Source organism: Caretta caretta, chromosome 6, assembly GCF_965140235.1.
Source record: "Caretta caretta isolate rCarCar2 chromosome 6, rCarCar1.hap1, whole genome shotgun sequence".
NCBI classification, from domain to species: Eukaryota; Metazoa; Chordata; order Testudines; family Cheloniidae; genus Caretta; species Caretta caretta.
The window spans coordinates 119670961-119950861 of record NC_134211.1 but is presented as its reverse complement, the minus strand read 5'-3'; the positions used below and the strand labels follow the sequence as shown (position 1 = coordinate 119950861).

The window sequence follows — 279901 nt, the reverse complement described above, 5'->3', positions numbered from 1 at the left end:
TGGACGAGAAGCTGGATATGAGTCAGCAGTGTGCCCTTGTTGCCAAGAAGGCCAATGGCATTTTGGGATGTATAAGTAGGGGCATAGCGAGCAGATCGAGGGACGTGATCGTTCCCCTCTATTCGACATTGGTGAGGCCTCATCTGGAGTACTGTGTCCAGTTTTGGGCCCCACACTTCAAGAAGGATGTGGATAAATTGGAGAGAGTCCAGCGAAGGGCAACAAAAATGATTAGGGGACTGGAACACATGAGTTATGAGGAGAGGCTGAGGGAGCTGGGATTGTTTAGCCTGCAGAAGAGAAGAATGAGGGGGGATTTGATAGCTGCTTTCAACTACCTGAAAGGGGGTTCCAAAGAGGATGGCTCTAGACTGTTCTCAATGGTAGCAGATGACAGAACGAGGAGTAATGGTCTCAAATTGCAGTGGGGGAGGTTTAGACTGGATATTAGGAAAAACTTTTTCACTAAGAGGGTGGTGAAACACTGGAATGCGTTACCTAGGGAGGTGGTAGAATCTCCTTCCTTAGAGGTTTTTAAGGTCAGGCTTGACAAAGCCCTGGCTGGGATGATTTAACTGGGAATTGGTCCTGCTTTGAGCAGGGGGTTGGACTAGATGACCTTCTGGGGTCCCTTCCAACCCTGATATTCTATGATTCTATGATTCTAAACTCCCTCCCAGAACCTGCACTCCCTCCTGCATCCCAACCCCCTTCCCCAGCCTGGTGAAAGTGAGTGAGGGTGGGGGGGCTCAGAGAAGGGGGCAGGACAGGGGCGAGGCCTCAGGAAAGGGGCGGGGCAAGGGTCTTTGGGTTTGCGCGATTAGACAGTTAGCAACCCTGGTGATGGTACCCCCTTCCTGCCTCCTTAAGCCCACTAGCTAGTGGTTAAAGCCCGCACCAACAACGTAGGAGACCTAGTTTCAAATCCCCACACTGCCAGCTTTGAAGCAGGGACTTGAAACAACATCGTCCACCTCCTAGGTGAGCGCCCTAATCACTGGGGCCTGGGGAAGGGGGTGTGCGTGCGTGCGCTTTTCTGTGTCTCTCCTGTTGAAGCTGCTTCACTTAGTCCAGTGATGCCCAAACTTTTCCTGCCGCGTCCCCCCCCACCTTACTAGTAATGGAAGCTGTCCGTGACCCCTCCATTACTGCACGGCTGGCTCAGCAGGGGAGTCGAAGGTGGAGCTGGGACAGAACTGACGCTGGGGGAAGGCGCTGGAGCTAGAGGCGGAGCTGGCCTGGGGGGCAGAGCGGGACTGAGGGCAGAGCTGGGCTGGGGCAGAGTGGAGGTGCAGCTGAGGGCAATGCAGGGATGGGGTGCAGTGGTGCTGCAATTGGGGTGGGGGAAGAGTAGGGGGCGGAGTTGAGCTGCGGCTAGGGGCAGAGCTGGACTGAGTGGCGCCCCCATAGGGGTTGGTCTGGGCCCTGCCACGTGCCCCCTCGAACATTCCTCCATGCCCCCTCAGGGGTGCGCCCCACAGTTTGGGGACTATTGACTTAGTCATTGGCGCAGGGACTGGAACCTGGGTCTCCCAGGAGCGTTTGCTAACCACTGGCTATAGTGTAATTTTCGCTCACTGGCCCAATGACTATTCAAGTATTAATACAAAGTGGAACCGCTCCAAGAAGCAGGATTAAAAGAGATCCACCCCTGAGTCATAGAAATGTCAGCAGGAAGGGACCTCAGGAGGTCATCTCATCCAGCCCCCTGCATGCGCAGGATTGAGTATACCTCCATCATCTCTGACAGTCATCAGCTGGGGCCTCATCAGTGCCACGTATGGTGGAAAAATCATCGCCCATGTCTTACCTACGACACCCCTGATAATAAGGACACTACCCTATAGCCGAGTGGATGGAGCATTCAGAGGGGAAGCTCTGGGTTCAAGGCCTGGCTCTGAATCAGGCAGTGCTCTGAACACTGGCCTATTGTGCATATGGGAAGGCACAGATACCACCCTCACGAGTGTCTGTAAAAAAGGGCTGACCTGGCTCTCTTTGGGGCAGGCTAACACCCACGGCCCTCACTATTTCCTAGTGGTACCTTAGGGTAGCTGCCCGCTTAGCTTGCTGGTTTCTGTGAATCTCTTTTTTAGGCACTTATCCCTCCCCATAGATTATATAGGGAGCCTGAGCACCTAACTATTAGAATCAATGTGCGGCTAGAAGGGACCTCAAGAAACCATCTAGTCCAGCCTTCTGCACAGGGGCAGGACTCAGAATACTTTGACCACCCCTGACAGGTGCTGGTTGTGGCTGTGGATTCCATTAGGTAGCAGGCTGCCTAAATATTAGGCTTTGTAGTTCTGAGCCTTTGGTGGATCTAGCCCAAAACATTTTGAAGATAAACCATTCTGGGCACCACAAAAAATTATAGAAACCTGCCGCCCCTGGCCACAGCAGAGGCACTGGGCTACTACATACCCACCAGGTTCCAGCCGGTTTGTTTTAGGCATAGCTCACCCATGCCCTCTGCTGCCGCTACCCATGTGCTACCCTGGCTACGCTGCTGTTTATACTCATGCTAGCTCACGGCAAGTTTGTGTCGCTGTAGCCATAGACTTAGGGGATAGGAAAGGCAGAAATCAAATTGGCTCAAATCATTGTTAAGCTTTTTAAAGGACGATTCCACTGTTTTCCTATTGTGCATTCTATAGGTGGATAAATATGCCCTAGAGCTTAATTAAAATTGACAAACATTAAGAAATACCTCAATGCCTAAACTCCTTTCAAACTATGGATATCTCCTAGCTTGTTCCATGGAAGCTGCCATTTGCCTGCTAGGAACATCTCTTTCACCAACAGAAGTTGGTCTAATAAAAGATATGACCTCACCACCTTGTCTCATCTCCTAGGATCAATATGGCTGCAACATCACTGAAAACAGTAAGATACTCATTCTTCATTGAAATTAATAGAGAGATTGATCTCAAATGGAGATATCAGATACTATTCAATATATATTTTTACATTTTTTAAAATGTACATGGAGTTTTAATTTGACTGTTTTTTTCCAGACCACATCCAAGAATTTCTCTGGCTCAGAAATGGTGTGATTGTGATTTTTTTTCTCATTTGCTGCCTCTTTGTCCTGATTTACCATAGTATGGACTGCAGGATTTGGCCCTACAAGCCTAGCAAAATACAGGCACTCTGCTACAACGATGAGGGCACATCAGTACCTAGCTACAGAGGAACACATGCTCACTTGGCCTAAATTGACATAGCTCCATTGGCCTCAATTGACATCAACTGAGGACATGTCCCAGCAAACCATACATCATAGCATGCCACCAATTGTATCTACTCTGATGCTACAATAGCCTGGTTCATTGCAGCTGTTTTTTTAAAAAAGCACCTGGGATATTCTGATGGGCAGGAGGGCTTCTTCAGTTTCTCCCCTTGAAGCTGTTCAACTGTAGATAAATAAAACATTTTGTAACAGGGACTGGACTTGGGATCTCCCACATGAGGGCCCTAACCACTAGACAATCTCGCTCCCTTGCCCAGTGAGTATTAGGCATTTAAGCTGCCTGATTGCAGGTGCCCGTTCATGGATTGCTGAGCAGAGCTAGGCACTTCCAGGCAGCCCAGTCTTAGAGCGTGGCAGGGCTTAGCACAATCCCCCCTCTGATCAGCATCTCCAGTTGGCTAGATTAGGCAGCTCCATGCTTAGCACAATGGCTTTTGTGGATCACATTCTAAAGTCCTCCCTCTCTCTTCCCAGCCACTGTCTAGAGAGCCTGGTTGCCTAACTCAGCTTTGAGGATCACAGTGTTGTTCCTAATTTTCTACACAGCTGAAGTAGGCACTGTGATGCTCAGCACTGCAATGCCTAAGTCCCTTCAGGGATCCCACTCCTACTGCCCTCATTTTTACAAGTGGGGAAACTGAGGAACAAATTACCTCTCTTTCAGAGGTGCTGAGCACCTGCAGTTCCATTTGGCGTTGACAGGAGCTAGGGTTGCTCAACACATCTGAACAAGGCCTAATCTAATTTGTTACTAAGGGCTTGTCAACACAGGGAAATTTTATGTTACAGCAGTATAATTTAGGTGGAGGCTGATTCTGGTACAGAGTGCCTTTTTTCAGTATAGCTTAAACTCCTTCCTAAGCAATAAGCTAAACCACAGAAAAGGTCCCTCTTAAACCAGAATAAAAGCATCCACCTGGGGGCAATACTTGTATAACTACAGCAGTTTAAATTCACATCTTATGCTATACTGAAGTATATTTCCCACGCAGACAAAGCCTCATGCTCTTTGTATTTTTCCATTGTATGTATATATACCACATAGTAGCAAATATATAATCCCCCTCCAAAAATGCTAAACAGTCCTGCATGCATTGAATGACTTAGCAGACTTTAAAGAGGTCTTATGAAACTGAGTTTCATAACACTTTTGTGGTTTTAAAGGGCAAGATGAAATGGATGAGAAAGATATCAAGTCCTTGAAGTTTTGAAGATAACACTGAAAACATGCCTGAGAGCAAAATGAGTAGTGTTGCTTTCCTGAATCTGCAGGCATCCTGAAACAAAAACTTGGAGGGTGAACGACCTCAGTTATCTCAGTGGGCATTACACCTCTTATAATCACTTATAGATTTCAGCATCAGTTTAACTGTTTCATAGGTAACAGTTTCAACAGAAACTTCTAGTTAAAGTACTTACTCCAAGACTCCAGACTACTTTCCTAGGTGCCAAACGGTTTCATGTCTCAACTAGCTGTTAAAGCCACCAGCTTCTCCATCCAACTGCAGATATGCATTATAAATATAAAATCTGAATTTATGGGACAGTATAAAATGAGTTTATCAGGCACTAGGGTTGGATTGTACCAATTCATCATATTTACTAGCATTTTTATATCAAGCTGCCACATTTTTTTCTAGTCTGCTCTATCATGGTAGCACAGACTCCAGGCTCACAATTTAGATTTAGCTTGCAGTAGATTATGAAGGGTCTAGCTATACAAGTGAAAGGCATTATTTACTATTTAGTACGTTACATCCAACCACAACAGTGGATTGCATATTGATTTATGTAGTGCTACAAACATACCCAGCACTTTACATAGGGCTCAATCTTGGCGCTACCGAAGTCAGATTTTTACGGTTGACTTCTTTGGGATTAGGATTTAGCCCATATAGAGAAATTCCCTGCCCCCAACGGATTTGTGATCTGAAACAAAGAGGACACTGGACTACATATCTGAAGATAGTGTGGGGATTATTGAGAAGTAAGGAGGGATCATATTTGAAGAAATGGAGGCTAAATGATTGGAAGGACAAAAGTATTGGCAAAGTATGACCCAGCCTACGCCAGGTGCAGAGGGCAGCATATCAAAAGGCACAATGCCAAGAATGCGGAAAGGAGACAGATGAATAGCAGGCAGAGGCATGGTAGCCCCTTGTTTGTCATGACAAGGAGCCTGAATACGAAGTGACTTGAGACAGGTTGTCAATGGAAGTACCCACTGACAGGGGTAATGTTTGTAGAGCAGGAAAGATAACTTCAGCTCTGGTATCTTTTAAGAGATCTGAACAAGGAAACAGGCCAGACAGGTTACAGTAGTTAAAGTGAGATGACCAAGTCAGGCCAATTGAGCCAAAAACAATGACTGTGAAACGCTTAAGATCAGTGACGGAGGCCATGTTACCAGAATTAAAACAAGAAAAATGGGAGATCAGAATACTGCATTTTAATAGAATCCTTGCACTGAAGTAAAGTTTAAAGTACATAATGTCTTTACAAGAGGCACTTACATCTGAAATTGTCCCTTCAAGCTTCGCTTTGTTTACTATCTAGCATTTGAAATATAATTGTAAATGCAGTTTCAAACAGACCCAGACTTGTATAATACATGCTAATCACTACAGAATAATGTGGCCTGTGATCTTTATTTGTAATACAAGTAATCATGATACCAGAAAAGTTTTTTTTAAGCTCTGCTCTATGATATTTAAATGAATTTGTTTTTAACCATTCATAGCTGCAGCAGTCTATGAGGAATATATGAGCTAAGTAAATACAGTGTATTTATATTTCCCCCCTACAGATTACAAAGATCATCTTTTTGATATTGGTTACTATCTAAAAGCTGGCAATTGAATGATGGCAAAGGTCACTTTAGAGAAAATCCGTATTTCAGTGGGTCCTCCTCTTCAACAACGAAGGTTGCTGTTCCAGTATAAAAGGCTTCTCCTGAGACTTCTACTACAACAGCGTTATAGTCCCCACACTTTGCTTCCTGAGAAGAGAGAAGGTTTAGATTTAAATTGAATGGGCATTGAGGGGGTTCTTCGCTGTTTACAAAAGAGCATTTCTACACCGTAGGTAGCAGAGTAGAATAAAATTGGGTCACCAATGGCACTGCTTCTCTGGGTGTTCCTCAGCTCTTTCCAATTGCAGTTACAGTCAGAGGGCTTTTGTTTACTTACAGAGTCACTCGCAGATATAACCCACCTACACCCACACCTACATCAGTCAGGAATGTGTTTTCACACCCCTGACCAACTAGCTATGTCAACCTATCTTTCAAGAGTAAACTAGGCCTTACTGAGCCACACCTTGATAATGGCTTCTATTTGGCACAGGCCAACCTAGCTTGGACTGAGCCATCAGTTAACAGGCAAGAAGCGTATAGCTGCTGTATAAAAGACTTGAAATAGCAGCCTGTGACAACTTCTGCGGGGAGCTCCAGGAAGGCAAGTCAAGTCAAGGAAAGGCTCCACTATTGCTGCAGGAACAGAAATCACAGTTTAAGGCTGTGTCTACACTAGAGGCCTCACAGCGGCACCAACGCAGCTGCGCCGCTGTAAGATCTCTCGTGTAGCCGCTCTACGACGATGGGAGAGAGTGCGCCCATCGACATAATTAAACCACCCCAACGAACGGCGGCAGAACAAGCTCTCCCGCCGATATAGCGCTGTGCACACCACCACTTATTCCGGCAAAACACACGCTCAGGCGTGTGTTTTTTTCAGCCCCCTGAACGACATAAGTTTTACCGACATAGGTAGTAGCGTAGACATGGCCTAAGATCGTGGGGTTTGCTTATTGGTTTTGTTAATCAATAGTTTTGCACTTTAAATGGAACTGCAGTTACCTCTGGCAAGCCTGCCTCAGACACATGGCTCCTTCCCTTTCCTAGTCCAATAGTTGTTGGGGAAATTTTTCTGACATTCACAAGCTTTCCCATCCCAAGTTCATCCCATTTTCCTCCTTCCAATGTATGCAGCCTCCTATGTCTCTCTCTAATTGTTACTCAGCTGAACCCAATCTTCTTTGTAAATCAGTCCCACCAGCCCATGTTGCTGGTGCTCTTCACTCAAGTCCCTCCAATTCAGAAATCTTTTTTTGGAGAACAAGTGCCCAGAAGGCAAGATTCTAGCTGTAACCATACGAAAGCCATACAAATATTGCTCTCCTCTGATGAGGAGCCTTTGTATATACAGTGCAAAACTGCACTGGTCTTTTTTCCTTTCACTTCAAGTTCATCTTTGATCTGGAGTTGGCTGTCACCTCCAAGTCTCTTTCAGCAGTGCCACTTCTTCGGTTTGTCACACACAATGTCTGTTTTGGATTATTCCGCCCCTGCCCCCATTTGTATTATTTTCTGCCTATGTTCCTAATTATTTTAGGTCTCTGAATTATTCCTCCAGCCTCAGTTCCTTTCAATTTTGTATCATCTGTGAATTTCATCATCATACTGTTTATTCCTTTCTGTATAGCCTATGATCATAATGGAAAGATTACTGTGTCAGGTGAATCTTCATCCCTATTTATCCATAACACACTGCTCTCAGACACACAATTTGTCAAGACTTGCAATCTCTGCTCAAAACAGGCCCAGGACTGAAACTATAGGGATGCTACAGATCAGAAGTGACTACAGTGGCAGAGCTGTCTGTAGATAGTGCAACTATGCCTGGTTTAAGCCTGTGCTGTTAGTTCCTCACTGGCATGAGCACAGAATTCACAACAAACACCTTAAAATACACAGAAAAGAAGAGGTTTGCTGCTTGCCTTCACTGCTTTTCCAGTGAACAAGGAACCAGTTGAGCTGCTTCGAAAGGTTCTGGTCTGATTCAGCTGGATGAGTCCCTTATGGTATTGTAAGGCAATGCGAGCAGTTACGCCTGAGCCTGTCGGACTTCTGTCGACCTAAATTAAAAAATAAAACGTTCGTTAGCTTTTAATTTTTCTCTTTTATTACAAAAACACAAGAAACGCCTCCCCCTGCAGTCCATAGCATTACAGACATTGGCATTTCCTAGCTCTGGGGTTCTGTAAATAGACAGGCTGAGAGAAGCACAAAAGAAACTAAGTGGGTTCTGGCACTTTTAGACTATGATTCTGTTTGGCAAAATACTAGGAGTGAGGGATCCTAGTTTGACAATATTCATAATTACTAAAGTATTAAACCTTCATGTTACTTTCAGGTCTGTAACACTTGCAGATAATCACTAACAGAATCCAGAGCAACTAAATTCTCTCGACTGGTATTCTCTGGATCATTCCCATGTGACAGTTGGGAGGGTCCTACCTACTAAACTCATTTTTAATCCTTACTGAAAGCCTCTCTCATGTTTTCAGAAATATTTACCTGCTTTCATTCTGTACTGAAATAGTTTACTGTTAAGGAACAGACGACACTTCAAAGACAATGCCTTTGCAGCACCGTGAGAGATTTTAACTCATTCTTAATAGACACACAGACCAGGCATTACTTATCTTGTATCTCTTAAAGTAACATGTTTTCATACCTGTGCATCTGCAAACACACAGATGTTGGTTGTTGGTTCATCACTAAATGCATCTTTTCCATCTGTTAATATAGTACCGTAGAGGAAAGCAAGCTCTTCGTTATCAGGGTGATGAAGTTTAAACTAGGAACACCACACAAAATGGATATACAGACATATACAACAATCAAATATTTTCAATTAAATTGCAGTAAGATTTTTACAAGATGACCGAGGTGGGCGTGCACTCAGGTATAAATGTGCCATTCTAATGACTCTTGGGCACATTTGTTTCTACCCCACAGGTAACACAACTGAGGCTCATTAGTGAGGACAGCAACTTTTTTATCTTGTGTTCACTTAAGACTACAGACATCGTGGAACTGTGGAATTTCCCGTGTGCAACTCAAACCCTCAGGTATTTCTTCAAGATTTGACTTCACTGATTTCCTAAGCTCTGTTCAGGATGCATTTTTCAGGTCTAATATTTGCTTGACTACAAACCATCAGTGTGATGTTGTTGCCTGGGGCTGTACAGGGATGTGTGCGTTGAGTGGGAGGTGGGACACGCACAAACATGACAGACATTTAAACAGACTACAGTAGACAATTTGATGCTAGATATGGGCGCTCCTGAAGTCATTAAGAAGACATAAATACAAAATTCAAACTAAAAATATGCTAATATTACACTTTTTAGTAAGATCAATCTTTCAGAAGGCAGTAGAGTAGACTAGAAACAGCAACTCCAGAGTCCTTAGCCCTGGCTCTGAATTTGGATTAGGGCTAGTCTACACCAGAATGGCTACAGCGAGGCAGCCGTATCGATGCAGCTGTGGTACGAGTGCAGACACTCTATGCCAATGGGAGAGAGCTCTCCCGTTGGCACAAGTACTCCACCTCCCTGAGCAGCGGTAGCTGCGTCGGCGGCTTTTCCATACCCCGAGCGACTTAAGTTATACCGAAGTAAGCGCAAGTGTGTACAAGCCCTTAGTTGAGGCACACTGAGATGAAGAGGTTTCCCTAACAGTAAAATGAGGATAATAGCTGCCTACCTTATATGGGTGTTGGAAAGACTAATATTTATACAGAGCTTTGAAAATGTAAATTGCTAGAAAGATGCTAAATATTATTTGGGTATTATGATGGTTAAAACAGAGCCATTTGTAACACAAAGCATCTGTAATTCGGTATTGTGCTAAGACAACTAAAGCATGGGAAATATAGAACATAGTTGAAACTTTATGGCTTTTTTCCCCCTTAAAGAGTGATATAGAAACTGTGTCAAAAAAACACAGAATATTGATCACATGGAGAAGTTATAACATAACATCTTCCATAGTGAAGAAAACATTAAATTAACCTGCTATGAGTAATGCCCAATTCTACAAATAAATGATTTGCATTCAGCACCTAATGTGTCGGGCATGTATTTGATAGGTATATGGCGTACACGCCACTTAATCTTTCTAGACACATCACAAAACACAACAATGCAGTTGCTTCACAGTAGTGTATGCTGAGACCAAATGTGGGAGGCAGACTATGCCACACCTGCCTACTGCAGTATTCTTATGCCGTCCTCTGAAGCAGCTGGTGTTGGCCACTGTCAGAGACAGGATACTGGCCTGGGTGGACCTTGGTCTGATCCAGAAGGGCAGTGCCTATGTTTCCTGAAGCAAGTTGTGCTGTGTGTGTTTTCTGCATTTTAAAAAAATTTGTATTTGCAGCTGGACACAAACTCCCCCACTTCCCAGTACCTCTGGCTATCTGGATTATTCAACACATTTCTAGCAACATAATCAACAGTTTAAGTTAACTAAACTGTAAAATTACATTAACAGGGCAAGAACAGTCACACCCATAAACACCTGAGAAAGTCTACTATGATATTTACTCTTTGTTTTAAATTCCAGGTATAGAATTCCAACGTCATAAATAATCTCCTCTAAGAAAAACCCTGCAATATTACTACGTTGTTAGAAAAGTATTTGGGGTATGTTGGCATCTTCTGTACCTGTCTCTTTACTGCTTCTGTTACTGCACTTGCTGCATCTACAAGATCCTGAGTCTTTGAAGAACAAACATCTAATCCCAATCTCTCAGCACTGAGAAAAGCATAGAAAGCACCACCATATCCAATATCGACCACCACCTTCCCATGGCCAGGAACATCAACGGTCACATCTAAACAGAACAGGAGAGAGGGAAAAGCAAACAGAACAGTGCATGAACATATATGGGTAATATTATCTCCCCCCCCCCCGCCCCAACCCTCTCAACACAGGAAACCAAATTCTATCCTAATTCACACCCCAGTGCAACGTTGCTGATTTTAATGCAACTGTTAGCATAGTAACAAGGATAATTTTGTGTAGCACTTTGACATCAAAGGATAGAGGTAAGTGCTGAGTCTTATAAGAGCCTGATCCAACTTCCATTAAAGTCAATGGAAAAACTCTCCTGTTAAAATCCATAGGTCAGTTTGGGTTCTAAATCAGGGAACAATTTGTCCTTGTCCTTGCTGAGCTGAATTTGGCCAACTATACAGACTGTACTCTTTCCAAATTAGAAGTATTAGATTTTTTTAAAAACAATTTATCTCATGCTTATTAATGCAAGATAATGCAATCAGATTCAATCAATTCAGAAGGATTCCAACAAACACAGTAGGGTAAATCAACTTAATTACAGTGTCAGATTTACTTTGAAGTGAGATGTAAATATAGTTAGGTGCTAAAGCAAGTGAATGGCACAGAACTCCACAGGAAAGTCAAGGAACACAATGCTAGAAAGAGTCATGAGTTTCAATCATTAGAAATATTAAAAAACCCAAACCAAAAAACAAACGACAGTGAGTAGACCAATTATTAGATGCAGATATAAAATGGAAACAAGGAGTCTTGGAAAGGAAAGGATGCTGGAGGGCAGGAAGCGGAACAGCTAAAGGAATTAATGCAGTAGCAAAATGAAATAGCAAAACACAGGAGACCATCAGACTGAAGAGTGTGAGTGACTCCTAGTGTACTTACAGAAGCTGAATATGGTTATGCAATAATGAAGACACAAATTTGGGATAGCATATCATCCTAAAATATTGCAGGTATTGTGAAGTCTCTAATCTATCCGAAGTTCTGCTCTTTTGTTACTTAATAAAGGGTCTCAGAAACATTCGGTAGGTCATCTGCAGAGAGCCCTACAAAGCAGAGTTCTTCATCTTCTCGACCTGGTCACCAATTTCAACATCGGGCAGATCCATAGTTAGGTCTATTCTTCTGTGGAGTCAAAAGTAGGTACAAACTTCATTAAAAAACCCCTTTCTCCACCAAAACATTCACCTGCCTGTCCTCTTCCTACCCTTAATGAGTGGAGTATACAAAGTTAAAAACAAATCATTCCTCTGTTTTCTGGAGTGATCTCAGTAAATGGTATCTCCATAACTACCCTGCAGACCAAGAGACACCAATCTTGGACAAGCTTTCTCCTTCAAACTATTGATGTTTACACAGTCTTAAATTACCCACTCTAATTCCCAGGAATAAGGATGCACTCAGTTTTGCAGAGCTGGAGGCTGCCAGCCCAATATGGGCTCAGGTGGCAGCATCATGCAGGGCACAAACTATAATCCTTTCTGCAGAAAGTCTGCTGGCTGCCAGAGCCCTGCCACATCCTTTGACGCTGCCACCTGCTTCCAAAGGCAAGGGGCCAGCACACATGCTTGAAGCTGGTTGCAGCATCAGAACCAAAGCACCCATAACACCCCTCCCTAGGTACCTCACAAATTCACACCCGGGGGGGGGGCAGACGTGGGGAAAGCGAGAGCAGGTTTAGTGCTGTTAGTCATGCACACAGTCATCACTTTCACCCGTGGGGGCCGTACAGTCTGGGGGGGGGGAGAGAACAGGGGCACCCCTCCCCAAGGCTCCAGTGGATGAGGGTCCCACAGAGGGGGGCTCAAGGATCACCCAGACAAGGGGCGCCCCCATACCACGACTGGGGGGCTGACAGACGGGGGCTCAGGCTTTCAGGGGTGCCACACAGGCAGTGGTCACCCCGGGGGGTCCCACAGAGGGGGACTGGGGGATGACCCAGACAAGGGGTGCTCCCACACCACAACTGGGGAGCTGACAGACAGGGGGTCACAGGGGTGCCACACAGGCAGGGGTCGCCCCAGGGGGTCCCACAGAGGGGGGCTCGGGGATCACCCAAACAAGGGGTGCCCCCACACCACGATTGGGGGGCTGACAGACGGGGTGCCAGGCTTTCAGGGATGCCACACAGGCGGGGGTCGCCCCAGGGGGTCCCACAGAGGGGGGCTTGGGGATCACCCAGACAAGGGGCGCTCCCACACTACGATTAGGGAGCTGACAGACAGGGGGTCACAGGGGTGCCACACAGGCGGGGGTCGCCCCAGGGGGTCCCACAGAGGGGGGCTCGGCGATCACCCAAACAAGGGGTGCCCCCACACCACGATTAGGGGGTTGACAGACAAGGGGTCAGGCTTTCAGGCGGGGGTCACCCCAGGGGGTCCCACAGAGGGGGGCTCGGGGATCACCCAGACAAGGGGCGCTCCCACACTACGATTGGGGGGCTGACAGACGGGGTGCCAGGCTTTCAGGGATGCCACACAGGCAGTGGTCACCCCGGGGGGGTCCCACAGAGGGGGGCTCGGGATCACCCAGACAACGGGCGCTCCCACACTACGTTTGGGGGCTGACAGACAGGGGGTCACAGGGATACCACACCGGCAGGGGTCGCCCCCGGGGGGGATCCCACACAGACGGGGGCGCCCCGGCTCTGAGGAACAGGAGCCCGGGGTCTCCCCGCGGCAGGGGCCGGTACCTGCGGCGGCGGCGAAGGCGGGCACGCTGTGGAAGCGGACGCGGCTGCCGCTGCGCTGCCCGTCCCAGGGCACGAAGGCGGTGACGGGCCCGCAGGGGCAGTGGATGGTGACCGCGGTCTCCGGGCGGCTCGGCGCCGGCACCAGGCCGCCGTCCAGGGCGAAGCGGCCCAGCGCCAGCACGGCGTGGCCGCACATGGTGCTGTAGCCCTGGCCGTGCAGGAAGAGCGCGCCCAGCTGGGCGGCCGGCAGCTCGCTGGGCACCAGCACCGCCGCGTACATGTCGCGGTGCCCGCGGGGCTCGTGCACCAGCAGCCGCCGCACGTGGTCCAGCTCCGCGCCCATGTGGCGCCGCCGGGCCAGCAGCGTGGGGCCCGCGGGGCCCGGCTCCAGCCCGCCCGGCACGATGCGCAGCGGCTCCCCGCCCGTGTGCATGTCCACCACGCGCACCACGGCCCGCGCGCGGGGCGGCAGCCAGCCGGGCGCCGCCATCGCCGCTCGCCCCGCCAGCGCCGCGTGGCGGCCACGCCCAGGCGGGGGCAGGACCAATGGAGCCTGTCGGGTCCAGGCTGGCCACGCCCAAATGGGCGGAGTCCGCCCGACGTCATGCACCAACGGGGTGCGGCTTGCGCGGTAACCGCGCCCATAAGGGCGGGTGCGCGACCAAGCGGGTCTTCAGGTAGGCGGGGCTATCCTGGCCTCGCCCACAAACGGGATGGGGGATGTGAAACCCCGCCCCCAGTAGGGGCGGAGTCAGCCCGCCGTTGCCACACAGGGGCGAAGGAAGTGACGCAGACGGGCGGGGTGGAGCTTCGCCTCTCCCCGCCCCAGGAGACCGGAAGCGGCGGCTGCTGCTGGTGCTCTGTGGGGAGGCTCCGGCGGGTGGGCCCTGCTGCGGCAAGATGAGTGAGCGCAGACCCCGGGGTGACCGTGACCGTGCCGAGGCCCGGGCCCCTGGCCCGCGCTGGGAGGGTCTGTTCCGTCCCGTTCCTCCCCGGGCCGCCGCCGCCGCCTGCCGGGCCCCTCCCGGTGCCCCCTCGTGGGGGCGGGGACCCCTGACGGGACCCAGCCTGAGACCCGGTTGTCCCGGGGTCAAAGCAGCCCCGCCCCCCCTTCCCTGCAGCGGGGGAGGGGCGGTCCCTGGAGCCGAGGGAGCGGACGGGGTGGGGGGGTTGCCCCCGGGCGGGAGGGGGGCAGGGGAGAGATGCCTGGGAGCTGGAGGGGGGAAAAGGGGGGGGATCAGTGGGGGCCTAGAACTCCATTTCTTAAGTACGGTGCCACAAACTCTTTCACCGGCTTTGCTGTTGCATCTCCAGTAACGTGAGGTACTACAGTGTTGCAACTCCTTGTATTTTTAAAAGCTGTAGCTATCCAGCCAGCCTGCCTTGGCTTGTATTGTGGGAGAACCGCACAATACTTAAATGCGTCCACTCAAATCTACGGCGACTGTGGGGTAAGTGTCGAATTCCGACAGACTCTTGAATTTGTGAACGAGATCTAGGGCCTGATCTTGGCCTGTGATGTGGTGTCTCCTGTGTCACGTGCAAAGGAGGCATAAGGTTGTCTAAACCAGGGGTGGGCAAACTTTTTGGCCCGAGGGCTACATCGGGGTGGGGAAGTTGAATGTAGGGCTGGGGCAGGAGTTTGGGAGTGGGTGCGGTGTGCAGGAAGGGGCTCAGGGCAGGGGGGTTGGGGTGCAGGAGGGGTGTGGCAGGGAGCTCAAGGCAGGAGGTTAGTGGGCTCAGGGGGTTTGGGTGTGGGGGGTAGGAGGGGTGTGGGCCCCAGCCCAGTGCCACTTACCTCGATCAGCTCAGGGGTGGCAGTGGCGGCCCCGGTGGAGGCTGTGGGGCTGGGGCACACAGCTGCAGCCCCTGGCAGAAGTCGTGGGGTTGGGGCTGCAGGGTCCTGATTCCAGCCAGCCCCAGTTGCAGGGCAGGGGCGCACAATCCCGCCTTCTCCTCAAGCCCTAGAAGTCACGGAGGTTCGGTAGAGTCACGGAATCCATGACCTCTGCGACTAAATCGTAGCATTAAGTGTAAGACAAGCGACAACAGATAGATACAGACAAATAGACAGAAAGAAAAGGAGTACTTGTGGCACCTTAGAGACTAACCAATTTATTTGAGCATGAGCTTTCGTGAGCTACAGCTCGCTTCATCGGATGCATACCGTGGAAACTGCAGCAGACTTTACATACACACAGAGAATATGAAACAATACCTCCTCCCACCCCACTGTCCTGCTGGTAATAGCTTATCTAAAGTGATCATCAGGTTGGGCCATTTCCAGCACAAATCCAGGTTTTCTCACCCTCCACCCCCCCACACAAATTCACTCTCCTGCTGGTGATAGCTTGGATTTGTGCTGGAAATGGCCCAACCTGATGATCACTTTAGATAAGCTATTACCAGCAGGACAGTGGGGTGGGAGGAGGTATTGTTTCATATTCTCTGTGTGTATGTAAAGTCTGCTGCAGTTTCCACGGTATGCATCCGATGAAGTGAGCTGTAGCTCACGAAAGCTCATGCTCAAATAAATTGGTTAGTCTCTAAGGTGCCACAAGTACTCCTTTTCTTTTTGCGAATACAGACTAACACGGCTGTTACTCTGAAACAAATAGACAGGAGTGCAAGGAAACTGAGGTAGCATTGATCAGCATGCTAATCAATGGTCTCAGCACACCAAGTGGCCTGACTTTTGTCAAGTTTTTTATAGGTATCCCAGCAAAGGAGAGTTTTAAGGAGGGATTTGAAGGAAGATGTTTACAGGGAGCTCCTAAGCACGAGGGGCAGCATGGGAGGAAGCACGTAGCTGTGTGTTTGAAGATTTACCAAGTTGACGATGGAGGCTGGCATCTTAGGCCCATCGGAGGAGGGAGCTGACATCTGAATAGTGAAAAAGAGCTGGGGATAGGTTGTGAAGGGCCTTGAAACACAAGTAGCTTATGTTTGATGTGATAGAGAAGAGGGAACCAAGACAGGGATGCAAGAAAGGGGTGACATAGTCAAAGTGACGTGCTTGGGAAATTATCTTAGTAGCAGTAGCAGCATTCTGAATGGGTCTAAGATTTCATCTGTCAAGACCAGAGAAAACCATGTTGCAGGAATCAAGACATGAGATGACGGGGACCCTGAATAAGAGTTCTAAATGTGTGAATGGATGGAAAGGGCCATGTCTTAGAGATGTTATGCAGAAAAAAATTAGCAAGCGTGAGGCACAGCCTAGCTGTGAAGACCTAGAGGAGCAGTTCCCAAATTTTTTACTAAGGCGACCCACCAAATGCATTTTCTTTTTTTTGTGACCCACCCAGGGTCCAAATTCATGGAAGGAAGGAGCCAAAAATCATTCGCCAGTATCCTTCTCCTCTTCTGCCCCACTGAGGGGGCACCGACCACCTGTAGCAGCACTTTCCACCCCACCACTGCAACCCTAACACTGGTGCAAAGGGAAGTTGGAGAGAGAGCCTGATCTGCACTCACCCTACAGTGGTAGCTCCTGTCCAGTGGAGCTGGGCCTGGGTCCGGGTCCCTGCTCTAGGTGTTTGCAGCCCAGTGCCCGGGATTGCAACGGCACTCAGGTTTGGCTTGGTTGCCTCTTCAAGCCTGAGTAGTGCTGCAACCCCATGCATGAGGTTGCAATGCCTGGAGCAGGCCCAGACTGCAGGACAGGAGCCACCACTGTGAGATGGGTGCAGTGTGGACTCACACTTCAACCCTGCTCTCTGCACCATGCCTGGGACCCACTGTTTGGGAACCACTGACCTAGAGAGAGGTCTGAGTCAAAGATGACATCGAGGTTATGGGCTTGAGTACCAGGTGTGAGAGTGGCATTTTCCCCAATGATCAAGAAGATAGGTAGGGGAAGATTAAGAGCTCTGTTATAGCCATGTTGAGCTTGATGGCTAGACATCTACAAGGAGATGTCGGAGACAGGCTGAGATTTTAGTTCAGACAGGAGTCCGGTCTGGAGTGGAGACATAGATCTGTGAGTCATCTGTATAGAGATGGTAGTTGAATTTGTGTTTGCTGTTGAGATTACCCAGCGATAAGGCAGAGAGAGAGAGAAGAAAAGGGGACCAAGGACAGAGCTCTGTGGACTCCCCCGAAAGCTGAAGGGAGGCAGAGGATACGCTAAAGGAGCGACTAGAAAGGTTGGAGGAGAACTAGGAGAGTGGAGAGTCATGGATGCCAGGGAAGGACAAGATTTCGAGGAGCACAGTTGACTAAGTGACTGACAGGTCAAGGAGGATGAAGATGGAGTACTGGTTCTGAGCTTTAAGGAAGAGGTCATTAGAGACTCTGGAAAGAGCAATTTCAGTAGAGTGCAAGGGGTGGAAGCTAGATTGGAGGATCTACAATGGAATTGGAGGAGAAGAACTCCAGACAATGCTGGTAAACAGTGCATGCAGTGAGCTTAGAGATGAAAGGGATATGGGGCAGTAGTTAATGAGACAAGCGGGGTTAAAGGTGGGTGGGATTTTGTAGGACACAAGAGACTAAAGCATTTTTGTATTGTGAGGGGAACAAGCCAGATGAAAGTGAGCGTAAGGGATGGAATGAGAATGGGACGAGTTTGCTCAGGGGATGGGATCATTGGGGCAAGTGGAGGGCTGAGGGATTGAACTTCCTTGAATAATGTAAATTTGTCAGCCCACACGCTCCCTTTAACTGGGCTTCCAACAAAACAATCAATCAGTTATTGGGTTTTTAGGCACTTGTAAATACAGTTTTGTGGTGCTGTTTTTGTAGGTTTGTCCGAGAGGACAGCGAACAGATGGTGATAAAATCTGTCGGGAGTGTACAGGATCTCCAGGGCATTATGATTGGCTATACCTTGGCTTTATGGCTATGCTTCCTTTGATTTTGCACTGGTTCTTCATTGAATGGTATTCAGGGAAAAAGAGGTTAGTAATCTTTTTATTTAATTTAAAAACAAAAAGGCCCACCATAAATGTATATCATTCATATGAGAAGGCAAATTGAGTTGTGCTAAAGGAGTCATGCTACTGGGCAGGCAGATACACAGGCTGCTAATTTTCTGGGCACACTGTGCTTATGGGTTTATTAATTTTCATCTTAGAGCTGCAAGTTCCTCCCAGATGGTCACAGTGCCCAGGAAATGCCCTATACCCAACTCCTTGTTTTAAATGTATTGAAGGAATCCTCATTGGTGTAGGAGGGAACGCTCACGTATGTCAGGTTTTGGCCTAAAGAGTATTACTATATCTTTATAACAACTTGTTAAAGAACGTGGCTGTGTTCTGTAATTTCATGCTGTGTAAATATTTTACAAATGATGCCCGTTTAAAGTGGTGTGCAAACAGTATACTAAACACTTAATGTTTCATACTATAAACTCTCAACCCACTAAAATATATCATTTTAACATGAGCTTTCAGCTCCAGTGAGAGTTTCATGCATCTGATTTAAAATGTTTGCCCTTTTATTTAAAAAACATATGTAGCAAGTCACTATGAAAATGAAAACCACCATTTATAAAGAATAGGTAACTTAGAAATTAATGCCTTGGAAATATCAAGGGTGGTGCTTAGTTCTCACTTTGCCAGTGATTTAGGCAGAGGGCTTTATAATGTTGCAATACTTAATAGTTTAGTTTTGCTGAACAAAGAATATGCTTTCTGCGTTGTAGGAAGTTGTATAACTCTCACCTGCCTTGCATATTTGATCTTTCATTTTGCTAGACTAAATGTGGTGTGAATGTTAGTTTCAGAAGTTTAGCTGAAGTACAACTGCACTTGTGCACTAAATAGTGTGATTCAGATAAATGAGAAGATTATTTTCAGTATCATGCTTACTTCAATCTTCATTTTGTAATAACTGTGGCTTTGGCCCATCTTTCATAGTGAATTTAAACACAATAGACAGTTTAGAATTGAAAGAGTCTTTATACTTCACTCAGCATTTGATATTTTTGACTTTTTTTCCCTGTTGATTTTCAAGTGGTATTAAAGAACTTTTTTCTTCTTCCCTCTGCAGTTCCAGTGCATTGTTTCAGCATCTTACTGCCTTATTCGAATGCAGTATTGCAGCAATAGTTACACTGCTTGTGAGTGATCCAGTAGGTTTTCTGTATATCCGTTCTTGCAAGGTAGAGATGCTTTCTGACTGGTATACGATGCTTTACAACCCAAGTCCTGATTACATTACAACTATACACTGTACTCATGAAGCTGTCTATCCTCTGTGAGTATAAAGTCAGAGTATTTTTTTATCAGTTTGCTATTTCACCATATGTGTTTCAGAAATTTATAAAATGTTGGGTTATGGTACATTTAACCCTGAAATGTGGCCGTATTCTGCTAAGTTAGTACTTCTTGTAAGAAGGGTAATCTGCTTGCCAAAATGTACTTAATGTAGCCTGGATTCAGGAAAGCATCCCTATCCAGAGAAGCACTTAAGCACATGCTTAACCTTAAGCATGTGCCCAAGTGCTGTCTTGAATTGGGGGCTGTGTTTATATGGCACTTCAAAATGGAACACTGTAAGTGCTTATTAATTCTTTTATTGGCCCTTGTGTGAGAAATGGAAAGTCCTAGTGGTAGTCTAGACTTCAGTTTATTTGTGAATCTGCTTGTCTATAACAGCAGCTTATACTAATTATGAGTGAACAGTAATAAATTTTTTTCCAGGTATTGGTAGAAATACATGCTTTAAATTCTAAAGTTTGTATAACTTTCAAACAGAGGTAGAGAGAGATATAAAATTTTACACTGAGTGCTGTTCTAGATGAAATGAGGATAAACCAAGGAAGTCAGCTTACTATAACCTTAGTCTGAAATATAGCCATATGCCACTAATTGAAGAAAAAAAATCTGAACATTCACAACACTTCACAAATACAAAGTCAATCTTTCATCTGGTAGAGTGCATCAATTTTCCTTTCTTCTGCTTATAATGTTGATTTTAACAATTGTTTAAATGACTGACTTCTTTAGAAATTCCTCTTTGACAGTGTAGAATGTAAAAGGGCTTATCTAACCCAGACCAGTGAGCTACCAAACCCCCTTTGAAGTCTTGTGAGCTTTCTTTTTTGTGCTGCTTCTTTAAAGCACCAGCATAGTGAATCATAGCAAGCCAACAATCTGTAACTGCAGCTTTACTGGCAGCGTTTTTGGCACATTGCAGCATGCTGGCTCTTTGGGAGAAATTCTACATATCTCTAGGTTAGAGGTGGGCAAACTACGGCCTGCAGGCCACATCTGGCCTGTAGGACCGTCCTGTCTGGCCCTTGAGCTCCCGGCTGGGGAGGCTAGCCCCGGGCTGCTCCCTTGCTGTCCCCCTTCCCCCGTAGCGATGCTGCTGCGTGGGCAGTGCTCTGGACAGCAGAGCTGTGCACTCCTGCAGGGCAAAGCAGCAGCATGTCTGGCTCTGGCTGGGCAGGGCAGCTGCCAGACATGCTGCTCTGAGCAGCATGGTAAGGGGACCAGGGCAGGGGGGTTGGATAAGGGGCGGAGGGTCCTGGGGGGCAGTTGGATGGGGCAGTCAGGGGGTGGAAGTTTAGGGGCGGGGTCAGGGAACGGGGGGGGGTTGGATAGGCATGGGGTCCTAGGGGGCCTGTAAGGGGGCAGGGGTATGGATAGGGGTCAAGGCAGTCGGGACAGGGAGCCGGGGGGGTTGGATAGGGCATGAGGTCCCGGGGGCCTGTTGGGGGTGGGGGTGCAGACAGGGGTTGGGGCAGTCGGATAGGGGATGGGGTCCTGGAGGGTGGTTGGGGGGGGGGTCCTGTTAGGGGGCAGTTAGGGGACAAGGAGCAGGTGGAGTTGGATGGGTTGGGGGTTCTGAGGGGGTGGGAAGTGGGAGGGGGCAGATAGGGGGCAGGGGCTGGCTGTTTGGGGAACACAGCCTTCCCTACTCAGACCTCCATACAGTTTTGCAACCCCAATGTGGCCCTCGAGCCAAAAAGTTTGCCCACCCCTGCTCTAGGTAGTTGCACAAAGAACTCAAGTAATGGTAATTATAGTAGTCTTACACTGGAGAGTAGCAACCTGTACCTTTTAACATCTCCTAAATTAGTATCACAGCGAGCAGCCATGCAAGGGAGCCTGTTCATGAGGGTTTAGGAGTACAGAGACTCTAACAGCGAGCTTCAATACATCTTCATTACACTTCAGGAGAGAGAATTAAGAAACACCTATAGATTTGGGCAGCCTTTAAGAACTAACCTACATGTTGCTTTCACTGCCCTGGGGAGGCAGTTTGGTCTAGAGAGGATGCTGTACTATGAGTCAGAAAACCTGCAGTTTGCTCCCACCTCTGTCACTGCCTTCTGGGGTGAACTATGACAAGTCAACTGAACTCTCTGGGCCTGTTTTTCCCTCCCACCCTCTATATAGATTGTAAACTTTTCTCTGTGTGAGAGTGTGTATAGTGCCTAACACAAGGCATCCTAGGTCTGTTAGAGCCTGTAGTTACTACTGTAATGCAAATACTAAGTATTTTTTCCTTTATAGATACACCATTGTATTTATATACTATGCCTTCTGTCTGGTGTTGATGATGCTGCTCCGACCGCTTCTGGTTAAGAAGATTGCCTGTGGGTTAGGAAAGTCAGATCGATTTAAAAGTATTTATGCAGCACTCTACTTCTTCCCTATTCTAACTGTACTTCAAGCAGTTGGAGGCGGCCTGCTCTGTAAGTTGTTTGTTTGTTTTTTTGTTTAGTTTGTTTTTAAAACGTATGCCCTTAACAAAAAGAACACCTTGCTCAGTGGACAAAGTATGTCCTTTTTTGCTTTGCTTGCGTAAGGCTATTGCGTTAAATGTATAAAGAAACATTCATCAAAATTACCTTTGTTGTTCAAATATCTGCCCGCAGTGCTATTATAAAATGAGATTACTCCACACAGCCATCTATTACATGAAGAAGCGTGCCCCTTCCCCCCGCTTCTTGGGAAAACATTGACAAATCATAGAGCTGGTGTTGTAAATCAATAGTAAGTTCCTTAGCCAATCAACTCAGTGCTGCCTTAGCAGAACATGACAGTGCATTAAGTACACTATCAGTTTAGCTAAGATAGCTCTTTGCGCGCATGCTGTTAGGGGCTTATTCCTTCACCTGCTTACTTCCCTGGTCCTTCTCGCATGAACAGAGAGCAACAATACCCGAAGTCCAAAGATGCAAACAATTTGATGTGTATTGGGGTGAACTTCCAGAAAGCATGATTCCAGTTTCCTTCCTTGGTGTCCCCCTTCCCAGCTCTGACACCACAGAGCCGTACCTGTGTCCCTGTTCCCATTCCCCACCGTAGCAAAACATGATTCCAATTTCCCCACCCTTACTTCCTGATTGACTGCAGACTACAGAGTAAAACTTGAGTTCTGCTTAGCTATACCTTAACCAATCGTAACATAATTGGTTAAATAATCATGTTACAATATATCCCCCCACCTTAATTAGTTTACACAGCAGACAGAAACAGTCACAGAACCAGACAGACCATGCAAATAATAGCGAAGTGGGAACTATAATGACAAAACAATACAGAAGTGAGGATTTCACAACTACATCTATTAAGCCGTAAAGGTTTCCCAGCTGTGTCTATTGATAATTTCTTACTGAATAGAATGCTATCAAACTAAACCTCCTTTTACATTCTCTAGGCTCTTCCCTTTCTCTGGAGGTGATAGATCAGATTGCCTTATTTCAATGTGACTAGTTTGGGATGTGACCATACATTTCCTAGCTTATGGCTGCCTCTGCTGTTTAGCCAGAGATCTTAGCCTAAGAACAGGGCCTAAGACTCTCACTGTAAGAGAAGGCCCATAAACAGGCAGACTGTGATTTTGATTTTCTTTTATACCTCTAGAACTAGCTAAGTGATAACAATACACATAAATTCTTAAAGTATAGGCCTTTGCAGACTGGCCTGAATATCTATATCCTAACACACACACACTGGTTTAAAACCACAGATAACTTTCAGACCTCTCCAAAGCAGCATTGGCCTCGCTCCCTAGGTAGTAGGAATGCTGTTCCAAGCTTCATTGCAGTTCTGTAAATTCAGCCTTCCAGAAAGAAATATTTTAAATAAAGGCAAGAATTAGCAAATGCTAAGGAATGCATTGGGAAAGCGGTGACAATGGGAGGCTAGAGAACACTCAAATGCAGTCAGCAGCTCAAGAGAGAAAATTATTGTTCTAAATTATTCTAAAAGCGCCAATAGGAGAATTCAGAGCCTGGTTGTCAGATGCACTCAATGTATCTGAAAATCAAGCCCTCATTCACTTACAGCCAAATGGATCCCTCTTGTGAAACCTGTAGACAGCAGCAGGGGAAGAGATCAGGAAAGCTGAGGACTGTCTCAAACTTGCTTACCATATTCCCCCTTTTTAAGGGGATATGAAGAGGGGTTTGTGGCCTCCAGACCTTGAGGAATCCACGAGGAGAGGCTGCCTCGTGTGCTATTCCCTCCCTCCTGGACACATGGCTCTGTGCCTTGCCTTTTACCCCTCAAAGCAGCGGGTGTGGACTGGAAGATTATGCTGCATTTTAGTGGTATGAACTTAATCTCTCTTTTCCAGCAGAAATACCTCTCGTTTCAGAAGGGGCTAAAGCAAATTGGAAAATGTAGCTATTCTTAGGCCCCCTCCATTCTCGAGTTCTAGCCTTGCGCTATAAGGCTGTGGGTTCCTGTGTGAAAGGGCAGCATGTCACCGTGCCATCACTCAGCATGCACGCTCCCATTTCAGCGGACTCTTCTGTCCACTTTTCTATTCACATTTGTGCTTTAGCTGTGGAGGAGGGAGCCAGAGGGCTATTAAACTTCAGTGATGCATGTTAAAATGTACAGAGCCTAATTAGAAATAGTATGAGAGAGGTCTATTAGATGAAGTGAGCTGTAGCTCACGAAAGCTTATGCTCAAATAAATTGGTTAGTCTCTAAGGTGCCACAAGTCCTCCTTTTCTTTTTGCAAATACAGACTAACACGGCTGTTACTCTGAAACCTGTCTATTAAAGCATGAATGATGTGGAGAAAGTGAATAAGGAATTATTTACCCCTTCACGTTACACAAGAACCAGAAGTCATGCAATGAAATTAAGAGGCAGCAGGTGTAAAACAAACAAAAGGAAGCACTTCTTCACACCATTCACAGGCAACCTGTGGAACTTATTGCTGGAGATGGGGTGAAGGTCAAAACTATAACTAGGTTTAAAAAAATTAGTTAAATGCAGGGAGGATAGGTCCATTGATGGGTATTGTCCAACATGGTCAGGGACACAACCCCACGCTCTGGGTGTCTGTAAACCTATGACTGCCAGAAGCTGGGCCTAGACAGCATGGGATGGATCACTCAATAAATTGCCCTGTTCCGTTCACTCCCTCTAAAGCATCTGGCACCGGGCACTGTCGGAAGGCAGGATACTGGGCTAGATGGATCATTAATCTGACCTAGTATGGCCGTTCTTATGTTATGTAGAAATATGATCCTTTGGGCCTTGGAGGAAATGGATTTTGAAACCTCTAAAACAATGATGCTCAAACTTCAGTGGTTCAGGAGCCAAATTAGTGAACAACATTACCCAAAAGAGCCACAGTAGTGTGAATGACAGGGGAAATATTTAGTTTTTGGATATAAATTATTCTCACAGCAAATAAGTTAATAACCTAGTAAAAGCATCCTGATTGGTTGATTGGTTAAACCACACCGTGTTTTCATATCGTGTTACAAAGACCTGCAGGAGACCCATTAAAGAGCTACTTGCGGCTTGTGAGCCACAATCCGAGTATTACTGCTCTAGAAGGTCAAAAAGTAAACTTCTGTGCTTGTTTATCACTCATTCATACTGTAGTGCATGACTGTTAAATTTCAAATCCGTGGGCTAAAGTAGGCTGGACTGATTCAGTGGAACAGTTGCATACATAGCAGTAGTTAACGTCTTTTGCTGAAATGTACAAAAGTGGTGGTGTTTTTTCCCTCCCCCTAATACATGCAATGTTTGCCTTTAGATTATGCATTCCCATATATTATATTGGTGTTATCTTTGGTTACTCTGGCTGTGTACATGTCTGCCTCTGAAGTAGAGGTAGGTAGAAATGTCTCTTCTGTCATAGATTTTAAAACTTAATTTTACGAGCAGAGCCTTGAGGCCTGAGAAGTAAGATAAGGAACACTAGCTCATTGTTAATGCATGATCCGATATCTGGCATATGCTACAATATCTTCTGGAATACTGACTTGAGTGGAGACTGCTAGCTTGCCTCGCCTCATGTATTTGTCTGTACTCTTGTGCTTATGCTGGGAATAAGCCTTTTTCATTTTTGGCATATGGGTCCAGCTCAAGGAAACTAGCATGAACTGGTAGTCCTTGATGCAACTCCCTCTCCCAAGGAGGACTAGGGAAAGATCATAGAGAGTGATTAGAGTCAAATCATTCTCAAGTCCAATAGACTTTATATATAGTGCCTCTCCCTGCATTGTGCACAACCTCTCACTTAAGTGTCAGATACAATGTAGGTGTGAAAACATTAACAACACTTTTTCTTTTACAAGTCTTTCAAGGATCTTCTTGTCAGGAAGAAAAGGCTTGTTGTTCTTTCTAGCCACTGGTTACTTCATGCCTATGGAATCATCTCTATTTCCAAACTGGAGAGACTTGGCCAGGATTTACCACTGTTGGCTTTGGTACCTGCACCTGCCCTCTTTTACTTACTTACTGCAAAGTACACTGAACCTTCACGCATCCTTTCAGAAGGAGCAAATGGACATTAAATGTAATTTGTGCCAACACCCCCAATGAAACCATCGCAGTAACATGGATTAAAGAATTTCACTGTTTGTTATGCCCTTCAGCTCTTCTTAGACTGAAGTTGTCATTTCTGTACAAAACATTTTCTGGGTAAAACACCGTACAGAATCTAAGAGTATGTAATCTTAAAGTGCTGTACTTTAACTTCATGAAGGGCTTGTAAAAAATCGAAGTGGATAATGTCTTAATCTATATACATTTTTTACTATGTGTAAATACTGGTGGGACATACCTTGTAATACAAACAAAAAACATGTACCTTATTTATTTATTTCACAATGCCCTATATTAGCCTCTGTTTGAATAAAGTTGCAAAATAGAGCTGTGGTTTTCTGGTAAAGTGTCTGGCTTCTGTCACCCGCTCACTTGGAATTACCATCTCCTTAAAAATAAGAGGTTTGTGGAGAACACTCAATGTCTAAAGTTGCAGCTGTAGTTATATATTAGCATTTTACTCCCACTAGAACCCCCTCCCTTCCCCTGCTACAGCCTCCTATTAACTTGCAGCCCAATTCAATTTAGATCTTAAAACACGGGCGAGGAAACGAAGCACAGAATGGTTAGAGCAGGATTGTTCTCTATAGTACATTTCTTACTGCATCATTCAGTCTTGTTTGAGATGTGCTGACTGTACAGTCTTCCATATGGAGCCTATTAAAGAGTACTGTCCCTTCCACTCAAGCAGTTTTCCTAATATGCTGCCTGCATACTCCTATGCAGAAATTGGTTCTCCTAGCTAACAACTGTTGTTAGCAAACATTCTGTACTAAAACATGCGATGCATCTGTCAATCTCTAAGCAATGAAGGAGCCTCCATGGGGGAGACCTCTCCATGCCTTTCACCCTTGTTGAAGATTGTTGGGTTTTGGTGCAATTAAATAGTCTGTTTCCTCATTGGGTGCTTCATGTCTGTTGGTTTTGCTTTGGTGTACACTTAATCACGCTGATAAAGCTTGAGCCACCACTAACATTGTAAAGGTGAGAAATGTGGCTGGTTGGCTGCCACCCAGCACTGATCTGGAGGAGTTAGAGCAGGGGGACTGTAGGCAATGATAGAAAGCTTGATGCTAGTGTATGTCACACACACACACACACAGAGGGAGAAAGGGCAGAGAAAGAAATGGGGTTGCTGTCACTAAGGAGCAGTCCCTGTCCCATTAAGTGGATTCTTTAATGCTCTCCTAGTATTACTTTTACACATAACATAGCAATCTACATGCTAGAATGGAGGTATTCACAAGAGGTGTGCTAGCATAAGACAAGGGTGACAGTATGAAACAAGACTGAGAATCATCATCCTACAACACTTAAATGATCATTAATCTGCAGAGGGAAGTGACATGGTAACCAACATAGCCTTTAACTGCTTCAGATCTAACAATATGAGCAGCCATTTCCCAAGGGTATTTTGATCAGCCAACTCTTTTGGGGCAAGTTAACCAGTGACCTGTTTTTTAAATTTTGAGCCTGTGGAAGTAATTACAAAGAGGGGAGAGGAGGATAAAAATGTACTGATCATGGGATACCCTGGTATAACAGTTGGTGTGTTTATTTAAGAGTCACAGTAGCATGTTGTGTTTTATTACCCAATTAGGCTGTAAGGAATTGGAGAGCTGCTTGAGAGCTTACTTCTCAAAGCAAAGCTGATGCAGATCTAGTCAAAGGAGACCATACTATGGAACCTTCAGATAATTCAGGGTATTTGTTTTGGACTCCACACCAGCTTACCTGCCTCCAGATGTCACTGTTCCTTGTTCAGATGCAAACTATGTAGTATTCTCTCTTACTACAAGACTTAGGATTTTTGTCCTAATAACTATACTGCCTAACTGGAAAATTAGAGCCACTATTTCAAAAAGGACTTCTACAATGGTACACACAAAAACACATTTCGGTGTGAAAATAGGCATTTACTTAAATGAGATTGGGTATACCTATCTGTTTGCATACAAACATTCCCATTTTTTATGTACCGAAATCCATAAGGCTCTGATAAATATAGGCATTAAAATACCAACTACCCTGGCTAGTATTTGGTCACTTTTTTTTTTTTTTTTTAAATAAAAGTGTTCTGTGCACAGTCTTGTACCTGTATTTTCAGACACAATTCCTGGGACTGCACATACACTTGGGGTGACTGGGTTTCTGGATCAACTGCAATGTACATTTGCACGCACAGCTATGGTAATGACAAAAAAGCAATTGCATATGCATTTCTGTTCATGGACAGTGTGACTCCAGGCTTAAAAGTTTGGCCCTAAGTTGTCAAAAAGAAATGTGAAAACAAAACGCAAGTAGCACTAATGATAAGCATGTCATTGGATAAGACTGGGGAACCTTGTATATTAATCCTAAAATTTCTATTAGTAATCTGTTAAGAGCATAGTTTATAGTAGGTAAATGTAACCTAGGGATCATATATGGATACTTACCTTTTCCTTTTTACTCCAATATTCTATCCTTCAGAAACATCTGGAATTTAAATATAAAATACATATTTTAGCAAGCTTTTCTCAGTATCTGCTCTCATTTGCACAAAAAAGTTAATTATAGATACTTAGTTTAAGATGGATGTAATTAAACAGACCCATTTTTGCCTGATCCTTGTGGTCCTTTTATGAAATGACTTTCCATTGACCACAGTGAACATTCCACACATGAAATAATGGCAGCATGAGGCCTTAAGCTGAAGCAGAAATATTCTTTTCCTTATAGATTTAACCCATCCCTTTCTCTAGTTTGTTGTCCAAATATCCAAATCCCAATCACCTCAAAGGTGTATGACTACAAGAACCTTTCTACTTAAAAATCCTATAATCAAAAAACCAATGTACTTCTGTTACAGGAATATAGCCATATACATGCACATACCACGGACATTCCCCGGGATAGAGCTTAGGACTTTTAGCATCCAAAGCACAAGCCTGTACCACCGGAGCTAAAATGAGTAGCAAGGTATTATGGGGGATGGAGGGAACGGCCCTAAGAGGAGACACGTTCATGCTCAGTCCCAGTGTATTATTATTTAAAATGTAAACAACTGAAGTTGCCGATACAAAAAATTCTAGGCATCCTAACCATCAGTTAAACTTACAGTGCCATAATGCTAATCATATAGCACCAGGCCAGGCAGCAGCTCTGACTTGTTAGCCTTCGCACGTCCATTGTGGAAAAGCTAAAATGTGTTTCTGAAGAGAACAGTGAAGCTCTAAATATTTTTCACAGCTTTCTTACTGAATTAGCCTTTAGGAACAGGAAATTAAATGTATCATCATCACCCAGGCTGTGCAATAAAATATGCATACTTTTCCCAATGAACACAATAACTTTTCCACTGTGAATGTAAGTCCAGATCCTCGCTGGTGGAAACTGATGTAGCTCCATGGAGCTTACTTCTGAAGTGTTATCACTGTTTATTCCTAATGAACAAATTCACCATAATTCCATCAGGATACAAAGTAAAAGAAAAGGGATTGGTGTATCTTACTGGGTTCTGTGCTGAATTTACTTTCTAACAAAGAATCCAGTCCATCAAAGTTATTTTGTAGCCCTTTGTTAATAAAATCAATCTTTTTCTCTCTCTGATGAAGTTTCATTACAAGATCTGCTATTGCAGCCATGATTTCCTTCTCATTCGCCACAAATTCCTATAATGAGACAAAGTGGAAAAATCATTTTCTTGTAAAGAAAAAGAAATCACAAAACATTCGTATGCTTTTGTTTTGCATTTCCTGACTTTTCATAGATTGTCCAAACACCAACTGTATAGCTCTGCTGGGTTGGCATACCCACTCTTGAGATCCAGAGACAGCTCTTATTGTAGATTTTTCATGAGTTTCTTATTGCAGGTTGAGTTTTAAAAAACATTAAAGAAAGATGACAACCTTTAGGTTTGTTTGAACCTAGCATGAGGGAAATAGAATCTGAAATAGAACCAACCTAGGACAAAGAAATTTTACAATCATTATTTTTATGCAGTGCTAGAAAATTTCTAATTTCCTGTATTTTACCCTGTGGCAGAGTAATGGTAGTAGACTATTTACAGTGCCAAATCTTCTATTATTCTTTTTTGCATGGTAACCAAATTATTTTCAATGCTAAAAAATACCTTGTCAAAAAATGTTGAAACCCACCTTTTGCATGCTACTGTCCTCTGACCATCCCTTCAGAAAAAGCTCTAAAATAAATTCAGTTTTAAAATGTTAGCAGACTGTCAGAGAAACAAACATTCTAAAATAGTCTTCCTTTTCAAATACTGAGAATATGATAATTTTTGTTTTTAAATAACTGAACATTTCCTTTGATGACATGTTACTCACGATGAAGGACTGTCAGATCACTCAGAATTTTTACTGTTGTTGATTTGTGGTTTTCGGCTTCATGGCTCATTGTCAAAATATCTGCTTTCATCTGTGCATTGCACTGCAGAGAAAATCATTGCAGCTATGTAAACATTTGTGTTTGGTCTCTTCTTCCTGATCTCTTTAGCTATTTTTGTGACCTACAGATATACAGAGGGTGGTGTACTCCCCAGGACAAAACTCTTTCCATTGCTACACTTTTCCTCAACATCAGGCATCCATTTCACTTTCCAGAACAATGACATTAATGATAACCAAAATAAGTGAAATCTCAGGACCAGATCCTCAGCTCTAAACCAGTCAGTCAATGCAGCTGTGCTGATTTATACCCGCTGAGGCTTTGGCCCTCGCTCTTCACTCGCAGTTTAGTTTCCCTGTGTCTCTTTACTATATCTAACTGTCCCAAGACAATAGTGAAGTACAAAAGCAGGTTCCAAACTCGTATCTTTGTTGTACTTCAGGTACCAGTGGCTCTGGCTTTTGGAGTTGAAACTGATTTTCTTCTTTCTATAGTTCCTTTGCTACATCATCAGCAGTAGAGGACGTAGAACAAGGGTGGGCAAACTACAGCCCATGGGCCACATCCCGCCTGCCAGCCGATTTAATCTAGCCCTCCATCTCCCACTGGGGAGTGGCGCCTGAGGCTTGCACGCACATGCCGCAGCTCCCGGAAACAGCAGCATGTCTCTCCCCCGGCTCCTACGCATAGGGACAGCCGGGGGCTCCACAAGCTGCCCCCGCCCCAGACAGTGCCCTCGCAACTCCCATTGACTGGGAACTGCGGCATGGGAGCTGCAGGGATGGCGCCTGCGGACGGAGCAGCGTTCAGAGCTGCCTGGTCACGCCTCCACGTAGAAGCCGGAGGGGGAACATGCTGCTGCTTCCAGGAGCTGCTTGAGGTAAGTGCCGCCCAGAGGCTGCACTCCTGAGCCCTTCCCATGCCCCAGCCCCCTGGCCAGCCCTGATACCCCTCCCACCCTCCGAACCCCTCAATCCCAGCCCAGAGCCCCCTCCTGCACCCCAAGCCCCTCATCCCCAGCCCTACCCCAGAGCCTGTACCCCCAGCCGGAGCCCTCACACACCTCTGTGCCCCAATCCCCTGGCCCAGCCCGGAGCCCCCTCCCACATTCTGAACCCCTCAGTCCCAGCCTGGAGCACCCTCCTACACCCCAAACCACTCATCCCCAGCCCCACCCCAGAGCCTGCAGTTCCAGCCAGAGTTCTCACCCCCTCCTGCCCCCTACTCCCCCGCCCCAGCCCAGAGCCCCGTCCCACACCCTGAACTCCTCATTTCTGGCCCCACCCCAGAGCCCGCACCCCCAGCCAGAGCCCTCACCTCCTCCTACACCCCAACCCCAATTTCGTGAGCATTCATGGCCTGCCATACAATTTCCATATCCAGATGTGGCCCTTGGGCCACAAAGTTTGCCCACCCCTGACGTACAGCAACCAGCATTTGTGTGTCAGCATGAACAGACCATCTTGAAATTAGAAAAGGAGTACTTGTAGCACCTTAGAGACTAACCAATTTATTTGAGCATGAGCTTTCGTGAGGTGAGCTGTAGCTCACAAAAGCTCATGCTCAAATAAATTGGTTAGTCTCTAAGGTGCCACAAGTACTCCTTTTCTTTTTGCGAATACAGACTAACACGGCTGTTACTCTGAAACCCATCTTGAAATTGTTCCTATACTGAGCATCAAGGAGAGGGATAACTGTACTATGGTAAAAGGGCTGTCTTTCCAAAGAAGGCTTATGTTTATATGACGGAAAATAAATTATAAGGTCACATTTTCAAAGCACCTCCTAAGTAGCATCTGTAATATTAGTGCATGCAAATACAGGCAACTGCACTCGTAAAACCAGGCTTCTGTGCATTCAAACAGGGGCACATACAAATACAACACACAATTCAGAAAGCCCTTTGGAAATTTACCTCACTGTGTCTAATGAAGGTGTAGCTTCAGCCTTGAGTTGCGGCCTGACATAGATCAGCAATCAAGACTTTGCTTTCACAATAGTCTAATGTGCTCAGATCTTTTCTGGAGAAGTAACTCCTTTATTCTCGTAGGCTAGTTTGACACCTAGCACAGGACCTAGCAATGGAAGACTTAGGGTAACATTCCCAAAAATATCTAGGAGCCTTAGGAGCCCAAGTCCCATTTTCAGAAATGACTCAGGCACTTATGAACCTAAGTCTATTGACTTTCAATGAAAATTGGGCTCTTAAATGCCTAAAGGTATGTCTAGAGCGGGAAGATGTAAACTCTAGCTTGAGGAAACATAAGTTGCACTCTGATAGAGCTAGTGCACTAAAAATAGAAGTGTAGCCATGGTGGCGTGCGGGTCTAACCACTCCAAGTACAATCCCATCTGAGACCATAGGTACGCATGCAGGATGGCTAGCTCCTGTCACTGCTTGCACCACAGCAGCTACACTTCTATTTTTAGTGTGCTAGCTTGATCGGAGCTAGCGTGGCCATGTCTCCTCAAGCTGGAATTCACACCTCCAGCTCGAAGTCGCTTCTAACATGGGACTAGGCCCTTTTGAAAACTACGTTAACCCTGGAAAACAATAGGCAGCAACAAATGCTTAGCCAGGATAGAACTGACTGATCATGTCATCATCACTCGAGTCCAGAGCTGGATCCATCAAGGAAAATGTAGGGATTCCTACAGTCCCTGAAAGAAAATGCACCTGGAAAGCTGAACATCAGCATGCTGCATGCAAACCTTCTGTAGAGTCAAAACAAGTCAGCTTTCCTGTGATCTTTGTTGTAGAGTGGCGGGAGGCACTGTTAACCCTCTCTGGGCAGTAACCACAATGAATCCCAGTGTTTCACACCTCTCATCACAACAGTGCACCATTCTAAGAGGGGATAGCTTACCACCTAGTTTCAGCTTGAGACCATTTCATATCACTTAGTGGGGTTGGGTTTTCTGGCACACAGTGCTCCAGCCACTGCTCCAGAACAAAAGAATGAGCTAAAATGGCTGTGTAAGTCAAAAGGGATTGTCTCCCTTGTTGCAATACCAAACAACACAGGCTGCTTTTATACCTCAGTTTTCACACAGTCTTCCACAGCTAGCAGGGAAGCCTTTCCCTATATACCTGACTGGATGCACCAGTGCTTTTTCTACTCAATGATGAAAGATCCCTTCACAGATAAAATGTCAAAGGGACAAATCCTGCCTTTAGATGTTCCTACGTGTCTCCCAACGAAGCTACCGGGAGCCTCACAGGTGCATCAGAAGGCAAAATTTGGCTCCTATTTTGCATGCTGAAGCATTTATAGTGTTTATTCTGTTTCATCGTTCTCCAATTCTATTTTTCCCTGTGAAAAGAAAATTGAAGAGAGACCTGCATGCTGACAAGCTGTGATGTAAACCATCAGTATACTTCAGTATACTCACTAATTTCAGTCTGCAGTTTTCTGTCTTCACAATGTCGAGCTTCCTGTCGACCTCATAGATGTCCCTCTCTAGCAACTTCAGAACTTCTGTATGCTCTTTCAACTGGTCAAATGCCAGGTCACGCTTTATTCTTAATTCATTCTTCAGCTCAGCCTATTAATGAATAAATCCTTCATTATTTTGCTTCATTTGTAATTGATCTTGTATTTGGACTATAATTGTTGTAACCTAAAAAATTAATAATAATAATAATACTTTTCACATATGGGGCACCTTTCGCAGAAAGATTTCAAAGCTTTACAAAAGGAATCCTAGTTATCTTCATCTTACACAGTAGGGAAAAGAGGCACAGAAAGGTGAAGTGGAGTTGCTCAAGGTCAGCAAGCCAGTGGCACAGCTGGGAATAGAACCCAGGTCTCCTGACACTGTCTCATACACTAACCATTGAACCTCATTTCCTGTCTATTTAAATCAGACATGGGGTCACATTGATGAGCTTAGCGACACACACACAACATATTTCTATTGATGAAGGCTTTGGTGGTACACAAATGTTTGGAACACAGATTCTGGGTAAGCTATTGCCTATTTAAAGATGCTTGGAGAAGGAGCATTTCCTTCTCGAATAAGGATTAGCATCTGTGACTGTGGGCTTTTGTGGGTCAGCAACCACAGAGCTCCATCCTTGCAGTATCAGGCCAGCCAGGCACAAACCTTGCGGTTTTGTTTGTGACTCAGACACCTTTCTTTAGTACTGTGTCTTTCACACAAACCATCTGTGACTCTGAATTTCTCTCCCCTTATGCTGTTATCTATTGATATAGTCAAGATAGGCAATGAGCTGGAGAGATCATGAGACAAAGATACCCGACAGTTTTACCAAGAAGCAGCAAAGGCTCTTGCACCAGCCAGGGTCAGCTTCTGTACAGGGACAGAGCTCACACAGGGCTCAATACTGCAGCCCCTTCCTCACTTAAGTCATCCTTTTAATTCCATTGGGACAGCGCTTATGACTAAGGGTCACAAGATCAAGGTCAGTTTTTTGCATGACAAAGGACAGTGCTGCTCTGAATCAAGCTATGCAAGCATCCTCCAGCCAGAATCTCTGTGCATGACCAGTTGCACAGCAGCTATAGGAAGATGGTACTGGAAGGGCGGAGGGAGATCATTAAAAAGCACAAGAACAGAGAGGAAGAAAACTGATTTAGGAAACTTTAACAAATAACATTAAACAAGGTTTAAACCATTACCATGATCTTCTTGAGTTTACCAATCATCCTGACTGACCGATCAATGGATTTTGTCAGTCTTGTCTCTTCATCTTTTAGTTCTACACATCAGGAAAAGGTTTTTTTAGATGACAGAACTAGATGTTCCATCAACAAATGATCTTCTGTATAGGGACATTATTATTCATTATTAATGTTTCAGTAGTGTCCAGATGTCATAATCTATCTGGTGCACAAAGCCCTCAGAGCTTTACTGTACTTTACAGTTTATCTGAACTATGGTAGACAGCTCTGGTACAGTCAGACTTCTTATTTATATATAATTTTAATAATTTTTTCAAATACAACGAATATATCAAAATACCAGATTCACCATAATACACAAAGTTAAGTAAAGAGGATTAGGATAAAGATCGGGGAGGGGAAACAAAATACCTCACTGTGTCTAATGAACAGACCAAATATCTTCAGGGTCTATATTAATCTTAAACCTCTACAAAGTCATCTTCGAATTTTTCAGGCATTCCTCTTTTGTGGAACGCCAGTTGCTCATTAGCTTTGAGGTTACCCATATTACCAAGTCAGATCTCTTTCTAAGACAGAAGCAGAAAGCTTCGAAGTGCATCGGAGTTATTTAATACCTACCTGAGACTACTTTTTTCAAGTCTTCATATTTTTCATGCTTCTCTTCCAACTCTTTCTGTCTTACTTCTATGAGAGGGATGCTCAGAATTAGTTGTTGTTCTTTTTGATATATCTCTTCAGTTTTACCTTTGACATCATCCTTTAGTGAAAATAAATGTTAATTAATGATCTATTAAAGTGGACATAATCACTGTAGCAAAGGAAGACAAAATGAACAGATTAACTGGAAACTGCAGAGCTGAGAGACATAGATTTGAAAGCGAAGAGTGGCAAAATGAAGGCAATTTGAATATCCAGAATGAGGAGACAGCCTAATTAATTCTTTTGACATTACACATCGTGAATCTCCAGCCACATTACAAAGTGATTTAAATAGAAGCAGTGAATTCAAGTAGCAATACTTGTATTGGCACAGGAATATGCTCTGGGTGCACAGAACACCGCAATAGAAGAAACAGCAGGTAGAGCCATGGGTGTTCACATTGCTTTACAGACAAATAAGACTATAATAAGATAAATAAGTGAGCAGAGACTGCAGCAAGTATGACTGAAATGAGTAGGGTGTGCACAACTGGAGAAGAGTACAAAAGAGTAGAAGCCCCAGGAAGAGGCACAAGTTGTTGCAACACCAAAATGATAAAAAGTGAAGACACAGGAAGAAACGGAGGCAGTTAAAGAAGAGAAAAACCAGAGAGAACCACTGAAGGAGAAATAATAGTTACAATTATTTTTCTACCCCAAAGGGTATATCATTATCTTTGACTTGACTCAGTCTAGTCCACATGCAAAGGGTAATCCTCATATGTCACATTTATTGTGTGATGTTAATGCAACCCTATTAAAGACAGTAGAGTAGGAGTTAAAGAGCATTTATCATACATTATGTATGTTTTTGAACAGCACAGCTGCCAGGAAGTGCACATAAGGAGAGATCCAGTGTGTAATTATTTTAGATCCATACACACAAAGGCATTGAAAGAGAGAGAGAAGAAGAGGCTTGGGATATTTCATACATTAAGGATGTCTGGTTTATCCTATTCTGAACCATTAGACTGACGGCTGAGAATCATACAACCAGGAAATGTTACCTAGAGACAGAGGAAATGCTACATACACCGGATGGGAGAAGTGCCTGATGTTTCTGGAAGCTCCAATCAGTTCTCATTCAGAGTCTCATATTGTCCTCCTTTCTCTTTGAAGGAGGGCTGCTGGAAACTATAATAGAGCACTCAGAAGATTAGTGCACATAGGACCAAACTGCCCTGGATTACGCCTCACACAACACCAGTGATGTCAATGGATTTACAGCTCTGTAACTCCAAACAGAATTTGGCCCATCATGTCAGCAGTGAGACTAATATTTTCATAAAGCCTATGCTGTTTATCTAAATATTGTGGGACAAATTTCACACTGATCAACTCCAAGCAACTGCTTCAAAGTTAACGGGGTTGCAAATCACGAAAGAATTTGGTCCACTATATTTGATTTTAAATTTTTTATTGCAGATCTTTTACACTTTTTATGGGCACTTTCTCGGCATGGAATTCCATTTGATAGATATGAGTACATACATATGGATAAGGACACATGTGGAGGGCATGCCACAATTTAGTAGCAGTATGAGTTGTTCAATCAACTTCCTGTACTAGATGATATATCAGCCACAAAACTCAGACTGATGCCTTTGTTGTTGGTTTGTCTGGAAGACTACTAAGAAGAAACCAGTTTTATTTTATTTCTCACTTAGGTCTCATCTAGCAGTTCAGGGAACAGGTGGGATTAAGGCAGTTTAAACCAAACAATGATCAGACCTCTTTGCCTTTGGCATCTAGCAATCAAGTAACTGTGGGAAAGCTCCCTGCATGGAATCCACCACTTCATTGCTCTTATTTTCAGTGCACACAAAGCCTTGTACCAGTTGCAAAGGAAGACTTTACCCACTGCTAGTAAGTGCTAAGGGCCCTATTCAAAGCCCAGAGATATCAGTGGGCTTTGGATCAGGTCATAACTGCTTAGCAAGAAAAAGAAAACCCAAAAAACCCAACCCAAACCTCTCCTGTTCTAGGAATGTCAGTACAGCATTCAAAGAGTTAATATGGCACTGAATCACTTTTTCCTGAAACTATTAGTAATCATGGGCCAAATTATCTGCTAGTGGCAATTGGTGTAGCACCACTGAAGTCAATAGAGTGGTGTCAATTTACACGAGCAAACGTCATCTCCCCATTTAAACAACTCTTTTTAAGAATTTTTTTAAAAATGACATTTACCTCAAGCCATTGTATGTCTTCTATTAAGCTGTTTTCATACTTCTCGCATTCAGCTTCCCTTTTATTTATATCATCACTAAGGTGTTTGACCTGTTCCTCAGCCTGCAAAATTTCTTTTCGGAAATACTCATTCTGGTTGCAGAAAACAAAATTAACAGGGACAATCATTTCTGCAGTACACACTGGCTCACTTGCAGTATTAAACAATAACCGCTCTGAGTAAAATGGATGTAGTCGTCATTTGAAACACAGTGCTGTGTAATCATAACTGCTTTACAATTTTATTAATCATCGGTTAAAGCCAGATTCTCAGATGGTATAAACTGACACAATGCCTTCAAAATCATAATGTACACCAACTGAGGATCTGGCCCTTAAAGTTTAACCACTTTGCCAAGAACCGCATGAAAGGTAGGGGATTACAATGGATAGGCTTTGTTGTAATGCCAACTGGTTAACATACCTCTCCACTTAGCTCAGCATGACGTTTTTTACCAGTCTCAAGTCTTACATTCATTTCATTCATGAATTTCTCCTCTGTTACCCACAAGAGTTCCTTCTTCTTTGCCAGGTGAAGTTGCTTCCACTGAAGCAAAGCTCTAGTGGCAAGTAGATAAACAATAAGAAAAGGAGTACTTGTGGCACCTTAGAGACTAACCAATTTATTTGAGCATGAGCTTTCGTGAGCTACAGCTCACTTCATCGGATGCATACCGTGGAAACTGCAGCAGACTTTATATATACACAGAGAATATGAAACAATATCTCCTCCCACCCCACTGTCCTGCTGGTAATAGCTTATCTAAAGTGATCATCAGGTTGGGCCATTTCCAGCACAAATCCAGGTTTTCTCACCCTCCACCCCCCTACACAAATTCACTCTCCTGCTGGTGCTAGCCCATCCAAAGTGACAACTCTTTACACAATGTGCATGATAATCAAGTTGGGCCATTTCCTGCACAAATCCAGGTTTTCTCACATCCCCCCCCACCCCCATACACACACAAACTCACTCTCCTGCTGGTAATAGCTCATCCAAACTGACCACTCTCCAAGTTTAAATCCAAGTTAAACCAGAACATCTGGAGGGGGGGGTGTAGGAAAAAACAAGAGGAAACAGGCTACCTTGCATAATGACTTAGCCACTCCCAGTCTCTATTTAAGCCTAAATTAATAGTATCCAATTTGCAAATGAATTCCAATTCAGCAGTTTCTCGCTGGAGTCTGGATTTGAAGTTTTTTTGTTTTAAGATAGCGACCTTCATGTCTGTGATTGCGTGACCAGAGAGATTGAAGTGTTCTCCGACTGGTTTATGAATGTTATAATTCTTGACATCTGATTTGTGTCCATTTATTCTTTTACGTAGAGACTGTCCAGTTTGACCAATGTACATGGCAGAGGGGCATTGCTGGCACATGATGGCATATATCACATTGGTGGATGTGCAGGTGAATGAGCCTCTGATAGTGTGGCTGATGTTATTAGGCCCTGTGATGGTGTCCCCTGAATAGATATGTGGGCACAATTGGCAACGGGCTTTGTTGCAAGGATAAGTTCCTGTGTTAGTGGTTCTGTTGTGTGGTATGTGATTGTTGGTGAGTATTTGCTTCAGGTTGCGGGGCTGTCTGTAGGCAAGGACTGGCCTGTCTCCCAAGATTTGTGAGAGTGTTGGGTCATCCTTTAGGATAGGTTGTAGATCCTTAATAATGCGTTGGAGGGGTTTTAGTTGGGGGCTGAAGGTGACGGCTAGTGGCGTTCTGTTATTTTCTTTGTTAGGCCTGTCCTGTAGTAGGTAACTTCTGGGAACTCTTCTGGCTCTATCAATCTGTTTCTTTACTTCTGCAGGTGGGTATTGTAGTTGTAAGAAAGCTTGACAGAGATCTTGTAGGTGTTTGTCTCTGTCCGAGGGGTTGGAGCAAATGCGGTTGTATCGCAGAGCTTGGCTGTAGACGATGGATCGTGTGGTGTGGTCAGGGTGAAAGCTGGAGGCATGCAGGTAGGAATAGCGGTCAGTAGGTTTCCGGTATAGGGTGGTGTTTATGTGACCATTGTTTATTAGCACTGTAGTGTCCAGGAAGTGGATCTCTTGTGTGGACTGGACCAGGCTGAGGTTGGTGGTGGGATGGAAATTGTTGAAATCATGGTGGAATTCCTCAAGGGCTTCTTTTCCATGGGTCCAGATGATGAAGATGTCATCAATATAGCGCAAGTAGAGTAGGGGCTTTAGGGGACGAGAGCTGAGGAAGCGTTGTTCTAAATCAGCCATAAAAATGTTGGCATACTGTGGGGCCATGCGGGTACCCATAGCAGTGCCGCTGATCTGAAGGTATACATTGTCCCCAAATGTGAAATAGTTATGGGTAAGGACAAAGTCACAAAGTTCAGCCACCAGGTTAGCCGTGACATTATCGGGGATAGTGTTCTTGACGGCTTGTAGTCCATCTTTGTGTGGAATCACCCATTACATGACATTGCATTGTAACTGACTGGGAAATCAGAGCTGCATTGCATGTGTAAAGTAACAAAGCAGACTTGATTCTGAGAGGATCCCACCAACAGCATAAATTCACAGGTTTCCAGGCCAGAAGGGACCACTGTGATCATCTAGTCTAACCTCCTGCATAACACAGGCTGTAGATTTTTCCAAAAATAATTCCTAGAGAAGATCTAGCCATGCAATGGGGTAATGATGTGGATAATAAAGAGGATGGAACAATATGGCCAGAGAGCTTCAGTTCTTACCTCTGTAAGGAAAACAGAGTCAAACAGCTGGGAGGCTCTCATGGAGAAAAGCCCTAAGAGAAGTATGTAGAACTTGCCTCTCTAAAAATAACACATGTCCCTTTTGGTTTGGAAGAGCAGCACGTCTTGAGCACAGCTGAGTAAAACTGGGTTTTAGACCAGAATTTGAAGATGGTTCAGCTTGTGAGTATTTCTCCCCTTCCTACCCCTTAGGTTCACTTGGAGTTCTGAGTTTGCCAAGTAAACTTCAAAGCAAACTGGGAAAATTTTATCATCCTTTCACACACAACTCCAGTTACAATAGTTAATTCAGATTTATCCAACTTGGGGCCTCTTCCATAGCTAGCTTCCCCCTGCCCATACACACTAAAAGAGTGAGACAGGAAAGGGCCTCCTGGCATCTAAATCCAAGCATCAGTGCTTAAACAGAGAATGCAGAGTGATGCAATTTACATCTTGGCAGATCTCATCAATAGGGATGCATTTAGCATAACTCTTATTATAATGTGCTTTCAGTGGTCTTTGTAGAACATGCTTCCACCCTCCTCCCCACCACCACCCCTCAAACAAAACAAACTCAATGGAAGGCTCTATTTAAAGGCTGAAAAATATGCAGTCCCCAAGAAAGCAGCTGTTATAATCCAAGATGCAAAATCATTTTAAAACAGACCATCCTCTTTCCCAGTCCACTGTGCTCATGACAGCTGGAGTCCTAAATGTCTACCAGACGGTGGCATGATTTTCAAAGGTGCGAGCATTCTAAGTACCCATTGACTTTAACAGGAGTTGTGAGCGCTTGGAACTTGAGAAAATTAGGCCACACAGACTCAAGGTCTGATCCTGCTCCCAGTGAAATCAATGGCAAAACTCCCATTGACCTCAATTGTGTAAGATCAGCCCTAAACTGGAAAACAACAGCGATAGCTTACACGTATACAGTGTTTTTCCATCTGGAAGGATCCCAAAGTGCTTTACAAAATTAAATTGTTACCCAAACCAGAACAATTTAATGAATTGCTGATACAGAGCCACCTACTTGGTAAAGTTTAGCAGCTGTTACCACACAACACCACCACAGGCCAGGAAGTGAAGAATATCTCATCCAAATGAGACAGCAGAGGAATTTAGAAGACAGAATACAATTACCCCAGATGTAATTTGGCCAAGACATTGAGATGAATCACTCCTTATCCAGCAAAAAGGACCACTGGAGCTTTGGGTGGTTAGGACCTTGGTTTTAGGTCTTATTTGAAAAATATAAACAAAGTCACTGTAAATCATTAATATGTTGATCTGTTCCTTATGAAGATGGTGACTTGTAATTTTACCTCATCTCACTTTCTCTCTTTAAACATTGCTCTAGATTCTCTAGTTCTCTTGCATAGGCATCCTTTGTGTTTCTGAAACAAGAATAAAGGTTCAAAGTAATGCTAAACCTTTGCATACTACTTTATTTTATAAGTCATTTTTTGAATATACAATTTTTAAAAGCATTTTCCAAGGCAGCAAGCTAAGCACTCCTACCAGCTGGGGACTCACTTCTCAGAAATGCACCTATTTTGGTGTGCAGTCATGGTTCTGTGCTTCATATGGTTTGTTGTTGTAGGCGACATGATTGCAAAGTTAAACAGGCACTTGGTAAAGGCTATGACAAAGCCAAGAGTCCTGACTTATGCCAGAATCAATAACACTGCAAGAGAAGGCAATCAGAGATCCTATTAATCAAGCCCAAAACACTAGGGCAAAAGTATAAGAACAGAGATGCTACATTGGTATGATTTAGGTGCAGTAACTAATACAGAAGAACTTGCACAGATTGGAGCCTCAAGGCAGATGGATGCATGCATTCACTTGCACACATTATATATATTTGCTAATGTAAAAGTCCCAAGGCAAACACTAGCATGCAACAATTTTTTGTGGACTCAACACATTCAAGAGGATTTTAGTTTAAAAAAATAAAAACGCTGGTAGTTGGAGGCAGATGTAATCCTGCTCCCATATGTCTGACTGCGTTTTCAGGAGACACTGTTACCAGTGACCTGCTCTCCTTTGAGATACAAGCGGGAGATGGAAAAGCGACTACCCAAAGCCCCAAGAAGATTTGGCAGTAGGTGGTAGTGGACACTCTCCTGAGCTTGAAGGGCAGGGCTTACACCAACCCTCAGGCTGCCACCCCAGTAGACTTCAAATGTATGCAGGTGGGGTGGCCCCGCAGAGACAGCTGAACATGCCCTAACTGATATTCTGTCCACGTTTGGTTAGCAAAATAATACTAGTATTTTGCTATTCAGCAATTTATAAAATTCTGTTTGCTCACCCCTCATCAGCGGATTTATTTTTCCTGGATTTTTAGAACTATTCTCTGAGAGAACCCTTACAGACAATAGTATTGTGTACAGGTGGCTATTTAAAAAACAAACCAAAACAAAGACTTTACCCTTCTTCTCCTTTGTTTGTGTGTGTGTGTTCCCATGCTCCTTATCATATACATTCATAAAATATCAGGGTTGGAAGGGACCTCAGCAGGTCATCTAGTCCAACTCCCTGCTCAAAGCAGGACCAATCCTCAACTTTTGCCCCAGATTCCTAAATGGTCCCCTCAAGAATTGAACTCACAACCCTAGGTTTAGCAGGCCAATGCTCAAACCACTGAGCTATCCCTCCCCACTCAATTTGATAGTTGAAAGCAGCTATCAAATCCCCCCTCATTCTTCTCTTCTGCAGACTAAACAATCCCAGTTCCCTCAGCTTCTCCTCATACGTCATGTGCTCCACCCCCTAATCATTTTTGTTACCCTCCACTGGACTCTTTCCAATTTTTCCACATCCTTCTTGTAGTGTGGGGCCCAAAACTGGACACAGTACTCCAGATGAGGCCTCACCAATGCCAAATAGAGTGGAATGATTGTGTCCCTCGATCTGCTGGTAGTGCCCCTACTTATACAGCCCAAAATGCCAATAGCCTTCTTGGCAACAAGGGCACACTGTTGACTCATATCCAGCTTCTCATCCACTGTAACCCCTAGGTCCTTTTCTGTAGAACTGCTGCCTAGCTGCTTGGTCCCTAGTCTGTAGCAGTGCATGGGATTCTTCTGTCCTAAGTGCAGGACTCTGCACTAATCCCTGTTGAACGTCATCACATTTCTTTTGGCCCAATCCTCTAATTTGTCTAGGTCCCTCTGTATCCTATCCCTACCCTCCAGCATATCTACCACTCCCCCCAGTTTAGTGTAATCTGTGAATTTGCTGAGGGTGCAATCCACGCCATCCTCCAGATCATAAATGAAGATATTGAACAAAACCAGCCCCAGGACCGACCCTTGGGGTACTCCGCTTGATACTGGCTGCCAACTAGACATAGAGCCATTGATCACTGCCCGTTGAGCCCGACGATCTAGCCAGCTTTTTATCCACCTTATAGTCCATTCATCCAGCCCATACTTTAACTTGCTGGCAAGAATACTGTAGGAGACAGTATCAAAAGCTTTGCTAAATTCCTACGGAATTGCTAATAATAATACATTACACAGCAGTTTTCATAACAGACTTCAAAGTGCTTTAAAAAGGGAATCAGTATCATTATTCCCATTTTACAGATGGGGAAACTAAGGCATACGGCGATGCAGTGACTTGCTATGGGTCACGCAGCACTCCAGGGCTAAGAACAGAATCCAGGTCTCCTGAATCCCCATCCAGTGCTCTATCCACAATATCATGCTGCCTTCCTGTAACACTGCACATAACACTGGGGCTGATCTTGAGAAATACTAAGTGCCAATTAAGTCAATGGGAGTTCACAGAATTGTATAATAAAATGTAAGACATTAGAGATGGAAGAGACTTTCCAATCCAGCTCTCTGAGTGCAGGATTATTCCATAAGATATAGAGCTCGGTCCAGTCTAGTTTTAAAAGTCTTAACCAATGGGGCTTCTACCACTTCTGTAGGAGATTCCTAGCATTATTTCGGATAACCAAATAATATTGAGACAGTGATAATTAGTTCACCTCCTCTTCTTGTTAATTTATTCCTTATATTTTTTAAACTGCTGACTTCGCTGCATGAGTACTTCAATATGAGATTTTCCTTCTCTTTACAACATTGTTTGGCTATTCCTTACCCTTTATTTCTCAATTTCATATATACACAGAAGGTATATCCTGTTGGGTCAGTTCAAGTTAAATACCAAGATAGACATCAGACTATATCTATTGGGTCTTTTCCTTTTTCAACATAAAAAGTGAGAACAATTATTCTCCTACATTTTATCCATAACTAGGGCACCTGCATATTTATGAGGTGCCAGGAAATGCTCCTGAGAAGGATTCAGGGGGGATAACAGCAGGCAAGGAGAGGCTGGCAGCACAGCTCCTGCCAGAACCATGCTAACAAGAGGCAGCATGAAGCCAGGAAAATAGGTGGCAGTTAAAAGACAAGGGGTGTCTGTGCAGATGCGCTCCTTGCCTCTGCGTAGGCTTAGAGCACTGACCTCCCCCACCCTTTTCTGCAGAGAGGGACAGACCATGCCTTCTGGCAGAAAAATAAGCTCTGAGAGTTGAAGTTCAAGGAGTTGCCACTCCCCCATGTGGGACCTGCCCATTTAGGACAGTTATTAGAGCATAATTCTGTCATTTCACAGCGATTCAAGGATCAGGGATAATATATTCTGATTGCTACATGCTATACAGGGCTATCATGCTAAAAATAGCAGTGTGGATGTTGCCGCTTGGGCTGGAGCTCAGGGTCTTAAATCTATGGGTCAGATGTGCTTGAGAGCCCAAGCTGCAGGATTCAGAGGAACAGCCGTGTTAGTCTGTATTCGCAAAAAGAAAAGGAGTACTTGTGGCACCTTAGAGAATGCTGTTTTTAGCCCCCTGGATGAGTTGCTCTAATGCAGTGGTTTTCAAACTTTTTTTTCTGGCGACCCAGTTGAAGAAAATTGTTGATGCCCGTGACCCAACGGAGCTCGGGATGAGGGGCTTGGGGTGTGGAAGGGGCTCAGGGCTGGGACAGAGGGTTGGGGTGCGGGGGTGAGGGCTGCGGGGTGGGGCTGGGAATGAGGGGTTCAGGGTGTGGGAAGGGGCTCTGGGCTGGGGCAGGGGTGCAGGATGGGGTCAGGGCTCTGGCCTGGGGCCAGGGATGAGGGGTTTGGGCTGCAGGAAGGGGCCCTGGGATGGAGCAGGGGATTGGAGCACAGGCTTACATTGAGTGGCTCGTGGTCAGCGACGCAGTGGGGGTGCTAAGGCAGGCTTCCTGCCTGTCCTGGCACCGTGGAACACGCTGCGCCCCAGAAGCAGCCAGCAGCAGGTCCGGCTCCTAGGCGGAGGTGCACAAGCGGCTCCATGCAGCTCTCGCCCGCAGGCACCCACCCCCTCCCCCCAGCCGGTGCTTGGGGCAGGGGCATTTCATGGAGCCCTGTGGCCCCCCCGGCCTAGGAGCTGGACCTGCCGCTAGCTGCTTCTGGAGTGCAGCGTGGTGAGGGAACAGGTAGGGAGGCAGCACCACCAATGAGACTTTTAATGGCCCCGTTGGCAGTGCTGACCAGAACTGCTGTGACCCAGTGCCTTACATTCCGCAACCCAGTACTGGGCCATGACCCACAGTTTGAAAACCGCTGTTCTAATGTACCAGCCAATAACAGACCCCAAAAAGCTGTGCCAGCAACCACAGATCACAAGAGTGCACCAATGCTCCGTGAACACTCATCCCAAGCACATCCTCTACACCAGGGAGCAAGATGCAGGCTATACCACCATGTCTACACAACCCAGGGACTGCACCACATCAGAGAAAACCTCAGCCACCCAATTAGGGCAGGTTTACAGCCCCTTTGCCCCACCAAAAAAGGGCTCTAGCCTGGACTGGGATCTGAGCCATTACACTTGTTTGATTTTGAAGTTATGTATTCAATACTATTTCTATAATATTTCTCTGAATCAGTGTCTTGTTCTTAATCTTCTTGTTTGTGTGTACTTTGCCTGGCGATAATAAATTGCAGACGGCATTATCGGTAACTAAAAAAGCAAGACTTCTTTGCATGTAATTTTATACCAATTTGCTGGTATGGTTTATAAACTCATTTGGCTTTCTCTTTAAAGCATCTTTGAATACTTAAGTTTTAGTCTTTCCCAAACTCACATGGGCCCATGATTAAGCTGCAGCCAGGTCATTAATACAGTCAATATTGAAAAGTGACATACTGAAAGATATCTTCGAGTCTCTCAACTTCATCCTCCAAGTTTTGCTCCTCCACCACACGCTTTGACATAATGTCAAGTCTTTCATCCAGCCAACTGGATAATCGTTCAAGCCTACCAAGGGAGAAAGATCAGTTATATCTTCAGTCATATAAAGAAGTGATTTTACTCTTCAAAAAGAAAAGCTTCAGAAATAAAACTGCCTTCTCTAAAAATCAGGACAAAAAAATGGCCATAGTGGGTCAGACCAATGATCCATCTAGCCCATTATCCTGTCTTCCAACAGTGGCTAATGCCAGGTGCTTCAGAGGGAATGAACGTGAACAGGTAATCATTGAGTGATCCATCCCATCGCCCATTCCCAGCTTCTTGCAAACAGGGGATAGGGACACTTCAGAGAATGGTTGTGCATTCCTACCCATTCTGGCTAATAGCCATAGATGGACCTATCCTCCATGAACCTATCTAATTCTTTTTTGAACCCTGTTATAGTCTTGGCCTTCACAACATACTCTGGCAAAGAGTTCCACTGACTGACTGTGCATTGTGTGAAGAAATACTTCCTTTTGTTTGTTTTAAACCTGCTGGCTATCATTAATTCTTGTGTTATGAGAAGGAGTAAACAACACTTCCTTATTTACCTTCTCCACATCAATCATGATGGGGCAACAAGATCTGCACGCAGTATTCCAGATGTGGGCATACATGGATTTATATAGCGGTAACATGATATTTTCTGTCTTATCTATCCCTTTCCTAATGATTCCCAACATTTGGTTCGCTTTTTTGACTGGCGCTGCACATTGAGTGGATGTTTTCAGAGAACTATCCACAATGACTCCAAGATCTCTTTTTTGAGTGGTAACAGCTAATTTAGACCCCATCATTTTATATGCATAGTTGGAATTATGTTTTCCAATGTACATTACTTTGTATTTATCAACATTGAATTTCATCTGCCATTTTGTTGCCCAGTTTTGTGAGATCCCTTTGTAACTCTTCGCAGTCTGCTTTGGACTTAACTATCTTGAGTAGTTTTGTATCATCAGCAAATTTGCCACCTCACTGTTTACCCTTTTTCCAGATCATTTATGAATATGTTGAACAGTCCTGGTCCCAGTACAGACCCCTGGGGGACACCACTATTTACCTCTCTCCATTCTGAAAACTGACAATTTATTCTTACCCTTTGTTTCCTATCTTTTAACCAGTTACTGATCCATGAGAGTACCGTCCTTCTTATCCCATAACTACTTACTTTGCTTAAGAGCCTTTTGTGAGGGACCTTGTCAAAGGCTTTCTGAAAATCTAAGAACACTCTATCCACTGGATCACCTTTGTCCACATGTTTGTTGACCCCCTCAAAGAATTTTAGTAGATTGGTGAGGCATGATTTCCTTGTACAAAAACCATGCTGACTCTTCCCTAACAAATCACATTCATCTATCTGTCTGATAATTCTGTTCAGCACTAGGCAAATTGATTGCAACTACAGTAAAGAAGTGAGGCTTACTGTCTTGTAATTGCAGGGATTGCCTCTGGAACCCTTTTAAAAAATTGGTATCACATTAGCTATCCTCCAGTCATTTGGTACAGAAGCTGATTTAAATGATAGGTTACAGACTACAGTTAGTAGTTCTGCAATTTCCCATTTGGGTTCCTTTAGAACACTTGGGTGAATACCATCTGGTCTTGGTGATTTATTACTGTTTAATTTATTAATTTGTTCCAAACCCTCCTCTAATGACACCTCAATCTGGGACAGTTCCTCAGATTTGTTTCCTAAAAAGAATGGCTCAGGTGTGGGAATCTCCCTCACATCCTCAGCCATGAAGACCGATGCAAAGAATTCATTTAGTTTCTCCACAATGGCCTTATCTTTCTTGAGTGCTCCTTTAGCATCTCGATCATGCAATGGCCCCACTGTTGGTTTAGCAGGGGTCCTGCTTCGGATGCACTTTTTTTTTTGGCTGTTACTTTTTGAGTCTTTGGCTAGCTGCTCTTCAAATTCTTTTTTAGCCTTCTTAATTATATTTTTACACTTCACTTGCCAGAGTTTATGCTCCTTTCTATTCTCCTCAATAGAACTTAACTTCCACTTTTTACAGGATGCCTTTTTGCCTCTAACTGCTTCTTTTACTTGGCTGTTTAGCCACGGTGGCACTTTTTTGGTCCTCTTACTATATTTTTTAATTACAGGTTTTCATTTAAAATGAGCCTCTATTACGGTGTTTTAAAAAAGTTTCCATGCAGCTTGCCGGGATTTCACTTTTGGCACTGTACCTTTTAATTTCTGTAAACTACATTCTTCATTTTTGTGTAGCTCCCCTTTTTGAAATTAAATATTACTGTGGTGGGCTGCTTTGGTGTCCCCCTCCCCATAGGGATGTTACATTTTCTTACGTTATGGTCACTATTACCAAGCGATTCAGCTATATTCATCTCTTGGACCAGAACCTGTACTCCACTTACGACTAAATCAAGAATTGCCTCTCCTTTTGTGGGTTTCAGGAATATGCTGCTCCAAGAAGCAGTCATGTAAGGTGTCAAGAAAGTTTATCTCTGCATCCCATCCTGAGGTGTCTGTGACCCTCTGTAGCCCAAAGCAACTCCCTGGCACCCCCATATTTACCATAGTTTTGTGATTATGATATGCTTTGTACAAAGTATGCCTTGTGATGTAGCATTTTAAAAGTCTTGATCTGTTGAACATTAATACCCTGTTGGACTGTATGTGCTATCATTGTATGGGAAGTTATGAAGTTTTGCTATGTGTGTGTTACTGAAATATGGTGCAAGGTTGGGAACACCCACAACCAGCCTTTCAGGTGCAACAAGGAAGCAGCCAGACACTGATAATGGCCCATTAAGAGGAATACACTCTCTCAAGGACTACTCCAGGAACTGTATACAATGGAGGCCTCTCAGAGAGAGCACATAGACAATGGAGACCGCTTGATGCACCTCTTAGCAAAAGGTCTTTCCAGTAAGCTGGAAGAACTATAAAGGAGGGGAAGTGACATCATCATTTGTCCTCACTCTCCCCACAACTCAACACTTGGAAACATGTCTGGAGAACAAAGACTGAAATGGGGAGGCGGTCTCAGGCTGGAAAGGAGAATCCCAGGTTTTGTATTAAGGAACTATACCATCAGGGTGAGACATGGCTTGATTGAAATCCTGTCTAATTTATAGAACTCAGATTGTGATTTTATTTTTATTTCTTAGGTAACCAACTTTATTCCGTATGTTTATTACTTATAATCACTTAAAATCTATCTTTCTGTAGTTAATAAATCTGTTTTATATTTTACCTAAAACAGTGTGTTTTCCTTGAAGTGCTTGGGGAATCTGCTCAGTGCACAAAAGCTGGCACATGTCTGCTTTCCTTTGTAGAAGTGGCAAACTGGGTAATAAATTTACACTGGTCAGGCTGGGGAGCCGTGGGGAATTGGCTGGAGCCTCTCTATTGTTGGTTCATGAGTGGCTAGGAGAAGCATTCATGTAACTCAGCTGCTTGTGTCCCTGCCTGTGGGTGTCTGTGTAAGTGCAGGACCTGGAGAGGTTTGCAGCTTGGCACAGCTTCACAGTGTGAGAGGGAGCCCAGGTTGTTATGACAGAGGGCTCAGTGATACCCCACTTTCAGGTTGTGCCCTGGGGAACCTGTCACAGTGATATGTACCCAGTTAATATGGGGATAGGTGAAATTCCGCATTATTATTGAGTTTATTTGTATAGCTCCTCTAATATCCCTGAGCATTTCACAGTCTCTATCACCATCCTGATCAGTAGTATATCTCTACTGCTATATTCTTATTATTCAAGCATGGAATTACTATCTATAGAGATTCTATGGTACCATTTGGTTCATTTATTATTTTTACTTTATTTGACTCTACACTTTTGTTCACATATAGTGCCCCTCCCTGACCAGTATGACCTATTCTGTCTTTCTGATACATTTTGTTCTCTGATATTATTGTGTCCCATTGACTATCCTCATTCCACAAAGTTTCGGTGATGCCTATTACATCAATATCCTCATTAATACGAGGCACTCAAGTTCACCCATCTTAGTATTTAGACTTCTAGCATTTGTATATAAGCACTTAAAAATTTGTCACTTTTTAGCTGTCTGCCATTATGTGAAATAACTGAATGGGACTCTTTTTCATTTGGCTGTTTTCTTATCAGATCCTACCTGTATTTTATCATATTCCATCCTCTCCTCCTTACTAAGATACAGAGAATCTCCATTAATAGATCCTCCCCTACGGGACATCTCTGTCCAAACCACATGCTCCTCCACACCTGTCGGCTTTCCCTCAGCTCTTAGTTTAAAAACTGCTCTACGACGCTTTTAATTCTCAGAATTAAGAAATTGACAGTTTAAACCTACTCTGTTGCTGCCTCGTCCCTTTTTGCATGTAAGTGTTCCTCTTCCGTCAGTAATATTCGATACTGGCTACTTATAAATTTATTTTCATGTTTAAGTTTTCTATTCAGGCCTTCAGCTGTACTTAATTCTTCCTTAGCCTAGAAATAAAGACCAAAGATAGTTACTAAATATTCATTCTAATTCCCAGTCTATTTTACATATATCTAATAGTCATTGTAATAATACTTTGTACAGCCACATCACCTTCCATCAGAAAATCTGAGAGACTTTTACTTAATTAAACTTCACAGCACCCCTGTGTGACCCTAAGAAACCCTCAGTACCAACTAGCAAAGTCTATAACATACTGATCTTCATAATTGTTATAAGATGTATGTACAGATACTATTTAAGGAGCTGTGTATATGTCCCAAAATTGGTGTCCAAGGTAGAGCTGACAAACAGGTTTGGGGTCAGACAAAGGACATTTAGCCACCTGTCTCTCTGTTGACTATGTAGTTTAAGCATGATAAGCCAACACAATGGAAGCCAAATCTGCCTGCAGACTAATCAGGAGTATGTGAAGACACCTGGGAGCCAGCATCCCAGGAAAAGAACCTCAGGGGTCATCCTGACTATGGGGACAAAAACAGCAGTCTTTGGCGTATAAGAGGAAGGCAAGAGGGCAGACATCTTTTTTATCCTTCACCGAGGAAGCAAAAAGAACAGCCCTTTTTGTGTTCATGAAAGTTGGATCCTAGCCATATTGGTTAGTGATGTTGGAAGAAAGCTTTGCGTGAGATAAAACTGCTTTCAGACAGATGTTTAGCCTGTTAAAGTTAAGTTCAGACTATAAGAAGTGTGTTATACTTGTTTTTTTATGTAACCATTTATGTTTCCATCATCCTGACTCAGTATCTCTTAAATCTTAATCTTTGATAATACACTTATGACTATTTCCTTACAAATACAGCTCAGCATAGGAATGTTATAAAGGACCGCATCCTGATTTGCGCCAGTCAAGCTGTGTGTATACTGTTCCCTTGGGAACAGCTTACCTGGTAATTTCTGAGAGTGTCCCATGACAGAAGCCAGATACTACTGGGGGACACTTCAGAGGAGCTCAGGGACTGGGTTGCATCTAGTATTAATCTGCAAGTCAAAGTTAGGGCTGTCATAAGCCCAGAGAAGAATGCTTGAGTGGCTGACAGGCTGGCAGTGTAAGGGAGCTGACACCCAGTTATTACAATTTAGACTCCCTCTCACTGGAAGCAGTGGGTAACAAGGTGACTCTCAGTCTTGGGCACCCCAAGAAAATATCACAACCTGGGACACGCAATAACCCTCATCTATTGTTTCACCCAAATCTTCAGCTCCATTGTAGCACAGCTTCTTTGGAACAGACCCTAGGAAACATTCACCAGTCCACTCTGACCGTTTTGTGCTGCTCCAGCTCCAGACAAAAGCCACAAACCCAATTTAACTGGCTGGTTAAGTCAGGTTTATATCTACTTTGAATCATGGGAGTGATTAACAAAAAAACAACTGCCAGAGCTGTACCAGTGAATTTGGGTCCTTAATTTTACCTGATGATAGCTACTAGAGAAATAAGTTCATTTGCCTAAGAGTGAGCCTGTAGCGAGGCGATGCCTCACTGGTGTGGCGCCTCCTGCTGGTCGTCTTGGGAATTAGCTCATGTCCAGCTCTGGAGCGTCCTCTGCAGGCCAGTGTCTCGCTTGCCACTGGACCCCAGTGCCCTTTACCCTGGGGTTCTGCCCCAGCAGTACCCCCACACTCTGGGTCTCCCCTCCCAGGGGAACCCCCAACCCTCTAAACCCACCTTGCCTCAGTGGCTACTGCCAGTCGTCATATAGCCCCCGCTCACTGGGGCAGACTGCAGTCTGTAATGGCAACTCATCACAGGCAAGGGGGTAGGACCAGTTGTCTCTGCATAACCCGGGGCTGCACTTCTGCAAGCCCAGTACCTGTGTAGGCCTTCACCAAGGCCTGCAGCCTGGGGGTTTACCAGGCGGGAGCTCCCCTTACCCTTCCCCAGCCCTGCTCTGCTTAGGCACCTTCATCTCCCAGGCAGCCAGCCCTTCTCCCTCCAGGTCTAGAGTGAGACTCTTCCCGCTCCTGGCCCCCATCCCTCTTATAAGGGCCAGCTGGGCCCCGATTGAGCTGCCCGCAGCTGTGGCTGCTTTCCCAATCAGCCTTTTCTTATCGGCTTTCAGCCTTAGCCCTCTCCAAGGGCTGGCTTTTAACCCCTGTTCTGCAGGAGTGGGGCAGCCGCCCCACTACAGAGCTGTTTTAAGGAAATGGCATGTATTAAAAAAAGAGAGGATGAAACAGCAGTAAAATCCAAAGGTGAAAACATGCTCAATTTATAGACCATGGTCAGTTATACTATTTCACTTTTTGTCATTGATTCTTGTGCACTGGGACCCACTTATTTAGAGTTTATTACTTCACTCCTATGTAAACAACTCAAACACAATGCTATAGCAGGGTACATCGAAAATAATACCTGCTATAAAAATTGTCTGATTCCCAAGATATGTTTTCTGTGCCCTAAAACAAACATGGATCAAAATAAAACAAATGTTATTTAAACCCTGAACATGCAAAGGATTGTGCCTTGTCAGGCCCCACTTTTGCAAACAATTGCAGTCAATGAGGCTCTGTGCAAGTGTGATGGCTCACCCACTTGCAGCCTCTGGGCCCAAGTGATTACTTGAAAAAAATTAGTCCAATTTTAGAATATTAACCTAGAGTGCACCCACAAATATAACAATAAAAAAAGTGACAAAAAGTAGTTCTGATCAAGAAATAAATGTTCTGCATACACACTACAACATAAAATAATGCTGCTTATATAAATTATACCTATTAACAGATCAGATCACAGGTATTTTGCAGTTATTTATGGCTAATAGATTTGCACTGTATTCATAGTACTATACACCAAAATGGCTTATATACAAAAGCTAATTACAAACGTCACACCATCATGTGAAAGTGTAAAAGAAGGCCAATTGTTCATGATTAAGGCCATGTTTTAGTCACAGGTATTTTTAGTAAAAGTCACGGACAGGTCATGGATAGTAAACAAAAATTCATGGCCCATGACGTGTCCATGACTTTTTTTATATACCCCTGACTAAAAGATGGGGGGTGGGTGGGCACGCCTTGGGGGGGTAGCGTGGGTGCTTGGGGAGTGGTGAGCACAGCGGGGGGGGGGGGGGCGTTGTGGGTTCTTGGGTGGGAGGGTTGGCGAGGCTGGGGCAGGCTCCCTACCCGGCTCCTGAGCTCCATGTGCTGCCTCTGCTCCACCCCAAGCCCCAGTTCTGCAGCTTCCAGTGGTTGGGAACCATGGCCAATGGGAGCTGCGGGGGCGGTGCCTGCCGGCAGAGGCAGCATGTGGAGCTAGGAGCTGAGGGAGGGGAGTTCCTGTAGCCCTGCCAGGGAGCCCACCCTAAGTAAGCACTGCCCTGCACCTGAACCCCCAGCCCTAGGCCCTCCCCCACATCCAAATGCCTGCTGCTGGGGGGCGGGATGGATGAGACTGCCCCAGCAGCAGCCGGTGCAACTGGCCCAGGGGCTGCCTGAGTTGCTCAGGCGGCCCCCCGAGCCAGGCACACTAACCGCTGCAGAAGTCACCGAGGTCATGGAATCTATGATTTCCGTGACAAACACTGAGCCTTATTCATGATTCCTGTTGGCTGTTTAGAGGGATTCTCAGGACAAATTTTTTGGTGGCCTCAGAGTGCAGCCATCAACTCTTGCTGGTGGCCGCTGTCATACTTTTTCCTAAAATACTTAATTAGCTTTAGGAAAAACAAATAAATATGCACATACACATGTCCAAATCATTGTAATCTATTTATTGCTAGCTAGTAAGCCTGTTATAAAAAGTGATATTAACAAACATACACGTACCACTTTTCACAGAAGGCTTACTCACTCCCGGCAAGCCTGTGAACAAATTAAGCCCTAGATGGGGGGTTGGGGTAAGAAGTAGGGGCCAGGGGTGACAGTGTTGGGGGGGTCCAGGGGAGACAGTGGGAGGCCAGAGCCCGAAGCCAGAGCCCAAAGCCCTGTGGCTGGGGATGGAATCTGAAACTGTGTGTCCAGAGCTGGAGCCCGAAGCCCTGTGGCCGGAGCCTGCCACCACGCCACCCCAGGGGTGAAACCCAAAGCCTGAGCCCCACCACACTTGGGAAGGTGGGGGAACTCACCAGTTGCCTGTTCCTCCAGCATTGTGCCCCAGCAGTCTCCAGAGGGGGGCAGGGCCCAACCCCTGCTTGCAGCCCCAGCAGACAACACCAAGGCATTTAATCCAGGAGCAACGGGGGGCAAGGGAGGCGGGCTGCTTTGCCCTCCCCCACCCCCAATCACAGCCCAGGAGGCCGTGGTCGCAAGAAAAACCACTGGTGGCCGCATTTTAGAAACGCTGGCTGTTGGTGTAGTTTTTCAGGCATTTTCATAAACTCTGGTCCAAGATCTCATACATTTCATATATATTCATATATTTTAAAAACCAATGAAGTAGTAAAAAAATATCTTCTACTTCTTACCGTTGCTATATCAATATTTAGATGCTCTCTTTCTTGGGCAATTTTTGATTGCAAAAGGAGGAGGTCAGAATCGAGGCTATATCTATGAAGCAAAGCCAATGCAGACATATTAAGGAGTGAACATGAACAAAGCACTATGACCAATAGCCCATTAAATATTACGTAGTCTTATTCTTATACCTTTAGTGTAAACACAACATACAATTTTTTTGAATACACCTTGAACTTTTATCAAATACAGAGATCTTTTACTCAGCAGTGGGCGTTTCCCAGGTACACACCTGATTAATATACAACTTATGAAGCTGATAAAGCCAGCCAACGACAGTGGGTATGTCTACTCTGCAACCGGAGATCTGATAGCGGCATGTGTAGACATACCTGCACTAGCTGTGGTCTAGCTAGCTTGCTAAAAATAGCAGTGAAAATGTGGCAGCACAGACTTCAGTGTGAGCTATACTAGACTGCCGTGAGACCCTGGGTATCTATTCATGTTGCTAGCTTGCACTGAAGCCTGTGCAGCTGCATCTTCACTGCTAATTTTAACCAATTTAGTTCTAAGAAGGCCTACCCAAACTGCAATTAGCCACAAAATTAGAGCTAGGAGGCCTACCCAAGCTGCAATCACACCTTTGACTGCAGTGTAGACATACCCAGTGATACCAGCCTCGTGGATGGAATACAAATTGAAAACAAATTCATACTTCTTGCTTCTGATGGACATTGTGCGCTTGTGTGTCTTAGAGAGTGTAGGAGAAGCATGACAGCTATTCACTTTCCTTGCTCCTCATGTAGGATTGACCATGGTCAAGCAAGGAACCAGCTGGCCCATCCTCCTAGCTAGAGGAAAAATGTGAGAAGTAAGAAATCTGACAAAGGAGGAAAGAATTTAAGAAAGGAAGAGGAAAAAAACTGCTGGCTTCATAACAAAGAAATGTGGAAACCTGAGAACCTCATGTGGCGTGGGCTTTGGGATCTGTGCCATTTACAGGGAAAGAAGGAACATACTACGGCAGGTCTTCAGTTTAACTTAACTGACTAAGGCCCTTGCCCATTATATAATATGAGGTGGAGCTAGAGATAATGGCAAGAAAATGTAGAGCAAAAAAGGCACCTCACACAGTTTGGGGACTATAAAATATAACAATCATACAAAGGGAATGCTTTTGTCATACCAGCCAGTGAAATTCACTGCAGCATGTCACAAAGGCCCTGAGCCTGTGAACATGTATACATGTGCTTCAATTTATTAGTATGAATAGTCCCACTGAAGTCAACACTCATGGTAGTAAAATGAAGCATGTACATAAATGTTGACAGGTCAGAGCCATGTTCGGGTACTGGACTGCAGCTGGATTTTGAAAAGATGCACGTAGTCATGCCAGCTAGGAAAAGGGTAGTCAAAATTCAGAGTTCAAGGCAATAAGCTCCCAGGATTAATATTTTCCCTACGGTTAGGTGCTTTTGCCTTCCTCCAAAGCATCAGGTATTGGCCATTGGTGGAGGCAAGATCTTGGATTTCAACTGGAAGTCTGATTTGCGAAGAAAATTTCCATGTTGTATTTTTCCATTAACTAAAAAACCACTTAATTTCAAAATTGTTAAAAAGCTCAGAGAAATTACTGAGAATGTGTACATTTCACTATCACCCTTCAGTCGGGGTAATCTGGTAGCCAAATGATGAGCTCAGTAGTACCATTTAAAGTAATCCATGGCTCAGCTTCCTCCCTGCCCCTTTGGGGGTACATGGAAGGAGTGTCCCTGCCCTACAGAACACAGGGATTGTAGCTGTGCAGGAGGGCAACAGAGTGCATTGGTGGTGACGTGTACCCTCCCCAGCCCACACACGAGGAGCAGCTGGGCACAATTCTAGCCCTATGTACACTGTATGTGAATATTTATTCTATGGCAACTACCTCAAATTCACCAATATATCATTTGGGTTACTTTTCGTGTGTGTGCGCCCACTGAAATAAATGGAAAGAAGCCCACTGACTTCAGTGAACACTCGATTGGCCCCTAAAATATTGCTATTTTGAATGAAGTCAGCCATTCTGTCTTTATAAACAATCACACAAACAGAAAGACTGACAGGTGACCTGCAATATTTTAGAAAGAGGGGTAGTTTGATTCCCAGGAATAGCACTGGATTGTGCAACCAATGAACAGATTAGATACCAAAGCCACATTTATAAATACAATAGCTGACTTGAAGTTACTTACCATTCCATATATTCAATTATTCAAATAATTTATTAAATCTGGCTGGTTACAAAAAAATACTGTTGTTAACTCCTTAAAGATTACAGAAATATTAAATGCCGATACAAGTTTAGCAAAGAGTACAATCAAATCACTTACTTCCTTTTGCAGAGTTCCAGCTTTTCCGTTATTTTAAGTTCTAATTCCATTATTAGTTGTTCGGTTCTTTCTTTCAGTTGTGCTATCTGAACTTTCTCATTAAAAATAGTCTATTAAAATTAATTTAGTTAGTACTGATATACAATATTTCCATAAATAGTATTCACATTATTCATTTACTGCTACTTTTTTTCTTTTTTAAAGACCATGTAATTTTTGCATATGATTTTTGTATAACTTTTTAATATTTATTCTGAAATGTCACAAACAAAACCATTAGCCAATATACAAAAAAAAGATATTTAAGGTACTAGTCAAGCCAGTGCTTTTCTATATGTACTCTATTTTATCACTAACAGTGTTAATAAAGACAGGTTTCAGAGGAACAGCCGTGTTAGTCTGTATTCGCAAAAAGAAAAGGAGTACTTGTGGCACCTTAGAGACTAACCAATTTATTTGAGCATGAGCTTTCGTGAGCCACAGCTCACTTCAATAAACTTAATAAACTGAGTCACAGTGGTAACCAAAAGAGATTTAAAGATCTTTGAGCTACGAACACTATCCTCTAACTTGTCTTCGCTGCAGAGTTAACTTGAATTATAATTTGAGTTTAGCCCCTAACTCAACACCTGTTCACACACAAAAGCCTTAACAAGTGCAGTAGTGCTTTTAACTCAAGTTGGCTGACCCATCAGGAAGTATGAGCCGACCCATCAGCTGCTAATCCAATCACTCTGTGATGCTCATGTGTTATTTCACCATGTCTGCCCTTCAGGGTCCTGTAGCAACATAGCTGTGCCAGCACAACTCCACAGTGTGCTCGCAGCCTACAGCAACAGAAGGAATTTTTCCGTCATTGTAGAAACATCACCTTCCTAGGCAATGGTAGCTAAGGCCATGTCTGCACTACAGTGGTCGCAATTCGCTGCTCCAGGCCAACGGGAGCTGCTGAAATCCGCGCTGGCACTGGCCTGGAGCAGCGAACCCTTGGCCTGGAGCAGCGATCGGCCAAACCTGCGGATGCGGCAGGTAAACAAACCAGCCTGGCCTGCCAGGGGCTTTTCCTGCTCAACCAGCGGAACAAGTTTGGGAACCACTGTGCTATAGCAATACTGGTATAATTCCCCCATGCGGACACTCTATTCCAGAACAAAAGTGACTTTATTATGGAATAATTACTGGTTAATAATGCCGGTTAATTTCCTCATGTAGATAAGTCCTTAGCTCTTTCATTCTTTCTTCATAGAAGCTGGTCCCTCCAGCCCTCTTCTCTCAACTCCCTCCAATTTGTCTAGCTACTAAATTCAAAGTTGATGCCCTTTACAGTAAAAATTTGCATTGAAATAAGAACTCTATTGCGAGAAGCTATTTTCTCCTTACCGCTGTATTTTGAGCTATCTCAGACTGCACAGCTGATAGCTTTTTGGACAATTCTTCAAATTCATCCTTTTTTCCTGAAGTTTTTGCCTTCTGAAGATCAAGTTTTGTTTTCATCTCTGCGTTCTACATTTAAAAATATAACCAGCTTTACAAGCTACTATGTATTGCTTAACTAAAGAAGAAAGTCTCTATATTTGTAAATAGGGCAGTCTCTGGAGCCTTTCAATAAAAATTATACTAGAAGAAAAGAACTTTCTATAGGGGCACTGTCTATAATTTGTGTGTACAAACCCTACAGGAAAATCCTATTAATAATTCATTAAAATACAGTATTAATTTAGGCTCTGACCCAGCAAAGACTTACGCACATGCTTAGTTTTATATGCTATAAACAGTCCCACTAACTTACATAGGACTACTCACAGTGCATAAAATTAGGCACGTGATTAGGTTCTGGCAGTACTGGGCCTATAATTTGTTCTACAGAAAAATATTTTTGTCAAACTAAAAGAATATAACATCCTTTAAGAGGTATTTTATGGCATTTTTCAAAACAGAAATCAAGAAAGACAAAATATAAAAGCTATAAAATAAAGATATTTTTCTCCTTTCTCTCTCCTCATATTAAAGTAATTAAACATGAGTCAAAATTCAATAGGCAATTTAAGAGAATATAAGAAATTGTGTGTATATATATATATAAAAGCTCTTATATTCTCTTAAATTCTATCACGTGTGTGTGTTTTGCACCCCCTCTCCAATACAAAGAGTTTGTTAGAAGTCACTTTTCTGTTGTACTGGTATGAAGACATAATTTGACTCCACGAGAGCAAACTGTGTAAAATGTTTAGCATAAATATTATTATGATTTATTATTTGTATGATCATAGTACTAGGGAGCCCTACTCATGGACCAGGACCCCATTGTGCTGGGCACTGAACAAACATCAACATTTCAGTATAATTCCTAAAACCATTTCAGTTTTGCAGCTATATTAACCTGTATACGTTTATGAGTCTGGAGTACAGTGCATGATATTTACCTTTCTAGCCCACACTTCTTTTTCATCATTAAATATTTTTATTTCTTTAGCTAGAACATCTTTCACTTCTTGCACAGCATTCGTTAGGTTGATTATTTCTTGTTCTGCATCCCTTTTTTTGTTGCAAAACTCATTTAAAAGTATATTTGTGTTAGCTTTTTGTGCCATCTGCTGGTTCAGTAAGGCTACAGCTTCTTCATGCTGGACCCACAGCCACTCTTGCTCCTTACTGGCAAAAATAAATCAGAGACAGATTATACTGCATACCTGCCATAAGGATTAAAGTCCTGGTCCAAAGCCTGCGGAAGTCAGTAAAAACACTGCAGTGTAGCTCTAGACCTGAACCTTTATTTTCTACCTTTCAATACAGTAAAGCTTACATTCATGACTCTGACAACTATAGCACCATATAGATATAAAATATAGGTACAGAAGTGCATATAGAATTGCCTATCATTAAGACTATCTAAGCCTGTCCATTTTAAAGGTTAATTTTCAGTTGCTTATAACATTCTCAAAGTTTTACTTTTTCAGGTGTGAATATTTTCTGAAAGTTTAATAAGAAATAGATGAACTGGTTTCCAAAACAGAAGGAATGAAAAAAAATCAGTTTTCCTGCAGTAAAAAACTACGCTATGATCTCTTTTTGAACAACTCTAGCTCCTTGGCAGAAAGTGACAGGAACATAAAATCTGGCATGGACAAAGCAAATGCCCCTACATCTCAATGGGACAATGTGGAAAAGGAATCTCCATGAGGGGGTGTTTGCAGAGATTTTGGCCTGGTCTACAATTAAAGTTTATACCAATATAGTTATGTCACTCAGGGAAGTGGAAACTTCACACCTCCTAGCCAGGATAGCTATGCTGACAAAATCCCCAGTGTAGACACAGTTGTGCTGACAGACAAGGGGGTCTGTTGGCATCACTAATGTTGTTTGCAGAAGTGGTGTTCCCATACTGGCAGAACTCCTCCTTCTGTCACTGTATGTTGCGTCTATACTAGGAAGTTATGCTGACACAACTATGCATGGCATTGCCCCCAAAGCATTAGGGGACTATCTCAGCATAAACACCTAACTCAGAGCTCTCTCCCACAGGTGGTGATCTGGGGCTGCAAATTTAAAACTATCCTTATTTCTGACTGTCCTCTGACATTCACTGTTGCAGGCAGAAGGCTCTCCCTCTGCCGCTGTCATCATAGCCAGATCTGTAGACACTTTTCCATAAGCCAATCTATCATTACAGCAAGGGGCAGATGGCATCAGGCTCAGGCAGTGACAGCAGCTCAATAAACAAGATCTTCAAAAGCAGGGCTGCTACTGCAGCAAAGAGCTGCCTAGGAAGATTTGCAGCTCGCTGCAAAAGCGAGGGACAAGCACTCGTTCACCAGGCTCTGATTCCATTTCATTTCTCCTTAATACTCTATCAATATGATTTACTGAACCTTGAAGCTAATACATACATACCACATAGCAGCATTCTGTGTTTCACAAAGGATTTGTTCCCGATTCAGTGATTCGATTTCACACGTGATGTTTTTCAGTGCAGTCTGTAATTGATTTATCTTAGCAGTACTGGATTCACGGGCCGCAGCAACAAGAGCTAGAAATATAACATGTGCAGTTGTTGCAAAAAACCAAACAAACCTGTATAACAACAATCTGAATATGGCTTATTTTCTGTAATCTTTAATGCATTACTGTAGGAACTGTCAACTATAGGTCCCCAGCTGCGATTCTCTTACTTTATTTATATTTATTTCTATTTTGTCTCCCCACTTATATTCTCAGAGTTGGTTAACTTGACACTACCTTCCAACTCCTTGGTAACCATTTCTGGAAGATTCTGGAGTTTTAAACGGAGATTACTATTTTTTATAGTCTCCTCTTCTAGAAGTTCAAGGGTATGTCTTCTTAATTTTTCCTGACAATTAACAAATAGATGATCACGTAAAGGTTAGATTCAACCTCAATCACTTAACAGAACAATATGTGAAAAAGTGCTTTGGGGCTACTAAACTCTTAATTCTCCCCCTTTATACATGGCTACCCTAGCCTAGGCACTCCCACCCTCCAAAAAACCTTGTCCCATGGAGGGCTGGCCAGAGCCATGTTGGTGTGGCAGCTCCAGGCTTCTCATGTGGGACAGTTCTTAAAGGGACAGACCCTCTCCCCACTCTAAAAGCTGTGTTGGGCGAGCAGCTGCGCAAGAACAACATTGTTGGGGCAGATCCTGGCTCTCAGCTTCTGGGGTTTTTTGGGGGGAGGGACATTATTTAAATGTCAGAAAAAACCCCTCAAATCCTGGGCTAGCACACTGGCAGGTCAGCTCCTGGCTATGAACCCCTAGGGTGTGTGTGTTGGATGCACCCTTAAATAGGCACCCATCAAAGCTAGGCTGGAGTCAGTGCTGAGAGGAGCTCTTAAAGGGGCAGACCCCCTGAAACTGTATGGGAGGGGAGGGAGGGTTGGATCAATGCTGTGCTGATACAGCTTCCAGCTGGAGGTGGGTGAGGAAGAGTGGCTGATCCATAAATAAGCGGTGACCTAGGCGATTGCCTACAAGACAATTAGGTGGTTGCCTAATGCCTGACCTGCCTTTTTGTGCCTTCCCTTCAGTTTTGCTAACGGCTATCTTCACCAGCCTAAGCAAGATGGAAAGAAAAGAGGTAGCCCAAGCCCATTCCTCAAATACTCAATTCTACATGCCTACACTTACACCCAGTACACATTGCTCTCCTTAAGTGTAGAAAGACTGAAGAGCTGGCAATAATATACAAGAAACACAATGAAAATATGAAGGTTTCACTGGAGAGGAATTATAGCCTCAATTAGCAGTAAAAGTGAAAAAGAAAACACTTTTACTGAACTGAGCTAGTGACATAAAAATAACTCATGAGTAAGCTGATTAATAAGATGAATAAGGCTAAGATTTAGTCACGGGTATTTTTAGTAAAAGTCATGGACAGATCACGGGCAATAAACAAAAATTCATGGCCCGTGACCTGTCCATGACTTTTACAATATAAATACCCCTGACTAAAACTTAGCAGCTCCTGGGGCCATGGGGTGCTGCTGCCCTGGGGAGCCCCAGAACACTGTTGCTCTGGGGGGGTCCCAGGGACCAATGGCTAGCTCCTACACTGGCCGAAGGGGCTGACTGCCCTCAGCCACTGGCTACTCCAAGGTCCTGGTGTCTGGGCGTTCCCCAGGGCTGCCCCCAGGACTGCTGCTCAGGTACTCCCTGGGGCCTGTTGCCTGAGGCCTTCCAAGCAGCGGCCAGTGGGGCTGGCCTCAGGGCTGCTCCAGCAGCAGCCAGTGCGGCTGGCTGCAGGGCGCCCGAACAGCTGGCCCTGAGGTCAGCCACAGCAGCCGCAAAAGTCATGGAGGTCATGGCAAGTCACGGAATCCATGACTTCTGCAACCTCCATGACAGAATTGCAGCCTTAATGATTAATTACTGAAGAGAAGGGTTGAAATAGGTGAGTTAGAGTAGTATTGAAGTGGGAAAGGAGAGTTTTATAAGAGATTTACATTTACCAGCAGATCAATTAAAGAGATTTTTTAAAACACATTTTATTTGAAACCACTTTGGCTTTAAATGTCTACCATGTCCTTATGACAGATGCCAATCATCTATGAACAGCCATTCCCAGTTAAGAAATATCACTGATGACACCCTAACCATGCACATGGGAGTTCTCATCTCTCTGTAGTGAAGGACACTAAGAATTGCTCCAGGAAAGAGTGCATTGGGGTCAGAGGGAAAAACACCCAGGTCAAAATTACTTATTTGCTTTATTTTTTAATACAGGCTTCTCTGTAGTGCTGATCACTGTAGCATCTGGGCACCTCACAATCAATAATGGATGTATCCTCACAATAACCCTTTGAGACACAGAAGTATTCTTCTCATTCATACAGATGGGATTAAGTGAAAGAATAAGGCTCTTATCCTCCAAAGAGCCCTTCACAAGCAGACTTGGCACTCATGTGGAGCCCCATTAATTTCAGTGAGGTTCCACCTACACAAGCTCGTTGCAAGACTGGGGCCTAAATCATTTGCTCTAAACCAAAACAGGAAATCTGTGAGAGCGCTGGGAACCCAGATCTGGAGTCCCAGTCCATTGCATTGACCACAAGAGCATCCTTCCTCTCTTGACTTCAGTGCAAGTGCATACACTTACGCAAAGTGTGGACTGGTCCTAGTCCTAGGGAAGTTCTCCAAAGCACTGGCAGCTCTAGTCAGGGTCCATGGCTGCAACTGCACCCATAGACATCGAGCCCACATGTGCACTTCCATGACAGCATCTCATGTCTCCCAACTGGCACCCAGATCCCTTCTCCTGCCAGAACCTGCAGCAGCTCCTCTCAGTGCCAAGCAGCGGCGGGAAGCCTCGAGCCAGCAGGAAGGTATAGAGGGTGGACAGGGAGCACTCCTGCTTGGGGGGAGCATGGCCAGCATCCAGGTCCAACTCTGCCTTCCTGTCCCTCCTGTCAGAACCCACTACAGCTCCTCTCAGTGCCATGGACCAACAGGAAGCCTTGAATAAGCAGAGAGCACTAAGGATTTAGGTGTGGGGGCAGAAGGGGCAAGTCAGACTGTTCTCCTTGTCCAGCCTGGCAGGGAGCTATGGTGTGGGGAAAGCGGGAGAGCCTGTGCCATTGCCTCTGGGGCAGGGGTACCTCATTAGTACGCTCCTGCCCACTCCAGGCTGCAATGGCAACTTCCTTACATCCTGGGGGGAGATGAGAAGGGGAGCAGGGCTGGACGTGGAGCAGGGGGAGCAGGAGCAGGGCTGGATGTGGTCTAGTACACCCATTGAATTGGGAGCTTACATCTGCCCCTGCTCCAAAGTAACAGAATCCCACATTTTCCCTGGCTGTGTGATTTATCTTGGTAGGGTTGGATTAGTTGGGTTATATTATTAGGGCCAAATTGTGCACATTGCAAAGTGCATGCACAGCTTCCACTGACTTCTTCAGCTGGAGTTGTCTTCCCTTCTCTGACGGGAAAATATGACCTTCAGAGCAGAAAGTTGCTTACGATACAACAGTAAAATATTAATTTCACACATTTCACACTGTAAATCTTTCTCACGTACAAGTGACTCTAAATACTTTATACTTTCACGTTTTATGTTACCAGTTTCTTAATAGCTTCAACAGCATCTTCAAGGTGCTGCACAGCTTCCTCACTGAATGCATACGCTTCATTTTTCAGTTGTATTTCTAAATTAAAAACATTGTAAAATTAAAAGCTTCAAATTTTTTCCCTTAACCTTAAATTATATATTCATACTGCTACATTCTTTTATAAGTGTTATTCTAAAAGAGAAGGCTTTATTCCAAAACTATTTGCTAAATTGATTACTTTCATGGTTCTAAACTAGGGCAGCACCTTTTACATTCCTCAAATTAAAGACATAAGAAATTAAGTATAAAGTTCTAGGGGAACATATCATGACAGACATGACAAAATACTGGATAAACCTTACTGAACTAAGTTAAACCCTACTATATTAGGCTTAAGTAGTTTAGGAGTTCATTGTATTAAAATGCAAAGGTTTATGTATTATTGTGGGACTGTACAGAACTTTTTTAGGAAGACGACACAATTAATGCAATATTTGGGAAGAATTAAGATCTTCAAAGAACTGTTTGGGACAATACATATGAATCTGGTTTCCTAGGACAATGGTTCTCAACCAGGAGTCTGGGGGCCCCTGGCGGGCCATGGGCAGGTTTCAGGGTGTTTGCCAAGCATGGCCAACTTTAGACTCACTAGGGCCCATGGCAGAAAGCTCCATCACCCAGGGCTGAAGCTGAAGCCTGAGCAACTTAGCTTCATGGTGCCCCTATGGCGTGGGGTCCTGGACAATTGCCCTGCTTGCTACCTCTTAACAATGACCTTTTCAATGCAGAAAAACAGTTGTCATGGCACAGGAGGGCCATGCAGGTTTTTATAGCATGGTAGGGGGGCCTCAGAAAAAAAATGTTAAGAACCCCTGTCCTAAGAGGTACTCGGGATGCCTTTTGAAGCTACCCCCCGGAGAGGTTCACATAATCTAGTTCAAACTGGATTCTCCAGTGACCAACTGGCAAAGAAAGATTTTTGGTTAAATAGCTTGGTAGTAACCTGATCCATAGCCTTCTTTCTGATCCAGCAAATGGTCAGGACCTCTGGTCCACAGAGGGCCCCAATCCTTAAGGAAAAACTGGAAGGACTTTGGTCTATTGAGGTGCCATAAAACAGGGGTACTAGTTCTGAGCTGGGGCTGTCATGAACTTGTGACCACAAAATGGAGGCTGTCTTCACTGGGAAAAAAGGTGTATTCTTAACTCTTAATATTTAACTTAAAGTAAAACCCTAGGCTCGCCCATATTCTTTATTTGACCTGCTAACTTGGGTGAAAACTACAAACTACCTTGTCTTCATTAGAATTTTACATCAAGTTAGTGGCCTTCATGCCAAGTTCTAACTTACACCCTATGTACCCCACTGTTGTCTCTAGGTCCGATTTTAACAATCTACCACTTTTATGCTGGTGTAACTCCTTTGACTTGAATTAAGTTACTCATGATTCAACCAACGTAAGTGAGATCAGAAGGGAGGTCCATCGGATATAGTTGGCTTGCATGGAGGTAAATCACAGCAAAATTTGGCCCTGCGCTATAGGCCCAGCAGTAAGCAGCAATTAGAGACAAGTTATTTCAACAACAACATTCTGTCTTTGCAATCTCTTTACCACTTGCAGATCAACAGATCTGTGAGCTACTTTCCCCAGAAACATGATAAATGTAGGGCATGATAAATGTAGGGCAAAAATAAAAATCAATGTCACTAATTACACTGCAGGTTGTCAAGTCTTTTCTTGATTTTTCTTTATCTTTTTCCATTGCTTTAATTCTGTCCTCTCTCCCAGATTCCCTCTTGATTTCTTTTATTTATTTGGTCTTCTCTCTCTCCCTCATTTTTACTTCAAAAGCTAACGCTGTCCCCTTTACAAACCATTATAATGTATCCTTCCTATTCTGTATTGCCGTCCTTCCCTTCCCTCAGTATGTCTTTCCTTGTTTCCCCACCCTCTCTCTCTGCTTTCCATGGTGATGGCCTCTCCTCTTGCCCACCCAATTTTGCAGACAAAAAGGCTGAGCTAGGAGGCCCACTGGGCAGGCCTATAGGCAGCTGACTATGAATGCCAAGTCCTGAATGATAGATCTCTAACTTTATACGGGAAAGCTCTTTATGAACTGCTGCTTCCACATCCTTGGGCAAAAAAATAAAATAAAAAAAATTCAGCCATTTATTATCTGACTCAATGCATCTGCCAGTTTTCTGGCATACTTACATTCAGGACCATTTGTTAAACGGGATAGTGCCCATTTACAAGGTGGTATGTAGTTTTTTTTAAAGGAAGTAAATCCCAACCAAACACAGGCTTAAGAAAGGGAACCTGCAAAATGCGGAAAAGTACTCTTTATTCACAGGAAGATTCTGCTGATGACAAGGCAATATATGCAGGTCTCCATCCTCAGCCCCTTTCTTTGCTCCTCCTACACCTTATCTCTGAGTGAATCTCATCCATAATCGCAGCTCAATTACCATCTTTATGTTAATAATTCACAGAAATTTCTCTCCCCTCTGGAACCTGAGTCTATCTAAACCCAAAATCTCATACTGTCTTTCTGACATTTCCTTACTGATATCCAGCTGTCAAATGAAACTTAACATGACCTATTCTCCCTCCCCACCAAAGACCTCTATTTTCTCGATCACAATCATCCTTCCTGTTACTCAAGAACATAATCTTGGCTTCCTCTTTGACGTGGCCCTGTCCTCTGACCCTCACACCCAGGCCGTGTCTAAAACTTGCCACTTCTTTCCTCCACAACATCTCCAAAAGTCGACTTTTCCTCTCATAAGAGCAGTCATACTGAGTCAGACCAAAGGTCTATCTAGCCCAATATCCTGTCTTCCGACAGTGGCCAATGCCAGGTGCTTTAGAGGGAATGAACAGAACAGGTAATCAAGTGATCCATCTGCCCACATTGCCAAAATTCTTGTCCAAGACCTAACCATCCTGTGCCTTAATGACTGATCAACACTCTGACCTCATTCTCCTCAAATCCGTTCAAAATGCTGCTGCTAAGATCATCTTCATGACTCACTGCACTGACTATGCCACATATCCCTTTTAAGGCTCTCCATTGGCTCCCTGTTTCCAGTATATCAAACACAACCTTTTTATCCTTACTTACAAAGTCCCCACCTTCGATAGTTTAGCCCCTCTCTATGTAACTGTTCTGTTATCATAATGTTGACTCCCTTCACTCTCTCAACAACACCAGCCTTGATCTCCCAATTCTCCCCTTTTCTGACACGCTCTTTCTGCCAGGCTGCCCTTTACACATGAGAAAAGCTCCCAATCAAAATCCATAAAGCTATCATCTTGTCTTGCTTCAAGTCCCTCCTCAAAACTCACCTCCTCTGTAACGCATACGGTAAATTGCAAAATGATAATGGCCAGGCAAGTAGAGAGCTGTGATCACTACTACTGGCTAGGCATTTTCACATCCTATTATATTTATATGTTACGCCATCTCATGCCACTCTGACCCACCTGATTGTCTCATCCCTCTGTTACATCTTGTCTTTTAGACTGTAAGCTCTTGGGGCAGGGACTGACATTTATTATATATTTGTATGGTGCCTAGCACAATGGGCTCAACCTGGTTGTCAGAAAGCCCTGCCAACTTGCCTCAAACCTAAACTAAAGAAACCTACTCAGGGATAACAACAAGGATATGCAGCCTCCATCCCCATTCAGTCCTTGAGCTCTCAGCTGAGGCTATCAGTGGTAAATATGTTATGACACAGACATCTCACCACAAGGAACTAGTCCAAGACTAACAATTCATGTTTTTCATTGGACACTAAACAGGTATCAGACAATAACAACTTTCCATCTCTATCAACCAGAGTCAGATTTGACTGGCAACCTAAAGGAAAAATGTTCCATAGCCCATTACCAATCACTAGAGCTGTCTAGCCCTCCTGTACAATTTATTTTTAAAATGAATCCAACAAAAGGTTTCCACAATTTCCCTTGTAAGGTATTCCACAGTCTAATAAAACTTGAGTTTGGAATTTCCGCCCCCAATATCTAATCTATTTTTTTCTTTGTTCTAGTTAATTCCATTACTCTTGGCTATACCTCATTGCTTACACTATTCTAATACAATGCCTCTCCCTAGATAGTGGTTAATCTTTCCTCCTGAATCAATTTCTTCCATTCTTAGTTATTGCAAAACCTCCTTTCACTAAGGCTTTAGCAGCAAACTCCTGATTGCTGAAGTTTCCCAATGTTGTATCTATCTTCTAGCCCTTTCTGTTGTCCCAAGAGTGCGTTTTATTTCTTGTGACAGATATAGTGATAAATGTGTTTTCAGATGGCAGATTTATTTTCCAGGCCTTTCGGGAGCACCACAACCAGCTTCTTGTCAGATATCGCCTGAACAAAATTGACATTCAAGTCAGTTCAAGGACTTTCCAAACTCTTAAGGCCCAAAAGGAAAGATTCTGTATTTTGAGTGTTTGTCAAAGTACCTTCTTCCTTCAGATGCCGTGCCATGTGCTCATTGCAGAAGCTCATAGGAGACCACAGGCGTCTGTCTCACACCACCTGTCTCAGCACCTGAATGCAATATTTGCCCAGTGTGTAAAATGTGTTCACTTCTCCAATGTATCAGCAGAAATGGAGGTCAAAGAAGGATTTTTTGCCATGTATGGTTTTCCCAACGTGCTAGTGCTATGTGTAGGTACAGGGGATTTTACACATGTGGAAACATTACCTGTTCAAGAAGATTTTAAAAGAATGGTTTGCAAAAATAAGAAGCAATAGAACAACATGAGGATCTAGGGACCTAAACAGATCATGACATATATGCTTGCCAAAAAGTCTGAGTCCCACAGAGAAACCAGATGGTTGTGTATGTGACAATCAAACCAAATAAATGTATTGTCTACACATATTACCCACCCCCACAAAATGCTAGTTTCTGAAAGATTAGCAGCTTTCTGATTTACATGCCTATGGCAGTCACATTAATAGACAGACACCTCCTGGGTCAAGTAGGAACAAGACAGCCCATAGCAATGACAGATAAATAATATTTTAGTCATATTTTATAGACATATCTGAAATAATGTGTAACTGATACTTTGAATAATACCGATTTTCAAAATCAGGCCCTGCTACCATAATGAGCTCTGCATGGATACAGGGGTCTGCCCACAGGAACCTCATTGCAGATAGGGGTCTCAATATGCCTGCCATAGTGTGGGTATATCTGAACAAATACATAGTGTAAAATACATATAAAGCATCCCAAGTATATGCCTCCCAAGGTAGCTTTTCCTACTTACACATGAATAAAACTCTACAAAGGTTGTCCTGTAAATAACATTGGCCCAGAGAATACCCTCCTGTGGAAATACTTGTAGGATGGGAATAGGGCAAATGGGGGTTGAATCCTCATGGAGTTGCCCCAAAATCCATCTGGGTGAGGAAGGGAACCCCAGTGGGATGAGCCATTGTTTCACCCCCCTATCGCAGCAAATTACCCCCTCTGGATCCACAGGAGGCAAGAGACATATGCTCGAAGAGCTGTTCCCCTGTTCTGCCTCTGGGACCCCCAACTAGCTGGCAGTGGGGCTGGACAGGAAGACAACTCACCCCCATCCCACTCCCCTACCCCTTTCCCAGCAGCAGGGCTGCTCTTGGTCTGGATCCCACAGTGGGGCTGGAGAGGGGGGCAATTTACACCCCAGTGTCACTAACCCTGTTGACCTTCAGGACCAGAGATAGGGCAAATGACAACTGAGTATTATGTAATCACCCTTTGCTCTGGGGCCATGACCAGCCCGTGCCCCTCCCCCACAGAGCCATGCCCAGCCCAGTGTCCCGTCCTGCCCCAGGAGCCGCCCAGCCCAGTGTCCCCTCCCCCACAGAGCCATGCCCAGCCTGGTGTCCCCTCCCGCCCCGCCCCTACAGGAGCCGTGCCCAGCTGGTGCCCCTCCCCCACAGAGCCGTGCCCAGCCCGGTGTCCCGCCCCAGGAGCCGTGCCCAGCCCGGTGTCCCCTCCCCCACAGAGCCGTGCCCAGCCCAGAGTCCCGTCCCGCCCCAGGAGCCGTGCCCAGCCCGGTGTCCCCTCCCCCACAGAGCCATGCCCAGCCCGGTGTCCCGCCCCAGGAGCCGTGCCCAGCTGGTGCCCCTCCCCCACAGAGCCGTGCCCAGCCCGGTGTCCCGCCCCAGGAGCCGTGCCCAGCTGGTGCCCCTCCCCCACAGAGCCGTGCCCAGCCCGGTGTCCCCTCCCCCACAGAGCCGTGCCCAGCCCAACGTCCTCGCCCAGGGGCCGTGCCCAGCCCGGGACCCCACCCAGGATCCACGCCCAGCCCGGTGCTCGCCCCCGCAGCGCCTTATTGGGGCCTCCTCAAGCGACCCCCTGGCTCCAGCCCCGCCCCGCCCCGCCCCGCTCACCCACGCCGTGCAGGTGGCTTAGGGCCGCGAGCGCGGCCTGGGCCTGGGCCTGGGCCGGGGCCAGGGCCAGGGCCGGGACCCCCCGGCAGGGCGCCTCCATCGCGCCGCCGCGCCCGCAGCCGGCCCCTCGGTTGCCAGGGGAACCGGACGCCGCGAGCCCTCGGGCGGCCCCTGGCGGAGGCCGAGCTCTGGGACTCGAGGGCGGGCGTCGGGCAGCGGCCTTGGGGGCGGCTCCTCAGGGCCAGACAGGCAGGCCCGGCTGCAGGGCCAACAGACGCCGCCGCCAGCCTGGGACGGACGGACAGACAGGTTAGACAGGCTGTGCTTTGTTTTATGGCAAGTGCGCTGGCATTGTGGGAGGGCAATTTCCGTTCTGAAGTGACAATGCTCTTAGCTCCTGTAGATTTGCCTGTGTCTGAGCCACTGTTAATTTCCCTCATCCTTAATTGTATATTCCCAGACCAAGCCCAAACTCGTTAAGGTTGAAAATACATATAAATTAATTTGAAACGATAGCATTCAATATTGCAATTTTTAAAAAATAGTCTAAAGCGATGACATTTGGAATTAAGGTTCTACCTACAACCTTAGTGCGAACCCTGTGCTTAATTATTGTAATGCATGTGTTACGAACCAACAGTCGTGTGCCTCTGTGTTGCACATTGTCTTTTTAATGATGTATGAGGAAGATTAAATAATAGTGGGTAATTTGCAAGAAGTACAAGTGATGAAGAGGTTTTAACGGGCTTTGAATTATGTTCTTAATTAGCAATACAAATCAAAAAGGCAACAGTGGTGGTGATCATAGCTAGAGACATACAAATAAATGAATAATGACAGATTAGTTAAGAGGTGGGTTAAAATAGGGCTAGTGAATTATTTGAGGGTTTAATAACAGATCTGAATTAGCCCACGAGATGAAAAATAGACTAATAACAAACCCAAGCTACATTTAGTGCCAGTTAAGGGGGCATCAGGACATACTCCATCCACCCCAAGCTTTAAAAGCATGGCAATAAGAAGTTAAGGAGAAAGACTTCAACATTATTACGTAGCTAAGGCCCTTTGTTTTTCTGAGGAGGATGTGTGTGTTTGTTTGTTGGTTTGTTTAATTTCCCTGGAATTTATAGGCGTTTATTCAAAAATGTTAAAAAAGGGTGACAATCAGTAAAACCTGAAAATGAAGGGCAGTGGGGTGGAGGGGTGCCTGGTACTCCGGGGGGAGGGGGCGGCGGCAGGGGGAGGATACTCACCACATAGTAGTTGAGAATGGCATACCACTGCAAGGCTATCTTGGCTGTGAACCCATCCCCCTGCACTTCTCAACTGCATAGAGGAAGCAGAGGAGGCCATGCTGAAGGTCCAGGACAGGAGGGGAGTAAAAGGCTGCACCCTGTGAATATTGAGCCCCTGGACAGAGCTGACCCTGGGGCCATGCTTAAGGGCTGGGATCAGGACGGGTCTCTGCTTTTTGAAACCTTGAAGTACCTGTTTGTTTGTTTTTTTTACTTTCACTAGTGCATTGAACTCAGTTGCCTCACGGGATGAGCTTCTAAACGCTGCAGGATGTGGGGAAGAAAGGGAATGAAGGAGCAGATGTTCCAGCCCTGGAAGTGCTACATCTGCCAAATACCGGACAGGGAGATGGTGGAAGTGACACCACTTTGCTCCAGCCATTTTGTGAGTATTGCAGCTCCACCTCTCACCGCAGTCTACCTACTTAAGTGTTCTAAGTTTGCTGACTAGAGACAAATTAAGCTGTTGCTCTACTGGCAACTGTTCTGTAATTATGTTTATTTTATGCCTGGGGTGGTGTTTTATTGTTCTGTGTAACATCATTATCAATTACATATGTCATGCTTCTTCCAAGTTAGCATCTGTGGAATAATCAAAAATTAAATTGTGTCTGAAACAGCTGATGTCTAGTTTGGAAGCGTAGATTTTTAATGTAAAGAAATCTGACATTAAAGTTGCCTCCACTACCTATGAGAGAAGGTGTCCCATTCTTTACAGTCACATCTATAGATTTCAGAGTAACAGCCGTGTTAGTCTGTATTCGCAAAAAGAAAAGGAGTACATAAGCTTTCGTGAGCTACAGCTCACTTCATCGGATGCATACAGATGAAGCGAGCTGTAGCTCACGAAAGCTTATGCTCAAATAAATTGGTTAGTCTCTAAGGTGCCACAAGTACTCCTTTTCTTTTCACATCTATAGAGTTATAGATATTTAGGGCCTGATTCTCAGTTACACTAAGGCCATTTTACACCACTCTGGCAGTGTTAAAGGTCTGTAAAGTGGGTGCCCACTTTACAGACCTTTAACACTGGCAGAGTGGTGCAAGTGGGCCATAATATAAAGGGGAGTTAGGCCCACTAGACCAAATGATTCTGCGACTTAAACAGTGACGTGAATTGGAAAAGAGTCCGTCATAAAGGGGTGTAAGTTGTAACATTGAACCAGTTTGGTATTGAGTGAGTATGAGAAATGAGTGTGACTTGCTCGCCCAGGGTCCAAAACTGCATCAGGAAAAGCAACTAATAGGAGCATATGCCATGAAGTGTGGAGGGGCTATTTTGTACTACAATGTTGTTAAATGCTTTTCCCGTTATGCAGCCCTCTTCCATCCGCTTAGCATGTCAGTTATACTCACGTTGCACTCTTTCTGAATGCCACATTGGAGCGAGTTACATCACATTTTTATTGTTCAACCCTCTTAGGCCCTATGGACAATGTACACTAATGCAGAAGCAAGTAATGACTCCGGGACATGGGAACTGCACCTGTTTTAATGACGTTAACCAGTTCTAAATTTGGGCCATTCCGTATAACCCAGGACTAAACACTCCATCAGTGGAATGAGACCAGGGATGAATTTGGTCCCTGGCATCTCTGTAGATCTGATTTTATCACCCCTATTTTTCTTCTTTATTCTGTGGTATCTGAGATGCTGCATTTCTGCCAGACCCATGGGTGAAGGGCAACAAGGTACATGCCCTGTGCTAGATTTTCATGTGCATGTAAACACATTTCTATGCACATACTATTGCAGATGCATATTTAAAAGCTATGACTTAAATCTTGCTTGCATTTTTGCAGAGGATGAGTGACAGTTCATCAAATATTTCTGGTTCTATAATGGAAAAAAGAGAGCAGACTGGAAAATGAGCAGAAAGAAATCAATAGGAGAAAGGGAGGCAAATCAGTTGGCTGTAACAAGGATGCTGTTGATAAAGGACTAGATAGAGGTTGGCGTTGGTATAGCAACTAGGCTGGACATGGCCAGGCAGGGAGTAACCTACTTCACTCCCTCTGCACAAACATGAAGGCTGCCCAGATCGTCGATTTGGGACATACGTGAAGCTGCCACTCGTCCCTGAGGTGGATGAGGAAGGAACAGAACGATGGCTAGAAGTGGATTTAGGTGGGTGTACAGCAGGAAGTGAGCTGCACACATCTGGTGCCCGCAGTAAAAAACTCTTTCTCTGGAACAAGAGGGGAACAACTGTGACGCTGGTAAACTGCAGTTTCTCCCAGGCTTCGCACACTATCCCCTGCAGAGGATTGTGATCTAGCTCGGATTGACAGCAGTTGGGATTAGGCAAGATTGTGCTGCTGAGCGAAAGGTGGCTGATTTGTACATGTGGCACCTCATGGGCATGTTTGCGAGCCAGCAGAGGTGTTAAACCTCTAGTTCTTGTAGCTGTCTGGCTAGAAGAGTCCTGGCAGCAATACATGAAGAAATGCCAAGTGAGGCTTTGTTTACAGCGTGCTCAAACAGAAACGCTGAAGACTAGGAAGTAGAAAGTCAGATAACAAGGAAATAATGAGCAAACCCCAGCACATACAGGAATAATCAGCCATTCCAAAGAGGTTTATGAAGAAGCATCAGCCACTCTCAGCTGCCTTACCCCCGACTCTGACTGGTGGAACAAAACTCTTGGCACAATCTCCACCTGCACCTGAGATCTCTTCCTTTGGACGATGATATTGTAATGATTAGTGTAGAGTATTACAATACACCAACCCTCTTTGGGACTTTTATGGGACCTGCATATACAGTCCTCAGACCCCTTTCCTGTTCCATTTAAGTTGGAGGGGAAACCCCAGAAGGATGTTAAACAGTGTAAACGACAAGGAGTCCGGTGGCACCTTAAAGACTAACAGATTTATTTGGGCATAAGCTTTCGTGGGTAAAAAAACACTTCACGAAAACACCCATGAAAGCTTATGCCCAAATAAATCTGTTAGTCTTTAAGGTACCACCGGACTCCTTGTTGTTTTTGTGGATACAGACTTACACGGCTACCCCCTGATATTAAACAGTGATGTAGCACCCCCTCTCCACCTGGTTACCTCCTTTAATGCCAATCCACTTACAGGTGTGGGTTCTTTTGGATCCCGCCACCCACTCAGCAGGGTGTATCTTCTTTCTTTTTTCCTATGAAATTATTTGGTGGTGCCTCCACCCCCCTTGTTCCTTCCTGGCAGGGTCACCAGGGCAGCTTTGGCGGAAAATTCTAACTACAGGGTAATCCCCACTTACTTGCCAGATTACTGGAGACTTCCAAGAAATAACACAAACACATACAATATATTCAACACAATAATTATATTAAACAGGAGACAAATACAACATAACAGGGAAAAACACTATTTTTAGGGTCACTGGTGCCCACACTGAAAATACCTGTGACTTGATGTAGCAAATGTAAAATTAGTGTCCTGTTGGTATGCGTACTTTGCTGAGGCCCTTGATGACCTATAACCACAAAATTCTTCTTTGCAGTGGTTTAGCAGTGTGGCTAACTGGGTTCAGTACAGCCCAAAGGACTCACAAGTGGGAGAAGGTGGTAAATCCCCTCACAGGTGTAATATGTAGCAGGTTATAAAATCCTCCAACACTTACTCCCTGGCTCGAGGACACAGTTCAGGGAGTAGTGGGTCCCCAAAACAAATTCCCTGACTAACTAACTAAAAGATGGTGCACTTACAAACTCCATGAATGATCCTCAGGTTCGAAGATGACTTTGGGCTCCTCAGTCACTGCAGAGGGGCTGCTCTCTGCTGGCAGGGATTCTCCTTAGGCAGGTCCCAGGATTTCCCCTCACCACAAAGGGATGCAGGGCTCAAGGTGTAGGTTACACAACTACACTAACATCCAAACTGTAGCCTCCTAGCCCAGCCTCCAGACACACACTCAGCAGGCAGCTTCCCTGGACTAGCAGATGGAGCAGAGCTGACCATAGGTGACTGGTCTCACCTAGGGAGCTGGAGGGTGAATTCAGCCTGGCTGGGGAAGTTTCCCAGCAAACTCTACAAATTGGGAATTATCAGTGGGGAAGGAAAAACCCAGCTGAGTGATCTGCTGTCAGGTCCCTAGAGGCCTGTTCTCAGGGGGAACCCTGCATGCAGGCCTTGGACTCACCAGCTCCCCACACAGCCAGTCCTGCCCTTTTCCTGGCTGTCTCCAGACTGACTCCAAAGTGGCTTCTCCCCTTTTCTCAACTCCCTGGAAGGGCCTCTCACTCCCTATTGGTTGCTGGGCAGACTCTGAGTCTGCCTTGGCTCCCCTTCCCTACCAGGGACTGTGTGCCTCTCCCTGAGCTGCCAGCGGACAGGATCCCAGGAATCTATGTAATTTCTTTGTGGGTTACAGTGAAAACAACTAACAAATCCAGCAGAAATCAATGGAAACCACTAGCATGCTTCATTGCTTCTACTCGGTGCCTTTGCTATTCTCCTCCCATTCCAGCATGGCGGAGACAAGTCCTGTTACTGCTCCTCTGCTTAGCCAAATGGAACTTGTCCGGCAACAGCTGGACACCTGCCAGTCTTAGCAACCCTGTTGGAGCTTGCAGCATCACTTTCCATTGCTTCTGTGCTCCACAGGCCGTTAAAAGGTAAGTTCCCTGAAAGAACATTTTTCTGTGGTGAAGAAAACAAAACATTAAAAACAGCTGAGGTGAGAAAAGGGGCCGCTGGGGACTGGAAGTTACCCTGGGCTGATGTCTGGCACTTGCCATACTTGATCCACAGTGCCTGGGTCAAGAGGAAAGGCTGATAGTCTAAACGCGTGAAATCTTGTGTCCCACCAGGGCTAGAAATGTATGTTCCACACCATTTGAAAGTGGGAGGGGAAGAAGAAGGAGGATAGATCAGCGATTAACAGACCGGTACAGCATGCTAATTCCCTCCCAGTTCAGGGACTTTCCTGAACTAATGTGTTTTATATTCCTGCTATCTTGAGATTAATATTAGAAGAGAAGAGGAGGAGTAAAAGAGATCAGTAAAGAGCTTTGAGGCAAGTAAATCTGCAGGTAATAGAAAAGAATATTGTGAGTACAGAAAGAGCCAGGGAAGCAGGAATATTTTTAATTTTGGCCTATTTCAAGGGCCAGATCTTCAGCTGGTGTAAAGCAGTGTGGCTCCACTGGTGTAAATTGCCCAAGTTGTACTCATGAAGCTCCCCCATTCACCTGCTGACAACCTGGCCCATAGAATTTATAGACGATATGACCTAAAAGAAAGGAGTATGCAGTTTAAAGGCACACGTCCTATGACTGTCATGGAGGTAGGAGTATTATAAATTAACATTCAACCCCATGTTTCCCCTGATTCCAAATCTCTTTACAAGGATTCCACTACAATGTACTTTTTTTTTTTTTGTTCCCATCACAACTGGATGCAGTGGAGCATGCCTGTAATCCCAGCTACTTGGGAGGCTGAGGCTGGTGGATCGCTTGGGTTAAGGGGTTCTGGGTTGCGGTGCGCTATGCTGATCGAGTGTCTGACAGCCTGGCCAGTAGGTGGCTGAAGGAGTGGCTAGAACAACATGAATGATGTGTTGTGCTCGGTGCTCTCTTTGTGAGGGCTGATGGACCGAATGATCAAGGTGCCCATCACCCCAGCACATGGGCTGTTACATTGATTGAAATATAGCAGAATATTGGACAGTATGAAGCACAACTTTCTCTGCACTGTCCGAACGAATCACAAATAACTTAGTGGTGACCCATATCCAACCACGTGCTTTACCAAAAAGCTGCAGTGTGTATAACTCTCTGAAGGTCAGTAACTCAGTATTCTGGTGGATCACCAAAGGAAGTGAATTTCACAGCTGAAGAGTCTGAGCTGAAAATGCACTATCTTCCATTCCTAAATGAACATATGTAGGAGTTGTCTGCAATAGCATCAGCCACCTTCGAGGCGGTGCACAGGGAGAGAGAAGCCAAATCCCAGAAACCATGTCAGACTTTAAGTATCTTGCTGAACCGGGGTCTAAACACACGCCTAACTTTAAGCATGTGAGTAGCCCCACTGAAATCAGTAGGACTTAAAGTTTGACATATGCTTAAATATCTTGCTGAATCCAGGCCTTAATGATTAGAACCAGCACTTTGAATGGCTTCTAGAAGCAATGGGAAGCCAGTGTAATTCATGGGGCTCAGGGGTAGTGTAATTTCTTTAAAGTTCCCCTGATAAGGAGCATGTAGAAAAGAAGAGAGAGCAACACTAGAATTCCCATTTCACCCTGTCTGAGCTAACTCCTAGGTTCCTACTCTCTAGAAACCCTGCAACGTTTGTCTCACTTACCAATCAGGCTTGTCTGCTGTTGTGTTTTACTTTGAATGTAAAAGAGGGATAGAAATGAATGGAGGTAGTAGACTGGGTACTCTGATCTCCCCTCATTCCTGTAATTCATGTCATTAAGTGTTACAGTACATACAGTGTTATTTTGGGCAGCTACATTTTCATGTGAATAGCTCAACACTGCTTTTTGCACTGCATGATTTTTTTCTACTCATTAAAAAAACAAAAATCAACATATTAAAACCCCCAAAATACTGCACCATGAACCTGATCCTGCATGGGATCTGCTAGCATGGACCCCCCCTGCCCAGAGTCTCATTGACTCAATAGTCAGATACTACGGTGATGCTCATGGTACAAGACCTATAGAGAACAGGTCTCCCCAGGAACTCAGGGGTTCTGTGTTAGTAGATCCCATTGAAGGACTGGGCTTTGTAGGATTTTTCAAAGAATATGGCTTATGGAAACCAACAACATGGAGGACTTTTGATAAAGCTGGTTCTCATGGTCACAGGGTGGCATGGAAGGAATTGGTGTTACTGCAGCTGGGTAACAATGTAAAAGGGAGATGATGGTTTCATAGGTCAGTGGTCTCCAAAGTGGGGTGCGTGTGCCCCAGGAGGTGCACAAGACAGTCCATTGGGGGGCGCAGCAGGAGTGCCGCCAGAGGGGGGGGAAAAAAAAAGGGCGGCCGGAGGAGCGCCGCCCTAAAATTGGCCAGAATGCTGCCCCGGCACATGCTTCCTACGCTGGTGCTTGGAGCCGGCCCTGCGAGGTATCCTGAGGGAAGAGTGGGTGTTCCACAACACTAGAGGGGTTGACAGGGGTGCCCTCACTTGTTTGTTCGCTTTCAGCGTATTGCGACGTATTGCAGTTTACGTGTGCCCGGTTAAGTGGATTTATGGATTATATTATCTAGTTTTAACTAAACTAACCCTCACAAAATGGACAAGTGGCTTAAAAAGATTCCTGCAAAGAAACCGCAGATTGAAGATAATACTAATAATGCAAGCACAAGCGAACAACAAGAAAATGGCAGAGCTGACAGTTCTCCTACTCCTAGTACAAGCTCTTCATCAGCCACATTACGAGGTAAAAACAATGACGGTCTAATCAGATCTGACAAGAAGTCGTCCAAAAAAATTCAAAATGATCAAGAAGACAATTTGAAATATGGATTTACATCCACTATCGTTAACGAGGAACCTCACCCTAAGTGTATATTGTGCCTTGAGATATTAGCTAATGATAGTATGAAGCCATCACGATTAGCAAGACATTTAAAAACTAAGCATTCGGAATATGAAGAGAAACCTCTACAATTTTTTCAGCGATGTTTAAAGTCATGTGATACTCAATCCAGTACTTTACAAAATTTCACGATAAATGTTTAGGAGCCTCTTTTGAGGTTTCTTACTTAATAGCAAAAGACAAAAAGCCACATACCATTGGGGAAGCACTTGTTCTTCCTGCCGCGGTAAAAATGGATGGAAATAATACACGGAAAACAATATGGCAACAAACTAAAATGCATTTCTTTGTCAGCAAATACTGTTGGAAGACGCATAGAAAACATTGCTGAAAATTTGAAGAAACTAGTATTAGAACAAATTACGCAGTGTGGGAGGTTTGCTATACAGTTGGATGAAAGTACAGATGTTTCTAACATGTCTCAGCTTATGGTATTTGCTAGATTCTGTTTCAATAATGAAATACATGAAGAACTACGTTTTTTGTGAGCCACTAAAGGAAAGATGTACCGGAGAAGATATATTCTCAACAGTAAATGACTTCTTTAATAAAAAAAATGTTTTATGAAAAAACTGTAAGTATAACCACTGATGGAGTGGCTGCTTTGACTGGAATAAAGAAAGGATTCCAGGGTAAGGTTACAGAGACAGCACCACACGTGAAATTCATTCACTGCATCATTCATAGGCAAGCTATTGCAGCAAAGAAGTTGGAGCCAGAAGTGCACAAAGTGCTACAGGATGTCATCGATGTGGTTAATTTTATAAAAACAAGACCTCTAAATAGTAGAATCTTTACAATACGTAGTAATGAGATGGGGAGTGACCATGAAAATCTTTTGTACCACACAGAGGTTTGCTGGTTATCTCATGGCAAAGTGCTTGAAAGAGTTGTCGAACTTAAAGATGAGTTACAGCATTTTTCTTTTACAAAAAGACAAGTGTTCCAAATTTGCTGACCTTTTCCGTGATGACAAGTGGCTGTCAGTAGTATGCTACCTAGCAGATATTTTCAAAAAAAATAAACACACTTAATCTGTCCCTGCAAGGTAAAGGTGATGTGTTAACAGAGAGAGAGAAAGTAACTGCTTTTCGAAAGAAACTCGTGCTATGGAGAGAGCATTTTGAAAATGGATGTTTGGAAATGTTTCCATCGTTATGTGATTTTGTTGCTGAAAACAATGTAAGTGTGTCACCTTTAAAAACTCTACCTGCACACTTAAAAAACTTGGAAACAGAATTTTCTAACCTGTTTAAAAATCTTCCAAATGAAGAGTGTCAGTGGGTTTTGAACCCATTTGTTAAAAATATAAAAATGCAACACCTTCTGATTAGTTTGCAAGAACAACTGATTGACATCAGGGAAGATGGAAATTTACTAGCCAAATTTCAACAAAAACCTTTGCATAATTGGTGGATGGGAGTGAAAAATGAGCATCATGATTTAGTAAGCGCAGCCAATGATGTACTTCTTCCATTTGGATCTATGCATCTTTTTCAGCTATGACAGCCATTAAAACCAAGGTAAGAAATAAACTGAACTTAGAAACAGACCTTTGAATTGCTGTATCACAAAGTGTTAAACTAAGATTTTCAAAAATAATGAAGCATATTCAATCACATTGCTCTCACTAAAAATATTATTTTTTTTTAGTGAGAGCAAAAAGGTTTTTTGTACCATTAATAAAATAAAAAAATATTTTAAATAGTTTCTCATCCTTTAATTTCTATTTTTTGTGTATGTTTTATAATGTACATAATACATTAGTACAATAGTACATGTATAAAATTTATACATAAATAAATATACAAATATTGGGGTGTGTGCTCAAAATTTTTTTTACTGATAGGGGTGCACGATCAAAAAAGTTTGGAGACCACTGTCATAGGTGAAGAATCAACATTTAAGTGTTTCTTAAAGGTAGAATTTTTAACACATGGTTCTACTTGAGTCTATAAAAATCGCATTGGGAGTCCCACACGCATGGGGAACAGTGAGACAATGTCACATTTTCTTAATTTTCCAGTCAAACTTACCACCAGCACCACAACTCATCCCAAAAGTTACCCTGGGATCTGTCCTTCTCACACTCCATCACTGGTAGTAAAAGTGCTGAAGACCAATCTATGCCCTCAGCTACACCCACACGGTCTTCTCAGGAAATGCAGCATAGAACCTGTCCCCCTAGGAGTCTTTGAATATGGAAGTCAGAAATGCAGTTAAAGCACGGATGGCTGTTCTGTTCAATTTTAACTACTGGCTTCAAATTAAACACTCTCATAACTGCACCAATTAAAAGAAATTTACTCCGTTGGATCAAAAGAAAAATATATCAATCTGGAGTTTTTAGCCTTTAATCTACAAAGATGTTGTTGTAATATATATGTAGCTGAGGTTTATAAAATGTTATAATAAGCTTAAAAAGGATATTTAAATATAAATGTTAAAAAGAGCGAGACTCATCTTGAAGATTAAATAACTCAAAGCTGGAACAATGCAGGTGTATTTCTGCGATTGCTGGATCATTTTTTCCCTAGGAGTCGGATTCTCTTCTCATTTATGCTGCCGTAAATCAATAGTTACGCCATTCAAATTGTAGGAGTTTGTAAACTCTTTGGGGCAGGGACCACCTGTTTGTTTTGTGTGCTTGTACAGTGCCTAGCACAATGGTGGCTAATCCATGATTGAGGAATGTGTTGGCAAAGTGACTGGGCAGTGAGAGATAGGAAATAGATGAATTTAAGGAACAATTTCAGTTCACAAAAGACCAGACAAATGCTCAATGCTCCAAGAGCTCATGTTAGATATGAAGCTTAATTTTCTGAGAGGAAATATATACACCAATGGCATCAACATTAAAGCTAGTCAGAAATTCCCATCCCCTTTCCCCCCATTCTCTCTGTAGAAAAAGTCTTCTGGAGAAAATTTCAACTGCAGGCTAAAAACCAAAACCTATAAATGCATGGTCAAAAAGATTCTGGTTTTCAGGTTTAAATGAAAAGTCAAAATTTTTCACAGATAGCAAACACTTCTCATGAAACTTTTCATTTTGTCAAGCCTCCAAGTTCTTATCAAAAAACAATGGACATGGAAAATTTTCAACCAGCCCCAACCAATAGGGATTTGCTTTAATCTATTGGCTCTCAGAAACTAAATTTCAAATTTATAAAAGGCTTTGTAAACCAGGTTTGAACTGAAGGAAGTGCTCATTTTGGCTCTCAGCACCTGTGATCAATATGGACTACTCCAGCTTGCCCACTTTATCCCTTGAAATCTGTGCTAAAACAGTCAAAATACTGGGTATGGTGAGACTGAAAAATGGCCAGTGCCATTTTGACTGCTTTCCGAGTTGTGTTGTGTCTGATTTGGCCCATGTTTAAGTAGGTAATCAGGCAACTTTCAAGAGAATTCATTGACCATTACATGTGCCTGAAATGTAGTAATGACACCAACAAAATAAACAACTTTTGGCACTAGGAAGTTTGCTTTATTTCCATTGTTTACTCATCAGGATGTGAAACTGCTAAATGAACTAAGTACAGACAATCTTTTGGGATTGAACAATTTTGTAGTGGCAAAACTGCATGGAATAGGCATAAATAACTCCCAGAGACCAACAAACAAGCCCTTCATGCTTTTTGCAGATGGAGTATTGATTTTACAAATTCTAATGTGACCCCAATGGCAACAAGAGGGAGAACTTTGTACGTTTAGTAACATTTATTTCTGCATTCGGTATCAAGTACATAAGTGCAAATATTCAGAGTCCATAAGTAAGTCCATTAGGAACTACAGAGAATGTAATACAAAGTGTAATAAATTTAACAAGCTGGAACTCTCCAGTTACCATACATGTAAATCAGCCCATCAATCCCTTACAACAAAAGTACTGGGTTTTTGTTTTGTTTTTTAGTTATACAAAACTGATTACTATAAGTACTGATTACTGTTTATTCCATTTGTGCTGGAAAACACTAAAACATTAGCCCACAATTCTATATAGTTAATAAAGATGAACCCAACCAGCGACCCAGTGACATAGAAGCAATTTTAACTATTGCATCAGTGCACTAAGCAGGAAAGCCCTAGCCACATGTAACATTAAAGTTATAGAAGCAATGCCAATAGAAGAAAAAACACTTAAAAAAATCAATATTATTTAGGCTCTCACCATCATGCACTTTATAAGCAACACAAAAACCACATCTAGTACACTTTTCTCTTTACTATACTTTAGTGCTTGACACAAGTGATTGCAAATATTCTAAGAGTACACAAGCAGCAAGGAAAAAGAGCTGCTTTTGTGTTTTAAGAACATGGTGTTGAGAAAAAAAAAGGAACAATAAATTTGCAATAAAGTGTAAAAGCAGAGCTGTTTGCACTCCAGATTCCCCCATTATTCACTACTGTTGTTGATGGATTCTTGAGGTCTGCTTTACTCTGCCTTTCTCTTAGCGCCTGGGATTTTCGCCTGAATCCTAGGTGTAAAAAATAGGATTACACTGTGAGATGGCAATTAATCAAAATCATTTCATAGCATTGTGACTTTTCTTAGCTAGAAGGTCACCTTTGCTTAAGCCTTCATTCTCGGTGCCTTGGTAAAGATGTGTGTGTAACAACTAGAAACAAAGAGGGCTAGAATGTGGGTTAAACTACACACCTGCACAGGAAAGAAATGGGAAAGGGGTAAGAAAGCCTGCCCACATGGATGAGCTGGACCTTGTACCCAGGAGCACAGGAGTAAGCAGTCAGGGTCTAACAGTTCATATATACCCGGGATATACTCAGTGAACTTGCCGTTCCTTTGATTTCCCACCATATGTTATCATCTGTAACAAACTAGAGATACAGTTAAAATACAAAATTTGGATCCTGATTTTTAACATCCCCAGAAGATAGTGGTGCTCAGAGCCAGGGGTTCAGTTTGTTTGGTCAATCTTTATAATACAGCAGATCTTGAGTGCTCAGGAGTGTAGATCAGAGCAGCTCTATACAACCCCAACGAAATGTGGTCAGAGGCTGGGAGAGAGAGGTGGCTGTTGGGCAGATCTAAATAGCTGGAGAGCTCCGGGTTGCAGGTCACAGCAAACACTAACTGTTACTATAAGTAAAGGGCTACAATTTGTTTCTCTATGTGAGGTGAGTCCTAAGCCCGGTGCCCAAATGAAATGTTGGGGTGACATCCCCCACTGTGCACCAGCACCAGGTCCATGCACCCGTGAAGTCCCACTTAAGCCCCATTTGGAGAACTTAAAATGGGGCCAAACCCTTGGCCATCTTTCTGCACTTGGATGAATTTTAATTCTTCAGCACATGAAGCGTAAGAGTGTGTGCACGTATTGGCTTCACACTTGAACATACAGAAGGCAAATTTTCTTGAACAAGAAGATTGCTCATGACAACAGCATTGCTCATCTGCAGAAGCACCTCAACCATCCATGTCAATATCAGGTTAGTTTATTATGAGCTGTTATATTCACAAAGAGTGGATGAAATAAGCCCAGAGTATCAAGGGCCAAGTTGCCTCCAGCCCTTTTGGGGCTGGGCAGTGAGGAAAGGGAGCAAAGAGCATCTTCTCCCTTATCCAGCCTGTGTAAGGAACTCAGGGGAGTGCCAGGGCTGCTCCCTTCATAGCTACCCAAACGGGAAGGAGAGTGGAAAGGAGGATGCAGGGATGTGATTCCTCCCCTGATATCCACTGGTCTGCAGCATAGGACTAGGCTGCAGGTGGCAGTATGTTGCTCTCCAGAAGGGGGTGTGTGGCTTCGGGCACATTCCCGCTATGCACTGAGGAGGTCTGGTGGGCATTCTCTCAGTGGCAGAATTCCTGCTTTTGCTCCCCTTGGGGCCATAACCTTCCATGCCATCCCCAATGTATGGATGTGCCCTAAGGACACAAGTGAACCTAAGGTATGCTTCTTGTAAAAATCTGCTGTTCAACTCACTTTGCCATGACAGTGTTTAAATGGGTCCTCACAAGTCCCAAGTATTGATCAATCTGTGCCTACAAAGAGCAAAAACAGACATCTGAAGATCAACAGGGTCTTGGAAAGCTAGAACCATTCACACATCCAATCTGAATGATAGTTATTGTACAGTCATTTGACTTACCTGATACTTGTCATATACAACAGGTAGAGTAAACATAGAGACCACAGCTAGGGGAAAAACAAACAGTGTTAAATTTCTGCAGTTGAGATTGTTATTCACAGAAAACAAGATGCATTATCTAGTTTCCTCTTGAAAGAAAAGGCAAAAAAGCACATGATGTCATTTTGTCCCAAGAGATGATTCAAGAAGCTGTATTAAAACTGAACCCTGCCTGAATCTTCCAAATGTGAAATTTATATCACTATGTATCCAGCAGCTGAGAAGCCACTAAGCACAGCAACTGGCTGATATATGTCAGGGGCCAACAGAATAAGAAATAAAGATGAATATGTATTAGTAAGTAGAACAAAGATAATTGTCTAACTGTGGAGAAAGCACATTTCAGAGGTGAGACAATGCGGGACTATGCTGGTTTTTCTAACAAAAAATTGCCATGGTTAATACACGTTTAAAAACAGATCTTAAAATAAATGATGATCTTTACCCATGATCATAAGAGTCAGGCCATTGAAGAGAGCTCCAACGTAAGTCAGCAGCCACATTAGTACTGCAAACTAAATTAAAAACAAATCATTAGATCTCCTGACAATCACTGAAATTGTCAGCACAAGAATAAATGGCTTCATTTAACTAGCTAGCATATGGGCATATTATTATTCTGTTAGCTTCACTTAACTAGCTAGAATACCAGCATGCTTAGGAACTAGGGACATCTGTTGTAGGTGACTTTAATTTTTGATAGACTTTCAAAACCAATGCAAAAAAAAAAAAACCCTGCAAATTTTTAGGAAGGGTGCAGACCAAGGCAAGCCATCCCACTGGTTTTTTTTTGTTTTTTTTTTTTACATAACCCCATCCTTCCTTCCACTACCATCCCCCCTGCAGTTCCCCTCCTCATCCTCTTCATTGCGTTTTTGCTTGATCCTGCAATGAGCTCAGCATAGGCAGACCCCTGCACCTGTGTGGAGCCTCACTGAAGAGAGGGGTCTTCCTGCACAGGGTACATTGCACGATTGACGCTTTAGATTGTAAGCCTCGAGGCAGGAACTATGGGTAAAATTTTCAAAAGAGCTCAAGTCCAAATGGCTTGCTTCTTGACAGTCTCCTCTTTGTTCTGAGGGGCATGGGGGCACCTAACACGCTTTTGGGTACTCCTAAAACAGATAATAAATAACCATTATGGCTGAGCAGTAACAGGGACATTCTTCTGCAGCAGAAAATGACATAGCTGAGGGATGGGATGGGTTGGTGGGCAAGGAAGAGGTGGAGAATCACATCCCAGTGTCTCATAGGGTTCCAGCGAGTGTATGGGCAACCGCGCTGCTAGCCAAGTCCCGAGTACCTTGCAGGAGGAGTGTAGTATGGTGGAAAACAAAGCGCTCTGTGGGCCAGCTCCTTAGAGGGAGTAACTCAAAGAAGCTCCATTGACTTCAGTGGAGCTATGCCATTTTACATCAGCTGAGGATCTGGACCAAAATCTTTAATAATTCTTATGTCATGGATCACTCAATTCCAATGTGTAATGTTAAATCACTAATGTATATAAAGTTATTAGTTAAAAAAAAAAAGAGAGAGAGAGAACAAGAGCAGAACCTTTATACTGTCCAGGAACACACATCTAGGTTTTGTCAAGGCACTATCATTATGGAAACTAAGGAAAGCAGTGCTCTGCTCTGTAAAATCTCTCCTCTCCAATGGGATTCAAAATGGTTAAGCAAATCTTACTTTTAAGGAATCCACCAAGTCCTGGACAAGGAAGAGTCTCCTCAGCTCTCTGACTGTGCTGTTCACGTACAACTGGAGACAGTCTGTGTATTTCTGAATCTGGTCCTGTGAGAGAGACATTTCCATCTCCAGGTAGGCTCTGCCAGAAACACAGATCCAGTTACGAAACACAGGCAAGTTTGCAGTTTGTTTACTCTCGTGCTGTTCTCCCCCTGCTGTTCCCTACTACCCTGGAGCTCATTTTCTCTGCTGCTGTAGCAGCCACAGCACTCTCAATACCACCACTACCCCCCTGCATGGCTATTTCACCCTTGGACAACTATGGACCTCATTGCCTCATCCAATAGTAAAATCTATGAGAGGAGGCCAAGGGGAAGAAACTTGACACGGCTCCTCCTGTGGCTCTTCCCGCCATATTTTGCCATTGGGCATGCGAGTTATTCCCCCCACGGGATGGGCCATGGAGCCAGCCTCTCAGACACTGTAGATTCCAGGAGAATGGCAGAAGACCAGAGACCAGAGCCATCTGCTCACAGGTCTCCTGCCTCTGCATCAGTTCTGGAACACCAGTATCTCTTACGCCCCTCCTTGACAGCACAGCGCCAAATTCAAGGGCAGCTTGCCAGCATTACGATGGTCCATGTGGAAAAGGTACTCCAACACCAGGCCATATAAGCTTTCTCTCTGAAACTCAGTGGGGAGGCAGGGGAGAATGATTTGTGTCCCCTGGCCCACCCCATCCAATCACCCCTTTCCCATGCCCCATGGAGGGCTCTCTTTAGGATCCTTTGGAAACTGGGGATTCCTTGCCCGCATTTCCACATGAGAGAAAGAAAATCTATCTGTGGGGTTCCTATCTCAGGCTTCTGTCATCTCCTCCAGCTGACAATCTCTTGAGACTCTCACCTTGCTGGGGTGAAGCTACGACTTTCCCTCTGAAAACAAAAGTATTAACATTTAACACTTATCTTGTGTTATCTGTGTCCAAGTTGCTTTACGGAAAGCTCATTAATCTAGGGATTCCGTAAAAAACAAGTGTAGGACAGTATTCTTGCTGCTATGGGGGGAAAGTATATTATAGCTGGAACACCAGGGACAGCAATAACTTTTACTATAGTTGCTCCTTTTTTCTAGTAGCTTCTAACTTCCTAAATCTTTCAGCTTTCAGGCTAAAATTTTCAAGGTCTGAGGGGTGATTTTTTTTTTTTTTTTTAAATTTGAGCAAATACAGTTCATAGACTTTTAAGACCCCCAAGCAGCGGAAAATAACATTTTCCCCCCATTATGGGAAAGAAACCCACCATGTCTATGGTCTGAAAGTGTTTACAGCAGATACAGAACTCTGTCACTAACAATGAATAATGCAGGATATACCCCCCTTTGGCAATGATTGCACTCACTTGAATGGATGGCCTTCATCAGTCTTCTGCACGGCCTGTAAAACTGACTTGTAGATTCTGAAGCTAATGGTGGCTGAGAGAGCAGCTAGTGCCAGGTAGGCAATAACACTGACCACACTGAACTGGGTCAGAGAGAAGAGCAGTAGCAGGATGCTTCCGAACACTATCCCAGTCTGCTTGATGTCACGCCAGTACAACAGGTCAATAGCTGGGAAGAGAAGATCTAAATCAGTCAAACTCCAGCACGGCAAGGATTTCAAAGCAAGCTACTGTTGCAGATTCAGGTGACCAAGCACTTTTGCAGAGAAACAAAGGTTACATCTACACTGCAAGCTAGGGTGTGATCCCCAGTTTGCATACACATATGTTAACTCGATGAAGCTACTTGAGTATAAATAGTGTAGCTGTGATAACATGGGCAGCGGCAGCATGGGTTAGCCGTGCCAAAGACAAACCCACCTGAACCCCTTCGGTATTTACTTAGCATTGCTAAGCCATGTGGCTGCTGCTTTTGCTACCACAGCTATGCGAGTATGTGTATGCAAGCTAGGAATCACTCCCTTACCTCGTAGTGTAGACTTAGCCAAAGGAACAAATGACTATATAGATACAGTGTGTGTGTGTAAGTAAAACTCTGTTGACATCAGTGGAGTTATTCCAGAAACACAAAATTGCAAACAAGATCAAAACCTGGCCTAATAACTCTATATTGCAGTGTCAGTATGGCTTAGTGGGCAGCATTTTTGCCCTTAAACCAGATCATCGTATCTGAGTCTCATACCAGCCTCATTACTTATTCCACCATGACTCTTCCATGCAGGGCTATGGGTTATTACTAGGGCTAGTCCAAAATTTCCCATCAAAACTTTTTTCGAAGGAAGACTGAGTTTTTGACTCAATGAAAATTTTTCTAAAAAGTGTCTTCTTTCCTTGAAAATTTTAGATTTTTCATTAGAAATCCCAAATATTTTTCAGTTTTTGGTACATCAACAACAACAACAAAAATTTCCATTGAAAAGTTTAAATGAGAACTGTTCTTTTTCCCCATTTTCATTGATGCTTTCAGCAGAGAAAAAACAACAACCCTTATTTTCTGACCAGTTCTATTTGTTACATTTTTAGGGAACTAATGAGACATTTAAGGAAAGGTCCAATTTAGTCTGGTGACCGTTCAGCTGGAAGTTAAAAACCCCATGAGACTTCTTAAGAAACTTAGCCAACCTTCTCTAGCTATACAACTTATATGTTTTAATTTGAGCAGGGCAAACACTGCAAAACGTTTTCTGTAACTACATCTTCACCTTTTAAAGTTCACTTTTCCCGGGTTGGACCCATTTTGTGTCCATGTACCACGAACATTGTAGCAAAATGATTTTACCAACAGGAGTATTCACCAAAAAAATCAAAATTTAAGCAAACATTGTTGACTATTCCTGTAAAATTCATGATGCCAAATATTTATATCCGAAATCTGCTTCTAACAGTGGCCTTCATCCAATCAGGGAACAGAACCATGCCATGTGACGTAATGTCCAATCAAAAACAGCTCTAATTACAAACATTGACTATTCATGATGAACTGCTTGAATATGGTACAGATCAAGTGTTATTTATACGTTAGCTGTGGAATAATTCTGAATAAAGAACAAATTCAGTAAAATTATGATCTGTTCAAAGAAAATTCACAAAGAGAAGAAAAAGGCGCAAAATTAATAGAATAAAATATTTGTTGCAGATTATTTGCCCAGCAATAATTATAATCTCCAAAGAGATGTGAGTCATTGTGGAATAAGCTATTACTCATTACCATTACAGTTCTCACTCTTACTCAGTATTGTAAAGTATATTGGGCTAGAGTACAAACTTTGCTATTTAAAGTCAAATTCTATTCACTTTCTATTCCATTCAAGTTCCATTCCATTCCATATACGGACCATAAATAAGAGAATCCTTTCATATTTCTAAATGCATGGATTCAGTCTGGATCCTTCAAACTTTTATGCACAGGAGTAGCCCTGTTGAATTCAGTCGGACTACTCACATGTCAGACCGCATGCAGGATTGGGGCGTAAATATGATGGATTCATTTACACAGTGTGTCCAACTAAGAAGAGATGGATTCCCATGGTGCCAATATGTAGGATATCTGCAGAACTAATTAGATTCACTACTACAAGTGTTTTGCAGAGCATAAGCTGCGAGAGTCTGCATCTGCTTGACTCTAAATATGGATTTGGGAAGGGAGATATTATTTGAAGCCCCCTGTTCATTTTTATACCTAAAAAGTCCTAAAACTGCTGCTTGGGGATGTCATTAGGGGTTTAATGCAAACCCACCGTGCAATACCTTTGATTATATTCCCCTCTCATGTCATATGTTAATTCATATTCTGCAGACCAGTGAAGTGAGTGCAAGTGTTAACTGCCTAGCTCATAGCATTGTGCATGTACATTCATCTGCAGAAGAAATGGTATGCCCACCCACCAAGAGAAAACACTGCCTGCTAAATAGGGAATGGACAGCTATATCAACGTCAACTGGGCAAAAACAAGTAGTCTGAATTGGTTTACACCAGCTAAGGATAAGTCCCAAAGTCAGCAACTAATTATTTAATTAACTAATGCAATTTAGCACAAATTCCAGCTGTGGTCATGTGCCCAATACTATCATAGGCTAGAAATGGATTATATTCTCACCTAGATACATAGGGCTTTCCAGGACTGCTACTCCTTTCAATGAGAAAAGGAGCTGAATGGCTAAAGTAATGAGAATATATTCCAACGTGTGCATCATCCTGACATAACCTGTTTTACAACTGAAATTTTTGCTAAGGCATATTAAAGAATTGGCTAATAAAAGAATTACCGGTAGTTACTAGTATTTGGCCTCGGCAACAGCAGGCCGCTCAGTCACAATCTAACTCTGAAAAGTTAAAAGTGGCTGGCATACAGAGGCAGAGGCTGAAAAGTTAAAGCTGCTCACAGATCAGTCACCTTCTCACTGCCTTTTCCTCCCTCAACAGATCATTCTGGATTTCTCTTTAAAGAAAAACATTGTATTTTAGAGAAGAAAGAGGCACTTCTTAGTGAGGACACATTGCTGCAAACTCACCGCAGGATGGACATATGTCAAAGGATGTCTGCAGTGATGTAGACATGTCAGTCCTAGGATGTGAGGGAGACAAGGTGGCTGAGGTAATATCTTTTACTGGACCAACTTCTGTTGGTGGACTAGGCAAGCTTTTGAGCTCCGCACAGCTCTTCTTCAGATCAGGTCAAAGAGCTCTGTGTAGCTTGAAAGCTTGTCTCTTTCACCAACAGAAGTTGGTCCAAATTCTTCCCTGAAGGCACAGACGAATGATCTGGGATGGTCAGTATAGTAGAGATTCATAGGGGTTAGGAGAAGGAATCTTCCTCTCCAAACTATGGAGCAGCAGCAGCCTCCAAGTCTCCCTATAGCCCCGAGGCAATGACTCATGGACACGTGTAGTGGTGGATCTGCTGGTCCCGGTCTCACTGATGCCCCAAACTCCTTCTGCATGGCAGAAGGCTGGGAGGACCCACAGAACTGTGATGCATGGGTTCCCCAAATCTTATCCCTCCTATGTGCAGTGGAACAATGCTGGGTCAGTCTGCATAGCCTCCGAGCCTGTGGGATGCAAAAGGATTTGTCGTAAGGACCAGATCCTCAAAGGTACTTAGGCTCCTACCTTACACCAATTTCAATGGAAGTTAACAGCCTAAATACCTTTGAGGCTGTAAGTGAATAAACCAGGACAGAGGCTAAACTGACAGTCAGGACAGATGGTGTCACTCAGTCTCACGTCCCTGACACCCGGTCATGGAGTGAGCAAGTCCCTGACGGCTCCTTGGACAGGCACGGGGAAGAGAGAGTATGAGATGCTCTAATATAGGTACTTTTGGGGGCACAGGACACGAAGCGCTGAGCTCATCAACATGAGCCCTTCTCTTCCTCAAGCAACGCCATAACTCCAGGGTGCAGAGCTAAATGGAGACTGAGTATTTTTGGTTTCCCACTGTGGCAATCCAGCCCTTCCCCTGGGCAGGTTAGCCAGCTGGGAAGTCAGCATGCAGCTTTCACACTGGCAGGATTTGGCTGTTGTGAGCTGGATCAGGCCCATAGTAATGAATGATATTAAAATGAAGCTGCTTAAAAGACCAGGCTACAAAGTAGAGCTGCCTCTGTATGCCAGCCACTTAAACGGTCTTTTCCAATGTTTACATCTCACTTTTTCTTAAACAAGGGAAATCTCATTTCAAACAGGGCAGGTTTCCGTTTTGCCCAAGCCTGGCTCCCATCTGCAGAGATTCAGAGTTAGATTGTGACTGATACATGGGGAACTCAAGGAGGGATTGTGCTGCATGTTCCAGTGGCATCCAGATAGAATGCACCTACTGTGATGCTGACTGTTCCAGGACAAATGGATGTCCTAGTTTTCCCATGGGTATGCCCCCTATTCTTGGCATGATCTTGGAGCCACTATAGTGGCTGCAAAGGGGGAATCCTCGGAGGCGAGGGGGCATGCCTGCTTGGTTTATGGCTGCTTTGCATCACCAGAGCAGTGCAAAGCAGCCATAGCAGGACCAACAATCTGGCCCCAGATATTTAGTCTGTGCCTCTTCTACAAAGAGCAAAAGATCTCACGTATGTGGCAGCCAGTAACATGGAGGTTGGGACATGGGTGTTCCTCTAGACAACAAAACCGACCACAAGTGTCGAACACAAGAGAAGTCTGAGGCTGTGAAAATAACTGTAGCCAGAATCCTTGGACTCGGTTCACAGCGGCCCCTGCCCCTTGTTTAGCCATTTACCCCACCACAAAGGGGGTGTAAATCATTACTGCCTCAAATAGAAGCCTTTACACTCCCCTGGGTGTAAATGATACACAAGGGGCAGTGCAATGGCTAATCAGCCCCCTTGTCGCCAGATGAACAACAAACAATGGCTACATCCTCTCTTCAAATGCCCTTGTTATTCTTAAGTGTAGTCAAGGTGAAATTCAAAGGGGAAGGATACCAGCCCAGTGTGCACACACACTATTTTGCGGCTCCAAATGTAATATCAATTCAGTGCACAATATGTTGTACTCGGTCTGCTGGCCAAGTAGGTTTTCTATCATACGAACATAAGAACAGCCACACTGGGTCAGACCAAAGGTCCATCTAGCCCAGTATCCTGCCTTCCAACAGTGGCCAATGCCAGGTGCCCCAGAGGGAATGAACAGAACAGGTAATCATCAAGTGATCCATCCCCTGTTGCCCATTCCCAGCTTCTGGCAAACAGAGGCTCGGAACACCATCTTTGAAGTCTTAAGTTCAAATCTTACCTTGAGTCACCACTGAAATGGCATTTCACAGCCTCACCCTAGTCCCTTTTTGTCCACAACGTAGAACCCCCAGAAAAGCTGTCACAATTAGCAGCCTCTGTTCTAGAAAGCCTCAGTCAATACTAACACAACCAGTTTTCTGGGCCAGGATTCAGGCGCATGCACAGCTGTGCAGACAAATTGGTGTAGGATTTACTGTACCAGCGCTATACCTGATCTAAGACTACGTCTACACTACAGCTTATGTTGACAGAACTTACATTGCTCATGGGTGTGAATAAACTCCTCCCCAAGCAATATAAGTTACACTGACCTAAGCACGGATGTGGACAGCTCTATGTCGGCGGGAGAGTTTCTCCCGCTGACATAGCTTCTGCCGCGTGTGCAGGTGATTTTATTATGCTGATGGAAGAGTGCTGACCTGTCGTCTAAGAGTGTCTTCACCAGACCCGCTGCAGCGCTATATGTGTAGACATGCCCTAAGACAGCATTTAGGTTTCTGTCTTTCATGAGCACAAAATTCACTTATAAATTAGAGAGGGATGATTCATAATACAAATTAACACCAACAAATGAATTAGATCCCCAGTCATATTTCTAGGGAGGAAGTGACCTGCAGAAAGAGAATGAATGACTTTACTCCAGTCCACATAACCCATCTTAAATAAATTGCCATGCTGTGAGCAATGGGTTTACTGCATGATTTTTATGACCATTCAATTACCCAGACCCAATTACAGTCGCAGGATTCTGAAAAGTCCATATTGAATATACTTGAGGTGGTATGCTCCTGGCATGCTAGACTACTAGCAAATTTCTGGATGATACTAAACTGGGAGGAGTAGTAGATACGCTGGAGGGGAGGGATAGGATACAGAAGGACCTAGACAAATTGGAGGACTGGGCCAAAAGAAATCTGATGAGGTTCAATAAGGATAAGTGCAGGGTCCTGCACTTAGGATGGAAGAATCCAATGCACCGCTACAGACTAGGGACCGAATGGCTAGGCAGCAGTTCTGTGGAAAAGAACCTAGGGGTGACAGTGGACGAGAAGCTGGATATGAGTCAGCAGTGTGCCCTTGTTGCCAAGAAGGCCAATGGCATTTTGGGATGTATAAGTAGGGGCATAGCGAGCAGATCGAGGGACGTGATAGTTCCCCTCTATTCGACATTGTTGAGGCCTCATCTGGAGTACTGTGTCCAGTTTTGGGCCCCACACTACAAGGAGGATGTGGATAAATTGGAGAGAGTCCAGCGAAGGGCAACAAAAATGATTAGGGGTCTAGAACACATGACTTATGAGGAGAGGCTGAGGGAGCTGGGATGGTTTAGCCTGCAGAAGAGAAGAATGAGGGGGGATTTGATAGCTGCTTTCAACTACCTGAAAGGGGGTTCCAAAGAGGATGGCTCTAGACTGTTCTCAATGGTAGCAGATGACAGAACGAGGAGTAATGGTCTCAAGTTGCAGTGGGGGAGGTTTAGATTGGATATTAGGAAAAACTTTTTCACTAAGAGGGTGGTGAAACACTGGAATGCGTTACCTAGGGAGGTGGTAGAATCTCCTTCCTTAGAGGTTTTTAAGGTCAGGCTTGACAAAGCCCTGGCTGGGATGATTTAACTGGGAATTGGTCCTGCTTTGAGCAGGGGGTTGGACTAGATGACCTTCTGGGGTCCCTTCCAACCCTGATATTCTATGATTCTATGATACTGACATGTGATTTGCATATAATTTGATAGCAGAGCCACATGCACAGCTCAACCTGATAGATCTTAAACAGACAAAGTGACAAGCTATAGAGCACCTCACCTTTGAGGATGATATTTTCAAAGGAGTGTAAGAGAATAGGCACCAAAATTGCATTCCATTTCAATGGGATTCAAAGAAAGTGACAACACTGGTTTGTCATAGCCTGAGAGCCCGATCCTGCTCCCATTAAAGTCAGTGGTAAAACTCCTCTTAAATTCAGAGGTGCAGCATCTGGCCTTTAATGAGGAGAGAGAAATGGTGCTGAACTCCCTCGCGCTTCTTTGAAAACCCCAGCCTAACATTATAACCTCAGCTGTTAACATGCAAAAGCTGTTTAGCAGTAGCTCCTCATGATTGGTTTTTAATTTACTGTAACAAGGGTGACATTACTTTCACTCCATATCTTTGTATTAATTCCAGTAGAATCCACTGTAGACCCTATTTACTTGTGGAGGTATAAAGTCCTCTATGATTTATCAAAACAACCTCAAGTTCAGCACCATTTCTCTCTCCTCATTAAAGGCAGATGCTGCACCTCTGAATTTAAGAGGAGTTTTACCACTGACTTTAATGGGAGCAGGATCGGGCTCTCAGGCTATGACAAATCAGTGTTGTCACTTTCTTTGAAGAGTTTTCAATGGAGAAATGCATTTACTAGCGGTCTACTTTTAGAGTCTAGCTTGTTCATTATTCTGAGTTAGAAATGAACGCAGGAGAGCTCTGCAAAGCATAGCTCAAACAACACAAACCTTAGGTTTGAAAGAAGAAACTTTCAAACTCTCAGCCATCATTTTAAATATAACTTCATCTCATTAAGCTAACCTGAATTCTCCATTCTCTGCCATGCAGTCGCACTAGCAATCCAACTAGGTGAGCTTAGTAGCAACAGTTCCAGATGGGTACAGGTAGGAATTAAATGTATTGCTTGCAGTGTAAGTTAGACCTAAGTTCTCAAAAATAAATAATGTCAGTAGCCTGTGACTTTTATCCCATTGAGGAAATTTCTTGGGTACAGGGCCTGAAACTTCTCCTGGCAGACGTCATTGCTTCTTTTGGAAAATGTTTTTTGTTATAGGGCATCTAGCATCTCAAAAGTTGGAAAACACACCATATACAGCACTGATGCACTAGACAGCATATACTTAAACAGGGACCAAGGACAGGGACAAAGGGCCTGAGGGCGCTGCTGTGAGCTATATTACTATGCACATTCATCAAGGGTTGTGATGACCTCATGGTAACCATGAGAACAGAGCTTTAATGGTTTGTGTGGTCACCAAAACACTCATATTGCTATATCCCCAGTTTGCCTGTGTTATCTTTTATATTTGAAGGACATCCCAAAATTGTATCTGGAGGATACATGATTTTAGTCAAATTATGTCTAAAATGTCCCCATGCCTTCAAACTCATGCATGTTTCTTCTTTGTAAAATATTGTTTTAAGAGAAAAAGACAGGAGTGGGGAGACAGAAAATGAACATTTTTGACTGATAGGATTCCTGTGTATAAATACATTAGAGTCAATTCTGCACTGATGGGATGAGTTATTTTGGACCCACAAGGCATCTCCCTGCTCAAGTCTGAAAATCATACATATTTGTTTCCCCCAGTTCTTCCTCTACAATTCAAAATTGTCCGAGCAATTGTAACCCATGTGCTTTATGTTGCAGCGTTTGATTTTGTTCCTCCAGAGGGAGGGGACAAGAATCTTCTTCGTTGGATACTCAATGTCTGATGAGACCAGGGCAGGGTGTGGCAGTTACTGGATGTACTCTGCAGCTGTTAAGTTTTTGTTGTGGGCAGCCCACCTGGCAGGTCATACCCTAGCCAGCCTCTGAGAGCAGAGTGCAATCAGAGTGCAAGGGGAGGTAAGGTTATAACTACAGGAATTAAAGACAACCCTGTGGACTCAGTGGCTGATTGACACAGGACCAAGAAATGAGCCTGCTGTGGTCCCAATGCCTGTGGACATAGGTCAGTGCAATTCCAACTTTCCTTACTAGTGAAGCATCCACTAAGATACCAGTGGTGTTTTATGGCATTAAGCTGAGGTGCAGGAAGAAGGGGAGTGTATCATTATACAGAATATTGCACGAGCATTCCAACACCTGTCCCCGTTACACAGTAAACATGTGGGAGGGCAGGATTTTCTCTGGAATTTTAATAAACCAGTGATCTTTGTAAAAATTCTGGGTTAGCCTGCAAGCATAAGGAATGGCCCACAATAGAGGAAGACCACGTACAAGCCTATGCACAGCTCAGCATAGAGATGGCATCACAAGACACTTTCCCTCACATGTGAACACCATAACCAGAGGACCCGTACGGTATGCATGTGGGGCAGCGGGGCTTATGGCTCACCATTCCCTGGGTAGCATTTTTGTGGATGAGAAATTAAGAAAAGAATTTTGATGCACGTATACAAACGCTAATTAATTGTCCAGTGGCAGTAGTGACACTGGAAAGCTAGGGAAACCGAATGTAACAATGAAGGTCTTGTTAATTAACAGCCTTTATTGGACTAATATTTGAGAACTGTGACTTATTACTAGGACAAAGCCTGAGCCACAGAGCAGCAGAGATCACTCACATGGTGGGAAATTTTAGCTCAGTGGGTTTCGCTGGGCTCATTATAGACCAAGGTCCAGGTGTGATCTGTCAAAGTTTTGCAGTCTTTGGATCCAGGGTTTTGGTTTGACTCCATCTCTACTTCTTACCAAATGAATTTTTAACCCCCTGAAAAATGGATGCCTTGGGACTATCATGATAAGCACATTAGAAACAGTCAGAAACAGACAAACCTAGATGTAACAATAGTATTTAAAATCCCTCCTATGCTCCAGTAAAACATACACTAATTTAAAACTTCAGAAAATTATTTCCATTGTTTAACTATATATATTTTACAGGGTCAGATTCTGACCTCAGAGAAATGGGATGATGGCGTGGCCCTAATGAAGTCACTAGGAGTTTTACCGTGGACTTCAATGGGGCCAGGATTTCAATCCTGGGGCACAGAGGGCACTGCTACAGATCCACTTACATGTTTGTGCATGTTGGCAAAGTAGTGGATTCTCCACATGATGAAGGGTGATTAAAATCTGGCCAATAGTATCCAGCTATTTATGCATTGATTAGCAGAGGGTTCTCCCAGTATCAAAGCATATCCAAAGGCTACCTGCTCAGTGTTTTCTCTCATCACTTCGTTAAGACATCTTTCTATGCCAATATATCATTTCCCCACCTCTGCCTCCCCCCCCGGCCACCAGTCATCTGTATTTAAATGTAATACAGAGGGATGCAACTTCTGAAGCTGAGACGTGCCAGCCATTCTCCGGAAGACTGCTACCATGAACTGCAGAGCCGACAGAGTGTCTTTGCTATTTTTATAAGGGTTTTTCCCCCCATTCTTGTTGGACCCCTCTGGATCCCATCCTTTTCTCTCGGGTTACAGCCCTTCATCCTTGAGTCCCATATCACAGAGACCACCCTTCTCCCTGAGGGCAGGATGCCCCTGAGAATCCACCTATGCCAGCTCTCAATAAGCCAGAGAGGTCACCCTTCTTGCTCTCCCAACCCTTGGGACAAGAGGCCAGGAGTGGGAGTTGACCCTGGGTTTGTAGCCTGGCAATAGTGTGCATTATCCCTATCCAAAAGGCCTCCCATCCCTTTCAGAGCAATGGCTTTCAGGGCCTGGGTTATTCTGCAATCTTAGTCACTTGGTGTTATGAGAAGACAGACAAAGACATTCCTAGACCTCAAGAATGACAAACAGGAGTTTCAAGGTGAGTTAGGGTTTCCGGCATTCTAGATAACTCAGCATGCACGACATACAGCATACTGACAGGAGACACAAGAGAACAGGCATACAATTAATGAATACCAGATCTTGTAACCCCCTACTCCCCTGAGTATTCCTTAATCCCAAGAATGGTCCCTCTGATGTCAGTGGGATTATTCGGGAGAACTAGGATTGCTTATGTGATTAAATGTGACAGGATTGGCCCCATACATGGTAATACTAGGTGGCTGATAATAATTAAGGAACCAGTCTTGCCACTGCTCCTCATGTGACATTCTCGTTGACATCAGTGGGATTTCTTCACACAAGGAAGGCTGCAGGATTAGGAATGACAACCATTGTTTTTTTTTTTAAAAAAAAATCATCTGAGGCAAGGGGGCACAAAGTGGGGCAGTCGCTTTGTGTCCTCCCCCACACTGCAGACATGTGCAGGGGGGTCCAGGCACAGTCTGGCCTTTAACCTTGGAAGGTTTGGTCATGTGAACCTTTCCCGTTCCCAAATAAAGCTGCCCACCCCTAAGTGTGGGCTGCTAAACCTGACCAGCCTAGCAAGCCACAAAGTGCTGCTCCACCCCCTCCAGTACAGTGCTGCTGAAGAGTTGTCTGTGCAAGTCTAGCACGGGGCTACTTTGATAATGCAAGCCACGAGGAGGGCAGAGCGTGGCTGCTTATAGGAGCTTATGCCTAGTCACTAGAGCTGGTTGAGATTTTTTTCACTGAAAAGGGGTTTTTGATGATAAAAAATGACTTTTTGAGTGATATGTTCGAAATGTCTCAGTGTTTCGTTGAAATGAAAAGCTGGTTTTGATTAGAATCAAAGTGAAAGTGGTTTGGTTTTTCCCCTCTCTTTCCCCTCCCCCCTCTTCTCCAATGGGAGAAAAAAGGGAAGAGAAACAGAGGGGGAGAAAGAAAGACCCCAAATTTTCACTTTGCTTAAAAGCAAATGGAAAATTTACACTTAATTTTGTTTCAATAAGAAAATTAAAAATTTCAGCACACATTTTTGAAAGAAAATGAACTTTTTCTTGAAAACATGCATGGAAGAGGTTTCAGATTTGTTGACTGGCCCCATTATTCAGAATGCCATACAAAGGCAGCTTACAGGAACACCACAGTGAAGAGGAGAGGAAAAGCTCCTAGGCTATCAGGACAGACAGGATGAGAGCTCCCAGGGTATTGCACCAGCCTTGGTCCAGGGATGGGGTTGTCAGTGTAACTCTTCAGTGTGCCAGTGAGATGGACATTGGGAACGGGTGACGGGGCACATATCAAGTTGAAGGGGGAAACAAATTGAGGAGAGGTAATAATAGTGACTGTCGCAGGGCGACGACTCACCGGTGCGGCGCCTCCTGTCGGTCGTCCTGGGAATTAGCCCTTTCGGCCAGGAACGCCCTCTGCAGGCCAGTGTCTCACCTGCCGCTGGCCCCCGTGTCCCTCCCGGACCCCGGTGCCTTTCTAGATTAGGGTTCTGCCCCCTGGCAGTACCCCCTCAGTCTGGGGCTCCCCTGCTAGTGGAACCCCCAATCCCTATCCCTCCCTTGCCTCAGTGGCTACTGCCAGTCACTGTCTAGCCCCCACTCCTTGGGGCAGACTGCAGCCTATGAACTACTCATCATCGGCAAGGGGGGTTGGACCAGCTGCCTCTGCCTATCTCTGGGCTGCCCCTCTGCAGGCCCAGTACCTTTTTATAGGCCTTTAACTAGGCCTGAAGCCTGGGTTTTTACTAGGCTGGAGCTCCCCAGCTCCCTTTGCCCTTCCCCAGTACTGCTCTACCCTAACAAGGCCTGCAGCCTGGGGTTTTGCTAGGCTGGAGCTACCAGCTCCCTCTGCCCTTCCCAGCACTGCTCCACCCTAGATACCCTCCTCAGCTTCCCAGCAGTCAAGTCCTTCCCTCTCTAGAGCCAGAGAGAGGAGGTCTTTCCTTCTGGCCCACCGCCCTCTTATAAGGGCTACAGCTGTGGCTGCTGTCCCAAACAGCCCATCTTTTCCCCTGCCACAGCCCTCTCCCAGGGCTGTTTTAAGCCCTTCAGGGCTGGAGCGGGGTAACCACCCCACTACAGTGACCATATTGCGGGCTTCCGTCCTCCCACGTCCTGGAACCCAATAGTAACAGTGACCATATTGCGGGCTTCCGCCTGCCCACGTCCCGGAACCCAATAGGTACAGTGACCATATTTTTCATAAGACCTGGATTATCAAATAGCTAAAACCCTTTTTCTGAATTTGTATCTGATCCCAATAGAAGTCTGTGGTGAACCTGGGTATAATTTTCAAATGGGACCCTAAAATAATACCTTCACAAAGTTTGCTCATATAACAACATTTATGCACACAAATCAGGTCACTGCATCTAATCACCCAATTTGCAGGTGAAATGTTACAGGCAGGGTTGAAAGTTTGGCCCTTAATCTGTTTGCATGTTAATGGAGTAACAGGGTTTGTTTATTTCAGTCTGCTTAAAATGCAATCTACTCAAACTTCATAAACAAACTTTATTTTGTGCTAACCTTCAAAATGCATCAGCCCAGGTTAGGGACTAAATACATCCTTAATACTGATTTTGGTAAGCTTAGCCTTATAATTTCTGCAAAAAAAGAACACCTGAAATTGGAAGACTGTTCTTCCCTTAAACTACAACTTGACCACATTTGTTCAGTCTTTACAGGACACCCTCTGAAGGAGAAAAAGGGGCTAGATTCTCAGTGGGTCAGAGTCATTGTAGCTCCATAGAACTCTTGGCATCTAAGCCAATACACATCAGCTGACAACCTGGCTCCAAGCATCTGTATCTATAAAGGTTCAGCACAAGACATACAACAGATCCTCAGGGACAGATCCTTAGCTGGTGTAAACTAGCCTAGCTCATTTGGAGCCACACCAGGTTGCACCAGATGAGGATCTAATCCATAATGTCTGTTGAAACGATCCACCTCTGAAAATGTGAAAAGCATCGACAGTAACCAGAGGCCGAAATTACTATTTTATGACAAGGTGGCTGATTAGAATGGTTTCAAAGCTGCTAACAAGATTACACTTTAAATGCACACGTGAATATTATTACCATTGAACACTGCTATCAGTACTGAAAACAGAGAACATAGCCATGGAGAAATGCTTGGTCTAGCTTTTCAGAACCATTTTAAAGCCAGCTCCTACTTTAATTGAAAAAGTAAGATAATACTCAGAAAACAGAAAAGGAGTACTGGTGGCACCTTAGAGACTAACCAATTTATTTGAGCATGAGCTTTCGTGAGCTACAGCTCACTTCATCAGATGTATACCGTGGAAACTGCAGCAGACTCAGAAAACAGGTGCCAGTACAAGCCCTGTTCATAACATTGTTCCAATGAAGCTAAGTAAGATGGACTTCAAAGACACCTGCATTCCTTAGTCACCCTTGGCCTTCAGGTGCTACAGAGATGAATGCTATAGTTAGTATTTAGTGGCATTTCTATAAAGACTCCACAGGTTCTTTACTTGCAATCTTTCACATTTGTTTTTTTAATTGAGACTTGTAGGTCAACAGACAAGCAGACAGAAACTTATCACTCATGGATATCTAAGAAGTGGATTGTGGAAGGGGAAATGAAAGCAGAGGTGACTGCCTGGCTAGAGTATTGCAAATAACTAGCTGTGCAATGCAAGGCGTTTGGGGGTCTTTTCTAATGTAACTGGTACATGCCGTAAGTATTGATTACAGGGTATCCTAGAGCAGTGGTTCTCAACCAGGAGTACGTGTACCCCTGGGGATATGCAGAGGTCTTTCAGGGGGCACATCAACTCATCTAGATATTTGCCTAGTTTTACAACAGGCTACATAAAAAGCATTAGCGAAATCAGGACAAACTAAAATTTCATACAAACAATGACTTCTTTATGAGGTCTATATACTCTACAATGAAAAGTAAGTACAATATTTATATTCCAATTGATTTATTTTATAACTACATGGTAAAAATGAGAAAGTAAGCAATTTTTCATTAATAAGTGTGTTGTGGCATTTTTGGATTTGTATGTCTGATTTTGTAAGCAAGTAGTTTTTAAGTGAGGTGAAACCTGGGGGTACGCAAGACAAATCAGACTCCTGAAAGGGGTACAGTAGTCTGGAGAGGTTGAGAGCCACTGTCCTAGAGCATCATGCCACATCTTCATAGAAGGTCAGGATGCCTGGTCTAGCAGCCCATATATCTGAAGCGGTAGATGCTGCCATCTTATGTTCTTAAGCCACTCTCAGAAACACAGCTTCCAACAGTCACACGACTGGAATGACTTCAGAGCACTGCACAACGTGACTGCCTGGTGTTGTGACATCATTTCTGAAGTACTACCTTCTGCAGTCAGCTCTTCTGACTGTTCGTGTCTGGAGGCCCGCAGTGGCTGGCATACACAGTGGTATATCTACCTCTGCACCATCATACATACTGGATAGCTCAACCCCAGTCTACTTCAGACACATCACCTTCTAACTGTGAAAGATGCAAACAAAACAACAGTCTGCTGTAATTCACCTTACTCTCAATGATAATATTTTAAATGGGACATATGTCTAGCAGGGGAGAATGACTTTGGTTCTCCCTTAGGATTGTAACATCATCTGTGATTGATACAATCATGTCATACTTCCAGTATAGAGGGATAAAATTACACTGCAATATATTTGAATATTACATACCAACATTGAATGTATTTCCATTACCACAAAAAATATTTACAAAAAGCATGTTAAGATGAGCAAAACGAAAGCAACAACTACTTTATCTGCTGCTTTTCAGAATAAACACCGCCTAGCTTTTCACTACCCTACCCCAAAATAGTATTGATATATTACATTGCCTAGTCCTTAATTTTAGTTAATTACACACCTGGTTTTCTAGTAAATTAAAAGTTGTGCTAACTACCCCTCAAGTTTTCCATAACTTCAATCAAAATTCATTGTATTATTTTATCTTTGTCTGTTATGTACATAGACAGCCCTATGAAAGGAAAAAAGTTACCTGACATGAAGCCATAATTAATGAAGATGGAAAATTTGAACAACTTCATTTTTCAGAAAATAGATATTTGGGGGTGAGGTCTGTGTGGGGGGGGTGTCAACACAGTCTATTGTTGACCATATAAACCCCCCAATGTTTGTTCTTCTTGTGTCTATTTTTGAGGGGGTTACAGTTCTGCAGCCATGTGAATTTGGGTTTGATCAGTAGAATGATCAATAAGGATAAGTGCAGGGTCCTGCACTTAGGACGGAAGAACCCAATGCACAGCTACAGACTAGGGACCGAATGGCTAGGCAGCAGTTCTGCGGAAAAGGACCTAGGGGTGACAGTGGACGAGAAGCTGGATATGAGTCAGCAGTGTGCCCTTGTTGCCAAGAAAGCCAATGGCATTTTGGGATGTATAAGTAGGGGCATAGCGAGCAGATCGAGGGACGTGATCGTTCCCCTCTATTCGACATTGGTGAGGCCTCATCTGGAGTACTGTGTCCAGTTTTGGGCCCCACACTTCAAGAAGGACGTGGATAAATTGGAGAGAGTCCAGCGAAGGGCAACAAAAATGATTAGGGGACTGGAACACATGAGTTATGAGGAGAGGCTGAGGGAGCTGGGATTGTTTAGCCTGCAGAAGAGAAGAATGAGGGGGGATTTGATAGCTGCTTTCAACTACCTGAAAGGGGGTTCCAAAGAGGATGGCTCTAGACTGTTCTCAATGGTAGCAGATGACAGAACGAGGAGTAATGGTCTCAAGTTGCAGTGGGGGAGGTTTAGATTGGATATTAGGAAAAACTTTTTCACTAAGAGGGTGGTGAAACACTGGAATGCGTTACCTAGGGAGGTGGTAGAATCTCCTTCCTTAGAGGTTTTTAAGGTCAGGCTTGACAAAGCCCTGGCTGGGATGATTTAACTGGGAATTGGTCCTGCTTTGAGCAGGGGGTTGGACTAGATGACCTTCTGGGGTCCCTTCCAACCCTGATATTCTATGATTCTATGATTCTATGAATGTTACAGACATAGGCAATATCCTATGGCTATTTTAGTATCTTCCCTCTTTTCATCACAAAAGTCCCCACTTCCTATTCCCCAGGCATAAAAAGCTACATCAAGGGAAAGGAAAAGATAAGTAAAGGATAGTAATCATTTATTCCAACTAGGTTCTTTCTCACCAACATGGGTCACATTGTGTCATTCAATTTTAAGTCAAACTGCCTACTGATTTCAAAGGGCAGACTGCAAAAAGACAGATGGCACAAGAATACTATTAATTATTTGTTAAGCAAAGATAGCATACCCTGTGCCCCTCTATTTTGTAATTTATGTATATATTTTTTTGTTTTTGGTAAAGATGGACAAAAAAATCCAATCTGGCTTTAAGTCAAGATGAGCTTGACAACCTGACTCAGCAATTTTCTCTTTTCCACAAGAATAGGTAGCATTTTAATATCTAGCCTTGTTTTAAAGTAACTCATGGAATTTAGTTTACAGAATTCATGTTGTTATAATAAATCTTGGTGGTGAAAAATGGTTCTTTATTAACACAACGGAAGCTGTGATCTGCCGGGGGCTTATATTAGCAGGTGCCTCTGTTTACTTTGTAGCTGCCTGACTTTAGGATAAATCCCTCAGAATGTGGTAATGATTATGTGCAGAACCAAGGTTTAAAATATATCAGAAACAGCAATTGGATGGATCCAATTAACCTCCCTGCTCCCCAAACACATTCAGAAGGCTTTCCAGATCACATTACAATTACCAGGGTTTATATTCTTTTGAGGAGGAGAAATTACATCTGAAAAGAAGCACGGGCTCTTTAAGCAGATGCTGCTACAGTGTAATTCACTCTTAGGGATCCACCAGAGATCATTAATAATATACACAATATGTTCAAAGTAAAAAAAAAAAAGAACCTTGCTGTCATAAAGATTATTACAGAATTAATAAAACAAAGCCTGCCACACACATACATAAGATGACAAGACTGATCCATCTTTCCATCTATTTTTCTGTAATCTGCTCCCCAAGCAGTGTCACATAGACAGTCTTTTAACAAAACAAAGGATAGATGCTCGCTATTAAGTGTGAAGCTGAATAAAAATGGCTGAAAAGCTGTCAGGCGAGCTGGAAGGTAGCCAGCCACACCCAATGCTAACATGGACCATCTCAAAAATAAATTTGTTATAACAGAACATAGCCTCTATTGTTCTTGTCAGTTACACAACAGATGACCAAAACAGCGCAATATTTTACAGCAGGTGGTTTAGGGGTGTGCTAGAAAAAATAATCATGGAATAAATTTAAAGGCTACCATACAGCAAACTGACAAATGTGTGGCAATGCAACAGTATTCTGAGTATTATTACAGTTATTGCTGGGGCTACATTTTCTTTGTGTTGACAGTGGACACAGATCTCAAAATGGGTGTGTCCCATCCAAAAGGATGCACTGAAGCTCCAAAACAGGACTGTCAGTAAACCTCAGGAGCCTAAACAGACACAAATTCACAATTACTGCCCTCTTCTAAAAGCCCACGGCATACAAAATCATGCTGGGCACAGTCTGGCAATGATCCTCAAAGATGAGGAAAGAAGCTACATGATCAGGGAAGAGTGGCATTGATAGGAGCTGCAGCGTGAGAGGAAAACGTCCTGCGTTATATGTTTTTAAGATGTAAAAGCTGGGGACTGGAGAAATAAAAGAAACTCAAAGCGTATAATTAGAGTTGTTTTTTAAAATTACTTCAAAGAAAATCTTCTGGGGAAATAAAAAGCATGCAAAGACCCACAGGTGAACAATGCAAAATGGATGGATGCTGCCTTTGCCTTCTCTCCCATGCAGTCTTTCTAGGCATGCAACACTAGAATAGATATAATACCCTGACATTTCCAGTTGCTCCACAGACAGTCCATCTTGGTAGAATCGGCACTGGCTTGCATCTTGAAGAATTAGGAATTGCGGCTCCTTTCCTGGGTTCTCACTGAGGCATTCCAAAGCATGAATAGGTTAGTGGGTATCACGGCTGCTTCCTTGCACTGGCTACAGACCGATGCTGTAAGCAGAACAGGGAGAGGGGGGAGGGCATATTGTACGCGCTGCAGTCTTCACTGCAGCAAATCAGCACTGTGATGTGGTTGCCCTAGGGAGCAGGCTCCTTTGAAAAAGGGATGCAGTTGCCTATCAAATCAAAAGCATTCGCTTGGAGGCTGAGCTCTGTTAAGTCATCGAAATGGTTAACTGAACCTGACAGCACAGAAACAAAAACAAATTGGGTGGGGTGGGGTGGGGTGGGGCTCAGCTTCCTATGTATTTACTCCCCCTGTGACTATTAATGTTCCAGAAATTTCTGGAGAACATTAAGAAATCCACTGTTTTCTTCAGATGGATGGAGGGCCAAATCCCCCTCATTTACACCTGTCCATCTGCAGGAGTCCTGCTCCTGGTCACATCTGTGCAGGGCCAGAGAGGGCATGGCTACAGCTCAGGGCAGAAGCCAGCTCCAGAAATGCAGCCCAGTCTCTCTTTATTTTTTTTTAAAATGGGCTGCGAACTGAGATTTGACCAAATAGTCCAGAGACGCAAGGAAACGGCAGAGTAAATAAACCACCAAAATGTTCGCCGCTTTCCAAGTCTGGGTACAGGACAGAGCACAAATGAGCAGAGACTGGATTCCAGTCACCATGCCCAAGCCCCCCAGTCTGTGCATCACACAAAAAAGCAAGCGCAGAAAGGGGAGTGTGTATGATAATGGGACTTTGGAGAGACGGAGTTAGGAGACAGCAACGACCTGGGGCTATGTTCCTAGGAGATACATTAGACAGTTCTTAAACAAACGTTGTATTAAAGGTGGCCCCACATGATGTACATGTGGTACGAGCATCTTTAAATGTAAAGAGGGCCTGCTCTCTGCATAAGGCATGGGAGCCATGAATTCTTGAATTCTAATCCCAGCTTGGACACTGATTTCCCCTTAGCCAAGTCACTTACCTTCCTTGCCTCAGTTTCCCCAGCAGTAAAATGAAGGGTAGTACTTCCCCATTTCCCTTGCAGAGACATGGCAAGGGTTAATTAATCTAGCATCCTAGAGATGAATAGCACTGGCAATAAGCAGACTTAGCATTTACACAGTGTTTGGCCTTTTCAAAGCACAGTCCATATATTAATCAATCCTCAAAACATCCCCTAATAAGTGTTATTATCCCCATTTCACTGATGGGAAAACCGAGACATGGAAACCCATCATACAAGTCACTGTCAGCACTGGGATTAGATTTCAGGTGTACCCAGCTCCCAGACTGGTATTTAATCTTCTAGACCCATGGTCCCCAGACTGTGGGGTGCGCCTTCCTAGGAGGGCACGGAGGAACATTTAGAAGGCCATGGTGGGGCCTGGGCCAGCCCACATAGTGGATGGGGAGGGAATGCCACCCAGCCCTGCTCTGTTCAGCTCTGCTCTGGCCCTAGCCCCAGCTCAGGCTCTGTTTCTGGCCCCCGCCCCGGTCCCGGCCTCGGCCCCCAGCCCCAACAATAGCCCCACTCCCAGCTGTGGCACCTGGTTCCAACCAAGTCCCCGGCTGTGGCTCCCAGGGTGGGGGATAGGGTTGCCAACTTTCTAGTCGCACAAAGCCAAACACCCTAGCCCTGCCCCTTCCCCGAGGCTCCACCCCACTCACTACATTCCCCCTTCTTCAGTGGCTCGCTCTCCCCCACCCTCACTCACGTTCACTGGGCTGGGACAGGGAGTTGGGGTGCGGGAGAGGGTGAGGGCTCCGGCTGGGGATGCGGGCTCTGGGGTGGGGCTGGGGATGAGGGGTTTGGGATGCAGGAGGGTGCTCTGGGTTGGGGGGCTCAGGGCTGGGACAGGGAGTTGGGGTGGGCTTACCTCAGGCAGCTCCCAGTCGATGGTGCTGCGGCGCTAAGGCAGGCTAGTCCCTACCTGTCCTGGCGGCACCGCACTGCACCCTGGAAGCAGCCAGCTGGTCTGGGTCCTAGGCGGAGGCGCAGCAGGTGGCTCTGTGCACTGCTCTCACCTGCAGGCACTGCCCTCCCCCCCGCTCCCATTGGTCAGGAGCTGGCCAATGGGAGTGCGGAGCCGGTGTTCGGGGTGGGGGCGGCACGTGGAGCCCCACAGCCCCCCTGCCTAGGACCTGGCTCAGCTGGCTGTTTCCAGGGTGCAGCACGGTACCAGCCAGGACAGGTAGGGACTAGCCTGCCTTAGCACCACAGCACCATAGACCAGACTTTTAACGGCCCGCTTGGCAGTATTGATCGGAGCCACCAGGGTCCCTTTTCGACCGGGTGTTCTGATTGAACCGGACACCTGGTCACCCTATGGTGGGAAGTGGGCAGCAGTAAGGGGGGGCATGAGGTAAAAAGTTTGGGGACCACTTTTCTAGACCATGCCATCACATTAAATATTGTTATTGATACATTCTAATTGTACATTAAACTCAGTCTCAGTGTAACAGCCACATAAATATCAAGGGCTAAATTCTCCAGTTTTCATCCTGGATACATTTAATTCCCACTGAACCCAATGTATTGTAAAAAATCCTTGTGTTGCAGATACAGCCTTGTACATTGCGCACCCACCCATAGGGAACTGGGACTGGACTGCTTCAGAGAAACAGGCCTCTAGCGCTTAAGCTAACAGAGATCCCCTAGAGCTGGCAGTAGCAGGTCACTTATCTTCCTCTTGGACAACTTCTCCCACAGTCAAAGCCAATATCTGGCGAGAATCTTAATATGTAACCCGTTGATCTTTACACAGTAAAATCTGCTAGTGCTACTATAGCCAAAGGCCTGATGACCTCATTGTTTAGGTTTTAAAATCATTTTCAAAGGCCAGAAAGGCAGACCTGATCCCTCTCATGCAGGAGTCATTGTAGAAATGAGAGGGATGAACTAATGGAGAAGATGATCAAAGGCAAGGGGGAAGTGAGGACTAAGGAATACATAAAATAAGGGTTGCATTTCCCTCATGTTAGCCCCTGATTTACAGGATTCTCTGGCATGGTTAATAGAGGTGAGTGAGCCATTACTGTAGGGATCACTACCTGACTAATTTCTGTCTATCCCTCTAATCCCAAATCTTGGCTCCCCACAAGTAGTCAGTATGTTAGTTTAACGTCTCCAGCTGCAGGATGATACCCTGGGCAGCACAGTGCCCTGTACCACCGCGCTGTGGCATGGTTCTATCCTGATTCACAGGGGAACGTGGCAGCAATTGGATCATCAGTACCACTTCCTAAAGGTCTGCTCGTTTAAACAGTGACCCAGCCCAACCTACATTGCTTACGAGATCTCGTGAGATCAGAGCTTGAGATGGTAATGCTTCCAGCCATTTAGGTACATGGACCCAGACTCATAGCATCATAGAAACATAGGGCCAGCAGTGACCTTGAAAGGTCAGCAGTGACCTTGAGAGGTCATCTAGTCCAGTCCCCAGCCGTGAGGCATGACCAAGTAAACCTGGATCATCCCTTCCAGGTGTTTGTCCATCATGGGGATTCCATAACCTCCCTTGGGAGCCTACTGCAGAGTTTTAACTATTCTTATAGTTAGAAAGTTTTTTCTAACATCTCACCTAAATCACCCCAGAATGATATTAGCCCTTTTCGCATCTGCATCACATTGTTGACTTATATTCAGTTTGTGATGCACTACAACTCCCACGTCTTTTTCAGCAGTACTACGGCCTAGCCAGTTATTTCCCATTTGGTAGATGTGCATTTGATTTTTTCCTTTCTAAGTGAAGCACTTGTCTTTATTGAATTTACGTGACAGACCACAACAGCTCTGAAGCACCTGTTACAATCTAGCACATCAAATCTCATGTACTCATGCCATTCATTGAAAGGAGGTGGGCGTGTGACAAGCTATATTTAAACAACATTTAAGGTCTTACACCAGGGGTTCTCAAACTGGGGGTTGTGACCCCCCAGGGGGTCGCAAGGTTATTACATGGGGGGTTGCGAATTGTCAGCCTCCACCCCCAAACTCCACTTTGACTCCAGCATTTATAATAGTGTTAAACATATAAAAAAAGTGTTTTTAATTTATCAGGTGGGGTCGCACTCATAGGTTTGCTGTGTGAAACGGGTCACCAATACAAAAGTTTGAGAACCGCTGTCTTATACCCTTAATGCACAGGAATTCAAAAATCAGGCTAAAACTGTCTTCAGCTCAACCCGGGGTGCAATGCTTTTGAAAGAGTTTCAAATGGTTTGATGTTTTCAAATTTAACTCGAGGTCTCTCAATCTCAAGGCATACTGTGTCACATTAAGGACAAAGCCATATCTTGATTTTATGACATTTATCACTTTGATTGTCTTCCTTAATATTGCTATGCAAACATTTTGTCTCATTATACTGTTTTCAGAATTAGCACCAGAAATGGCCGTGATGCATTGTCAGAAGTTATGTAAAAATATCCCAACACTAAAGAGATTTGTGAAATGTTTGAAGGATATTATAGACAAAGGGCATCCAATAGACATACAGTTTAGTTATGGGTCTGCCAATATTTCCATGAAAAACCCTTGGACTGCATTCTGGCCCTACTCCGGCTGCTACATGCTGTTCTGGGGAAATGCTGGCATAGGGGCCATGCTGGGTACAGGGCTAGGGGCGTATTCATTGTATTAATCAGCACTACAGATTTTCTGGGCTGCAGAGCAAGTCGTAGGCAGCCCAGCAAAAAGGCCATAAGTTATTGCAGCCCCTGGGGCCACTCTAACTTACACCAGACTCTATTTCAGCCTCCACAATGGTCCAGAGCCTGGGCTGCACAAAGTCACCTTTGCCCTGGCTCTCTCTGAGCTGTGTATCTTAGGAGATGCCATTTTTCAGGGTTGTAGCCCATAAACCCATTAAAAAGGTGCTTTGGGCTTACTGGTCAAGTTCATATCTGTAGCTGTATGTCTATGGCTAAAGAAACCATAGATCTCAGTTTCCAAGAGATGCCTCAGTCTCCCAGGAACTTCCTTCGGGAGGTCTGGAATGTCTGGGATTTTCATATCACCAGTCAAAGTGTTTGGGTTGTTTGCAGTGACAAGAGTTTTGTTTGAGACAAGCTGCCTCACTGGTATAAGATGATTTACACACCTCTGTTTCACTCCCTACATAGCAAGTATGGTTCACGTACCATAGTTTAAGGCCAAAGCTTGCCATAGCATCAGGCAACAGCCTCGCAATAGAAGTCCAGTCAATTGATGGTCCAGGCTAGTCAGGGTAAACTACTTTGCTTTAGCCCCTCGGGTGGGATGGGGACTGGAGAGCAAGGGGGGGTGGGTAACAGGTGGTCCTTCTAGCCCTCCTTTCTGAGGGGTCTTGGGAGGAGCGGGGGGGAAACTGACAGGGCTCAGCCTCTCCTTGATCCGCTCTGCTGCTCCAGCTGGAGATTGCCCAGACCAGGCTGGGCAGACCGGAGAATGGAATCAGACTGCAGAGCACCTGAGGATTTCATTGCTCCAAGAACGTCCCAGTTGTTGATTCTGAAAATATGTTCACCTTAGGATGCAGGCGCCATTAATTCCCAATTGCCCAAGTACTATATAAATTGTGGTTTGTGACCAAAGTATTTTTTTAAAGCCACCTTAATACAGGGCCACAAACATCTCCCAGTAATACCGAATACAATTTAAGCAAAACAAAACCAAACAAAAAATACCCCTATGCTTAAAAATGACCTTTTAGGGGTAAGGTGCATCATGGTTCATAGATCACTACTGCTGAGCAAGCAGCTATGGCCCCAGTCCTCAATAAACTCAATGGGGCTCCACGTGGGCACCAGCATCCACCTATGTGGAGCCCACTGAAGGATCGGGGTGTTTGTTTGAATCCCTGTCATTTACAGAAGAGATCCAGTACTTTGTCTGTATTTGGGGAAATCTCTGGGGTCTGGTGACCTACCTATTAATATTCAGCGCCAGTTTTCTACTCAAACCATTGGCTTTTGCTACATGGCATGAGGAACATCAGCACTTAATTCACCCCCATACTCTAAAGAAACCATCATTCCATTTTTTTCTTGTCAACTTAACAAAGATCCACTTCACTGAGCATCCTACATCCCCACTGTACTTCTAAACTCCAAACTTAGCTAAGATTTTAGCCCATGGACTAGAACAGGTCCTCTGGGTCTAATACATAAGACCAGTCAGGATTTACTCCTGCCTTTGCAATTACAGACAATTTTCCTTGGCTCTTTAATGCACTGTCTGCCTCACAGAGATAATAAAAATAAGGAAATTATTCCTGCCACTGACTAGAAAAATCATTTGATTCCCTCCAGTGAGGCTAACTATTGTAAATGCTTGGAAACCTTGTAATCAGGTGTTTCTTTTCTCAGATGGATGCAGTTGTTACATTATCATTTCTCCTTCAAGGCTTGATCCTATAGGGTGATAAGTTCCTGCCACTCCCATGGACACATCGATTTGCCTAATAGGACTGGGACCTTTTCTGAAGGGGCCTGCATGAAGGCTGTTCCATGTTCCCCACATTATCACCATGCTATTGCACTTAAGCCTCTTGCTGTTAACTTTATATAATTTATGCCATTGTCAGGTGCAGCAGTTGGCACTATGGATAACCTCATTTCATTAATCTCTCTCTTAATGCACCAGTAATCAAGAGGAAGGACAGCTTTGTGGTTAAGGTGCTGGCGTGGGACTTCACTGATAATTCCCTGTTCTGCCACGAACTTCCTGTGTGACCTTGTGCATCACTTAGCCCTTCAGTTCCCTCCCTTTCTCTGTCTTGTCTATTTAAATTGCAAGCTCATTGGGATATCAGCTGCCTCTTATTATTACGGCACCGAGCACAATGGGGCCACAATCTCTGCTCAGACTACTGGCCACTATTGTGATTTGAATGATACTAATGACATATAGGAAGAGGAGTATAAAACACCTAACAGTTGGCTGGAGATCATGCAAACTTTTAAAGAAGCCTGGGGATTACCTGTCAGGTGGCCAAACTCCTCTTCCCACTTGGACAGGGCTAAGTGCTGCTCTGAGGGGGTGGAGAGAGGAAGAGAGTTAAGGAACCGCTTCCTTCCCCCAACATACCCAACCGTGGCAGGGAGGATACACTTCTAGCAAGCTCTGATGGCACACCAGGGCCCTGGGCACATTCCACATTTGGCAGCAGTTGTTAAAAGTACCTTTTTGGTGCAGTGGCAATGACTGCTACCGAGTGCATCCCTCCCACTCGGTCCCTGAGCCACCCTCCTCCTATGCTGGCAGCTTAGCTGGCCTAGTGAAGAACCACTAACCCTCCTCTATCACCATTTTCCACTTGCAGAGCCATGAGGAGGAAACACAAGACCATGCCTGGAGGCGGGAGCACCTTGGTTCATTTACTGTCCCCAAATTCCAACCCACATGCCTCGGGGAGTCAGGGTAGAGAACCCCACTTGCCTCCCAGTAAGCCCATCCCCCTGGATTCTCTCCCACAACCCTCAGAGAGAGGCAGGAATTTACCCAGGAATAACTGCTGTGCTTGGGTAGAAAGCCAATGACTTTATATCCCCTCCTAGTAGGCTGGGACCCAGCCACAATCAGCAAAAGGGATCAGCAAGGGACCACTGGGGGAGCCCCAAATACAGCCCCAGCAATAACACAACACACTGAGCCCCCCACACTTAACAACAAAAGAATCCTAACGTAATCAACAAACTGTCCAAATGGCCCAGTCTCTGAGTCTCCAGACAGGGCACCTGGTGCCCCTTGCAGAGGCCACATATGATCAGGAGTGGTAAGTTCTGGTCTCTACTGCATCTCCAGGTGTCTGTCCCTGTGGTCACCATGCTGGTCAGGGCTTCCTCTGCAGGGTCTGGACCACTCTTGCAGAAGTGTGCCTGGCCCACTTTCTGGGCCGATCTCTCAGTCCAGCCTGCATTTGGGCCTGCTCCTTCTATCAGCATGTGCTCTTCTCCCACCCAACTGGGCCAGAGGCAACCAGGTAGCCTGAACAAATCCCCTCTCCCCAGGCTGGCTTGAGCTCCCTCTTTGGAGTGGCATCCCCCTTTTCCAAGGGGAGGCAAGGAAGTCAGGGGTGGGATTTCTTCCCAGGCTTCTAGCCAACCAGAGCTCTGGGGGTCGAGGAGTCAGCTCTCGTCCCACCACTCATGCTCAGCCAGTGCTTAGTTGGCAACTACTGAGCATGGAGGGCTGTGCCTCATGAATTAGCATGTAAGCTGACACCTCTCTCTGCACTCCCTTGCCCAAGGGAGCCAGGACTCAAATGAGGGGGTGCTGGAAGGGCAGATCAAGTGTAGCTGTGACACAGCACTCATCCAAGCAGTCACGCATTCGAAAAATATGGTGCTCCTTCAAAACACAGGAGTACAGCAAGCCAGTGGCACATAGCTCCACATCCAGCCTTACAGGGAGGAGAGTGGAGCAGCTGCCTCTCCATCTGCACCTCCCTATACCTCTATTGGATGAAGCCCAAATTTTAAAGCTCCTAGTGCTAGTATCTATTCGAATATAAAGAGTAGGGGTAGTTTGACCATCATGTGCAGAAACAGAACTGTAACTGAGTCTAGTTAAAGTGTGCACAAGTACAAGGTACACTGTGCTTGTTTATGGCAGGACAGAGAAATTAGACTGATGGGCTTGTGGTTAAGGCGTTGGACTGGGAATCAGGAGATCAGGTACCATTTTCCACCTCTGTGACTTTGGGTAAGTTATGAGGGTTGGCATTTTCAAAGGTACCTCTGGAAATTAGGTGCTAACCTCCTACTGAAATTCAAGGGGATTGGGGCACCCAGCACCTTTGAAAAACTCAGCCTTAATCTTTCTGTGTCAAGTTCCTGCCACGTCCGTAACAGGAAATAAGAATATTCCCCTACTTCACAGGGACCATATGAGAATAAATATATTAATGGTAGAGTGTTGGAGGCCATATAAGACAATTGGTAAAAGTGCCATAGCAGTTTCAGCTATTTCAGGCAAATGGCAACACAATACTCATATTAAACTGAATTTAAATAGCAGTAAAATGCCTTTTGTGTCATAGTCCAATCATTGGCCTCTTTGGGAGTGAGACATTTTGAGACAGAAAATTCTCTCTATGAATCACAAAGGGAAAGAACGGGTATGAGCAATCATGTGCTCTAGATTGTTCTCATGCAGCTTGGGGTAGCAGGGAAGTCACAGCAGGCTGCATCTCAGAAATAGGGAAGCCTATCTGTCGGCTGCTAATATGGGAAATTTGGCAAGGCTTTCAGATTAGTGATGAGGGAAGGAGGGAGCTCAGCAGGAAGCCGTCTAGCTATATCCTAAGATAATGCATCTCCTGGAAACAGAGAGGAGGAAGAGGATTATTACAATAACAGGGCTATGAGTAAACAAGGACAACAAAGGATAGAAAACACCAGAACACAGAGCATACACAAGTGCCCTGAGAGAGGGGCAGTCTAGGTGGAATAGGGTTGAGTGTGTGAAGAGAAATCATACAAACATTTTGGGCTGAGAGATGCTACGGCCAGTGAAGATAACCGGGCTGATTCTTAGATGATGTTATGGACCCTGAGGGAATTAGAAATCATAGAATATCAGGGTTGGAAGGGACCTCAGGAGGTTATCTAGTCCAACCCCTTGCTCAAAGCAGGACCAATCCTCAACTAAATCATCCAGCCAGGGCTTTGTCAAGCCTGACCTTAAAAAACAAAGATTAGATCAGGAAATGATCTTCCAGAGCCCGAGACTGTAAAATGGTTAGAATTGTGTTTCCCGGTGGAAAAAAAAGTGTGAGGACACTTTTGTATTACTTTGTGATGGTACCTGGGAGAACAGCCATAAAAAAACAAAGCAAGGGCACGTGCTTCCACAGGCAGCATTGAGTCACTATAACCTGGGATGTACCCATTCAAGGGGGCCGCTGGCATGAAGGCATACCCAGGAAATAGTGTGAGCAAAGCAAAACAGAGAGAGATTCCAATCCTGATTCAGCAAAATAAATACTGAATTTCCACACCATTGACATTGACCCTTAGGGTCTTCCATGGCTCAGCATGAAGTTGAATTTGGCATGTGCAGGCATGTGCTAAATCTGGCACTAAATTCAAACTGAAACGAGGAAGGAGAGAAAAGAACAAACAGATAATAGGGGAGGCAGTAGAATTTGCTGGAAGTACAGAGACCTTCATGGTGGAGAGAGGTAACCAGGGATCTCCCACAGGAAAATCGATTCAGTCTCAGGGTATTTGAATAAAAAGGGGCATCACCGCCCCCTTTGTAATACAGTGACAAGGGGGTGCCAGATTTGGAAGTTTTCAAAGTTGATTATATGAGAAAATTTCATTTTCTATTCTGTAGGCAAAAGGGTTAAAATTACAATCACAAAACCATATAAAGTATAGAGAACAAAGCTATAGTAGTCAGGGAATTCAGAGTTGCATAAGAATACAATAAACCCAATTACTAGCATATCCTATTAAACCCACAGAGGAAGCTTAGCGCAGTAGTCTATGACTTGGGAGACTGGGTTCAGTTCCCTGCTCAGCCACAGACTGTGTGTGACCTGGGACAAGCGTCTAAGTTTCCCATTTGTAGAACAGGGATAAAATACTTCCCTACCTCACAGATCTTTTGTGATACTGCTATAACTGGGGCCATATATGTACTACAGATAGATAGCATTAAAAACAATGGGACAACTTGAGAAGCAGTTGTTACTAATTATGAATAAGGGTAGCAGAATCTAGCCCTGAAAATGCATTCAGTTAAAGTTTTCTGTCCAGAACTGCTGGATAAGGTAAGTATGTGTGTTTCCTGGTGCATAGGTGAGAAATATTGTACTACTTCTGTAACCCTTTCTGTGTAAGAGTCATTATATGGTGCTGATGCAGGTTGAGTGCAACTCCTTTGAAGTTCGTGGGTGTGACACATCTATCCTTCATTCAGGATAAAGGTAAGAAGTAGGGCTGTCAAACGATAAAAAAAATTAATCACGACTAATCGCACTGTTAAACAATAATAGAATACCGTTTATTTAAATTTTTTGATGTTTTCTACATTTTTAAATATATTGATTTCTATTACAATACAGAATACAAAGCGTACAGTGCTCACTTTATATTTATTTTGAATACAAGTATTTTCACTGTAAAAAACAAAAGAGATAGTATATTTCAATTCACCTAATACAAGTCCTGTAGTACAATCTCTTTATCATGAAAGTTGAACTTACAAATGTCGAATTATGTACAAAAAAAACTGCATTCAAAAATAAAACAATGTAAAACTTTAAAGCCTACAAGTCCACTCAGTCCTACTTCAGCCGATCGCTCAGACAAACAAGTTTGGCTACATTTACAGGAGATAATGGTGCCCGCTTCTTGTTTACAATGTCACCTGAAAGGGAGAACAGGCGTTCGCATGGTACTGTTTGTAACTTTGTAAGTTACATTTTCATGACAGAGATTGCACTACAGTACTTGTATGAGGTGAATTGAAAAATACTATTTCTTTTGTTCATCATTTTTACATTGCAAATATTTGTAATAAGATAATATAAAGTGAGGACTATACAGTTTGTATTCTGTGTTGTAATAGAAATCAATATATCTGAAAATGTAGAAAAACATCCAAAAATATTTAACTTTCAATTAATGTTCTATTAACAGTGCGATTAATTGCAATTAATTTTTTAAATCACAGTGAATTTTTTGAGTTAATTGCATGAGTTAACTGCAATTAATTGACAGCCCTAGTAAGAAGCAGTTCAACTCCTTTTTGCAGTAAGATGTTTGAAACAACAGGAGTCACTACCCAACACAGAGACAGCATGCAAGGTTGGTCAGGAGCTGAGCTATGTGGGGGAAAGGTTTTGCACCGTATTGGTGGGTGGAGCTGTGCGTGTCTACAAGCAGAAGCATCCAGATGCAACCAGAGAGAAGCCGCGAAAAGCCAAGTAGACACCAAGAGAAGCATTGAAAATATGGTTCAGCGAGAAAGAAAAGAGGGGAAGCTTTTTGGGCAGAGTGCTGGATGGAATGAGGATTGGAATCGTGAGCAAAGGAATTGCCTCCTGTTTGAGGCCTACTGTGTTCAGGGACACAGGACCTTGTACACTCTTTGTAAATAAACAGGATTATATGAAAGAAAAAAACAGCTCCATCCTCTATTGTCCCCCTAATGGAAACAACCCTCAAGAACATAAATCTTGGCTAACTGCTCAGGCCAAAAGGGATTACAATATACATAGAAGCTTCCTAGAGTAGTTACCATTTGTATAGGGTTACCATATTTCAAGTTCCCTAACAGAGAACACTGCCGGGGGGAGGGAGAGCTTGAAGAGGAGGGAGTACAGTTTCTACTTTGAATATTTAACATTTATAAATAACAAGTGTAATGGCCTAAAAAAAATGTAAATGAAACGTAAATGTACCTTTTTACATGCAGTCAGACCTTTCCTACTGTGCTTCTTCCTGTTGTGCCAATGCATATTTCTCTGTAGAGCCTCTCTTTCTCAGCAGGTTTCAGAGGAACAGCCGTGTTAGTCTGTATTGATTGCTCATCAGGTAGCCATGAAAGTCTTTGCAAGGTGTGTGCCTGAAGTTGCACTGAACAAGCAGGATCATTTTCAGCGACTCGTCAATGCCATGTCACCCTTACTTCTGCGCGGGGTGCCCAGCTAGTAGCCACCGCTCTCCAGCCGCCCAGCTCTGAAGGCAGAGCCGCCACCAGCAGCAGCACAGAAGTAAGGGTGGCAACCCAGTAAACACGCATGCCGCTGCTAGGGTACGCCGGAAACTGCAGTTCTACCAGAATCAATGTTGGAAAAAGAACGAGCAAGGAAAAAATCAGACATTTGTTCATATTTCAAAAATCCTCCTGGACGAGGATCAGAGGACTAAAAAAAAGAGGTCATGTCCAAGAAAACCCAGACAGACGTATGGTAACCCTACATTGGTAAGTAATACAGCTGAGGGAACCTTAAACTGCAGCAATGCTAATTGGGTGTTCAACATTTTGACAGAGACCACTGTACATTAATAAGCTGTCCAGTTAAGATGAGACTGAGGTGGCCTGTGTATCTGGAGCATGGGTGAACTTAACAGCGCCACTGAGAGGTACTCAGGCACTCCAGAGGCTAAAATCATTGATATCCGCAGCACTGGGGAAAAGTAAACTAGTAAAAATCTCCCGCAGAAATAGGAGGTTTAGTGTCAGATCACAACAATGAAGAAAGGCACGGGAATGAGAATGAGGATTGTTCATAGGTGGACAGACGGAAAAAATTGGACCTGTTTAGTTTAGAGAGGAAATGAAAACAAGGCTAGAGTTATACAATTAATGGTTTAGAGGAAGTAGATCAGATGCTCCAGTTTAGCATCTGCCATACAGAAAAACACAAGGCCACTCAATTAACTTCAAAAGCAACACATTTAAAACTGATCCAAGGAAATGCTCTTTGCACAATGCCTAACAAATCTATGATACTCCTTGCCACAAGATTCATCAAGACTAAAAGCTTAGTATGATTAAGAAAAAATCCAGTTACACTAAATAGAGTAAAATACATTTTTAGATGCCATATAAATCCTCATTCTCCAGGCCACAACAAAACCACTAATAGATGGGGGTTAGGAAGAAACTTCCTTTAGGGGCAGGATATTTCCAAATTGTCCACTAGGGGTTCTAGCACCTTCCTCTGAAGCAGCTGGTAGTTAGTTGCTTCCACTGTCAGAGGAAGGAGACTGAACGAGATGGAGCACCAGTCTGACCCAATGTGACAATTCATATCTTCCCAAATGCTTTTATAACTGGAATGCAAAAGGAAGAAAATACCCTTCACCCCAGGAAAATTTCAATTCAGTGATGCCTGAGAAGTTTCCCTCAGTCAGCCTACTTCCTCAGGAAGAGGAATTCTACTCAGTACCCTGGTCTGTTGTGCATAAGGTACAGAATAAACTGAACACAAATTTAAATGGAATTATTTAGACTTTGTTAGCCCATTAAAAAGCAGCAAGAATGTACACTGAGCAAAACTGAACTAGGGAATAGTTTTATCAAAGTTGATATATTCAACCACATAAGCTTCAATAGTGATTGGTAGATGATACCGTAGGAGCAGTAGTAATTGAAGAAGGCAAGTGAACGAATGAAATACGGAATTATAACATCATATAGGGATAACGAAACAACATTTAGACCTGATCACTGTATCTAAATGGAGCAAAGTGGCAGATTGATTCATTACATTTCCCATTTCACTACCCTTGAGAATTCCCTACATACAGTGAGCTGGTGTGTTTGCAGGAGCTGACTGTAACATGGAGGGTTCTTTTAAATGTAATAAATCATGCATTTGTTTTTTAATTTGCACATTGAACACTGTTGGACTCTGAACATACATTTAATCACAGTTGGAGTATAAATCTACAAAATGCCATTTAGCAAACCCCTAATTCTGAATGCATGTACAATTTGCACTTGTAGGACTCTTCCTAAATTATTTCTGAAATAACAAGAAATGTGACCCAGCAAAGCTATGAAGATGTGAACCTAGAATTTCAGCATGCATAGCAGTGTACAAAACCACAGCTGGACAAATACTGAAAAGTATTTGTTGGAATTGTTAAACAAATTTGCTCCACTTTCCATTTTACTTTCTGAAAATATCCCAGCAAGTGGTGGTTTGCTGAAACTGCCAGTCCTAAACAAATACAGCAAAATATTCCTGGAAAGCGAGTTTTCAATTCCTCATCCCATGTAATTGCATGATGTAAACACCTGATTTTAAGAGTTACACTCTTGCAACCAGGAAACCAAAAACTATTACGTGTCTATGTCCAATCTAGAGAGCTCATATTTCAGATTTCTTGCAACCACATAAAGACCAAGAATTAATTTATAAACACTTTTAGTTAATTTCTAGTTTATAAATATATTTGAGAAAACCACGATCTGTTTGTGGACTGTCAGGAATGGAAAAAGAAGAGGAGAAAAACCATCAGATAAATTACTTAGTGTGAGTGTAAGGGGAGTGTTGCCCCCTTACTAACATTCAGTGGGGTGTTTTAGTTGCTAGCTCCCAGTACTAAAAATGGGGACGGGTCAATGGGGAATCAGGACCTTGAGACTGACAGCCACCAGGAACAATGGGGAGAGGCCAATGCTCCAGGTCAACCTGGCTAATCAGGGAGTGAGGAGGCCAGGGAGGTCCTGTCCTCCATGTGAGCTGGATTTGTCTGGGTTAGACAGTGGGGCCGAGCTAAGGAGAAAGCAGGGGCCCAAGCTGTCCTGGGAGCAGAGCTGTGCCAGATCCAGAGAGAGCACCCCTGTCCTGGGAGCAGAGCTGCAGCCCCAAAGCCAGAGGCACAGCCCAGAGAGAGCAGACCTGTCCTGGGAGCAGAGCTGCAGCAACCAGAGCCAGAGGGGCCAAAGCAGCAGCCCAGGGAGCTGGACGCAGAGCAGCAGCAGCAGTGCAGAGACAGAGTAGTGCAGCTGGGGCTGGAGCAGTCTGGAGCTGGGTGCGGTGAGCAGCTGGGGAGAGCGAGGGGGACCCTGGGCAGCAGGCCCAGCACAGGGGGTCGCCTCAGCCAAGAGGCTCTGCAGGCCAGGCTTGGATCGTAGGGCGGGGGCGACACTGGGAAGAAGGGTCCTACCACTTAGAGCCTGAGAACATGTGGCCACCACCAGAACAAGTGTCCAACCCACAGCATCCCTGCAGCACAGCCAGGGCCTGAGAAGAAGGCCTGGGACTTACAGGGAACAGACTGTGAACTGCCCTGACATTCGAGACACTGTTTGTGATGTTCCCTTCCACAGAGCGGGCTGATGTGTTTCCTTTCACCTTTCCCATTTTTCCTTATTCTTTTTAAAATTAATTGTTGATTAAATAACTTGCATTTGCTTTAACTTGTATGTAATGGTCAGTGGGTCAGAGAAGTGCCCAGTTCAGAGAAAGTACCCCGGAGTGGGGACACCCTAGCCCCTGTCCTAGGTCGAGCCCCCCAGGAATCCTGGGCCCAGCCTTGTTGGGGTTACGAGGACTCTGCCAGACAGGAGAGTGGAAGGGGAGTCCTCAAGGGCAGGGAGGCCACTGGGTAAAGGAAGTGGGAGCGAGGACTCAGATCCTTTCGCTAGCCCACTTCACCGGGGTAGTGCAGAAGCCAGGAAAGTTCCCCACAATAGCGGGACTATTTCCCTGTTTACATGAGCTGTTTGCCTGGCTCTGGATCAATGGCTCTCGAGCTTTTCCATGGCTCCATGGTAGAACAGGAAAAAGTTCCAGGATCCTCCTGCCATCACGCAATACAGAAAGGGAAGGTGGTCACGACTCTCTGGATCTGTTTGTGTCCTTCAGGTTGAGAGCCTGTGCTCTAGACATATGGATTGAAGAAGGCATAAGAACTGCTGCATTAGATCATGTGCTCTAGCAGCCTGTGTGAAATGACAAATAGAACATGACACTATGCATTTCTGCTCCTTACCATAAACAGCCTTAAATGGCATTAATCTGTCTTCTGTTGACTCAGAATGAAGCAAATATTGGACTCAGTATTGGCTCATAGGAGCTTAAGCAATGCTGAGGAAGGGAGGAGGCTCAGGGTGGTGTGGTGCATTGGAGGTATTATTCCTTTAGAGGACTTGGGGAAGCACAAGGAGGGGCACCTCTTACTGCATATGTACGGTAAGTGTAGCTAGTGCCCCTCACAGTGCAACCATCCTGGTGCAATGGAGAAGGGGTCACCCCGCTCCCACCCAGACATGACCCCTTCAGGGATGCTAGCATTGCAGGTGATGCCTAGGACACAGCTTGTCCCAGGCTCCTGCTCCAATGCGTAAGAGGGGAAAGAGCTAATGCCCTGGCATAGGGAGAGGCAGAACTCAGCCCGGTATGGCTTATTTTTGACTCCCAATTAGCTGGCAAGTAAAAGTGATGATTCCGTTGTGTGTCTGAAGTGTCAGAAACCCCTCTGCAGATTTCCCCAAAGCAGAGTAAATAATGCAGGTCTCAGAGTCGCATGAATCACGCAGAGCCATCAGACAGCTTGAGGTGACATTTCTGACCAGCGCCAAAGAAAGAATGTAGTGAAAAATGTTTAAAAGGACAGTGCTGTGCTTTTGCTAATACAGAAAAGTGGGAGGTTCTACTGCAAGAAGGAATTCCTCTCTGTTTAAATGACCTCATTACTATTAATATGTGCTACCTCCCAAATAGACCAGTAGCACTTTTCAGAGTTTGAAAAGCCCTTCATGAATTAGTGGGGGGGGGGGGGAGGAAATGATTTTTATTAAGAAAAAACAACACAACAACAACAAACCCTCTGCTTATTGCGGAGTGATGAATTCATCTCAGTGCCGCACTCGAACCAAGCCATAGAAGATGCTCTCTCTTATGGCACGATAATGAACAGTAAGCCTGGGGTCAGATGGAAAACAGTGGGTCTGACTCTGCTCTCAGTTACATCGGTGTAAAGCAGGAGTCACCCTACTGAAGGCAAACTCAGCTAATGTACATCTGTGTAGCTCCACTGAAGTCAATGGGACTATGCCAGTTTACTCCGAATGAGGATCTGGCCCAATGAAGTTCCTCGGCTGTCTGAGCCCAGAATGTGGTCCAAAAGCCCTAGTAAATACAAAGAGCTGAAGGGCGCAAGGTGGGGCAGAGGACATGGGAGCATGGCCAGGCACACTGGGAAAGAGGAGGCTGCACCACTCTCTCTGCAAACCAGATAGCTGGGTGGGAGAGGCCTGTGCTAACTCAGGGCTCTGGCTTAATGCCATAACCAGTGTAAACAAAACAAAACAAGCTGGTCAGTTGTAATGGAGATCCACTTGCCTTGGGGAACAGTGCTCAGCATTCACACAGTGCTTACCCTCTTCAAAGTTTTCTAGCGCACCATTACCCTCTGAGGCACTGCAGGGAAGAAAGTTCAGTACTCTTCATCTCACAGATGAGGAAAGCGAGGCAGAGAGATAAAGTGACTTCAAGAGAAGTTCGTCGTCAAAGCTGTGAGTACGGCTCAGGAATTCCTGGTTCTCAGTCCCACGTTCAGACCACAGCCTCCATCTCCCTGGATGCACAGTGAAACAGCTGGGTGCGATGGGCTTTCAGTGAGTCCAAGGCAGGGCACCCGCAGAACACTGTCTGGGTTCCTGGAAGGCTGCTGCAGACCCCAACACTTCCTGGGTCTGTGGCTCAGCACCAGAGACCCGCCACACCAGGGCTTCCAGCAATGCCAGGGCTTCTTGTGGGAGCCGGGAGGTCCTGGAACAGGCTCCCAGAGTGCAGCTCCAAGGCTGGCTTGGAGTCTGGAAGCCCTGGTGTCCCTGTCCCTGGGGCAGTCCACTTGGCCAGGCTGCCTGCGAGCTGCAGACCCTGGGAGCCGCAGAGCAAAACTGGCATTCTTGTGTTATTTGCAATCAGCAGCTACCACTCCGGTTTGGGAGAAAATTTCACTTTGGACACACCACGCTCAGCATCTCTGAAATAATTTTTGTTTCTGGTTTCTCTTTTTGATGAGAAAACCTGAAAAAATTCAGCTTCAGTTAAATCTGAACCAATTATTTATGTTTGGATTTTTGAATTTGGTCCCCAGTTGTTATACACTCAGCTCTAGTCTCAAGTCAGACCTTCAAACCCACGAGTCACTGTTGAAAATGCAGGGCACCCCAGTATCTTTCACAGACATTTGTCAGAAACAGACATATTGCAATTAGTTAAAGGAATTTAGTCACTTTGGGCCAGATTGCAAGCCTCCCACTTATATCAATTCAAAGACTGCAAGGCCAGAAGGGATCATTGTGATCATTTTTCATAACCACCTGCATAACACAGGCCATAACAGAAACAACATTAAGGAGATGCCTTGATTAGGCTTACTGTGGGGATTCTCCTCCTGCCTTCTATTTTGTAAGTGAGAGGAGGATCGTTCAACATACAAGAAAGGCAAATATTTTAGAAGTCATTCCGTTAAGCCGTTGCCCCATTTCCCCTCATCCAACCTGTGTTTCCATAGAAACAGAAGAGGGAACTGACAGCTGACAGCAGTAAATCAGAATTAGCTTCAATGTCTGCTTCTCGCTGCCCATTCCTGCTTCCGAGTCCAAGGAAACAGATAAAACAATGAGGAGTCCTTGTGGCACCTTAGAGAGTAACAAATTTATTTGGGCATAAGCTTTTGTGGGCTAAAACGCACTTCATAAGATGCATGGAGTGCCAATACATTTGTTAGTCTCTAAGGTGCCACAAGGACTCCTCGTTTTTGCTGATACACACTAACACGGCTACCACTCAAACAAGGAAACAGATGTATCATTTAAAAAAATAAAATAAAAAAGAAAGAATGGAGTGTTTTTTGATGATGGGTGCTTAGATTCAGCCTTTCTGCTGCCAGCCTTGGGCACTGGGGACTGCATCGTGTTGCCTCTGAATGAAACTGAATTTATCTTCGTTCTCAGTGGAAATGGAGCATGCTGTGAACAAAAATGTTTTTTGTTCTTTTGTTGATCGCAATAGTGTTGCGATAGCCTAAGCAAAGAGGGTAGAGTGCAGCACACAAAAGGGAAGTCACATAAAGGGGGAAAATATATATGGTCTCATCAGAGCTCAGGAGAATGTGCTGCTTACAGAGAGCAAAGAAAGATTCACATTGTTTGTGAAAAAGGAAGCTTTGCCTATAGACACCAAGCCTGATTCTGATCTTAGTTACACTACTGGAAATCAGGAGTAATTCCACTGAAGTCAATGCAGTTACAGTGGGGGTCAAACCAGTGTCAATAAGAACAGAATCATGCCCAAAGTCTTTGTTCTATTTGCTAGAAAGGAGAGGACAAAGCTGGTACAGTGTGAGGATACCCACAAGTAGAGCTTCCCCACAACCAGGGAGTACATCTGCCTGAAGTGAAAGTTTGTCGAGCATCTCCAGGACAACAACTGGTCATGGACCATTTGCTCCCACAGGAAAGGGAATGATTCCTTGGTCGTATGGCCCCATCTACACAAGGAAAATGCCAATATGTCCTGGATTAGTTTTCAAGACCCAAGTTTGGAAATGGCTCCAGGGACCATCAGGCAACACAGATGGAGCCAATTTTTTTAAAAATAGGAGCTTTCAGGGGAGAAACGATGGTTCTAAGGTTAAGGCACTAGGCTGGAAATCTGGGTTCAATTCCCATCATTGCTACAGCCTTCTTGCATGACATTGGGCAAGTCACCCAGTCTTCAGTGCCTTAGTAACTAGTTCCCACACCTGTAAAATGGGGATTGTAATACTTCCTTCCCCCCCTCATCTGTCTGTTTTTCCTATTTAAATTGCCTCTTTGGCACAGGAATTGATTCTCACTGCGTGTAATTACAGTCCCTAACACTATGGAACTTTGATCCTCGTTAAGGTTTCTAGGCTTTGCTGTCATGCAAATAGAATGATGAAAGTAATAATAATGAATGTTCCTGGCAGTTTGCAAGTATGGCTTTCTGCTAACAAAATGGTGAAAATCCTGTGCTCTCCTGAACTTTCCCCACGAAAAATTTGCCAGTTTTGCAGCAGGTGCCCTTTTTAGGGTGAGAAACTGCTCTATCATCTGCTGAAAGATGTGTGTTTTGGGTCTCTCCCACTCCAGAAACCTGCAAAACAAATACATAAATAAAATGAATAAAAAAAATAACGTTAAAACTTTTTTGTCCTAGTGGTGAGGGTTCCTTCAGACAGCCCTGTGATGGATGTGGAGCAGCTCTGTAATGATTTAAAAATACTGTTGACCGAAGTATCAGAATGTTTACTGTATGAATGCTGATTGAATTTAATAGAGGTTTTTAAGGGAAAACAAGCTCAAGATAAGCTACTTCTCCTTAAACACTTGAGGGTTGTTAAGAGACAACACCAGGAAACAGCCCTGGAATGCAGGAGATTAAAAAACTATAAAAAACGATTTAAAAAAGGATTGTTTCTCTCTCTCCCCCTCTCATGGATAGGTGTGCGGGAAAACCAGGCTGTGACACAGGCACCCACTGGGGTGTCTGAAGAAGTTAGACCTGCTTAGGTTACCATCAGAGGATGGGTATGGTAAGACGTAAGGTAACAGACATATGAGTAGATGGTTTGAAAATTCTCCCTGTCTAAATGCTTTGTTCCCACTGCAAGACAAACAATACTCTGGGCTTAAGGATGCTCCTTGATCATTGTACACCAGTGGTCATAGACTTCCAAAGAGAAGAACTGCAGGTGCCCAAACGCAGTCAGACCTGCTAGGTAAGTGCAGCTGCTACACTGCATACTGTAACCCAGGGCCTGGGCCGAGCGTGGGAGAACTTCAGAATTCCGTTGTGGGTCGGGTAATGGCAGGATGCCTAGGACCTGAGGAGGTGCACTCAGAGACCCGGAAGGGGACAGGGTGTAGCTAGTCCTGTAACCCGGACAAGCCCTGCTTCCCAGAGTTCACAGAGGCTCCAAATGAAGAACCACCCGTAATCCTGCCATGCAAGTAGAAATCCCAGTGAGGGGCATGAATGTCTTTCTTCTCAGGTGACTTGAGTACTGGTGAGAGGTGCCGAATTGACAGTCCCAGATGGTGACTTGCTCCACAGCGCACAGAAGCTGTACAACACTAATGCATGCTTTTAGCTGCTGCTCTGCAAAGGTGCCTCGACACCACGTGGGGGGACTGTCTGGAGTGGTGCTCAAATACCACAATGCCGTACACCATTATAAGAACCTAGACAGACATGCAGATAGTGGTGAAAAAGTTGCTTTGTGATCCATATCCACTCAGTGCTTGGCTTCTCTGCTGAGACTGCCAGAGGAGATGCCAATTGGTATCAGTTGTGATGGTGCTGCCTTTTTAATGTGGACCCTTTGTCACTTGGAACTAGACAGTCTACCGATTAATTTCACATATGCCACTGACCAGTGAGACAGCTGGACTCAAAACAGTGGCCAGAAGGTGGAAGGCTCTGTATCCCATTACTGATCCTGTGAGCCATTAAGCTTCTAACAGGACAAGGTTCTTGGAAGATTTACAGATGTGTAATTTAGTAAAGGACAAATCAGTGTATTTGTATCCTTGGGCTACACGGCTGAATTGCAAGACAAGCAGGAAAACAGTGCAGATAAGTGCTGAGGATTTCAGAAAAGCATTTGCTACTGTGCAACACAGGAGATTGATTTATAAAGTCATAAAGCTGGGCAGGAGGCAACTGAAATGCATTAGAAATTGGCTTAGGGAAAGGAAACTGTGGCTGTCAATAAAATCAAACAGTACAGCAGAGAGACTAGTAACCAGAAGGGTACCACCATAGTTAATGAGAGCCCTGATGGTGTACCTTGTACTGTGTATAAATGACCTTGAGGAGAATGCCATTATCTAATGACACCATGTTGTCGGAGGCAGCAGAGGACCAGCACAAATTAATCACAAATGATAGATTAGGCTTGTGCTCTGATAAGCAGCTCATGGAGTTCAATGAAGAGAAGTTTTAATGAGATTAAGTGACAAAATCATCCCTTAAAAAGGAAGTGTGAAACAGTATACAGACTAGGAAGGAGATATGGGGCGGGGGGTGAGCACAGATGTGCCACTAAAACCATCTGTGTTATTAAAAAATGGTAAACAATGTCTGCACAGAGAGGAATGAAGAAATGTTTCTGCCGCTGTATGGGTTAGCCCTAGTAGTCTGGAATGCTACTGTGTGTAGTGTTCTGGATCTTCATGTTGTAAACAGGAAATTGCTACGATTGTCTACAGCCAAACTCTAAGATACAACTGCATTTGCTCCAATCCCTCAGACAGAGACAAACACCTACAAGATCTCTATCAAGCATTCTTAAAACTACAATACCCACCTGATGAAGTGAAAAAACAGATTGACAGAGCCAGAAGAGTACCCAGAAGTTACCTACTGCAGGATAGGCCCAACAAAGAAAATAACAGAATGCCACTAGCCATCACCTCAGCCCCCAACTAAAACCTCTCCAGCGCATCATCAAAGATTTACAACCTATCCTGAAAAATGATCCCTCACTCTCATAGATCTTGGGAGACAGACCAGTCCTCGCTTACAGACAGCCCCCTAACCTGAAGCAAATACTTTCCAGCAACCACACAACAAAAACACTAACCCAGGAACCTATCCTTGCAACAAAGCCCGATGCCAACTCTGTCCACATATTTATTCAAGTGACACCATCATAGGACCTAATCACATTAGGCATGCCATCACGGGCTCGTTCACCTGCACATCTACCAATGTGATATATGCCATCATGTGCCAGCAATGCCCCTCTGCCATGTACATTGGCCAAACCGGACAGTCTCTATGCAAAAGAATAAATGGACACAAATCTGACATCAGGAATCATAACATTCAAAAACTGGTAGGAGAACACTTCAACCTCTCTGGCCGTTCAGTGAAAGATTTAAGGGTGGCAATTTTGCAACAGAAAAGCTTCAAAAACAGACTCCAAGGAGAAACTGCTGAGCTTGAATTAATATGCAAACTAGATACCATTAACTTGGGTTTGAATAGAGACTGGGAGTGGCTGGGTCATTACACATATTGAAGCTATTTCCCTAGGTTAAGTATGCTCATACCTTTTTGTAAACTGTCTTAATGGACCATCTTGATTATCACTACAAAAGTTTTTTTCTCCTGCTAATAGCTCATCTTAATTAATTAGCCTCTTACAGTTTGTATGGCAACTTCCACCTTCTCTGTATGTGTGTATATATCTTCTTAGTATATGTTCCATTCTATGCATCTGATGAAGTGGGCTGTAGCCCACGAAAGCTTATGCTCTAATAAATCTGTTAGTCTCTAAGTTGCCACAAGTACTCCTGTTCTTTTTGCGGATACAGACTAACACAGCTGCTACTCTGAAACCTATCACTCACTATGTTTTTGTCAACCAGCATCACATTCTTGAGGCAAATGAAGAATGATCAGCCAGGCCCATTTTGTACAACGAAGAGAAAACGAGCCCCAGGGAGATCTCCCAGATATATGATCCCAGAAGGGAAGAAATGGATTGACTGTGATCTTGGCAACGGTAACATATTTGAACAATTGGAGAGGAAAGGAGGCAGGGGATAATATATATAAAAGACCCAAGCATGTAAGAAAGGGTGTTGAGCTATGGAAACATCTGACACATGGCCTGGGCCAGCTCCCCCTGGAGTCAATGGAAAGGCTCCCTTTGCCTTCAGAGGGAGTTGGATTGGGCCCATAGCTGGCTGCGGCAATGAGCAGTGCACAGCAATGCAAACCTTGGCCAAAGTAGGAGAGAGAGCTATCCCCTCAATGGCTGTGGTTACGATGACATAATACAGGCTAATATGTAATACTTATGTCAACAAAGGCAGGCTTGATAATAATAAATAGCTAAGGTTGGACCATAGTGTCCCCCAGCCATTACCGGACTGAAGTTCCTAGAATACATAGTACAAAGTCCTGGCAGTGTATCATTTCCCCATCCCTAAGAGACAGGAAGAGGCAGAAGATTGCATGGATTCATTTTGATATCTGCCATAAAGGGATGCCCTGGGTCCAGAATGCCTGCATTAATCTGCACATATGTTCATGCAAATGTAATGGACAAAATGCAGCAACTCAACCAAGCTGATATGGTACCTCAGGTACGCAGGCAGGCCCATGGCCTTGTGTAATAAACAGCCGGGCTGCACAGCACCCTGGTACTGATTTGTGTGAGGGAGAAAGGGTGTTGACAAATATCCCTCTTCAGGAGAGGTGTTAGTGGTTAAGAAGCACAAACCGACCGTTTCCTGAAGAGGCAGCGTCTAGCGTTTCAGTCCAGTGTTTTACAAAGTAAATGTTAGGCATGTTTTCTCAGGCATCCTCGTCATTATGAAAGGGGGACACAGTCAGATTACTTGAGACCATATACAGTAATTGGTTGTGATCATGGTATTTGTATTGACTTGCAGGTACAAGCTGTAGCATTTATGAAAATTTCTCCTGACCATTCCTCATATCACTCTAATTAAGGAAGAGGTTTTGGAACTAAACAATGGTTCAGAGCAGACTGTAAAACACTCCTCCTGCCTCTAACTGAAGCACGGTGCATATTGGCCTGGATTTTTCCATTGTTTTTTGACTGACATTTTCCACACTGTGCTCTTGGTATTGTAGACAATGTCTAGGAAACATCTTCTACCTGGCATGTTCTGATGTGACACTCATTTCAAAGGATGCACAGATGGCACTCAAACCTGTTCATGCTTATTGGCAGCAGTCAAGGACGGACACAAAAATGGGGCATAATACACATGAAAACAAGGACAGATGGTAATAGCACTATATGCAGAGTGGCTAAGTGCTCTGGGTTGAAATACACTGCCATGGCGTGGTTCCTGAAGCAGGGAAGGGTGGGGATGCTGATTGGATGGCTGGTACTCTATTTTGCCCAGCAGGAGTGACCGAGGAGGGATTTTGAGAGATGGGAGGACGCAACATTTCTTGAATTTGGGGAGCCAAACTTCAGCCCCTGCTTAGCTCTTGATCTCCAAGGAGTTCTTTATGGAAGAGCAGCTGACGCTGGAGGATATTAATAAGAGATTCATGTGAACCCATGCAGATCATTTGCCAGGGAGAAGTGTTCAGTATCCCAGAGATGCTGGAGCAATCCACCCCTTACCAAGAGGGAAAAGTAGGGAGGGAAGGCTGGATCTGCATGAAAAGGATACTGACCACACTCTCCCAGCTGATGAAATGACAGCTGGTCCGCAACAGGAGAGAGGTGAAGCCTGGGGGTTTAAGAGAGGGCTCTGCTCAAGGAGACATCTTCAGAAACTAGCTGAAATATATAAGCACACCATGCTTTTCTTGGCCACTTCCAAGCCATTACAATTCCTTATAGCTGCTTCCTCTTTCTCTTCCTTGCCACCTTGTGCCCAGGTCAGCGAGGGACCCCGAAGGTGTAAGCAGTTCATTGTATGGTCCACAATTAGCCTTGCTTCCTAGAACTAGAAGGTAACATTGGTGAATCTCTGCTGAGGTAGTGAAACCGGAACAGAGTGGCTAGTGGTAAAGTTCCAGGATGACTGTATGTACCACAAATCACCATGGTGAAGTCAGCAAATATCCTCAACATGAGCAGAGGGGACTGAAGTAAAGGTGAAGGCAGCAGCTGTGCCGGGCCTGACCCTCTGCTGGCATAAAGTCAGGTAGTTCCAGTGAATTCACATCTCACTTGAGCAATCTACATGTTTCTTCCCCAGAGGGAATGAACAGAACAGGTCATCATCAAGTGATCCATCCCCTGTCGCCCACTCCCAGCTTCTGGCAAACAGAGGCTAGGGACACCTAATAGCCATTGATGGACTAATAGCCATTGGCTAATAGCCATTGATGGACCTATCCTCCATGAACTTATCTAGTTGTTTTTTGAACCCTGTTATAGTCTTGGCCTTCACAACATCGTCTGGGCAAAGAATTCCACAGGTTGACTGGGCGTTGTGTGAAAAAATACTTCCTTTTGTTTGTTTTAAACCTGCCGCCTATTTAATTTCATTTGGTGACCCCTAGTTCTTGTGTTGTGAGAAGGAGTAAATAACACTTCCTTATCTACTTTCTCCACACCAGTCATGATTTTATAGACCTCTATCATATCAGATCATGAATTGTTCACTCCAATGTAAGTGCTAGCTGACTACAGCTTTAGCCAATCAGTCTAGAAGATGATGCCCCCTTGTTGTGTGTGGCATACTAGAGGGTGAAGAAGCAATCTTCCTTCATGGAGCTGTCCCGAGGATTAGGTGCAGATCTTGCCCTTCCCTTGCATGAGGAGGTTGCGGAGGTGTGACACACTGTACCGCAAAATAACACCCTGTAGCCCCATATTTACCACTTGTATATGGTGGTTATATTTTGTAACAAGCATGTCTTGTGAGAGATCATTGACATTTGCTGAAACTCATTGTCCTGTTTAAAAGTGCGTATCATCAATGTATAGGACGTTATGACACTTTTCTATACGTTTGTTACTGAAATGTGTTATGAGACTGGGAAATGCCCACAGACTAACCCTTAAAAGTAACTATAAACAAAAGGCCTGGAGAGAGCTCAAGCCTCACACAGACACAGGGGTGAGTGAAGAATTTGCTGTTCACCTGAGATACACTACGTATCTCACCATACACCACAGACTGAACATCTGCACCGCAGTTGGAGTGGAGGGGGAACTTCATTTGAAATTCGCTCACTGGTGACATTTGGTTATTGTTGTTACGTTGACTCAGCCAGCAAACAGGCTGCTGAATTCATCATGGTTGAACACATGCACCAAAGCAGCTTCAGTGTTTAGTAAGCTCAACTCATCAGTTCTTTCTTCATCTAATTTCTTCATCTAATTTCTAATTTCTAAAATAATCTCCCCTTGGTTGCAACCAGGAAGAACAAAAGTCAGCTTTGCTCCCAGGCGTAGGGGGAGCATGTCGTCCAGTGCTAACGCAGGCTGGCACAGCATGACGGGACTGCTCATTTGAGAAGAGTATTTTTCTGCTAATCATTTGGAGGGATGCACAGCACCTTGTTACTTGTGCTCACTGCCTTTTTAAATGAAAGAAGTGGTGAAAACTACTTCACTGGCTGTACTTTCTCTGTGTTAGGATTCTGGAGGGTTTTTTCAAAAAAGCAAAAATATGCTTAGGATCTAGCTAGAAAGGAGAAAGTTTATTTTATTGTGACACTTTCCCCACACAGTGATCAGAATGATTCAAGTCGATTAAATCTCTATATCAAAGATCCAGGAGAAAGGCACATTTGCTAGCTAGAGATTTCCTGTCTAAGGGCTGGGCTTCACTGCAGAGTAAACTTCAGTTATCTACACTTGAGTTACTTCTCTTGAGTTAGCCAAGCTCAAGTGAGAACAGCCACACTGCAGAATGCCCAGGCTGTTGTGTCCATACTAATGCTGAATTCACTTGCGTGAAGCACATCCCATGGTTCTTTGCATTGAACTGCCCTATGAATTCTCTGCCAATAAATTGTGGGAAAACATGTGTGTCTTTTCTGGGCATATAGGGGGAATTGTGGGAAGACACTAAAGGACTAACAGTGCTCAGTTGGAACTGGCCTGCATCCACACTGCAGAACAGTTGTATTAGAGCTGATGAGCTGCGTTAATGCAGTTGTAGCCTATCCCCCTCTAATGGGCCAGCCAACTCAAATTAAGGCACCAGTACGCTCGAGTTAAGGGGTTTCACGTGTGGAAAGGAGTTAAGTTGGGGGCAATGCTCAAGTTATAACTCAAATTAATTTTGCAATGAAGACAAGCCCTAAGATAACGCCCCCTGAAAAACAAAATACTTTTCATCTAATGACTACACAGCTTTGTGATTCCCACCCCCATCCATGGTGTTCACTGGTTTCTTGTGTGCTTTTGAGTTTCACATACGGTTATCTAGAAACGTGCAAGTGACTCTGACTTTAGCTATGTACGATTCTATGTCCACAGCTTACAGCACATCCCTCTCATTGACTTGGTTGAAAAGGTGTCACCACTTCCTGGAAGTGCTGATACTGTCTGGAAAAATAACAAAATGAAGAGAACCCAGACCACCGCTTATGTGGACATGCTAAAAAACACCCTTTCCAAAACTGTGAAAGGATCAATAAGTATAAGCCTTTCGGAAACTCGAATGTTCCTTTCCCATATAATTGAAGCATGTTATCTGAAAGAAATATTAGTTTTGTAATCTGGAATGAAGAAGTTTGTGTTTTAGAAGACTGGGGAGCTTTACCATGCACTGTTTCTGCACAGATGAATAGGAGCTCCAGTGTAAATTCTGGTAAACCAAACTTTCCCAGATTGCAAAGCTATAGTTTAATTAATAATCATTACTTAAGTCAGAAGCCTCAGATTTCATGACAGATTTCATGACCAGCTTTGACACCAAACGTTCACCACTACTGCCACATCAAGAATCCAATTAAGCTGCAGTGGGGAAAAAAAGCTTGTTGCAAATCTACACTGACACTTATTTGTGGTTGTCACACTTGTGCAAAGTCATGCTGGCCCCTTGCATTTTTGTCTTTTTGCTTGTTTGTTTTTAGTGCTTTATTTTAATAGTCTCTGAGTTGTATTTGAGGACAACCATCACATTCACTACTAGTCAGTCTCAATAGATTCTATCTCCTTCCCCCACATAAATTACTGTCCAACTGATCGACCCCAAATCTGTGATCCAAGTCTGAGGACCCAAAGCCCTGAAGGGCCTGACCGTAGTTAGACAGACATAAGAATAAAATAGTACCATGTGTGTCTGGAAGTAAAGACACTCATGGAAAGGATTGTAACCCAAAAGGTAAAAACCAAACAAGCTAAACACAACGTTCAAAGCACAAGATTCAGGGGGGTTTTGGGTGGGGAAAAAAATAATCACACCCTAATGGATTTGGGAGGTTAGTGTGTGGGGATTGGGGTTCTCTTAATGGACATTTCAGAATTTACATGATCATATCATGTGTCCAAGGGTAGGGGGGAGAAACAAAAATCTTAAATCCTTCCAACACAATCCCCAAAGATAAAGGAAGTCTCCAATTAAGCCAAGATCCACCTCCACGCCAAATGAGAACCATGCTACCCAAGCTCACTCACAGGCTCCATAATTACACAATGGACTTGCTGTCGCTCCTAACACAGAACAGTGCACAGGACCACTTTGAAAAATCATACATTTAAGTGTTTTTGAATCAGGGCTTTGGCCAAATTGATCTAATTAATGGAGCCAGCTTAAACTCAGAATTTCTTTTCTGTGGGAAATTCCAGCATTTTGGAATTTGTTTTCCAAATAATAATAATAAACCCACCCCTAGAAATTTCCCTTGAAGTAAAATATGTAAAAAAAATTGCTAGCCAAATTATTCCATTCCCATAAGATCCAAATTGATCAACCTTATCAAAAGGCTTTTTCCCCACCTAAATGAAATTGTCAAAATCAACATGTTCCCACAGAAAGTTTTGATTTTGACAGAATGGCATTTTCTGACATAAAAACTCCAAAACAATCCATTGTTTTCAGCCAGCTCAGCTAATTAAACAAAGGACTGGAACCACTCAAGGACAGAACAAGAAAAACCAAACAAACAAAAAGAAACTCCCCTCCAATTCAGAGAAGCTACGCAACCTTTCCATTACTTTGCCAGCATGGCTGAGCCCAAACACGAAGGTCAGAAATTAAGCCCAGAACAAGAAAAGGTTGACAGAATGTAATTCTGATCTCCTTCCCTTTCTCCTAGCATTTAAAATAGAAGACCCTGAAGTCCACCCAAATCCGTTTGTCAATGACGCGAGGCTACAGTTCATTGTATTAAAGTGAAGAAAAATTGAGGAAATAAGATCACGGGAGACAGCTGAATTCAGAACTTAGTTAGTGAAGAGGCCTGCACTCCAGCCCAGCATCACCCATATGGGCTTTTAGCACATTCAGTTTGGTGTAGCCAAAGCTTTGTAACAGGCTCTCAGGCACTGGCCCACCCACTCAGAGTTCACAGCAAGACTGGGGCCTTATTCATTAATTTGTGTATCAGTTTCAAAATGCAGATACCAATGAGTGTAAGTACTACCTAGCTAGACAATGGGAGAGCTGGTTACTGTGTAACTTGCAGAATTACAGTTGTGATAGCTGCCATCTTGGCCAACACACTGGGGGACTGAACTGGGGACCTCCAGAGCTAAAATCACGAACCACTACAGTTTGAACTAGGGAGTGCCAAGGCTCCTTTGCTGGGCTGGAACAGACTCTAATCCTCTGTGGACTGGGTACAGCTGGGGAACTTGTAACACTCATTCACCAGTGGGTGACCCATGCTTTTCATTTTGTGCCTATTTACGTCTAAGGAATAAATATGCTAGTGAAGGGAGTCACGTGTTATGTGCTTTGTTTCTTATTTCAGAACGTCTTTTGGGGACTTTTCCCCACAGTGGTGTTCTTTCTAAGGAAAATAAAAAGAGTCGGGTCATTTGGGCGGATGACAGGATGTCTATCCTTAGGAGACTGGGAGACCTGTCAATCACGCAGAAATAGCAACTCACTTCTATGGGATTTACATTCAAATTCTCCAGGTACATCTACACCACAATACAAGACCCACAGCACAGCTGCAGCTGGCCCGAGCCAGCTGACTTGGGCTTGCAGGGCCTGGATGCAGGGCTAAATCTTATAGTGTAGACATTCGGGCTAGGGCTGGAGCTTGGGTTCTTAGACCTACCACCCTCACCAGATTAAAGGGTCTGGGTCTGAATATCTACACTGTGATTTTTAGCCCAGGAGCCTGAGACAATTGACCCAGGTGCTGAGATTCAGAGCCACAGGTCCATTAATGCAGTGTAGACATCCCTTGCAATTTTTAATTTCCCTTTTTTCCTTTTCTGTATGACTGGAATAAATGTGCCTAACACATGCATATGTTACAGCACTCATGGAAATGCTAACTGGCCAGCACCACCAATAAGTGTTAGGGGTCTCTGCTTGTCAGTAGTGACTCTGTTCTTGGGTTTACCTAGGTTATCTGAACTCCAGGCAAAGCATCTCTAAATCCAGGCAGCTGGAGACATTGTTTTAGTGGCAAAGATGCAATAACACACAGTAGTTAATGCCACAGCCAAAACAAACAAGTGACTTGGCCTTCAAAGAATCACCTTGTAGGAAAAGCTGAGTCATTAATCTCTCCGATTGCCAGGACGCAGTTAAAGGGATGCAGTCAAGGTTCTAGGTACCAAAAGTGCATTTAATTTAAAAGCAACGTTTCACTGAAGATACAGCACGAGACAGAATTGCCCCCGTTTTCTTCTCTGTTTAAGTGATTACTGCAGTGCAGAATTATCAGAACACACCACCACCACTCCTCCTGTTCAAAGCACTTGAACACAGAGGCTCGAATGATGGCTTAAAGCCACAGCCTGCACTGGGTAATGCAGAGTGGCCACTCTGCAGTCGGATTCTGTCGGACTCAGCCAGAATGCTTCCTGAGGAGTACTCGCTGCACAGGAAGCTTGCCCCTTTTACTAACAGATTTTTACTGCTTTCTTGAATAAACCCTCTGAGATTTGCTCTCTTGGCGTAGACATTATAATTCATAGCTTCATAGGTTTTGATATTTAAATGTTTGACAAACAGCTGGCCACTTGTTTCTAATTATACAAAGTGCTGCGGTTTTTTTTAATTATGGCAATTTATAAACACAGCCCAGTCTGGTGGGGTACCGGACAGCTCTCCACACTGGTCTGTGTGTGACCTGGCCTTAAGACAAACCTTCAGAGCCTTTCACTCTTAGAGGCGATGCTTCCTGCCATATCACATGTGAGTGTTTTTAATGTACTGCCATGCCTAGCTCACACACAGGTAGTGAATTGATGGCAGCCCTGAGAGAAGATGTGTGTTCTGCTCTATCTAGTCTCACTACTTTGAAATATTTTTGCAATATTTGAAATATTATCGCCATCGGCCAAAGTGCTTAAACCTGGGGGCTTAGATCCACGGAACCACAGCTGTGGCCTGAGCACCTGCAGTCCCTGTCGACTCCAGTGGGACTGGTGAATGCTCAGGCCACTTGCATTTAGGTGTCCAACTGAATTTAAATGGCCTTACTTCAGGTGCCTAAGTCTGAAAAATTTGACTTTCGCAACAATCTGCACAGCCCATTTGTTTGGCCTGCCTGCTCTAATATAGAAATACATAGCAACAAGTATAGTTAACAAATGAAAACTCTCAAAGAAAAACACCCTGCCAAAACAAGACACGCCCCTGCACACTCTTCTTCCTCTGAGAGAGGATGAGAGAATAAAGGTGTCGCAGATGTTGGTCATGCTGCTTAACACATGATTGGAAGGTGCTCAGATACTCCTCTGATGAACATGTTATAAAAACCTGAACAGAACAGTGTAAGCCGCAATGGAGAGCAAGTATCATGCCTACAGCCAGGTATTAGGAGAGCGGTTTGGGATAAGGAACAACCTGTGGCCCAAGACATTGCTGTTTTGAAGGCTATGGACAAAAGTAGAGTTTTACAGGGGATGTGAGGAGTGAGACATTTCTCAGGGTCACATCAAGGGAAGTTTCTGGGTTGGAGGAGGTGGAGGCGCCGTTGTTCTTGCAGGCTAGTGATCCCAGACGATGGCACAGAGGAAGAGGAACCTGTCAGCCACCTGTGAGCAGGTTTCCAAAGGGGTGAAGGAGGAGCGCCAGTGGTTGGAAGGGTAGTGTGCAGGCTGTGGGGAGCGCTGCTCTTTGACATGGTCCCCACATCCCCTGGTTCACTTTCTCACGCTGGGGACTGACTGGTGGGACCTTCTCCTCCCTGTCCACATTGGGGCAACATGCTCCCCCGGGGAGCACACTCCCTTAGATGCAGGAACTATGACCATCCATGGTCCCTTTGGGAGGGGGACAGCGCCTCAAGCCTACTCTCACGCCCTGCCTCTGTGCGTCTGGGAGGGCGATGCATTAAAACAGCAGAATGAAACCGAACACCGTAAGATCTCGGCTGAAGGCCCAGCAGTTTTCCCGACAGGGAGGCAAGTCGGACTGCCAAAATGTCTCCTACACGGACTGGCGGGAGCCCCTTCCCTTAAATCATTTGACACCACGAAGAGCCACTCTGCATTAGTGAGGAGGTAGACAAGATAATCCATAGGTGTTTCCCGTTGCTCTAACATGAGCTTACTAAATCCTTACATAGATCCTTGGCAGGCTTAGTCCTGGTTTCATTCCACCAATCCCTCCAGGCAACAGAGGATGGCTCTAAAAATTGAGAGAGCATGTGAGCAACAGCTTAGGAGCAGAGGAAGCCAAGGGACCCTGCCATCCTGGTGCCAGCCTGTGCTGAAGCACTGCCACTAACATGCCTGTCAGGAGAAGGGCATTTCGTAAACAGGAGAGGAGTCCCTGAAGAAAAGAAAAGCCTGGCACGTGATTAGCAGCTGTTCCCTCTCACCTTCACCATGAGGAGGGCAGCCTCACATTGGGGGAGCTACCCCCAGTAAGAATAAGCCATAGCAAGCGACACCGATCCATCTCATCAGCAGCCCTGTACGCTGCAGAAACCCTGATTTGATGCTTGTTTTCTTAACCCTTGTGTAACTGTCTGGCTTCCTCGTTCCTGGGAAAGAAGGAGGGGTGTTCACAGCTGGGAGACAAGAGCTGGCTGGGATTCTTACCAGGAATGAGTCCTAGCCCATCCCTCCTTTCCACTCGCACAGCAACTTCATTCACCCCTGAAGGAACAACCCACCAGGCCATCCAAGTCAGGGACTGGAAAGAAAAACTGGGCTGGCCAGCAGGACACCAGAGGATGCCTGGGCAGGAACAAGTCAAGAAGGTGAGTTGATCTCAGAGCACAGGCACAGAGATCAGGAGGCAATAAGCCCAGGTGAGTGGGGTCAGATTGGGGTGATAGGCAGGGCAGATAAGGAAGGGTTGGGGGGAATTCATCTATAAGGGGGAAGCAGGAATTGAAAGCAGGGGAGGGCCAGTCTTCTGTTCCGCAGCATAACTTACTGCGGAGGAATATATAGCAGCGTACTCTGCAGTTCTGCGAATGCTGGACCTCACCTCCACAAAGCCACTGGTGGCAAAACCTCATGCTGAGGGTCACAGGCAGCCACACAGTGCTCCTCACACAGCCTCGGCACAGTACTCAGCAATGTAGCAGATGTTCTCTCCTGTGTGGCCCTCTGCCCCATAGCTATTTCATCAGGCAGCAGCTGAGAGCCCTCATCACCTGCTACCATTTGCTCCTGATGGCATCAAAGGGTTAACAGAGATTGGGTAGGAGACAGACCCAGAGTACAGCAGCCACAACGGGAGATTTCTGAACCGAGATGGAATGCAGGGTCAGGACCACAGTGCCTGTGCGAGCAAAGAAGAAGAAGTTGCCCAGGACAGTGGGATGATTCAATAGGAGCAGCCCTGGGAAAGCTGCAGAGCAGAACCCTACTTTGTAAGGACTCTATGTCCCACATAGCAATGTGACCCCCTCCACCCACCATTTGCTCTAATATAGTGAGTTTGTCACTTGGGCTTCATCCCTGGGGGAAGAGATGTCACCAATGGGGTCCAACCCCATCTGGGAAGTGCCCAGCCTGGTGTGTCTGCTCAAAACAAACCCAATCACACAGACACTGTCAGCTTTCAGTGCAGAGCCACACGCAGCGTCTGCTTCTTCAGAAGTGAGAGATGCTGCCACGATAAACTGATTTTCCTCCTTTTCTCTCTGGATCCCTGCCAGAATCCCTGTGTTTTAACACAAAGAAAATGAACATAGGTTGTTGGAAGCAAGTGGAGAGAGTAAGTTGTTTTACCACAGCCTGAAAAAAAGAGTCCGAACATACATCTCAAAGATCCCCAGAGTCTAGCTGAAATCAATGCAGTTGCACCCACTTACACCAGGTGTGAATTTGGCCCATGCTGTTTCATTCCAAATGAGCAAATCCTTTTTGCCTTACAACTGGCTCCCAGGATTTGACGCGGTTGGTGCAAAACTTGGATCAAAGCTGAACAACTTTTCAGGAGATTTGCCTACATTATATTTTCAGTCAGTGTTTTATTATTACTACAGCAGTAACACCAGAGGTACCAGCCGAGGTCAGGCCCCCATTGCGTTAGACACTACACACACACTAAGTTTCTGACTCTGGGAGCTTCCAACCTAAACAGACAATGTGTGGGAGGGAAAAGCACAGATGGATAAAATAACTTAAGTTACACGGCTGCTCAGGGGCATATCAGTGAAAAGAACCCAGACCTCCTGGCTACCAGTTCAGTGCCCTATCCACTAGCTCACACTGTCTTTCTATCTATAGCTATGCACACAGACAGACTTTAGTATCAATATTATGGGCCTGATTCCAACATCTTTACTCACATTCAATAGGACCCTACTCCATAAGTAGTCCCACTGGCATCAATGGGACTACTCGCAGAGTAAGGTGCTACTAAACAACATCCAAATCTGGGCTTATTTTAGCCAACTAAAAGGACATGTGGATCCCAGAGGACCCATCTTCAAATACCCCAGTTAAAACGTTAGAGACATGGGATTGTTAGCAAAGTAAAACTCACACTATTTTAACTGGGATTAGCAGCTTCATCAGTGGGGCAGCTTTAAAGCAGAAAGTGCTTCATGATTAAGGAGTCTATTATTCCTCAGCCTTATGCCTGTAACCCCAGTACCATGGACATGGCTAGAGATCTCTTCCCATCCATCCCACTCCCTGCCATAGAACACCCATTGTCTCCCAATGCAGACATGCCGTAATACACAATGAGTCTGACTTGGATTAGCAGTCTTCCATTTTGCACCTGTAATTATGTGTGGATTCAGCCAATGTTATTTAGACATCCCGCTATCTCACTGTGCCTGGGTGTGAGGCCGTTAGTTGGATGGCTACATGTTACCACTGGCACCCCCAAATAATTTCCAGGGCAAAACGGGAAGTGACCTGAGGCCCTTTTCAAAGCCAGGCCTAGTCCGAAAACTACACTGGGAGCAATCAGATGGAGAATGACCTAGCAATATGCTAATTAAGACCTGATGAAGAGCGTGTCGTTTGCCAGGAGACAGTTCATTTGTTCCGGTGAAGGTCCCTGTGACACATGGCCCAGTTTCCCACATGGCTGAGGTTTGTTGCAGTAAGTTATCTTCTAATTATGTTTGCAATTGCCTCCTTGGCATTATCCCTGTACTCCCAGGTAGTCCTATTTATTACGGCACAAGGGCAGTTTAACTCTCCACCACCAGGTGCAGCTGTTGCCTCAGTTCCCCCACTGGAGACTCTCCCTTTGAGGTTGGTTGGGTAATTTGGCCAAAACTCTCTCCTCCAACATAAACAGGCTCAACAGGAAACAGAGAGCTTCAGCAGAACAAGTTGTCCTTCACCCTCCCTGGGCCATTGTCCCCTCTTACCAGGGCATCATTCAGGCTACAGTTTCCTATCTAAGTTCTTCTCCTTGGTTGCAGGGCCCCCACACCACCACTAACCCACCTCCTCCCTCTACCACAGGCTCCTGCCCCTAGATCACGAAGCTGCTCTCCACTCCATTCAAAAGCCACCGTGTTTCACTTATCCCCAGGGGACTTCCTGTGTGTAGGCCCTCTCCTTAGACCTTTCCCAGGCATCTTCAGCCAAGCCCCTCCAGGGCTCCCTTTTCTGTGGGGCACTACTGGTGGTCTTTAACATAGAGTGTGATAACATGTGGACCCCATCAACAAGCTACTCCTCTGTCTCCAAGTCTCCCCTCTCACTAGGTAACCTCTCTTATTTCCTGCTTTCCATTCCCAGCAGGCCATGTTACAGCTTATCAACTGGGGAACTACAAGTCCCAGAACTCCCCTGGCCTGGGAGGAAACTAGTCACAGGTCAGAGCTGGAACCTGAGCTCTCCTTAAAGTCTGGCTGGCTTACCCTGTGATAATTACAGTGGCTGAATGACTACTCCAGTATGTAACCATGTTGATGGCTCGCCTCTGCTTTTTGTCCTTGTAGACACTGCATATAGACAGGCAATGTCTGGGGGCCAAATTCTGTCCTCCACTATCTGTATGCATTGTCACCAAGGGTTGTATGCCCATAACCAAGGACAGAATTTGGCCCTGCACTCACATTATTTATATTTCAGTAGCATCTGGAGGTTCCATCAAGGAGATTGGAGTCCCATTGTGCTAGATGCTAGAGGGTCCCTACCTTGAAGTGCTTACAATCTAGGACAAAGGGCAGAAGAAAGGAAGTGTTAATACCTGGCTTTACAAATGGGGAATGAGGGTTAGAGAAGTACTGGGATTTACCCAATGGGTTTGTGGCAAAGTGAAAACTGAACCCAGATTTCCCACTCCAGTGTCTTAACCACAAGAACATCCTTCCTCCCTACATTTTAATTACTTTCTGTAAGATGTGTGAAGATAAACAATGGTGCCTCCAGGAAATTTAAACACGATGCACTGTGACAAAGGAATTGTTTGCACTCACTGCATCCCAATGCCACACAAATCAAGGTCAGAAAAGATCCCTTCATTTACACCTTTTACAAATGGGGGGTTTCTGAATGATGCAAAGCACGATAAAAAGTAAAGTGATGCAAGTAAACCAGATGGGCCAGGATGTGGGAGAACTTACAGCAGATGGCACTAAAATATTAACCTAACATTTCCTTATGTTCAAAGCTCAGCCACAGATTACTGCTGATGACAGAGTCAGTCTATTTAAAACATGGCGATGAAAAATGAGTCCCAGATTGTTAAATCATTCTACCAAACGTCTCCCTTCTCCAAAACAACCTCACGAGCAACTAATGTGCTTTCAACATAAGGGATGTGTTAATGTTATTCCAGCAAGGTTACTTCTAACAAAAACACTCCTGATAAATAGAACTCCCAGGAAGCTACTGAAAAACAAATTCATTGTGAAGCTGCAAAAATCTGCTTCTCCATGACAACAGCCCTAGGTAGACACAAACATTAAAATAATAATAATTAAAAAAAAACCCAACCCTGACAAAGGTTTGTTTCCATTCTTTTTAAATGCCTCTGCATGATAATGTTTGGGAAACGTGGAGCTACAACTGAAATGTCACTTGGGTGGAAACAGTCACTGCCTGCTCTATTGAGTACAGGCTACCGAGGGGTCTTTCATAATGTTATCACTGAAACAAATTATTCTGATAGGTTCCTTGTGGCTCATAATGCAGCAACAGGGAGTCTGGGGCTCCCCCTGCAAAGATTAATGGAGGAGTTCCTTGCTTCTCTTATCTCCTGAAAGCGTGTGGCAGGGTGCCTCTTTTGCCACTGTGCTCCTTGCGGAAAGGTTCAAGAGAGGGCTTTAAAGGGCATGAACAGCAATTCATTGTTCAGCACAAACAGAAGCCATTTTATGAGCTCTTCGGGCCGTTTACAGCTGTTACTCTACAACTGCTTGCAAAGAAACAAATGGTGCTTAGCTACTGTGACGGTAGGCATATTGCTCATTTCTGTGATTAGATGGAAATCATACAGAGATGGGTGCTGGGCTCATCACAGACTCTGCAGCTGATCCACTGCATAGACTGTGATCTGGCTCTCATTCTCCACTGCCCTGGTGCCTCCATCTGCCAAAGTCTACACAATGAACTCACCTGAGTCCGGGGGGGGCGCTGTTCTACAGGAGGGGACCCAGCAGGGCAAAGGCCAAACTGCTCGAGGGCAAAATAAGTCATATCCCTGAGAATAAATACATGACTGCTATGGAGCCCATCCAAGACGCACTGAAGTCTGTCTACGGTACTTATCTGGCCCCCCTTACCGCAGTATCTGAGTGCCTTACAGTCTGTAACAGATTTATCCTTACCACACCCCCAAGAGGAAAGGCAGTGCTATCACCCCATTTTACAGACAGACCGAAAGCAAGAGACTGACTTACCCAAGGTGTCACCGGTAGCCGCTGACAAGGTTGACCAAGCCGCAAGTGTGAAAAATCAGGACAGGGGTGGGGAGTAATAGGCACCTATATAAGAAAAAGTCCTGAACATTGGGACTGTCCCTATAAAATTGGGACATCTGGTCACCCTACCTGTGACAGAGGCAGGAATTGAACCCAGGTCTCCTACCCCTAGGCACTCAAGATAGTCACTGGACCACCCCTCCTCTGTGAGGATGAGAATCCTTCCATAATAATGTGTTGGTTCAGTCTATCTGGAGTAGCCAGATATGAAGTGGGAGAACCCATGCTCAGAAGTCTAGGAGAGGACATAGAGACTAAGGAAAAGTTACATGCATAGGACTCAAAATAAGATTTTTTTTTAAATGATAGAATAAACCTCTGTTTTATTTGCCCTTAGTATAAAAATAAAAGGACGGATAGTAGATTTTAACACATGAACAGCCACAGTGAGTGGGGTTAAGAGAAGCTGAGGTGTTTTCTAACAAATGGGTAAATGCAGAGGACTCAATTTCCAGCTGAAGTTACATATGGCGTCAGATTCTGCCCTCAGTTACAACTGTGCAACCCCATTAAAACCCATGGAGTAACTGAGGATAGAATTTGACACCAGGTCCATATACACTGTCATTCAGAATTTGCTCATATTTACAAGCATTGTGTGGTTTTCACCATAGATCTCACCAATGCCAGAATTCTTGACAATAACAATATTTTGCATTTTACTGGGCTTATATATATGGCAGCAAAGTGCAGTGTACAGGGAGTGGGGGAGAATGAACTGTAGATCACGGTAACATAGAATATCAGGGTTGGAAGGGACCTCAGGAGGTCATCTAGTTCAACCCCCTGCTCAAAGCAGGACCAATCCCCAACTAAATCATCCCAGCCAGGGCTTTGTCAAGCTTGACCTTAAAAACCTCCAAGGAAGGAGATTCCACCACCTCCCTAGGTAACCCATTCCAATGCTTCACCACCCTCCTAGCGAAAAAGTTTTTCTTAATATCCAACCTAAACCTCCCCCACTGCAACTTGAGACCATTACTCCTTGTTCTGTCACCTGGAGTACCTTGAAATGGGATTACATCAACACAAACTAGGTACCTCCTAGTTCATGCCAGCAGGGTCTACGTGCGGCAGCTAGAGCACTCCATATTGGCATACTCTACAATTCACAACTTCATGCCATCACATAGACAAGTCTTATGAGAAATAACTCTACACAACATCCCAGAGAAGTAGGTGAGTAAGTATTATTATCCCCATTTTACAGATGGGGAAAACAGAGAGAAAGGCAAGATGATTTATACAAAGCAAGGCAATGGTAGAGCTTGGACTAGGGCTCGGGAATGCTGGACCCTTGGAAGGCAAGAGACTGCCTTCATAGCATTCAGAGTCAGTGTTGGGGAGAAAAAAGAGAAAGGTAGAGAAGAAAGAAACATTTATTTTTCCAGAGACTGATGGCTTCCCAGCTGCATCGCCCCAGCTATGATCCAGATTAGTGGACAGTGTTCAAGGAAGCAGTGTATGACACACTTACAGGTGAGAAGAAGGTGCTTCACTGACGGTGAAGGCCTTGATTTAGCAAAACACTTGATCATATGCTTAACTTGAGGTTAACATGCTAGAGACCAGTATATCAAGTCTGTTATACCCATCCCCAGATAGTTCCTCTAACTTTCCCTGAAATACACTCCTTGTTTGGGAGATTTTTTTTAATTAATGGGAATACAAGAGCTGGACAGAAAGCCACTGATCTGACTGGCCTTCTTTTGGCTTGATTCCAGATGCCCAGAGTGCTCAAGCAGGCCTATTTCCATAGCCAATAGGACTTTTCTTAATCGGCATATAAACCTATTTAAATCAGTTACTGGGCCTGATCCTCAGCGGGTTCCGCAGAAATCAAGAGCACTGTGCCCATTCATGCCAGCTTCAGATCTAGCCCTGCCTGTTGTTCAGTTTTTCCTGATATATTGAAATCTGAGATGTTGCAAGCCAGGATTTTCCTAGAACAAACCAGAGACTCCAGGTTACAGTTACAGCGAGAAGTTACATGTCAGTTCTTTCTGTTTGGCTTAATATAAAATATTGAGTATAACTAAAGATTTGATATGAATGAGCAGACTAGAGTTTCAGTATTAAAAAAGCCAAAGTCACCTGAGCTGGCAGCCATCTTCATCTATTTGTTCTGCAAAAGGAAAGGGAGGGAAATAATGTAGCCAGTGATTATATGACTCTGACCAGAGCACATGTGATCAGATGAGTGTGTGCCACTGTCACAGGGTAACTCACTGCTCACATCACCTCCTGCTGGCCGTCCTGGGAATTAGCTCAGCCAGTTTACACTCTCCCTCCGGTGGCATCTTCTTCCATCCTGTCTCACTTCTGGATCTGCAGCTCTCTCTTCATGGCTTGGCCCTCCAGCCAGGTCACTAAAGTCTTCCCCTTCTGGGGAAGTCACAGTCTTTCCATATCTGCTGGCTGGCTGGAGTCCCCAATGTTCTTTGCCACTCCCCAGTGGCTCGTAGGGGAACTCAGGCCCACCCTCTCCACTGGGTTCCAGCCCAGAACCCCTAAAACAAGCAGCCACGGTCCCCATGCAGTCCTACCTTTTCTTGCTGTTTCCCTAGGCTTCTTCCTTCATCACTAGCTCCTACCCTCTCTGGGTTTACCAGCCTTCAACTCCCTCCTCTAAGAGGGTGACTACAGCCTACTTCCCTACAGCCTTCCCTAGGCAGCAACCCAGCTTTATACAGGCCCCATCTGTTCCTGCACAGGTAAGTCTGTCCCTCTAATTAGAGCTTTCTTCTCAGCCTCCAATCTACTAGGTTATTTGGCCCATCTGGCCTCCATTAACCCCTTCCACTCCTGTGTGGAATGCACACCCCATTATAGCCACACAGAGAAATAGGATCTTTGATCAAATCTTATGATCTTTGAAAAAAGCTGGCAGGGCCTCTCCATGGTGAATGAAATGGGAATGTCTTTTATCTTACAAAAGATGATTACTAGACATGGTAAAATGGAACTGAGAAATGAATGGCCATTTTCATCATTACCACTGGATGGCAATAGACATTAAATAGAGACTTTGAATTAGCACCGTACAAATCACACATCTATCTGTTGTGTTCCACAGTACTTCTTTGGCGTGCACCGGTGCAGGGAGGGGAGAGAGAGTGGTTATAGGGTACCAAGCAAACACACAGATTCTCTGAAGGTATGATACACAGCAAACTCACAGTAATGTTGTCAGCCAGTGAGACTATGAACTTGTTTCAAGTAAAATGTTGTGATTTCACATTGACTCACTCCAGAAGCTATGAAATCTGTGCATTTATTCCATGGAGCATGAATTCAAAATCAATTTGCATTTCCATGTTCAGCCCCAGAATTAATCCAGTAGAATCAGTGTAACAGAATGCCCGTTTAGACCTGTAAATTGATATTGTTTATGGACATTGGTACTTTGTACACACTACACAATAAAGATAAATTGCAAAATATGTGAATGTTTATATATGAAGCTAAATGGTTGATGACTGACAGTTCTTGGACTACATTTACCCTGAGAGTAACTAACTAGAGTCATGGAACAATCTAAACTATAGTATGGACCTAAATTCATGCCGGGGTAGCTCAATGACATCACTGACTTTACTGCCCACAAGGATGAACTTTGCCTTATTATTTTTTCTTGCAGTTGATAAAATTCCAATATTATAGACTTTGAGGATCAAAAGCTATTGTTCTGGCTACATGATGCTTTTTATTACAGCCTCAGTTCACCTCTAGTTATTTTGCAGAATATCTTCTTTGAGGCTAAAAGAAAAGGAGTACTTGTGGCACCTTAGAGACTAACCAATTTATTTGAGCATGAGCTTTCGTGAGGCTGAAATTTTGAAGGCTCGGTCTCCCAGCCCAAAGATAAATACTGCAGAATGTTTTAGGCTAGCCCATTCAGCCCCTTGTGAATTCTCCAAATGAGAAACAAATGAACTGTTCACAGGTTGGAAAAACAGACATGTACCACACTTCTTAAGGGACCATTTAATTAGATACAGTGACGGGTGCATTAATCCCTCAGATAGAAAAGCATTATTGGCCAGATCCCAGCATCACTAACCCCAAGAGTTCAAAAATCATGAGTCAGCCTCCCAAAAGTCTTGAGATTGGCTTAAAAACAATGAGATCTTAAAAACAAAAACAACAACAAAAAACTCAGTACTTTTTAATTTATCTGTGTCATAGCCTTTGGGGTTCACATTTTCAAGCACTGCTCCACAACGCTGGGGGCTAAAAGCTTATCTTATTTTTCGTGGATGCTGATAATCACATGCCTTCTGGGGTTTAAGAAGAGCAACAAATATTGCAAGACTATCAGTGAAATTGTGAGTTAGCGACATTGGGATCCTCAGCTGCTGTAAACTAGCATAGCTTTACTAAGTCAATGGAGCTACAGTGATTTATGCCTGCTGAGGATCTGGCCCTATTTCTGCATAAAGGGTCCTGATCCTGGTCCTGAACAACCTCTACTCCCTTAGTGGGCTGCATAAGTTTATTGGCACACTTGCAGATATATCAGAGAGTTCTCTGGAGTGTCTGCCCAGGGAAATGGCAGCTACTGAAATACAGAGCTGAGCATATATGTATTGTTGGCTAAGCAGTGACAAACGAGAATAAATTAGTTAGTAGCTGTCCCGGGTAGGGAAAGTTTCCACCACCAACCGTGAAGGGAACACAAGTCGCAAATGCTGACTTAATGGGAGACAAGTGGGGAAATCCACTGGTGTTTATAGGAATCCCCTGTGTGAATCAAAAAGGGATATAGCCCTTGGTAGTGAACTGGCATCAGTTTAAGCAATGAAAGGGTGGGAGGAATTCATCAAGGGAAAATACATGCTGAAAATCAAGGAAACACATATCAGGCCAAATTCATCCTGGGTGTAAGTCCACTAAATTCAGTGAGGTTACAGCAGGGATGAGTTTGGCCTATGGAGACATTAGATACCATTAACTTAGGTTTGAACAGAGACTGGGAGTGGCTCGGTCATTACACTAATTGAATCTATTTCCCCATGTTAAGTATCCTCACACCTTCCTGTCAACTGTCCGAAATTTGGGCCATCTTGATTGTCACTTCAAAAGTTTTTTCCCCCTGCTGATAATAGCTCCTCTTAATTAATTAGCCTCTTACAGTTGGTATGGGTACTTCCACCTTTTCATGTCCTCTGTATGTATAAATATCTTCTTACTATATGTTCCAGTCTATGCATCCGATGAAGTGGGCTGTAGCCCACGAAACCTTATGCTTTAATAAATTGGTTAGTCTCTAAGGTGCCACAAGTACTCCTGTTCTTTATTCTGCTCAAAGACACTCATGTGCAATTCCTGTGGAACTCAGTGGGAGATTTCTCTCTCTCTCTGACAGTAGAAACTGGCCCCGTATCAAGCGGTAATGCTGAAAAACTACAGTAGGAATTGCTCAGCAAAGCGTGAGTAAGTAATGAAAAAAACCCTCTGGAAAAAACTATCACCGCTAATGAATATTTAAAAAAAAAAAAAAAAAAATCTTCAGTGTTTACAGGGAAGAGATCTAGCCAGCTGTTTAATGCCATCCCTGGCATATCCCAGATTTGAACAAGTGTGTGTGTGGGGGGAAGGGGAATGGATAGAATTTATCCCAACTGCTCTTCCACTGGTGCAGAAATTCATTTGTCAATTCCTCAGTCCAGTACTCCTGCAGCACAGAGGACCTAAAGTTGTATGAAAGGGGCAGCAGGGCACTCCTGTATCATAGCACCTGTCTCACAAAGGCCCAGCCCCTGTCAGAATGTCTTGGGCCAACGGAACAATCTCTAGACGAGTGTTCTAGCTAGCATAAGTTCAAGCAGCCCTGTGGCTGCTCTGATTTCCACTGGGGCATGGTGTGGTCCCAGGATTAGAGAAGGCAGGAAGATAGCTTAGAGCCACTTCTGTGCTCTTGTCAGCTGGGCTGGGAATGAGCTCACTACAACGGAGGAGTGAGCCCTCCAACTCTGAAGTATTAAAATATAAAATCAGGTGCTTTTTAAAATCCAAAATTTTGTTAACTTATTACCCCCAAAATTTACAGTATCTCCCATTGCAAGCATTAGACCTGATCTTGCAGCCCCTCACTCACCTGAGTCAGTCTGCTGGTTTTGGTTCACTGTAATACAATAGGTTAATTTTTAAAGTGTTCCCCATAAATTCACCATACAGGTCCATGGTAAGTCCTGGAGTTAAATCCCCTGCACATGTATTTTACAAAGTGTGGCTATGCCCTAAAAAGCTGCACAGTAACAATGCTACTGTGAAGTTTCCATATTTGTTGTGTCACATTGATTTCCATGTCAAACTTGCTCTATTTGCAAATAGAAAGGTGGTCCCTAACTGCCAGCGTCACAAACTCAATCTGAGCTCACCCAGTCAGGGTGGGTATCTTCCCTTTTAGACATCACCAACAGTGGTGTGAACAGGTGGACAAGGGGAGAGGTCAGAGCTCCAGCAATCCTCAGCAGACAGAGTCCCTTGGGAATGACCGACAGCTAGGGTAGATTAGAGAAGCCCCTAGGCAACCCTAAGCTGTTGGCAGGACCAGCCAGTCAGTCAGGGAGCTCCCATATCCACTCCCTCTCTGCTGCATCCTGTGGAAGCAGCAAAGAGTCTGGGCCATTGTCTATTTAGAGATGAAGTTCCCCAAGATCTTAAACAGCAGACAATAAAAAGACAGATCCATTCTCTCTCACATGCCTTGTGAATTCAGCTATGTGTTTGCATTGGAGGGAGATCTAGACATTCCCCCCAACACTCCCAAGCAGATGTCCTGAAAAAGAATAAGGCACAGTGATAGCGTGAATTAATGCACTAGTTCATCACCTTAACAGACCTCAGTTCAGATTTAACTGAGGCCATAAATTTGGTCATGTTATAGGTTTGGTGCTTCCAATCTAGTCTCTACTGGGCCTTTGTTCGTAGCATAAAAGGCAGCACACCAACTCAGTCTGGTTGTCTCGGTTTTAAAGGGACCCTAGTAGCTCAAGCTGTTGCGGATCTGGATTCAAGTGCATTTGCCTGACCTGAGTAATGGGGAAGCCGCTTTGCCCCACATACAATTACAGTACCTGGTTGTAAAACACCTATCTTTACGCAATGCCTCCTTTTCACAGGCACTAGGATTAGACTCCCATTTCAGTATGTTTTATTTAAGTAATCTCCTGCTCTCCCAACCCCCAGGTTAACTGAGGGAACAGCATTACACTGATCTCTCCTTAACATAGCAAAGGTCACCCAGACATAAGACCCTTGAGTGACAAGAATAACAGGTGAAGTGGAAGCTAGACTGGAGGCTTAAAACCCTAAAATCTGAATTACTCATGATTGAACGATTCCTTTTTGATAATTACAGGCCAGGTCCTGAGGTTCTTGCTAAGGTTTTTACTCAACACTAGACTAAGACCTTTAGCATTTGGCCCGACAGCAGCAGCAGCAGCAGCATTTCCCAGGATCTGAGCATTAGCAAAATGAAGTTGTACTCGTTCCATTCACAAGACTTGAGATTGGCCACCACAAGCCAGCTCATTATTATGGATGGAAGGGGTTCTAACAGCACCATGGGATTCTTTCAGGCGGACTGTTCCAGCCATCAAAAAGCTATTTGTTCATCTGAACTATTTTTTCCAATCTGGTCATCCCCCCACCCCCATTCCTGTGGCCAGCACAACTCATGGAAGAGCCTGACTTGTTGCTTCCACTGCTGAGTTTGTGTAGGGTTAGCACAATTTCAGAGCATACAGTAGAACCTCAGGGTAACGAACTGACCAGTCCACTTCATACCTCATTTGGAACCAGAAGTATTCAATCAGGCAGCAGCAGAGACAAAAAATAAAGCAAATACAGTACGGCACTGCGTTGAACATAAACTACTAAAAAATGGAGGGAAAGTTTTAAAAAAGATTTGACAAGGTAAGGGAACTGTTTCTGTGCTTGTTTCATTTAAATTAAGATGGTTAAAAGCAGCATTTTTCTTTTACATGGTAAAGTTTCAAAGCTGTTTTAAGTCGATGTTCAATTGTAAACTTTTGAAAGTACATCATAACATTTTGTTCAGAGTTGTGAACAACCTCCATTCCCAAGGTGTCCGTAACTCTGAGTTTCTACTATATTTGTTAATGGTTATTTATTTCTTCACCAGATCCCTGACTTATGAGCCCGACCTGTGCTCATAGAGCTGATCCTACAAACATCTTGGCATCTGAATAAGGTTACTCACATGAATAACTGTTACAGAACCAGGCTTGTTGTTTGTATGGATATGTTTTAGTTTGTTGATAATGAGGTCATGAAAACAAGCAGATATAAAATTAAGACTAAACTATGAAAAGTTCTGATCTTACTGTCCTAGTTTAGGGTAAACATCCAATGGGTTGCGTGGAGGTAAAGGGTCTAAGAACCAACACCACCTCACCGCTTTCTGTTCCATCTGCAAGGAGTGCTTCTCCAACCTGCCTTGGCTAATTAAAACAGTAAGCACTTCACACCTAATTGTGTTTTCAAAAATCCAACCACAACCTTCTCTCAGAGGAGTGGAAAGGAGAAAGAAGGGAAGAATCCTCAACTGGTATGAGTCACACTGCTTAATGCACTACTAGATTGTGCCCACACGCCAGGGTTATGGCACGATATATGACACTGAATAGAGTAGAAAGGCAGTTTGACTACGGTCAGGACTGCAGGATTGGACCCAAATAAATTTGAATGAAAATGATATAAAGGCACAAGGGCCCAGGCCATGTCTACACTACAAAATTAAGTTGACAACTTACGTCAGCGTACAGCTGCCACAGTAATTGCATCGCTCGTGCGTGTCGGCACTTCATTCCTGGTGTCAGCAGCGTGCGTCCTCACCAGGAACGCTTGTATCAATTGTACTGTCAGTGCGGGGCATTGTGGGATGTCTCGTGAAAGCCAGTAAGAGTTGATGAAAGCAACACAGTGTGTACACCGACACTGCGTTGACCTAACTACATCAACCTTGACTCCACGCCGCTCATGGAGGTGGAGTTATTAAGTCGGCATGGGGGGGGGGGGGAAGAAGTTATGTCAGCGGGACTGAAATTTAAGTGTGGACACTTCCATAGCTGAGGTAAGCTGTCTTGTGTCAGCCGAACTCTGTAGTGTAGACCAGACCCCAGTCTCTCTACTAATTGTATAGAGAGATTTTTAAGAGCAGAAGAGACCATTGTGATCATCCACTCAAACCTTCTGCATAGCACAGGCCATAGGACTCCACCCACAGATTCCGACGTCAACTCAGTAACTGGTGGCTGAGCTAGTACGTTCATTTACGAACACATTTAAAGCGATGAAGAATCAACCACACCCGTCGGTGAGCCGTTCCAGTGGTTAATTACCCTGCATTGTTAAAGATACGTGCCTTGTTTCCAGCGTGAACTGGTCCAGCTTCAAACTCCAGCCCATGGATCTCGTTATGCCTTTGCCTGCTAGATTAAAAAACCCTCCTACGTTAATCATACACATCCCCCATTAGCGGCATTCAAGGAGAACGTGTTACTGAGACAACATACATTTCGGCATTTACCTTTTTGCTTATTTAAAAACGGCGAGGGGGAAGCCAAGGGACTTCTTTTCCCAGAGTCCTTGGAAGGCAGTTTACTTTGGTTAACAATTGTTGCTTCAAGTGGCTTCTTCTGAATTATTTTTTCTTTTAGTTCTTCTGTACTGGTGGCAGAGGTTGGTGGCTCCACACTTACTTTGGGTGCAACAAAAGAGCATTTCAGATAGGAAGCAGACTCAGCTAGATTTTCCCTGTTCATCCTACTCTCTGTTGTCTTACTTACTTCAAAGTCGGAAGCATCAGGTCTTAAACCACTCTCTTCCTGGATTATGTCCATGATTATTGGTTTCATGAGAGGAGAATCTTGCTCCCTCTTGGGACTTTCTTCGGAAGCTGAAGAGGCATCGCATGACTCGATAATCAGTTCGCTGTCGAGTTCAGCTTCACGCTCTTCCCTCAGGATGCTGTACTGTATTGAAGGAGAAGCAGGCGAAGGGGGAGGTCCTCCGATATGACTGAAGGTCATGTAGCTGGAGTGTAGCACCTCTTCAGCAGCTAGCGGGTCTTCTGAGACCAGCTCTATCTCAGAGTCGCCAGACTCAGCACTGCTGGCTTCGTTATCTAAGGGGGATGAAACAGCTGGACGCCCTGGCTTGCTTTTCTGATCTTGTTTTTCTGTGTAAAGTCCTGGTGAACGCTGGACTTCAGAGCTTTCAAAGGAAAAGCCCTTTGCTTCTTTAATGGCACTGATAAGCTCATCTTCTGACAGGCTGTATTTACCTTGAGATTCTGAGCCAGATGGTTCTGTTATCCCATGCAGAGATAGAGAGAGAGAGAGAAAATACAATGTTGTTAACAAAGATAACTTCTGATTGCTCTAAATCATTGTCTGTTGCCTAATCAAACAGATTCAGCTAAAGTATTATTAAATGTATTTAATACAAGCCGGCAAAGTTACATTTAATAATAAACAATTATATACAGCTCTGAGATCTATGGATGGACATAAATGTGCTTTACAAGGAGGTCTGTGTCATCGTATGTCCAAGGTCTCCCAGCAACATAAGATTAGCTATTTTTTAAATGGGAAAATCATCAAGATAAAAATTACACACATAAATATACACTCAGGGCGTGCATGTACAGGGGCATGCACGCACGCACAGAATAAGTATTTTGGAAACATTTTCTTGAATTTATGGAGGAAAAAATTCTTAGCAACCTCTTGCAACAGACGTTCATTTCAGTGTTTTGTATGCAACATGCAATATTCTATTTAATAAGGCAATATTCTCACTCGCACTGCAATTCACACTTGGGATTGAATTTTCAGTACCATGGATTAGAAAGACTCAGATCCAATGTGAGCTGCTTGTCAAATACCTTGTTCATGATGCACACAGTGTAACAACGGAAATTAACCTTATTCAAGCAAAGACCCACTAAAGCCAATGCGGGCTGTCTTGGGTAAAGGCTCAGTGAAATATGAGGAAAGATCTCATGATTTGGACTGACATAATTTGACCTTTTATATTTAAACCATTTTTAATATTTATATTGGTCACTCTCCATCTGGATACAAAGGAGCAAGCCTCCTGTTGTCTACACTGGGAGTTTTGGGGGGTATAAGGAATGCAGAATCAGGTCCCTCCCGATATATTAAATTTGGATAATGAATAATCATCTGTTCTGGAGTCCCAGATGAAGGACCATATTCTATAACAGCTACTTGGATTTATGTAATTATAAAACTTTTTTTAAAACAGCAAATATATATATGCAGATCTGAATTCGAGGAATGGCTGATCACACCACCTATTATTAAGGTTGCCCGACACTTCCAATTATAAGATTCTGTTTTTAGTTGCCTATAATTTTGCCTAACTTTAACCATTTGGGCTAAAATATTCCATGCTAGGTGTCCGCTTCAAGCCAATATTTTTTTTAATGTTTCAGTTAGAACGGTTCAGCTGTTTCAGAGAACAAGTCTAGGGAAAATATGTTGTTTTGCTCATGTTAAAAAAAAAATTCTGGCAACCTTTTCTTTGTGAAGCTCTACTGCCTCCATGTTTTGGAGCAGGGACTTCAAATTTGATGGGGGGTAGCCTTTGTGTCAGGGACGTGCCTTTTGCTGTCCTGGTGAAAATCCACCCAAATGTGGCCAGGTTCTAAGCCTTTGAAAAAAACCCCTCAGTTCACACATACTCTACAGAAACTTCATAGAGTTTAGCAGCTAAAGTCTCTGAAGATTCTGTCCTTACCAAGCATATTCCAGCCCTCACAGCTCCAAGAGCTGACCAGACCATAAATGTGCTATCCCCACACAGCAGCTGAGCTTGCTCCAGTCCAGGGCTACAGGGGTAAAGTGAGACTTTCCCTGTAATGGTTGCTTCCAGATGCTCAGGGCCAGGGTGGGGCCACGCACTGGAACTCAGAGCAAGGAAACGTCTTTTCTATGCTCTCACAGTGACCCCTCTGCTGGCACCCCAGGCCTGACTTGAAGGCAGAGGGGACAAGGGTCAGACTGGTGTAGGGTGTGACAAGGTGCCTGGTGAGACTGGGATGGGGGCGGATGGGGAAAGAAAATGACAGAGTTGGAGAAAGATGGAAAAGGATAGAATAAGGGTGACAGGGACTGGAAATTGGGGGAGAGGAGGCCTTGGGTCCCAGTCTCCTTGCACAGGTAGTCAAGGGGGGAGACTGGGAGACAGTAAAGGAAATGGGAGACTTGGAACCACTTGGCAGAGGGAGAACTGAGATTGGATGAGGAGTAGGGGGGAGACTGAGACTGACTAGACGAGGAGACTGGGAACAAGCTGGCGGGGAGAGGCCGGGGGGAGGGGGCGGGACAGATCTGACAGGCACCTGGGTGGTGGGGGAGAACAGGGATTGGCTAGGCAAAGAGACTGGGACAAGGAGCTGAGGAGGGGAGTATGAGAAGACCGAGATAGGATGAGGAGAGAGACTGGGAAGTGGGGGAGGAGCAGGGAAGAGAGGGATGGCTGAAGGTTGTAGGGAAGGAGAGAGACAGATCAGACAAGGAGGTTGGAAGGAGGAACTGGAACTGTCTGGACAAGGAGACTGGAAACAAGGCACTGGGCAGGGTGGAGAACTGGGATTGGCTGGGGAAGAAGACTGGGAGGCAGGGGAGACTGGGACGGGCTGGGGAAGGACACTGACATGGGGAAGAGAAGCCTGAGTAGTGAAGACTGGGTTTGCGTAGGCAATTATAATGGGCCTGGGATGAGGAGCCAGAAGTGTGGAAGAGATGGGACTGGGACAAGGACAGGTTAGAGGGCACAAGGCAGAAGGTCAAGCTTGGGAATGGGAGAAAACAGGCAGAGAGATCTGTGCCCACCAGTGCACACTCCTCTTCAGAGCCTGGATTGGAACCCAAGATTCCTGAGTCTCAGCATTCCTCTACTGTCAGCAAATATCTGTGAAACCCTCTGGCAAAGTGTGCATCCTATCCCCATCTAGTGCTGATCCCCACAGAGGACGGAAACCTACTACAGCTATCAGTTACCCCCTTAGCTCAAGTGGCAGAGGTCTGTGTGGTGGATCTAAAGGTTACATCTCTGCAGAAGAACCAGATGGATGTCAAGATGCCACCTGATGGCATTTCCACGTTTTGTAAAATGGGGATAATACCACAACACCCCTGGGAGGTGAGAGGAAGGCTCACATTTGTGAAGCACCCACATATAATAGTGATGAGCACTACATAAAGACTCATGAGGAAAGTCCTAATTCTGCTCTAGAGTGGGCTTTGAACAGTGTGCAGTGAATAAGACCTGGGGCCACACATTGGGGAGGAGTCTAAAATGAAATACTAAATAGCCGCTCACTAAGTGAGGCTGGGGTGGCGGGGGAAGGAATATGTTGTGCCCTATAAAGTTCTCCCCTCCCCAGTACAAAAAGGGAGCCCAGTTTCTCTCAGAGGGGTGTCACGGATCCACGATGACTCCCTAGCCGGGGGCAGCTTTCCCCCCTCCCCCCACTGGGGCCTGTGCCCTCATTAAGCATTAAGAGTTTTGTTAGGGATGTGTCCTCCAGCTTACTCTGTCCATTTGGTTTCGGCTCTGCAGTGTGAACAGAAGCAAAGAGCAGTACAACGTTGACACCCTCTAAGGTACTGAGCACCTGACATAGTTCAGCTGACTTCAATGGGAACTGCAGGTGCTCAGCCCCTTTGGAAATCAGGCTATTAGTTTAGATAATGATAAGTCTCTGAACACACACAGAGAGCTCACCTGTAAAGTAAATGGGGTGCTTTTTTAACATAGTCGGTGAAATCCTGGCCCGGCTGAAGTCAATGGGAGATTTGCCATTAACTTCAATGGGGTCAGGATCTCACCCAATCACTTTCTAGCATAGTAAGATACTGGGTGTCGGACATCTTACCTGTGCCAGAAGACGGTGGTGTGAGAGAACCTGGGCTATCATCTTCTGGCTCTGACACAGTCACTGTTGGAACCACTTCATGGCTTGGTTTCAGCCCTGTTTCTTGCTTATTTGGAGGTGACTCTTTGTTTGCAGGTTCCCCTACGCTTTCTATCTCAGTGAGTGTAATCTTGACTGGTGCTGTAATCAATGAGGCACTGTGTTGGTCACCAAATATTTCCTCTGCATAGGGTGGAACAGTTGATTCTTCAAAAAAGTTTTGTCCTTTGGCCACTTTTGTCTCCTCAAAAGCCGGTTTCTTTGATCCAGAAATATGCTCTAACTTGGCTGCTGTTTCAGGGCACTTATCGATAAAGCTTGTATTCTTGTCTTCTAAGCTTGTGTTGCATCTTTCTTGGTATTTTACCTCTTCTGATCTACTTATGTCCATGTATTTATAAGCTTCTACTTTCATGGGACCTGCTAAGGTTTTATTGACATCAGTGGATTCTGCAGGAGTCATCTCTATTCCTGAATCTGAGCTAAACAACCCACGGGACTCAAATCCCATCACATCTTGAATAGAGTGCCCTAGTGTGTTAAATCCTTCTGTGCTGTCTGAACAAGTAACATGGCTGTTCTCTTTTTGCAGTATTCCCGAGAAGTAGGTGGAATCTGGTGGAGAGGTGTAACAGTCATCTGATATCAGAGATGTGTAAAAGGACCGGTCTCCTCCTTTAGATGTTTTAGTGGAACCGTAATCAAAGAGGTGAGAGGCCTCTGCATCACCTAAAGAAAACACACAAAAAAGAACACATAGTGAAATGGCAAAGTGACTCCTTTTAATTGCTCTTTCTGCAAAGTTTCCCTTTCTCCAGAGATTGAGGAAAATAATCTTCAATCCGATTAATTTTTAGAAAAAATAAAGGTAAATGAGCTCCCAGTCTCACCCACATGTTTGAAAGGAAACTCCAAGCACTGTGAGTGTAAGGCCCAGTTTGAATGTAATTGCAAAATGGTCAAATAGACACAGACAGTTATCAATGACAAATGAACTTGGAACCTTCATCAGTAACAGTGTAAGGGGACTGTTGCCCCCTTACTAACATTCAATGGGGGTGTTTTAGTTGCTGGCTCCCGGTACTAAAAAGGGGGAAGGGTTCATGTGAAGAGGCAATGTGGTTCAGTGAAATAAGTCAAAAGACTTGGGTTCTGTTCCCGGCTGTGGCACTGACCTGCTTTGTGTCCTGAGGTAAATCATTTCACCTCTGTCTCCCTGCCCATCATCTGTCTTGTCTACTTAGACTCAAAAGGCCACACTTTCAAAGGTATTGGCTTCCTGACTGACTTGGGTGCTTTTGAAAAGCACATGAGATGCCTATATGTACCTTTGGACACCTAAATATCTTTCAGAGTAACAGCCGTGTTAGTCTGTATTCGCAAAAAGAAAGGGAGTACTTGTGGCACCTTAGAGACTAACCAATTTATATGAGCATAAGCTTTCGTGAGCTACAGTGGAGTGAGCTTCCACTCCATGCATCCGATGAAGTGAGCTGTAGCTCACGAAAGCTTATGCTCAGATAAATTGGTTAGTCTCTAAGGTGCCACAAGTACTAAATATCTTTGCAAATCTGGCTCTAAGCTCACTGGGACAGAGCCTGGGGCAACACAGCACAATGGGCTAACTGATCTCAGCAGGGGGCCTCTAGGTGTTATTGTATCATTAATAAATACTAATACTAATAATTAATAGTTGCTGGGGCCAGCCACTAGAAGACGCAATGATCATATGTGCTAAATTAGTGTGTCAAATGACAGGTTTCAGAGTGGCAGCCGTGTTAGTCTGTATCAGCAAAAACAACGAGGAGTCCTTGTGGCAGTTTAGAGACTAACAAATTTATTTGGGCATAAGCTTTCATGGGCTAAAACTCATTTCATCAGATACATGGAGTGGAACATACAGTAGGGAGGTATAAATACACAGCAGATGAAAAGATGGGAGTTGCCTTACCAAGTGAGGGGTCAGTGCTAATGAGCCAATTCAATTTAAGTTGGAAGTAGGCAATTCTCAACAGTTGACAAGAAGGAGTGGAAATCACTTTTGTAGTGTTAATGAGGCCAATGTAAATAAGGTGGCCCATTTCAAACAGTTGACAAGAAGGTGTGAGTATGTAGCAAGGGGAAATTAGTTTTTGTAAAAACAAGGAGGCATACTTGTGGCACCTTAGAGACTAACAAATTGATTTAGTTTCTGTAGTGATCCATCCACTCCCAGTCTCTGTTCAGGCCTAATTTGATGGTGTCCAGTTTGCACATTAATTCCAGTTCTGCAGTTTCTCGTTGGAGTCTGTTTTTAGAAGTTTTTTTTGTTGAAGAACTGCCATTTTTAAATCCGTTATTGAGTGACCAGGGAGATTGAAGTGTTCTCTGACTGGTTTTTGAATGTTTTTAAATGAGCACAGCCTGGAAGTCAGCCACTCCTGTGTTCCAGTTCCATCTCTGAGGCCCTGGGTAAGTTGTTGAGACCCTTAACTTTCACCAGTGACCTCTAATTATAGGCATCTCAATTTCTGGGTGCCCAGCTTTTAAATGTGGGGCTTTATTTCCAGGGGGTGCTGAGCACCCATGACTACAATTGAAGCCAATGGAAGCTCTGGTTCCTGAGGACCTGATTTGTCAGATGCTAACTGCCAGATTTTCAAAAGAGAATGTTGGGTGCTTTCACCCAGAATTTGAGGTCACTTTGGAAACTTTTCTGCCTTAGTTTCCCCATCTGTAAAAGAGAATGTTGGGTGCTCAAAATTAATACTTACCTATCTCAAGGGAGTGTGGTGTACATCACTTAGTAACTTCTGTATGAGCTACAAAGTATGAGTGTTGATAATTGTTAATATCAACCTAAACAGTTGGATGGATTAATTATTATTTAAGGATTTTAACTCATCGTTAAGGGAGATGCAGTAGTATAGCATAAGTATAGTATCATAGTATGGAGTTTACCCACCTCTCATTTGGGGAATATGGTATTTATCCCCCTCTAATTTAAGGAATAAAGCAATTAATCACTCCTACTCTCCTGTGATGAACAAATCTTGGCTGTATGACCATCACAACTGATGGGTGTGTTATCTACCAACTCATTATGCTCAGCCAAAAATGCATTTTAATAGCACATCCAGTTTTCACCCTGATGTCATTCTAGCCTAAACCCATTCTGAATAAGGGCACTGCTTGGCCTGGAACACTAGAAAGGTTAGTTTACCCACTTCTTGTTTTACCACCACACCCCTGGGGAGAACTATGCAATGCAATGATAGAACAATATGCTCATGCCTTCCCTAAAACATAATGCTGTCAAAACATAACCACTGCCATCACTGAGTGTCAGAAGAAAGCCATTAAAACAGTAACAAAGTGCAGTAAATAACCACTCAATGGCTTTGTGTTGAGGAGAAATATAAATATTCATGAATATGCCTTTCTGTTTCATTTTACTTTCCAGGCACAGTTTGTGAACACATTTCCCAGAAAAAAATGTATTGTGTACATTAAAGTCCCTAGCGCCCAATCATAGATTCATAGATTTTCCTAGAGTTTAAGGCCAGAAGGGACCATTAAATCACCAAGTCTGACCTCCTGTATATCACAGACCATAGATTTTTACCCAGTTAGCCATGAAGGGAGCCCAATAACTTGTGTCTAACACATATCTTCCAGAAAGGCATCCAGTCTTGATCTGAAGACATTAAGCCTGCAATCCTTCTGCATATGTCCCACTGAGATCAGTGGGAGTCCTGCACCTGGAATGAATGGCACTGCCAGGTTTTTAGCCTGCAGAAATACTGCGAGAGGTGGGATGCTTCTTGGGGTATCCAGGACTGTGAGCCACCTGGTTATCCCCTTAACTGGGTTTCAGTTTCCTAACATCACCAGCCTGTTAGTCACTCACACACTCTCCTCTGGGCTATGCCAGCCCTTGCTTTGTCTTGAAAGGTAACTATTAGCTGCATCGCAATCCCCCAGTTCATTGAACCATTCCCCTGTAGTGTTCAGCCCCTTGTCCACTGAACACTCACAGAAATACCAGGTCGGCTGTCCCTGGAAAAACAGTATACACAACATTTTCAACTCAGGAGTGGCACCAGGCTTAATATCACAGCACTGAGATATAATTATAGTGAAAACAACAAGTTTATCATCAAAGATTCACAATTCAAATGACAGTAAGAATGTTGGAAACAAAGAGTTACATATAAAACAAAATCATATCATGCTTTCTAGAGACTAAATTTGACAGGTTAACCTCTCGCGTAAAGAAGTTTTATCCCACTCTTCTGCAGCATTTAAACCAGAGTTAATGGAGATCCCATTTTTATGCATGTAAACACACAGCCTGTTTACTTCCTAGATGCAGAATAAAGGTGTTTTTTCTTTGCCTTCTGCTTATATCTGCAAAGTTCCTTGTTTGAACTCAGAGTCAAGATAACCACCTGTGGATCATTTTTCCCATGTGCTGCTTGCCTGTTGTTTTCATATCTCTCCGACTTCACCTGTAAATGGTTAGTCATTGTGTTAGCTTACAGTGGTTAATCTACATTTCTTGTCTGACAAAAAACCTATTGGTCAACCTGCCTTGAAAAAAGACTAAGAACATATTTTCAGCACACCTGCCTAACTCCTTACCTAGCATCTGTACATCCATTTCACAGTGCTATTGATGAGCAGTGTGGCCCTGGCTTTCATTTAGGACTCACATGATATTCTTTGATGAATCAGAATGTACACATCAGAATCAAGACATTTCTGTAACCCCCTTGCCAGTGAGCACTGAGAGGTTATTGGGTCACAATAGGCATCGAGTGGGACTTTCAATCATGCAATAAAAACTACCACACAGACAAGTTCACACACCACTAGAGAACATGCTAGCCAGATTCTGATCTCAGGGGTGGTGGTGGCTTGTGAAACGAACATATGGCTAGGAGTGAAGGACATCTGGATTCTATTCCAGACTCTCCTATGACTTGCTATGTGACTCTGGACAAGTCACTGCCTCTCTCTGCTATAGATTCCTTCTTGGTTACATAGGGCTAATAATGTTTCCCTGACTTTGTAAAATACCATATAAAGGCAGATATTTATTTTTATTACACGGGTGCAAATCCAGAATAACTTCATTGTCTTCTGTGGAGTGACTCCAGATTCACACCAGATTAGAATTAGCCTAAACCCTACTACCATCAAGCAGACTCAAAGGTCCTTGGGTCCAGGTGAGCTCCATGTTGCACAGGACCCAAAGGGAGAAGCAAAACCAGCTTTATGTCATTTATGTCCTCATCCTGAGGCAAGCCAGGGGCTGATTTGTCCCTCAGTTTCAGAGCTGCTCTAATTTGCACCCAGCAGCCAATGACTCTAAGGATCTGATCTGGGGATGGCACACGGGCTTACTGCAGTGTTCCAGCCAGACCCCCTCAGCTTTGTCCCTTCTATGCCTCCCATGCTGAGGGCTCCACACTCCAGGAGGACCCTTAGGTCACTGGGTAAGCCAGTTTTATGACCCTTTTGTGCTGAAGGGCAGGATTGAGGAGCTGTCCCCAATGCACCTGTGTTCAGGTGCCCATCCTTTCCTCTAGGAGATAACACCCACTGCAAGACAGGCTTATTGGAGCTGATTGAGGGTAAAAAAAATTCCTGCAAAAAATTCACCTTTTCATTGAAAAAACAAAACATTTTTAGCAGAAAACCACAAAAAAATGGAACATTTTCAATTTTTGTCCAAAAATGTTCTGTTTTCTGCTGAAAATTTGGAGCTTGCCAGGAAAGCAGATGCTTGTCATGGAAACGTTCATTCAGTCAAAACCCCAGTTTTCCATAGCCCTCATTTTCAATTTGTCTTTTCTGGGCTCCTCTATGCCCTCTCCCCTATGAGTGGTGCACTCCTCGGGCTGGTGCTGAAAGAACACACAGGCACACCTGCCATAGCTACTCACTCAATAACTCCCCCTCACACACACACTTTGCTGACCAAATCACTCTCAGTATGGTTGGAGCCAAAAGCAGTGTTGGGCCTAGGAAGTCTGAACACTTTGGCTGCTATTTAACAACAGCTGTATCTATCTTAGCTACTTATATAGCCTGTAGTATCCAAATGCCTTACAGATTTTAATGTATTTATCCTCATGACAGCCCTGTGAATTAGGGAAGTGCTATCATCCCTATTTACATATGGAAACCTGATACACAGAAAGGGTAAGTGACTTGCCCCAGGGTGTCTGTTAAAAGCAGGTAATTCAATCTGCATCTCCCAAGTCCTGCGACAGTGCCCTAACCACGGGACCATCTGATTTGCCAATAGGCCCCATACCGTAGCCTGTTATGTTCACAGTATACACAGAGAAAGTAGAAGTAGAATAAAAAACATTTATATTCTCCCTGAAAGGTTACAACATAACCCTACTTTAGTTCTTAGAACCCAGAAATCTAACACACAGCAGCCAGTCACCAGTCACATGAGTATTTACAAACACTTTCTCTTTCTGCAAACACAAAATTGTTCCTGTAAAGATTCATGGAATGCTGGGGGTGCTGATCCAGACAAAGCAAATTCAAAACCAATATTCACAAATGCTTGTTTGCAATATTCAATCAGCTCTACCCACAGCATACATATGTCAGATGACCATGCCTTAGAAGATCTTAGCATTTCTGGTCAATAGCTTAGTGCAACGGTAATCGAAATTGTTGGCTTAGTATCAGGGGCTTAGCAGCAAGTCACTTATACTTAGTGGTTATAGCACAGCAAAACAGATGATTACTAATATTTTTCTTAGAGGCTGGTATTTATTTAGCTTTTCAGCAAAAAAGTTAAAAATAAAACATGTAATAATAACTGCTAATAAATATTATTTACACTTTTTGAAAACAAACAATAGTGTAGTTGATGGTATCAAACATAACTGTCACTTTTTAATAAGCTCCCTGTTGATCCTTGATCATTTCCCAATGCCAGATCAGAAACCAGACTTCTAACTGATGTTACTAGAGTGAAACTAGAGTTGTTTCTAGGTTCAGTAGCGTTTTGAATTAGCATAGCGCACTGAGAAATCCCAACTCCCAGGACCGCTGCAGCATTCATAAGATTGTGTATGATTAAATTGACTTATTACAAGGATTCAGTGCAGATCCACATTTATATAGGAAATGACTGTAGAAACTTTAACTCCAATTGTAAAAGTGTCTCTTAAGAAAATATTAATACATAAGCTACTAGTCTGGCCATTAAAGATCGGGAAATCTATAACTGCTGGCTAGATGTATCTAGGATCTAGCTCAGTGCAGATAGCTACCCTTTTATCGAAGAGTGGTGTGTTCAGAGCCTAGTGATTAAGCAGACTCCCTCTAACTTTTTAAATTTATTCAGATTCAGTTCAATATCCGTGGGAAAGGGAGGGATGAATAGCCCTAGTAACTGACACTGAATTTAATCTTGTTTCAAATGTTCCCCCAAAACTTTGCTTGCCAATTCAGGTAAAGCAAAGCAATTCACTGACAGAAAGAAGCAGTCATGATGTCCTGTAATACAAGCCTTGGAGAAATAATATATCTGAGTGTTGATCCAGCACATTTGTGGAGATGGCTAATGGAGATTAAAATGTGCCTGTCTAGTGTAATGGTTTACTCCCCAAACTGTAGGGAAATCAGCTGATTTTTAAATCTCTCCAGAAAACTCTAGTTTGCTAACAGGGAACTTTTATCTTTATCAGAAAGAAAGTTCTCCATTATCTAAAGCAGTGGTGGGCAAGCTTTTTGGCCCGAGGGCCACATCTGGGTGGGGAAATTGCATGCAGGGCCATGAATGTAGGGCTGGGGTAGGGGGTTGGGGTGCAGGAGGGAGTGTGGGGTATGGGAGGGGGTGCGGTGTGCAGGAAGGGGCTCAGGGCAAGGGGTTGGAGCAGAGGAGGGGTGAGGGGCATACGAGGGGGCTCAGGAAAGGGGGTTGGGATGCAGGAGGGGTGCAGGGTGCGGCAGGGGGCTGAGGTGAGGCAGGGGCTCATGGCAGGGAGTTGGGATATGCAGTGCAGGAGGGGTTCAGGCTCCGGCCCAGTGCCACTTACCTGGAGTGGCTCTAGGGTGGCAGTGGCATGCACCAGGGCCAGGGCCCAGTTCCCCATTCCCAGCCAATGGGAGCTTTGGGGGAGGTACCCACAGGCAAGAGCAGCGCATGGAGCCCTCTGCCCCTCAACAGAGGCCGCAGGGATGTGGTGCCGGCCACTTCCTGGAGCGGCGCGGGGCCTGGGGTGCCACGGGGGTGGCAATCCCACCGGCCGGATCCAAAGCCCTGAGGGGCCAGATCCAGCCCGCAGGCTGTAGTTTGCCCACCGCTGATCTAAAGGCTCATTGTTTGTATTCTCCCTATGAGAAATTCACCCCTTTTGCAAAAGGCCAGTCCAAGGATCATGCACCAGGTAAATCCCACTTAACCTTTGTTTTGAGAACTGACTTAAGTGGTACATAGGCCTTGACTTTCTGCACAGGGTGAATTTTGCTCCTGAGGCAAAATACTCGTCCCAATGAAGTTAATGGTAAAAGCCCCATTAATTTCGCTGCTGGTATGTAGCTAAGAGACTATGTGACTGATTAAATGGCCATGGAACTCTATGGGAGTTCTACATTTATGCTAAACTAACATTTATTAAATGTGTTTTCAGGAATTGAAAAGAATAAGAGATTTTGAAAATGGCTATTTTGTGTCATCAGGGCTAAGTTATTGACTGAACAAAATGGTCTCCATTAAAGGCTAAATTCTGAAGCTATTAAACAGTTGATGACCAAACTAATTTAGAAATCATTGGTTCCATATAGAGTAACTTTCTGAATTTAAAAAAGGCCATTGATGTCCAATTTGGATCAATGAAAGATTAAGTGCTCCATGGTAATGGAACAGAACTAAAAATTAGCTGAGGATAATAGCTGAGAAAAATAGCTAATTCAAATGAGTGATTACTATAGTTTCTGCAAAGTAGGATCTGATAAATCTCCCCCAGTGAATAGTTTAGAATCTTTTGCATGTGCCAAGAAAATTATTAGGCGCATGTATAAAATAACCAGGATCCATGTTAACAGGTCTTTATCAAGTTGTCAAAAAGGTAGGTTATTTAAATATAGACAGGCACTCAGATACCACTGTGATGGCCTCCAATATAGAATTGCTGGATTAATTCATATGAATGTGAAAGTCTAGTTCTATTCTGAAAAAGAATTGTAAAAATAGCAACACCAGGTTCAATGTTGATTGTACCTCATTGATCTTTTTTCAGATCAAATCTACTAAATTTTCAGAGGGGGAGGCATTGGCCTTGAGGCCTTCACCATTACACTGTATCTACAGATACTACCTGTTCAATGCAGATCAGCCTTTTGCTGTGCAAAAACAACTTTATTGAACTTACATCCTTTACAACAATGCTAGATATGCCTATCTACCAGCAGATGGTGCTCTTTGTACTAACTTACTATTTGCAAATCCAGCTTTTACATTCACACTTCTCTACAGAACTCTCATGAGCCTGCCTGTATGAAAGACTTAACTCAGCCATGTACAGTATGGTCAAATATGGACAGAATCAACGGCAATTGGCTGGCAATCACTTTGTGATACATTTATGAGATGAGGAATACTTGTGGCACCACAGAGACTAACAAATTTATTTGAGCATAAGCTTTCGTGAGCTACAGCTCACTTCATCGGATGCATTCAGTGGAAAATACAGTGGGGAGATTTATATACATAGAGAACATGAAACAGTGGGTGTTACCATACACACTGTAAGGAGAGTGATCACTTAAGATGAGCTAATACCAGCAGGAAAGCCGGGGGGGCGGGAGGGGGAGAAAACCTTTTGTAGTGATAATAAAGGTGGGCCATTTCCAGCCGTTGACAAGAACGTCTGAGGAACAGTGGGGGGGGGGGGGGGAATAAACATGGGGAAATAGTTTTACTTTGTGTAATGACCCATCCACTCCCAGTCTCTATTCAAGCCTAAGTTAATTGTATCCATTTTGCAAATTAATTCCTATTCAGCAGTCTCTCCTTGGAGTCTGGTTTTGAAGTCTTTTTGTTGTAATATTGCAACTTTTAGGTCTGTAATCAAGTGACCAGAGAGATTGAAGTGTTCTCCAACTGGTTTTTGAATGTTATAATTCTTAACATCTGTTTTGTGTCCATTTATTCTTTTACGTAGAGACTGTCCAGTTTGCTCAATGTACATGGCAGAGGGGCATTGCTGGCACATGATGGCATATATCACATTGGTAGATGTGCAGGTGAACGAGCCTCTGATAGTGTGGGTGATGTGATTAGGCCCTATGATGGTGTCCCCTGAATAGATATGTGGACACAGTTGGCAACGGGCTTTGTTGCAAGGATAGGTTCCTGGGTTAGTGGTTCTGTTGTGTGGTGTGTGGTTGCTGGTGAGTATTTGCTTCAGGTTGGGGGGCTGTCTAAGCAAGGACTGGCCTGTCTCCCAAGATCTGTGAGAGTGATGGGTCGTCCTTCAGGATAGGTTGTAGATCCTTGATGATGCGTTGGAGAGGTTTTAGTTGGGGGCTGAAGGTGATGGCTAGTGGCGTTCTGTTATTTTCTTTGTTGGGCCTGTCCTGTAGTAGGTGACTTCTGGGTACTCTTCTGGCTCTGTCCATCTGTTTCTTCACTTCAGCAGGTGGGTATTGTAGTTGTAAGAATGCTTGATAGAGATCTTGTAGGTGTTTGTCTCTATCTGAGGGGTTGGAGCAAATGCGGTTGTATCGTAGAGCTTGGCTGTAGACAAATGGATCGTGTGGTGTGATCTGGGTGAAAGCTGGAGGCATGTAGGTTTTCTTCCCCCCACCCTCTGCTCTCCTGCTGGTATTAGCTCATCTTAAGTGATCACTCTCCTTACAGTGTGTATGGTAACACCCATTGTTTCATGTTCTCTGTGTATATAAATCTCCCCACTGTATTTTCCACTGAATGCATCCGATGAAGTGAGCTGTAACTCATGAAAGCTTATGCTCAAATAAATTTGTTAGTCTCAAAGGTGCCACAAGTACTCCTTTTCTTTTTGCGAATACAGACTAACACGGCTACTACTCTGAAACCTGTCATTTATGAGATGGACATTATCAGATCTCCCAACAGTCCTGGGTTTCATGAGATTATCCCCCTTTGGCCTCCAAGCCCTCCCTGTCCCAGTTGATGGGTAATTTGCTCTGGGCTCATTTGAGAAGGCCCCCAAATTGAGTGGCATTGTGATCTGGCGCCTGGAGTCACAGCACCACTCAGGTTTAGCTCATCTGCCCTTCTGTAGATGGAGGCAGAGGGGTAGACAGACCAAATTTAAGTGGTGTTGCAACCCTGTGCACTAGGTTGATTGCCAATCAAATTTGGCTTGTCCATCCCTCTGTCTCCACCTACAGAGGAGAGAAGGGGCAAACCTGAATGGTGTTGTGTCCTGCTTTAGTCACTTGAAATGGTGGGAAGTCTGCATTATAAAAAAATGAATGTATCGCAGCAGAGGCAAATTGCATTCACATCCTGGACGTTCGTTTCCCCAGCTCTCTATGTGAGTCCTGAATGCAGGGGCAGATGGGAGGATGCTTTGTGCTAACTCAACGCAGCTGGCTAGACTTTGCTTTAGTTCCCTGAGACAGGACAGAGACCATGCATCCGATGAGAAGGAGTGAAGCTGTGACACAAGTTATCCTCCTCAAGAGTTTCCCCCCAGGATCCCAGAAGGAAAGCTGCAGTGTGGAGAGACAGGGAGGCTGTGGGTCACAACCCAAGTGATGAAGGGGCTCCAGGGCAAAAGGATGGGGGAGGAAACAGCAGAACTGAGTCTCTTCTCTCACTTATACTGGTTTTACATCTGGGTAATTCCATTGCCTTCAGTGGAGTGTCTCCTGATTTACACCCACATGATAGGAGGAGCAAGCCCTGAACTCTTACAATCTTGCATTAGACAACGGTGATATCATTTGCATGTCGTCTTTCCCATCTGAAGGTCCAAAGAAGACAGCCCAGAGCTGGGGCTGGGTGGTTTTTCCTCCCCTTGAGATGCCTACTGACTCTATCTCAATTAGACTCCTGAGCAATTCCGAAAACCAACCTGGGTAAATCATAGCACTGGCTAAGCTGCTGAGCTCAAGAGCATTTTCTCTGGGAGGGTTGTGTAGAGAACAGGGACACTCAGGAACACAACGAGGGGCTAAATCCTAAGCAGCACTGAGCTCCCAACTCCCATTGTCTTCAGTGCGATTTGTGAGTGCTCAGGATGTTTCCCTGACAAAGCTGTGTACTACAGCCACAATTCCTATGCTAGATTGTTAAAAGGAGAGGTCTCAGTTTGGGGCCCAATCATTGGAGGTGTTGAGCACCCTGAACTCCTACTTACATAAACAGGTGTCAAGGTGCTTAGCTCCTGCCAGGGGGTGCTGAGGGATCCCAAGATCAGGGCAAAGTTATCAGCCAGGCTTGCAAAGTGAGTGTATAATAAATGATTCTGCATTTTTCCCCCCATGGAGAGAGACCACATGCACAGCCTGCAGGCTTTCCACTTCAGCAAACAGGCTGAGAGAAATAAAACTTGTCCTGGCAGTAAAGTGCGGGTATAAGTGTCTTTGACAGCTCTCACCAGTGGATTAGAAAACATAAAAATAAACAGCCCCCAAAAGAGTCCCCCCTCATCAACAAAAAGTCTTCCAGCGTTGTAAGGGTGAGTTTTAAAAGGAGGTGATGACATCCTCTAAATAGGAACCAATAGCACTCACTGGGCTAAATCGCCATGGTAATTATCTGACAGAGGATGACGCTCATATCACTTTGCCATTTCAACAGAAAGCTGAGCATCCTCAGAAATGAAAAGACAGGTACAGGCAGTATCATGTATTTGTTATAACAATAATATTAGTAACCTGAGTTGTAAGGTATGGTTCAGGGATACGAAAAGTCTTCCTAAAAAACTATCCAATGTACTTCTCTAGGGCTGATTAAGCTCCGATTAAGAGAGATAATGTACTCTTATTTCGTTTTACTCACATGGTACCACTAGAGTGATCAAACTTAGGTCAAAGGATAAAATTTTCAGAAGCACCTATGTAACATAGGTGCCTAAGGGCTTGTCTATATGGGGACACTCAGGAAAATTAATCTGAATTGGCTAAAGGTGTGATTTAAAGTGGATTAGTTCAACTGCATCAAATCCCTGTGTGGACACTCTCATCCAGAATTAAAGTGCCCTTAATTCTGCTTAGTTCAATTCACTGAATCAATGCCACTTCAATTCTGAATGAGAATGTGCACACAGGAGTTTAATGCAGAAATCTACTTTTAATATACATCTTCAGTTAATTTGGATTAACTTTCATGCGTATCCTTGTGTAGACAAACTCTAAGCCCTATTTTCAAAATGATGTAGGTACTTAGAAGCCTTAAGTCTCATGGGCTTTCAAAGCTCCTAAGAGAAGCTTGGTGGGGGAGGTGGAAAGAGAATTTGGATACGGTTCAAATAAACATCCAGAGAGATCTGAGTTGAAACTCTGAACTTTTGCGGGCCAGCCATGACTGATTGAACCCTGCACAAAATGAAGCCCATTTCTTGTCAAACATTGAGAGGAAAGGGTACCCTTCTGCTCTGGGCTTGGTTTAAACTCCCTGAGGTCTACTAAGCTGTTTCAGCAACATAAATGCTTTGAAGAGATAGAGGATACATCTACACAGCAAAAACAAAACAAAAAAACCCACCAAAACCCCATGGCAGTGAGTTCCAGAGCCCAGGACAACTGACTTGGGCTTGCGGGGCTCAAAATAGCAGTGTAGATGTTCAGACTCAGGCTGGAGCCCATGCTCTGAGATTCTCCCCGCTCACTGGGTTTCAGAGCTTGGGCTCCAGCCCAGTGGAATCACTGAACACAGAAGAGAAAACTTAATTTTCTAATACTGCATACCACCTACAGCAAAGCGTTAGGTACAATACAACACAGACAAGAACTTAGGGCTGGGGTAAATTAGGAGTGACTCAATTGAAACTAGTGGAGTTACACCTGTGGAAAGCTGTCACAAGAGAGACATCTCAGACTCCTAGAGCAAACAGAGTCTGAAGATTTGAAATCATCAGCTTCAAATCAGGATCAAATCTAATGCCCAAGGGAAAGCAGCCAAATCTAGGTCAGAGAGGCCATGGCTTTGTGAGCCTAGGCTCAGAGTCTAGAACAACTGTCTATGTATTTTTTTCCTATAGTGTCCCACCATTGCTCCAGCAATGCAGCACCACTAATGAGAGCAACAAGTAAGTGGAGCATTAGAACAGACTGCCCACTCGTGGCTGCTGTTATTTTGTCTACGACAGTGCTACTCACTGGTAGTACTAGTGAGAAATGTTGAGAGAAAACAGGTCGTATAGATCCAGCCTAGGTAGGACCCAGGGGAAGAGATATTGGGGCAGAGTGAAGAAGACAAGGCATCACGAGCAATTAGCATCAAGAAACACTAAAAGCAGAAACAGTCTGATGCAGACAACCAGTCACCTGGCCACTCACAGGGCCAGGGATCTAAAATGCTTGCATTGTTTGTTCCTGTGTTAAGTGATTTCTCTCTATTTTTAGGAGCGGGAGGAGGGTGGTCAGAGGATACGTCTAACATGTCTACTGAACATTTTTTGACAGTACATTAAAGGAAGAGTTTAATCTCCAAGGCAGTGGCAGAATATGAGTCAGATTTACAGCTGGTGTAACTGGCATAGCTCCACTGGCTTATTTTACACCTGCTGAGGATTTGGCCCCTATACGTTTTGACATAGATGCTACAAAAACTTCTACTGTACATTTAAAGTTAGATATATGAAAATCAGTTCCTCCTTTACTTACCTGCCAAGATTGGAATTTTGAGTTTTGTTCCTGCAGGAGATGAAGCTCCAAGCAGGGATAGGAAGACCTTTGTAGCCATTGCACATTTCTGATGAACATACCAACCCATGTGCTACTTCAGGAACAAAACGATACAGCCATGAGACACTCCACATCATTTGTGTCATAAGAGCTTTTCAAAATGAAGGAAAATAAGGGAGTAGAACCATGAATCTCCAAAGTTCTGAGGGGACACCAGAAATATGCAGATAATTAATGAGCCAGCCTGGCAAGCTTTGGAATCTGCGCTCCGGACCAGCGGGCAATGAAGATTTCAAAGCCACCTGGGCTGAGTGACTGCTCCACTTATTGAAAGGTTTGTAGGCTTTCTAAAGACCTTAGATAATTAGGGTTTTATTGTGCTGTTTGCCTTCGTTCTGAACTACTGTTTCTTAAAATGGCACGATGTGGGGCTAGATTATCCTTTGGCCTAGCCTGTGTGATGATCACTGTGATACCCTGGCACCCCCTTATTCACCACTGTCATATAATTAGGATATGTTTTGCACAAAGTTTGCCTTGTGAGGTATCATCCTAAAAGTCTTGATCTGCTAGACATTAATATCTCATTGGATTGTATGTGCTATCATCATATGTGAAGTTATGAAGTTTGGTTATGTATGTGGTACTGAAACACGCTGTGAGTTTGAAAACACCCACAAGCAGCCTTTCCGGTACAACAGTAAAAAGGCCAAGCAATGTTAATGGCTTATTGAGGAAATGCACACAAGCAAGAGGATTACCCCAGGAACTGTGTGCAATAGAACCCTCTCAGAGACAGCACTACACAATGGGAACTCTTTGACCCAGGTCACAGAAAAATTGCTTTCCAGCAAGTTGGAAGAAGATAATAAAGGGGGAAATGACATCATGATGGTATCTCACTACAACAACACTCGTGGAAACACCTGAGGAACAAAGACTGAACTGGGGGAAGTGATGGTCCCTGGCTAAAAGGATTTCTAGCCTGTGTATGAAAACCTGGAATACTCAAGCTGCAAAGCAAAGGCAGCTTGTGCCTTACGAATCTGCAAGCCTGTTTATTTCTCAGGATGAGAATTTGCTAATTCATATCCTACCTATCTAGTGTGTTAAGATCAGTTTGCATTTTTGTTTAGTTACTAGGTAATCTGCGTTGATCTGTTTGCTATAATTTATAATCACTTAAAATCTATCTTTTGTAATTAATAAACGTATTTTATGTTTTAATCCAAACCAGTGTGCATTTGACTAAGGTGTCTGGGGAAAACCTCAGCTTGGTTACCACAAGTGTGCATGGTCCTCTTCACATTGAAGGAGTGGTAGACCAGGTATTAAACCCATATACTGGCCAGATTTGACCAGGGCAGGACGATACTGCTCTGGGGGTCCTAGACTGGGAGGCTGGTGGTTAGAGTGTCTGCATGTAACTGCAGCTGGGTGTGTCCCTACCTGTGTGAATGCTGGTGAAAGTGCAAGCTTGGAGGGCTTTGTAGCTTGTCACAGCAGCACAGTATGAGAGGTAGCCCAGGCTGGTGGGTCAGAGGGCTCAGTGGTACCCAAGCTCCAGGTTGCACCCTGAGGGAACCTGTCACAGTCGCCACCTTGACTGACACACTGGAGACTGAACCAGGGACCTGGACAGCTAAAATCATGAGCTGCTACAGCTTGAGTTAAAAGGTCACTGGGGCTGTAGCAGACTCATATCCTCTGTGGATTAGGCACAGAGTATGGGGTAGGGGAAGACACCTGAAACACATACTCCGCAGCGGGTTACACCAGTGCAAGAGGTATAAAGATCATCGCACACACATCCCTACATCCCTCTGACTACCCAGTCCTTGGGTCTAGCAATGCAGAAGCAAGGAAGTGCTGCAGACTCGCTACTCATGGTTTGGAAAATATGGACATGGATTGGACAGAGCCTTGTCTCAGCCCCACCCTCTCCTCAACAGACTGGCCTGCACAACTGAGCCACTGCAGATATCATCATTTGCTTACAGTATAGGAAAGCAGCAAATTACTATGCCCCTGTTGCAAGGGGGAAGCAGGGTGGAAATTGTGTCTTCCCTGTGTTGCGCTTGGGGAGACATAGCAATGTACTGCCTCATAAACAGGGTTTGTGGCAAAGTCACAATCTCTCTCCCAGGGATCTTACGCAGTGTAACTGGTATTTAGTAAAGCTTTCCTGTTCGCTTTCAGAGTAAGCCTAACTTCAGGTCTATAATTTGTTGGAATGTATATTATTAAAACAGGTGGGAGTGAACAGCTGGATCTAACACTGTGCACAAGCCGAGATTGGTTATTTGGATGTACCACCCTCTGCTCAGCCCTTTGTTTGGCTTTGCAAATGAAAAACAAACAGAAGTGCCCAGATCACAATCCCTATTGTCACTTTAATAAATTCCCTCCATGCACAGGGAAAGCAGGTAGCTATACAAACCAGCACACAAGGTAAAAATGATTAATATCCTCATTATCCACGGTGCATTCATTTTCTTTATCTGATTTGTGGGCTAATAGCTCCTGTGCAGTGAAAACAGACTAGTAGCCCACCCTGCTAATATGCTAATCATGGGCCATACTGATCTCAGTGACTGCAAACTGATATTTGAGCAGAAGGCCACAGCATTTTCTTGCCTCTGAAAACAAACAAGATGCTGGGAGGCCACCAGGCTAAGGAAGAACAGTACACGGAGGAATTCAAAACATGCATAATTGATAACAATGCTGCACCAGTTCAGCCCATTGCATGTTGCAAGCAGCCAGTTAAAATCTGCAGTAGTTGGCAGTAATATCTGACCCAGATACTAACTTCAATTCAACATGGCAATTCTATTCTTAGACTACTCAGTGTAGCAAGCCGTTCTTGCAGGGTGACCGCGGAATGTGATTGCCTGAATCTGTCATCTTTGTGCCATCACTACATATGCGTGCTGTGTAATTATTGTTCACAATACACAGCAGCTGGCCTGAGCAATGGGTGACAGAGAGGAGAACGAACCCTGCCTCAGAGAGTCAGAGTCCCTCCCCTGCTCTCTCCTTCTACTGGGGAGGGAGTCAGGGCCAGATTTTTAAAGGCACCAAAAGATGCAGATAGGCTATGGTCAGCATCTCAATCTGAGCAGGGGAATGTGGGGGCTTACTCCCCACTACAGTCCTGTACTGCCAAGTAAGGACTGTGACAATCTAGCCCCAGAAAACAAAGTGTCATGGATACTGTGACATTTTTAGGCCTGATCCGATTTAGTGCTGATTGCTTCCAACAAGCTGCTGATCCCCTTCCTCTCACAGTGATCTCCAGGGGCACTGAGAGAGCCCAGCACATTTCAGAGGGTGCCTAGCACTTTGCAGCATGTGTCCCTTTATCCCTTGGCCCATGCAGGGAGTAACGGAGACTCTCATTTGGACCCTACCAGCTCACCAGTTTCAGCAGGGCTCTTTCTTTCTCATGTTGAGAGTTGCTACGTGTCCCAAATTTCACAAGACCTTGCTGGCTGTAAGGGGCGTTCCCATGGCATGAGAGCCTTGCTGGCAAGAGAACGGTCCCAAAAGATCATTTTGAATGACAGTTGTCAGTGCACCTAGTTGAGTTTATTTTTCAGGACAAAAGGAAATAGGTGTGTAATGGGGTGGCACCCACCTCTCAGGAGTGCCCCTAGGCTGAGTGTGTGTGCCTGAAGTCTCTCAGTTTGTGGTGACTCCTGTCAGTGGTTTCTCAGGCGGGTTTTCAGTGACTCAGCCCTCTGGTTGAGTCACACACACTGTCTGTATGTGAAACAGAACAGATCTCTTCTAGGGTATACAGTCCACCACGGGCCTATCCCAGTACCCCTCTGTTGGTATCTCTGTAGCCCTCCACGGGCTTAGTCTTTAACTAGTCCCAGCCCTGGTATGTGGCCATACCCCCAGAACTTCCTCCCTGGAGACATTGTCTTAGAATCATAGAATATCAGGGTTGGAAGGGACCTCAGGAGATCATCTAGTCCAACCCCCTGCTCAAAGCAGGACCAATCCCCAATTTTTGCCCCAGATCCCTAAATGGCCCCCTCAAGGATTGAACTCACAACCCTGGGTTTAGCAGGCCAATGCTCAAAACACTGAGCTATCCCTCCCCCCGATAGCGGTCTTCCTGCAGCACTCCCTGGGCTCAGTCCTTACTTAGTCCCAGCAGCCAGCCAGCCAGGAGCTCCCTCTTGCTCCCCAGGTCCCTACCAGCAACTGATCTGTCCATGGTCCTGCAGCTCCTTCAGCCAACCAGGAACATAGTTCTCACTCCAATATCTCCAGGCAGCAACTAGCTGACTCTGGCCCCGAAGCTCCTTTTATCTGAATCTGCTGGGCCCTGATTGGCTGCTCCCTGCAGCCTCCCTCATTGGCTGCTTCCCCGCAACTGCTCTAGACCTTGTGGAGGACTTGTCTTCCGCTCCTCTCGGGGACGGTGTGTGGCGGGGGCCTCTGGGCCTAGTCTACTCTGTCACAAGGTGGCAATCTTAACAGAAACCTTACAGGAAAATATTGTTCTCTAACAGAACTGCAGGACTCCCAAGACCTCCATCTACCACTGCTAAATTTATCCGTGGAGCTAAGAATCCCCACCCCTGTTTTTCTCTAAGTTGTTTATAGAACATATGCTTTAACAGACCTGCAAATTCTGAGCTTGACATTAAGAAGACACCAACTGCTCACCATCTAACTTAATCTATTCCATCTGTTGTACTTGCAAGGCACCCATCACCATGGTATCTGTGATAACATTTTGAGTTCAACCTCCTGAGGAAAAGGAAGCAAGAAGGCCTTTTTGAACATGTTCAGCATTGGTCTAATTCTGCTCCTGCTGAAGTCACAGCTAGGTCAACGTGAGTGCTTTGGAAAGGCCCACCCACACTGTTCACAGCAAATCCTTAGGGAGATCAGTTAATGAGGCTTTAGTCACCTGGCTAGTCAAAACATTTCTGTTAAAACTTTTTTTTTGACAAAAAGTTGGATTTCCAACTAAAGTGTTTGTGGCAAGTGTTTGTTTCCCTCAATGTTTTTCATTTCAGTTTTTCATTGGAAAATCAAAATCCCCCAAACTGACCCCTTTTAGTTTTCTGCCAGTTTTCAGCCAAAAGTTTTTGGTTTTTGACAAAAAGTCAAAAGTTCCTGGGGGAAAAAAAAATTCAAATATCCAACTAGCTCTAAAAGTAAGTTGTGTTTTGCCTGTATTGTCTAACATTTGCCAAATGGTCAGAATAGGTGGAGAAAGCCAAACCACTTTCTATTCAGTCCTTTCAGTCTCCTCAGGAGTCATTGTGTCAACTCAGAGGCTGTACCTGTACAGTGCCAGGAGACACCTGGGATTTGATTATTGGAAAAGCAGTGCCAAATAAAACTGGCCAGCGGGTGAGGGAGGAATGCCTTAGAATTCTAGTTTGTGGGACTTGTTTTGCAGTTTAGAAACTCCCTTTTTTCCTCCCACTTTTCAGCAGTAGGAATGGAGCTCTCAGAGCTGCACCACCATGCTACAATATGGTGCCCGAAGGGACACGTTGACTGCTTGGTTCAAATGGCACAAAAGAAGTCAGACTGCAGCATTGCCAGACAGAATATAGGGTCTTTTTTCATTGTCTTGCCTTTTTTTCAGTGAGGTCGTTTGTCTGATTGTGTTTGGAATGGCTGCATTGCCCCATGGCAGCCTACATCTAAAAGAAAAGTCTACAGCAGTGTTTCTCAACTGGTTTGATACCACGAACCAGCTTGTTGCCTTCCTAAACTGTGTCAGGGAGATCTCAGGGACTGGTGCCGGTCCATGGACCGGTCATTGAGAAACACTGAATGGCAGAGGATAAGAAAAGGCAAGAAAAAGTCAGCTGAAGATGTGAAATCCTAAAATGGTGGTCGGCTGGCTGATTCACAGCAAAAGGACCCATCAGTCTGCACTGCTGATAACCAAGTCATGGAACACACAATTGTGCCACAGATCTTCTAATCATAAGCAAGACTGAATACCTGCATTTCTATTGTTCTTGCTCTGCTAGCTTTTACTGTGGAAGTTCCTCCATGTCGTCTGTTAACACCCATCCACGTTTCCACTGTTAACATCATCCTCACTATGACAATCAAAACATTATGGAATTCAGGAGGAGATTAGCACACCGGCATATGCTGCAAGATGGCAGATCGGTACAAGCTAGTCATAGGGGGATGCAGGAGCCAATCACTTTCATTTTCGCCTGAAAAATTGTGATGTAAAGAATAAAGAGAATGTGTACTGCGTGCCTGATCCCAAATGAAAAACAATGAGTAATGGGGGCATTTGATATGGGTTTATGACAAACATGTATCTACAAATATCATTATGAGAAAAGACCTTTTATCATCACCAGATGCAGCAAACAGCACGTAAATAATTTCCCACTGTATATTGTACTGCTCTGTAGACAGTGTTAAAACATCTACACATTGATGCATAAATTATAAATGCAGATGACCGGAAAAGGTCAATATCTTTAAGAAAGCTAGGAGGAAGGATCTGGAGAACTATGGGCCAATTAGCATGATGCCTATTCTGGGAAATATTTGAGTGTGTTCCGTAATAAGTGAGTCAGAAGGACAGTTGGGAGAAATGTGTCTAATAACTGACAGAAATAGATTCATTAGGAACCAGGTGATGCTAACCAAATCTAACAGCCTTCTTGGACATAGCAACTGATTTAGGAGAGAAAAGGAAAGAAAAGGATGTCGTATACTTGGATTTCAATAATACATATGATATAGTATCATCTACAGTCATAAACATTTAATACGTGTATTAGGAACTGATTGAACAGGTACAGAGAGTAGGAATTAATGGTAAGGTCTCCAAGTGGAGGATGTTTGAGGGGTTGGAAACAGAGATCCATATTATTAAATAATTGCATTAACCATTTATAACGCAGGAAGTGTCAATTCACCAAGATGATTATCTGCAGAAAACACCCAATTCAGAGAAGTAGCAAATCAGGTCAGAACCAAACTTTAAAGAGTGGGCTGTGGGCAGTGAGCTGAGATTCAGTATGGCAGAATGTAAAAGATTGCACCTAAGAAGAGGCTCTAAACAGCACAGATACAGATTATGGGGACAGCTAACAGGGAAGCCTAAGAAAGACATACAGACTGACAGCCAGCGAAGGAAGAGCTCATAGGTCAACACAGCATTGAGAAAAAAGCTAACTGTGGCTCAGGAAGCTAGCTTAAGGTATTTTCCATAGCAGTAATGCAAGAAACCTACAGCCTACATCCTGTAAGACATTCACCTAAGTAGTTAGCATAAGACTTTGAGGGCTGTGAGCCTTAGCATAAGTGAGTTACCTAACAGTGACCCTGAGTTATTGGGGAACTGGGAATATTACGTTTAGGGGATTTTTGTATAAGCTGATACCAGGTAACTGCAGAAATATGAACTGATATCAGCTTTTGGATATGTTAGGATAGAAACATCTGCAAAAGTACAACTCCAGACCTGGCTTGGCAATGATAATAGGCTGAGATCATTAATATACTAACCTCTAGGATAAGGGCACTCCAACATTATTACAGCGAGGAAGTTAGTTATGAACATGGAGGCCATCCATCCATAGGAATATTCATGGCAGTAACGAGGCCCTATAGTAGGCCAAACCACTATGTAAGCTTTGAGATCTTGACCATCGGATTTGTTTGGCATGCCAGAGGCAGGGTAGGACCCTGTCTCCCATTACTAGGTCTCCAAGAGAAGGCTGCGACTATATGTAAGGGGATGGTGCAGGACATGGCCACCTTAATGCTTTGCTACAGCTATATTCACATTTGGGTTGGAACGTGTTTTTTTTTACTAATTATGCTAATAACAGTATCTAAAGCTTTGCTTTGCCCTCAGTATGTCATTGCTGTGCACATCGGGGTTCCTAACCAGATACTGAACTTAATTCTGTTGTGCCTGATTCTGGGACTAGAACCTTTTAAACATCAGAAATTTAATCACTGGAAATAACCAATAATCAATAACCACTCAGTGAATCGGGCAACATAACGCTATTCCTGGATACCCTGAATATACAGGAGGAGTCACATTTTAAACTGATGTGTTTCTATAGACCATTTGCACAAATAAGTTAGAAACGTTGTTTGGTTTCCTACAGTTTAGGAAAGGTGCAGGAAAAAAACCCTAGAGAATCCACAAAAGAAGGCACCAAAAAATGGTACGAGCGTTGGAGGATAAGGCATATGGGACAAGTGGGGAGGGTAAGGCACTGTGGCAGCTAAATTTATGTAGTGTGGAAAGGGGAGGACTCGGGGGACACGATCACAGTCTATATATACCTCTCAAGGTATCAATATAAATGAAGGAAGGGAATTAGTTACAGTCTCAGAAGATGGAGCAGTGGTTTGAACTTAAGGAAGAAAATATTAGCCTAAATGTGAAGAATTTTTTCCTAACAAAGCAAGAGAAGTGATCAATGCACCATCATTGCATTAGAATAGAACTGAGCAGACGTTCCTGAGAGATGACATAGGATCCAAAAGGCAAGGAGTCCGGCTGGATGTCTTTTCTGGCCTTACTAACTAAGGGCCAAATTCTGTCTTACTTACTCATGCTGAGTAATACCTTAAGACACAGGTGGTCGCCTGGATCTAAGATAGACTACTCAGAGATTCTGAGACACTTGCTCATGGCTAGCTGTACCTTGCACTGAGAGTCACTCCACTGAGGTCAATGGGCTTGCTGAGGTCAATGGTGTGGAGTGAGGTACTACTGAAAATGAGGAAGAGTATCAGGAGCTGATGCAGAGCCTGGTGCTACTTGAGGAATGCTGTATATGCTAAACCAGGATCTATGTTTCCAGTTTCCAACAAAGAGAGTTACCCACTTTGAAGATAAAAGTCAAATGACATGCATGAAAGAGGCCAAATTTGGCATGAAAACAGGACTGTTTTAAAAGCACTTTTTTAGCATATACAGGAAGTCACAAACAGATATGCAGTTATAGGACAAGTCAAGAATACAACGGTGCAGAGCAAGGACATTAAAATAGCTCTGAATAACTGGATTTCAAGAAACTCAAAAGACCTCCTTGGAGATTTATCCCCATTGTTTCCCAAGGGGCATTACCACAAGCAACAGAAAGGTTTTACTGGAATAGGATGCCATAGTGAAATTGGCTTTGGGATCACTATGCCACTGTCTGTGTTTTACTAAGTAGAAATTTGCAAATAATTAATGGCAGATACCCACTGAAGTTTGCTCAGGAGAAAAGGTTACTCCATGAGGAGTCCCAGGGTGCTTTTTACATGGACAGGGCAGGCAAACTATGATAGACAAATCATCTTGAAGACCCATGGTCAGAATCCTCTGCATCTGAAAATACACTATACTAGAGACTTTACAGTAGGACGCTTCCAAGTGGGAACTGGAAGGATATTTCCTCACCAGTTCCCCAGGGAAAGCATCTCCTTTATACTGCTTTCAAATTCTCCTCCTATCAGAGAAGAGGGCAGAGACTGTCTTAGCAAGGAAGGAGGGTGTGTGCACTAGAGGGTGTGGAAAGAGCCTGTGGCAAGCACTTCCGAGAGGTGACTCACACTCGCCTGGAATACCAAAACCACAGCAGAAGGAAGCAGAGACGTCTCGTGCAGAACCATCCAGACCACCAGTGCAGAAGGATTCTCTGATGAAAAGACACTCTTCCCCACCTAAGGAGTTTGGTGAGCGAGACCATCTAGCCTACATCCCAGAAGATCTGGAGCAAGTCCAGTGATGGGAAGCTGGAACAAACCTCCACAAATAAGCCTTGTTCACGGGATGTGGAATGGTGTTGGGAAAGAAATTCTGTTTGAGAAAATACGGTACTGTTCAGGCAGGCTGCCACAGCTCTGTGAGGGAGAGTAAGGGCAGTAACGGGGTAGGCACAGAAAGTAAGAGAGAGAGAGGGCTTGGTCCTCGACCAGGTATCTGATCAGCAGAGCAAACCAGCTGGAAGGATGCTTTAAAACCTCAGCTATAGATTCCCTCTGAAACAGGGGGATTCATAGATTCCCAGATACCAAGGCCAGAAGGAACAATGGTGATAATAAAGTCTGATCTATAAAACACAGGCCAGAGAACTTCCCCCAAATAATTCCTAGAGCAGATCTTTTAGAAAAACATCCAGTCTTGATTTGAAAATGGGCAGTGATGGAGAATCCATCACAGCCCCTGGTAAATTGTTCCAATGGTTAATTACAATCACTGTTAAAACTTTACGCCCTATTTCCAGACTGAATTTGTCTAGTTTCAACTTTCAGCAACTGGATCTTGTTATACCTTTCTCGGCGAGATTGAAGAGACCATTATTAAATATTTGTTCCCATGTAGATACGTATAGACTGTAATTAAGTCACCCCTTAAACTTCTCTTCGTTAAAGAGTTTAATCTATTTAGCTTGAGTCTATCACCATAAGGAATGTTTTCTAATCCTTTAATCATTCTCATGGCTCTTCTCTGAACCCTCTCCAGTTTATCAACATCCTTTTTGAATTGTGGACACCAGAAAATGAAACAGCATTCCAGCAGTGGTTGCACCAGTGCCAAATATAGAGATAAAATAAGCTCTCTACTCCTGCTCAAGGTTCCTGTTTATGCATCCCAGTATTGCATTAGCTGTTTTGGCCCCAGAGTCACACTGGGGGCTCATGTTCAGCTGATTATCAACCACAATCCCCAAATCTTTTTCAGAGTCACTGCTTTCCAGGATAGGGTCCCCCATCCTGTAAGTGTAGCTACATACTTTGTTTCTTGATGTATACATTTGCATTTACATATATTAAAATACATATTGTTTGTTTGTGCCCAGTCTACCAAATGATCCAGATTGCTCTGAGTCAGTGACCTGTCCTCTTCATTAGTTAGCACTCCCCCAATTTTTGCATCATCTGAATACTTCATCAGTGATGATTTTTTATTTTCTTGCAGGTTATTGATAAAAATGTTAAAATAGGAAGAGCCACGAACCAATCCCGGAGGGACCACCCTGGAAACACATCCGCTCAATGACGATTCCCTGTTTATAATGACATTTTGAGACCTATCAGTTAGCCAGTTTTTAATCCATTTAACATGTGTCATGTTAATTGTTCTACTTTTTAAACCAAAATGTTATGTGGTACCAAGTCAAATGCCCTGCAGAAGTCTAAGTATTTTATGTCAGCACTATTACCTTTATCAAATTTGTAATCTCATCAAAAAAAGATATTAAGTTAGTTTGACAGGATCTAGTTTCCATGAACCCATGCTGATTGGCATTAATTGTATTACTCGCCTTTAATTCTTTATTAATCAAGTCCCGTATTAGCTGCTCCATGATCTTGCTCAGGATTGACATCAGGCAGACAAGCCTATAATTACCCTGGTCATCCCCTTGGCACATCAGCTTTCTTCCAGTCTTCTGGAACTTCCCCAGTGCTCAAAGATTTATTGAAAATCGACATTAATGGTCCAACAAGCTCCTCAAGCAGCTCTTTTAAAACTCTTGCGTTCAATGATCTGGACCTGCTGATTTAGAAATATCTAACTCTAGTAGTTTCTGTTTAACATCCTCCAGAGATACTATGGGACTGGAAAGAGTGCTCGCATCACCAAATGATGAGACTGTATCATCTGACACATGAGCAGAATAAAGGCTGTATAGGCAGCTCTATGTCACATACTTGCCCTACTCTTCAGGAGGACAATGGGGCATGCCAGAGGGGAGAAGGGCCGGCTCAGTGTGAGAACTCTCAGGCTGCTCTAAATTATGCTGAGGGCCATTTTAGTCCCTGGCTGGTCCAGGATTTGGGGAGCAGCAAAGTGATTTAGGACCAGATTTTTCAAGGTAATGATACTAATGGGATTTATACGCTGACACACCTTTGAAAATCTGGCCCTGAGAGCATAATCTCAGCCCAGCTGAAGGCTGAGCCCCGAGAGAAGGATGTGGGCATCATTTGTGTGAGATGTATTTTGGGCTTTAACCCAGGAGGCTACTCACCACATGGCAGTGTGGTTGCCAAGGTAACAACTTATCAAATATTGCCAGAATCACTGTCTTAAAGCCCCATGCATTGGAACTAAGTGTGATATGGGGGCAAAAGCACCCCCGAGGCTTCTATTATATGATGCCTTTTTCCTATGCACATTGCATACTCTACATAGAATCATAGAATCATAGAATATCAGGGTTGGAAGGGACCTCAGGAGGTCATCTAGTCCAACCCCCTGCTCAAAGCAGGACCAATCCCCAATTAAATCATCCCAGCCAGGGCTTTGTCAAGCCTGAAAAATTTCTAAGGAAGGAGATTCTACCACCTCCCTAGGTAACGCATTCCAGTGTTTCACCACCCTCCTAGTGAAAAAGTTTTTCCTAATATCCAACCTAAACCTCCCCCACAGCAACTTGAGACCATTACTCCTTGTCCTGTCCTCTTCTACCACTGAGAATAGTCTAAAACCATCCTCTCTGGAACCACCTCTCAGGTAGTTGAAAGCAGCTATCAAATCCCCCCTCATTCTTTTCTTCTGCAGACTAAACAATCCCAGTTCCCTCAGCCTCTTCTCAGAAGTCATGTGTTCCAGACCCCTAATCATTTTTGTTGCCCTTCGCTGGACTCTCTCCAATTTATCCACATCCTTCTTGTAGTGTGGGGCCCAAAACTGGACACAGTACTCCAGATGAGGCCTCACCAATGTCGAATAGAGGGGGACGATCACGTCCCTCGATCTGCTCGCTATGCCCCTACTTATACATCCCAAAATGCCATTGGCCTTCTTGGCAACAAGGGCACACTGCTGACTCATATCCAGCTTCTCGTCCACTGTCACCCCTAGGTCCTTTTCCGCAGAACTGCTGCCTAGCCATTCGGTCCCTAGTCTGTAGCTGTGCATTGGGTTCTTCCGTCCTAAGTGCAGGACCCTGCACTTATCCTTATTGAACCTCATCAGATTTCTTTTGGCCCAATCCTCCAATTTGTCTAGGTCCCTCTGTATCCTATCCCTGCCCTCCAGCGTATCTACCACTCCTCCCAGTTTAGTATCATCCGCAAATTTGCTGAGAGTGCAATCCACACCATCCTCCAGATCATTTATGAAGATATTGAACAAAACCAGCCCCAGGACCGACCCCTGGGGCACTCCACTTGACAGCGGCTGCCAACTAGACATGGAGCCATTGATCACTACCCGTTGAGCCTGACAATCTAGCCAACTTTCTACCCACCTTATAGTGCATTCATCCAGCCCATACTTCTTTAACTTGCTGACAAGAATACTGTGGGAGATCGTGTCAAAAGCTTTGCTAAAGTCAAGAAACAATACATCCACTGCTTTCCCTTCATCCACAGAACCAGTAATCTCATCATAGAAGGCAATTAGATTAGTCAGGCATGACCTTCCCTTGGTGAATCCATGCTGACTGTTCCTGATCACTTTCCTCTCATGTAAGTGCTTCAGGATTGATTCTTTGAGGACCTGCTCCATGATTTTTCCGGGGACTGAAGTGAGGCTGACTGGCCTGTAGTTCCCAGCATCCTCCTTCTTCCCTTTTTTAAAGATGGGCACTACATTAGCCTTTTTCCAGTCATCCGGGACTTCCCCCGTTCGCCATGAGTTTTCAAAGATAATTGCCAATGGTTCTGCAATCACAGCCGCCAATTCCTTTAGCACTGTCGGGTGCAACTCGTCCGGCCCCATGGACTTGTGCACGTCCAGCTTTTCTAAATAGTCCCTAACCACCTCTTTCTCCACAGAGGGCTGGCCATCTATTCCCCATGTTGTGATGCCCAGCGCAGGAGTCTGGGAGCTGACCTTGTTCGTGAAGACAGAGGCAAAAAAAGCATTGAGTACATTAGCTTTTTCCACATCCTCTGTCACTAGGTTGCCTCCCTCATTCATTAAGGGGCCCACACTTTCCTTGGCTTTCTTCTTGTTGCCAACATACCTGAAGAAACCCTTCTTGTTACTCTTGACATCTCTTGCTAGCTGCAGCTCCAGGTGTGATTTGGCCCTCCTGATTTCATTCCTACATGCCCGAGCAATATTTTTATACTCTTCCCTGGTCATATGTCCAACCTTCCACTTCTTGTGAGCTTCTTTTTTATGTTTAAGATCCGCTAGGATTTCACCGTTAAGCCAAGCTGGTCGCCTGCCATATTTACTATTCTTTCGACACATCAGGATGGTTTGTCCCTGTAACCTCAACAGGGATTCCTTGAAATATAGCCAGCTCTCCTGAACTCCTTTCCCCTTCATGTTAGTCCCCCAGGGGATCTTACTTGAAGTCTGCTTTCCTGAAGTCCAGGGTCCGTATCCTGCTGCCTACCTTTCTTCCCTGTGTCAAGATCCTGAACTCAACCAACTCATGGTCACTGCCTCCCAGATTCCCGTCCACTTTTGCTTCCCCCACTAATTCTTCCCTGTTTGTGAGCAGCAGGTCAAGAAAAGCTCCCCCCCAGTTGGCTCCTCTAGCACTTGCACCAAGAAATTGTCCCCTACGCTTTCCAAAAACTTCCTGGATTGTCTGTGCACCTGAGGGCCAATCTTTTTTCTGCAGTGTTTCAAAATGGAGGGTGCGGGGGATTTTGAGAATTATAATCGTAGGGACAGGGGATTGTATGCGGGGGGGGGGGGGGGTCTGCAGTGGGTTATCTAGGGAACGTCTACGCTGCGAAGAAAAACCCATGGCAACGAGTCTCAGAGCGCTGGTCGTTTGACTCAGGCTTGTGGGGCTTGGGCTGAGGGGCTACAAAGAGCCGTGTAGGCATTCCCATTTGGACTGGAGCCCAGTAACCGAGACCTTCCCCCTCACCGGGCTTCAGAGGCTGGGCCCCAGCCCGAGTGGGGATGTCTCACTTCTAGTTGTGGCCCTGCAGCCCAAGCTCACAAGCCTGTGTCAATTGGCCTGGGGTCTGACACTCGGTGCTGCAGGGTTTTCTTAGCCGTGTGGACGTGACCTTCAATGGCTGCAGGATGGGCTTGATTCGCATTTACAGAGGGGATGATTCAGACAGGCGCCAGGATCCTACCCTTGAGGATGCATGTGACAATGTCAGGGTGCTGCAGTCTGTGATGAGTTAAGCTAGGGGCAGAGTATAAAGGGAGGGGGAAGCGAGGTCTAAGGGAAGGCTGGGTCCTCTCCCCGCTGGCTAGCTGGTGCAGGGGAAACTGATGGGAGTTGGTGCCCAGGGCAAGCCCTGAGCAAAGGGCCTTAAAAGATTAATGTCTGAAGCATTATTACCCTTCCCTGGCAAGTGAAATTGCCCATCAGTTAACAGGGCATCATAACACCCCTTGCGTACTCTGTGCTGCCCCGTTCCTCCCTCCCAGCTCTGCGACTTCTTCCCATGGAGTGAAGTAGGTGGAAGGGAATGAGCCTGTGTGAGAGCCGGTTGGAAATAAAAGGGGGCAACAAGACACAACAGAAGAAAGAGAATGTGACCTGGCAAAGGGGAAATGAGAATTGGCTGAGGGAGAGAAGAGAGAAAGAGAAACAGGGGAAGAGGAAAATGAATTAAAATGACACTGAAAATAGACTGAAGAGAAAAAGGAAAAGAGAAAGAAAATAAAGTAGGAGATGGGAGAAAAGAGAAGGAACTAAAGAAATGGAAAACAGATCTACAAATGTTAGAACGTATACATATCCTTATACATACAACTTCAAGGTTAGTTAATTTAATTTCCAGTTTCCTATTCATGTTCATTCCAGACACAGTTTTAAGGTTTTTTTTTAACTATATACAAAGTATACGATGAGCCTATCTCACTTTGGGATTGGAGGAAGGGGGCAAAACAAATCTTGGTCACAGGGAACCCACAGACATAAAGGGCCCTGTCTATCTCCTTTTCAGAGTAAATCCGGTAAACCTATCAGACTACCAGAATAAATCCAATGGCTATGAATAAATAACTAGGTTCCTGTGGATGAAGCTGCAGCGAAGAGCTATTCTCAGACCTGTGCGAGACCCAAAACAAAATGGTGTTCTGGAAAGAACACAGCTTGAGATTGCACCTAGCTGTATATATAATAATGGACTGTAAATGCTGCACCATCATAAGGGTTTTAACTCTTCTAAAGGGCCAGATCTTTCCCCCTGCATCAATACTGAGCAGTGGAGCTCGGCAAGGGTTGGGGATAAGAGATTCCACGGAGACGAGTGCAAAGGAGGAACTTTTAGAGCATCCGTAGAGCTCTGGCAGAGTTGCTCTGTGGATGCTGCGGAGAGCGCTGAGGCTGCCAGAGCTCCACAGGAGACAATGGCTGGGGGATTGGCATAACTTGGTACCTGCCTGGCTGACACCTGACGACCCCTCAAGCTCTGCTGTGCTTTCGTGCAAGGGGGAAACCCGATGGAGCAGACCCTCCCCAGCACAAGTTCCAGAAAACCTGTCCCCACCCTGCACAGTGGAACACGCCTAATAGTTGCAACCACAGAGGGGAATGAAAGGGGACATGCCCTTGCCACATTTTATTTTTAATGTGTTGGAGAGAGGGCTTTGGATTCTTCAACCATGGGATGTTGTTCCAGGAAGAAGGATTGCTAGGAAGAGATGGGATCCACCTAACGAAGAGAGGGAAGAGCATCTTTGCAGGCAGGCTGGCTAACCTAGTGAGGAGGGCTTTAAACTAGGTTTACCAGGGGATGGAGACCTAAGCCCTGACGTAAATGAGGAAGTGGGATCCCAGGAGGAAACACAAGGAGGAGGGTGCCCCAGGGGAGGCCTCCTGATTCATACTGAGAAAGTAGGGCAATTGGCTTGTTATCTTAGGTGCCTGTACACGAACGCAAGAAGCCTGGGAAACAAGCAGGAAGAATTGGAAATCCTGCAACAGTCAAGGAACTATGATGTGATTGGAATAACAGAGACTTGGTGGGGTAACTCACATGACTGGAGCACTGTCATGGATAGTGTAAACTGTTCAGGAAGAACAGGCGGGGGAGAAAAGGTGGAGGAGTTGCACTGTATGTAAGAGAGCAGTACAATTGCTCAGAGCTCCAGTATGGAACTGGAGAAAAGCCTGTTGAGAGTCTTTGGGTTAAGTTTATAGGCGAGAGCAACAAGGGTGATGTCGTGGTGGGCATTTGCTATAGACCACCAGACCAGGAGGATGAGGTAGCCGAGGCTTTCGTCAGACAACTAACAGAAGTTACTAGATTGCAGGCCCTGGTTCTCATGGGGGACTTCAACCACCCTGACATCTGCTGGCAGAGCAATACAGCAGTGTACAGACAATCCAGGAAGTTTTTGGAGAGCGTTGGGGACAACTTCCTGGTGCAAGTGCTGGAGGAACCAACTAGGGGCCGTGCTCCTCTTGACCTGCTGCTCACAAACAGGGAAGAATTGGTAGGGGAAGTAGAAGTGGGTAGCAACCTGGGTAGCAGTGACCATGAAATGGTCGAGTTCAGGATCCTGACAAAAGGAAGACAGGAGAGCAGCAGAATATGGACCCTGGACTTCAGAAAAACAGACTTTGATTCCCTCAGGGAGCTGATGAGCAGGATCTCCTGGGAGGTTAATATGAGAGGAAAAGGAATCCAGGAGAGCTGGCTGTAGTTCAAAGAAGTCTTACTGAGGGCGCAGGAACAAACCATCCCAATGTGCAGAAAGAATAGCAAATATGGCAGGCGACCAGCTTGGCTAAACAGAGAAATCTTCAGTGAGCTTAAACACAAATAGGAAACTTACAAGAAGTGGAAACTTAGACAGATGACTAGGGAGGAGTATAAAAATATTGCTCGAGCATGCAGGGGTGTAATCAGGAAGGCCAAAGCACAATTGGAGTTACAGCTAGCAAAGGATGTGAAGGGTAACAAGAATGGTTTCTACAGGTATATTAGCAACAAAAAGAAGGTCAGGGAAGGTGTGGGACCCTTACTGAATGGGGGAGGCAACCTAGTGACAGATGATGTGGAAAAAGCTGAAGTACTCAATGCTTTTTTTGCTTCAGTCTTCACAGATAAGGTCAGCTCCCAGACTGCTGCACTGGGCAGCACAGTATGGGGAGGAGGTGAGCAGCCCTCAGTGGTGAAAGAACAGGTTAAGGACTATTTAGAAAAGTTGGACATGCACAAGTCCGTGGGTCCAGATTTACTGCATCTGAGGGTGCTGAGGGAGTTGGCTGATGTGATTGCAGAACTATTAGCCATTATCTTTGAAAACTCATGGCGATCAGGGGAGGCCCCGGATGATTGAAAAAAGGCAAATATAGTGCCCATCTTTAAAAAAGGAAAGAAGGAGAATCTGGGGAACTACAGACCAGTCAGCCTCATCTCAGTCCCTGGAAAAATCATGGAGCAGGTCCTCAAGGAATCCATTTTGAAGCACTTGGAGGAGAGGAAGGTGTTCAGGAACAGTCAACATGGATTCATTAAGGGCAAGTCATGCCTGACCAACCTGATTGCTTTCTACAATGAGATAACTGGCTCTGTGGATATGGGGAAAGCGGTGGATGTGATATATCTTGACTTTAGCAAAGCTTTTGATGCTGTCTCCCACAGCATTCTTGCCATTAAGTTAAAGAAGTATGGGCTGGATGAATGGACTATAAGGTGGATAGAAAGCTGGCTAGATTGTCAGGCTCAATGGGTAGTGATCAACGGCTCGATGTCTAGTTGGCAACCGACATCAAGCGGAGTGCCCCAGTGATTGGTCCTGTGGCCGGTTTTGTTCAACATCTTCATTAGTCATCTGGATGATGGGATGGATTGCACCTTCAGCAAGTTTGTGGATGACACTAAGCTGGGGGTAGAGGTAGAGACACTGGAGGGTAGGAATAGGGTCCAGAGTGACCTAGACAAATTGGAGGATTGGGCCAAAAGAAATCTGATGAGGTTCAACAGGGACAAGTGCAGAGTCCTGCACTTAGGACGGAAGAATCTCATGCACTGCTACAGGCTGAGCACAGACTGGCTAAGCAGCAGTTCTGCAGAAAAGGGGAAGCTGGATGAGAGTCAACAGTGTGCCCTTGTTGCCAAGAAGACTAATGACATATTGGGCTGCATTAGTAGGAGCATTGCCAGCAGATCGAAGGAAGTGATTATTCCCCTCTATTTGGCACTGGTGAGGCCACATCTGGAGTATTGCATCCAATTTTGGGCCCTCCACTACAGAAAGGATGTGGACAAATTAGAGAGAGTCCAGCGGAGGGCAACGAAAATGATTAGGGGGCTGGAGCACATGACTTATGAGGAGAAGCTAAGGGAACTGGGATTATTTAGTCTGCAGAAGAGAAGAGTGAGGGGGGATTTGATAGCAGCCTTCAACTACCGAAGGGGGGTTCCAAAGAGGAGGGGGCTAGGCTGTTCTCAGTGGTGGCAGATGACAGAACAAGGAGCAATGTTCTCAAGTTGCAGTGGAGGAAGTCTAGGTTGGATATTAGGAAAAACTATTTCACTAGGAGGGTGGTAAAGCACTGGAACGGGTTACCTAGGGAGGTGGTGGAATCTCCATCCTTAGAGGTTTTTAAGGCCTGGCTTGACAAAGCCCTGGCTAGGATGATTTAGTTGGGGTTAGTCCTGCTTTGAGCAGGGGGTTGGACTAGATGGACTAGAGGTCTCTTCCAACCCTAATCTTCCATGATTCTATGACATGGCAGTATGTTGTGATGATGCCATACCAATTCTCAACGGCAGTTTCCACCCGTTAGGGATTAGCAGCTGGTTGAAATTAGAATAGTCTCCAGGCTGCTCTAATTCCGTGCAGTGGGAGTGGCCCTGCACTCAGTAGTGGCAGTTGGGCTGTAGCTGAGGATCCGGCTCTATATGATTTGAAATCAAATTCCTCCTTACATCTAGAAAGGTGAAAAGTATAGTCATCAGCCGAGAATCTTGAGAACTAAAACAAGGCTTAGCTGCTCTTTGCTCATTTACACCTTTTTTTTTTAAAAAAAATGTATCCACCCTCTCTTCTTTCCCGTTAGTTGCAATATTTCACCGCTGCCCTGTACTATGCTGGTTTACACATCTGGAAATGTGTAGGGTACCACACACTGATACATTTTGCAAAGCTTCAGCAGCAGCTTAGCTTTCAAAAAAAGCTACTGTACAAACAACCTTGTCCATCTGCCTTCACCCAACTGACTCTCACTAGATCTGAACTGACAGAATGAAGATGTGCCCTCTTGGTAGTTCTTATGCTAAAAATGCCTGTAATTGCACCAGGGACTAAGCTCCTGCACAGTTTATACTGATCAAAATGTGGTGAGATTACAGCACTCTCTCAATTGTCTTTTGACGAATACAGGATCTGAAGAAGTAGTTAGGTTGCCCAAATCTGCCCCACCCCCTACATACCTGCTAGCCTTTTGAATCAAATGCCAAATGAATAATGGGAGTTGCAGCTCTGCTGGAGAATCGCTTAACACAGATATCTCAACAGAAAGCAGAACCGCCTGGAATGGCAAAGAGAGCACCACAGTGAATTGGGAACACATCTTGAGAGCTGAGTAGGACAAAAAGACTATCACAACAGTATTGCTGGATCCCCAGAATAGCAATATGGGGTGTGTTGAGAACTGTGTTAAAATTAATTCTCAGGGAGTTGCCTGGTCTCTCTAGCAGGCTAAAGAAGCTCTGTAGGGAAGTGTGTGCTCTGGGCCTTGAGCAATCAGTCTGGAAAGAGCCAGCCTACAGCAGCAAGTAGGGTGAGTTGGGCCTGCTTGCCTTAGGGAGCAGCCTGCTTTGTCCCCCTCTATTTTTGGTCCTTGTGTGTTAAGGTTCTGGGTTTTGAGAAATAAAGTCATGTTACATTGCAACCTTCTAGCGAGGGTATTTTATGTTTATATCTAACTTCTCTGTTTGTATGCTGTGAACATAACACTCTGGTTCAGTGCTAAGGACCTGATCCTGGAAACACACATGTGGTTCACATTATGCATGTAAGGAGTCCCGTATAATTCAATGGACTGCCCAAGCAAAGTTGGGAATGTGTATGAGTCTTTACAGGATGGGGACCTAATACTCTTCTATGTCTTACCATGACATTGTTCTGGCAGCCATCCCCCAGGAGGCCACCCAAACGCTGTACAGGTCAGGAGTTAGTGAATGAAAACTTTAACAAAAGCATGTAAGGAACATTGCTTGGGGCCAAGGATTATTCAGTTGTGGAATGGGGTTTGAAACACAGCAAAGGCCCCCTGTGACTTCATCCCAGGCAAAACCAGCTTCAGTTAAGAGAGTCCCAGAAGAGGCCAAGGGGTGTAGGGTGACCCTATGCCAAAACACACACATGAAACTGCTGATGAAGCTCCTCTCCCCTCCAGTGTCTTTTGTCTTAAAATACAAAGCTGCAATAATAGGGAGCTCCAGAATATCCTGGGGAGAAAGGCACTAGCCCACTTAGGCAAAGTTAGCCACGTTGCTGAAAGGGGACCTATGTTGGCACATAGGTCTAAGTCATGCAACTCACCTGAAATTCACCTGCAATGGCTGCTGAAGGAGATGGCCATACTGTCTCGGGCTCAAATCGCCTTACACGGAGCAAGGGCGAAGAACCCAAGCATATTCCAGCTGCTCCCAGCAGTGGGCTAGCCGACTCAGCAGATTGGGCACTGCTTTTGGGGCCACTGCACTGTTGAAGGAGCTGCCTTTCAGATGAGATGTAAAACTAAAGTCCTGACCACTTACGATTTTAGAGGACCTGGGTAGCGGCATACTGACTGCTCACCTCCCCTTCGCTGTTTTAAGTAGATATACTACAGCACTCTTCACTTCCTGTCCCAAATGACCATGTAGCATTACTATTGCCACATTACACTCCAGAAAGGGCTGCACTTCACTGGTGGTGAAGCCATTCTTGGGCCTGTAAAGGGCTGAACCTTTGCACTACTGGAGTCAATGGAAGTTTGGCCATTGGCTTCAATGTGACCATGATTTGGAAGTAGCTGGCCCCTTCAGGATCCCTGTGGGTGAAAGGTTTTATATACCTGGAAAAGATGATTATTTTCCTCTCCCAAAGCCTGGCTCCTCGTCTTCAGAGACAATCGGGTGGTCACTCGTCCCTGAGAACACTCTGTGCTAGCAGTTTTCATGTATATCACATAGAATAATAACATAAGGCACTTGTCCAAGGAAATCTACCTGAAGTGTGTATTTATCAACAACAGGGAACCTCTCCAGTATTAAACAGAGATGTAGGTCCAATAAAAGGGGGGGGGGGAGAGCATGAAAAAAAGAATGTAGATTCCCTCTTTTTTTCTTCTTCTTTTTCCAAAGGGTATTTAAATAAAACCCAAAGAGTCTGATTGTCTGTGCCACACTAAGATAACAAATATAAAAGATGTACCCAGATCTAACGATCAGATGGGAGTTGTTATATTCTGCTGTCTAAAATTCCCCTCATCATTTTAATAGTGTCATATTCACACCTGACTTCCCCTGGCAAGCCCAGGAGCAAGGTTCCAGTGGTCAGAAGCCTGCACCTGGGACTGCTACAGAGACACAAGGCAACCTTCTCTCCCCTTTAACCAGAGGAATAAGGAGAAGACCTGCAAGAAGCGGGTGGTGCTGGCCAAAGGTGGGGTGTGGCCAGTGTTGTTCTGGATCCTTGGATTCAGTTAATCCCTACAGCAACCCACACTGAAGAACCTCCTATATCCCCCTGGCAGAAATTTGTTACGCCCAAGTGGTGGTGGTAGAAACAGCAAATGCTTTTGAGATGAATCTCCCTGGGTGCCAGGGAGAAAACATTTGTACCTCCTTGAACTGACCTGGGGGAACTCTGGTTATTCTCTTGACTTCCTGTCCTAAACTCTTCTATAGCATTGCTCTGTTTTCATAGCAGTTTCCTGCCATGTTTCAACCCCAGAGAGAGAGAGCTGTGTTTCATTGGCGGGTGAAGCACTGAAATCATACCACTATTTTATCTATCTGTGGGTTAGAAAGCACTGCTATCGAGGAGTGAGTTTCTAAAGGAACTGGGGATCTTTCTGTGATGAAAGGCACTATATTATCACCATTGTTAGAATGATTTTCCAGCATGGAGAGGGGGAAGCACTGAAAAGGGTCCAGAATGACTCTTTGTGTGAGACTTTATGTTTGAAAACATGCTGGAATGTAACTTGACATGTAGGATACTGTGGGAATGATTCATTGTCTCTGTATTCCATTTGTGATCATAGAATATCAGGGTTGGAAGAGACCTCAGGAGGTCATCTAGTCCAACCCCCTCTCAAAGCAGGACCAATCCCCAAGTTTTGCCCCAGATCTCTAAATGGCCCCCTCAAGGATTGAATTCACAACCCTGGGTTTAGCAGGCCAATGCTCAAACCACTGAGCTATCCCTCCCTCACTGATGACACTTGACAAATAGCAAACACCAATGACACTGAAAATGCTGGTTGTCTGACAAGGAAGTGCCCTTTGAAAGGAGCTAAGCCAAGCTCCATTCCAAATGGAAGAAAAACATTTTCCCCTAAGAGTTCTCAGAGTGATTCATTCGTTTCTTTCCAGAATTCTGGAATAATCGATGACAATCAGGCTCAGTGCAGGACTTGGAGCCGACGCTGTGTCATTGCCATGCTGCACTTAAAATGGAAGGCTCTGAGAAAATCAGTGCGCTCTTGCTGAATTTTAGCCAAGCCACCCTTGGCCATCTGTTTGGGATTAAAACTAGAATGGAACAGAGCATTAATAAATGAACTGCAATTCATACCCTCCTTCACTTTGCAGCACTACAAACATTCCCAGCATTAAAATACATTTGGCAGCAGTAAATAATGATGAGGTTTAATATTAGGCTTACAAGAAGCATTAATCTTTAACATCACATTCCAGGGACATCTTCTTTTGTAGGGATAGTGCATGAACTAGAAAAATAATATAGACAACAGTATCTTTTTAAGATTAATTCTAGTCTTCATTTGCTTCAGCTGCTTAGATTGCCTCAGTGCGTCCTTTCAGAATTAAGGTCAGCTTCTGATACCCACAGCTATACTTATGATGGGTAATCTCTCTCCAATATTCCACTGTGAAAATCATTATTAAGTTCATGTGTCGTAAAACAAACATGATGAAATGGATGATGAATAAACAAAACCCACTGCAGAGAGTGGAGACGCAGGATGGTTTTCACAGGGATCTGGTTTTTCTAGGTCATTCGTGTCTGAGGTAAGGCAGATTTCTTTGTTTGGAAGTTTTCTAATGAATGATGTAGCTGCTGGGAAGATCCAAAACTCTAATCTGCAGGGAAAGAGTTTAGCGGCCTTACCATCACTGCCCCTGAGAAAACCTGCGGGGGGTAGGGTGGGGGGTAATCCACTTGGGCAAGCTCATGGAGTCCCAGAGCTCTTGCTCCATCAGGAAGGAAGGAGGAGTTCTGGGAGGAAAGAGTTATGGGTGAAACCTCTCAACCACACACAGCGTGAGGACCTAAGTGCCCATGGGAAATGACAGCCTCCATCACGGACATTCACGCAAACAAACTCCTCCATGTTCCCTCTTGGGCAAGTCCCTTCATATTGGCAGCACAGCTCCCTGAGGAGACGTGGCACCATTGACACATCCGGGCTTTGCATCCCTGCCGGCAGGAAAAACAAATCACTTAATGCTGCCCTGCTGGATTCAAAAGAATGCATGTTGCAGAAAGGAGCTGCTGCCCCACGCTACCTCCCACCACTGCCCCATCACAACATGCCCCCTCCAGATCCAGAAAGCCCCAGCTCTGTGGATTCAGAGGGGTGGGATCAGAGTACCACATTAGCTCCATTATCCTGGAATTTAGGGCCTGCTGTTCTCTGTTCCTTTGCTCCCCTTCATGCTGCAGAGAAAAGGGCAGCTCAGGGCTCTGCAGGCTGCTTGCTTTTTATATGTGTAGCTAACACCAAAGAGCATTGCTTGAAGGAAGCAGAGCGAGTCACTTCTCACAAATGATTGCGCATAACAAGATGCCCAGCCCAAACTCATCCCTAGATGGCACCATGAATAGGATCATGAAATGACTTTCTAATGTGGGGGCAAATTGCTGCTAGAAATCCAAATTATTATCGGAGTTCCTGGAATTAAATTCAGGGCATGGAATAAACTAAGATGCCCCACCCAATGAGGACTCCACATTTGATTAACACGTGTTCAATTTCATCCGTATCTATAAATGAAAGACCTACTATATTTAGCATTGCAGTTTTGGCCTCGATCCTGGAAGCCACTTTGGAGACATGTAACTCCTTCACCAGGGCGTTGCACAGGTACCGTGTGGGGTGGGGTAAAATCAGGTCCGGCCCACAACATTTCGGCACCTGAGGTGGGGAGCTCAAATGACGCCCCAATGCCTGCTCGCTTGGGCCAAAACTTTGAAACTCTGGGTCCTAGTAGTGCCCCCCATAGTCTGGCACCTAAGGCAGCCGCCTCAGTTTGCCTCATGGTAAGGCCAGCCCTGGGTAAAATCAGCCCACACAGACCAGCAGGATTGCTAGGTTTGTAGCAAGGCATTCTCAGATTGTGGAATGAATCCAGACACAGAAGAGATGTCTCCAAACCAACAGTCTATTGTAATAGCGTAACTGCATCACTTGGTGTAGGCATTTTCACTCGACTTTCATTTCAATTCGCAAACAATAAGCATTGTTTGCCACTGCAACATTTTAACCAGTGATGGGTGAAACTCAGACACTCTAGAGCAGTGGCTCTCAGCCTGTCTAGACTACTGTACCCCTTTCAGGAGTCTTATTTGTCTTGCATACCCCCAAGTTTCACCTCACTTAAAAACTATTTGCTTACAAAATCAGACATAAAAATACAAACATGTCACAGCACACTATGACTGAACAATTGCTGACTTTCTCATGTTTACCATATAATTATAAATCAATTGGAATATAAATATTGTACTTACATTTCAGCGTATGGGACATACAGCACTATAAACAAGTCATTGTGTGTATGAAATTTTAGTTTGGACTGACTTCGCTAGTGCTTTTTATGTCACCTGTTGTAAAACTAGGCCAATATTTAGATGACTTGACATATCCCTAGGGATACGTACCTCTGGTTGGGAGCCACTGCTCTAGAGGCTTGTTAGCGATGAGCCCCAGAAAGTTTGGCTGGAGCTCTGGGCTAGGAGTCCCAGCTTTGCCACTGGCTTGCTATTACTTCCCCTCTTTGTGCTCAAGTTTCCTTATCAGTAAAATGGGTATAAGATGAGTCACCCGCTTTAGCCTTGGGATTCAGCAAAGTACTTAAGCATGTGTTTAACTTTAGGCATGTGAGTAGCTCCACTGAAACCAGTGAGACTTAAGCATGTTCTTTGCTGAATCAGGGCCTTTGAGAAATATAGTGAAAAGTATAATTAGCTGAAGTCTGTGAGGTCTTCCTTTCCCTCCCAAGTCTACTAAACCGTTTCCCTTTCTATCTCCCAGCCCTATTGGGGAAGCTCTCTCCGTTTATATCAGCTGTATGGCTATTCTCCCACCTGATGCTTCTTTCCTCACCTGGCCCCAATGAGCCCATCTACCATTAACAATATCTTGCCAAATCCATTGCAAGGTCTGGCATTTTTCTATCCTCAACTCTCTCCCGCTTTCAGGCTGCCCTGGGCCAGTGCATTCAGAGTCCCCTCTAGCCCAGGTGAGATCCAAGAACATAAGGTCCAAAGAGTGCATACAGCCAAACAGAGATTTCTAGACCTGCTGAGATGGTGTGGCATGCAGGATATCAGCTTGATGGCCTGTTAGATATTAGGCCATGTATATCTGAACCCATCAAAACCTTAAAGGTTTGACTCAGTGCATGGGTGAGTTCTTATTTTCCCGAATGAGCATGCCCAGGACTTAACTTCATTTACAATTTTTATGCAAATCATTTGAAGAAATCAATCAGTATTTTTCTGCAGCTTCCTCAATGGCTCAAATATGAGCATGTTCCACTATTAAACTTTCCACCTCAGAACACAGGGGTGCTGTTGATTACAGGAAGTTAGAGCTTTTTGTCTGGGACCGAACATTACATATTAGCACATCCAAAACACATAGAGAAGAATGCAAGATGCAGCCCCTAAAAAGTGCACCCATAAGCTGCCAGGGCAAGTGCCGACCAGACACCAATGTGTCTAGAAGGTTCACCGCTGAATTTTTCACAGCTGACAAGAGGACTCAGCATCACAACTCCCATTGAAGTTATTGAGAGTTTTGTAGCTAAATCCACTGGTCGGCTTCGAAAGTTTCAGCTCAAGTCTTGTACATGTTGCAAGAAGAAGTGTGTGGACTGGGCTAGGCAAAACCAAGTCATGGACCTCCTGCTTTCTGCTCTCCTACAGAAGAATCAAGAAAAGAGTGAATCAAGAACCAGCACCTTATAGATACCCAAAACACCACTGAAATGGTCCTTCTACGCATGAGAATGTAGATTTAAAAGCCAAAAGGGACCATTATGACTATCTAGCCTGACCTCCTGCATAACACAGGCCAGAGAATTTCATCCAGTAAACCTCTGTACCCAGCCCTGAACTTCTAAAAGATATGCTGTTGCTCAAACAGAAAGACATCCAGTTGGGATTTTAAAACTTCAAGAGATGGAGAATCCACCACTGCCCTAGGAAAGTTGGTCCAATTGCTAATTACCCTCACTGTTCAAACTCTGTACCTTGTTTCTAGTATGAATATGTTTATATGAAGCTTCCAACCACTGGTTCTCATTGTGCCACTTTGTGCTAGACTGAAGCGCTGTCTGCTATCAGAAATCTTCTCCCCAAGTAGGTTTTTATAAACCATGATAGAGTCACCTCTTAACCTTCTCTTGGGTACGTGAAACAGATTTTGCTTTTTCAGCCCCTGACTGTCAGGCATGTTGTCCAGCCCTCAAATCATTCTTGTAGCTCTTTTCTGAACCTTTCCATTTTTTCAGCACCCATTTTGATGTGTGGACACTAGAATCAAGTAATTGTCTCACTGTTGCTGTATGCACAGGGAACACCTGTTCCTACTTGATATTCCTCTCCTCATACACCCAATGATTGCATTAGCCCTGTTAGCTTCAACATCACACTGTGAGCTTATGTTCAATTGATTATCTATTGTTATAGCTAAGTCCTATTCAGTATCACTGCATTCTAGGATACAGTCCCCCTTCTTCACCTGAGTTCCTAGATGTATGACCTTGCATTTGGCTGATTTGATATGCATGTTGTTGAAAGGATGCCACCTTACCAAGTGATCCAGGTCACGCTGTATAACTGATGTGTCCCACCATTATTTACCACTTCACCAATTTTTGTGTCATCTGCAAGTTTTACCAGTAATGATTTTATATTTTATTGCTGATGACTGATAAAGAGCTACAGATTACCACTGAGCCAAGAACAGATCTCTGCAGGACATATTAGAAACACCTGCAAAGGATGACAATTCTGCATTTATAATTACTTTTTGAGATCTACCAGTGAACCAGTTTTTGATCCATTTAATATGGGCTGCATTGATTTTGTACAGTCCAATTTTTATTAATCAGAATGTCACACAGGACTAAGGTGCCTTATGGAAGTCTGAGCATAATATATCAAGTTACTTTTATCAACCAAACTTGTGACCTTAGAAAAAAAATAAGTTTCTTTGACAAGACCTATTTACAATCAACTCATGTTTATCGGCACTAATTATGCTACCATCCTTTAATTCTTTATTGATTTTGTCCCATATCATCTTTCCATGTTTTTACTTGGAAAGGATGTCTGGATAATGCCAGCCTATAGTAACCTGGGTCATCCTGTTTCTCCTTTGTAAATATTGTTATGACATTAGGTTTTTTCCCCAGTCCTCTGGAACTTCCCCAGTTTGTTCAGAGAGCTCCTTGGCCACTTCTTTTAATACTCTTGGGTGAAAGTTATCCAGTCCTTCAGAGTTAAAAAACATTCACTTTAAATAGTTGGTCTTTAACATCCTCCCTAGTTATTGAGGGAACCAAGAGTATTTCATCAGCACTAATTAAAATCTTGCTTCTTTCCAAATATAGAACAGAAATATTTATTGAATTCTTCAGCCTTTTCCGGATTAGGATAGAGATAAAGATGGCAAAATTGTCAAACACCAGAGGCGACTGCCATGGTTACATGCAGTCCGCTGTGTGTTGTTTCTTCAGAAACTTTAAATAATAAAGATGATGCTATGGTTGCTAATTTGGATGTTCCCCACTAGCCATACTACTTTCTACTCATATTACAAACTCGGCAAGATTTAATAGGATGCCAGGAGCACATTTTGTGCTGAGCCAACAGAGTGGTTTTTGGACCATATTTTCACTCTACAGGATTTTTTGAAAAACAGCCCTGGCTTTGTAAATGCTGCCTATTTGTGACTGGCCTGAAAGGCCATTTAAATTACTATGAGTCTTTCCCTTTACCTCACTGAGCTTCGGGTCAAGGGCTTGTTCCCTTATGGAAAAATCCTATAGAATTCATCAGGGATAACATCAATAGGATTCTATAGAAATCACTGTAAACACGTAATAGAGAATTATATTCCTGTTACCGAATTCCATGGGCTGGTCTGAAAATTCTATAGACAGGTAAGCAATCTTTAGTCAGTTTTTGTAGGGCTTTTCCATACAGCAGATAAATAACTGTGGGTACCACCTACAAGACAGCCACATCCGCCAGAGTCACAAACTGGTAGTTGATGTAATTGAGCCTCAGGAAGGCCGGCAGTGGATCAGTTTTACTTTCTATTCTAAGTGTAACACAGACACTCCATCTGCAGTACTGGGACTTGTCAGAAGAATTAGTCTGGCAAATGCATCTTCAGGGGGCCACCAAAGTCAGTGGCGATATTATAGGGAGAAAGGGGGAAAGAAAGAATAAATTGTGTACTCACGAAGTGAAAGAAATTAGAAACGAATGTGTTTTATAAAGCACTGCACAAAGCTGTAATGAATCATACGGCCCAAGCCAAATTTTCAGAAAGCAGCCTCTCTTTGTGTACGCGCAACTTTGTGTGCCTGGTCTCGCTGAGCACAGTTTCTTTATCTCTTGGTAGTGCTTGGAGGCCCAAACTGAAACTGGGGCCCTCTGTTCTTGGTGCTGTGCAGAATAAGAGAGCGTCCCTGTCCCAAAGAACTTGCAGTCTAAGAAGATAAGACAGACAAAGCAAGTGTTGTTATTCCCACATTACAGATGGGAAACTGAGGCATGGAAAGGTTAAGTGACTTGCCCACAGTGAGTCTGTGGCACAGCTGGAAAATAAGCTCAGATCTCCTGCGTCCTAGTCCAGTGCCTCAACCTTGCAACCATCCTTGCTCATTGATGTACCTTCACTGGTATGTGCAAATGGTTGCATTCAGTATGAAAACTCAATTTGCAGGTACAAGTTCAGTACATGAGGAATTTGTACACTCCAACATCTGCATGTGCAAACAGTAGCGCTCAAAAACTGTGCGCATACAAGAAAGGGCTGAGGACCCTTTGAAAATAGAGTCATAGAGTTTAAGGCCAGACGGGACCACAGATCATCTCATCTGACCTTTTGAATATCACAGGCCATTAAACACCACTCAGCCGCTCCTGTAACAAGCCCAACAACCTGATCTGGACCATTACAGCCCTAAGAAGACTAAACTGTTGTGTCTCACAGACAGAGAACAGGAAGGACTGAGGAGCACCAATGCAATGCAATACAATGTTGGCCTTAAAACTAAAACATCAGATAAGACATTAAGTGTAGCATACTCAAATACTAACATAAAGCAGCATCAGTAGAAAGGGGCTTCCCACACAGGGTTCAACAGTGATTAAAATAGAAACTACTTCTGAAAAAGAATTCTACTAATCTGACACATGGTAGAATAATAAAAATCTAGCTCTTATTTAGCACTTTTCATCGGTAGGCCAAAAACCCTGAAGTGCTCATAGTATCAAAGAGGTACCTGCCAGGAAAATGGTAAAAAAAAAACAGAGGGGCAGGGGTGTGTCTGGAACATAGCTAGGTACACTGTGTTTTGATTAGTGGAATATCTATGTGTTTTACAGTCAAGGGCTTGATCCAAAGCCCATTGAAATCAATGGGCTTTGGATCAGGTCCCTAGGGACCATTTTCACTTCTACTGGAGTTATTTTGTGTGACCTAAAGGCACATTATGGTAATTTTTATGTTTTAGTGTTTGCCTTCCGTTGCCCTCCCATCCATAGGTGTTAAAAATGGTTGCTTTCTTTTACCAGCTCATTTGCAATATTTCTTTCTACATGCTGCGCTGCACACCTGGGTTTGTAACTATTTGTCCAAAATCGAAAACAGCTTTCTGAACAGACTTTGAGAATATTACCTTAATAAACCTCTCGTAACAGGCCGTTGGCTGTCCAATCCCAGCAGTGTATTGTCTATACAATGTTGTTTTAACACCACTGAGGATGCTCTATCATGAGTGGAGTTGGATGAGTAATGAATTTTGTTGGTTCACTGGCAGTTATGAAAAGTGAAGAAGAAAACTGTGTCGAGCTGAACTGAAACCAAACTTTTGCAAAATTTGCAGCAAAATCTCAAAGTTTAAAATTTTGTTTCAGGTAAGAAAAATGTTTAACTTACACAGAAATCAAAATGTTTCGTTTAGATGATGACCATTTTAAAAATGGTTTTGAATTTTTTAAAAATAAAACTAAAGGAATTTTTGAAACATAAAGACATTCCAAGCCCCCACAGCAAAACATTTCAATTTTTCCCAGATTTTTGTTGGGGGGGGGGGAGTACGGGGGAGAGAAGAAAGGGAGGTCCTAAATGAGCAATTTGGTGACAGCTACACACATTGGTGAAATTTGTCACCAAATCTGAATTTTTCACCAAAAAAACCTTTGGACAAGAATTTCACTCAGCTCTAATTATGTGAGCACCATTTGAGCATATTGACTGCACAGAAGGAAGTGCTTTTTAAATGCAATGCTGCTGCCGACCATGATCATGCACCTGAAAATCAGGATACCAGTTGTGGCAGCAAATTCAGAGGCATCATGGTGCAGTCAAAAATGAAAAATCTTTGTTTAAAGGTTGTCTTTCTGGGATGTGCATATGTTTGTGTAACACAGTAACGGAGGACAGGAATTAATATTCTTTTAGCAGCAGCAGGTCCCTCAAATGACACGTACATATTCTTTTTAATTTAACTTGAAAATAATGAGCTGCACACTCATTTTCAGGATATCATAGCTACGCAGCAGCATATTAAAAGAAAAGGGGAAGAAGAACCATACATCCATTCCTTGAAGTGGTTGCTCCTTTGTAAGGAAAATTTGAACAATAATATCCTTGAACCAATGTCTGACAAATTACCAATATTAGAGCGACAAGGTGGGTTAGGTAACGTCTATCATTGGACCAACTTCTGCTGGAGAGGAAGACAGGTTTTCAAGCTTACACAGAGCTTTTCTTCAGGTCAGTGATCATTCTCCACTGGTTACATAAAATGAAGGGTTCCCATTCTGAATTAATATGATGGAGCATGACATTCCAAGCATATGACAAAGATTATGCATATAAAGTGAAAGGAAAACACGGTGGCAGATGCCCTATCCGGGACAGGAAGTTCTAACCTATTGTCTCCATTTCAGCCAGTGGCTACCCCTACTGAAGCTTTTTAAGGAGGAGAGGTATGACATTAAGAACAACCCAAAGGCAGAGTGCCAGGGCAACCTTGATATCTGGTAACGAATTTCAATTGGCTTAACCAATTCAAGTGTACCCCAATTCTTTAATGTTATGAAACGTATCTGAAAAGTGTCGTGCAAGGTGCCAATGAAAAGCTTTGACTCACTCGTCATAAATATCATTGTGTAATTAGGTGAAAGCAACTGATGTCAAGTCATGGACATAAACTGAAAATATGATTCTTAAAATGTGTTTGCCAGCCAAGCAGGAGTTACCCCACCCTAGACAAAGGAATGTGCTTTCCCCACCTGGGAGTTACTTTCAAAGCGCTTTGAAAGACAATGAGAATGTACACTGCATAAACAGACCCATCAGGCTAACAAGGGGTGGAGGCATACATCACGCTATCATGGCAGAGGGAGGAGATTGACAGTCACACGTCTAATGTTCACTTAAATGCACTGGAGGGAGGGGAGAAGGAATTAAATAATTTGCATTTGAGCAGACAAATCCATGGGGAGAAAGCAGCAGCGGATCACTTCCTTCACAACACACTCCATGTTGCCTGCCTCACATCTGGAAATAGACTTTCAGCTGGAGATATCTCTCAGAATAATCCATTTCAGTGGTTCGTTGGACTATAAATGAGAGGGGCAAAGAAACCCAAGTGATTTATCTTTCACCTAAGAAGACAAAAGGTACCAGCCCTTTGACTATGGGGGATAGATCCTGACCCAGGGGTTCGGTCAGCCATCTTGCTGGAAACGAGTTGAGGATTTTAACTTGAACTAAGTCTAGATTGTTAATTTTAGTTACTAAAAAGCATTTGCTCCCTCTTTCTTTTGTAATCATTTCTGAGTTGACTCCCTATACTTGTACTCACTTGCAGCTTCTTTGGAATTAAATGAACTTGCTTTATTTTTAAATCTAAACCAATCCAGTGCTGTGTTTGAACTGAACTGTTCGGGAACTCCAGTTAAAGTAACAAAAACTGTTGGATATTGATTCTTTAGAGGAGCAACGACTAGGCGGGACATTTCAGAGCACACATTTTTGTGGAAATTTGGAGCTGAGGAGGGTGTGGAGTCACCGTACCAGTTGGCCGAAGAAGACCTCTGCATAACCTCACCAAGAGAAGTTGGTCCATAGAATCATAGAATATCAGGGCTGGAAGGGACCTCAGGAGGTCATCTAGTCCAACCCCTGCTCAAAGCAGGGCCAATCCCCAACTAAATCATCCCAGCCAGGGCTCTGTCAAGCCTGACCTTAAAAACCTCTAAGGAAGGAGATTCCACCATCTCCCTAGGTAACTCATTCCATTGCTTCACCACCCTCCTAGTGAAAAAGCTTTTCCTAATATCTAACCTAAACCTCCCCCACTGCAACTTGAGACCATTACTCCTTGTTCTGTCATCTGCTACCACTGAGAACAGTCTAGATTCATCCTCTAGACAACCCCCTTTCAGGTAGTTGAAAGCAGCTATTAAATCCCCCCTCATTCTTCTCTTCCGCAGACTACACAATCCCAGTTCCCTCAGCCTCTCCTCATAAGTCATGTGTTCCCGTCCCCTAATCATTTTTGTTGCCCTCTGCTGGACGCTTTCCAATTTTTTCACATCCTTCTTGTAGTGTGGGGCCCAAAACTGGACACAGTACTCCAGATGAGGCCTCACCAATGTCGAATAGAAGGGAATGATCACGTCCCTTAATCTGCTGGCAGTGCCCCTACTTATACAGCCCAAAATGCCATTGGCCTTCTTGGTAACAAGGGCACACTGTTGACTCATACCCAGCTTCTTATCCACTGTAACCCCTAAGTCCTTTTCTGCAGAACTGCTGCCCATTCGGTCCCTAGTCTGTAGCGGTGCACGGGATTCTTCTGTCCTAAGTGCAGGACTCTGCACTAGTCCTTGTTGAACCTCATCAGATTTCTTTTGCAATCCTCTAATTTGTCTAGGGCCCTCTGTATCCTATCCCTACCCTCCAGTGTATCTACCTCTTCCCAGTTTAGTGTCATCTGCAAACTTGCTGAGGGTGCAATCCATGCCATCCTCCAGATCATTAATGAAGATATTGAACAAAACCGGCCCCAGGACCAACCCTTGGGGCACTCCGTTTGATACCGGCTGCCAACTAGACATGGAGCCATTGATCACTACCCATTGAGCCTGACAATCTAGCCAGCTTTCTATCCACCTTATAGTCCATTCATCCAGCCCATACTTCTTTAACTTGCTGGCAAGAATACTGTGGGAGACCGTGTCAAAAGCTTTGCTAAAGTCAAGGAATAACATGTCCACTGCTTTCCCCTCATCCACAGAGCCAGTTATCTCGTCATAGATAAAAGATCTAATAAAAGATATTACTTCACCCACCTTGTCTCTCCAGTATCCTGGGACCAACACGGCTACAACACTGCATAAGTGCAAATGTTTGTTTGAGTGGATTCAGTCCAATCTCATCTCTGTTAATATGACTTTTGGTGATTAGAAGCTAAAAGTAACATGCACAATAACCTGCAGAGAAAGAGACCATTTACTGTGTTGGTTTTTGGATGAATTATTTGCACACAATGAGGAATTAAACAAAATGAATTTTGTGCTTTTGCTTATTACTAAAGTCAAACTTCTCCTGTCATTCTTGCAGGTCAGATCTAGATACTTCTAGAGAGAAGGATTCTTCTCTTTCTACTTGGGACACATAGGTGAAACAGAATGTCTGTTCTGAGATCCAGCCACACAGAGCTGAGAGACCCTTCCTGTATGCAGTTGTAAATTTCGTCCTGTCTTTATTCTCTACACAGCTTCCTTGCTATTGTTCGTCTATCACCAGAGTTCAGGCAAGCTTCCGAGTAGATTGTTTTAGCCGTTTGCCCTCCAAAGGAACATCACTAGCTTAAAAAAAATCAAAATACTTCCTGTTAAAACGAGTAGGGGAAAACCCTTACAATACTCAAGTAATTCTTACTCAGGAGAGTAGCCCATTAATTTTAATGAGACTATTTGTGTAAATCTTGATCTTGCTCCCCTTGAATGCAATAGGAGTTTTGCTACTGACCTCAGTTGGAGTAGGATCTGGGCTTAAGGAAGGACTGTTCATGTGAGACATGGTTGTCAGGACTGGGCCTTAGGTTAGTGATAGATCCCCTGGAGAGAGCCATAACAATTGGTAGCCAGAAAAGAGAACCAAGGATTAGGTCAAGGTGCTCAGATACTACAGTGACTACAGCCATCACTGTACCTAGATACATAGGACTGCAGAGGCATGGAGATTGAACTACCCTCTCAGCTGGGATGATTTAGTTGGGGATTGGTCCTGCTTTGAGCAGCGGGTTGGACTAGATGATCTCCTGAGGTCCCTTCCACCCCTGATATTCTATAATCACTGGAGATGGTTCTAGCTTTGGACAGGGCAGCGTGGGGAAAGATTGCGCTACTTCTGCCAGTGGGACAGCATTTCTATGGATAAATACAGGACTTCAGTGTCCAGAGCTCACACTTTAGCACTTTTCACCGGCACTCAATTAACACCCGCTGGGCCAGATCACCGGCTGGTGGAGATCAGTGTAGGTTCACAGATTTCAAGGCCAGAAGAGACCATCTAATCTGACCTCCTGTATCAAACAGACCGGAGAATTTCACCAAGTGATTCCTGCATCAAACCCATAACTTCTGGTGGAACTAGAACATGTCTTTGAGAAAGACTCTATTTTAAAGGCGATGGAACGACGTTGATTGACACCAGCTGAGGATCTGGGTCAAAACATTTTTTTTTAAAAAAAGAATACCTTTTAGAAAATGAGAAATAATTTACTTAGGGCTTGACTCCAACAGGGAATTCTGTGACTAAGCAGCACAAGATCAGGAACTCAGCTACATTTGAAAATCACTTTGTTCTCGTTCCATTTTACCATTGATTAAAACGATTTACTATTCAATTTTCAAAGCAAAGACAACTAAATATGGTGTTGAATTAAGTGCTTTACAGGCATGGTGCCAAGAATAAGTTAATGAGCATCGTACCAGGGCCGGCCGTAAGGAAAATGGTGCCCTGGGCGAACTTTCTTAGGCACCCTTTAAGTACTGCTCCCCAAGTAGCAGGTTTCCATTCAGCAGGAGAGCAGCAGCAGGTGGACCATTGGCGGCGTGGCAGGTGTCAGCTGCCGGGAGGGTAGAGGGGAGGCATGTGAGTACCTCGCTTCCGCCCTATAGACCTCTTTATCCCCCCCCAGCCCGCTGCCCAGCAAGGCAAAGCCCTGCCGCAGCCTCTTGACCATGGCGCCCACCCCATCCCCAAACATGTCACCCACCCATAAGGCCGGCCCTGAATAGTATTGAGAATGAGCCATACAGCATTGCCACTGAAGGTAAAAGCTATTTTCTGATGAATAACACACTACGCTACAAAGGGCTAATTTTTTTAATCAATACAAACATTCACTTTACTGTACTGCAAGATATATTCTAATTTTTATGCTAGGCTTTAAATATTACATGGAAACAGAATTTTTCATCCCATTCCTTTTTAACTGAGTAAAGTATTTTTTCCAGGCCCGTAACTGGAGTTTAACTTCTCAAGTGTTTTGTTTTGAGAATGTGGAAGTTGACCTCAAAAATAAATAATTCACTGATCACAATAGAGAATAGTTTGGATTACCAAAATTTTACCTAACAATAAATATTAATGACGCAGAGCTATTAAGGTGTCACCTTTAATTAATTGCAGATTGTCTGTTTCCGCTCAGTATAATGTACCACCATTTCCAAATGGATGTCTATTTCTTTTCTGATTCTTCTTTATTTCCATAATTATTCCAAATCCCAGTAGCGCCTCTCAAACAAAAATTAAATAAAATCACTTCCTCTACTGTCACTTGCTAGAAACAGCTCACTAAGGTAAATGCAGGTCATCCTGACTTATTCCCAACGCACTGGCTCAAATACCGGAGGAAGGTCTGTTTGTCAGTGCTGACACAGTAGAGAGAAAGGGCTGTTTGTTTGAGACAAGATACGCTACTTAGTGCCCTGGGCATGCGTTGAAGAGGTAATGAATGCATGCTCTGGGTAGATGAAGCTACTTATCACTTGCAGGCTCACTCTTTCCAACTGCAGAGATTCAGTAAGCAGTTGTCTGCCTCGCTTTGCTGAAGAGACCAATCAAACCATAAACACTTTTGCTGAAGAAAATTAAATTCTGATTTATCTTCTGGGGATTAAGTAATTATTTTTTTTTTTACTAAAGAGCTTTATCATAATGTGAAAATACACTCTACCCCTCACCCCTTTACCCATCCACTAGCATTTCACCTCCATTTGCATTTAGGAGACAGACAGCTACAAGGCCAGATCTTCAGCTGACATAAATCAGCATAGATCCATTGAAGTCCATGAAGCTACTTGGATTAACACCAGCTGCGGATCTGGCCCGGTGACCTCAAATACTAAAAGCTGGAATAACTATATGCCTGATTTCTTGCTCCTTGGAATAGCCTTAGTTGTCTGTAAGGCTGAGCTCGTATGTGCGGCGAACACTTTGAAAAGCCACCCACAGTGGTCACACTTACCATGTTAGCTGTGGTAGTTCCCATTCCAAGTACAGAAAACACCACAACTACGATTGAGGTAAACACCGCTGTGCAGCACACGTTCAGTGTGTAGCAGCAGGCACTGTGGGCTTGTTGTGTCTTTGCTCTCTACACAACATTAAGAATGTGAGGACCCTCCCGGCCATGACTGTTTCTAAATAACTCTGTTTCCTAATGATATGCACACATTCAAGGCCCAGCTACACACACACACACAGCTGCTCTGTTAGGCTCTGGTGGCTTCTGCAACAGAAGACAAGGAGGCCTACAAGAGAGGTCCCAAACGATTTAAAGGAATAGTGCCATAACCTATATACTTCTGTATGCTAAGCAGCAGCGGATTCCTTCACCCATTAAAACACGGTGGTGGTCTATTGCCCCCTAAAAACATACAACTCTCTCATGAGCATTAATGGGAGTCACTTAGTCATCACAAGGGAAGAGTATGGACCCGAGGAATGAACATTAGGTAACTTGATGTTGTGAGCTCTTCAGGGCAGGGACTGACTCAACCTGTGTGTGTGTGCAGTGCCGACTGCTAGGGAGCCCTGACCTTAGTTGCAGCCTGCAGGACCCATTTAATATAACTAATAATAGAGAAGGGTAGGGTGAGACGACGGGGCCCTGTCTGCACTACAGCTTCCGCCATGGCTACCGCTGGTGGAGCAGCACCCACGAAGAACAGCGCTTACAAGTTCTCCCAGCGTAAAAATGTGTGACAGGGTGTAATGGTCTTTTAGCAGCCCTTGGAGATGACCCCAAAGCCCTGTCACCTCCTATCCTGGAAGTGTCCCTAAGAGGGGGCCTTGCCAAGCCAGACAACTGCCTGGGTTCTCACAGTGTTAATTCCTAGCCAGAGCTCAGAAGTAGCTGAGGGAGGCACCAATGGGGGCGGGAGGAGGCAGCAAAAGGGGCAATTGCCCAGGGGTAACGGCAGTGGCAGCTGGAGCCCTTGGCCCTTTTAAATCATCTGGGCAGGCCGCAGGGCTCTTAGGTGCGTGCAGGATGGTACCGGCAGTGGCGAAGGCAGCCAAGCAGCCATGTGGAAGCCCTGGCCGTGCCGGAAGAGCGTGCCCAGCAGCGCAGCCAGCAGCTGCCCGGACATCAGCAGTGCAGCTGGCATCAGCTCGGCCCATTGACTGTTCTGCCCTGGGGCCCGGAATTGCTGTCGGTGGGCCTGGGAAGGCACTCCCATAATTAGCTGATGCTAAGCTTATGTAGGTTCAGCATCTTAAAAGAAGGAAGAGTGTTAGTGTCTGAGGAGTGACAAGGAGGCGGTGCTGACCGGAAGACCCATCAAGGAGCTCTAGGGAAACACAGGAGCTACGCTGTCCGGTCTGTAGACTTAAACTGTGTGGAAAGAATGTGCAGCTGTAGGCTTCTGCCAAGTCGGTGTCAGTTTGGGTTAAACCAGAAGCCCTGAAATACCACCCCAACCCAGGCTGACTTTACGTTCAAACCTGAGCTGCAGGTGAATTTCCTTTGTCCTGTCATTCCACCCTGGCCCTATGACAATGCACTGAGGAGCATCTCACAAGGCACTCTGGAGGAAGTTACCCAGCAAATACCCAGTCAGCATTTTCAACTGTGTGCGCGCTGACATTTTGACGGGTATAATTGATTTATTTGCAACATGCAGCATTGTAATTCTCCCCTGTACACAGGGGGCAGAGCGTCTGTACTCTGAAAAATGCCCCACGAGTCACTAACACAACAGCATTGTCCAAGGTGGATTCAACTTCAAACATATTTCCCTGTTTGTACAATGCCATCCAACTGGGCAGTTGTGCTGGTGGCTGGTTTATTATGGCAGCAAATTCAGATTGGATATAAAACATGGTTGAGTTACACTTCTAATAAAAGGACCAGATCCTAAAATCCTTATCACAGCAAAAAACTTCCAGTGAAGTCAATGGCATTGCTTATGTTCTGCATGCACCCTATGATAAGGCACAGAGAAATATACTGCTGAGGTCCAGAGAGGGACCTTTTTACTGATATATCAGATGCTGGCCATTGCCAAAGAAATCGGGTAGCTGGATGAATGGTCTAATGCAGTTTAGCAATTCCTATGGTGTGTAATAACTGAGATATTAAAAACTTTTACATGTAAGTGGTTATTTTCCAAGTCTGATTTAACCTAGAAATGCTCATCGCTGCGAAAACGTAACTGACTAAATACCATGCTGCTTTAATGAGCTCCTGCTTTGTATGCACCAGCACTATTGTTCTGTTGTCAAAATGTGCTTCTGCTTAATTAGCACCCTCTGTCCATCCTGTTTTGAGTGTGGATCTCAAGGTAAAAATAAGGAGGAAAGGCCATAAAGCTGGCAATGCTCCTACAGGAGTGCCCTTAGTTAGGATTATGGACGGACCCTGGGAGGGCTTTTTTGGCATGGAGGAGAAAAGCTAAAGAATCAAACAGAGACCGAGTTGGACCTGGTCCTCCATTTTTTATCATCCCATTGGATTCTCAGGCTTTGGGTCTAGGAGACAAAGGGAATTTCCTTTTCTTTAAGGGGAGGGGGAGGGACAGCTGCTTGTCAAGATGGAGAAAAGGCAGCACAACCATCTGTTCAGAACTGCTGTAGAGAAGGAGTAGGATATAAATCAGTGATCACACCACCACATCTCCCCACTACAGCTGGTCTGAAATCCTCCCCCCACCCCGAAATTTTCAATAAAAAACAAGTTGTCAATTGTCCTTGGAAATTTTGAAGTTTTTAATGAAAACTCTAAAACCAATGTTTTGGCCAATATTGTGATGAAAAAATGAAGTTCTCTGTGGAAAACAGAGACCTTTTGTGAAAAATCTCATTGGGTCAAAAACCTACATTTGACATAAAACAGTTTCAGTGAAGAGTATTTGAGCTGCTCTCCTCCCTACCCCGTTCTCCAACACCATCACTTCTGTTCTCTGTCCACCACCTCCATCCATATCACCTCTCACCTTCTCCTCTCCTTAACTTTAATGCTTCACCAGCACATTCATACTGGCGCTGGTGAGGGGACACTAATAAGCAAACAATCCTGTGCACCTCACTTTTCATCTGCAGATAGAGGACTTTCAAGGTGGGGCATCGTCTCTATTTTAAAGATGGGGAGGCTGAAGGGCACAAAGCAACCAGGGGAAATGCAGGGAGTAGAACCCAGGAATCCTGAATACTACTCTTCATTTTGTAGGAAAGCTCTATTGATGACTTGCTTGGGCCCTTCCACAAAATGGAGGAAGCTGGAGGTCAGAGGTTCTCCCTCACTACATAGAAGAATACTGAAATCCCTGTATTGACATTTTACAGCATGTCATGTTAATGCAATACATGAGACAGGATGAATATGAAATTACAGAACCACAAACTGTGGTATGTAACATTGCTTAAAGCAGCTTCTGTACCAGATGACTGGAGGATAGTTAACGTGATGCCATTTTTTTAAAAAGGTTCCAGAGGTGATCCTGGCAATTACAGACCAGTAAGCCAAACTTCAGTACCAGGCAAATTGGTTGAAACTATAGTAAAGAAGAGAATTATCAGACACATAGATAAACATGATTTGTTGAGGATGAGTCAATGCAGCTTTTGTTAAGAAAAATCATGCCTCACCAATCTATGATAGGGGCAGGGAGTCAACAACCACGTGGACAAGAGTGATCCAGTAGATATAGTGTTCTTGGACTTTCAAAAAGCCTTTGACAAGATCCTCCACCAAAGGCTCTTAAGCAAACTAAGCAGTCATGGGATAAGAGGGAAGGTCCTATCATGGATCAGTAACTGGTTAATAGACAGGAAACAAAGGTAAGAATAAATGATCAGTTTTCCGAATGGAGAGAGGTAAGTAGCAGGGTCCCCAAGGGATCTGTAGAGGAACCAGTGCTGTTCAACATATTCATAAATGATTTGAAAAAGCTGGATAACAGAGAGGTGGCAAAGTTTGCAGACGATAAAAAAAAAAATCACTCAAGATAGTTAAGTCCAAAGCTGACTGCAAAGAGTTACAAAGGGGCCTCACAAAACTGAGTAACTCGGCAACAAAATGGCACATGAAATTCAAAGTAATGCACATTGGAAAACATAACGCCAACTATACATACACAGTGATGGGGTCTAAATTAGCTTTTACCACCCAAGAAAGATCTTGGAGTCATGGTGTATTGTTCTCTGAAAATATCTGCTCAATGTGTAGCAGCAGTCAAAAAACCTACCAATGTTAGGAACCATTCAGAAAGGGATAGATAATATAACAGAAGATATAATGCTACTATATAAATCCATGGTACACCCACACCTTGGATACTGCATGCAGTTTTGGTTGCCCCATCTCAAAAGATATTAGAATTGGAAAACGTACAGAGAAGGACAACAAAAATGATTCAGGGTATGGAACAGCTTCCATATGAGGAGAGATTAAAAAGACGGGGACTATTCTGGTTGGGAAAGGGACAACTGAGGGGGCATATGACAGAGGTCTATAAAATCATGAACAAGATTTTAGAGAGAGTAATTTACCCCTTCACATAACACAAGACCAAGGGGCCAAAGAAATTAATAGGCAGCAGGTTTAAAACAAACAAAAGGAAGTATTTCTTCACACAACACACAGTCAACCTGTGGAACTCATTGCCAGGGGATGTTTTACAGGCCAAAACTATAACTGCTTCAAAAAAATTAGTAAAGTTCATAGAAGATAGTTCCATCAATGACTATGAGCCAAGATGGTCAGGAATGCAACTCAATGCTCTGGGTGTCCCTAAGCCTCTAACTGCCAGAAGCTGGGAGTGGACGACATGCAGATGGATCACTCAATTGCCCTGTTCTGCTCACTCCCTCTGAAGCACCTGACATTGGCCACTGTCGGAAGACAGGATACTGGGCTAGCTGGACCATTGGTCTGACCCAGTATGGCTGTCCTTATGTTCTAGTATAGTAGCAAACCCTTGTTGTTGGAGCCCATTTCAAAGGACATGATGGCAGTGCTGACCCCAGCTTTGCCAAGGGGAAGGAGCCTGACAGGTGTCTGTGTGACACTAACAAAATATGCCAGTGCAATATACAAAATTGCCTCATCGCAAAGAACATTAAGCCACTAAACACACTTTAAAATGTAACAAAAATATCAGTTCTCAATGGGATGGCAGGCTGGCACCTTGCCAGCCTGATTGTGCCAAACAGGCAGAGAGAATTCAGATTCCACTGGAAAGCAGTGGAATACAAGGGTGGTACAGCCCCTCAACAGAAATACTGAAGGGGTGAAACTAGGCTTCTGCCCCCTCTCCCATGTTTCCCCCACTGCAAGCCAAGTATGTCCCCTCCCCGCACGCAGCACTGGGAGGGACAGTGTCATGAGCAAGACCTGGAAGAGGAACTAGAGCAGCAGTCAGACCATGGCGCAGAAGATCGGGCCAGCCGCCAGGGATCAGGTAGGACTCCCAGGCCCAGCCCAGCCTAGCCTTGTAACCACCACGGGTCCTGGAAGAGATGCCCTGCCTCTGGGAGGAGCAGACGTAAGAATGCCAGCCTCCAGGGTGGGGTGGGGGACAGGACACTGACATCTGGGCAAGGGGCGTCAGCACACAGAGCACCAGTCACCAAGGAGCGGGGTGGGCAAAGCACAGGGCACCAGCTACCGAGGCAGGCAATAGGAGTTACTGGGATGCCCCTTCCCAGGCTGGAGCTGGCTGCCCCCCGCAACTTCAGTCCCTGGAAAAATCATGGAGCAGGTCCTCAAAGAATCAATCCTGAAGCACTTGCATGAGAGGAAGGTGATCAGGAACAGCCAGCATGGATTCACCAAGGGAAGGTCATGCCTGACTAATCTAATCGCCTTTTATGATGAGATTACTGGTTCTGTGGATGAAGGGAAAGCAGTGGATGTATTGTTTCTTGACTTTAGCAAAGCTTTTGACACGATCTCCCACAGTATTCTTGTCAGCAAGTTAAGGAAGTATGGGCTGGATGAATGCACTATAAGGTGGGTAGAAAGTTGGCTAGATTGTCGGGCTCAACGGGTAGTGATCAATGGCTCCATATCTAGTTGGCAGCCGGTATCAAGTGGAGTACCCCAAGGGTCGGTCCTGGGGCCGGTTTTGTTCAATATCTTCATAAATGATCTGGAGGATGGTGTGGATTGCACTCTCAGCAAATTTGCGGATGATACTAAACTGGGAGGAGTGGTAGATACGCTGGAGGGGAGGGATAGGATACAGAAAGACCTAGACAAATTGGAGGATTGGGCCAAAAGAAATCTGATGAGGTTCAATAAGGATAAGTGCAGGGTCCTGCACTTAGGACGGAAGAACCCAATGCACAGCTACAGACTAGGGACCGAATGGCTAGGCAGCAGTTCTGCAGAAAAGGACCTAGGGGTGACAGTGGACGAGAAGCTGGATATGAGTCAGCAGTGTGCCCTTGTTGCCAAGAAGGCCAATGGCATTTTGGGATGTATAAGTAGGGGCATAGCGAGCAGATCGAGGGACGTGATCGTTCCCCTCTATTCAACATAGGTGAGGCCTCATCTGGAGTACTGTGTCCAGTTTTGGGCCCCACACTTCAAGAAGGATGTGGATAAATTGGAGAGAGTCCAGCGAAGGGCAACAAAAATGATTAGGGGACTGGAACACATGAGTTATGAGGAGAGGCTGAGGGAGCTGGGATTGTTTAGCCTGCAGAAGAGAAGAATGAGGGGGGATCTGATAGCTGCTTTCAACTACCTGAAAGGGGGTTCCAAAGAGGATGGCTCTAGACTGTTCTCAATGGTAGCAGATGACAGAACGAGGAGTAATGGTCTCAAGTTGCAGTGGGGGGGTTTTAGATTGGATATTAGGAAAAACTTTTTCACTAAGAGGGTGGTGAAACACTGGAATGCGTTACCTAGGGAGGTGGTAGAATCTCCTTCCTTAGAGGTTTTTAAGGTCAGGCTTGACAAAGCCCTGGCTGGGATGATTTAACTGGGAATTGGTCCTGCTTTGAGCAGGGGGTTGGACTAGATGACCTTCTGGGGTCCCTTCCAACCCTGATATTCTATGATTCTATGATTCTATGAACCAAATCTTAGTAGCACCCCCTCCTATCTTTCTGCCCCCCTCCCCCCAACAAGGAGCTTCCGCCTCCCCTGGTGGACCATCAGAGGCTTTCCACGCTGATGTAAAATGTATTCTATAGTTTTTTAAATTATTTTGCTGATGGAGTCGACGGTTACCTTTTTCTTGTCTAGAACGGTAAAGCTCACTTCTCCACACCTCTGAAAGACTCCGAATTTCCAGCCCCCTCTAATTATTTCTGTATTCCCCCAGTCCTGCTCTATCACCGTAGGCCTCTGGTGAAGGAGGCCATTATTGCACCATGGAAGCAGTCTCCCTCAAGATATCAGGCCTGTTCTTCTGATGCAGAAATGGGTACTCCTAAGTATATCATAGCATAGGCAGCATGATCCAGTAGTGAGAGCACTAGACTGGGTCACAGGACACCTGGGGTTCTTGATTGCTGGTTCTGCCTCTAACCCTCGGGGTGACCTTAGGCTAGGGTTGCCAACTGTCTAATCTCACAAACCCAAACATCTTTGCCCCGCCCTGCTCCTGCCCCACCCCTTCTCCAAGGACCCGCCCCTGCTCACTCCAGTCCCCCTTCCTCAGTCACTTGCTCTTCCCCACCCCCATCACTTTCACCAGTCTGGGACATGGGGTTGGGATGCGGGAAGGCGTTCGGGGTGTGGGCTCTGGGAGGGAGTTTGGGTGCAGGAGGGGGCTCAGGGCTGAGGCAGGTGGTTGGGGTTCAGGAAAGGGTGTGAGTTGGAGGCTCTAGGAAGGAATTTGTGTGTGGGAGGAGGCTCAGGGCTGGGGAAGAGGGTTGGGGTGCAGGAGGAGATTTGGGGTGCAGGCTCCGGCCAGGCAGCGCTTACCTTGGGTGGCTCCCAGAAGTGGTGGCATGTCCAGCTGTGGTTCCTAGGCTCAGGGGCAGACATGTGGCTCTGCACTCTGCCCCTCCTTGCAGGCACCACCTCCACAACTCTCATTGGCAGTGGTTCCCTGTTCCAAGCCAATGGGAACTGCGGAGTCAGCACTCAGGGTGGGGGTAGCACGCAGAGACACCCTGGCTGCGTCTTCTCCTAGGAGCCACTGCTGGACATGCTGCCACTTCCAAGAGTGGCATGGAGACAGGGCAGGTAGGGAGCCTGCCTTAGCTCGGCTGTGCCGCCAGACATTTAGCTGTCTGAAATCTCCCGGATTGGCTTCAGTAGCCTCCAGGAGACAGAGTCTGATTCCAGGAGACCCCCAGCCAAACCAGGAGGGCTGGCAACCCTACCTCAGACAAGTCACTTTCCTCCTGTGTTTCACTTCCCATGATGTCCTTATCTATCTCCCATCCTTTATTTAGGCTATAAATTCTGTGGAGTAAGTCTCTCTATTGCTTTGTACCTATGTGGTGTCTAACACAACAAGGCTCCCTTCTTGATGAGGCCTCTAGAGTCAGTGTTTCTCAAATGCAGCCACCAGAGGCTTTTCTTGCAGCCACAGCTTCCTGGTGATTAGGAGGGGGGTGCAAAGCAGCGGCACATCCCCTTGGGCTGCCAGCAGGGGCTGGTCCCTGGCCCCTTCTGGAGCCTCAAACACAGTGTAGAAGTAGACGGCCAGTTTGAGCTCCCAGGGGTGGTGGGCGGCACACACGGTACTGGCCCACACCCTATAGTGTGACTCTACAGAGGTGCGAAGGTCTGCATGAGTACAGTGGGATGGGGCTAGGTGTGTGTAATACACATGAACACTTTACACTGTGGGGCAGGGTGTCTTAGGGCTAGATCATACTCACCATGGTAAGAGTGATCCAATCTCGCCCTCAAGCTCTATTTTCCTGTCTAAACTGTGATAGTTTTCTAAATAGTTGTAACTCTCACTGCGCATTCTCTTTTCACCACCTCAGCATGTCTTTGCCCTAAATTGCTAAATAGAGGCACAGAAAAATTAAAGCCAAAAAAGAGGTCATGAATATTTGCCAGTTTCTTGGTGCAATTTCCTTCAGGGCGTTTAGAAGCACCAATGACTGCCTAATAAAACACACTGTGGATCACTAAGCAAACATACAGCAGTGTAGTCATCTCTTTTCACAAATCCCTGGCGAGAATTAATGATTAAAAACTCACGTTGTGAGAAATTGTTATGTAACTAAATGGATGGGGTACAATAATCCATAATATTTTTTCCCCCACAACAAAGGTCTAGGATGTTCAATTTTTCTTACCTTTCAGAGTCTTTGCTTTGAATATCCATGTAATTGTTTGGGAAAAGTGGAGACTTGTATAACTCTGCAGGCAACAAGCCAACTATTACTACTGAGAGCACAGAAAACAGAGCAGCCCTGCATTAGGCCATCACATTCCCGACATGGGATGTCACCACCCTGCACTGAGATGCAGAAAGATGGGGAGGTAAGACAGCTGGTAAGTTGCTCATTGATCTAGTAATCACAAACAGAGCTGGTAGTTTCTTAACGACACCATGTCTTGTTGACATGGCTGGAAGAATCTGCTTTAGCACTGATGTACTGGCAGGAGGATGAGGAGCGAGACCCGTATGCTGCCCTTAAAAAGACACCTTAAAAAGCGGGAATCACGTGCATGAATACAAAGCGTGTTGTTTGGCAGCGTAACGCCATGAAAGGCCAAGTTTTAGTGATTGGAGGAGGGAGCAGTTTATTGAGTTGGGGACTACTGGGTATGTTCCAACAGAGCCTGAAATAGTTACTGAATTTGACTCTGGCATTTCAAATACGCTGCAAAGGGACTACGTTTAACTAGCAAAATTAATTCTATATAAAGTGTATGCAATCCATGTAAAATGCACAAGTGCCATATGCAGGTACACTAAGTAGACCGTTTACTTACTCTAGAGCATTTTTTTGCTCAATAAGCAATAGCAGGACTTTGCAAAGGGGATTAGCACATCTACTAAACTCTGACGGTCAACCCCTTCTTCCAAAAGCGCTCCCATCACCACCTCCTTTTTGGTAGCTCTGGCAACTAGCCTGGTATAAATCTTCAGCTGAGGCCACATTAGCTCAATGAGGTTTGATCAGACCTAGTGTTCTGAAAAATCCATTTAGAATGAATAGGTAGGCAAACACCAGCAGTATGTTATGGAAAATTGTTACTTTATGGGAACCAAACCGTATCTGACAGATGCAGTATTCATTCAGTTGGAGTCCAAACCCCATCTAGCCCAAGTCTCAGTATGTGTTATATTATTTGGGTCATTGTCTAAAAGAGACAAAAAAACAGAGGATGTGATTAGTGACCTTAAACATGCTTCGGGCATAAAAATCACTGTGTTACAGTTCAATGTAACTGAGGGCTTGTCTATATCATGTGGCAAAGCATGCCAGAGGGATGCAATTTGTAAAGCTCACCAACATGTTGCTCTGTAACTGCCCCGTGCAGACCCTGGTGGTGCACTCTAAAAGGTACCTACTTCACATTAACATGTCCTGTTTGAAATAGGAATACATCAGCGCAACTAGGTTGCCTTTAGAGTGTGTCCACAGGGTCTGCATGGGGCAGTTAGAGAGTAACAATATAGAGCACTCTACAAATCACACCCCTCTAGAGTGCTTTCCCCGAGCCATGTAGACAAGCCCTTAGTTGACCATGCTTACCTTGCAAGAATGTGTGAAAGCCACTTAGAATCATAGAATATCAGAGTTGGAAGGGACCTCAGGAGGTCATGTAGTCCAATCCCCTGCTCAAAGCAGGGCCAATCCCCAACTAAATCATCCCAGCCAGGGTTCTGTCAAGCCTGACCCTTAAAAACCTCTAAGGAAGGAGATTCCACCATCTCCCTAGGTAACCCATTCCATTGCTTCACCACCCTCCTAGTGAAAAAGCTTTTCCTAATATCTAACCTAAACCTCCCCCACTGCAACTTGAGACCAAGTTACTCCTTGTTCTGTCATCTGCTACCACTGAGAACAGTCTAGCTCCATCCTCTTTGGAACCCCCTTTCAGGTAGTTGAAAGCAGCTATCAAATCCCCCCTCATTCTTCTCTTCTGCAGACTAAACAATCCCAGTTCCCTCAGCCTCTCCTCAGAAGTCATGTGTTCCAGTCCCCTAATCATTTTCGTTGCCCTCCGCTGGACTCTTTCCAATTTTTCCACATCCTTGTAGTGTGGGGCCCAAAACTGGACACAGTACTCCAGATGAGGCCTCACCAATGCCACATACAGGGGAATGATCATGTTCCTCGATCTGCTGGCAATGCTCCTACTTATACAGCCCAAAATGGCATTAGCCTTCTTGGCAACAAGGGCACACTGTTGACTCATATCCAGCTTCTCATCCACTGTAACCCCTAGGTCCTTTTCTGCAGAACTGCTGCCTAGCCACTCGGTCCCTAGTCTATAGCAGTGCATGGGATTCTTCCATCCTAAGTGCAGGACTCTGCACTTGTCCTTGTTGAACCTCAGATTTCTTTTGGCCCAATCCTCTAGTTTGTCTAGGTCCCTCTGTATCCTATCCCTACCCTCCAGCGTATCTACCTCTCCTCCTAGTTTAGTGTCATCTGCAAACTTGCCGAAGGTGCAACCCACGCCATCCTCCAGATCATTAATGAAGATACTGAACAAAACTGGCCCCAGGACCAACCCCTGGGGCACTCTGCTTGATACCAGCTGCCAACTAGACATGGAGCCATGATCCCTACTCGTTGAGCCCAACCATCTAGCCAGCTTTCTATCCACCATATAGTCCACTTTTTCTTATGTCGGGCATCATTGCATTCCTGATCATCTGCTCCAAGAATTCTTCTCTCATGCGTAGGAGACAGCTATGTTGGGGGCTGGTCCGAGACTGTGGAATGAACTCCTACAGGAACTAAGGGCAATCCCAAAATCTTACCACCTTCTGCTCCAAGTGGAAAGGTGTACTTTTCTAACAAATACATAGCAGCATGTACATCTGACACCCTTCACACAAACACCTCCAAATAAACAAAACAAAAAACCCAACAACCTACCAAAACACTACTCTGCACACACAATTCTTCTCCAGAAGAGGACAAACGACATGTGACAGATGTTAGTCATGTTGCTTAATGGACTATTGGAAGGTGCTCAGACACTATGGGGATGATGGTGTTAGAAGAATCAGTATAGAGTAGAATAAAATCCAAAATCCATTATCCCCATACATAAAGCGGGTAACATAGTAGTGTATTGTATTATGAATTTCACTGTAGGTTTCCACTTGCATAGTGAATTGTAGAAACAGTATTTTCAGATATGAGCACTGGCTGACACATGATGCTAAGTGCACCCTATACATGAAGCTTCAGCAGTTGCTTAGCTTACAGCTTAATCTGGCAAACACCACAGTGATAGAAACACATATTGCTATTTCTCTCCATTTTTACAGTGGTCTCATTTGTGATGGTGATGTCTTTGAAAGTATCTAGTACGAAATCATATTTTTGCCTGATCCTTACATTTCTCCTTATGCATGTCTTGAATTAGCTGATGTTGCCTGCAGAGAATAAAATGACAAACTATTAAACAGGGTATGCATATATACATATATTACACAAGTGTACTTGCATATGTTGTGGGTAGACATACACACAGAGAGATATATCTTACTTGGCCTTTCCTCTTTTGCTGGATTCATGCTTGCAGTGATTCCAAACTTCTCATGGATGGATACACACACACACACACACACAGATGAAAGCCAGCCCATTGTCCTCATCTATTATCTTTGTAAGTTCTCTTGCATTTCCCTACCTCTAGGGCAGAGACACAGATGCATTAGGCTTGATTTACCACCATAATTAGACTTCACACTAGATATATATAATGTATGAAATGTGATAGCTACTGTGATTTACAGATGCTACTGCATTCTACTTACAGTAGGTATTTACGAGAAGCCTCTTCATAGACCTCTGATGAAGTCCAGATCTAATGATGTCCACACCAGTAGTTTCTGCTGGAGAGACACTGAGGTCTTGCGTAAAAAATGCTTTTTAAAGACAGTGGCAGAAATCAATTACTGCCACTGACCTGTTCTGTGATTAGAACCCCAGTCTCCATCATAGGCCACTATCATAGCCACTGTACCACACTGCCTCTCAAAGCTTCTAGAACAGCAAACAGGCCTCTTTTTATCCTTCATTGCAAAGTAATGTGTGGCTGATGTGAATTAAAACAAACCAACCAACGATTCTGAACATCATGGATGCTAGATTTATGCCTTGGGTAAATAGCTCTATTTGGGGAGTGTTTAAATTTGAGACAAAAGATAAAAACTTAAATATAGGGGCAAAAGGTTGGGGGAGATTAAAACATCTGTTTATTTTGTATCATTTCCCTACTTTAACTGTAAATATCCTGTAAAGCATTCCCAGGGTGAAGTCCTGGCCCTAATGAGTCAATGGGAACTTTACCACTGACTTCAACAGGGCCAGGATTTCACCTAAGAGTAGAGTGCTGGATTCCTTGACTAAAACACTTCCTTTCCTCTCTGCTCTGGCTGGCCTCCAGCTTCCAGGAGGTTTCATTTCACTGGGTTTGTACCTAGCTTGTGAAGTGCTTGGGATGACGGGTGCTACATTAAATATTATTATTCATTTACAATTGTATTTCACCAGGTGAGGGGTAAAGTATCAGGCTATAAAGACACTCCACTGTGACTTTAACTACGTTTCTCTCCACTGGTGTCTGTGACTATTAGTGGACTATCAAGTGGAGATCTGAAAAAAGGAGGAGATGGAGGAGAGGTCTACGGTATAAACGTCTGCCAGCTATGTCGCTCAGGGGTGTGAGGAGGTACCATCCCGGACCAACAGAGCTGCAATGGCAAAAGTCCCTAGTGTAGACCCTAGCGTAGTGTAGTTCTAACAGCAAAAGCAGTTTTGGCAATATAGCTGATTGTGCTTGGAAGAGGTGCTGGGGCTTGGAATACAGTAAACCATCAAAAGTTTGCTGATATAAGCTGTGTCCACACTAATGTACAGGGATAGCTGTACAGGCAAAGCACTCCTAGCGTAGACATGGCCAGAATTGCTCACAGGAAGCAGAAGGACATAAAAATGGTCTTCTAAACAGGAATGTTTCAAGATGGGCCATCCGTACCCCACAACGCTCGCTCATGGAATGGAATGTCAGTGAGGAGACCAGCACTTCAAGCGCTACAAGTAAAGTGGATGGTTCATCACGGGACACACGAAAATAAATACATCATGCTGAAACAGAGAGGAAGAATTCTATTGATCTTCACAGGAGAGACGCAAACAGTGTTTGCTGCAAGACTGTAGTGCTGCTTGCGTTTCCGTGTGTGTGTGTGTGTGTGTGTAAATATGAGAAAGCAACAGCCTGCAGAAGAGATTCGAGTGCGTGGGATGCAGCACAGAACTAGCTATATCTTGTGGGGGTTTTTTAAAAAAACTGAGAAAGAATAAGTGAGTTGGTAACACCAAGGGAATTTTAGCACATGCAACCCTGTCACTACAGAGCTTGATTCTTGCTTGGGTGCCAAACATAAAACAACCACCAGCTAATCAATTCATTTATCTTCCTATTTGCTCTGTATTATCTTCACTTGAGCAAATATTTGTGCTCTGCAGAGACTCCCTTTGTCAATATGTTGTGGATTAACGACACTTGTGTCTGTCTAACTTCACTGGTGACTAAAGCTAGAGCCTACTCTCCGTGGACCCGGGAAGCACTGCTGATTGGAGTTGGTCAAAACTAAGAATTTCTGTTTCACTAGCAATTCTGTCAAATCTATAGGATTTTGGGAAAAAAGACTGGTTTGGTTGAAATGGCATTTGCCAATGGAAAACTTTTTACAAAATGTTTCCAACCAGATCTATTGTTAATCTCTTAAATGGCTAGACAGGAACACCAGGTGCCCTTTATTCAACACACCAGGGCTCCTGGGAGTTCATCGTAGGTTGTGTTTTACTCAGTAACAGGAGTAGCATGGTAATTATTTTAATGTTGTTGTTCCACGTGGCATACAGTAACCTCCCCTTTGTTTTTGGCCATACTGGGTTGTAACAACTTAGAATCATCATAGAATCATAGAATAACAGAGTTGGAAGGGACCTCTGGAGGCCATCTAGTCCAACCCCCTGCCCAGAGCAGGACCAATCCCAACTAAATCATCCCAGCCAGGGCTTTGTCAAGCCTGACCTTAAAAACTTCTAAGGAAGGGGATTCCACCACCTCCCTAGGTAACCCATTCCAGTGTTTCACCACCCTCCTAGTGAAAAAGTTTTTCCTAATATCCAACCTAAACCTCCCCCACTGCAACTTGAGACCATTACTCCTTGTCCTGTCATCTGCTATCACTGAGAATAGTCTAGATCCATCCTCTTTGAATCCACCTTTCAGGTAGTTAAAAGCAGCTATCAAATCCCCCCTCATTCTTCTCTTCTGCAGACTAAACAATCCCAGTTCCCTCAGCCTCTCCTCATAAGTCATGTATTCCCGTCCCCTAATCATTTTTGTTGCCCTTTGCTGGACTCTCCCCAATTTCTCCACATCCTTCTTGTAGCGTGGGGCCCAAAACTGGACACAGTACTCCAGATGAGGCCTCACCAATGTCGAATAGAGGGGAACGATCACGTCCCTCGATCTGCTGGCAATGCCACTACTTATACACCCCAAAATGCCATTGGCCTTCTTGGCAACAAGGGCACACGGCTGACTCATATCCAGCTTCTTGTCCACTGTCACCCCTAGGTCCTTCTCTGCAGAACTTATATTGCTTCCCGCAGCAGCACCAAGACAAAAGGACAACCAAAGCCTCCTTTGTCACTGTGAGACAAACTCATACTGAGAGGCCTAAAAGTGTAACATATTTTTGCCAATTGGTCAAAACGGAATTTTGAGCCATGGCTTCTAAAGAGAAGAGCTCTAAAAAGGCAACCTACCACCCCACTATTTAAACCTTGAGTGTATATAAACACGCACACAGTATATTTCACTTAATTGTGACTTACATATTATTAGCAGTAAAAAAAGCTGGCCCCTCTGGTCAGACTGTTAACTGTGAATAAGTTATCCAGCAAATTAAGCCCTTTCAACAATTGCAAATTGATCCTGGTTTGTGTGAATATATCTGTTATTTTTCCAGTAGTCACTGAGTCACATGGTATTATTTCTGCTCCCTGCCTGGATGACAAGAATAACCAATGAGTTATGAATAGCAAATACTCTTGTAATCGCTAAATACCCCCTGTTCAAATGAAGCCATTGCCCAAATACTATTGGGAACATAAACCTGGTTTCCCAATACGGAACAATAAAAGCAAGTGTCACTGGAACTTGAACGAACGCTCATGATGCTGTTTCGCCCCAGTATTCTACCAGCTCTATTTTTAAACACAGAAGGTGCCAAAGAAGATTAAGACAAGAGTGTGCTCACTTTGTCAAATCTTTCCCAGTTCGGTGCCATACCGCAGAAGTGGACTTGATAAAGAAATTTCCAGTATGTTCTCACTCCTGTGTGGTGCGGAAGAAAGAAAGACTCTGTTTCAGGGTCTTAACACACACGACAGTGAGCTGCAAACTCTTGGGAACTACCCCTGACTGCGTCCTACTCTCTCTAGCACTGGGCAAGTCACTTAACTGAAAAATTGGAAATAAGATTTACTTACTGGCTACTCAGCGCAGCTGTGAGGATTAGTCCATGCATGCTTGAAGAGCAGAGGGTGAATTTACTACTAGGATTAAACACATGACAAGACTGCAGCACCACACGAACTAGGGGAAAAACATTGATTTAAAAAATATCAGAGCCTCAGAAGGGCTGCAGAAGTGAGCCTGCAGCTCCACCCCCTCATCCTCTCCCTCCCACACACGCTCACTTCCAGGCTAGTTATGGCTTGATGCAGGAACCATTTGGTGATCTTCTCTAGCCTATTTTATGAAGGAGGTCAGATTAGAGGATGAGAACAGTCCCTTCTAGCCTTAAGTCTATGAAGGGAGCTTTTCCTTCCTCTAACACCCCTCCAGCCCTAAACAGCAGAAGATCTTTTCTCCTTCCTCTTTGTTCTTTTCTTAGTTTCCCCTATCCATGGTATGAGATAAAAGAGTTTGGGAGGAAGACAAGGTCTGTCTGTATGTCTGTCATGTCAGCGGAGATAGGAGCAACCCCACTTGTCTGGGCTGCTCTGTGAGGATCCTGGGTGCTATTATCTTATAACGGGGGGTTTGCCATATCCTTCAACTCCACTGACTGCCGCAACTTAACAAGAGACTCGTTCTGCGGTGGAGCTCTGTAATATTAGAGACCAAAAGCAGCACCCGAGTGGGTTGGGATGTCATAAAAGCCTTCATTCCATGAGAACCGCTGCAGCCTGTTTGTTGGTGCTTTTTTAATAGTATGTGGATCCAAGTCTATCAACCCCATTTTTAAGTTTGAAAACAAAGCTGCGACTGCAGCCCCCCATGTCAGAGGAGTAAGAAGTAAAAGGGTTATATAATCAGCACTAGGCACAGAAAATGGGCCAAAAGCCTCAAGTAAAGCGGGCAGGGTTTGGCCCATTGTAATTTAAGAATAAAGGCAGGGGTTAAGATGTCTGCTTTCCCCTGTGTGCACCTAGGTAACTCCCCCTAACTGGTTCAGTGCTGACTAACGTACCAGAAGGGTAAAGGAGATCAACCGTCAAAGGTGATGTCCGAGGGCTGTACTATGGCATTTCAAAGACTACCGCCTTGTTCTTCCCACACCCGAAAGGCATGGCAGGAACCAGCCATGAAAGGTTAAGTCACAGAGAGCCAAGACCCCTAAATGTATATCCAGGCAGCTGCAGATCTTCCCTAGGTGCTGATGACAGGTATGAATCACTCCGGCTACACACACGTGGTTGATATTGTCACCAGAAACAAAAGTGCCTGGCAATACTGGGCTATTTTTAATTTTCATCTTGAGCTTTCAGGGAAGTTACAGGCATTTATGGCTCAGCTTAAGGAATTCCCCCAGGATATTTCCTTGCAAAGCTCAGAGGGAGCATAGCGATGTGGGCACTTACTGAGCACCCCTCGTAGCCGGGTGCCTCTGCCCTGCCCTGCTAATCGTTTCTCCCTCAAAGGGCTCCTTACACAGATGCCATACATTTTTTCTGAGGTCCAAATACCCATCCTTGGGGTTTGGGTTTATTCACAGATAATAGCACAAAGTCCCCAATTAAAGTCCCCAAACCAAGCATTTCTCTTCCTACACCTTACCTGGAGAACTTTTCCATGCTTTCACTTGCTTGCCCAGGGTCTCTCCTGGTTTAGCAGGCTGCTCCCAGCCCTTCCTGGCTTCAGTCTTGATCCCAAATCCTAGGACTCTGCTGGAGCCTGCTCATTCCTAGCTGTCGGTTCTTCCTGAGCATCTCCCCTTCACTGCAGCCCCCTGCTGCCCTTCATAGAGAATTACCCAGTCCCAGTCTGGTGGAGTTCATCATAGATTTAGGGTTGGCTTAGCCCCAGGCATGGGGCAAGTCATCCTGTTACAGGGAGACAACTCCTAGATTTTACACTGAGAGCGAAGCAGGAGTGAGATGGTACTAATTCTATCATGCACGAATCCAACCTGTTCAGCAAAGCAGACACAGGGCCGCTCTTATGGTGACTCATCGTTCATCATGCCCGTAGTGAAGAAAAAAAGGAAAGAGGGAATTATTCCACCCTCTGAAGTGTGTTTTAACAACACTCAAAGATATGGGCCTGCAGTCAGTCCAACTGAGGCTGCAATTCCATTGTATCTAACAGCTAAGAAGAATTGGGCTCCTTCTGACTGACACTGACGACCCAGGTACTTAAATGTAACACTGGTGATATATTTCAGCGTAGCAGCCGTGTTAGTCTGTATTCACAAAAAGAAAAGGAGTCCTTGTGGCACCTTAGAGACACAAGAAAGCTTATGCTCAAATAAATTTGTTAGTCTCTAAGGTGCCACAAGTCCTCCTGTTCTTTTTACTGGTGATATAGGGAGTCAGTCATCTGAGAACTATGCCAGGGAGAATTGTACTGTGCTAAATAGATGAAATACGAAAATAGAGCTCATTAAACAAAACAGCTTATGGTCATTAAAGATCTAGAGATACATTATACAACAGAAGAGCAACTGGGTGGATTCCAGCATAACACATTTCCCCTATGGTATTAACTGAACAAGTGTTACATCATCATCATCATCGTCGTCGTCATCGTCTTGGCATTGCCAATGCCGTTGAATGGTACCCCACTCCACTGAGGCAATGAAGCTATGCCAGTTTACACCAGCTGAGGCTCTGGCCCATTATTTATCTCAGGGGTTTCCACAGCACTCATTTGAATGTAAGTGATTATTCTGCAACTACCTCCTGTCACAATGGACAATTCAGCACATGGATCAAAGGTTGACTATGAACTACAATCTATAAAACTCCTGTCTAGATTAAAGAGGCATCCTTAACCTACATATACAATTACAGCCAAACAGCTAGGTTACAAAAACAAAAAAAGGTTGCAAAGTCAAGTGATCAAAAGCTAGAAAATGCCAGAGTTATGAATTAATGTTATGTGTACAGCCTTTATTCGTCACCTTCACGTTTATTAGAGATGGTCGACGTTTTTGAACCAAAAAAAGGTTTATTTTCCTTTAAAAATGGCCAGTTATAGAAAATAGTTGCCATTGTTTTTCCACAAAAAATGCAATGCCTTATTTTTGAAAAGAATCAACAAAAATCAAAATTCTATCTTCATTGAAAAGATAAATTTGGGTAACAACCTTGACAAATAGGAGAACTGGTCTGCATTCAATGAGTCGAAATTAGTGACGACAAGTGCAAAATACTTCACTTAGAAAGGAAAAATCAAATCCACAGCTACACAACTGGGAATGAGTGGGGAACAACTGACTAAGTGGCAATACAGCTGAAAAGGATCTAGGGGTTCTAGTGGATCACAAATTGAATATGAATCAACTATGTGATGCAGCTGCAAAAAAGCTCATTCAATTCTAAGGTGCATTAATAGGAATGTTGTATTAGATACAACAAATCCTGCATCTTTGCAGGTGGTTAGACTAGATGACTCTTGCGGTCCCTTCTAACCCTAAGATTCTATGTAAGTCATGGGAGGCAATTGTCCTGCTCTACTTGGCACTGATGAGGTCTCAGCTCGAGTTTTGTCCAATTCTGAGCACCGCATTTTAGGAACTATGTGGACAAATTGGAGAGAATCCAGTGGAGAGAAACAAAAGTGATAAAAGGTTTAGAAAACTTGACCTATAAGGAAAGGTTGAAAAAAGTGGGCATGTTCAGTCTTGAGAAAAGAGGATTGAGGGGGGGACCTGATAACAGTCTTCAAATATGTTAAGCTCTATTATAAAGAGGATATTGATCAGTTGTTCTTTATGTCCACTGAAGGTAGGAGAAGTAGTAATGGGCTTGATCTGCAGCAAGGGAGATTTAGATTAGATATTAGAAAAAACTTTCTATCAGGATAGTTTAGTTCCGGAATAGCCTTTCAAGTGAGGTTGTGTTTCAGAGTAGCGTGGAATCTCCATCACTGGAGGCTTTTAAGAACAGGTTGGACAAACACCTGTCAGGGATGATTTGGATGGTATACTTGGTCCTGTCTTAGCACAATTTAAAGACCAGGAGAGAAAAATGGCCCAAAATTTGAACAGTTGGAATTGAAAACAACTTCCACTCTTTTTCCATAAATAGGTTTTCATTTTTTGAATCAGCTCTAGTGCAAATACTGGGCGAGACTATCAGAGTGTATCATTCAGAAAGTCTGTGGCAGAGCCAGGGAGAGGGCCTGGTTAGTTCTCTCCAGCGTCTTCTTTCTTCTTGCAACCCTCTGCCTCATTCACTATCCATCCTGTGCACTGAATGAGGCAGGGTCCTGTAGAATAGCATGAGGTCATGGAATTAGAGACCATAGCATAACATATATACACAAAAGGGGGCCAAATTAAGGTGGCACACGTTATGAGAGCTGTCCATAAGTATGTAAATAGTGAATAGATAAATTGCCAGCAGATAGTGCTCAAAAATATATAGCATATTTCCTGGGGGTGTAGGACCAATAAAACTTATGGTTGTGCCCTGCAAATGGCTTCTTTTGTTACAGCTCCTTACAGCAACCTTAGTTCTGGCATTTCCTAACTTTTGGTGCTTGACTTTGCACCCTTAATAACATTCTTTTGCCATCGTTTTGTGTGTGAGATTTTCTAGGTTTTTTTTAAAAAGCAAACTTGGAAAACGCAGAGATTCCATCATGCAGAACCATACTGACCCTTCAAATGCACCATCATCAGGATAGGAACCCAAGACCTTTAAACCCACAGCACCCCTATCTGAAGGAGTGACTGGTAGCAGTAACAAGATGTTAGTCTCTTTGTGGACCAGCCTCTAGAGGGGAATGTGACACACTCGTTGACGGTAGTTTACATAACAATTAGCTATATGACAAAGGAATATTGGGAGTCAGGAATCCTAGTTTCTATTCCTGACTCTGGGGAGGAGTCTAGTCCAGTGGTTACAGACAGGACAGCCACACAGATTTGCAGACTCAAGTCCATACCCTTGAATAGTGGAAGAGCACACAATTTTATTCTTGTTTTGAAAAAATATTAAAATTTATATTTTGACAAGTTAGAACCCAGATGAGAAACTGAAGGCATGAATTCCTCTCCTTCTCGGGTAGGAGTCTTACACTTAAAATAATTCGTGCAGCTTTAAAAGTACTACAGTAGGTGGCTTTAAAATGACTCAGTATCGTGTTCTGAAAAGCACACATGAATTGCTAGTGCCTCAGAGCTATTCATAGTCTACCTGTCAGGAAAACTCATAGATGAGCCAACTAGCAAGAGACATGTTATCCAAGTTTGAGTTTCTCTGTATTTGGAATTGAAGAAACACACAATTACATAAGGGGGTGGATTCCGTGGGTTCTGTTCATCACAGAGACATGCTGCCACTCATTTTATTTCTCTGTTTAGTTTTGTTGGGGGTACAGTTCTCTTACTCAAGTGAGCCCCAATTACACTTTTTTGAACTTGAAATGTTACAGTATTTCTTTCCTGATGTTGCATTATATTGTGGGACTCATTTTATAAACCGTCCATGTGCAAGAATTATTCATACACCTTTATGTGTAATTTATGCATGCAATTACCCATACATACTAGGCAAATTGCCTATTGAAATAACTAGTTTTGCACCTAACTGGCCATGGGGGTGTACTGTTACCCTATGTGTACACGTAACTGCAGTAAATGGAAGTGTAAGTTAGGCACACAATTACACATGAATTTTTGCAAGCCCAGTTGCATGCAGTCCCAGTTCAGAAAAATCAGAGGTTTGGTGTTTCGCACTGGGCATGCTGTCAAACAATCCTAAAAAGCTCCCCTGTGAGTAGACAGCTGACTCCAAGAATGTTCAGAGTAGCTGTGACGTTATCTAATTAAAATATAATCATGCAAATCATTGTTGCTACCACTGTTATATAAGTGCAACGAATCTTATACAAAGTATGACACATGGGAAGAAAGGGTTAAGCATCCTGCAGGCTAACTGACCTACAGTCAACCTGTAGAGACATGTTAGACGTGGTAATTATGGCCATTCCTTGCTAGGTAGGCTAGAACTTTGAAATGCAAACCTGTACTGTTAGAAATTAGAGGTAATGCTAATTGTATGTATGTACTCATCCTGTTAAATGTTAGCCATGTAAACAGACAGTTCCTGTCTGTCACTATAGCTGTTGATTCAGAGATCAAAAGGGAATATAAACATTTAGATGAATCTTGGGTGAAATAATCTCATTGTCTATATGTCTCTTTAAAGTTTGTGATAGACTGCCTAATGGATAAATTGCCTTATGTTAATTCATGTAGTTAATTACCATTGAGGTTTGGGAAAAAAGAAAGTTACATCAAAGGCCTATTGTTTGCCCAGGACTGTCTGGTCAAGTGGCTACTAAAAAACTGTATTAAAAGACCCTTGGGTCCTGATCCTGTCATCTCAGAACTGCTTAAGCTTCATCAGGGGAAGTTTGAGTTGCAAGATTGAGACCCCAGTCCTAAAATGGAACACCCTGAATATAACCTATGGACTATCTCTGCTATGAATCTGAATTTCAAGATTGTACTCACATCTGTATGTATATTGATCTTTGAAGCAATATGCTCTTTTCTTTTAAAATAAAATAAATTTTAGTTTCATTAATAAGAGTTGGCTGTAAGCGTGCATTTGGGTAAGATCTGGAAGGTGTCCAATCCTTTGGGATTGGTAGAACTTTTTTATATGATGAATATTATTTTCTGTAATCCTCATCATGTTTGACTTGGGTGTCTGGGTGAAGACCTGAGGCTGGGTTATGTTAAGGGAATTGTGTTATTGGCTTCTGGGTAACCAGTGAGGTATTGTAGAAGCTGTTTTGTGCTGGCTTGGTAAATCTAAGTATTGGAATATCCACCAGCTTTGAGGATTGTCTGCCCCAATTCTTTGCAGTTTACCCTAACTGAGTGACCTCAGTTGGCTCCCGTGGGACTCCAGTCACAGTAGCCCTTGGGACATCATCTCTCTACAGGAGAAATCTTACAGGAAAGTCTCCTGGCTCTACCCAAATGGAGGGGCAGAGTAGAAAAATCAAAGCCCAGAGTCTAGATCAGGGGTCAGCAACCTTTGGCACCCGGCCCGTCAGGGTAAAGCTGCTGGCAGCCAGGCTGGTTTGTTTATCTGGAGCATCCTCAATCATGGAGCCCTGCAGCTCCCACTGGCCACAGTTCACCGTTCCCAGCCAATGGGAGCTGTGGGAAGTAGCACGGGCTGAGGGACATGCTAGCCACTGCTTCCCACAGCTCCCATTGGCTGGGAACGGCAAAATGCGGCCCGTGGGAGCTGCGGGGCTCTGTGCCTGTGGATGCTACAGATAAACAAACCAGCCTGGCCTGCCACAGGTTTTACCCTTATGAGCCAACCCCTGTCTAGATTTTCCAAAATAGGCTAATGAATTTAGCTACATTTCTTCCATTAGGGTTAGAAGCTTATCTTCCATTAATTGTAATGGAATTAAAATTAATGCAAGACATGTGCCTAAATCCCCTAGACAACGCTGCCAATCTCAGTCTGGGCATCTAACTAGCATTTTTCTCCCCTGCCCAGTCACGAAAGACTGTGGCTCTTCCACAGCTCAGCATCTGGCAACAGAAGTTCACTTTCCTGCTGACTACAGAGCCAGAAGAAGTTCTAACCCTAGCCCAGAACAAAGGGTAGGACGTGCTCATTGTAAGGGGCAGCAGGCAGCTGCACTATCCCAGAGGGAGCGCCAGGAGCCATGCTGCCTAGGAGAAGTAGAATGCCTGTGGGAACTCCCCCGTGAGGAGAGGCAACACACCTGTTTCTACACCGCTTGCAGGTGGAAATTACCCCTCACCTGTAAGCAGGGGGGAGGAGGGAGCCACGCCCCATTTCCTTGGTGCCATGTGCCTCCACAGGGAGTAGGGATGCCTCTGCACTCCAATGGCGGCAGTTCCACCAGGTCTCACAGCTAAAAAGCTTCTGTGTCTGACCTACAAAGTCATCCCACGTCCGTAATGAAACAATTCTGGTGCCCTGCCCATCCTGCCCTGGAGCATTAGGGCCAGACTCTTCCTGGCATTCAAGCATTAGGGAAACAGGTGAAAGATTAGCTCCAAGTAATAGACGTTGGGTCAAATTCTGCCCTGACTTGAAGTCAATGGGGCTGCATGGGGCTTTAAATCAGGGCTGAAATCTTTCTCATGAGAAATCCCACTGACTGTACTGAGCTTTGGAACAGTGCACGGGCTAAGCTTTCATCACCTTACTCCATTAGAGTTATTCATGTGAGTAGGGAGAACAGGACTGGGTCCTAGGTTCCATTTCTTGTGGAAAAAAATATATTAAAAAACCAACTCCTCCAAACCCCTTGGAGTTGTTGCCCAAAACGGTAGCAGCATTTCATGAAAGCTCAGCAATGAAAGAGCAAACATTCCCATACATGTGCACATGCGCCCATCCTCCCTGGGATGTCACAGGACCAGGGCGAAACTAAGGGCTTCATTCTTCCTAAGCCTCATCCTTCGTGTCCCATCTCTGTTTGGTGTATAAAGAGGAATGGACGCTGCAGGGGTTAGTTACACTCGAGATACAAGCTATAAAGACACATCTGCCGGTTGCTCGTCTGAACTGGGCCCAGATCAGAAGACAGAGCCTCCTTTATCATCCAGTGGCCATTTGTTGGCATGCGTGGAGTCCATCCTCTCAGTCCAGTGGACAGGTATATGTATTCCCATACACACAAACCACCACAGCAGTTGAGACTAGTGCTCTGGGCAGAAGCTTCGATCATAAGCTTCTTGAGATAGGGACTGTGCCTTGTTCACACAGCACTGAACACACTGTTTGGGCTCCATACGCAAGTGAAAGGACAAGAATTGGATGGACACGGAGACCCAACTGCCTTTTCCATCTTTGCAGGGGATTTTTAGCTCAGGGTTCAGGAGCACTGGCAGGGCAGCACGGGGTGCACCTCACTGCAGTGGATGGACAGAGCCTGTGGGAACCCTGAGTTACCAATCCAGCTCATTTTACCCCTGTGGCCTCTGCTCAGTGTCCCCACTGGCTCCCTCTTGCACCTCAGACCGGTTCCCCCATAGCCCATTTTTCTTGTTAACCAAAATTTCTTCGTGGCCCCTCCCCCTCTGACTGAGGGAGGGACCTGTTGCCATTCCCTAGGCAGCACCTCATTCTGAGGCCCTAAGGACATAAGAACAGCCACACAGGACCATCAAGCCCAGTATCCTGTCTTCGGACAGTGGCCAATGCCAGGTGCCCCAGAGGGAATGAACAGAACAGGTAGTCATCAAGCGATCCGTCCCCTGTCGCCCATTCCCAGCTTCTGGCAAACAGAGGCTCAGGACACCATCCCTGCCCATCCCGGCTAATAGCCATCGGTACACCTATCCACCATGAGTTTATCTAGTTTTTTTGAACCCTGTTATAGTCTTGGCCTTCACAACATCCTCTGGCAAAGAGTTCTACAGATTGACTGCGCGTTGTGTGAAGAAATACTTCCTTTTGTTTGTTTTAAGCCTGCTGCCTATTAAATTTCATTGGGTGACCCCTAGTTCTTGTGTTATGAGAAGGAGTAAACACTTCCTTCTTTACTTCCTCCACACCAGTCATGATTTTATAGCCCTTAATCATACTTCACCCCCACCCCCGTCAGTCTTTTCAACTGGGGTCAAAGAGGCAGACTTAATCAAAACTTCAGTTTACTTTTTAATTTCAGGTCACACTAAGAGGTTATATGTCAAGTAGATTAATCCTAAAACAAGCGTTTTTAAAATTTGCAGACAATCTCCTATATAGCAAAGATTTAACCTATTAAATGAAATGAGCATATTATTCTGGAAATGGTTCTTCAGCAGCAGTTTCTCCTTAGGAAGTGCACAGCCCTCAACTATAGGAGGTGGGGTGGAGAGTTGATAAAAGAGGACGCATAAATTAATTCTCTTTTAATGACGAAAAAAATTGTGCCGTTTACAGGCTGTACAAGCTGTAAACAAGCTGGAAAGATGAGGTCACTCCTCTGACTTTCCCAAGCAGCCTGGTCTGTCAGACTGATCTGCTCTGATGGATAAATGGAATCTACACTTCACTGATTCTCCACCTACAGAAAATGTTCTCCTGACGAACGAATATGCACAGATATCCCAATAAACTTTGTTTTCTCTAGGCTGGCAGACTGAACTCCTGCTCAAACCAGCTCAAGAAACTATACCTTTTTCAGCGGAGATGCCCCTGCACTCAGTGTGCAGATAGGATCTTCAGAGCAGGATCACACATGCAGTTTACACAGAACCCTTCATCTCTGCACCCCCTGGAACAAAGGCAGCAGGATTTGCACAGTAGACAAGGGGAGTTAAATGCCCAACTTTCACTGACATTCAATGGGAGTTGTGTGTCTAATTCTAGTAGGCCCTTTTGAAAACTCCAGCCTGTGTAGCAGATGCTTATGAATATTCTACCTGCAGCGTGACAAAGAAGAGGACCAGATAATCTGCATGCAGTGAAGTGTGTTCTGGGTTGAAGTTACAGTGAGAGGAAAACAAGTCTCTCTCAGAGGCTCTGTCTGGTAGATGAACTCCCACATGCCCAGCACAGTCAAACTGCTGTCAAAATGCACAAGAAAAAAAACCACTTTCCTCTATTCTTTTGATTACAGTGATCTTAGCTGTTAGTAACCGAAGATAGAATGTCATTTTCAGAGCTGGTTGAAAAATTAAAAAATAATAATTGAAAACAAAAGTCAGGGCTTATTTTATGACCAGATCTAGTGATTTTTAAGTTGATGGTGTCCCTGAGACATACAAGCTCTTCCTATTCATGCAGAGTTAAGTTGCACATTGAAAAGTCCCTTCCCCCACACAAACACTTTTAAACCGAATAAGAAATGAGCCAAACGAACATGGAGACACTGTTCATCTACTATAATAAGCAAACATCGTCAGGGAAAGAATTTCAAATCCACTACAAAAGGTAGGGAAGAGATCCCTAAAGTGAATTCAACCACCCACCTCCCATTAACCTTAATGGGAGTCAGACAACACACCAAGAATAAATTCTAAGGCCTCAGTCCTGCAAGGTGCTCTGTATGCGCAGACTTCTACACCTGCATGGTGCCACACTGGGGTCTATTTTCATGGAGCTACTTGCAGGTCTAAAACTCCAGCTTCAGACGGCATCAATGCTTCTTTAGCTATGAGACCCTAACGAGGGGAATCAGACACTCACATGGCTCCTGAGAATAATGGAGCAGCCATTCTTGTCAACAATTTCACCCTTTTAAAGGTGACCTGCAAAGCAAACAATCAAACAAAAAAAGTGCCAACAGCAGCACGGCAAGAAAGCGTGTTTGGTTTGTGCTCTTTACTGCTCATGACACAAAAAGGGTTTTTCCCCCTCACACTGCTTGTGTAACCCACGCCCACTGAAGGTCCTGGGTTCAATCACCACACAAGCCACTGCTTGTAACGCTGCACCCTTAGGAGGGTTGTCAGCAGAGGGGACTGAGAACCTGGGACCTAAGGATATGCTTACTGCCTAAGCTAAAAGATGCACCTCTGTCAGCCACACCCTCATCACTGTCTAGAAATGTCCCAGACCCTAGTAGAGGAAGACAAAGGAACACACAAAGGTCATTGGTCCCAATTTCCTTCCCTCCTCCACCCCCAGAAGACTGAGGTCATTTCTAGGTAGGGTGATCAGACAGAAAGTGTGAAAAATCGGGACGGGGTGTGGGAGGGGAGGAATAGGCACCTATATAAGGCAAAGACCCAGATATCGGGACTGTTCCTATAAAATCGGGACATCTGGTCACCCTATTTCTGGGGGACTGGGAATATTTCACAAGAGGCTGAATTCTGGGCTGACAACAGCCGCAGGAAAGATGTGAGAAGGTTCTGAAATCATAGAATATCAGGGTTAGAAGGGACCTCAGGAGGCCATCTAGTCCAACCCCCTGCTCAAAGCAGGACCAATCCCCAATTTTTGGTCCAGATCCTTAAACGGCCCCCTCAAGGATTGAACTCAGAACCCTAGTTTAGCAGGCCAATGCTCAAACCACTGAGCTATCCCTCCCCCCATTCATCAGATGGGCCCCTTTATTTTTAAGTATTTACCTTGCAGTTCAGTGCCACTTTAGCTGGTTTTGGACAGACAACACAAGAACATAGACAAAATGGAGCCTGGTCACGTCACCATCAGAATTTCCAACATCTGGCTCGGGACCAAATACTTTCAGGTGAGGCCACTCCTGGCAGGGGACAGGGCTCTGTATAGGATGTGGATTGGGTTTTATTATTTGGTAGGCAGCTTACTGATTCAGAGTGTAACACACTGTACCTATGGGGCCAGATCCTCAGAGGGTGTAAATTGGTATAGCTCCCACGTAGCTGAGGATCTGGCCTATAAACTGTAGTTATATTCCCATACCTCTCAGGCTCTTTTCTTTCCCCCAGATTGCACTGTTGTGTTGAATCTCTGCTATTCTAACACTGGAGGGGAAAGCTCTCTTGTTTGTTTAAGAAATCTTCTCGTTCATTGTCTTCTTTGCCCTTCTGCATATTGAGCACTGTCACAGCAGACAATGCCCTTTGCACTTTCCCCCAAGAGACAGATGAAAAAGTGCAATCAGTTCTGGGGAGGAATCAGAAAGGTATTTTCTCTGTGTCAGAAAGTACTGTCTATAAAAGAGCTGATGGAGAGGAGGGCTGTGTAATAGCTGTGGCCAGCAAACCATGAGGAAGACGCCAAGAAAGGGCTAAGGGTACCTCTGCCACAGTGTGTCTGACCTGCAGGTAGAACGATCCCCCCACCAAAGACATTGCCAGCAGTGGGTTGGGAGGAGGTAAGGAGCCTTCTCCATGCTTATTTCAGTCTTCAGCAGAAGCAAAGTTACGTGGTCATTTGCAGCTGGGACCACCTCAAATGACAGAGATAGCCTGCAAAAAATTGCACGTTGCATCACTTTGGAAGTGCCCTGGAGATGGTGCACCAACTACTGATAATATTAGAGAACTGGACTGGAAATGGCTCTGTCTACTGGCAACATAACAGATCACTGGTCGGTCCAGTATCCTGTCTCCAACTGTGGATTTCACAAGAGCTTCAGAAAAAGGTGAAACATCCCCCCCAAAATGCTCCTGGCTAATCGTACATCTGCTCCCAGCTGGTGATGAGCTTATCCCGGAAGGCTGAGTGTGTTCATATTTTTATCCTAGCTGGTGTAATCACAGTTTCATAACGAAGGGATAGAGGACAATTTTTTCAATTTGCAGATTAGAGAAAGGTCAACGCCAGATTAATCTTCTACTGCTACAGGCCATGAAGCAGAGTGGCTTGTAAACAGTGTGAAATGAATAAAGTCTTTAGTGTACTGCGCACCGATTTCTACACCTCCAAACTAAAGAAAACAAAGGGGAAACCAAAGACTTCCCGAGTAGCTACCAAATATTTTCTAATGTGGAGAGGGGAATTTATCAGTGAAAAGTCAATAGAGTATCAACTACTGAACCCCAGGCCTAGCCTCATAAAGGACAAAGCATCAGGCAGAGGTGGCTTCCTTTGCAGCTTTCTGCAAAGCACAAGATCATACAGAGGCTGCTGGGAGTGTGGTACAGACCTGCACTTGTTTTCCTTCCAAAGTGAGGGAATTGACACCAATTTACACCAGCTGAGGATCTGGCCCTAGGTCTTTCCCTTGGTCTTCAAAGCAAGGCCTTGTTCTACGTATGGTGGCGAAAAGACTTTTTGTCCTGCCCAATAAAAGAAATCCCTCTGGGATTTTCAAAGGAATCTAAAACAGCTGCAGCCTAGTGAACACAGAGCCTGTAAATACCCTCCAAAAAACTTCTGTTTTATATAACCCTCCCTCCAAAATGTACTTGGGGATATAAAATACAAGTGTTTTATTTATGGTTAGAATAGGTCTTCTTGCTTCATTCCACCCTATTTAGGGACTCCCGGGGTTTGTACATTAGAAAGAATTCTGTTTTGTGCAGATAAATGACTCTGCAGATTGTATTTTGGGTAGGCTATATTGGGAAGTTAAGGACCTGTGAGTATAGCTTGAGTTCTGGAAAATGGCATTTGTGAATTCAGTTTTACACCAGAAGGTGCACACTTTGTTGCCTGCGCCTCAAGGCCAAGTGCATTGTACACAGTGGAGCTCCTTGTGTTCCTCCATTCCTCCCCACAAGCTCCCTGTGTGCCACCCTCCTGACCCACAGGTCAAAGAGGCCACCCAGGCCATTGCTTGACCACTTCTTTTGGCCAGGCCAAAAATGAGTGATACTGCCACCTCACATGCCAGGTCACAGAGCCACTCACTCAAAATTTGGAGGGAGTAGGGGTTCATGGGGGGCAGGAATCTCAGACGGGGAGAAGATGGTCAGGCACAAAAAATTGCTGAACAAGAAGTAGGACTGAGTGGACTTGTAGGCTCCCCAATTCTAAATGGCACTCTGCAGCCCCTACTCCAAATCCCACTCTATTTTAGAGATTCCCTGCAAGCCCACCAACCCCTTCCCTCCTTCCAGGGGCTCTCTGTGCCCACCCCCTCACAACCATTATTATTTCTTTTCCTTCTGTCTTGGAAATAAATCATTCAGGGTGCCAGTTTGAACTCTCTTGAGACGATGGGCAGTGTTAAGAACCTAAGAATGGCCATACTGGGTCAGACCAATGATCCGTCTAGCCCAGTATCCTGTCTTCTGACTGCAGCCAGTGTCAGAGCTTCTGGAAGTCAGAGGCTTAGGGACACCCGAAACATGGGGTTGCATCCCTGACCATCTTGGCGAATAGCAATTGATGGACCTGTCCTCCATAACCTTATCTAGTTCTTTTTTGACCCTAGAGAGAGGGACGTTTCTGCACAAGGGCCTCATTCTCCTCCAATTTACACAAGTAACTGCACTGGGGGCTTGTCTACATGGTGCTTTGATCCATACCAGAGGGGTATAAACTTTAGTCCACACTAGTGTGTCGTGCTCTAACTGGACTACGTGGACCCTGCTGGCGTGCACTAGAAGTTCCCTCATGCACGTTCATGTCATCCTGTTTCAAACAGTACTGTGTTAATGTGCCCAAGAGAACTTCTAGTGTACACCAGCAGGGTCCCCATGGATCATTTACTGCACAATGATTGTATGTTTTAGTCTGCACTATCATGCAGGTTGGAAAATGTGTAGTGTTCCTTTAGCTCTGCAGCAGACAGGCAGGCAGGTGGGGTTTTAGACAGAAACTCTGCAGAGAAGCAAAGAAGGTGACACAGAGTAGTGTTAGGGACATTGTTGTTTCCTTATTCTAATGAAGTTCTCTGCTCACTGTGTAGGGATACTTCTTTATTATTGTCCCATGACAACCAGTAGGCAATGGCAGAAGGTTAGGAACCCCCTCAAATCCCTCTGAAACCATGTTTTTGTAGGACAGCCCAGCCCAGCTGTAGGACAGCTCCTGCATCAGGCCAGCCATCTCAAACTGTTATTGACCATTAAGTACCACATAGGATTAAAAATTTAAATTCCAAGGCTGATGGGAACAACAAAGTAAGTATAGTTCTCCTGCCACTTAATATGTACTGAATTATCAGATGTTCTAAAGAATATTTTTTAACATTAGTCTGAAGACATTGATTTTGGGAATGCATTATTTGGAAAATACATTTATTGTGAATTGTTGCTTTTTGTGGTTATACTGAATCAATGTTTCCTTGCCAAAGTCGAAAACAATGTTATCCCCAAGCCAAATCAAAATGGTATAGAAGATAATTTTTTAAAATTGAATATCTCCTGGCCTTACAATAACGGTTGATGGTAGAAAGTAATGTCTGTGGCTGCAAACATTTGATCAATAAAACCTTCCAATACAGGAAGTGTGTTATTTTCCATCTCACCCCACTTACTCTGTACCTTTCCCCACTCTTTCTCATCTGTCTCTAAAGCACAAGCAGCTGAGAAACTGACAGGTCTCTGCAATACCAGACATGGAGTCAGGATTGATGGGAGAGTCAGCTCTGAGCAGCAAGCTTTCACTGCAGTGTCAGTAACAAGGCGAAACTGACAAGGATGATCCTAGTCAATGTCATTCGGGTACCAACACAGCAAGGGAAATATTGCTATGTAGGAACATAAGCCAACACTTTCTGAATATGGATGTCTAAAGTTAGGCCCCTCAATAAAACCTGATTTTCAAAGGTGCTGGGCACCCACAGAGCCCACTGATTTGGCCTATTGGTTCCCAGCACCTCTAAAACCAGGCTACTTTAGCTCTGAGTCAGCAGTGTACTCCAGCACATGTCTAATTTTAAGCATGTGCTTAAATTCCATTTGAGGCCTTATTCTGATGCCTACATTTTAGGTGCTTAGATATAGAACTCAAGCTTGAAAACTGGGCCTTAATATTTCACTCAAAAATGCTAGTCTATCATCAATAAGGAAACAACCCAATGACACTGCTTCTGCCAGGTGTTTTGCTAAAGTGTTATTATTATTTAACCCCTCATTTACAGTATCGGTTTGCTCCTAGGACTCTAGTGAGCCCCTCTTCACTAACATAGCTCAGCTGAGAGGTGAACTTGAATATTTTAGGTCGAAGATTTTCAGCGGCTATTTCTTTGTTCTCTTAACTGTATAAGTAGGGGCATAGCGAGCAGATCGAGGGACGTGATCGTTCCCCTCTATTCGACATTGGTGAGGCCTCATCTGGAGTACTGTGTCCAGTTTTGGGCCCCACACTTCAAGAAGGATGTGGATAAATTGGAGAGAGTCCAGCGAAGGGCAACAAAAATGATTAGGGGTCTGGAACACATGACTTCTGAGAAGAGGCTGAGGGAGCTCGGATTGTTTAGCCTGCAGAAGAGAAGAATGAGGGGGGATTTGATAGCTGCTTTCAACTACCTGAAAGGGGGTTCCAAAGAGGATGGCTCTAGACTGTTCTCAATGGTAGCAGATGACAGAACGAGGAGTAATGGTCTCAAGTTGCAGTGGGGGAGGTTTAGATTGGATATTAGGAAAAACTTTTTCACTAAGAGGGTGGTGAAACACTGGAATGCGTTACCTAGGGAGGTGGTAGAATCTCCTTCCTTAGAGGTTTTTAAGGTCAGGCTTGACAAAGCCCTGGCTGGGATGATTTAACTGGGATTTGGTCCTGCTTCGAGCAGGGGGTTGGACTAGATGACCTTCTGGGGTCCCTTCCAACCCTTATATTCTATAATTCTATGATTCTTACCTGATCTGTAATTCCTATTGGACAACAACAAGCCCCAGTGGAAGAACTTCAATACAAAGCAAGTTGTTGTCTTTACAAACAATTTACCCTTTATCAGGTTTACAGTTCAAAGAGTTGTGGCCAGACTTCTCACTGAAGATTTAAAGATCAGCAACAACTGTTAATAACATAACCTCACCGGTAAAACAACTAAGGAAAATCATCCAAGAAATGCCTGAGATCAGCAGGATGACCTTCCAACAGATCACTGCCGAATTACAAAATTACTATCTGTTTAATCAGTTAACTCAAGCAATTAATTCAAAACAAATTAACTCAGTTGAAAAAATGAATCATGATTAATCACAGTTTTAATCGCACCGTTAAACAATAATAAAATACCAATTTAAATTTATCATAAATATTTGTGGATAGTTTTCAACATTTTCAAATATACTGATTTCAAACTACAACACAGAATACAACGTGTACAGTGATCACTTTATATTATTTTTTATTACAGATATTTGCATGAAGGGGCATACGAACGTTTCGCATATCTGGAATGTAAATACCTTGCAACACCAGCTACAACAGTGCCATGCAAATGCCTGTTCTCAGGTAACACTGTAAATAAGAAGCGGAAAGTATTATCTCCCACAAATGTAAACAAACTTGGTTGTCTAAGCGATTGGCTGAACAAGAAGTAGGACTAAGTGGACTTGTAGGCTCTAAAGTTTTACTTTGTTTTGAGTGCAGTTATGTAAAAAAATTCTACATTTGCAAGTTGCATTTTCACAATACAGTACTTGTATGAGGTGAATTGAAAAATACAATTTCTTTTATCTTTTTTACAGGGCAAATATTTGTAATAAAAATATAAAGTGAGCACTGTACACATAGTGTCTGTGTTGTAATTGAAATCAATATATTAGAAAATGTAGAAAACCATCCAAAATATTTAAATAAATGGTATTCTATTATTGTTTAACAGTGTGATTAAAACAGCAGTTACTTTAATTGTTTGATAGCCCTACTACCTAGCTTGGTGAAGTCTGTGCTGCAACAGAAACTAGGTCTATACTCCACAGCACAATCACAGTCTTGCCAGGTAGAAAAATATCCTGGCCGAACAGCCCCCACAGACTTTTTCACATCCAGGTATTATTGGTTCTTCAATGCATCATTTAATAGAATAGAATACCCCTGAAAGGGGCACTCACCTCTTGAGCAGATCTGAGCAGCAGGGCGCAGTACCCCATTCTCCTCTCACTCCTGGTTCCCCCTGCAGGCTGAGCCTGGTGGGTCTTCCATGGCTTGACCATTTGGCCCAGCCACACAGTCTGAATGAACCCCTTCTCTGTCAGGGAACCTGGGCCCACCCACTGCTGCGGGTTCCAGCCCAGGGACCCTACCCACAGCAGCCAAATTCTTCAACCCTTTGCTGTTACTTCCCTGGGCCTCATCCTGCTGGGCCCTTTTATCTCCAGCCCTAGCTCAGGGCCAACCTCCTCAGATTCTTTTCTCTGCAATCCCAGCTGTGTAAATTCAGCCAGTCAAACTCTGGCTACTTGATGGGCTCCATTAGCCATAGCAGAACCCCCTCCTTCACACCTCTGCTCCTAGCCAGGGACTAGCCTGCTAAGGCCAGGCAGTTCCTTTTATCTGAGCTTGCTGGACTCTGATTGGCTGTTGCTAGCCCTTCTAGGCCTTGGAGGACCAGGTCCCTCTAACTTTCAAGATGGCTATTCCAGTGAGGCTTCTGTAGAAAGGCCTGGAGGACTCATCTAGTCCAGCGACCTGCGCAGAGGCAGAACCGAGTAAACCTAGATAATCTCTGACAGGTGTTTGTCCAACCTGTTCTTAAAAACCTCCAATGATGGGGGTTCCCCAGCCTCCTGTAGAAGCCTATGCCAGAGCTTAACTACCCTTATAGTTAGAAAGTTTTTCTTAATCTCTAACCTAAATCTCCCTTGCTGCAGATTAAGCCTATTACTTCTCCTACCTTCAGTGGACATGAAGAACAATTGATCACATTCCTTTTTATAACAGATCTTAACATATTTGAAGACTGTTATCAGGTCCAGTCCCCTCACCCCATCTTCTTTTCACAAGAGTAAACATGTCCAGTTTTTTAACCTTTCCTCATAGCTCCGGTTTTCTAAACCTTTTATCACTTTTGTTGCTCTCCTCTGGATTATCTCCATTTTGTCCACATCATTCCTAAAGTGCGGTACCCAGAATTGGACACAGTACTCAAGCTGAGGCCTCGTCAGTGCCAAGTAGACAATTACCACCCATGTCAATCCCGTTAAAACACCCCAGAATGATATGAGCCTTTTTCACAGCTGTGCCACATTGTTGACGTACATTCAACTTGAGATGCACTAAAACTGCCTGATCTTTTTCAGCAGTCCTACCACCAAGTCAGTTATTCCCCGTTTTGTAGTTGTGCATTTGATTTTTCCTTCCTAAGTGATGTACTTTGTACTCGTCTTTATTGCATTTCATTGTGTTGATTTCAGACCAATTCTCCAATTTGTCATGGTCATTATGAATTCTTAATTCCATTGTGTTGAATCCTTCATAAGTGGACTTCAGGACTGAATGCTCCGTTCTCTACCAAATTCAATTTAACAAGATTCTTCTTGATTGCAGTCATGGCATCAAGCCTACTGTATCTGCTAACATTATTTCAGTCTCTTCTCTCTGTGATCTTTTGCTATTGTAGATTCCACATTGCTGCTGCTGCATGCAAGAAAGAATCTAGAGGATGGCAGAAGATCCTAGCCTTTAAGCAATTAGCAGAGTTGAAACACCTTGTGTGGTTATAGCAGAGTAAAACTAAGTGCAGAGTAAGCCGCACCTCACCCAAGAGCAAAACTGAATATACAAGAGATATATTACAGAATCATAGGACTGGAAGGCACCTCAAGAGGTCATCTAGTCCAAGCCCCTGCACTCATGGTAGGACTAAGTATTATCTAGACCATCTCCGATAGGTGTTTGTCTAACCTGCTCTTAAAAATCTCCAATGATGGAGATTCCACAACCTCCCTAGGCAATTTATTCTAGTGCTTAACCATTCTGACAGTTAGGAAGTTTTTCCTAATGTCCAACCTAAACCTTCCTTGCTGTAATTTAAGCCTATTGCTTCTTGTCCTATTCTCAGAGGTTAATGGGAACAATTATAACAACTCCTTGTAACAACCTTTATTGTACTTGAAAACTGTTATCATGTCCCCCCTTCAGTCTTCTCTTTTCCAGGCTAAACAAATCAATTTTTTTTCAATCTTCCCTCACAGGTCATGTTTTCTAGACCATTCATCATTTTGTTGCTCTTCTCTGGACTTTCTCCACTTCATCCACAATTTCCTGAAATGTGGCACCCAGAACTGGACACAATACTCCAGCTGAGGCCATATCAGTGTGGAGTAGAGCAGAAGAATTACTTCTTGTGTCTTGCTTACAATACTCCTGCTAATACATCCCAGAATTATGTTTGCTTTTTTCCCCAACCATGTAACACTGTTGACTCATATTTAGCTTGTGATCCACTATGACCTCCAGAGCCCTTTCCGCAGTACTCCTTCCTAGGCAGTCATTTCCCATTGTGTATGTGTGCAACTGATTGTTCCTTCCTAAGTGGAGTACTTTGCATTTGTCCTTCTTGAATTTCATCCTGTTTACTTCAGACCATTTCTCCAGTTTGTCCAGATATTTTTGAATTTTAATCCTATTCTCCAAAGCACTTGCAACCCCTCCCAGCTTGGTATCGTCCACAAACTTTGTAAGAGTACTCTCTATGCCATTATCTAAATCATTGATGAAGATATTGAACAGAACTGGACCCAGAACTGATCCCTGCAGGACCCCACTTCGTATGCCCTTCCAGCTTCACTGTGAACCATTGATAAATACTCTCTGGGAATGGTTTTCCAACCAATTATGCACCCACCTTACAGTAGCTCCCTCTAGGTTGTATTTCGCTAGTTTGTTTATGAGAAAGTCATGCGAGATTGTACCAAAAGCCTTACTAAAGTCAAGATATACCACATCTACTGCTTTCCCTCATCCACAAGGCTTGTTACCCTGTCAAAGAAAGGTGGTATCAATGAAATAAAACTTCAGACTGAAGCCAGAGCCAAATAAGCAACCAACCTATCATACACCTGTTTTTCACTTCCCATGATAAAACTTTCATAGTCTAAGATATACACTCTGCAATGTACTGTGCTGCCACTGTCAAGTATTTTATAAATGAATTACATCATTCATTTAAGATACAAACATCTCAACCTTACTACCTTAATTTTGATACTAACAAGCACGAAGTCATCAGAGCTGTAAATATTGTTCAGCAGATACTTCAAGTTTTAATGATTTTATTTCAGCCAGTTTCATGCCTCAATTTTTAATTGAGAAATGATATTTTACTGGCATAAATGTCTGCAGAGATTTAATTTCAAAGTCGCATGTGTTGATATCCACAGAAAATGAGATTTAAAATTGGCATAAACAAGTATTAATGAAAGACATGTTTGCACATTTATCCAATCAAGGAACAGGAAAACAACTGATCTGATATGCTATAACTAAGGAACACAACTCAAATTTTATATATTCATGATGAGAGTAAAAATATAAAGAAAATATTTTCAGAATGTGGAATGAATCTGATAAAGTGTAATCTTCTCCTGGACATTAACACAGTTGGAAAGAGGTGCTAAGTTTCTCGTACAAATGATTTATTATGAACTATTTTCTCATCATTAAGGTAAACTGTATATACATATGGTATACAATACAGATATTAATCTTATGTAAACCTGTTTGGAAATGTGCTGATACCAATGACAATCACATACACCTAACTATGGGCATTTTCCTACATTACCCACCCAGCCCACCTGGGTTGGATAGTTTGGACTATGTACTTGAACAAGGGTCAGAAACTGGGGGTGGATGCCACACAAAATTTTGACTCTTGGTTGAAAAAGCAAAACTTCTTTTGGGGTGGGGTTGGTGGTTTTAACAAAAAACAATAAAAGAGGGACCAGGATGAGATCTATGTGGGGGATAGATTACCCCACATCTGCCTAACACAAGGTTTCTTGGACCTTCTTCAGCAGCTTCTGGTGCTGATCCCACTTTGAAGAAGGATGCTAGGTCTGATCCAGTCTGGCAGTGCCTATGCTCCTAATTCAATGAGGGTGTCACAGTGTGACTGGCCCCTTTAATGGGAGATGGGGCCAATCACACCTGTGTCATAATTAAGTAGCTGTTTCTCAGCTGAGGGGGCAGGGCTAAGGGGGTCAGGATGGACACCTAGGTCTTGGAAAAGGTCTGAGTGTACGATCAGTCTGGAGTTGAAATCGCAGGGCAGGTTCCTGTGGAAGATCCTGAGACAGGGTCTGCAGAAAGCCAGGTACTCAGAGGAACCAGCCTGTGAGCCTAGTGCTCTGTACTGGAGCAGGAAAGGAGAGCCTCTGAGAGGCTGAGAATAGCCCTCCAGGGGAAACAGCCAGGGGGCTGAGTGTTCTATTCCAGAGCCAGGAAGGCTTTCTCAGGAAGGGGCTGGGAATAGGGTCCAGAGGGTGGGCTGAAGAAAAGACTTGAAGTACAGAAGAATCTTTTCATTGTGGGGACTTTTTAGTTTGAATCTTTGCTACCGTGAAAGAGGTTATCATTGTTGTGACTTGGCCGGAGGACTAAGTCACATCTCCAGTACAGACTGGTTTCTGAAAAGCTAAGGAGACCAACCTCAGGGAGTGCCTGCCATGCCATGCTTGGCCAGCAAGGTTGCTACAGGGCAGCCAAGCCCCACAACGGGGGAGGGATACCTGAAATTTCTGGAACAGCTGAGTTTTTTTCCCCGAGATGGATATTAAAGCAAGCAGCACAGCAGGGATTATGAAGCACTGTCTACATAAATCTAAGTGTATGGATTGGGAAGGGAATCAAGTGGCTTTTTAAAATTTTATTTCATATATCATGCAAGAGTGACTGCTGTAATTTCACAGTCAGATCTTATCATTAGCCCAAAGTAAAAAGAGGATTTTTTTAAAAGTTGTGTTAGGTCTAGTCTAGGAACACTGGGCATATCTGGGCCCATCACTGATTTTGGTTCCGTTGCACTGTACTGACAGAGAAGTCACATTAGTAAATGAGTAAGAGATGAAATACTGTAAAATATATTTTCATTTGAAAGCTCTGTCGTGTCCACTCCAGGCGTGCTGGGCACTTATTATACTGGAGACTGGCAATGATTTTATGCCCTCAGCACTGCCCTGACAGCAAAGTCACATGCAGTTAAGAAGGGAGAGACTTTGCTTGGTTTTAAAGTTCTGTGCCAATCAGGCACACTGAACACTGCTGCTGACCTAATTTCACTGCATCAACTAGAAAGAAGTGATCACATTTGTGTTGACTAAACTAAACATACAATAAGTGGACTTTCTGGGGTTTAAAAATGTCTGTAATTTCTTGCTGAAGGTATAATTGCTCTCCAGGCTACAGATGCAAGAAACAAGTCATAAATCCATGGTGGTGTTTGCTGTTTTAGATTGAGTGTCCTGCATTTTATTGTTTGTGTTGCACTCATGTTAGCTGGAAGCAGATCTGGTCAAAAAATAGATTTATTTTGGTCCCATGGGAATGTTCAATATATCTATATTTGTTTTGTCCCAAAAAATTAGGGGAAAAAGTCAAAATATCAATTTTTTGTAGAATTGAAAGGTGTGAATTTTTTATTTGGAAACATCAAAATGTTTCGTTTCCGTTCACTTCAACATTGAGCTGGACCCACCTGACTCAACCATGATGCATCATGGTCACAGGAGTCCCCTGATCCACTGCGGGGGTTCAGCCAGAGGGCTGATTGCAGTGCATCATGGAATATGTAGTACAGCCAGGGAGCTCAGCCCACAGAGGACAATTGTGGCATGAGACATCTGAACTGTAATTCCCATGCAGCACCATGACAGCTCAGACAGACGCCGAACTGACCCAAAATGTTTCAATCCAGTTGGACAAACCAAAATGTTTTGATTCAGGTTTGTCTGACCCAAAATTAAATATTTTGTTTTAATTGTCCTAATGGAAAAGAAATCAAAACATTTGAGTAAAAACTGATTTTTATGGAAACTGCATTTTCCATGAAAAAAAAACATTTTGATGGAAAATTCCCAACCAGCTGAAGCTAGAAATAAAGCTACATGACTGCTGTCCTCTTAGTGCAATACATCAGGAGATTGTCCCTGTAAGCAAAAATGTATGTAAGTATTCTTAACACAAAATAAAAAGAAAATAAACCCAGGATTTTCAAATTTGTACACCTAAAATTTGGCTTCTAAATCCATATTTAGGCACCTAAATAAAAGTAGCCTGGACCCCCATTTTCAAAAGGGACTAGTGATTATTTGGTGCCTTATATCTTAATTGCTCACCTTGAGATACTGGTGACCTACTGGATAGAGCACTGGACTAAGCCTCAAGAGATCTGAGTTCTATTCCTAGATTGGCCAGTGGGTGTCCTTAGGCAAATCATTTAGCCTCCCTGTGTTTCATTTCCCCCATTTGTAAAATGGATCTAATGATGCTTACATATGTTGTAAAACACTTTAAGATCTACAGATGACAAGTGTTAGATAAGAGCTAGGGATGATTATTATTAAAGGGTCACGATTTTCAGAAAGTGCTGAGTACCCGTCCTCTGAAAAGGAGACATGTGAAAGGAGCCAGAAGCTGGGACCCCAAAATCAAAGACACTCGTCACTTTTAAAAACGTAGGGCCCTATTTTCAAACTTGCTGGGCACCTGCTGCTCCCATCAAGATCTGTGAAATTGTGGATACTTGGCACTTCACTGGCCCATTGTCATGGAGGTCTCTAAACATGGATTTAAGAGCCTAACTTTAGACACCCAGGTCTGAAAACTCTGGCTTAAGTTTTTGCCGTTACTAGGAGACACCTGCACAATCTTGTGACACAAGTTTTATCCTCTGAACTTTTAATTAGGTTCTCTTTCCTGTGTGCATCAAACATACATCTGAGCAAAATCCCATGGCAACAACCCCTTGTCAGAAGTTACTGGTGTGTAACAAATTTCAGTCTGAAAAGTGTCTAAGCATATTTTTTAAAATGGCAATCTCACAAGACAGAAAAATGACCACTTTGGGTTTCACTCTCCCAGGATCTACAGGTTCATTGAGTTGATTAACCAACCCTAACATAGAAGAGCATGATATACCTTCCACCATCTTTACTCGTGTTGTCCAAGGCCACTGAGTTGTGATCTGCCTAAAGAACACCTCCTAGAGAACAGCAGCATGTCAGTGCTAGCAACCATCCTGAGAAAACCACTGTTAAACACCAAAGGCCATATCCCCAGCATGGCACCAACCAAGTCAGCAATTTCCCACTTACACCAGCAGAGGATTTGACCCCAGGAACCATATTTTCTAATCCTGCATTCTGTGCCCCTCCCCACTTTCCTCCAGCTCTTAAACTGGGCATTGGCCAAGAACTGTTCTAGACAAAGAACATAGAAACACACAGGCATTCTGAATAAAGGCTTTTAGCATTAAAATATTGGTGCACTCTTAGTTCCTGCCCCGAATGATTTCCTTAAAGACTAAAGAATCTAGTGGGTCACAGGGTCAGAAACTATAGCGGATAAAATCAATGTGTACGTAAAGTGCTGGAGGACATGACAATCCTCTTTCCTCTCTTCAGAGTATGCAGCCAAGAACATCTTATAAAATCAATGGTCCGCCAGGAAGTACAAACTTAAGAACTAGAACTGTGCAGAGACAGGTATCTCAGTTTCATGGAGGATTTCAATATTTTAAACATTTTGGTTTTGTTTTGATTCGGAGCAAAAAGCAAAAATTTCTAAATTCTCTGCAAAAGGAAAGGAAAGGAAGCCCTGGCTCCTAGGCAGACCACCTGGCAGGCTGCCCCAGAGCAGTGGACAATGGAAGCCCTGGGGTCCCCCCGCTCCAAAGCAGCCTGTGTGACAAGTTCCTGAGGATCTGGGTGGGAGAGGTGGCAGAAAACCAGGCAGGTTTCAAACACTGCCTACCAGGCAGGGATGCAACAGAACCTTTGGAACATCATAAAAATTGAACTATCCACACAAATTTTTTCAATTTTGATGAATCACCAAATTCCAGTGAAAAATGTTTCAATGGAATTTTTCCTATAACTTCTAGTAATAACCCCCCTCTGGGCAGCCAGCAAGCTGTAACCTGAGTCTTCATCACCCAAGCACATGCCTCTACCATTCTAGTTAAAGGACTAAGGCCCAGATCCCCAGGGATAGTTAGGCTCCTAGCTCCCATTGATTTCAGTGAAAGTTAGGAGCCTAAATACCGTTGATGATCTGAGCCTAAGTGCATTAGCTGGCAGCAGGGGTAAGTGGTTATTCTCTGTGGACCAACCAGAACGGAAGCATGGAACACTTTACAAGCATGTTCCACAGAGACCAGTAGTGGAAAAAAGGAGCAACCAGCTTGATACTGGGGGTCCCAGCAAGTGTTCACAGTACAGTATATGGCAGAGGTTGCCAATTTTGGTTGGACATATTCCCAGAGGTTTCATCATGTGGCATAATCTTTAATTAAAAATTAATCTTTGATTCCTGAAGACTCCAGGACAGTCCTGGAGGGTTGGCAACGCTAGTATATGGACAGTGTACACTATGATCCTGAAAATGACAATCCAGACAAACTTACTCTGCTTTTATACTATTAGAAAAATATTGTCATGATGAAACATCCACCGGTATCACTGCAAGACCCTTTAGTACATCAAAAGTGGGAAACTGGTTGTGATCAGTTGTAGCAAAAACAGCTTGTGCCTTCCCACCTTCCAACATGTAATTGGGACAAACCTCCAACATTGCTATTAGACCATTCTGCTAGACCAAAGGACTCTGCTTAGCATAGTTCTTAGTGCTGGGTTCACATTTTTAAAGATAACTCTGGAAAGCTTCTCAGATTACATATTTTGCTCTTTAATTTACGTCCCAGAGGATAAAGCTAATCAAAATGGCAGTGAAGGTAGTTCAACTGTTTCAGGTCCAGGGCTGATTTATTAACAGTAGTTGCATTACTCTTTCTTTCACGGAAGCTGCTGTGAATGATTCCACCTCTCTACTCTCCAAAAAAATCTTTTTGCTGGTGATCATATACAAGCTGACATACTTGCATACTAGACATGCACAAGTGCAATGCACACTCTGATTCATCTGCGAAACATCCAACATGCTATCTGCTTGATGTAAAGTAGGTTGGAAGAGTGACCTATTAAAAGCAAGAGGAAAAAAAAGAAAGTCTACTGCAGAGCTGTGAAACCATTAATTTTTTCTTACTCTTTGTTCAGCCTCCTTTCCTTAGGTTGCTTTTCAGTTGCACTCAGATGTCCTGGTGAGGGACAACCTTATACAAACTTATATAGATAGATGGAATTATACACTGTCCGTTTGCTATGATCAAAGTGCAAGTATAATTCTTACATATTATAGAGCATTACACCGCAAAAAGTGTCACCTTAGCTCTGACCTGTGTATCTGGAAACTGAATTACAGCATGTCAGAAAGACAAGACAAAAATCCAAAGAAATGGCAATGGATCCTTGCTTTTAACCATGATAGCTGCTCAAAGCCATCTACCTAGGACCCCTTACAGTAATTTTAAAGTATAGAAGTTCCACTGTTGCATGTGATGGTAATTCTAAAATAGAATATAGAAATTTACTGGATAAAATAAAAATAACCCAATGCTTTAAAAATATCATTTATCTTGCTCCAATTTTGACAGATAAAGATTGTATTTTCTGTTACAGGGCCAGCAATAGATCAAGTACATTTCTAAATCTTACTGACATCTAGAGCTGATGGGAAAGAAGAAGAAAACATGAAACTTTTGAGAATTTGACAATTTATTAATTTTTTAAAATAGTTTTTTCAAACTATGTCAAAATTTCTTCTAAAGGTTTTGATTTTTGAAAATGTCAAACATCTCAACAGCTAGGTCAAAACAAAACACACTTTTTACTAATTTTTTTGTGAAAGTTTTCAGAGGGAGGGGATATTTCAAAAATTAATATTAGTGATGACATTTTTTTAATTGAAACCTCAAAATGCAGGAAATTTGGATCTGGTCAACTGGCATCATCAGGGATATTGGTCCACATTTTCAGTGGGCCTTCACAATAGCTGTTTATTTTGTCCATGAGAAAAAATGAGCATGCACTCATTTGCACTCAGTGATACCACATCTGTGCAAGCAAGAAACTGCTTGCTTGGCCATCTTCCCATTTGTGCATGCAGTTTATGAAGACAAGTGCACATGAAATTTTGAAAGTGCAGAATTGAACAGAACCTTTTAAAAATTTGGTCCAAAATGTGCAAGGGAGACACAAGTCTATATTTTCTTCTTTGAAGAAGGTGGCAGTTGTGGGCCGTTTTGTTATAAAGGCTTCTGATTGTGAAGCAATAAACTGAGATCTACTCCACTGCCCATGTTCTGAAAACAAGTATATTTTCATTCATAAAGAGAGTTTTCTGAGAAGGTTAATTGCTTTGGGGCTTGCTCTGATTCAGATGCATTTTCTTAGAACTTTTACTTTTCACCCAAAACTTTTTCTGCAACCTGCAAATCTAAGAGTTTTATATGATATCTGCTGGCTTTTGGGACAACCTGGAACTCATAAGACACAATTATGCATTAAATGTTAATGATAATTTTACAAGATCAATAAAGAGAACAGCTACAACATTAACTCAATATTATGATAAAAAGAAATGGGGAAGGTTACCAAAGGGAATAAAACAATCAGCTTTAGAGGAACTGGACAGTGAAGGCTGATGAGGAATGGAATGTTAATCTGTATGACACTGTTCAGCCACTAGATAGCACTGTGTGAGAACACTTTTTTTAAACAAACCTCAACCATAGCTGGGAAAAAGAAAAGGAGGACTTGTGGCACCTTAGAGACTAACCAATTTATTTGAGCATGAGCTTTCGTGAGCTACAGCTCACTTCATCAGATGCATACTGTGGAAACTGTAGCAGACTTTATATATACACAGAGAATATGAAACAAGGTACTCCTTTTCTTTTTGCGAATACAGACTAACACGGCTGTTACTCTGAAACATAGCTGGGAAAGCTTTAAAGGATCTTATAACGAAGACATCTGGTGTGTGTAAGCAAGCTCTGTGACCCGTCCATATGTGGTACAGAAGTACATGACATGGTGTCAGGAGTAAACTAAGAACAGAAACAGAAGGAACAAAGCAACAAAGCTTGGAGAATCTTATCAACATGTAACTCTTCAATGCCCCCGAGAACCTTAGCTTTGAGAAACCTTCAGAATGGACAGACTGGAAACAATATTTTGCAACATTTCGCATTGCTACCAAGCTCCACAAAGAAACTGGAAATATATAGATATCTTCTTTAATTTATGCTATGGGGAAGGAGGTAGACCATATCTTTAACTCCTTTGACTTTACTGAAGCCAGTCACAAAGATGACTATGAAAGGGTTCTGGGTATTTTTTATGAATACTCTATACTCAGAGAAATGTGGTTTATGATAGAACATTTTTCCATCTGAGAATTCAAGAACCAGGTGGAAATATTGAATGTTTTATAAGAGCTCTGCATACACCGGCTGAAAACTGTAGTTTTCAGAATGCAAAATATGAAAATATTAGAGATAGGCAGCTCAAGCTATTGGGTTCATAGATAAAAACCTTTCACAGCAGCTACCATTGAAGAAAGATTTAACCCTAGCCACAGGTATTCAAACAGCAAAACAATCTGAAATGATGAAACAGCAAAACCTACAGAAAACTGATAAACTTCCTTACCTTGGGGGTTTTATGATAATGACTTTTAACACGCAAGGTTTTGCTGTTTCACCAGTTCAGACTGTTTTGCTGTTTTGAGTAGCTGTGGCCCACATTACCCACAAGTGAATGGAGAGGCTGAGAGCTATGCAGACAGCCACGAAAATCTTACAGCAGGAAGATCTATTCCTCGCTCTTCTGAGTTACAGATCACACCAGTAACAACTACCGGACATGGTCCAGCACAACTCCTGATGGGAGGACAACTCAAAAGTACTGTTCCAACTTTTGAAAAGAACCTATTTCCAAAGTGAACAGGCATGAAGAGAGTAGCCAAACTGAATAAAAATGCTAAGGATGTGTCTACATTGCAATTAAACATGCACAGCTGGCCCATGTCAGCTGACTCAGGTTCATGGGGTTTGGGCTACAGGGCTGTTTAATTGCAGTGTAAAGGTTCAGGCTCAGGCTGGAGCCCAGACTCTGGAACCCTGGTAGGGAGAGAGACCCAGAGCCTGGGCTCCAGCAGAGCCTGAACCTCTACACTGCATCTACACCCCATAGCCTGAGCCCAAGTCAGCTGAAATGGGCCACCTGATGGTGTTTAACTGCAGTGTGGACATACCCTAAAAGAGCTTATGATCCCTTTTACAACAGACGTCACTCAGAGAACTGTCAGATCTAGAACCTGGTGACCGTGATCATGTCAAATTGGATGGAGAAAAAGGATAGATAACTCCAGCTCTCCTAAAGAAAAATAATTCAGCACCCAGATCAGAGGTGATTGAGACTGACAGGGGAGAGTTCAATAGAAACTGTTGACATCTACCATTTGTTCCTCATAACGAACAATCAACAGAGCAAACTCTACAGATGACAGACGCGGAACAAGGAGAAGACTCAAGGATTCCAAACCAACCACAGCCAGTCACTGCAACTAATGGACAGCCTGATGACCAAGTTGTTACATGGTCAGGTCATGTAATTAGAAAACCGATAGGATTTGGAGACACTTAACAGACTGATACATACTGAAGTTCAAAGACAGCGTGATAGTGTAAATATTGTAATGGAATGTGCTGTAATGGAATGCTAAACTGTATTATACTTTTCAGCTAGTAGGTGGTACTGTGTGTAAAATACCTTTTTAAAAGAACCTCAGCTATACCTGGCAGAGCATTAAGCGATCTTATGATGAACACATGTGGTGTGTATAAGCAAGCTCTGTGACCAGTCCATATCTGGGTGCGGAAGTGTGATAGCTGTATCAATTAAAATTTAGAGCAGAGTAATACTCCAATTTACATCATTCCCTTGGTCTATGATGTTTATACCAAAGGTACATAAGATCATTTCTGTGATAACAATTAATGACATGATCCTGTGAGGTACATAGCATCTCCTGAGATGGGCTGAACACTGATCAGAAGATGTTTCATACCTCATAAGATCAGGAACTACATTTTTACCAATTATTTAAAAAAAATCCCCCTCCTTTCTGTGCCTGCAATTAGCAGGTGTAAATATTGGTGACACAACTTAAGTAATTTAGATGAAGCTGTATAGCAAGTATTTAAGGCTCCAATTCAGCAAAGTTCTTAAGTCAATGGGACTACACATGCTTAAAGTGAAACATATGTGGGCCTAAGAGTAGTTAAGCTCTATAAGGGTAGTTAAGCTCTTGGATAGGCTTCCAAGGGAGATGTGGAAACTCCATCATTGGGGGTTTTTAAGAACAGGTTGGACAAATGCCTATAGGGGGCTGGACTTGATGACCTCTCAAGGTCCCTTCCAGCTCTACATTTCTATGATTCTATATGCTTAAGCACTTTGCTGGATCAGGGCCTTAGTGTCTAAATGATCTAAATTGCACTTGTGATTATTTGTGCCTACAAACTGCAGGCACCAGAAGAGAGGTCCCTCACACCAGCTGCACAGAGATTAGCCAGAAACACAGAATTCTGTAAAATAGAAATGGGCTGCACCTGGTAATGCTCATGTTCCTGCCCCAGCACATCTGGGGAGACCACTCCATTACAGGAGCAGAGGCCAGGCATTCTGGGGTTGGTCACAACAATCTATCTGCCTGCCTGTGACACCTCATGACCCAGCAATGCTCCCTGTGCGCAGCCCACACAGATTATTTCTGCTGCTGGAAGGAATAATTTGTAGATTGGGAGGGGACTGCTGCTGACCTGAATAAGGCTGAACATCAGTGCTGCTTTGGCAGAATATATTGAGTCTTGTTCCAGAATCTGGCCTTTCTCTATTGCTACTGAGTGCTAGTTTAAAATCAAACTCAGTGAGAGAGATGCTCTCGCTGACGTGAGTGAGCTGGGATCTGTTCTTGGGTCAGGTGCTTTTCACATCCCAGGTGTACAAGATGCTATCTTTGGACTGCTTAGTCATAGTGCAGGCTGGGGGTGGCATTCAGATGAGCAACAAGTGCCTGCCAGCCCTGAGAAGCAGAATTTAGTACAATCCTATCTCATGCTGACACAACAAACAACTTTGTTCACATACTGTGGATTCAGTATATGTAGCTCCTCCTTCCCTGCACTGCCACAGACAGAACAGACGGTAGCACAGAAGAGGGATTGTATTAAAAACAAACCAACCCTTCCTTCCTAGGCCGTCTTGCTTCCTTCCTAAGGGCCTAATCCTGCTCCCATTGACGTCAATGGCAAAACGTGTCAGGGACGGTCTAGGTATACTGAGTCCTGTGTCAAAGCAGGGGGCTGGACTGGATGACTTCTCGAGGTCCCTTCCAGCCCCAAATTGCTAGAACTTTAATGGTAGAGGATCAAGCCCTAAACATAGCCCTTCTCTCATTCTATTCCTTGAAAAAGTCCTCTGCATATTTTTTAAGCCCTGATTGAAGGTTCACATCAGGCAGGGACCATATGCTCACTTGCGTAAATCAGCAGGGCTCCATTGACTTTGATACCTGAATTCATTCGCCTTACAGTCGTGCTGCGAAGCCCGTTTGTTTAAAGGTAGAGGGCTGAGGATGGGATTTCTGTCCATTTTTTTAAGTTGTATTAGTCACTTGACTGGTGATGGAATGATATGTGATAGAGGGGAGCAAGGAGAACGGCTGCTTTGTAACTCTGGGGTTATTGTGCTCAGGGCTTCAGGGGTGGAGGTTTTAAACCAAAATCTAACGGATCTGGCCCAACTCTCCTAAGGCGTCTACAATGGAAAGTTAATGTTAAAGTCAGTTAATGTTTACAAGGGAAGAGGATTCTGGTTCCAGGAAACCACAAAATGTACCACATGGCCCTACGGACCTTTTTCCTACTATGTTGTACAAAACTGCCCCATTCATTCGCTCATTCCTGATCAGGATGAAGATGACTTTAATGTTACTGCTAATAATAATAATTCAACTGCAGTTAATAAATTCAGCCCTACTCAAGGGAAAAAAGTTGGGTGTGATCCAGTGCAGGGGACCCCACCATATAAGACCCAATGCAAGCCAGAACTTGCATCATTATATGGGGTTTACAGGATTTTCATGGTACAGAAAGCCACGCCCTCTGGTTAATTCCACCCTTCTTCTCCCCCTCATTTACATTTTGGGGCATACACTTCTGTGTGGCATATTTTTTGAGGGCCATGTCACTGCGGCACAAAGAGATGCTAACGAACAGCTAGATGTTTCCAAATATTGGTGTTAATGGCAATTGTGTCAAACTAATCTCAGAGCAAATGGCGACATTATCATATAAGATCTCATGATAATTGAATGCTGTAGCAAGGGCAGGCATCTAATAATCACAATAACTGAAATACTCTAAGAATTCCATGTTGGCAGCTATTCAATTAAATATAAAAAAACTCAATTCTCAGCTATATTAAATTATAAAGAACACATACACTGTTCCTAGTATCTGAAAGAGACTGGCTCGTATAGGTTATGCTTTGAAACCCTTTTCCACTCTTTGCTGCCTTTTTCTTTTTAACATGACCTTGAGGCATATAATAGATTAAATTAAATAACAACAACAGTGCACTTCTAGAAGAACTTTCATTCAAGGATTTCGATATGCTTTATAAGTGTGAATTCTCTCAACATTCTAGCAATGAAGGTAAGTATTAGTACATCCATTTATACACTGATAAACTGAGGCAGTCAGATCTCCTGGGTTCTAGTCCCAGCTCTACCACTGATCCATTCAGCATCTTGATTCAGCAAACTACAGTTTTAACTTTAAGCACATGCTTAAATAAGCCCATCCCTATTCCGCAAAGCATTTAAGAATGTGCTTAAGCCCCACTGAAGTTAGGAACACACACTTTAATACTTTGTTCAACAGAAATGAAAGCATGTGCTTAACTGCTCTCATATATTAGAACCTAAAATTTGTAGGTAAGTCTCAGTGAATTTACTTGCCTACGCACATAATATTCCTATAGATGGTTAGAAAGATAACTGACCCTGAATAAAAACTGTATTTAGACATGAAAATACTATGCACTGAAAAGTCTCTCTTCGTGCTGGAATCGTGCTAAACATATACTACTATGTATCTTTACTTCATCTGATTTACAGTATTCATTACAAATAATATTCCATTCTTTGGAAAAAAAGTTTTGCTATGTCATATTTTTTCGGTTTAAAATACCTAAGCATTTGTAAATTGCTCTGATCTGGTAGTAAGAGAAGAGAGAGGGAGGGAGTACAATAAAAACTAGAACATAAATGTCCCATTATAATGCAAAACTTGAATATGCTTTTGCACCACTTTGGAGGAAAAAGAACTACAATCTCAACTGATAAGTAAGTACATATAAAACAGATGTATCCATAAACAAGTCATAGAAAAGGTGTCTAGTCCCCCCTAGCATGTAATGACCCCAGCAACGTTTGTAGATGCAAAGGGCCTTATCTCTCCAGGTGCTGTAAGTCTCCTGTGAGTCAGTGGGATCTACCCAAACTTTCCCCTGGGTAATAAGGTACAGTAAGTAACTGGATACAGACCTTATAAGTAGAATGAGAGCATCTGTCACTCTTTCTTCCTCTCCCAGACTTGAATCCACCTGTACACTATGATCTTTTGGGGCAAAACCCCTAAATAGTTGCAAATCTTAAGGTTTTTTTTTTTAATTTCATAGATTCCAACCCAGAAGGAACCACGGTGATCATCTAGTCTGACCTCCCACATAACTAAAGCCATAGAACTGCCCTGAATTAATTCCTGTTTGAATCAAAATCGGATTTAAAAATTCAAAGTGCTGGTGAAGCCACCACTTCTCTTAGAAGTTGGTCCCAATGGTTAATTATCCTCTGTCAACAATTTGCACCTTATTTCCAGTCTGATGTGCAATTTAAGCGGCAAATCATGACATGAAAATATTTATGGCAGCCACAACAACTACAGACAAATGTGATTAGATGCCTCCTCTCCCACACTCCTCCAACCAGAATTAAAAGGGCAGAAGTAGTTCACTGACCAGAGAGACAGACAAACAAATGAAATTATGTCACAAGATTTACTGGTCCACAGGACGATGGAATTGGGACATCTAAAGTAGCTCCTCTTCCTCATATCTCCTTCCACTTCGCTTCCCCCCACCCTCCCCGATATATAAAACGGCTCGTTACTGATTTATGGGATTAATACATCAGAGGTGAGTGACCTCTCCCCTCCCTACCCATCTTGTCTCCTTCTTCTTCCTGGTCCTCCTCAAGTCATTTGCAACCCTTATTAGTTAAGAGTTAACGTGGGGGGTGAGGGCAGATACACGAACATACCAGCTGTGACCAGTTTTTTTCCCCAGAGTCATCAATTTATTTAATAACACAAAGGCCATTGAATATAAACAGGCTGATGCTAGCTTTCGCAGGATACCCTCCACAGCAGTAGTGGTGGGGAAATGGCAGAGTTTTCCCTGGAATTTGATTTCCATGGGCTTGAGAAATCCTATTACCGTACAGATTTTATGCAATAACAATAGCAACAACACTTAGCTCTTACATACCACCTTTCTCTAATAACCCTCAAAGCATCCTACAAAGGAGAGCAAGTATCATTGTCCCCATTTTTACCGATGGGGAAACCGTGACATTCTGAAGAATTTTGTTTGAATGACTGGTACACTAAAGAAATGCACACTGTACTGGCTTGCCACAGACTGGAGTGCACAGTCAAGCTATAAGGGAACTTTAGTAAGGTATAGATCCAAAAATAAATCTACTTTTTTTTCTATATCTTTTTGCAAATTTTACATCAAATCATAGAATTGTTTGGGCTGCAAGGAGCCCCTTTAATATAACCTGGTTCAACCTCTTAATTTGCAGGGGCATTTCTAAAATTTTCAGGGATTATCCAAGGGAAAAATCTGGTTATCTAGAACAAGAGAAGCCAAATACTGTATTGGCATAAGTATGTACAACTCCACTTAAATCACTTTCAAACTAGGGCTTAATTCACCCTTAAGGCTTTAACTAGGTTGCGAACAAGACTGTAGTGGACATTGTGGATGTATTTGAAAGTGGCTGCTTTAGATACAGGGAGATAGCATTTAGGGCAGGTGTCACTACCAATGCCCTTCTTTCTACAACAATTCGATAAATAAATGCCAGGAGCCCAGTATTCACATCGTGAGCAACCCTCAGTGGCAGGAGGATGAAAAAATCTGCCAAGAAAACACATTTCAATATCTGACATTGAAAGGGGGAGGGGGCAGAAATGACTATCACAGACACTGCGACCATGTCCTTACAGCAACCTGTTGATTCGCCCATGTTCTGATGTTCAGGGTAGGTGCACAAAGCCTGTGCAGTGTAGCTACATGGGTTGCAATCCAACTCTCCAAACTCACTGACTCCAATGAGAGTTTTGCCTGACTAGGAGTCCAGCATCAGGCCCAGCGTCAGTGTGTTCTCAAGAGCTTGTTGCCCTGAAAACCATTTAAAATTCTCTTCCCGTCTTTAGTCATCGTGCTGCCCTCGCTGTCTCTGGCACCCAGATAGCCCCAGACACAGGGAAAAAGAGCAAATGAAAATGATTTACGAGCTAAGCTGTATCAACATGAAGGCAGGCGTATTCTAGGCCGAATGGTGCCACCAGCTCATTCACAGCCCAAGCGAGCAAGCGTTGTGCAGGGGAGCCAAGGGGAATGGTGGGCGGCTGCAGCAGAAGCTGCAGACCCACTGGCTTTGTGCCTATTCTTTGGAGCTGCCGTGTATATGTTGGAGAGGGCACGATGCAGCTGTCAGCCTTGCCTGAAGATCTGCATCATTTTCCTTCCCTCCGTTTTAATTTTGAGCTTTCAAATATGCATATCAATCTAATCAACAATCTACTGCCCTTAAGGGCTTGGCTGTGCAGCGATTTCTGCTAGGGACATTTGTCACATGTCGAGCTGAAGGAATCAAGTAGGACCACCGTATTTAAAAACAAAAGGGCTATGCAGCAGGGGTTAAAGCCACAGCTGTGTTAGGGAGGACGTGAGGGGCAATACGCCGGCTATGGGACACACACTGCCTGCAAACGCAGGCAGGCTGAATGCCACCATGGCTAAAGGCAGGAGAGCCAGCTGCTACACCATCGCGAGGGTACAGTCAGGGCTGGTTTAAGGCAACATGGGGCACTCTGGTTCTGCCTGTGCCATGCCCCATCTCTCCCAACTTGGAGTAGCAGTGGCAAGGGAAGCCCCTCCCAAAGGAACAGGGGCTGTCACAACAAGCCCCCCATTTCCCCTCAAGAGCAGCAGTAGGGTCCTTTCTTTATTTAGAAGAAGGGGTCCCCTCTCCCTTCACAAGGAGGCGAGAATGGCCACAGGGGTGAGCCCCAGCTCTTACCCAGCAGCAAGGGTATATCTGTTTAGGTAGGTAGGGGGGTTAGGCCTGCTGTACTCTTCTTCTTCTGCCACACACCAAATCCTATTGGGGTGATGTTGGCAGGGCCCCTAGAGCAATGGCTCTTGGAATTCACACCTTACTACAGTGCATGGAGCAGTTCTCCCATCTTGGAGTGATTGTTTCAGGCTCTCTGCAGACTCAGGCAGATGTCCCTGCATCAGTTAAATTCAGGTCACATTTTTAAGTTTTTCTTCACAAGCATGTGGGCTAGAAATGTACTCTTTCAAATAAATAAATAAATGCATAAATAAATAAATAATGGAACCTGAGATTCTGACCTCCTCTCATGATCCTGGGAATTGGAGCCCTGAGCACAGGCCTGTAGTGCCTATACCCTTAATCCAGCCTCGAATGCAGTATGTATAACTTTCAGCGCCAGCCCTGACCTGCCAATCTGTGTGGAATTGGAGAGAAGCCATAGTTCCACTTCTGCCCCACTGGAGATATCAGTTGGCTGCACCAGCCTACACCCTACTTGTTCTCCCAGGGTTCTGGTGTGGTTCTTCCTGCATCCTACTCCCTCCTCACCCCACTAACACACCCCAACTGGGGGCCAGAATCTACCCCTAGCCATTCTGTCTTTTTGTGTTTATCCCAGGAAACGCCCAATTTCAGCCTGTGCAATATTTTTGGAAATGTTTTTTTTCCAAAGCATTTTAATTACTGTCAATGGACAAAAATAAATAGCAGAATCCATGTGCAGATGGTGTGTTGGGTGGCATGGAGCTTTCTTCAGAAATATACAAATGCTTAGCAATCTCTCACTGCTGTTTTAATCTTGCAAGATCAGCCTACAGTGCTTCCTGCCCTCAACCAAGTTCACATTTTAGGAGGGGAAGACCATTCTCAGCACAAAGGACTGAGCCACATATAAAAGAAGCAGTACCTCCCCTCTTTCATCTTGCCCCTCCAGGGATGAAGAGTCACCCTAGTGATTTCTAATATAGCAGCCATGCAGGAGAATTAACAGATGTGGAAACCGTAGCTTCCCATAGCCCAGATTTTGCTTGAGAAATCTCAGGGTCTAATTATGAGAGTTCTATGCAGTACAGCTATATCTCACTCCAGCTCCCCATCAGAAATTCATGTGAACCTTTTCTTCAGTTTCAGTCAACCCTGGCTTTGGTTGAACACAAACGCTTGGAGTGAAACCCCTGTAAAAATTGTTGTATTTCACTCCTAAATCACATAAAAGCCACTAACATCATTTTGACATGCAGCTGGTTTGGCTCAAAACTGAGCCCAGGTTGGCTTGAAAATATTCACATACCTTTCAACAGTCCCTGGCTGCATTTCAAGTTTATAGCAAAATCCAAAGCCAGGGAAAGTTTGCAAGGTTCAGGTTTCATAACAAAGAAGTTTTGCACAGCTAATGATGAAATGCTGTTATTATTCTTAGTTATTTGTATGTTAGTAGCATCTACAATGTGCAGGGCACTTTCCAAACACTTAAGGTTACACAGTTCTTACCTGAAGGAGCAGATATCCTAGCAAATGCAAAACAACAGATCCAGGGTGTAGGAAGGGGATATATAACATACAAGCAGGATGGCTAGGGGGTGACTGGGAAACATATTGGTGATTTTTTGTTTTGTTTGCTTGCATGTCTTGTTTATTGCATAAACTATCCCCAACTGTCTCCACAACCTAGTGACTATTAGCTGGCTAACTACTCTATGATGACATTTGCTGCATCTATGCATCTCCCTGTTGGCTTATTCCCACAGCTCTTGGGTTTTAATGGAATTGCGCACCTGAGCAAGGCATGCAGGATGCCACCCTATAAACAACAGTGTCCAACTGTTTTTAAGAAACACAAGACAGTTCCACATACTCAGCAACATGCGAATGCCCCTTATTTGCTAACTTAAAAATAATCACACAGAAAGCATATGTAAACAACAAGCTTCCCCTTGTGAAAGGAGACCACAAGTGCGATGATCTATGTACTTGAAACATAGAAACCACTGATATTATAGCAACAAAAAGAGAAGGCTGTGTGTGAATGCAGTGGATTCACTGGATGGAGTGCTGTAGAATGCAGTGCTATCGGCTCTCCCCCCCCCCCGGCTTTTTTTAAAAAATTATACAATACACATGAAGGAGTATACTCATTTTAAAATATTTTAAAATGTAACAACATTAGCGCATTTATTAGCTAATCTGAGGTCTCATCAATCTGCAACCGGTAAGCATCAGTTAGTATTTGTACTGCTGAGTTCTCTCTCTCCTCCCACCCACCCCCCCGAGTTTGGCACACATACATATATTTATAACACCTCTGTGTAAATTACTCCAAATGCAACATCTTCATGATTTTCTTTACCAGCTAACTATTCTCTTTCTAATGCAGTGCACTCTGGAGAGCATCAGTGGCACCTGACAGATAAATTCAACACCAAAGAAGCTTTCATTAAATGTAGACAATATCACAGTTTTTCAGCTGAGTGGGGATTTGATCTGTGCTGTGCAAGAAACCACCCGTCTTTGTTCTTTATATAGTCTGAGCTTCAGGATTGCCATGTTTCTCTCCACAAATGAAGAAAGAAAAATTAGGTCCCCATAGCCATTTGTATAATTGTACTTATAAGGAAAATCTCTCTACTGAGGGATCCCCACCCTTCACACACACACACGCACACACACCTCCCTTACAATTACATTACAAGCCATATACCTCCCTCATCAGTATAAAGTCATGTTTCACAACCTACCACCAAGGTTAGCTAATGAGCAGCACATCAGGCAGATTTTACTGCCTGCCCAAAGCTCTAAAACAGTATGACACTGTCTCCATCAGCTGATGGGCATTAGACCCCATGTCACTATTGAACCCAGAAGAACCAAGCAGCCAGGAAGGCTGCAGCAAAACATCCATGTTGAGCACACACCCACCGAGAAGGCCAGGGCTGTGTGTAAGTGGAATCATGCGCCTCCACAATAGAGCTGGCAACAAATGGCCATGTAAAGTGGGTTCCTCCTGGACAGTAAGTCTTTTGTGCTGAATGACGGTAGGAGATCAGAGAGGGACCCAACCCAAAACGTTGCTCCTAATGGATCTGCGGTTATTGCATAACTGGGACTCGTGTTGATCCCAAGCCTCTCACCTCCAACTTAGTCAACCTAAGTTTAATACCGTACAGCTCAAATGGGGGCATCTGTTTCCCAGTGGATAAGAATTTAAATCAGAGCAGCCAACTTCCCACATGTAGATGGTTAGTTAGATTCCCCCACCAGCTGGCAACGGAGAAAGGAAGGGGGGGGGGGAACCACAGAGAAAATATAGAAGCACTTTCCTCCCATGAACTCCCAGAAGCTGAAGTCTCTGGATTTCACTGATTAACAGATGTGTGCCTGCTGCTAACCCACCTACCAAATGAAAGGTGTTCCCAAGCCTAGGGAAACCAAATACATCCCCAAAGCAAACGACAGGAAATGCACCCCTACAAGAAAATGGGAAATAAACACAGCAACAAGAAATATTTAAATTAAGCTGTGTCCCAAGAGCAAATAGAAAATACACACACTCCCCTCCTCCCAAATACTGAAGTTCAATTAATCAAGTCCACATGTTGAAATTAAACAAGGGCCAAGTTGGGATCTCCGAAGCAAATGCGAATTAATTCCTTGAACTCAGCCAATCAGTCCGAAATGACCCAGGTGAAAGGGAGATCACGGTCTAGCCCAGGCAGTCCGGACAGAAATACCCCCCACCCCAGAGCTGCTGCAGAAGCGCACTCCCTCGCCTGGTTATTTTTAAAGGCCAAGCTCTCTGGTTCTTTAGCACTTCCCTCCTGGCAATCGCCAAGCAGCCCGGCACAGATCAGAGCGGGGGGGAGGGGAAGGATGCTGCCTGCCACCCTTTGTTGAGCATCTCTGGGTACCTCGCCTTTTACCTGTGGGTGCAGTCGCCGTGGCAACGGGCGGGTGTTCCCTGGGGGAGCCGGCCGGCAGCTGCTGCGCCCCGTCTCCATCCCTCCGCTGCGCCCCAGCTGCGCGCTCCTCCGCCCCGGCCCCGGCCCCGGCCCAGTGCGCCCCGGAGCCCGACAGCGGCAGCTCCCGGCGATCCGGCGGCGCAGACATGCTGGCTTCCCGGCTTTGACTCTCAAGGCAGCGGGAGGAGGCGCTGGCCGCTCGGAGTCCGGGCGGCTGCGGGTAGCTCAGAGCTGCGGCTGCCGAAGCTCCGCTAGCGTTGATTACGCAGGTGAAAATGGCTTGTTTAGCTGGAGCCTTCCAGCCCTTGCGTCACCCTGTGGCTGGCATATCACAGGGCAGCGATCTGCCAGCCGGGCTCTAACTCTGCCCCATTTAACTGCTTCAGGCAGGCAGGCACCGAGCGCTTTGTACAGAGGGAGAAACGTGCCCTGCCCATTCTCCCTCTCTGAGACCCCCCCGCATTGGTACCAGTTGCTCAGCGCAAGAGAATGCAACATGGCAGAAGAACCTGGCTCTGCATGCTTGGGGCCAGTGCCATTCCCAGAGAACTCCAGGGAGTTCCCGGGGGGCATAGGCACCCAATAAAAGATGTGCGCTGCTCCCAGAGCATTTCCATGCGTTTACAGAATACACTACTGTTTGCAGCTAGGCTGGGAAGGATGAGATTACAACTGAACGACAGCTGTCACAATAAACTCATGAGTGGCACTTACTAATTCACAGACTGCAGGAACTTCCCCTGGGCTTCCCACAGGCACGGGGTGGACGAGGTAATATCTTTTATTGGCCCAACTTCTGTTGGTGAGAGGGACAAGCTTTCAAGCCACCCTAGAGCTCTTCTTCAGGTCTGGGACCAAGAAGGCTACAACCACACTGCATACAACATTGGGCTTCCCAGTCATTAGCTGTGAACTACCAAGGTTTCCTTGTAATTAGTGAGAGCCTAATGGTTTTTTATATAATAATGGCTGGGAATTATAGAGCCAAGGATCTCCAACATGAAACTGCCCAAAACCCTTGTGAACTAGGGAATTATTACTACCCCACTTTTAGTTGGATGGGGAAACTGAGACAGATGGCTACTAAGGGCCTGATCCTACAACAAGATAAGTTCTTCCCGCAAGATACTAAGCACCCTTAAGTGAAGCTAGTGGGAGTATCTTGCAGGAGGTAATCATCACCTCACAGGATTTAATCCTGGGGGACATGTGACTTGTCACAGGGTAAATTAGTGGCAACGCCAGGAGTAATTATCACATTCATGTGACTCTGAGACCTGTGCTTTGCCTGTTGGAGGTGGTTTAACTACCAGCAGTGGGCCTTAACACCAGTTTCATTGTATTCAAGGTCATTCCTAGGCACTGGGCTACTGTAGGGAGATGTCAGCAGAGGCAGGGTTTAAAGTCAGTATATATTTTCAAAACCTAAGCCCCATTCTCCCAGATCTACCTGCAGAAGAGGAAGTTCAGCATGTCTGACTAACTCCATCAGTTCTGGGATTTGCCCCCCTCCTTCCAGAACCCTCCCTCAAATCCCCCTCAAGATCTGCTTAATTCTTGGGGGGAAGGCAGTTCTGCAGGAGGCCCAGTCAAGATAGCTCTGCCACCCAGGCCAAGTGGCTTCCTCTGGTCACTGGAGATCATGCCCCCATGGGCTCCCCTCAACCCCGCTGTCACTAGAACACACCTGGAAGTTGTGTGTAGAAAGGCAGAGGGGAAAGCAGCACAAATTACACAAGCTCAGCCTCCCCTTGCAGGCTGGAGTGGTGTCCGGTGTGAAACCAGAGATGCCCAGAGAGCTTCAGCTTGCAGCCAGGATGGCCAGTCTAAAAGCTTTGCAAGCTTCAGAGCAAGAGGGAGGGCTCATTTACTCTGTTTTCCATTGGACAGACCACACTTGTTTTTGCATGGGGCCTGTGTCATTTTAATTTTAATTTTTATAACAAATGCCTCATGGCCATAAAGACAGACCCACTCCAAATTAATAAAACAAACAATAGCAGAAGCATGGTCATCATCTGAAGACCTTATCAATCACAATTGCCAGAATTGCATACTGACATGGGCCAGGTGTGCTCCTAGAGCAGCGGTAGGCAAACTTTTTTGCCCGAGGGCCACATCGTGATGCGAAACTGTATGGAGGACCAGGTAGGGAAGGCTGTGCCCCCCAAACAGCCTGGCTCCCGACCCCGACCTCTATTCACCCCCTCCCACTTCCCGCTCCTGACTGACCCCCTCAGAACTCCCAACCCATCCAACCCGTCCCTGCTCCTTGTCCCCTGACTGCCCACTCCTGGGATCACCTGCCCCAACCACCCGCCCGGGATCCCACCCCCTATCCAATCCACCCTGCTCCCTGTCCCTTGACTGCCCCGACCTATCCACCACCACCCCGCCGCCCCCTGACAGGCCCCCCGGGACTCCCACGCCCTATCCAACCCACTCCCCCCCCCGTTCCCCAACCCCTGACTGCCCCAGAACCTCCGCCCCATCCAACCGCCCCCTGCTCCTTGTCCCCTGACTGCCCCCTGGACCCCCACACCCCTCCTACCACTGCACGCATGCCACCGTCACCCCATTACCATGCTGCTCAGAGTGGCAGGAGCTCGCAGCCACGCTGCCCACACGGCGGTGTGGCTGCGTGGAAGGGGGAACAGCAGGCGAGGGGCCGGGGGCGAGCCTCTCGGGCCAGGAGCTCAGGGGCTGGGTAGGACGGTTCCACGGGCCGGGGAGGGATAGCTCAGTGGTTTGAGCATTGGCCTGCTAAACCCAGGGTTGTCAGTTCAATCCTTGAGGGGGCTATTTAGGGATCTGGGGCAAAAATAGGCGATTGGTCCTGCTTCAAGCAGGGGGTTGGACTAGATGACCTCCTGAGGTCCCTTCCAACGCTAACCTTCTATGATTCTATGTGGCCCGCGGGCCATAATTTGACTACTTCTGTTCTAGAGGCAACATGTAAAAGAGCCCCTGTAAAAGAAAGCCTCTTACTGGCCCTTCCAGCCTCTTCCAGCCTAAGAATGAGATCAAACAACATAGAAGAGATTCCATGTGATGGAGCATCCGCCCCACACTGGCAGAGAAGGAATTCCTAGAGCCCCAGGGAGGCTGCACAGGAAGCAGCCAATAGGAGAGGGGCTGCGAGGAACAGCCCATCGGGGCCCAGCAGGCCCATATAAAAAGAGTTGCCGGGCAGAGCAGGGTCAGTTGCTGCTGGGAGCCCAGGGAGTAAGGCCTGTGTCCCTGGAGGGCTGAGAAAACTATAAGCACCTTGGACAGAGCAGTAGCTGGCTCCTGGGACTGCACAGCTGAGGCTTGAGATAACAGCAAAGAAGGTGCTGGGGCCATGGAGAAGTGGTCCAGGGAAACAGAGTAGCATTGAAAGAGGTTACAGAGGAGCAGCCGGAGGATGCTATTTACAGGGTCCCTGGGTTGGGGCCTGGTGTAGTGGGTGGTCTTGGGTCCTAAGTTCCCTCTAAGCCGTGCGGCTGCAGAGCAGCCTATTAAGTGCCACTCAGGGCTGCGGCGGGGAGAGATGCCTCTCCCCTAGCCCCAGACTTGCCGCTTCTCCCCTCCGGCCCCAGCCCCAGCCCCGGCCGGCGGGGAGAGGTGCCCCAGCCCGGACCTGCCGAGGAGCTGTCATGGCGGGGAAAGGCGCCTCTCTCCCCCAGCCCAGGTGCTACTGCGGGGAAAGAGAGCTGGGGGAGTCCTCTCTCCCCACTGTAGCCTTGGGGCAGCCTGCACCACAAACCCTGCATCCCCGGCCCCACCCCAGAGCCCGCACCCCCCGCATCCCAACCCTCTGCCCCAGCCCTAAGCCCCCTCCCACACGCCAAACCCCTCAGCCCCACCCCCACCACATGAATTTTGTTATGTGCACCAATATGGAGGTGATGTGTCAGCTATCACCTCCATATTGTTGCACATAAAATTCATTCTGCCCATGCGTGGGGAAAATTAGAGGGAACACTGCCAGGGTCCTCCCTGCTTGCCACTGGGGTAGTGGCTGGACTGTTGCGCAGATATACCTATCCCCGGAAGGGGGGAACACAGATGATGATGAGCTAGAGGGCTGAGGCGAGAAGAGGATGCTGCAGTTCTGGGAGCTGAGAGAGGCGCTGTAGGTGGGAGCAAGGACAGTGTCGGTATGCAGACTGCGAATGTAGGTATTGGCCTTGAGCTAATCTCCATCACAACCAGGAGGAGGTGCCAGTCTGGCAATGAGGACTCTACCCCATGACAGTCCAATCCAGAAGAAGGGTGGTCACAATGCAGAATCTCAAAACATCCACACACAAATTGCTTCGCTTTGCATTGTAGCCCTTTGTGTTTTGGGGCTGACATAGGCTGCTGGACCAAAGTGACTGAGCCAAGCGGGGCTTTTGGTCTCAGAAGCAGCATTGCTGGCAAAGAGCATGGGGCTTGATGAAAGGGATCAGCTGATACAGCAGTAGAAAAAACAGCTTCTCTTCCTGAAGGATTTATTCTTGAGGCTTTAGAGCAAATTGGCTACGATATTAAAGAGAAAAGTAAAAAGCCTTTTGACATAACTGGGAAACCAAATTAAAAACCATCAAACTACTGGGGCAAGGGTTTTGCAGGCCCCTGTTGCAGGCAAGGCACTGCACGCTGTGTTTGCAGCACGGTATTCTCAGTGCTAAGATGCCTCACTTGCTCTTGCAGCCATTGGTTGTCTGAGATCAGCTGGGCAACTTGGGTCTGCCATGCTTGATTCTCTGTCTGAAGGCAGAGGGCCCATTTGGGTGAGTCCAATGCTTCTAGTAGTGGCTGCCGTGGTGCTGCTGAGTCCATTCTTCTCACATCTGTCTGTCCAGCAACTCGCACCTGAAGAAAAGGAGCAGCGGTGTCAGCACCACCTACTGGGGTGAAACTGGCCATGCCAGCCTGGCAAAGAGCTTGGGGAAACAGGCTGGCCCAGGTCTGGTGGGAGGAACCACCTTGGACCTTGAGAGACAATAACTTCCCTGCACCCTTGTCCTCTCTGAGATGCACCCGGAGCCCCATTCACAGGCTTCCCATTTGCAGGTGTCTATCTAGCTGCACATCCTGGGAGACACCACACACACGCACACGCACACGCACACACACAACATATTGCCCTCCAACAGGCCCTCATTGATTCAGGAGGAGCAGACAATTTAATGGATGCAGTTTCAGCTCCTACAGATACTCCTGCTATGCAAGGCCATGCTCAACACAACCAAAACTACAGATGATTCCCCACTGTCCTCAGGTCCAGTTATGGAGGAGATTGTTGCCCTAGAGCCCATTATTCAGGGACATGGAGAAATGACACAATTTGCTGTGATCCACTCCCTGCATTTTCCCGCATTTCCTGGCTGGACATTCATGACCCCCTCATTCACTGGTGAGAACATAAAGCTACCTTCCTGTCCGAACTCTGCTGACAGCGTGGCCAGGAACCAATGAATGTTGCACCCAGACCCAATCAGGCTCAAGTAGGGGTAGTTGTGTGCACTGAAATGTCTAATAGGAGAACTATGGAACTTCCCCCGCAAGCATCGTGATTACACTGATGTCTTTGAGAAGAAGAATGCAGAAAACCACC

The 279901-nt window shown here is 44.4% G+C and overlaps 4 protein-coding genes and 1 long non-coding RNA gene across 12 annotated transcripts; 2 read left to right on the top strand and 3 right to left on the bottom strand.

Annotated features, from left to right (window-relative positions):
* Nucleotides 1-5680: 5680 nt before the first annotated feature.
* L3HYPDH (trans-L-3-hydroxyproline dehydratase) lies at nt 5681-14100 on the bottom strand. The gene is made up of 5 exons (XM_048852006.2): nt 13591-14100; nt 10766-10935; nt 8770-8892; nt 8030-8167; nt 5681-6251 (listed from the first exon to the last, which is right to left on the bottom strand). Exons 1-5 carry the CDS (start codon nt 14078-14080, stop codon nt 6126-6128), a joined length of 1047 nt encoding a protein of 348 aa, XP_048707963.1. The 5' UTR covers nt 14081-14100; the 3' UTR covers nt 5681-6125.
* A 284-nt stretch (nt 14101-14384) lies between these two features.
* Nucleotides 14385-26678, top strand: JKAMP (JNK1/MAPK8 associated membrane protein). Of its 2 annotated transcripts, XM_048852008.2 has the most exons (7): nt 14385-14494; nt 14950-15041; nt 18337-18491; nt 19585-19791; nt 22059-22240; nt 25558-25634; nt 26102-26678. In XM_048852008.2, the coding sequence occupies exons 1-7, from the start codon at nt 14491-14493 to the stop codon at nt 26318-26320; spliced, it is 936 nt and encodes a 311-aa protein (XP_048707965.1). In that variant the 5' UTR covers nt 14385-14490; the 3' UTR covers nt 26321-26678. The 2 variants fall into 2 exon arrangements, with proteins under 2 accessions (XP_048707965.1, XP_048707967.1); XM_048852010.2 differs by lacking the exon at nt 25558-25634 and having other exon boundaries at nt 26102-26241.
* CCDC175 (coiled-coil domain containing 175) lies at nt 19474-72615 on the bottom strand. Of its 6 annotated transcripts, none has more exons than XR_012669103.1 (22): nt 72501-72615; nt 66104-66189; nt 62770-62881; nt 62425-62560; nt 60957-61185; nt 59914-60036; nt 58534-58643; nt 56173-56254; nt 51617-51753; nt 47221-47331; nt 42347-42418; nt 38739-38874; nt 38276-38407; nt 36005-36143; nt 35381-35460; nt 34131-34283; nt 30677-30779; nt 30491-30534; nt 29845-30004; nt 28790-28829; nt 23534-26739; nt 19474-22139 (listed from the first exon to the last, which is right to left on the bottom strand). XR_012669103.1 is itself a non-coding variant. In XM_075129957.1 (21 exons), exons 1-20 carry the CDS (start codon nt 72598-72600, stop codon nt 28813-28815), a joined length of 2262 nt encoding a protein of 753 aa, XP_074986058.1. In that variant the 5' UTR covers nt 72601-72615; the 3' UTR covers nt 19474-22139; nt 28790-28812. The 6 variants fall into 6 exon arrangements, 4 of the variants coding, with proteins under 4 accessions (XP_074986058.1, XP_048707957.1, XP_048707961.1 ...); XR_012669104.1 differs by having other exon boundaries at nt 23534-23613; XM_075129957.1 differs by lacking the exon at nt 23534-26739.
* LOC125637527 (uncharacterized) lies at nt 72569-74482 on the top strand. The gene is made up of 2 exons (XR_007356983.2): nt 72569-72809; nt 74019-74482. It is a non-coding gene; the product is annotated as an uncharacterized LOC125637527 (long non-coding RNA).
* A 10561-nt stretch (nt 74483-85043) lies between these two features.
* On the bottom strand, nt 85044-274692 carry RTN1 (reticulon 1). 2 transcript variants are annotated; one of them, XM_048851998.2, is made up of 9 exons: nt 274276-274692; nt 162852-163619; nt 158472-159251; nt 90579-90786; nt 89179-89317; nt 87938-88007; nt 87454-87500; nt 87288-87346; nt 85044-85820 (listed from the first exon to the last, which is right to left on the bottom strand). In XM_048851998.2, exons 1-9 carry the CDS (start codon nt 274460-274462, stop codon nt 85778-85780), a joined length of 2301 nt encoding a protein of 766 aa, XP_048707955.2. In that variant the 5' UTR covers nt 274463-274692; the 3' UTR covers nt 85044-85777. The 2 variants fall into 2 exon arrangements, with proteins under 2 accessions (XP_048707955.2, XP_048707956.1); XM_048851999.2 differs by lacking the exons at nt 158472-159251; nt 162852-163619; nt 274276-274692 and adding an exon at nt 109340-109640.
* Nucleotides 274693-279901: the final 5209 nt, after the last annotated feature.

Coding starts and splice junctions, on each gene's coding strand:
- CCDC175 (XM_075129957.1), bottom strand. CDS start 72,600: ATGGAGGCGCCCTGCCGGGGGGTCCCGGCCCTGGCCCTGGCCCCGGCC. Junction 62,561..62,769: donor GGTTACCAAGGAGTTGGAAG/GTAGTGTCAAGT, acceptor TTATATTTCTAG/CTCTTGTTGCTGCGGCCCGT. Junction 30,005..30,490: donor AGGACAGTAGCATGCAAAAG/GTGGGTTTCAAC, acceptor GTCTCATTATAG/GAATTTGTGGCGAATGAGAA.
- L3HYPDH (XM_048852006.2), bottom strand. CDS start 14,080: ATGGCGGCGCCCGGCTGGCTGCCGCCCCGCGCGCGGGCCGTGGTGCGC. Junction 10,936..13,590: donor CGCCTTCGCCGCCGCCGCAG/GTACCGGCCCCT, acceptor TGTTCTGTTTAG/ATGTGACCGTTGATGTTCCT. Junction 8,168..8,769: donor GTGTGTTTGCAGATGCACAG/GTATGAAAACAT, acceptor TTTTTAATTTAG/GTCGACAGAAGTCCGACAGG.
- RTN1 (XM_048851998.2), bottom strand. CDS start 274,462: ATGTCTGCGCCGCCGGATCGCCGGGAGCTGCCGCTGTCGGGCTCCGGG. Junction 163,620..274,275: donor CACGGCGACTGCACCCACAG/GTAAAAGGCGAG, acceptor TGTTTTCTTTAG/GTGATGCAGAGGCCTCTCAC. Junction 159,252..162,851: donor ACCACCGTCTTCTGGCACAG/GTAAGATGTCCG, acceptor ATGGGATAACAG/AACCATCTGGCTCAGAATCT.
- JKAMP (XM_048852008.2), top strand. Junction 15,042..18,336: donor AAATCTACGGCGACTGTGGG/GTAAGTGTCGAA, acceptor CTGTTTTTGTAG/GTTTGTCCGAGAGGACAGCG. Junction 25,635..26,101: donor TGTCTGCCTCTGAAGTAGAG/GTAGGTAGAAAT, acceptor TTCTTTTACAAG/TCTTTCAAGGATCTTCTTGT.